Source organism: Rattus norvegicus, chromosome 2 (genome assembly GCF_036323735.1).
Source record: "Rattus norvegicus strain BN/NHsdMcwi chromosome 2, GRCr8, whole genome shotgun sequence".
In the NCBI taxonomy this organism is placed as follows: Eukaryota; Metazoa; Chordata; class Mammalia; order Rodentia; family Muridae; genus Rattus; species Rattus norvegicus.
In genome coordinates this window covers 125,749,333-126,037,690 of record NC_086020.1, presented here as the reverse complement: position 1 = coordinate 126,037,690, position 288,358 = coordinate 125,749,333, and the positions used below count along the sequence as shown (strand labels likewise).

The window sequence follows — 288,358 nt, the reverse complement described above, 5'->3', positions numbered from 1 at the left end:
CTAGGCACAAAAAGAGAAGGAGAAATACCAAGAGCTCACAAACCCCTTCAAAGACATGCCCTTTTCTGGACCCAACTTAAAACCTCCTACAAGGTATCACCTCTTAAAGACTGCAGCACTCTGAGTATCTCTACAGGCTGGGGACAAGTATATGACCAAGCATATAATACATGGAACTTTGTAGCATGCTCCAGATTCAAACTAACAGCATATATCATCCACGTGTGGGAAGTTCTCCACCATTTAATCTTTCTACTATTGAGCACTTGTTATTCCCAGTTGTGTTGTGAATGCATTTGTAAAAATTACTCTATTGCTTTGGGGACAATACCCTCGGAGTCTTTGAATAGTTTTTGAGATTTAAAGGAGCATATTATGTTGTAGATGTCAGAATGTAAGTGGATGAGCAGCTGCTCATGCCAAAAGACATTTCCCAAGCTCATGAATGTAGAATCGCCTTCATTCATCATCATCATCACCATCACCATCACCATCACCATCATCACCACCATCACCACCACTACCACCATCACCACCATCACCACCATCACCATCACCATCACCATCATCATCTCAGTACTATTGTCAAACAATAGCTTTCAGACACACACACACACACACACACACACACACACACGCACACACATGCATACTTTTCACCACACTCCAGGACCCATAAAAGCAGGAAAAAAGAAGGATGGTCAAGGAGTGACAGAGATGAGTTGCACTGGGAGGCTATGGCTCACTACACCCCAGGAGGAAGACAGAAAGATGCTCGAGGGGATCCCAGATGAACTATTGCATCAGATTATTGTCAAGTCAGCTGGAAAGCTTTGGCCAGTTAAAGAAAGCCCAGCAAGTCAAACCTTCCCATGGTTTTAATAAACATCCTATTCTTGCAGAACTACCAAGATTTTGATGTGGGAACTGCTTAGTTTAAAAGAAAAGATGTGCACTTTGATGATGAATGTGCCTGGGGAATTTGAGCATCAAATGACTGAGGAATAATTTTGTGGTGTAATAATAGTTATGTCGGGCTAAAGAGCAATCTGAGTTAATGTTTGCAAACACAGAACAGTAATTAGCCATTTTAGCAATTAGGAATTGGTTTGTAGAGGACAAGAGCAGAGGACTTCGTGAAACTCTCTGTTTTAAAGGAAATATTTACACTAAGGTGTGCCTCTTCTGGGAACTCTGAAATGCATGAATGTGCAGGAAATGCAAGCTCTTGAATTCTTACCAACACACTAATGAACAAAGGCAACATTTTAAAGCTTCCCAGCACAGAGGAACGTGCAGTCACGCTGACTGTGACCTCTGTGTAGACCTTGGGCCATTGGGTTTCGTTGGTATATTCCTGGTGGATTCCTGGCTGAAATCCCCAGGCTGCTCACTTAAAATTTGTATGATTTATTCTAAGATAAGTGTCAAAACATGCAGCCCAAAGAACTCAAAGTTGAGCATCCACAAATGGGCTTCTTCAGTAACTTCTTCCCTGGGCTTCAGTGAGTGACGTAGCCTCAGGATCCCAGCCAGAAAATAGGGCTGTGTAAGCCCTATTGATGTTCTCCCAACTCCAGCCTCCAAAGTCTAGATGACTAATTTTATTTTAATATCTTTTATTTTTCTTTGACAATTTCATATATGTATACAACAAACATAATCTATCCTCCCTCAGCTCCTCCTCCCACTCTCTGACCATCCTCCAAACACAACCCTTCCCTAATTTCATATTCAGACAATGTTTTTGTTGCTGTTTTTTAAAGACAGTGTTTCTCTGTACAGTCTGGCTGTCCTGGAGCTCACCCTGTAGATCAAGCTAGTCTCCAATGCAGAGATGGGCCTGTCTCTTCCAGTCATATTTTTAAGTAGTCATGATATTCTAGAAGTTATGAACCCAACTTAGGACTCTAGCCACTTTAACTTAAAAAGTTTCAATTGGGGCTGGAGCGATGGCTCAGCGGTTAAGAGCACTGACTGCTCTTCCAGAGGTCCTGAGTTCAATTCCCAGCAACCACATGGTGGCTCACAACCATCTGTAATGGGATATCATGCCCTCTTCTGGTGTGTCTGAAGACAGCTACAGTGTACTCATATACGTGAAATAAATAAATACATACATACATACATACATACATACATACATAATTCTTTAAAAAAAAAACACTTCAAGTGTACTAATAGGTGAATGTGTAGTCATTACAAGAAAGAAATTCGAATGAAACAAATATGTTCTTTCTCCTGTCTCCTTTTCTATAATTCTAGACAGGGCCTGTCTTTCCAGGGTACCATGCACTCTACCAGGCTTTCCTTGTTTTTGGGGAGGCCATGATCTAAGGTTACACCGGAAGAGCTAGCATGGTGCTGTCAGATATGCTGCCTCAGCCACCCCACTGGAGAGACTCGGGAAGTCACCCCAACTCCCCATGATTTAGCATCCCATCTAAAACCAGCAACAAGGTACAACTTCCCTTGAGCGTGTTCTGAGAACTCGATAGCAGGCATTCAAAACACTTAAAACCCGTCACACAGGAATTTCCATCAATACTGATAAGCTTCTTACTATTGTGCAATAAAACAGCTACTTACATTTCTTACTCCAGCAGAAGAACATGTAGTTCAGCCTTGCAGCCCACCTCAGAGAAGTGCCTCAGAGCAGGGTTTCTTGCAAAAGTGCTCTGGAGAAGGGATCTTTGCTGGGAGAATATTCCATCACAGGTCTTAAGCAGAAGGGTTGGAGGACCTCTCCCCAGGCCTCATCAAAGTTTCATTTCGTATACGAAGCATTTAACAGGCGGGAGGAAGGACCAGGAGAGTCACGGTCTCATACTGTCACTGAAAACCTCTAGAAAATGACAAAGAGCAGAACCAAAAAGTAACTAAATATGCTGTGTAGGCCGGGGAGACTGCTCACTCAGAAAAGCAGTTATCTTGCAAGTGCAAGCGCCTGAGTCTGATATCCAGAACCCCCATAAAAATAGCCAGGTGTGGGGGTGAGGGTGCTGGAGAGAAGGCTCCATGTTGAAGAATTTTGCTGCTCTTCCAGAGGCCCTGGGTTTGGTTCCCAGCACTCATGCTGGGAGGCTCACAACTGCCCCAAACTCCATCTCAGTGGGGATCCAATGCCTCTGGCCTCTTCAGGCACCTGTACTCATTGTGCACACACCCTGTCCCATGTGCGCACACACACATAAAATATTAAAAGTAAGTTTGGGGGATCATTCTCCCTACATAGCCCTGGCTATCCTGGAACTCACTATGTAGACCAGGTTGGACTCAAGAATGCAGTTTTTAAGAAAGCCAGGTAGGTGTGGTAGCACATGCTTACAATCCCAATACTGTGGAGGCAAAGACAGGCATTTCCCTGGGGCTCACTGACTAGCCTACCTAGCCAAATTAGGGAGCTTCAGATTCAGTGAGAGGACCCAGCTCAACTATAAGTGAATGAATGGTGGGCAGCATGTGAGGAATAACAGCTGAGGTTGGTCTCTAGCCTCTAGACAGTGTATCTATACACTCAAATACACACATCCATGCCTGTGGTGGTTTGAATAGAAATGGCCCCCATAGACTCATGTGTTTCAATGCTTGGCCATAAGGAGTGACACTATTAGGAGGTAAGACCTTGTTGGAGTAGGTGTAGCCTTGTTGGAAAAAGTGTGTCACTGTGGGGGTGGACTTTGAGGTCTCTTGTGCTCAAGCTGTGTCCAGTGTGACACACAGTCCCCCTCTGCTGCTTGCAGATCCAGATGGAGAACTCTCAGCTCCTTCTCCAGCACCGTATCTGCCTGGATGCCACCATGCTTCCCACCATGATGACAGCGAACTAAACCTATGAAGCTGTAAGCCAGCCCCAATTAAATGTTTTCCTTTACAGAGTTGCCTTGGTCAAGATGTCTCTTCACAGCAATAAAACCCTAACTAAAACAATGTCCAAATACATAAATAAATAAATAGCCTCTTTAATGAATACCTAAGCTTTGTTTCTAGACTCCGAGAGGAGCCAGTGCTTGCCCTATTATTCATTAGCATTCAGTAAAAGATTTTCATTTCTTACAGCAGAACCTTTTAATGAGGGGACAGCCTGCTGTGTAGATGTAGACATCCATGGCATGGTCAGATAAGACTCTCAACTTTCAACCGAGAAAGAATGAAGTCCCACTCTTTCTTCCACTCAAGCCCAAGCAAGTTTTCACCTTTACACATAGTGATAAGAGCCTGTATCAAAGGTCCATCGGTCAATGGATTAAAAGGTCTGGAATAAGGAAAAATCAAGGCACCTGACTTGAGTTACCCAGTGCCTGCTCTGCTCTGGGACAGACGCCCTCCTCTGCTGGGGTGGACCCTGCTTTGGCAGGCGATTCTATTGGTCTCCTGACAACCGGCAGTGCCCTGCTGGCAAGACAAAGGGCAGGGAGAAAGAGATCCTCTTTTCCCTGGCTTTCTTGGCTGAATGCCATATCAACACATTTCCAAGAGCAGCCGATTTCTGGTAACACCGTGAACTCTGGCCCTAGTGGTGTGATTCAAGAGCCCTATGGCCCAGATTACCACTGGTTCTCCTCTAAAAGTGCCAGCAGCTCACACTTAGATGTTCTGAATTAGTTTAACAACCATTGTCTTAAGATGCAAGTATCCTAAGGACAATTCATCAGAGCAGTAAGTGGTCACTCGGGTGTTCTCTGTCTGTCATGAGTCGTCCGTTCTTTCTTTCCACCAGCTGCTGAAGTCAACAAACCCAGGAGATGAGAGCCATTGCGTTATGTCTATCGTTGTTTCTCGGAGTGACCAAGACTAAAAGGTGTGTGTGCGAAGGGCTCTACATAACCCTGGCTCTCCAACACGTGGTGACCATCTAGTGTCTTGCAGCTTAGTGTGGATATCCTGGAGCTGCGGTGGTAAAATTATAGCCCCTTCATCACCAACACTACCAAGAAAAAAAAAAATGCCCGAGTTCTGAAATCATGAACTGAAACTGGTTAAGGACAGCAAACTACAGCACGTACTGCTAGTGTGCGGCTGGCAGGAAACACAGGTACACAGGCATCCAAGCCCCTTCCTGCAGACTCACATACACGGCCAAGAGGAGAAATTATACCAAGCCATAGACTCTCCCGTGAAGTTTTATTCTACTTTTTCCTTTGTTGTTGTTTTAATATGCCTGCGATAAACTAGCATTTGCTAACTCGTGTCCTGCTATTCCCTCCTGACTATTTGTTTAAAAATATATTGCTCAAGGACAATCGGGTCAGTCCACTCAGGCTTTCACTCATGAAGATGTTATCTTCTGACATAATCATTTGTCAGAAACTTTCTTCACAGAAGTAATTAAATTATAATTTCAGAAAAAATAATGTTTATTAACTGTTTTGGGACAGGGTCTCCTGCCTCTCAAGCTGATTGTGAATTCAATATGTATCCACGGATAACCCTGAGTTTCTGATAGTCCTGCCTCTATCTTCCAAGTACTGAGTAGGATACCAGTGTGTATCACTGCCCCTCATTTATGAGGGTCTTGGGGACTGAATTCGGCATCTTGTGTGTTCTAGGCAAACACTCCACTAACTCAATCACATCCCCCACCCAAGCTCTCCTTCTTTTATTTTAAACTTTACCCACCAGGGATTTTGTAAGAGGAATCGAACACAGAACATGACCAAATAGGCACACGGAAATATTTAACTAAAGCTACTAAGTCAAAAGAAAAAGGAAAAAATACCTTAGCATTTCAAGAACTATGTAAGTAGTAATTTAATTTATGTAAATTAACATTCATGTCCCAATAAAACTTTAGCATTTTTATTCTTTTAAAACTCTTATTTTGAAACAATTTCAAACTATGAAAATGATGATATATTCCCAGCATGGAAAAATACTCTATGGCATGAAAAAAATAAAAGATTATTAAAATAGCACCAGGCATTTTGGAAAATGTAAAATATGACATATAAGTCTCTGAAATAAAGGGAGAGGAAGGTTGCAGTTGAGGGTCTTAAAAACCAAGATGGACAGGTGAGGGCAGCTCCCTGGGCACTTCCTTGGGGTGGCTTCAAGCGCTGCCATTTTGTTTATACCTAAAACTGAAGCCAGAGCTTCTGAAAATAAGCACCTTCTTCCCAAGACAGCAGGGCACTTGGACAGAAATGCACAGTTGGAACGACCTCCTGGGTCTTTTACGTTTTTTGATAAGTCAGAATCATAAATGCCCGACCGCTGGCTTAGTGGACTTATCACTGAGAGGTCACGAGGCCCCTGCTGAGGGAGTGGATATGATATCAGAGGGCTGGACTCCAGCCCTGTGACTCTGAGGACAGTCATGGTTAAGCAACAGAAATGGCAGAGAAAAGTAGAGACAGAGATCCTCTAAAGGCACAAGGACAGATTTCTCACTGCTCTGCAGTTCGTGTTCGGAAAGACAGGGCCTGTTGCCTGCAAATCCTCCAGCAGCTGTGTTCAGCCAGGCATGACTGAGCTCGTGCTATTTTGTGCTACATTTTCCTGTGTGACACAGCTCACTGACGGATATCTACTTCTGGAGTCTTAAAACAAGCAACGAGGGGGTATCACGTATCCAAGATCATTCTCAAACTCACTATGGAGCAGAGAAAGGCCTTGAAATTCTGTTGTCAGCATGGCCACCACCCAAGGGTCAGGACCCCAGGCTCGCAGTACCACGCCTGTTTTAAGCAATGCAGGTGATCCAGCCAAGGTCTCCTGCACAGGAGGCAAGCACCCTACCGAGACACACGGGTCTGGCCTCTCCAGGGGGCCTTTCTAATGGAGACATCGCCATGCAAAAGAAAGGCAGGTGCTGTGCCCAGGGCTCGAGGAAAAGATGAACGATTTGTTCCTCCAAAGGCTTAAGAATGGAAGGCCTGGAATCTGGGCCAACAATCAGAGATGTTTCTTTTCTTCTTTCCCCTTTTTCTCTCTTTTTTATTTTTCAAGGAACTCCCAGAGGATGGCAGGACCCCTCTCCTGACAGCTTGGCAGCTGAAACTTCTTCCCATTTGAGAGGTTTTGCATCATCACTTGCCTGGGGCAGTGCACATCTGTAATCACAGCACTCGGGGCTAGGGTAGGAGGATTACAGTGAGTACCAGGCCGGCCACTGAAGGAGAGAAGAGGTCAGATTGAAAACAGAAGATCCTTTTGTGTTTTGGTTTGAGTATTGATATTCTTCTTTATGTTAAAGTTAATTACTGGGTCAACCTTTACATCTAATAAAAAATGAATCTTTTAATTCTAAAATTTACCATCTACCATCTGTGTCAGAGTTCTCTAAACCCTCATCCAGAATTCTGTTGTTTTAATTCATTATTAGTGGGGTGTGTGTGTGTGTGTGTGTGTGTGTGTGTACAGACAAATGTTCCCATGAAGGTCAGAGAGCAACTTTAGGGTTTGTGCTCCCAATTTCATAGCTTGATCTTCAGATACCAAGACTCCTTGCTACATACAGAGTCTGAATCATCTATTGCAGGATGCTGTGGCCAGTATCTCCACTCAGCCTCAACTAACACTCTCTCTCTCTCTCTCTCTCTCTCTCTCTCTCTCTCTCTCTCTCTCTGTGTGTGTGTCTGTGTGTCTGTGTGTCTGTGTCTGTGTGTGTGTCTGTGTCTGTGTGTCTGTGTGTGTATGTATGTATGTATGTATGTATGTATGTATGTATGTATGTCTATCTCTCTGTAGAACAGGCTAATCTGGAACTCGCTATGTAGCCCAGGCTGGCCTCAAACCCTTCATCCTCCTTTTCAGTCTCCCAGGTGCTGTAGTGTGTCTCCATGCCAAGTGCTCATAGCTCTTTCCCATAGCTCTCAACAGGGACTGGATATCTTGTGAAGACAAGGTCCAAAGTGTATTTATCTTTAAAACCCCACACCCAGCAGAGCGCTTGGCAAGGAGTAAGAAGTTATAATAAAATGGGGGCTAGAGAGATGATGACCTAGTGGTTAAGAGAATTAATTGCTCTTATAGAAGACCTGAATTCACCTCCTAGCACCCAAGCTGGACAGTTTACAACTACCCAGCTCTGGGAACCCAACACCCTCTTGTGGCTTCGGAGGGCCCCTGCACTCATATGCACAGAGTCACAACTACACACACATAATTTAAAATATTTTTTAAAGATGTTGAAGTAAGAGATGCCTAGGGAAGATGCCAGAATTAAAACATTTATGAGTCTCATGCCCAAACTATTATTATTTATCCTACCATTTTCATATAATTAGTAGTACTATAATTATCCTGTTTTACAACATAATATTGATAGTTGGATGAATCATTCCGTGTGCAGGCTCCACTTTCAGCTCAATAGCTCTGAGTTAAATTAGAGAAATAACAGTTACTGTGGCCACCGAGGAAAGTGTGAAATATCTTACTGCATTGTTAAATGAGCCGAGAAATCTTTTATGCTCAATATTTCTGTTGGGTGAAGTTGGATCCTAAACAAGTCCGATTCCTAAAGCATAGCAGAAGCTCTAGAGAAGTGTTCTGTCAAGTAAAAATGGCCACAAAATATTTACAATTCTCATTTGATTATCTTTCTATAGGAAAACAATAAAAATGGGTATGAAGAATTGAAATAAAACTGTTGGTGCGTGCAAAGGAAATGGCACGTTAGTTATATAGAATCACTGTGTCGTTTACAGGCTAAGTAAGAAAGCATACCAGAAGAGGCTGAGACCCACCCCTTACACTAATGATTCACTCGGGAAAGAGAATCATGAGTCTGAGCCAAGCAAGGCTCTTCCAGTAAATGCCCTCAGCACCTCCTCCTCCTCCCAATATCTATAGTAGCCCTGAACAAAGTGCTTCCAAGGTTACCGGGTCTACATCTCTGTATCTCTGTCTGTCCTCCCAGATGTACACATTGTTTGGTTTCAGACCTCACCCCCAACACACACACACACACACACACACACACACACACACACACACGTGACTGAAGTGCATATTTTTATATCAAAGCAGACCAGGCCAGATCCCTCAGTCCCTACCCTGAACCTTGAACTTCCAGCCAGGTGCTAGGCTGCTCTTCCCCAAGAGTGTCTGTCTGTCTGTCTGTCTGTCTGTCTGTCTGTCTGTCTGTCTCTCTCTCTCTCCGTTCTCTCCCTTCTCTCCCTTCTCTCCCTCCCTCCCTCCTTCCCTTCCTCTCTCTCTCTCCCTTCCCTTCTTGTGGGAAAGCTAATGGCACCTGGTTCCTGCTTGAGCACAGGCTTGAAACCTTAAAAGGATGGTAGCCATTTCACCTGACTCCCAGGAAAACAGGCCCAGTCACTAGCTGCAGCCCTCCATAGATTTGTAGCCATCAGTCATGTAGGGCAACGCCCTAAACCCATTCATGTGAAGAGGACCACAGGTCACCTAGGCTCAAGACAGATCTCCATTATAATGAGATGCCCAAAGGCCTGGAGCCAATGAACCTTGCTTCCCAGACACTCCTCCCTGCAAAAGGTATTTAATCTCAGGGCCACACTAAGAAGTAGGGTATGATTTTACTCATCCACTTTCCACAACGACAATAGATGTCTTAAAACCATGGACTGAGGGGATGAGGGGGTGTGGAAGGTGGAGGGTAGAGGTGGAAAAAAAACCATGGACTGCCTCTTTTCATTGGGATCTGCCTTGGGGAGCCACAGAGAAGGCCTTTGCCTACAGAGCCACTGTCTAATCTCCAGTAGAAGGCCTCCCTGTGCTCCCAGCAGAGGCCACCACCAAGCCTGCAGCCCACCACTGTCAAGCCAAAGACTCTCCCCCAGCGGGACCAGCCAGAGCCCCCCACCCCACATCCTATTTTGTCCCTGGCCCCGGGCTAGATCCAGTCCATGGGCCCCTCCATTCTCAGCTCTTCCACATAATCCCCTGGCACCTGGATGCCCAAGATCCTGAGAACCTGATGGCCCTGGCCTCCTGCAGGCCTGGGGACCCCCAAGCCAGCTCCAGCTGTGTCCCATGCCTCAAACTGGCTTCCCTACCTCTGGAGCGGTGTCCAGGCAGCTTCCCACAGCCTGACACCTGCCTGGTGACGGTGTGGGGTTAAATGTGGCTAACTTCTCATGTCCTGCCTCCCAAGCAGCTGAGCCCTGTGGCTAGGGGTCATGAGAGCCCATAAACCTATACCTTCTCTCTCTCCTCTCCCCCCTCCCTCTCTCCCTCTCTGTCTCCCTCTCTCCTTCTCCCTCTCTCCTTCTCCCTCTCTCCTTCTCCCTCTCTCCCTCTCTCCCTTCCCTTCTCTTCTTCCCTCCCCTACCCTCCCCCTCTTCCTCTCCTTCCCTCCCTTCCCATCTCCCTCTCTTTCTCTTCCTCTCCTTCTCCTCCTCCTTCTCCTTCTCCTTCTCCGTCTCTGTGTGCCCTCCTTTCTTCCTCCCCCAACCCCCATGAACTCACTTCCCAATAAACATGCCTTTAATATAATCTAACCTGGTTTGAATGGGCTCATTTCACCAACAGAGAGATAAATAGCCTATTACCCATGAGCACACAGACATCACGGGGTGGTTTAGAGTTAAAGCAAGAGAAGACTACACATCTTTCACATACTTTACATGAGATCTCTGCTGTACAATGCTAGAAACAATCTACTCTCCCTCATCTTTCCCTGTACCTGGGACATGGAAGAAAAGCTCCTCCAAAAGCTTAGGTCAAAGGCAGCTACCATGTCTACTCTAGAATTTACCAGAGGAGAAATGCCAAACTACTAAAATTCTTCTGGTGGAACTATGTAGAGGTATATTCATTGCACTGAAAGCTAGGCTGGGGAGAATAAAGAGTGCTAAGTTCTAGCTTCCCTAATATAATACTACACCTTGTTCAGCATCCAAATTTGCTATGTGGGGGTGCATGAAGCCCTGGGTTCCATTCCTAGCACCGTGCAAACTGGGAGTGGTGGCAGATACATGTAATCTGAACACTCAGGAGGTGGAGACAGAAGGATCAGAAGTTCTGTGTCATCTCTGACTACCCAGCAAACTGATGACAGCCCAGGCTATGTGAAACTGTCTCAAAATGGGAGGGGGGCTTCACTCATCAAAAAGCCACTATTCTGTCAGCAGCTCCATAGTCTGTGTAAAACATGTCAAAGTAGTCAGTTCAACTGTGGATGATTGATTGACACCTGGGCCAGGGACCACCTGTACAAGCAACAGCTCTGGACTCCCAGTCCCAGCGAATTTCATGAGTAGCAAATTAGGCTAGAAGAGGGAGAGCAGGGACACCTGTAGAAACACTAGAGTGGGAAAGAGTCTTCAAGAAGGGTGACTGGTACTGGGGTGCTCAGAGGAGGCAAAAGGAGAGAGCTGAGCTCCAGACATTGGCAAAAATCAAAAGTTGAAAATTCGATAGTCCGTAGTCAAAACTCGTAGAGTAGAGGAGGGGAGGTAACCAGACTGTATAGCAGATCCGATCATGAGGCTACTAATCCATTTTATCCTGGCAAGATACCATCTAGACAGCTTCAGGTCAGATAAATGCCATCTGTTGATATTTCCCTCTGCTCTGGCACATAGCCATGATACTGGGTAGCAACTCCTCACATGAGAAAAAACAGAAATACCATTTGACCCAGCAATCCTACTCCTATGTATCCATTCAAAATAGGAGGGACCATAAGTTGAAGAGTTATCTGCATCTGTTATAGCAATGTCACAACAGCAAAGAAGGGCTCAACCTAAGTTCTATGAAGAGATGGATGGATGAGAAATTGTGATATAGATACAACAAAATACTATTGGTCATGAAATAATAGTTCTGCCATTTGGAACAAAATGAATGAAGCTAGAGGACCTGGGCAAAAGGAGCCAAGCACAGTACAGAGGGTAAAAACAAAACAACAAAAAACAAAAAAACAAAAAAACAAAAAAAATGTGCACAGTCTATGTATGTGTGGAGTATAAAAAGAAAAAGAATGACTTACAGAACCTATGAGTGGACAAGTGGCCACCAGAGGTTGGAGTGGGGAGATGTTGATTGTGGGTATATGATTGTTGAATATCTTATCAGTCAAGAAATGTACTTAACAATGAATATTATCTATTATCAACCTTAGTCAAGTATAACTGTGTATATTTCAAAATTACTAAGAGAATGGGTTTTTAAGTGTCCTCACTATAAAAATGTACATGAAACTGGATATGATACTTGGTTTGCTATAATCATTTTAGGAAGTTTGCATTTCTCATCACATTGTACCATGTATATGTATGTGTACACACACACACACACACACACACCATTATTATTATTTGTCAACTAAAAATGAAGATTTAGAAACATCCTCTGAAATACAGGCTAGATTCGATCTATAGCCCACTCCAAACTACACATTCTCTATGTTAGTTTCTTGGTCCTCAGCCATGGCTGGGGCACAATGGCCCCAAATTTAATTTCCACTAAGAGTTTCTCATCTCAATAATGAACCTGGCAGTTCATTCCAGAGATTCTGTAAAATCTGTAAAAGGATACCAGTCATTATGGCCAACAAATTGTATCCTTCTTTTATGGGTCTGACAGCAAATGAAAAGAGTTTGTTTTGCCAAAGGGATACTAAGGCAATTGGTGAAGACTTGACCTCATTAAAAACATTCTTGAGATGTGCCCAAAAAGGAGGATATGTCTAAATTCACTCCTACAGGCTTCTCCTGAACCATCAAAAGGTTCAGAGCAGTATCCTTGTCACTCTGGCTTTATGGGAGAGGTCCCTGGGGCTTCTAACAACCTCTCTCCAAGATTATCTACCACTGTAATCAGACAGAATCACACTTATCTCCAACCCACAGCCTCTCCATCACCACCAACCTATCATCGGTATCCACACGTCTTATACCAAGGGCATATCCTCTTTCTAAATCGTCCCAAAACCTCACAGACTCCAAGCCTACAGGTGTTTCAGAAAGCCCACCATAAAAGACAAGGAGCATGTCGACTACCCCTCAAGCCAGAAGAGAGAGGACACAAGTATGACAGTGCACTTTAAGTGACAAGTGGCTCCAAGACCAGGAAGGCTCTGATTTAGTCTAGTGGGATGTAATTAACAGCTCCTGTGGAAGAAGAGACACCTCAGGAGACTAAACATTAGGTCCGAAAAGCCTGAGGCGGAAGTTAACGAGGCTTTAAAGCTCACTGCAGGAAAGGCCAGTCCAGGTGCTCCAGCCCTCAATGAAGCTTCAATTTCAGGAACAGATTGATAAAACTTAAACAATTCCCACCTATCGCCCCTCCCCTCTCTCTGACCCTCTCTCCCTCCTCTCTGTGTCTCCCCCATGTCTATGTGTAGTGTATCACACCTGTGGTTGCATGACACTATGAGGTACGTGCTGATTCCAGAAGAAGACGTACTGTCCTGCTTGACTTCTTGATACTGAGCCTGTAGGGGGTTTGGTTGGTTGGTTGGTTTTGCTTTTCTTTGTTTTGTTTCACCTGGGCTGGCTAGCAAGACTAAGGTCCCCTCCTCTTTACCCTTTCATCCCCAGCACTGTAGGTGTGTCCCAGCTTTTATACAAACAGCAGGAAACCCAAACTCAGGTGTCAAGTTTACACAGCAAGGCTCTTATCCACTGAGCTGTATGTGCACTCCCTGGAGCCAAATTAAACATTTCTATATGGTAGAGCTTAAAATAAAACCAAAACTACAGAAGTCATAGACAAGGAGTAAACAAAGAATTCAAGTTCCTTACTGCGACTCTAAAAGGATCAAGAAGACACGTCTCAAAAGAAGAAATTGACAGACAGAAGGGACAGACAAACCTTGGAATAGGAAGTGCAGACAATCCCCAAAACATACACCTCGTCAGTAGTCAGCAAAAACACAAATCAAAATATGTGCTGATCTTACCGGTCACCTTTGGGGAGAGGGAAAAGAAAAACAAACAAACAAACAAGAAACTTCAACATCAGAATCATGGGAGAAGAGAGAAGATAGAGGGGAAACCCCTGCCTCTTACTGCTTGGGAGTACTAGAGGGATGGTGTAGTAACTTCTGGGGCTAAGAGGATGTAGGGAACCTGAAAGAAAAGGACTGTCCTTTAGTCAAGGGTATACGATTCAGCACACTGTCCTGCTAGCTCTCACATCTAAACCCGTTCTCAAGAATGACATAGAATGCTTAGGTTGTGACTTAGCCATGTCTAATAAAAAGCAGTGAGTCCTGGCCAGGGCTGGTGAGATGGTGCTCTAGCTTCATTTCTGTGGCTGTGATAAAATTCCCTGCACCACAGGGAAGGTTTATTTGGCTTCCAATTGCAAATTCCAGTCCGTCATTTCCAGTGAGGCAAGGCAGGAGCTCACATCACAGCGCATCCACAGTCAAGAGCTCGCTTGGCTTACGTGCTGTGCTCAGCTCTGCGTCTTCACTCTTACAGTTGAGGACATAGAGAGAGTGTATCACTGCCCACAATGAGCTGGTTCTTCCTCTGTCGATTAACAACCAAGACTCTTCCCCTCAGATGTGCCCGCAGGCTAAGCTTATCTAGATAATTCCTCATTAAGACTCTCTTCTGGAGGTGAGCCTAGGCATTGACAAGCTAACTAGCACCGGTGGCTTAGTGGATGAAGTACTCGCCCCATTAACCTACAACCTCAGTTAGGTCCCCGAAACCCACAGTAAAAGGAAAGAACCGACTCCTAGAAGATTTCCTCTGTCCTAACACAGCAAATGAGTAAAAATGTAAATATCTGTTGATAGGGTCACTGAGAGCACTGGGCACAAAGATGCTATCTGCCTATCCTGAGAACATATTGTAGGAGAAGAGAAGCGACTTCCTCAAGCTGTTCTCTGACCTTCACGTGTGCGTTGGAGCGTGTGCTACCCAACCCCCACTTCTCCCCACACAAGTAATAAAAGTTTGTTTTTGTTTTTTTGTTTTGTTTTAATGTTCACTGACCTCGTTTTTCACTAGAGAGCTACTTATTAAGGCAGTTTATGTGGTGGCAAAAAGCAACCTCAACATTCATAAATAGGGGGAAAGATTGAATAAATCTTTCAATTTAAATACTAGGCATTTTTAAAAAAAGTCAGCTTTTTAAAAAACTTTTATTTATTTTTCTGTTTATTACGTATAAGTACAGTGTAGCTGTCTTCAGACACACCAGAATAGGGCATCAGATCTCATTACAGATGGTTGTGAGTCACCATATGGTTGTTGGGATTTGAACTCAGGACATCTGGAAAAGCAGTCAGTGCTCTTAACCACTGAGCCATCTCTTTAGTGTCTCCCCCCACACATACTTTTAAAGATTTATTTATTTATTTATTATATAAGTACGCTGTAGCTGTCTTCAGACACACCAGAAGAGGGCATCAGATCCCATTACAGATAGTTTCGAGACACCATGTGGTTGCTGGGATTTGAACTCAGGACCTCTGGAAAAGCAGTCAATGCTCTTAACCACTGAGCCATCTCTCTAGCCCGAGGCACTTTAAAAAAAAAAAAAAACTAGAAGTTAAAGAGACAACAAAGGGCAAAGGCAGCGCTCAGTCTCAGGAGCCAAAGACCATGTTCAGATTGCTGTTCCAAGTCACTAGGCAGGTTCGTGACCTCCCAGTTCCTTATCCATAGTCCCCTCTGTATGTGGAAGTCATTCATTGGATAAAACATGGAGCCTGCTTCTAACAGGTGCTGAAACAGAGTCTACTACAGTGCTCTGCTCAGCCACAACTCGACCGGAATAGCAAAGCTCTGTTTTGGTAATATATGCATCTATATTTATATTTGTAGCAGCATTGTGTATGTCTGTCTGCTCAATAAGAAACAGAAAGCTTTAACTTTTAAGGTAAGATCTACATATTTATGGGTACCAGCCTGCACGCACCTATTGCATCAGGTACTGGAGGGTACCCACAAAGTTCAAAGGGCATCAACACATCCCCTGGATCCCTAGTTACAAGCTGTTGTCAGGGGCTGACGCTGGTGCTTAGGACCAAACCTGGGTCCTCTGCAAAAGCAGTAAGTGTTGTGAGCCGCTGAGCCGTCTTTCTAGCCCGAGCTCTAACTTTTTCTTTCTACATTTCTGTGTTGCCTGGCTTGTTGCAAAAATGTATATGCTATATTTTGCCGTTTCAAAGGATGACCAAGCCAGGCACAATGGTACCAGCTGTAAGCTCACCTCCTCAAAAAGCCAAGGTGAAAAGGTTGTCTGAGCCCAAAAGGTTATCTGCCAGGACAACAAATAAAAACAGTAAGATGAGAGTGAATGGGGGAGGGAGAGAGGGAAGGAAGGAGGGAGGGAAGGAGGGAAGAAGGAAAAGAGAGAGGAGATGGAGTAGGGTGTTCTCACCAATGATATTTTGGAAGGAAATAGGGTGAGTAGAGGTGAGCAGTCCCAAGTTTCAAGTGTTGCTGAAGAGCAGCGGGCACTAAGGTTGGGCTTAGTAAAGGTGAGATCCTGTGTTCACGAGGGAGTATGGGCATTAATCAGACATTTAGGGAAAGTTCACAGGAGAAAGGAATGTGAAGTATTGGCTGTGATCTGTCCTGCTGAAGGATGAACTCTGCCTCCCCACCCTGAGGAAAGCTTCCAACAGCTGGCTCCCCTTGCACTTTATGAAAACAAAGTCCAAAACAACGTCCATTCTCATTATCTGTAGTCCTGTCAGCCCACCCAACCACAATCTCAATTCTTCAGTCCAGCACCTTATAGTTAGTAATCTGTTGTACCCTCTCTTTCTAGATCCCCCCACTCCAGTGCATGTGCCCACAGTGCTCTTCCCTATCCCAACCTGCCTTCAACCTAGCTAACTCCTTCATCAGCTAAAACACGGTTCAACTGGAATGTACCAAAGGATTCTACAAGAATGGCCGCAGTAGACCGGAACTCATCGGTCAGATTTGAATAACATCCCGGAGACCACCAAGACTTGATGTTTGTGCAGCTGCTTTTCTTATTGCTGTGATACAATACCTGGGTAAGACAACTACGGAGGGGGAAATCACCATTCCCCCCCCCCCCGGAGCTGAGAAACAAACCCAGGGCCTTGCACTTGCTAGGCAAGCGCTCTGCCACTGAGCTAAATCCCCAACCCCACCATTTCTTAAGAGTTCCACAATCTCCCAAATCGATACTACTAGCTAGGGACCAAATGTAGAAACACAGAACCAAACTAGAACCCAAAATGTAACAATGGATGTTAGAGGAAACAGGAAAAAGTTTAATGTTAAATTTCAAAGCTGTGTGATAATGCAGGGTAAAGCACTTAGAATTACTGCCAGTGAATTGTGAATATGTGAATTATCCGCATCAATTTGTTCAAGAGAGTTCCAATGGCTTAAAGTATGGCTCTTAGCTTCTGTTGTTTGTTTGTTTTGTAGGTGTTTTGATTTGACTCTAAAAAAAATGCTTATTTTCTAAAGACCTGGGTATTTATGAAGCAAAAATGTGTCCCTTTGAAAGTGTCCACTTCCTTGAAATGTTAAATCTCTGATTGTAAGGACAAGTGGGTCTCTGACTCTGTGGCTGTTCTTGGGGCTCTCCTGTTGGGTTGCCATGGCCACATTTGATATGATAGTTTTTGCTTCATCTTATATTTTATTTTGTCATATTTGCTTGTTATCTTTTAGTAGCCTTTTCTAATGAAAGACAGAAATGGGTGGATCTGGAAAGAGGGGTAAATGAGGAGGAATGGGAGGCATAGAAGGAAGGGAAATTGTAATCAGGATATAGTGTATGAAAGAAGAATCTACTTTCAACAATAAATAATAAATAAATAGATAAATAGATTAAAATATTAGATATCCATGCACACATAAGTCTGCCAAGTCATTCTTTATTTTGCTTTGTAACCGTTTTTTTTTTTTTCTTCATATGATGGCCATATTTTCTTTCAGGATGTTTTAGCCAGGTAACTTACACTGCAGGAAGAGTCCAAGTGCAAAGTCTGTCTCTCTTAGAGTCAGCTCATATATTTTTATGTGCATGGGTACTGCGTGCACATGCAGATGTCCATGCATGCCAGAGGAGGATGTTGGGTACTCCAGAGCTTGAGTTACAGGCAAGTGTGATCTACCCTGCATAAGAATTGAGACTGGAACAGCATCTTCTGCAAGAGCAGCAAGTTCTCTTAATCACTAGCCATCTCTCCATCCCTGGAGTCAATTTTTGTATTCATTCACCTCTTTGAAACCTTGACCACAATCAATCTTGGAGAAATGCTTAAAGCCACAGTGGAGCAACTTTCTTTGTTCTAAACTAACTCTTGAGGTTTTATGTATCCATTAACAGTCCCTTGGAAAATAATGCTGAAAATAAACCACAAATACATGTATAAAATATCTATACACAAATCTAAGAAATCCATATAAAATAAGGAGACAAAGGGAAGTATTGAATATATTTTCATGTCTAAAGCTATTTGAGAAAAACTACATCCTGGGAGCTCCTCACATAATTTGTAGGCATCTCAACTGGTAAAATTCTCCTGCCCACAATTATTTACTCCTTTTATAAACTCAGGAAGGAGCTGTATGAATCTTGTAACTTCCAGGAGCTTCCTGAGCCTTGTAAGTTTTACATCATGAGTCTTATGAACCTCTGTCCTCCAGGAGGGAATGCTTAGAAGAAACACACAGTGAAACACAACATGATAAACTTGTATATTCGCTTTCCTAATCTTATCTGGACTCCTATTAAGAGGAAAGTACTGTGCAAGAAGTGGAAAATTCTGGTCCGCATCGTAGTTCTTTGAGTATTTATGTCCTGTGGAGAAGGCGGGAGTCATACGTTGTCTAATGCCATTTCCTGATGATGTCAAAGAATGTGTATGAAGGAGCAAAAGGACACGTGGAAGGATGCAGGGCACTACTTCATCCAAACAGCAAGCCCACAGGCCATGTCATGCTCCTCATACCTACCTCAGAGTCTGAGCATGTTAAGACTTGTGAACAACATTCTGGGAATTACTAATCTTTTGCAAGGCATTCATGCTCGCTGCTGAGGAAGATTGCCATGCCAACTCTGATTCCCCTGGTCTCAGCACCACACTCTCTGAATGATGTGAGAGGATGTAAACACAATCATCTACTTCCGTCTCAACAGATCAGTGTCAGTGAGAAAGTCATGAAACTCAGTGTTTATAAAGCATACCGCTCAGAGAAATACTTCTGGCAAAATACAACTAAAGCTGAGCAAGGTTAGGTATCTGTAGTGCCGGTGAGACTAAGGCAGGACGATTACCACTTCAAAGTCAGTCTGGGCTACATAGTCAGACCATATGTCTCAAAACATAATTATTGAATATATGAAATCTACACTCATTTTTTTAACCCAAACAAAGTCGTCTAATTTTACGTGTTACCCACTGTGGTTGGTTAGTTTCTGTTAACTGAACACAAACTAGAGTCACCTAAACTGAGGAAATGCCTCTCTCAAAATGGCCTATAGGGATTTTCTTCATTGTTGATTGATGTGGAAGGACTCACCCCGTTACAGAGGTTGCTACCCATGTGCAAGTGGTCCTGGAAGGTATAAGGGTCCTCCACGATTGGGTTCCTGCCCTGACTTCCTTCAATAATACACATGAGGATGTGTAAGCCAAATACATCTTTTTCTCCCCAAGTTGGTTTTGGAAGAATTATAGCAACAGAAAATAGCCAGGATAGCCACTTATTACCTTATTATTCATCCCTACCATTTACGTCATGAGTTTTCTATTGTAAATAATGTACTTAGTAAGATCATTTATCCACATTTGAAACCTGTATTGGCCATCAATACAGTTTCCTATTTTTTATTCTAGCAAAAATTATATTTGTCAGCTGGACAGTGGTGGCTTATGCCTGTAACCCCATCACTTAGGAGACAGAGGCAGGCCAATCTCTTGAGTTCAAAAGCTCAAGCCTCTGTATACAGAGTGAGTTCCAGGATAGCCAGAGAGTCACAGAGAAACCGTGTCTTGAAAACAGAAAACAAAACAAAATTATATTTGTCTATAAATACCTGAATTGGGGTGATGAGAACTTTAATCACTGAAAGACAAATTTCCAATAAAATTCTCTTTGGTAATTATTTGCAAAAATGTACAATGTAAGTATGATCTATCATATCCTGCTAACTGTAATGATAACTCAATCAAAAGGAAATGCTTGATATATAGAACTTATGGTTAAAGGACATTTTAAAAATGAAAAATTTTAAATTAAAAAAAATTTTATTGTGAAAAGTGCTAGATAAAATACATTGAAGCTGGGAAAATTCTTTGGGGAAATCAAAAGACAAATTCAAAAAGACAATTTCTATGGCAACGATAATGGTGTTGAATTTCTATGGGGTTTATATTTTATCAAGTGCCTGTGGTGCTTTGGATGAGAGTGACTCCCACAGGCTCATGTTTGAACACTTGGTTTTCATAACAAAGATGTATGACCCTGTTGGAGGATGTTTGTCATCAGGGTGGCCTTTGAAAGTTTCCAAAGCCTCCTGCCTTTTTTAGTGTATTGTGCTTCCTCTTTGTGGAGCTGAAGTGAACTATCAGCTACTGCTCCAGCACCATGCCTGCCTGCCTGCTACCATGTTCCAGGCCATGAGGTAATGGACTCCCTACCCCTCACGGAAACTGTAAGCCCCAAATAAACCCTCCTTTTGGGAGTAGGCTTGGCCATACTGCTTTATCACAGCTACAGAAATGGATTTAACACAATAACACTCTTGTTTGGTGTTATTTTTTGGAGACAGAGACTCATGTGGTCCAAGCTGGTCTTAAACTCCCTAAAGTGAGCTCATGTACATCAATTTAAAAGGTACTTAAGAGAGCCAGGCATGGTGGTGTACAGCCTGAAATCCAAGCATGTAAAAAAATTAAGGCAGGGAGGCTGTAAATTCAACATCAGGCTGGGCTATGGGGTCTGTCTTTAAAATATTATTTTAGGCAGTATATACAAGAGGGGGTTATGGGCATTACCCCTCTGGTTTGGTCACTGAGCTCTACTTCAATTATCACTACTCGGAGAAGTCAGCAGTCAGTTGGGATAGTCCTGTTTCTACTCCCCCCCCCCCGCCCCCCCCCCCCGAGCTGGGGACCGAACCCAGGGCCTTGTGCTCGATAGGCAAGCGCTCTACCGCTGAGCTAAATCCCCAACCCGTTTCTACTTCTGTAATGCTCCGTTCACTTTTTTTTGTAGGAGCTTCTGATATCAATGATATAGCCCATCATCCCCTGCCTCCCCCTGCCTGCCCAGGAGACCTGAATCGGTCAGCTTGTGGCCAAAGCTTTAGTCCATGACCTGTTCTATTGTCATCTCAAATTATGTCCTTCTGGCTTGTCCATAATAATCATTCTAGAAAAAAGAATCCCCAAAACTTGGGTAACTGTCAAATTTGTACCTAATTTGACTTTACACCTCTCTCAATATGAAGTTTGCCAAGAGAAATTAGAGATCGAAGTACTTTTTTCTTAATTACAGCTCAAAGTAATCAGTACCAACTTGTGTTAAAGTCCAAAATTATCACATCCAGCACTGAACTCTCTGACCTCATAAATTAAAGTTCAAACACTGGATCTTGTTGGTCTCCGGTAGTGAACTCCTCCCCACAGGGATCTCAGTAAGTTCACAGGAGCAGTCCCCTATCAAACTTGTGGTATGAGGTAGCCGAAAAAGAAACGTACATTTCTGACTCCCAAGAAGGAAGAGAAAGGAGAGGAGGGAGCTGGGGTGTATAAGTCCCAAGCCCACTCATCTGGAAATTCACTGGCAAGCTGGGAGTAGAGGGTCAACCTTCCTTCTCCGCTTGTCAGGAACTGTCAACAATAAACTAATGTTTTCCCTAAAGCCAAGGAATGAATTTCAAGAAACAGATTCTCAAATTTATTTAAGAAATCTTTATTAAGTATCGTGGTGAAAATGTGAGAGCTGAATGCTGCCTAACACCCAACCACTATAATGCTTAACACATCATGTATGTCAGCGCCTTGTATTTTAGACTGTTATATCAAGGCCCTATTTCTGTTACCAGTCTTTGATCAGCCCACCAAAATTAATAGCACGACCTCAGCTATCTGTGAGTTGAAATAATAGAGATGTATCTCTCATTCATATGATGCCATGTGTTAGCTAGCAGCTCTTGTCTGTCTCATCCTGACTCTAGGACTCTGAGTGCTGGAAATCGGCCATCATGTGAAACATAATCCCCTCCTCACTGACACTTGTCTTCTCCTCATTTACAAGTCAGCTAGACCAATGATTGCTTCCACCATGGGGAATGTGATACACTGTCTCCAACTTAAGACTTAGAGAATCCTAAAAGGTTTTGCCCTTTGCTTTCCAAGTCCTAAGCAGGCTACTCCTCTGGAGAAGCCATGTGAAGAAACCTCAGAGCAAGATTAGGCAATGCCCCATCAGTTTCCAACTCACAAAACCATGAACGAAACTAAAAGCTGCCAGGCTGTTTAAAATTAAGGGGTAGCTATGGAACAATAGTTTTATTTTGTTTTTTTGTTGTTGTTTTTTGTTTTTTGTTTTTTTGGTCTACTAACAAAAAGAAAGAGTATTAGGAAGGTATACAGGTGTTTTGAGCTTTTCTTTGGAAGCAACACAAATAATTTCTGGCTAGTTTTAATATTTCCCAGTGATAACTGGTAAATGAAAGTACATGCAGTGCTAAGGAAACAAAGTAAAGGGCAGAGAAGAAAAAAGAATCTGAAAAAGCACATCAACAATGCACGAGAAGGAATCTTGGAATCCAAAGAATTTCAATAATGTAATAATGGGACACAAATCCGGGACCTCAGTAGGGAAGATGAGTCAGGAGAATCAAGAGCTGGAGGCAAACCTTAGCTACATACACTCTTGCCTCAAAAAAACAAAACAAAAGCAAACCAACAGTCACAAAGAAAGGCTAAAATGGGTGATATAGGGAAGAGATCCATAGACATTCAAAGAAAAATCAAACAGGCCTTGGACAGAGAAAGAGAAAGTAATATTGGATGGAGAGAAATTTAAGAAGGGCATTCAGCGATGAAGTAGTGTGAGCAGTCTTGGAGTGGGTAATGAACACTGTCGAGTGGGGGCCAGGGGACAAGTTATTAGAGCAAAAAATCAGATATTTGAATCGCTTTTAGAGAGGACATCTCAGAGATTAGTTATCTAGGAAAAGACAAGGGGCCACATAGGGCTTTATGGAAATCTCTGAATGCAAACAGCTGTCTGAATTGCTGCGTTCCCCACTCCTGGCCCCTGAGCTTGCTGTCTGATTAAAGGAAATTTAAACACAAGATGAGTCCCTTCATGTAGCAATAAAGTTGGGAAAGCACCAGTTGAAAAGTCATTGAGGTATTCAAAGAGGGAATATTCTACTAGAAGAGATTATTATGATGGGGCGGGGGTGGGGGAGACCTCCTTTGGACTAGTTCAGGGGCTAATCTTAAGGGTAACATGTTCAGAGGACTCAAAGTGAGAATAGGGTTTCTAATGGGAAATCAAGACATCTATTTTAGGAAAGGCATAAAACTTTGCTTCACCAGACAGTATCAACTGTCCTGACATTTCCCATCCCATGTAGGAGGCAGGAATACGTTTTTCAATTCTTTTCTTCTAAACCACTTAGGTGAAGCAAAACTCAGTATCTCATAACTCAGCTCAGAGTTCAGCCTGGCCATTTCTGCCACTGGGTCTCAGCTGGCATCACCCTCTGAAGGAGCAAAGGCACAGTAAGGAGGAAGAGGTTCCCCATGTCACAATGCCTCGGCCCTATGTCCAGCAGTCTTCCCTAAGAACTCCCCAAAGCCATATTACAAAAGTTAATCTAAGCCATTACACTCTAAGTTAATGCTTCAGGGAGAGCTGGTGACCCAATTCTGAACAGTAAGATGTGAGTGGCCTACTATGAAACCTCTGGGATCCTTTCATCTTCCTGTCATTACTTCAACTTTACAGACACTTGAGATTGCTACCTTTCTTTCCCAAAACCAGTTTCTTCCTAATCTTTTTTCCCATCACTGACCTCTCCATTTTCTGTTAGCAAGTCCCACAGAACTGATCTCTCACCCTTCTGGTGACGACTGAGGTTGGCCTGTGACAATCTGATTTTACCCCTATTCTTACACTGTAAAGATTATATGATCACTTACTAATTCCCAATTAAAGACAACAGCTCTGACTCAAAAATATATTCTCAGACTGGGGTTGGCAAACTAGAGCTTATAGGCTGGTTTTGTACCTACGTAAGGGCTGAACTCCTTTAATGTTAAGTGATTTAAAAATCAGAATAATAGGCAAGGGAATGTAGCTCAGTTGGTTATGAGTGCTATGCAAGAGGTAGGATCAGGAGTTCATGGTCATCCTCATCTACATATCAAGTTCAAAGTCAGTCTGGAACACTTGAGATGGCCTCAAAAACAAAAGGACGATATTTCATGACAAATCAATTTCGGTTTCTCTAAGTACATTTTCAATTGGAACACTACTACCATGCTCCTTCTCTTCTACCTTATGGCCCACAGCACTTAAATATATAATCCATTACAGAAAAAAAAATCTCAACCCCCCCTGCACTAAAGCCACCACTAGAGTGTTATGTACAATGGTTAGTTTCCCATCCCATTCCTTTCTTCAAATGCTAAAACCTCTCTAGGGAAGTTATGATCACCAATATCGTTAGTGGGTAGTACTCTCCTATCCACTGACACTAAAGGCAGTTATCTAAAAACTAATAACAGCTAGAAAAGCCCATTCCTACTTTTCTAGACTACTGCTTATGCCAAAGCCTGAGTCAGCTCCTTTGTGCTGGGTAGCTCACCCCTAAGCTGCCACAGTTCGTCTATACCTGTCCCTGACCCTCGGTTGTTCAAAGTTACAAGGTTGGTCATTCCCTGGATGCACCTTCCTTCCTCACAAGCAGAGCGACAGAAGCCTGTCAAACTAGTTGAGGGTGCGAGATGGGTGGAATTCACACTAGAAAGCCAGGACTCCCGCAGGCCCCAGAGCAGGGCTATGGAGCGAGAGCCACAGGCTGCATTATCCGCGCACGCCCACCGCGGGGGTGCAAGGCGCAGAGAGCTTGCGTCCAACTCCGGTTAGGGGTACTCCCCAAAGTAGCGTGGGTCCGGATCTGTGGCTTCACGGCGCATCTAGGACGAGTGCCCGAAGCCCGCATCCGGGCTTCACATGCGGCCCCTAGCTCCAACCCCATTGCGGCCTCAGTCTTACGTCGTCACGGACGCGAACCTGCCGTCTTCCAGAGAAGCAGCTGCTGGGCGCACGCGCGCGAGCAGCAGGGAGGGGTTGCTGAAGAGAGCCCAGCGCGTGGCGTTCCAGGGCCCGCGCACGCGCCCTGACGGCGTTCCGCCCATATCCGCGAGTACGCACGCGCATAGCCGGCTCTGGGCCCCCCCCCCTTTATTTTTCTTCAGCCCCGCCCCTCCCTTACACTCCCTTAGCCGAAGCGTTGGGGCTGTGAGAGCAGGGAAGTGTGGGGCGAGGTGGGCGGGGCGTCGCCCGCGCGCGCTGCCAGCCAGAGCTGGAGCTACGAGAGCGAAGCCAGGCAACGTTACCCAGCCAACAGCCAATAAGTAGCCGGCGCTGCCACGCCCCAGCCACTCACGTGATTGGCTGAGCGCCGCCTGGTGGGCAGGGCCGCGGTCTTGGGGAGGGCAGGGGGCGGGAGGAGGAAGGCGCTGGCGGGCAGTGATGGCGGCGGGTGATGGGGACGTAAAGCTAAGCACCCTGGGGAGCGGCGGGGAGCGTGGCGGCGACGGGAGCCCGGGTGGCGCGGGAGCGACGGCAGCGAGGAGCAGTTGGGTGGCAGCGCTGCTGGCGACGGGCGGGGAGATGCTGCTGAACGTGGCGCTGGTGGCGCTGGTGCTGCTGGGGGCCTACCGGCTGTGGGTGCGCTGGGGGCGGCGTGGTCTATGCTCGGGACCCGGGGCGGGCGAGGAGAGCCCGGCCGCCACGCTGCCGCGCATGAAGAAGCGGGACTTCAGCCTGGAGCAGCTGCGCCAGTACGACGGGGCGCGCACGCCGCGCATCCTGCTCGCGGTCAATGGGAAAGTCTTCGACGTGACCAAAGGCAGCAAGTTCTACGGCCCCGGTGAGGAGTGAGGGGTGTCGGGGGGGCCCGGGACACCCTATCCCCGCCGCGGCCCGGTACCTGGACTGCAGCCCCGCGCACGCCCCCAGTTGTGGGCGTCGTGAGGGGTTCAGTGGTGCCCCACAAACCTGCTCTCGGCGTTCCTGCCCTTCCCAACCCGTCTCTCCTCGCAGCTTTTCCTGGGACTGAAATTCTCAAAATTGTTAAGAGTTGTCTCTAGTCACGTTGGCTTTCAACCTTTCTTCGGAGCTTTTTTATTTCTGAGCTTTGTCGGAGCAAGGGAGCTAAAGTGGCGCCCCAAAGTTTTCGGCCCTGTGTAAGACAGCTTTCTTTTGATTCTGGATTGTCTGTTTGACACTTACGTACTCTTACTAGTCTCCGGACTTGTCTGCCTAGAGTCAGGGTTAGGGACACGTAGTTTCAAGTCCCAACCCTGAAGCTCGATTTCAGAACCACCCCGGACTCGTTTTCATTCTTTTTCTAAAAAGTCAGTTTTGGCTCTAAGATGCTTTCCAAGATTAACAACTTTATGTTAAGATGAGAACGAACCAGAATGTAAACCTTAATAAGTAAGACTGCCAAAGATATTGGCCCTGACTATAGGGGGTGGAGCTCTTCTGCCCAGGAGGCAGGCGTGGCTCTGGCTTTGGCTCTGGCTCTTGAGTCTCTCCCTCCTTCCCTCCTCTCCTTTTTCTGCTAATAGTAAGATAAGTATTCAAATACCCGTTGAAAATGAATTATTATATTTCCCTTAACAGAATGGGACGCCCGGGGGGCGGGGTGGGGCACGAATCTAGAAGAGCCAAACTTCTCGCCCCCTGCCATGCACTGGTTCTTCTAGTTGAAGGTTTTACAACTTTTCTTTCAGAGAATTATGTGGAAGGTAGTTAGTTGCTGTAGAGGCCCTCTTGCAGTATAGTGGTAATCTATATTTCGGATTGTGCAAATAAACTTCAGACCCGGGGTATCTGTTGGAAGCCCATAAAATTGAACAACATTGTGCAGTGCTTATTAGTGCTTTAAAGACAGAAGGTGGGGAGGGAGGGAGAGAGCGAGAGAGCGAGAGTGTGCTTGTAGTTGTAAGAATAAAGCTAGAGACCAAAGTGACCCATTACTGGAAGGAATACATCCAACATTTAAGCAAGGTTTCTTTTTAATTTTGTTAGTGCGTGTGATTTATTGACACTGAATAAGCTTCTGATTTCAGTGCTTAGTTGGATGCTATTTTAGGAATGTTTTGGTTTGTTGATTGGATTAGAGGTAAGAAACATAAATAAGCATTTGATGTTCGATCTGTTAATCTCTCTCTCTCTCTCTCTCCCCCCCCCTCTGTGTGTGTGTGTGTGTGTGTGTGTGTGTGTGTGTGTTTCCTTCTGGATATATAAACACAAACAACATGTCTCCTTATCAGCTCCAATGGTTAATACTTTATTTTTTTTTAATTTAAGAGCATGTGGGACAAGAGAATATAGGACCAAAGTACATTGTTTACACAGACCAAGTCAAACTTTTAAAGTGAAGAATTTACACAGATTTTGTACCTAGTGACACACTTTCCCCTCTTTGGCATTAAAGTGTGTTCAGTGGTTAAAGATTGTCTAGAGTATTTGTAAAAAGGCCCATTATCAGTCCTTATACATCGGGAAAGAGTCAGTTTGTCAGCCTCCAGTAGCAACTGTCAAAGACTAAGAGGTGTGATGTAGTGTGGGTCCCTGGGCTTGAGCACTGAAGGCATTCTTAGATAATAATGAAGAACCACCCTGGGTGTGGTGGTAAAGGCAGCTCTGGGGCGGGGTGGGCAAGTGGATCTCTGTGAGTTCTAGGCTATTTGGGGCTGCATAGTGAGACACCCCCCCCAACTAAAAACAAAAAGAATAGAGAACCATCTCCTCGTTCTGATGCATAATTATTTATTACTGGTATCAGTAAACAATCTAGGAATATCTGGAAGATTTTATTATTGAGAAGCGCTTAAATGGAGCCACGACATCTTTCGTTCTTCCTTTTTATTTTTTCATGGATAGGAAGTGTTGAAGTACTTTCCTGGAGTCCTAATGCCATAATTTTGGCTAGAATATAAGTGTAAAATTAAATTTTGCCTTTAACTTTTATTTTCTTTATTTAGCAAATGAGTGAAATGCTTTTGTAGTGTTATAATTCAGCCCACAGTTCTCCTTACCTGAGAATCTTAGTGATTTGGAAAACTCAGCCTAGAGCTAGCAAGTTTATTGTTATGTCCAACCACTGTGTGTTCCATTTTGCAATGTTGTGTCTTAGTATTAAGATTGTTCTGTGATGGTGGTTTTTTTCCTCCATAATACTGGACACATTCTCTTATAGCTGTGTATCTGAAGTTCCACTTCTTAAAAGTAAAATTGAATGGCACTATTTCAAATGTAGTTCATTGCCAACTGTCTGCCAGAACACGTTGACTTTGTTGTTAGTATTGTATTTCTATATAATCTAATAGGTACTTGTGATTGTGTAGGAAACTGCAGTTCATAAGCATCTAATGATCCCATGAATGGCTTGTGCATTTGTCATTTCTCTAGTTCTCTGGTGAGGTTGCAAAGTATTTGCCTTATAGAGATGAGTCTGAGGTTTCAGTAACCTGGCTTAGATCACATAAATCTGGGAGATCCAGATATGTTTGACCACAAAGTTTACATACTTTGCGGTAGACAGATTCTGGGCTGAACTTACAGAGAATCCCGTTACTGGTTTCTTTTTTTTTTTTTTTTTTTTTCTTTTCTTTATACCCTTTTCTGGTTCCTTCCCATACAGGGTTTGAACTTCAAATCATGGCTTTTATGTTATTCTAGCTGCCCAGTATGGTAGCCCAAGCCACACATGGCTAACGAAAATTAATATAGTTTAGGATGAGTTCTTCAGTAATATTCCAGATGCTCAGCCACATGACTGCCACACTAAACCTTGGAGTAAATAGCAGCATGCTATACTCTAGCTTCTCCGGGAGCTCTGGAGGTCAGTGAAAACGTCTCCTGAGCGTGTTTGTTTGTTTAAATGGCTCTAGGGGATATTTGTATTCTCATTTCACATTTGTAAAATTTGTCCCAAAGTACCTACCTGCTAAGTAGCCACTAAAAATCAAACCAAGTTTCACATGTTTCATAGGCCATACCTTGTCATTGTCACATTACCCATCAAGTCCATGCTTTCATTCAGAATAGGTTTTAAATGTTTTAGCGGTATAATCTTAAATCATTTTATTACTATAGTACAGCTTTGGGAATCTTATTCTTTAGAATGGCAAAAAAAAGCATTTATGTGGGCTATTTGATATTTTTTCCCTTATTCCTCCTGTTTGTCAATATATGCTAAAACCAACTTTCCTCTTAAATTCTGAAAAGGAAAAGGTCACACAAGTAGCCCTTTAGGCTGCCTATAAGGTTGAGGAAAGGAGCCCAAGAACCTAAATCCTGCCTCCTGTTTAATCTTGTCTTTTTAATATGTTAATTTTTCTCTAACATTTTAATTTACAAAACTGCAGTTTAAGCAAGAGTTGCATCATAAAGGCCAAGCCCAGCCCGCCTGCCACTGTGTGGACTGCTCAGAGTTGTCACAATTCAGCTGCCATTACAATTTCTTGCTTTGAAGCCAACTAGGTTTGTTATTGGGCTAGTTACCACATGTATCTTGTTATCTACCAGTAGATAAACGAACTAAGTTTCTGAAGGAACTAAGCATGGTAGCTCACACCTGTTGTGCCAGTGCTCTTGAGGCAGAGGCAGGAGGATGGCCTTTAGTTAGAATAACCTAGCTACATAGTTGAACTCTGGGATAAGCCATGCTGTCTGTTCCTCTGAGTTGTACTTGACAAAAAGTGAAGTTCAGAAGAGCTGTATATGGTGCTGATCATTTTCACAGTACCTACCTGGTTGCCCCTTCTGATCAGCAGTGTCATTCGCATTGGTTTTAATGTTTTAGGGAGCTATATTGTGTTAAATACTAAAGCATTGGAATAGTAGAAGGTGGTGATTAAGATTAGAAGTAAGGAGCAGAACTAGTCACATGAACTTTCCCTATGGTTTCTGAAAACCATCTGACATAGACATTCCTCCCCATGTGCCCATGACAGACATAACTATGTAACTCTTGGATCCTTTCTCACCTTTCTCAAGAGCTTTCATATAAAGCTTCATCTCTATCTTTAAATATTAAGGAGCATCTTAGATTTTACTACACTTAGTCTTTGGTACAGACCAGGCCGTATCCATGGACTTGACATCACTTGAGGAGGACAGGCAGTATATAACATATCGCAGTATGGAGTTAAGCTCTGTAGTGAGAAATGTGCTATGAATGAATGTAGGGTTATGACCAGGGGTTATTTGGATATCTAGGAGTACCTTATTTCTGTTAGGTACTCACAAAGTAGGGGCATGATGTTTTAAACTTGAAGGGGCCAGCTGCAGAGCTTGGTCGTGAGAGTGTTCTGAAGTAGGTTATTATTCACCTTAGTGTACAGCTCGGGTGAAGACATGGGAGCCACCTAGCACTGTGTCCAGACCTATCATATCTGTCCTATCAGACTCATCCCTGTCAACTCCATTGATATTTCAGGTTTGGATTCTTTGATTACTTGTCGTTAGCCCAAGACTTGTTACTCCAGCTCTTGAAACTAACTCATCTTACTTTGTTTTTTCTTATAAAAACCACATAAGTAGATTTTAAACTCTTCAGCATTTGATGTTCTCACACCTTAGTCTGGTTCTGTCTAGTTCCCACCATCTTAACACAGCCTTTGGCCATGCCTCTCTGACTAGCAGTGCCCTAAGCACAGTTCACCTCAGAAAGAGCTCCTCATGGTCACTTCACTCCCTAGTCCTTAGAGTCTCTCCCTTCCCCTTTCTCCTCTGCTGATCTGGATAAATCTGTTTCTGTTCTTCCAATGATTTTAAGATACGATTTAGATATTGATCTATTCTTTGGAACAGTGTAAGAATTTTAGCCAAATATTATCCCATGCAAATTAGGAAAGCCTACCTATTGAAGACACCTTACTGCCACTTGCCTGGCTTTTTTCCTTCCTGGTGCTAAGGATGAACCTGGCTTCAGACATTTTTGCAGGGACTCTACTTCCCACCTTTGTCCCTAGCCCTGGATATGTTTTCTTTTTGTGAAGTGTACATGCGTGTGCGCACACACCACATATATATGTAGCTGCCTTCAGAGTCCAGCAAAAGGAGTCAGAGCTCCTGGTACTGACCAGTGGGGGTGTTGGGAACAGAACTCAAGTCTATTATGTGGTTGCCTTTTTGAAAATTTACTATTTCTTGCACCTTAATCTTTCTTAGAATTCCATCTTCATTTTGATAAAAGGCCTGTAGTTCTTTTCATTGGTAGGAAAAATACCTTTCCTTTGTCTGTCCTTGTTCAGGAGTAATGACTTGTGGTCAGGAAATGAAATTGTATATTCTTGTTACACCTCCGTTTGAGTGATGTGTGTCATTGCCCTCTGCTCTCTAATAAGTTTGCTTTTACTAATCAGTTTTTCTGGGTTTTGTTGTGGTTGAGGCGGTTTGCTCTAGTGTGTGTGTGTGTGTGTGTGTGTGTGTGTGTGTGTGTGTGTGTACATTGCACTGGAGAAGGCAGAGGTAGACATCACTGTCTTTAGCCTCTCTCCATCTTATTTATCGAGGCAAGGTCTTACTGAACTTAGAGCTCACCAGTTTGGCTAGGTTGTCACCAAGCTCTAGGGATCTGTATCCATGCTTCCGTGATAGGCTAGAGTTAGAGGCACACACACACCTTCCTGGCTCTCCGCAGAGTGCTGGAGATCCAAAATAGGTCTGCCTGTGCAACAAGTAACTTCATTGACTAAGCTTTGCCCCAGACCCCTAGATTTGATTTTTAACATGCTGGATTCTTCCAAAAGTCTGTGAATACATGCCATTTCATCCATTTTAGAACATTTAAACGCGACTTTAAATTATTGCCTCTTCCATTCTCTCTCATCCTCTCCCTGCCCCGGAAGGCAGGTAGATATGTATTAATCTCCCATCTGTTCTTCAAGCCTGTCTATTTTATGGCCCATGTCTCAGATTTTGATAACCTTAGGCAGCTTGAGTCTCTGCTCTTCCTGCTTTATTCTAGACACACTGGCCTGGCCGCGCTTCCTTGCTATAGTTTGTCATCTTTGCTGCTGCTGCTTTCCACCAGCCTCTGCATTCTCTCTTTCTTGTCCATTTTCTGGAGTGTTCCATGAACTGTCAATTGTGGATGTGCGACTACTGTAGAGTGCTTAGAGTAGATCCCAAAATAATGCCTGGGTGTAAGGTTTTTAAATCATATTTTTAAAAGATAATACATGCTGAAAACTGAAAACTCTAAAGGATTTACAGTGAAAAGTAAGGCTTCTCCCGAGAGCCCTCTCATGTCTCTGCAGTGGGAAGGGATCAGTCTTAGTGCTGCAGAGCCGTGCTGTGCAGGTCAAACCATCTGAACATGAGTCTTATTTCGCCACACTTAATTATGGTGCACTGTACATGCCGTTCACAATCTTGGGAGCCTTTCACATCCTTCATGTATGTGGAAGCTATTTGTTAATGGCCTTTCTTGGTGAGCATGTGAGCTTTCCGCCATTTCTTAGTAATGCTACTGTGAGAAACAGCCTGTACCAATGGAAAGAAAGCTGTGAGTCCTAGAAGCAGCATTACTAAAGCTCATAGTATGGGGACGTCATTTGGAGGTCCCTCCAGAGAGTTTGACTGTCCATTCTTCATAAAGATGCCTGTTTCTCTTCCTTACCAAAAATGTGATGCTTTACACTGCTGGGGTTTTGTGTCTCTGAAGTTAAACCAGCATCCAAGTTGCTGTATAATTTTTTTTCTCCCATTTTGAGTGAGGTTTTATCAGACAGGACCTATCACTAGAACTCAGTGAGTTCTAGACTATCCAACCCAGTATAGGTGAGACTGGCTGTCTAGTGGAGGCCAATGGTTTGGCCTATCTCCACCTCTCTACATGTTGGGAATTTAAACATGCCATCACACCCACCTTATAATTTCCACTGTCCATCCTAGGGATTGAATTTAGGCCTTTTTTAAAAAATATATACATTTACTTACAGCGTGTATGTAAGTGCACAGAAGCAGGCACACCTTGGTGCATGTGTAAAGATGAGAGAACAATTTGCTAGAGTCATTTCTTCCATGGACTGCCCAGTTAGCTAATTCAAGCCATGAGACCTAGCAACAAGTGACTTCCTGCTGAGCCATCTTGCCACCAGCCCAGGTCTTTGTGCTTGTGCAGCAAGTGTTTTAAAAACCGAACTATCTTCTTATTCCAGAAGCGGATATTTTTAAGAAAATCTGAGTCTCTTTGTTGCCCTTTATACATACATTTGTTCATGTATTCTTTGCCACAGTATTTCAGTTGTGATGCTTATCATTTCAGCCTTTCCAAATACTTCTCCGTGCCTTTCCACTTACACATGGCTGGAATTTTGTTGTTGGTTTGGCTTTGTTTATAAATTTATCTTATGTGTATGAGTATTTGGCAGCATCCTGGGTGCAGCTATTTCAAAAATATGCCTCACCATTCTTCATGGTGTATCAAAAGTAAGCAGTTGTAGGACATCAGATCTCCTAGAACTAGAGTTAGAGATTGTTGTGAGCCACCATGTGGGTGCTGAGTATCAAACTCCTGCCCTGTGGATGAGTAGCCAGTGTTCTTACTTGCTGAATCTTCTCTCCAGCCCTCATTGTTGTTTTGATATTATTATGTTCATGAGTGCTGACAGTTAGCATATATATGGAGGTATCTAGATCAGCTTTCAGGAATCCAGTCTCCTTCTGTCTTGGGATCTGGGTATCAGAATTCAGGTTGTCAGTATGTTTAACAAGCACTCTTGACTGCTGAGCCCCTCACCAACCCTCCATAGCATTTTTATCTTTGCTTTTATGTGTGGTACTAACCATTGGCCTCTCATGCTAGGCAAACACTCTACCACTTAGCTGCACCATCTAGTCCTATGCAGTGTTTTAGACCACAAGCATGCAGGTTTCTGTATTCAGATTTATCTTTTACGTCTAAGTTATGTCTCATCCTTACTCCTTTCCCTTCCTTTTGTCCTTATTCTACTTTGGGTCATATGTGAGTGTGTATGTGCATGTGCTTTAATCTATAGTCACCAAGTGAGACATTCATGGGCTCTGTGTCTTTTAACTTGATGGCTTTCCAGTTCGCCCTTTTCCTGCAGATGATGCACTTTTCTATATTTTTAAGCCTTGTGGTCGAACATTCAGAAACAAGGTGGAATTTTCAGTCGTGCAGTAAAGCATGTAATTTGGTCTCAACTTTAGTAGATAAAATAATTTCTCTGTGTAGTGTTTGAAGCATCTGAGTGTCACTTGGTCCCTCAAGCATGTAAGTGTCTTCTTGTCCTGACAGAAACTTTCTTCAGTTTTACTGTGCTGGTTCTATAGCTCCTGGAGTTTCCCAGATTGGAGTGTAAGCTGTCTCCTTACATTTACAGGAGTTTCAGAGGAGCATGGAAATAACTAAAATAATTCTCATGGAATATTTCTCTTTTGTCATCCTATAGTCAAACAGATCCTCTGTTAGACATTTTACTTACCACATTTTCTGTTTATTATTTTATCATTGTTTCATAATGAGCATATATATGTATCAATGGTTTGTTGCTATTTCAAAAATATGTCTTACCATTCTGCATGGTGTATCAAAAGTAAGCAGTTGTAGGGATTACTAACTAATGAGTTGATTCACTTTTTTTGTCTTTTTTTTTTTTCTTATTTCTTGTTTTGTTTGTCTTCACTAGGCAGACTTCAGAGTCAAAGCCCTCCAACCCTCACCTCCAGAATGCTGAAATTATAAATTTGCCTACCACACCCAGCTGAGTTTATTGATTTTGAACTTAAAAATAATCTTATTCACAGCCAGATACAAGTAGGGGCAGACTGATTTCTGTGAGTGTGAGACCATCCAGGGCTTTATAATGAGACCTTATCTGGAAGAAGAGTAAATAAAGTCAAAAATGTATCTAATCCACTTATCCTATGGAGTATTATAGCTAGAACATGTTCACAACACCCACATTAGCCTGGAGTTCAACACACCTTACATTTTACTCTGTAGTGTAATTTATGAATTCTTCCTCTCCTGGATGCCTGGGGAGCTGCACTGAGTGTTCTGCCTGTTACTAGTCCAGGTAGCAATCAAAATTCCAAGTGTGTTCACCATCATAAAGTCAACAACTGTTAGGTCAGCCGATTACTTGGTTGGGAATCATCATAATGATGTTTACATGAGTCTTGATGCTCAGAAAACAGCATTTGCTGTTCTGGTAAATCATACCAGAGGTTTAACACTAGATCAGAAGTGCTTTTCGTGGGCAGCCACCATTTTTGTTGTTGTTGTTTTATGAATAGTCACACATAGCAAATTGCTATTGCTAATAATAGTTTGTTGTGGAGAGCATCTGAAAAAGAAGGGATTGCTGCTTGTGCTATGAATGGAAGAAGATAACTCTTTGCCAGACCTCTAAGCCTCCCTTTGTCAGAAAACTGCCCAATTCCTGTTGTACTTAGTCTGCTTAGGTTTCTCGGTGGCCTTACGTCATGGAGCAAAGAACATGTCAGCAAAGACTCCTTAGTAGATGGCTTCCTCAGAAGTCTGTGCATGGGAAGGGGACACTTTAATGTAGTTTATGGAGTGGAGGAATATATTACTCATTCTTATCTTTTAATGAGTTGACAAAAACCAACTTCAGCAACAAAAGATTAACTAATTCATTCAAAGTTGACCCTTAGGAAAGCTGGCAGAGAAATTTACTTAAGAACCCACTGGTATATCTATTAACATACTCAAAGCCTGAGGGTTGTCTGGTGACTTGGCTGGTTTGCTTTATGGTGCTGAGGGTTACAACTGGGCCTGCAGTAGCCTGTGTGCTCTCACATAGTCTCAGGGTTCACACTGACACATCTGCAAGAGTGATATCCAGAACATAGGTACAAGTTTGCAGATCAGATACATGGGAGGCCCAGCAAGAGGACTGCAAGCTCAAGGGCTGTTATGACTCTACATAGTTGAAGGACAACCTGGGCACCCTGGTGACGCTGTCTGAAAATAGTAAAGACTGAGAAGAACCTTGGTGGCCCTAAATGTTCTTGGTATGAGTGCTCTTTGAGCTTCTGGGGCCCCTGCTTCTTGGGACAAGAATTTGGAGTAGTGAGAGAACTGGAGTTAGATATTATCCTGATCCTATTAGGAACTTTAGGTGGTCACTGAATGATGTGCTTTGATTGATTGATTGATTGATTGATTGATTGATTGATTGATTATTTAGTCTGCCAAGTGTGGAAAAGGGCAAAATCTGTTCTTCATGAAATCCTGAAGGACCAAAGTGTGAAGTTATAGGGAAATTCTTTAAAAAATAGAAAGTGTCATTTTCTCTTCAAGGTTGTTGTTCTCTAGCCATTTTTAATATTCTTCTTTTGCTTCATTTGCCACTGTTTTAGGCCCATAGGCTTTGGTCATCTTTGTTTCTCCAGAGACAAAAGTCCATCTTCACTATTCACTGGCTACTTATATGTTTATCTCTACAAAGCAGGTAGAATTCTGCGCAAAGGGACTGGGGGCTGAAGGTCAGGTTGTTCTTGCTTACTTGCCTTAGAAGCCTATCTTGTCTACTTTTCAAAGTTCACAATTCCTCTAAAATAGTTAACCCTAATTTAATGAACTTTTGAATTGTATTCTGTAAGTAGAAACTGTATTAAATTTATTTTTTTAAAGTTTAATACTCCTTGAGTGTAAGTTGCGATCATAAGCAAAATTTCAAAGTCATCAATGTTGACCAATGATAGAGTATTCATTTTCTTTTAGAAGACACATCTGAGAGAACAAAATAATGTATTATTGGGAGAATAATTAAACCATAAGTATATCCATTTAGTGAGAAAAATTATCCATTTAGTTATGTTGTGATAGTTACCTAATGCCCATTAGTAACATGGAAAATGCTTAATAACTAGAAGCTAGACGCACCACACCTGCCACCTTCAAGGCTAAACCTGAAAAAGCTACTTAAACGCTTAAACCCTGGGGAAAGCCATCCTAGCTCCATGGACTACCTTTCCAAGAATGAGCTTCCTGCCCTAGGAATGAAGTCCAGTCAGGAATCCAGGTTACTGCTTATGGTGGTCAGTGCTCTGTTAGGTGAGACTTGGTCTCCTGGCTCAGAAGGCGCGGGTGCTCTCCAACATTTAACTTGGAGTTACCTACAGTACTTTCCAATGCGAGCAGGTCAGTCTTCTTTCACTCGGAAGTCAAGGCATCTTTACTCTTGTTTTCTTTAAGTTAGCCAATACTTTATTCCAATAGCCCCTTTATTAAATTAATAGTTCCCATGGGCCTGGGAGATGGTGCAGTGGATAAAGTGCTTGCCTGACCTGGATCTCAGACCCAAAGCAGGATGCAGTTTGCCCTCTGACGACACTTGTTCAGGGCCACATCTTTTCCACACAGACATGTAACACATACACAAAAGTAAATATTCTTCTTAACAGTCAGGCCAGTAACCAGCTGCTCATGAGAGTGGACCTTTAACTGGTTTTAAAACTGTTTCCTCAGAATGGCTTTTGCTATCTGTAGAGGAGCACATGAACTTGAAATTTGTCTTTGTAGAGTTATATGATTTAGATATCTTATTATCATTTAAATCTTTGTAAGAAACATTTTAAACAGAAAGATATTTTTGGACCCCTTCTGCCATATTAGATGTAAACAGTTAAATCTTGAAGATGTCTGTTGCAGGGTAGAAGTATTTGCTGGATGTGCATGAGGGCTGAGTTGAGATCTCCAGCATCTACATTAAAAGCAAGGTCTGTTGTGCATGCCTGTAAGCTTGTGCTGGGGAGGTGGGGAGGTGGGGTTCCTGGAATTGTCTGACCCAGCCAGTTGAGCCAAATCAGTGAACTAATTAGATAAGCTGTCTCATGAAATACGTTAGAGAGACTGAGCTACATAAGCGACGTTGATATACACGTGAACACGTGAAAGAGTTTTGTTAAAGTTGTTTTTTGTTTTAAGATTTTCATACAGGAACATACGTGTTTCATACAGAACAGGATATGTTTGATCAAATCTAGCCCATATCCTCCCTCTAGTTCCTTCTGTATCCCCACCACAACTGCTCCTGATTTAATGTGCTATTTAATACCCACTGTGTCCATGTAGTGCTGTTAGCCTGTTAGCAGGTGCATGGGTGTAGGGCCCCCTACTGGAGCATGGGTAGGTAATCTCTCAAGGGCTGTATTCCACTGATCCTCCCTCCTCTCGTATACAGGTCTCAGGGTATCTGAAGTGAACTTAGTTTCAGTAAAAAGCTTTACTTTTGTAAAAAGGGAAATTTCTGACAAATCTCTGATTATCTCATCGAGAATCTCCATTTTTTTTTTTTTTAAATTACAGCTGTGTATCAAAAACAAGTCATGGAGAGAAGCTGATGCTCAGACACGTTCTCAAATGGTGTTAGGCTCTAAGTTGTCTTTTTCTCTTTCAGCGGGCCCATATGGCATCTTTGCTGGCAGGGACGCCTCCAGGGGACTGGCGACCTTCTGCCTGGATAAGGATGCACTTAGAGATGAGTACGATGACCTCTCAGATTTGAACGCAGTGCAGATGGAGAGCGTTCGAGAGTGGGAAATGCAGTTTAAAGGTATCTTCATTTGGGGGAGCTTTGGAAAACTGAACTGTATGCTATTGCACATGCTTTAAAGGACTGTTTCCATTTCCATCATTATTAGGATGTATTTAAAACACTGCTAAATATTCATATATAATTATACATGTGGCAATTGGGCTGAAAGTCTGTATTTGAATATATATTTAGCACTAGGTATGGCAGCACTTGCCTGGAGGCCCAACAGTCTCAAATTGTGATGCTTTCAGTAGTCTTTTAAGACTTGATTATTAAGGAATGGTTTTGTTTTGTTAAATACAGGCTTGTATTTAAAACAAACTGAAGGTTAGGATATAGCACAGTAGTAGATTGCATATGACCTCCTCGTGCCCTGGGTTCCAACCATGAATCAGTGGTGAATTAGTAAAATCAACACTATTGGTAATGTATAGCAAATGATGTAACTGTTTTTAACTTTAAATGTAAGGAAAGAATACTGCTTCCCCCCCCCCCCCCCCCATCATGCCCCGTGGGATGCTGCCTGACCATTCATCTCTGACTGGGTCTGTGAGCAGCTCTGTGGGCTTCCTGGCACTTGTCTCGGTTCTCCTGAGTGCAGAGCCCACCTTAACACTCCCCACAGCTAGTCGACTCAGTCTTGATTTAATTCACTTAGCCTAGGTTTTATTTCCAGAAAACAAACAGGCTTTACCTGCATACAAGGTTCTAAATTAAACAGCAGGCACGTCAGAGTGAACAGAGTGACGGATCTAAGGAGAGAGCTCAGTATGGGAAAGAGTGATGGTGTGGTAGGGGTCTTGCAGGCCTACAGAGCCCAGAGAAGTCCTTGTCTCTACCATGTTGTCAAATTTTTCTCCAGTATATGTCTCAGATCTACTTATCCTGTGGCTCTCCACCCCATACGCCATGCTGCTGCCATCACCCTATAGTCATTCATCCTAGGTCTCCATTTCCTTTTTCGTCTGCGTGTGTGCGTGCGTGTGTGCGTGTGTGCGTGCGTGCGTGCGTGCGTGCGTGCGTGTGTGTGTGTGTGTGCATGTGTGTGTGTCACCTAGGTTAACCTCAAACTCATGAGACTATGTGTATGAACCACTACCTCTGTTATAATATTTTTATTTGTAATATTTTGGGTTATTAACACTTAAAAGAATTCGATTGGGGTGGAACTAAGTGTAGGGCATGAAGCCTTAGATTCCAACCCTGCCACCAACAAACAGAGCAGCCACATTTCTAGGCGTGTGATATCGTAAAGCCAAGCTGGGACAGCTCTGAGACAGTCCATGCGTGTACATTTAAAAATCCAAGTAATGCCGATAGTGTCTGAATAAGAGCCACTGACACTGAACTGTCCTTTAAAGAGCAACCCTGAACCTTGTCAGATCCTGCTGCCTGTGTTCAGATCTTGTGTGCATGTACGAGAAGCTTTGGAGGAATTCTGCATTGTTTTGTGTGACTTAAGAGGCACATGCCTTCTTGCAGTACAGTGGAATCATGAAACACATTGAACCACTCCTGACTTTGTTTTGGTGTATCTTTCAGAAAAATATGATTATGTAGGCAGACTCCTAAAGCCAGGGGAAGAGCCATCAGAGTACACAGACGAGGAGGACACCAAGGATCACAGTAAACAGGACTGAACTTTGTGAACAACCAAAGCCAGGGGCCTTCAGAACTGCAACTCGTACCCCTTTGAGAGAATGTCCAGTCTGGCTGTGATGCTCCTGCTGTGAGAACCATTTCACCAGAGTGTACAAGATACTATGCCCAACTGTGAAGATCTGAATATGAGGCATTGCCTGTGCTGCCTGCCGGTGAACCTGTTGCAGTTGTTTGTGATGTCTGGTGGGCTTCATCACCCTGAAAAGGAGACAGGACCTTCTCAACAGCAAGAAAGTCTCCGGGTTATTTTACCCTCCTCTCCTCTCGATTTTCCTCCCTTCCTTCCTCCTCTTCCTTTTCTTCTTCCTCCCTCCCTCTCTCTCCGCCTTCCTTTCTTTCCCCCACCCCTCCCATGTCTTTCTTTTAAAACAAAACAAAAAAGTATCAAAGACAACCAGATAGGTATTTGCTACTCAGTGTGCAGATCTCTGGAAGGAGCAAGGGATCCTGTTTCACAGGCTGTGCTTTATTTGTGTTAAGGGAAGAGCCCTGGGCAGGGGAAAGGGGGTCACATATTCATTTAAGAAGTTCAGGCTACTGAAACATTTAAACGTGAATTCCCAAACTTTTCTTTCGGGGCTTTGTCAGGGAAGAGGGAAAAATGTCCTTCTAAGATTTGAAAGAAGGATTTCCAGTAGATTAAAGTCAACAGTTCCCAGCTAAGATAATTTGAAACCAGTTTTATTTCTTTCCCTTCCTTCCGCTAGGTCAAAACAATATTAATTGTGCCTTATTTCACTTCCATAAACTTGAATTACTTTTTGGGAAAGCCCCTGTGAATTGAGAAGTCAGTACAAGCAGCACTGAGACTGAGGCTGATGTCACTGTGTGTGGAGTGGAGGAGGAGTTCTCAGTGTTAACTGCCATGAGTTAGTGCACAAACATCGCTAGCATCGTGATGGCCAAGTGCATCCCTGTGCTTTTTTCTTTTCTAAGAAAGATTGAAAACCAACAGTTCTTCCCCAACAGCTGCCTAAATTTTAGGGGTCTGACCCTCACATGTCACTGGTGTGAGTGAGTGGGGCCGAGCGGTATGAATGTCTGTGTGAGTGAGTCTGGATGTCTGTGAGAGCACCTTGGGAGGGACTCTTCCTGCAATGCTGTAAATACGAGTACCGTTTTAATAAAGCATGTACAATAAACCAAATCAGCTCGAGTTGGACTCTAAATGCAGAGCCGTGAGCCAGTGTGTCATATACTAATAAGACTGCATTTAATTCAGGATGAGGGGAAAACACCTTAAAAATGGAAATCGGGCCCTGAGTAGCCACGCTGTACATGCCCCATGCTCAGTGTAATTTCCACGCAGGTCCACCTTGGTGGATGGTTCAGGTAAGAAGGGATATTACAGTACACAGTGTGCTCCAGCTTTGCTGCCACCATGGGTGATAGACGCACCAGCCTTCCAAGCAGGAACTGACATAAACACAGTATTGTGCCCACAGTCGGTAAATCCCTTTCTTGTTAGTTGAAAAGGTTCTATTTCAAAGCCTGCTTAGGTCAGGTTTTGACTTCATTATGATGGATTCTTGGTCGAGGACAAATTGCGCTTACAGAGAAAAGCCCCAAATAGGTGACGTTGAAAGACGTGTTTTTTATATATATCTCCTCTGATGTAGTAAATTGGTGTATCTGAACCATTGAGCCTGAAGGTTGATAATCTGCATTTGTGAGAAGCCCCAGGTATTCGTGCAGTAAAAACAATACATTTTTTGTTTTTTAAAAGGAACTGGTTTTGTGTTTTGGACTTTAAATAAACTGTGTTCTGTAGATAACGTCTTACTCCCAGTCAAATGTCTCGTTGTTAGGTAGTGTGGTGCCCTGTCCAGGGGCTCTGTAACTGGCATGGTTCCCACATTGCCTGATTGGTAGGGGTTTTAAAACATGGGGCTTTTTTTTTCTTCTTTTTTTATCCTTCAGTGTTAAAATTCAAACCCAGGGCTTCACATATTGCTCAACCATTTAGCTACATCCCCAGCTCCAAAGTATACGTTCTTCTTTTCTACTGAGCCTAAATCTGTTTGCGATTCCTCCAGTCATGCTTAAGATTGGATATGTTTGAGAAACACTGCATTCATCTTTTAAAGTTGTGTGGTCCATATTTGCCATACAATAAAAATGGAACTTATAATTTGTGTCTAATTCTGTACATTTTGGTTTTTATATGTGTGTGTATATATATTTAATTTTGTATGTGTATGAGTGTAGGTCTAAGTAGATGTTAGATCCCATATTACTGGGATTGCTGTGGTTGTATGACAACGTGTGGGTGGTGTTGAACTCCAGTCTCTTGGAAGGGCACCAGTGCACTTAGCCACTGATCCATCTCTCCAGCTCGCTACACTTGGTTTTGTATAATTCAGCTTTAGAGTTCTGAGTTAAAGTCATTTCATGTAAGATCAAACAATGGCTTTAGAACAGTAAAATTTTGGCATCACTTAGATTTTTGTCTCTTGCAGCCCCCAAATGGCCGTACCCTGAGTAGAGCTGTGGAAATACAACCAGTTTCCCTTCAGTGGGGGTAAACACATTCAGGTGGTGTTCCTCAGACCTTGGTGGGTGCAGTTTCCTAATTTCCCCAATTCCTGAGAGCTGCAGAACCTGCTGACCTCTCACCTCTTCCCACAGGCATCATCGAGGCTCGAGGTACTATTATCACTTGAGAAATTTCTCCCCTAGAAAGCAAAGCCGCCATGAGCCAGGGTCCATATTTGCAAATTCCACTTACCTCTGTGGATGACTAAGGGGCAGCTTGCTAGACACTGGTGTCAGTGAGGTGTTGACATTGTAGTGCCTGACACCATCAGTGGTCAGGATAGATGGGAAGTATTGTACTTGGAAGATGCACATGTTTCTGTGACCCTGGTGAAAGTAGGGTACTACTGCACAGAATAATATTGATGCCTCTAAGGCATGTTCCCTGAGGCCGGCCTTGACTTAGTAAATAATGCTAATCAGATCATGGCCTATTTGGCTGTGGGTAAAAGGTCAATTGATAGTGGCCAACCAGTCTTTATGCAGAAAAAAGTACAATTCCCAGCCAGTGTCCTGAGCTAGATAACAGCTTTCCATCTGCTACTCTCACTAAGGGTGCTGGGCACGCTGGCTGAAGCTCCAGAGCTGTCACTTGTACATAGGGCCCAGCCAACCCCTCATAAGTGTGAGGTACACAGCCTGATGAATATCCTCGTGTGCCTTAAATGTGCTCTTAAACCATTCTCAAATGCAAGTAACAGTGCAGACGTGTGTGTGTGAGATGGTCTCTAGACTTGGTTAAAAGAGAAATGAACAAAGCTTAGAAGATACATTCAAAGTATGCCTTTGCTGATTATAAAAGTATGAATTGACCAAAAGTCTTAACCAACCTCCTTCATTGCCTTTGGGATTGTAGGGCATCGTCTTAGTTGAAGACTTCAGTCTCAGCATGTCTGCCTCCTAATTTTCTGTAACCTCACATGTTGATACTGCATCCCTACACGCCTGCTGCTTATAGTCTTGGCAAACCGGGTACCGCCCTCACACAACTTGTCTTCCTACTGAGCCTCCTCTATTGTCACTATATTCTTGATAGCTGTCACCCACCTGTAATGGCTATTCCTGGTTGTCAGCTTGACTATATCTGGAATGAGCTGCAATCCAGAGTTGGAGGGCTCATCTGTGATCCAGATCCTGAGGCTGGAAGATACAAGTTTCTGATCTGAATCTTGGCATGGAGATCTTGAGGCATAGTGGCCATGAAAAGCGTAGGCTCAGGCAAGGTGATACAGGCCTTTAATCCAGGAGACTGAGGCAAGGAGATCTCTGAGTTCAATATCAGCCTGGAACACACTTTTACCCTTGGCCACACCTGCCAGAGGCCTACAGGACATTGGAAGAAGGAAGATTCACTTTTCTTCACCTGCTTGCACTTACTTGCCAGCACATCTGTAGAACCTACTTCTACAGAAGACCAGCTGAAACAACTAGCCTTGTGGGATTGCCACATGAAGCTACCCCCAATTTAATTATAGCTTCCAGAGTACCTCTAGCCATTACCTGGGTTATACTCTCCCTGGCTTAGTGCTCTGCCACCTCCCTAAGGCAGAACCAGATTCAGTGTCCCCATCCTGGTCCAGGCCTTCATAGCAGGTACATTAGTAACCTTGAAGTTGCTTTGTAATGTGTCCTGATAATCCAGCACCCACATTGGTGCTTCAGTTTTAGGTCCAGTATTTTTTTCTCAGATTTACTACACTGCTAACTATATAAGGTTGGTTCCATATGATTACTGTTAAATGAATTTGAGAACTGAGAGAGTAAGCAGTGTAAACCAGGGCGACAAGGAAGCACCAAGGCTTCAGAGAGCACTGAGGAGGTACATCTCAACAGTGTCTCTTAGTTCTGCCTATTGGGTTAGCAATTAAGCATTTGTTGCTACAAGAAGAGAAGGGTAGGGAAAAGAAAAGCTCAGGAGGCTGTTTATGAAGCCAAGAGTAGACCATGCAAGTTTAAGATCTAGCAGGGAGCTGTGTTAGTGGCAACTGGCTGCAGGCAGACACACTCCAGCAATGCAGCCTGGATGTGAGTAGCCCAGGTGACCAGGATAACTTAACCTTACTTTGTTCCAGGGAAGTTCTTTTTCCTTCCTGCTGTGGCCAGCCACCAGTCAACACAGAGGCAGGCACAGCCTAGGTGATACCAGTGAGAACTTGGAAAACAAGGTAAGAAACACTTCCATTTGATCAGCCAGGGCTGGAGAGATGGTTCACTGGTTCAGAGCATGTATTGTTCCTGGCAGAGGACTCTTAGCACCCATGTTGGTGGATCACAACTGCCTAGAACTACTCCACAGGATCTGATGCTCTCTTCTGGACTCAGTAGGGACCTTCATATGTATGTACATTTACACATACACACAGAATTTAAAAATAACAAAAATTTAAAGTTTGATAAAGGTAAATGGAAACTGGCCTGGACCAAATGCGCTTTCCTGGTCCTCACCTACGGGGGGAAAGAGAACTTTGCTGAGAGTTAGAGGCATTAAGTTTCTCTCACGAAGAAAGTTCTTGAAGTGTGTAAGCGTGGAAAGTGCCTAGGCCCTGGAGTGAGCCCGCTGCTTTCCAGTGCGCCTTTCTGTATCTTTAGGTGGTATATAATTACATAAAGTAACAGTCTGAACATCCTTTGGTAGTTAAACTGATAATCCCAATATAAAAAAAAAAATGGCCTCTGCCTTCACCTTGGGTCACCTGATGGTAGCCAGTGATGCCTGGTAATAGCATTAGATGTTAAGTTCAGCAAGCAGGCCTGAGGCACAGTTTCTGCACTAATATTCTTAGTGCTGGGACAGCGAAGTGCTCGGAAGGCCTAAGTCTGAGCCCAACAACCCATGTAGTCAACCCCTCTAGCCTACTGAAGTTGCAGGCCAGTGAGAGGTCCTGACTGAAAAAGTGGATGGTCCTCGAGGGACAACCCCTGTGATAGCTAAGTGTTGTCAACTTGACAGAATCTAGAATCAGCTGGAGACATGCTTCTGGCCAGCTTGTGGTGGATTGTCTTGGTTACATTATTGACTTTGGAATGACTCATCTGGATTTGGGACTGTCCCGTGGGCAGGGATCCAGGTCTCTATAAAGTGGAAAGGTGAACTGAGCAGCAATGTTTTCACAGCTAGTTTGTTGATTGTGGTTGTGTGACTGACTGCTTCAACTTGCCACCAAGTCTTCCCCACTACTGTGATGCACTATACTCTTGAATTGTCAACCAAAATAAATCATTTCTCCCTTAAGTTACTTTTGTCTGAGTATTTTATCACAAAGGAAAAGAGACTCAGAAGAAAAGAAACTTGGGGAAAAAATGTCCTCTGGCTCTCTCTTGCTCTCTCTCTCTTCCTCTCTCTCATTTATTTATCATCTGAAAAGTCATAGTTGTGGTTTCCTGAAATTGCATAATGGCGAATCTAGTTGAGATAACAGAATTGGGACTAAGAAATGAAATCGTGAGCTTGCGTGACAGCGTGAGTGTGGTGTCTCCTGTTGACTCTCAGACTTGCTTGCTTTGTCCCAGTTGATCTCACAACTTAACAGCCCAACTTTGTTGAGCAAAATGAGTGATTAGAATGACCAAACTGACTCTCTAAATCAGTGACTACTTTGTCAGTCATGAATTTAAAAAAAAGATCACAAAATCAAATACAGGTAACAGTCTCTTGAACAGGCAGAATCCAGTTCACTGAGATGTAGTCTGGATGCTTCATTTTGTATGTGGGTTTGATTGGGCTGCAATGCACAGTTTGGTTGAACAGATGTTGTGAAAGCTATTTGTAGACATGATTACCATGTGGAGTCAGCAGATTTAACAACAGATCACCTGTTTCATGTGCTCAGACTACTGTCAAATCCACCTAAGACCTTAAGAACAGTTCAGCATAGAGCCAGCCTGATGGGACTTCCTGGCGAAATTTGTAGATTTGGGGCTCAAAATTGCAACATCACCTCCTACCTGAATATCTCGTCAGCCAGCTCTGCAGATTTCAAAACTCACAACAGTGTAAGCCAAGTCTTTAAATTCATACACTCTCCCCTCCCCCTCTTTCTTTTTCTCCCTCTTTCCCCCTGTGGTTGCCCAAATATAGGAATACTTCTTAATTATTAGTATCCCTTTTAAATTTTTTGGCTTCATTTTTGTTATTAGATAATGTGCTAGCTAGCAACACATCAACCTGACAAACTTGGTCACTGGAAAGGATTAAAAAATGCCTCCATAAGGTCAGATTGTAGGCAAGTCTGTAGAGCGTTTTCTTAATTAGTGATTGATGGAGGGTTCAGCCTGTTGTGGGTGTTCTCACCCCTGGGCTGGTGGTGGTCTTAGGTTTTATAAGAAAGGAGGCTGAGCATAAGGAGCAAGCCAGTAAGCAGCACTGCTTCTACCTCCAGGTTCCTACTCCGCTTGAGTTCCTGTCCTCACTTCCTTCAGTGGTGAACAGCTATGTGGAAGTGTAGCTTTAGAAACCCTAGCCAAGACAGGTAACAAATCTCCTTCTGGCTTAGGTCAATACTTGATCTGCTAGGGCTTCAGTTTCTGAACTCTGAAGTACATCTCAGCTCTGGGATACTACATTTGTCAATATGCCTGCAATCTTCCAGTAAAAGCAGGCATACATTTTCATCGTGTCCCTAAAGCAAGTCATGAGATTGGCCAGAAGGGAAGATGAAACTCTCCTAGCCTCAGTGACCAAAGTCAATCTGACATTTACAGTGAAGAGCGTCGTCTATTGACTGTGCTCCAGGTCACTTGTGTTGATCCCAATAATGATTTTTTTTTAAAAGGCATCTAGTCTCAGAAGTAATATGAAGCCATTCTCTTTGGGGAGGAAAGCATAAGAAACCTTGAAATTGCACCCAACAGAGCCTTGGAGTTGACAGCCCCAAATTTAATTCTTAGTTCTCTCCCAAGATAACCGTCATTATTAGTTTATGTGAATATCTCACCTTTTTTCTTTGAGGGTTCATATTCATATGAGCCATGCCCGAAGGGTAAGGGGTAGAACCTAGACAAACTCCTTGGGTTAAAACCTGACTCCAGTGTTTACTGAATGTATGACTTTGAGCAAGAGACTTAACATACGAACCCAATTAATTCATAGGGCAGATTTTAGGGATCCTAGAGCACATCATGCAAAGCAGCCAGAACAGTATCTGGCATATAGCAATCACTGTAAAGCCCTACCTATGGTTGTTACCTCTCCCCTTTTTTCTAGCACAAATGACCTACCGGGTGTTATTTTTTAAACCCATTGAGTCATTAATGTCCTGTAGATATCACTCCATACTATTACCTGATAAAGCCATCTCTTTCCAACTTTAGGTCTCATTTTCCATAAAGTGGTTTCAATAACACGTAGAGGAAATATCTACATTACCTAAAAAGCTTATCTCTTTTTCTTTATAATTCAATGAATTAAAGAATCTGAGGGAAAGGAGTGTTTGGTAAAGTAAATGGTAAAGTTGGGAAGAAGAAGTGGGGTGAGGAAGGCATATGAGAAGCAGGAGGGAGGGAGTGGTGGATAGCTATCAAAGTATTCATAAATAATAAAATATTTAATAAAATAATTAAAATATTTAAAAAGTTATGAAAACATTTCTCAACTAAGTCTCCATTGAGCACAGGTGAGAAGCTCCTCAGAGGACTCTGTTGGCCTTTGAATCTTACATATTTGAGGACAGTGGCTCACAAAGGATGAAGAACCTTCTGGCAAAGTTCCCTTCCTTTCCCTTCCTTGCCATGGTCCACTGCTGCCTCACTGTAAAGAAAACATGAGTGTGTTTAAAACTCAAACACGTCCTATAGTCAAAGGCGATGTTTTGTACTGTGGATTTCCTGTCTGAGCTTTCCAGTGGAGGGATTTCCTCCCTCCTACCCAAGAAGGATTAGGAAGTGCTGATGCCTCTGGCTACAGCTTCACCCACACTGAACTGAAAGTTGTCCAGAAGGGAGATTGCTCAGAAGAGCAGATGACAGGTGTGTATAGGGACAGATGGCGGAGCAGTTAGTAGTGTGCTGCTCTCGCTGAGAGCCTCGGGTGGGTGCCTAGCACCCATGTTTGTTAGCTCACAACTACCCATACCTTCAGCTTCAAGGAATCCGAAGCCTTGGGTCTCTATGGGCACCTACACACGCATACAAATATAGACAACCAAAATTAACAAAAGGCAATCTTAGAAACAGAAAGACAACCAAAAGGGAAGGATGATGTGAACGGGGTATTAGGTTTCTTATATTTTGTTTTGTGGGCTTTGTTTTCTTTTCAGATGTAGCAGAAGTGGGACAGACTGGAAGGGAGAAGCTCGGGAAAGGAGGGGATTTGTTGGTGGACAGTGGTGTATCCTGGAAAGGCAGTGCTCATTTCTAGCAACCTTTCTTCCTGCAGCTTCTCACAAGGAGAAGGCACAATCTGGACACAAATCTAACCTAGACAGTGAGATAGACTCCCACACAGGTCCAGGGCCTCTCCCACTGTCCTGCTCACACTAGGAAGAACTCTCAACCCCCATTCCCAGCTCTACTTCATTACGGCTTCCTTCGCCCTGCCCTCCACTACAGGCTCTGTTCCCATCACTGGTCACTGCAGCTTCCTTCACCAATCCTCGGGGGGCCCCTCTCTCTCCGTGTCCAGTACACTGCAGGATAATGCTTCCAACTCTTGCCACAGAGGTCTGACAGATGTGTGGCCGAGGCACCCCTACTGAAGGCCACACAGCCTCCCCACCCTCTTCCTCCTCCCACCTGGCCCACATGCCAGCTGCATTGTCCATGTCAGAGCGTGAAGTCTTCCTAGGCCCACCACTGAACCCAGCAAGATGTCTCCCTTTCTCCACCTCCCATCCACTCTGTAGGATCTCTCTTCATAAGTATGCACATTCATTTAACACTTTAATAACTAGTGGCCTGGAGCTCTTTTGCTGATGCTCTATTGAGGCAGGCAAGCCTAGAAGACAGTTTTGTTCTGTGGGCCCCAATTGGGTTTGTGGATACTCACACCCCCTCCTCCTGTCATAGTGTATTTGGTAGCCCAGCTCCTTCACCTGTGTGTACTATGCACACAGTAAATGTGCCTAATCTAAGCCGTGTACCCAGCAACCAGAACCCTCCCTAGTACACCCCATACACACACTGAAGTATGCATACGCCCATCTCTGAACAATGATGTTTCCCCACCCCTCGTAGGAATCAGGTCTAGATCTTTTCTATTCAAGTGTATCCACATATGAAGAACAAAAGAACCAACCAGGCCTGAACTCACGTTGGGTTCATACAAAAGAAGTCAAAAATATCCTCTGGGAACCTTTCGGGAAGAAACCCCTGTTCTCTTGGTATGCCTATGCCTAGTTACGTATGCACACGATTAACGTTAGATATATTATGGGAAGGGACAGTGAATGCACACCAGGCACAGTAGTGCACACCTTTAATCCCAGTACGTGGGAGGCAGAACCATGTGAATCTCTGAATCTGAGGCCAGCCTGGACTATGTAGAAACTTCAAGGACAGCCAGGGCTAGTACATAGAGAGACCATGTCTTAAAAACCCAAAAGGAATAATGGAATGAAGGAAGGAGAAAGAAGACGGGAATGTAGGTGAATATACTATCTAATCTGTCAAATCAGAGAACCTCCCCAACTACATTCCTGAATAACCACCCCTCTTCTTTCCTTCCCTCCTTCTTCCTTCCCTTCTTCCCTCCCTCCTTCCTTCCTTTTCTTCCTTCCTTCCTTCCTTCTTTCTTCCTTTTTTTTAAAAAACAGTTTCCCCGTGTAATGGCTCTGACTGTCCTGAAACTTGTCTGTAGACCTGACTAACCTTGACCTCACAAACATCTGCCTGCCTCTGCCTCCTGAGGGCTAGGATTAAAGGCGTGCTCCACCACCCGGCCTCTCTCTACTTTCTTTAAACACAACTTTTAAAACAACAAAGAAATCTATAACTGGGAGCTTGGGTAATCTGTGGTCTTGCTTCTTTTGCAAATTTATGAGCTCTTATTGTTAATTCTTTGGATTAATTCCAAGAACCTGGAACCCTCAGGTCTAGACCCTGACCACCAGTAACACATTCCTGAGGGTTGGAATGTAGGCAGTTGGTTCTGTTCTGCCCATTCACACTCTAGGCAGGAGACATACCTCTGAACTTGTGTACAATTCTCCTTTGCCTGGCTAATTCCAGTAGCTTTTTCTTTGAGAACGAATCCTTCTCTCTACAAAGCCTTTATTAGCAGCACTCTAGTTTGAGAGGTGCCTTCTCTGTGCTTCCACCCCTAAGCCCAGTGGCCCTTGCCCTTGCTTACCTTGGCCAGTGTGACAACAGAGTGACATTCTCATCTGCATAGGCCAGCTGTCTTTCCCTCCTCTTTCAGGGTATAAGTGGGATCTTTCCTGTCTTTGTGGGTGCTGTGGTTTGAATGTTTGTGTCCCTCTGGTTAGGAGTCACCTAGCCATAAAGATTGCCCATTTGATGGGGTTGGCACTATATAGGAGGGCTTGAAGGGACTGAGTTCACTTTGCTATGAGGATGACCAGACCTGCCCTCTCTGAAGAAACCCCTTCACAAGATACCAACCTGCCAGCACTTTGGCCTTGAACTTCCAACCTCTAAAATTACTAGAGGTTGGAATGTGTGAATTACTCCATCTCTCATGTTTTGCTGAAATGGCACGGACATTATCTCTAGCCCCTCAAACTGGATCTACTTCATAGGTGAATAACTGAGTTGAGCTGAATTAACTCTGTTCAGAAGCCACACTTACACCTCAGATTAACCCAGAAACACAGCATCCTTGACATTGTCCCACAAGGCAATCAACCTGAGACCCAGACCCCTCTGGCCTGTGCCTTTATAAGGCTGTGTTAGAACTCACTAAGTGTGGGTACTTTAGGAACTAAGGATAAGAAGGAGCTGCCCGAGGCACCTGGGCATGGTGCCATCCACCATGCTGAAGGATCATTCCTACCAGATGGTCTGCAAGCTGGTATTTCTTCCCAGTCACATGGCTGAGCTGATGAAATTGTGTTCCAGAGGTTATAAGAGAAAAGTTGCTGGCATTCATATCTGCAAGAGCCCATGTCTTGTTTCTGCTTATGTGGCAAAGGTTTTCACAATCAGCCTTCTGCAGGAGAGGACACACAGCTTGTATGGCCAGCACAGTGGGAGACAGCACTGTCAGGCAGAGAACACGGAGCTCAGAAGGAATCGCCCCAGTCAGCACTCCGGCAGGGCACTCAGAGGCCGGCCAGCATGCCCTGTGCCCTGGAAGAAAGAAGAATGGGAATCAGGGCCGGGTGAGGGTTTCCACGTGCATCTCAAGGTCAAATGAGTGGGTATTTGTTCCTCCAATCACAGTAAAGGAACATCCCAAGGGGCCCAGCCAGCCCGGTATCCGACCTTATAGTGAGCAGGATGAAAACAACAGGACCATGACACATGTGTCACTTGCTCTCACTGAGTCCTGCTCGTATTTGCTAACTCAGACAGGTGGCAGAAAGGTCAACATCAGGCAAAGCCATCAACTCTTAGACCAGATCCCAGAGAACTCCAGAGTCCTGGGGGATACGGGGTTGATCTGCATAGTTTGCAAAGCAGAAAATGGGGTGCTTCTAAAAGAAAGAAGCCAAGAGAGATTTTTCTTTTTCTTAATTCAAAAAACAAACAAACAAAACAAAACTGTCCCATTCTGCTGCCTGCCTGTGGATCCTATTCCCCTAAATGTGCTGCCTTGTCTGGCCTCAGAGGGGGAGGATGTACCCAGTCCTGCATGAGTTGTCACCAGGGAGAGGGTTGTGTGAGGGGAGGGCTGAGAGGAGAAAGGCTGTGATCAGGACTAAAGCATATAATAAATAAATTAATGGGAAAATTTGGGACAAGGTATCAGTTGCCCAGGCTGTCCCTGAAGTTGGAATTCTCATCCTTTCCAGTAGCTAGGCTCACAGCCCTGCCCCAACAGGCCAATTCAAGAAGAAGTTTTCAAATAAGCTCTTGTTTCCCGGTCTTTACCTACAGGAGCTAGGGTTTGCCTTCACTGGCCGCCATCAACAAGACAAAACGTACCATCCCCACGCTCGTAGGCATCAACAACTCAATGTATATTACAGATTTCAATTCTGTCCCACCACATATGGTAAATGAGGACAGACATTTAAAACATTCTCGCAGGCCATGTCCGGTGGTTCACACTGTAATCTCAGCACTCAGAGGAGACTGAGGCAGGATGGATGAGTTCAAGGCCAGCTTTCCTCCACATGCCTTCATTTCTAACTGTTTGAACCACCAGCACTGTGTCTGCACTCAAGTTCAGCTTAGGTCTCTAACATGGGCCCTGAAGTCCACATTGAATGAAAAAAGAAATAAAAAGGAAGGACATGTCTGCTCCTAGTTATGGTGGAGGAGGTAGGTGGTTTACTGTAGATAGGGAGAGCACAGCCAGAAGCAGGGACTTCTAAGAGAGTCCAGAGTGAACTGGACCCTGAATCTGACCATGTGAGAAGGGAGAGGGGAGCGCTACCAAGTAAAAGGTAGAAGAAACAGGCAGGTAACCAAAATGATGGATTATATGGGGAAGGACAGCTGGGAAAAGAGCAGCCCAGCCCCTAGCCCTAGCCCAGCAGAAGTTTGGGGTGGGGGACACAGTATGCCAGCTATACACTGTAACACATAGGGACTGAGGGATGCTGGGAGAACCTGGAGGCCAGGTCCTCTTTGGTATGTTTCACAGGTACCCCAGTTAGCTATTTGTCATGGATTTGAGACCTGACCCATACAAAGAATGGATATCATCACAAGCGTGTTCCCACTAGGGCCTATCCTAGTCTGCTCTCTATTGCCATGATAAAGACCATGACCCAAACACCCTGGGGAGGAGAGGACTGCTCCACCTCACTCTCCCACACCACACTCTATCACTGAGGGAAGTGAGGGTCGGAAGTTAAGCAGAGACCATGGGGAAGGCTGCTGATTGGTTGCTCACCAAGGCTGTCTTGTACAACCTAGGGCCACCTGCATAGAGGTGGCCCTGCCCACAGTGAGCTGGGCCCTCGAACATTAAACATTAATCAAGAAAATGCCCTATACACTTGCCCACAGGTCAAGCTGACTGAGGCCTTCTGTTGATGAGATTCCTCTTCCTCGATGATTCTAGCTTGTGCCAAGTTGTCCAAAACCTAACCAGGACAGGCGCTATGCTAAACAAACTTGCGTTCTTAGGCTGGGAAGGTGGCTCAGGGGAAAAAGCATTTGCAGGCAAGCCTGGTGACCTGTGTTTTATCCTGGGAGTGCATGGTAGGAGAGAACCAACCCTGAGAGCTGTTCTCTGACCTCATATGCATGCTATGAACATGAGTATGCTCTTTTGTGGGCACTCCCCACCTACACACATATGCGCGCGCGCGCGCGCGCGCACGCACACACACACACACACACACACACATGCAAATGCAAACTCCATATTCTTTGTCGCTGTAAGGGATCTAAATTGGGTTTCTTTTTTTTTTTTAAAGATTTATTTATTTATTATATATAAGTTCACTGTAGCTGTCTTCAGACACACCAGAAGAGGGCATCGGATCTCTTTACAGATGGTTGTGAGCCACCATGTGGTTGCTGGGAATTGAACTCATGACCTCTGGAAGAGCACTCAGGTGCTCTTAACCGCTGAGCCATCTCTCCAGCCCCTAAATTGGGTTTCTAACTGGGCATCCAGCAGCCTGTTGAAATAGCAAGGACTGGCTCCCCAGAGTCTAACAGACATTGTGTCCTCTGGGGATCAAGCTTAGTGAGGATTGAGGACTTTGTTTAATGCGCATGCTCCCTATTGAGCGGGTACACAGACTATGCATGTGATATGGAGAAAACTCCCCTTTACTATCATTAAACATGGTTTCTATTATGAATTCTCATTTCCTTTCAGAGGGATGAAAATGGCCCAGGCACTCCTCACATCAAACGGTGGAATCGTTTTCCCACTCTTGGAGTCTGCCTGGCCTGGGGACCTGCTCTCATGGACCTGTGTGATGGAACAAAAAGCCCACCAGTCGGTCTTTGGTCCTTGGCCTCTTGAGAGACAGCAAAGCTTCTGCTCCTGGAAAGTATCTCCCATGGTGTGAAAGGCTTACAGGGACAGAGAAGCCCAACCTACGTCACTGGACACATGACAGATACCCTGAGTATCCAACCTGGGCAATCCCAAGTGACCCCAAGCAGAAGAAGCACTGCACCCACATAAACAATGAACAAATGAACGCTGCTCCCTTTTACCAACTTTTGGGGAGATTTACTATGGATAAATACTGAGCAATACTCCTGACGTTTGAAAACACAATGTTAATCCCAAGAAGTGAGTTTCACTTAAGTTAGGTCCATTCAACAGTAGCCATTTAAAGCTCACCACACAGCACGTTAGGTCTGCAGGCTTTCATAAGCTCACACCACTGAAGACACTCTGAAGTTGCCCTCCTTGTGAGCATTGGGAGGGATGAACTCTCATTCACTCAGTGTTAATTGTCATTCTCCACTGAATTGTGTCCCCAGCCACGCAGCCCATACAGTAGTCACATCCTGCTGATGTGACAAGATTCCCTTTATAAGTGACTTAAGAGGGGAAGCTTTTATTCCCGCTCACAGTTCAGAGGAAATCAAGGCAGTAGAAGCTTGAAGCATAGATAGATTGTGATCCTTCCACAGTCAAGAGCAGGGAGCAGGAGGTTGAGAGACACCTCGGTGTTTTAGAGCACTGGCTGCTCTTCCAGAGGACCTGGGTCCAGTTCCCAGGACTGACATGGTAGCTCATAACCCTCTGTAACTCCTGTTCCAGGGTATCTGACTGCCTCTTCTGGTCTCTGATGCACAGACATAAATGCAAGCAAAACACCCCTGTATATAATGTTTATGTTTTTTTTAAAAAAAAAAAAAAAGCAAAGCAATGAATGAACGTGCCCATACCAGGGCTCCACTGGGTTTCTCCATAATTATGTGGTTTTGAATCTTCTGCCAGGGAAATGGTGCATCCAGTGGGAGGGGCTTCATATATCAATCAATTTTATTACAGTAATTCCTCACAGATATTCTCAGAGGCCCTTCTCCCAGGTGATCCTAGTTCTCACCAAGTTGTGAATGAACACTACATTACTCTTTTTTTTCTGCTATAAAACATCACAACCAAAGCAACTTTTAAAAGGAAGTGCTTGGTTTGGTTTAGGAATTCAGGGAGTGAGAGTTCGTGATGGCAGAGCAAAGGAATGGTGGCAGAGACAGCTAAGAGCTCACATCTTGATCCACAAGAAGGAGGGAGAGAGGGAGAGAGAGAGAGAGAGGGGAGGGAGGGAGGGAGAGAGAGGGAGGGAGGGAGAGAGGGAGAGAGAGAGGGAGAGAGAGAGAGGAGGGAGGGAGGGAGAGAGAGGAGGGAGGGAGGGAGGGAGAGAGGGAGAGAGAGAGGAGGAAGGGAGAGAGGGAGGGAGGGGGAGAGAGACAGAGAGACAGAGAGACAGAGAGACAGAGAGAGAGAGAGAGAGAGAGAGAGAGAGAGAGAGAGAGAGAGAGGATGGCCTGAGTCTTATGAAAACCCAAAGCCCTCACCCAGTGACACACCTCTCCAACACCAGAACTCCTACTCTTTCCCAAACAGTTGCACCTGTTAAGGACCAAACGTTTACATATGTGAGCCTATGGAGGCCATCCTCATTCAAACCACCACAAACAGAATCTCTCACCTTCATTATGACACTCAGCCTGCTCTTGCTTCTCAGGATCTGTCCTTGGGTGTTTCCAAGCACGCCGAGAACATATGACATCCCCAAATTCAGTAGCGTTCCATGTGGCCTTCCTGAGTACCAGAAGAGCTTTGTGGGGTTCCGTGTGGCCTTCCTGAGTATCAATCAGAAGAGCTTTGTGGGGTTCCGTGTGGCCTTCCTGAGTACCAGAAGAGCTTTGTGGGGTTCCATGTAGCCTTCCTGAGTATCAATCAGAAGAGCTTTGTGGGGTTTGCCGCCCCCCAAGGCAGCACATTCCTTTGTCCATTTATAAACTGATCTTAGCCAAGAGGACAAAGTGGAGGACTCGTCCTTTCGTGTCCCAGTCGACAGCCATCATAGCACCCTCTCTCTTTACTCCCCAGCTCAGTGAGCGTTTGGTTACAGTTAGGTAACTGAGAGCAAGACCATTTGTTTGGATCATTAACAAGTTGTTTCCCATCTACTGTTTAGTCTGGGATTCAACTCAACACTGCTCAAATGATCCCAGGACTTAGAATTTAAGGGTTCGATTCCAAGTGTATTATTTGTCTTGTGTTTCAAAACTTGGAATTCCCACTTTCTACATTGCACACACATTGTATGTGTACACATGCATGCGAGTGCGCACAAAGGCTTGAGGACAACCTTCACTGCCCTAGTTTTTGGAGACAGGGATCCTCGTTGGCTTGGAACTTGCCAGGGAGGTTAGGCTGTCCGGCCGGTGAGCTCCAGGGACCGGCTTGTCTCTGCCTACTCAGTGTTAGAATTACACCATGCGGGTGAGAGAGAGACCCAACCGCCTGGTCAGGTGGGCACTCCTGAGGCTGCAGAGCGGAAGAGACCACCAACACTGCTCACCCCTGCCCACATCCCTGGCCCAAGAGGAAACTGTATAAGGCCTCTGGGCTCCCGTGGGGGAGGGCCCAGGAGCGGCAGGACCCCAGCCAGAGACACCGCCGGACCCTGAAGGAAACAGACCGGATAAACAGTTCTCTGCACCCAAATCCCGTGGGAGGGAGAGCTAAACCTTCAGAGAGGCAGACAGGCCTGGGAAACCAGAAGAGACTGCTCCCTGCACACATATCTTGGACGCCAGAGGAAAAAGCCAAAGACCATCTGGAACCCTGGTGCACTGAAGCTCCCGGAAGGGGCGGCACAGGTCTTCCTGGTTGCTGCCGCTGCAGAGAGCCCCTGGGCAGCACCCCACGAGCGAACTTGAGCCTCGGGATCACAGGTAAGACCAAATTTTCTGCTGCAAGAAAGCTGCCTGGTGAGCTTGGGACACACGGAAACAGAATTTCTCTAGAACCGGGCACGTTCTGTGTTTACCGGAAGTCCCACACCCGCGGATCCCGGCCCGCAGCAGCTCTCTGCTCCCAGACCCGGTGAGAGAGAGACCCAACCGCCTGGTCAGGTGGGCACTCCTGAGGCTGCAGAGCGGAAGAGACCACCAACACTGCTCACCCCTGCCCACATCCCTGGCCCAAGAGGAAACTGTATAAGGCCTCTGGGCTCCCGTGGGGGAGGGCCCAGGAGCGGCAGGACCCCAGCCAGAGACACCGCCGGACCCTGAAGGAAACAGACCGGATAAACAGTTCTCTGCACCCAAATCCCGTGGGAGGGAGAGCCAAACCTTCAGAGAGGCAGACAGGCCTGGGAAACCAGAAGAGACTGCTCCCTGCACACACATCTCGGACGCCAGAGGAAAAAGCCAAAGACCATCTGGAACCCTGGTGCACTGAAGCTCCCGGAAGGGGCGGCACAGGTCTTCCTGGTTGCTGCCGCTGCAGAGAGCCCCTGGGCAGCACCCCACGAGCGAACTTGAGCCTCGGGATCACAGGTAAGACCAAATTTTCTGCTGCAAGAAAGCTGCCTGGTGAACTCAAGACACAGGCCCACAGGAACAGCTGAAGACCTGTAGAGAGGAAAAACTACACGCCCGAAAGCAGAACACTCTGTCCCCATAACTGACTGAAAGAGAGGAAAACAGGTCTACAGCACTCCTGACACACAGGCTTATAGGACAGTCTAGCCACTGTCAGAAATAGCAGAACAAAGTAACACTAGAGATAATCTGATGGCGAGAGGCAAGCGCAGGAACCCAAGCAACAGAAACCAAGACTACATGCCATCATCGGAGCCCAATTCTCCCACCAAAACAAACATGGAATATCCAAACACACCAGAAAAGCAAGATCTAGTTTCAAAATCATATTTGATCATGATGCTGGAGGACTTCAGGAAAGACCTGAACACACTTAGGGAAGCACAGGAAAACATTAATAAACAAGTAAAAGCCTACAGAGAGGAATCGCAAAAATCCCTGAAAGAATTCCAGGAAAACACAATCAAACAGTTGAAGGAATTAAAAATGGAAATAGAAGCAATCAAGAAAGAACACATGGAAACAACCCTGGATATAGAAAACCAAAAGAAGAGACAAGGAGCTGTAGATACAAGCTTCACCAACAGAATACAAGAGATGGAAGAGAGAATCTCAGGAGCAGAAGATTCCATAGAAATCATTGACTCAACTGTCAAAGATAATGTAAAGCGGAAAAAGCTACTGGTCCAAAACATACAGGAAATCCAGGACTCAATGAGAAGATCAAACCTAAGGATAATAGGTATAGAAGAGAGTGAAGACTCCCAGCTCAAAGGACCAGTAAATATCTTCAACAAAATCATAGAAGAAAACTTCCCTAACCTAAAAAAAGAGATACCCATAGACATACAGGAAGCCTACAGAACTCCAAATAGATTGGACCAGAAAAGAAACACCTCCCGTCACATAATTGTCAAAACACCAAACGCACAAAATAAAGAAAGAATATTAAAAGCAGTAAGGGAAAAAGGTCAAGTAACATATAAAGGGAGACCTATCAGAATCACACCAGACTTCTCGCCAGAAACTATGAAGGCCAGAAGATCCTGGACTGATGTTATACAGACCCTAAGAGAACACAAATGCCAGCCCAGATTACTGTATCCAGCAAAACTCTCAATTAACATCGATGGAGAAACCAAGATATTCCATGACAAAACCAAATTTACACAATATCTTTCTACAAATCCAGCACTACAAAGGATAATAAATGGTAAAGCCCAACATAAGGAGGCAAGCTATACCCTAGAAGAAGCAAGAAACTAATCGTCTTGGCAACAAAACAAAGAGAATGAAAGCACACAAACATAACCTCACATCAAATATGAATATAACGGGAAGCAATAATCACTATTCCTTAATATCTCTCAATATCAATGGCCTCAACTCCCCAATAAAAAGACATAGATTAACAAACTGGATACGCAACGAGGACCCTGCATTCTGCTGCCTACAGGAAACACACCTCAGAGACAAAGACAGACACTATCTCAGAGTGAAAGGCTGGAAAACAACTTTCCAAGCAAATGGTCAGAAGAAGCAAGCTGGAGTAGCCATTCTAATATCAAATAAAATCAATTTCCAACTAAAAGTCATCAAAAAAGATAAGGAAGGACACTTCATATTCATCAAAGGAAAAATCAACCAAGATGAACTCTCAATCCTAAATATCTATGCCCCAAATACAAGGGCACCTACATATGTAAAAGAAACCTTACTAAAGCTCAAAACACACATTGCACCTCACACAATAATAGTGGGAGATTTCAACACCCCACTCTCATCAATGGACAGATCATGGAATCAGAAATTAAACAGTGATGTAGACAGACTAAGAGAAGTCATGAGCCAAATGGACTTAACGGATATTTATAGAACATTCTATCCTAAAGCAAAAGGATATACCTTCTTCTCAGCTCCTCATGGTACTTTCTCCAAAATTGACCATATAATTGGTCAAAAAACGGGCCTCAACAGGTACAGAAAGATAGAAATAATCCCATGCGTGCTATCGGACCACCACGGCCTAAAACTGGTCTTCAATAACAATAAGGGAAGAATGCCCACATATACGTGGAAATTGAACAATGCTCTACTCAATGATAACCTGGTCAAGGAAGAAATAAAGAAAGAAATTAAAAACTTTTTAGAATTTAATGAAAATGAAGATACAACATACTCAAACTTATGGGACACAATGAAAGCTGTGCTAAGAGGAAAACTCATAGCGCTGAGTGCCTGCAGAAAGAAACAGGAAAGAGCATATGTCAGCAGCTTGACAGCACACTTAAAGCTCTAGAACAAAAAGAAGCAAATACACCCAGGAGGAGTAGAAGGCAGGAAATAATCAAACTCAGAGCTGAAATCAACCAAGTAGAAACAAAAAGGACCATAGAAAGAATCAACAGAACCAAAAGTTGGTTCTTTGAGAAAATCAACAAGATAGATAAACCCTTAGCCAGACTAACGAGAGGACACAGAGAGTGTGTCCAAATTAACAAAATCAGAAATGAAAAGGGAGACATAACTACAGATTCGGAGGAAATTCAAAAAATCATCAGATCTTACTATAAAAACCTATATTCAACAAAATTTGAAAATCTTCAGGAAATGGACAATTTCCTAGACAGATACCAGGTATCGAAGTTAAATCAGGAACAGATAAACCAGTTAAACAACCCCATAACTCCTAAGGAAATAGAAGCAGTCATTAAAGGTCTCCCAACCAAAAAGAGCCCAGGTCCAGACAGGTTTAGTGCAGAATTCTATCAAACCTTCATAGAAGACCTCATACCAATATTATCCAAACTATTCCACAAAATTGAAACAGATGGAGCCCTACCGAATTCCTTCTATGAAGCCACAATTACTCTTATACCTAAACCACACAAAGACACAACAAAGAAAGAGAACTTCAGACCAATTTCCCTTATGAATATCGACGCAAAAATACTCAATAAAATTCTGGCAAACCGAATTCAAGAGCACATCAAAACAATCATCCACCATGATCAAGTAGGCTTCATCCCAGGCATGCAGGGATGGTTTAATATACGGAAAACCATCAACGTGATCCATTATATAAACAAACTGAAAGAACAGAACCACATGATCATTTCATTAGATGCTGAGAAAGCATTTGACAAAATTCAACACCCCTTCATGATAAAAGTCCTGGAAAGAATAGGAATTCAAGGCCCATACCTAAACATAGTAAAAGCCATATACAGCAAACCAGTTGCTAACATTAAACTAAATGGAGAGAAACTTGAAGCAATCCCACTAAAATCAGGGACTAGACAAGGCTGCCCACTCTCTCCCTACTTATTCAATATAGTTCTTGAAGTTCTAGCCAGAGCAATCAGACAACAAAAGGAGATCAAAGGGATACAGATCGGAAAAGAAGAGGTCAAAATATCACTATTTGCAGATGACATGATAGTATATTTAAGTGATCCCAAAAGTTCCACCAGAGAACTACTAAAGCTGATAAACAACTTCAGCAAAGTGGCTGGGTATAAAATTAACTCAAATAAATCAGTTGCCTTCCTCTATACAAAAGAGAAACAAGCCGAGAAAGAAATTAGGGAAACGACACCCTTCATAATAGACCCAAATAATATAAAGTACCTCGGTGTGACTTTAACCAAGCAAGTAAAAGATCTGTACAATAAGAACTTCAAGACACTGAGGAAAGAAATTGAAGAAGACCTCAGAAGATGGAAAGATCTCCCATGCTCATGGATTGGCAGGATTAATATGGTAAAAATGGCCATTTTACCAAAAGCAATCTACAGATTCAATGCAATCCCCATCAAAATACCAATCCAATTCTTCAAAGAGTTAGACAGAACAATTTGCAAATTCATCTGGAATAACAAAAAACCCAGGATAGCTAAAGCTATCCTCAACAATAAAAGGACTTCAGGGGGAATCACTATCCCTGAACTCAAGCAGTATTACAGAGCAATAGTGATAAAAACTGCATGGTATTGGTACAGAGACAGACAGATAGACCAATGGAATAGAATTGAAGACCCAGAAATGAACCCACACACCTATGGTCACTTGATTTTTGACAAAGGAGCCAAAACCATCCAATGGAAAAAAGATAGCATTTTCAGCAAATGGTGCTGGTTCAACTGGAGGGCAACATGTAGAAGAATGCAGATCGATCCATCCTTATCACCCTGTACAAAGCTTAAGTCCAAGTGGATCAAGGACCTCCACATCAAACCAGACACACTCAAACTAATAGAAGAAAAACTAGGGAAGCATCTGGAACACATGGGCACTGGAAAAAATTTCCTGAACAAAACACCAATGGCTTATGCTCTAAGATCAAGAATCGACAAATGGGATCTCATAAAACTGCAAAGCTTCTGTAAGGCAAAGGACACTGTGGTTAGGACAAAACGGCAACCAACAGATTGGGAAAAGATCTTTACCAATCCTACAACAGATAGAGGCCTTATTTCCAAAATATACAAAGAACTCAAGAAGTTAGACCGCAGGGAAACAAATAACCCTATTAAAAAATGGGGTTCAGAGCTAAACAAAGAATTCACAGCTGAGGAATGCCGAATGGCTGAGAAACACCTAAAGAAATGTTCAACATCTTTAGTCATAAGGGAAATGCAAATCAAAACAACCCTGAGATTTCACCTCACACCAGTGCGATTGGCTAAGATCAAAAACTCAGGTGACAGCAGATGCTGGCGAGGATGTGGAGAAAGAGGAACACTCCTCCATTGTTGGTGGGATTGCAGACTGGTAAAACCATTCTGGAAATCAGTCTGGAGGTTCCTCAGAAAATTGGACATTGAACTGCCTGAGGATCCAGCTATACCTCTCTTGGGCATATACCCAAAAGATGCCTCAACATATAAAAGAGACACGTGCTCCACTATGTTCATCGCAGCCTTATTTATAATAGCCAGAAAATGGAAAGAACCCAGATGCCCTTCAACAGAGGAATGGATACAGAAAATGTGGTACATCTACACAATGGAATATTACTCAGCTATCAAAAACAACGAGTTTATGAAATTCGTAGGCAAATGGTTGGAACTGGAAAATATCATCCTGAGTGAGCTAACCCAATCACAGAAAGACATACATGGTATGCACTCATTGATAAGTGGCTATTAGCCCAAATGCTTGAATTACCCTAGATCCCTAGAACAAACGAAACTCAAGACGGATGATCAAAATGTGAATGCTTCACTCCTTCTTTAAATGAGGAAAAAGAATACCCTTGGCAGGGAAGGGAGAGGCAAAGATTAAAACAGAGACTGAAGGAACACCCATTCAGAGCCTGCCCCACATGTGGCCCATACATATACAGCCACCCAATTAGACAAGATGGATGAAGCAAAGAAGTGCAGGCCGACAGGAGCCGGATGTAGATCGCTCCTGAGAGACACAGCCAGAATACAGCAAATATAGAGGCGAATGCCAGCAGCAAACCACTGAACTGAGAATAGGTCCCCTATTGAAGGAATCAGAGAAAGAACTGGAAGAGCTTGAAGGGGCTCGAGACCCCAAAAGTACAACAATGCCAAGCAACCAGAGCTTCCAGGGACTAAGCCACTACCTAAAGACTATACATGGACTGACCCTGGACTCTGACCCCATAGGTAGCAATGAATATCCTAGTAAGAGCACCAGTGGAAGGGGAAGCCCTGGGTCCTGCTAAGACTGAACCCCCAGTGAACTAGTCTATGGGGGGAGGGCGGCAATGGGGGGAGGGTTGGGAGGGGAACACCCATAAGGAAGGGGAGGGGGGAGGGGGATGTTTGCCCGGAAACCGGGAAAGGGAATAACACCCGAAATGTATATAAGAAATACTCAAGTAAATTAAAAAAAAAAAATAAAAAAAAATAAAAAAAAAAAAAAAAAAAAAAAAAAAGAATTACACCATGCCTGGATTTTTGGTAAGGGTTCTGGCATCATGCTTTGCACAAGCATTTCGTAAGTGAGCCATCTCTCCAGCTCCATTTGTGCATTTTGAATGTGTACTGTTGTCTTCTGTGCATATTCTGTGAATAGTGGCTATGCCCTGTTCATTGCTGGCTCCACTAGGCTTTGCCTTCTTTTGCTACTCTGTACCTAATGCTGTGTCTAATTGCTACAGGATACTATCAGAGAGCCACAATGGTGGGGGGTGCAGTCTCTTATGTACCCCCACTAGTTTCAAACTGTAGAATGATCTTTAACCCCTGCTCCTTTTAGTCTCTACTCCCAAGAGAGGCGTGGGACAGCCGGAGCTGACTGGGGGTCCCCGGGCCTGCAAAGAGGCTGGGTCTGTGGAGTTCCCAGGCTCTCAGACACTCAGGAGCTGCCTTGATGGTGGTGGGCTTGATGTCTGCCATGGCAGGAAGTGCGGAGAGGCCTTCTATGGTAGACTAGACCTTCACCATGGCTCCCCATGGCAGATCCTGATGAAAAGAGGCAGCCCATGGTTTTAAGGCACTTATTGTCATGGCAGAAAGTGGATTTGTAGAACAATACCCCCTCCCCTTCTCAGGGTGAGCCTGAGATTAAACACCTTTTGCAGGAGGCCTCTAGGTATCTCATTAGCATGGAGATCTGTCTTGAGCCTATGTGATCACAGATCATGTTCTTTTCTATATGTGGGGGACGTGGGGCATTGCCATTATGTGGCTGATGGCCACAAATCTATGGGGGAGCTGTGGCTAATGACAGGGGCCTGGTGCCTGGGAGCAGGCAAAGCTCCTACCATCCATTCAGGGTTTCTGATGCTTCTAGCCTTAGCTCAACTAGGTATCAGGTACCTCTCATGGTCCATTGCCCCACACTTGGTGACATTTGGTTCTCCTCCGTGGTCCTAAACTTCTGCAAACACTAATTCCTTCTTCTTGATATTATTACAAACCAAACAATTTTCATAACTGCTCCTCTAAAAGGAAATGAGAATTACCAATTCTGACAAAATAAAAAAAAAAAAAGGAATTTATCCTTCTAGATAGACACACCATCAGGTGAGATTCAAACGTATGATTGTATAGCCTTTTTTTTTTTTTTTTTTTTTTGGTTCTTTTTTTCAGAGCTGGGGACCGAACCCAGGGCCTTGCGCTTCCTAGGTAAGCGCTCTACCACTGAGCTAAATCCCCAGCCCCGAAAAGCCTTTTTAAACACTGGGTTTTAGTGTTTTTTGGGCTTCACTGTTACTGTTTTGGTGAGATGGTGAGTCATTATTTCATCAGGCTGGCCTCTGCGTTTGGGTTCTAGTGAGCCTCCTGCTTCATTCAGCCTCTGAGGTAGCTGAGAGGCATAGACCTGTACTACCCAGCAGTGCCATACTTGGTTTTGTTGTTGGTTTTGGTTTCCAAGACAGGGTCTCACTCTATAAACCAAGCTACGCTGGAACTACGCCACCCAGGCTGGCCCTGAGCTTGCAGTTCTTCTACCTCTGTCTCCTGAGCACTAGGAGTATAGGCGTGAACCACACTTGCCTTGTTTTGTCTTTAAACAAATGTAAACATGAGGTTTGCCCCCACTATGTATCAATAAGCAAACAAATAATGGAAAATAATCATCTAGGTTAATTTTAGTGTCTCCCAGCTTCCTCTGCCCTAAATATTGAATCTCATTCCTTTCCTCGGACTAGTGAAAAAATCAGAGTCCTGGACAAGTCCTTGATACAACCAAGTTATATTTGCAGATTTGGGATTTGGGGGAACCAGTGACTGGAGGCTGGAGAACACTAGAGACAGACATTAAAGCAGGTTGGTGAGCTCGGGGCCCTCTGTGTCTGACCCTGGGCTGCTGAGCATACAGGCATGCACCAACACGCCCGGCTTTCCTTGGACTTTTAGCAGACATTCAAGTATTTCATCCCAACTCTGCATTCCATGTTCCTAATGTACATTTCTCCACATCCGTTGAAATCCTTTGTGCGTGTTAGAGTTGTCCCTACTATGGCTGAGTTACACTTCTCTCTATATTCTGGAGAGTGACCTCTTATCAGATGAATGACTTGAAAATGTTTTCTACCATGTGTGCTTCTTCTGTTTTTGTTTTTCTTTTCATTTTCTTTATGGTGTCCTCTGATACCCAGATGTTTGTATCTGGTACCTCCACAGATTCACGTTTGAGCACTTCTTTCCCAGGCAGTGGCACTGTTCTGGAAGACTCTGGAAGGTAGGTCTAGCAGGCAGAGGCAGGTCGCCAGGGAAGGCCTTCGAAGGTTACATACTGTCCCAGATTTGGATCTCACTCTGATTACTGATCCTCTGAGATGTGAACTGCATAGCCTCCTCTGCATGTCCCTGAAGACCTGAGCTGAGCTGTTACAACATACTATCCATGATGAACTGAAACTCTGGTGAGCCAAAGTCACCCTTTCCTCCATTAGCCTACTCAGTTCAGGGATTAGCTATGGCGCCGTAGCTAATACATTGCTCACAGTTTTGGTGAAGTAAATGCACTGATTATTTTTTTCTTTTGCTGCCCTTGCTTTTGTTAAGATACTATTGTCACACAGATCTTCCTGACTCTTTGTTCCAAAAGCTTTATAGTGTTAGCTCTTTAGGTCTTTGCTCCATGCATTTTGAGTTAATTTTGTGCCTGCTGTCAAATGTCCAGCCTCCTTCTTTTGCCCACAGACCAGCCTCCTAAGCACCATTGGTTGAAATGGTAGTTGTTTCTCTATTAGCTTGTCTTGGCACTGCTGTCAGAACTCATTGTGCATGTGGAGGTTGACTTCTGGTTGTCTGTACATATCTGTATGTATGTCAGGGCCACAGTTTCAATTGCCACACTGTAGTGGTTTGAGTATGTTTGACCCAGGAGTGGCACTATTTGGAGGTGTGGCCTTGCTTCACTCCTTCTTTAAAAGGGGATCAAAAATACCTTTGGGAGGGAATAGGGAGGCAAAGTGTAGAACAGAGGCTGAAGGAGCTGGTGTGACCTTATTGGAAGAAGTGTGTCAGAGCCTGCCCCACATGTGGCCCATACATATACAGCCACCAAACTAGATAAGATGGATGAAGCAAAGAAGTACAGGTTGACAGGAACCAGATATAGATCTCTCCTGAGAGACACAGCCAGAATATGGCAAATACATAGGCGAATGCCATCATTAAACCACTGAACTGAGAACAGGACCCCCGTTGAAGGAATCAGAGAAAGGACTGGAAGAGCTTGAAGGGGCTGGAGACCCTCTATGAACAACAATGCCAAGCAACCAGAGCTTCCAGGGACTAAGCCACTACCTAAAGACTATACATGGACTGACCCTGGGCTCCAACTGCATAGGTCGCAATGAATAGCCTAGTAAGAGCACCAGTGGAAGGGGAAGCCCTTGGTCCTGCCAAGGCTGGACCCCCAGTGAACGGGATTGTTGAGGGGAGGGTGGTAATGGGGGGAGGATGGGGAGGGGAACACCCGTATAGAAGGGGAGAGGGAGGGGTTAGGGGGGTGTTGGATCGGAAACCAGGAAAGGGAATAACATTTGAAATGTAAATAAGAAATACCCAATTTAATAAAGATGAAGAAAAAAAAAAAGACCCTCATCCTAGCTGCCTGGAAGCCAGTCTTCTACTATCAGCCTTCAGATGAAGATACAGAACTCTCAGCTCCTCCTGCCTGGATATTACCATGCTCCCAGATTGATGATAATGATCTGAACCTCTGAACCTGTAAGCCAGCCCTAATTAAATATGTCCTTTGTAAGACTTGCCTTGGTCATGGTGTCTGTTCACAGCAGTAGAATCCTAACTAAAACATACACCTTTATAAGTTTTGAACTTAAGGGTGCAAATCAATTGTGTTCATTTTAAGCTTTTTGAGGTCATTTTATGCAGCTAGACTTGACACTGCAAACACATGCAAAAGAAAAGGGGGAAGCCTCCAAAGTCATGCTTTCTTGTTGAATTTTCTTATTTATTCACTTTTTATATATGGCTGTTTTATCTGTATGTATGTCTACATACCATGCACCTGCAATGTCCAAAAAGGCTATAAGAGAGCAGAGGGATCCCAGGGACTAGAGTTACAGATAGTAGAGTTGCCACATGGAAGCTGGGAATCAAACCCAGGTCCTCTAACAGGAGTCAATATGATCTTAACCACTGAGCCATCCCTCTATCCTGAGCTTTCCACCTTAAGAGCCAGTCATGCCTGTTCTCAGAATGGTCCGCATTTCACTCCTGGAAGAGTAAGGTAGCTATGTAATATAGTCATGGACAAGTGGGTGCGGCTAAGCGATAAGTGAAAATCCATCAAATTCCATACTATAATGCAACAGTTTCTCAACCCGTGGGTTGTGACCTCTTTGAGGTCTCATATCAGATACCCTGAATACACTACAATGTATAACAGTAGCAGCATCGCAGTTATGAAGTAGCAACAAAAATAATTGTATGGTTTGGGGTCACCACGGCATGAACTGGGCTAAAGGGTCACAGCATCAGGAAGGATGAGAATCACTGCAGATAAAAAGAGAGTTGGAGAGAGCGTGAACACTAATTAATGTTCTAGCTAGCCATGTGTATGAGTCAGGGTTACATTGCTGTGGCTCTCCACCATGACCATGGCAACTTTTATAAACAACATTTAATTGGGGCTGGCCTACAGTTTCAGAGGTTTAGTCCATTATCATCTTGGTGGGAAGTATGGCAGCACCCAGGAAGACATGGTGCTGGAAAACGAACAAGTTCTACGTCTTGATCTGAAGGTAGGCAGCCAGAAGGAGACTGTCACCCACACTGGGCAGAGGCTGAGCATAGCAGGAGACCTCTAACCTACCTCTGCATGACATACTTCCTCCAATAAGGCCACACCAGCTCCAGCAAAGCCACACCCCCTAGTAGTGCTACTCCCCATGGGGACCATACCCTGACAGGACATGCCTGTCACCCTAGGACTTAGGGAGCTAATAAGGCAGGAGGCTTGTGAATTGGAGGTAGCCTTGGGTACACAGAGATAACTGTCTCAAAAAAAAAATTCAAGACAGAAAATGAGGACAAGTCCCAATTCATCACTGAAAAGCAACGGGCTTGGATCTGGAGAGATGGCTCACTCAGTAAACTCACTGCCGCAAAGGCACGAGGACCTGAGTTCAGAGTCCTAGCAGCCATGTAAAAAGTCAGACACGGAGTGCCTATCTGTGGTCCTGATTCTGGAGAGGTGAAGACTGGGAGATCCCGGGAGCTTGCTGGCTAGCTGATGGTGCTGAATCAGTTCCTGGCTCAATAAGAGACTGTCTCATCAATAACGTGGAGAGAGCTAGAGGAAGATACCCAACATCCATATCAACCTCCACATGCACATTACGTGTACATGCACACATACCTGAGTGTGCAGATGAACGTGTGCGCGTGCGTGCACACGTGTGTGTGTGTGTGTGTGTGTGTGTGTGTGTGTGTGTGTGTGTGTGTATGAGGGGGAGAGGGGAGGGAGAGGGGGAGGGAGGGAGAGTGCAATGAGTCTGCTAGCTCTCTGAAGATGCCCTCTCAATCTTTTCCCTTCCTTTCATGACCTATATACATGGGGTTATACTTAACTGACACTGAGCATGTACACGGCAGTCCCTGCAACGCTGTGAAGCTTGCTAACTTACAAGTGTTGTTATCCACATGACTACTGATCTTTCATCTCTCCAGAGTCATGAAGCAATTTTGGTCAGCAGTTTGATGACATCAAGTAGGATTTCTAGTCATGGAAGTTCATTAAATCCTCCAAAGTTGGGCTGGAGAGATGGCTCAGTGGTTAAGAGCACCCGACTGCTCTTCCAGAGGTCCTGAGTTCAATTCCCAGCAACCACATGGTGGCTCACAAGCATCTGTAAAGAGATCTGATGCCCTCTTCTGGTGTATCTGAAGACAGCTACAGTGTACTTATATATAATAAATGAATAAATCTTTAAAAAAAAAATCCTCCAAAGTTCACTGCTTAGAGTTTTGGCTGACAGTTTCTTACCCAATCAGCTCGGGCAGATAAGAAGCCTCTCTGTCCCACCCTGTTTTCATTCTTGTCACACAGCCAAGAAAAGACCAGGGAGAAGCTGGGAAGTCTGAGGCAGAGGAAGCTCCTGGTCGTCTGGGGAAAGGTCCCTTTTCCCTCCTGAACGTGTGAGGAAGATTATAAGCTATTCATTCACCAGGCTGCTGATGTGGTGGCTGGTGACCCCACAGCTGTAGTGTGGTCCCAACAGGAGGTCCGTTAAAAATAACCAGGGTGGGCCATGGTGGTGCATGCCTTTAATCCAACAGCAGAGGCTGGTAGATTTCTGTGAGGTCGAGGCCTGGTCTACAGAGCTAGCTCCAGGACAGCCAGGGCTACACAAAGAAACACAGTCTCAAAACACAAAACAAACAAACAAAAAGCTAAATGAAAACAAAACCAACAACAACATAACCAAACTTCAATCAGCCCGAACAACAAACCCCGCCCCTATTGGCTGTTGGCCTCAGAGCAATTGCCAGGGCTCCTGACAAGTCACTCCGGGCCTCTTGATAGGATTCTCACCACCCACAGAAGAACAGAGAAATCTCTTCATCTCTGCATGTTAATTAAGGAGGACAGATGGCCCTGTGATTATTCAACCATATGTAGGTCATGACTAAATGAATTAATAAGCAACTTAATTCCTAGCCGCCTCCATGAGCTTATGGGCATCTATGAACAAACAATTGTAGTATCCTGGGAAAGCAGACGGGCGGGCGGGCAGAGGGACTGCATCTCCCTCTCACATGCCTAAAGCCCCATGACCCAAGAAGGGACATCTTTGTCTCTCCATCCCATGTTGCTTGCTACATAATATTTAGGATATGAAGATGAGTCAAAAGTTGCACATTTTAGTTGTCCACTTATATACTGCATAACCACAGCTAGCAGGGGTTCTCTTGCGCTCTCTCCCTCTCTCTCTCTCTCTCTCTCTCTCCCTCCCCCCCGTCATTTTTCTGTCTTTATGTTAATCTTCCTTTAACTGATCACCTAAAAACAACAGAAGTCCCAGAGCCACAAAACCTAAAACAAGCAAAATCTACCCCCAAACACAACCCCTAACACCAAGACAGCATAAGGGAAGCCGAGCCAAATCCCGAAACAGCTCGAGGGACAGGAGCTGTGGGAGCTGGGGCAGCCGAAGGCCCATTCGGAACAGAGGGCCAGAACTAATTCTTGCTTCATTTTGATTTTTTTTTTTTTGACAGGTCTTGGGATACAGCAAAGCTGGCTTTGAAGTCACAGACCCCCGCTCATGACTTTGGATGTGGAAGTCAGGAAGCTATGGCAGACACAAAAGGGGCAGGAAGAAAACCCCTCCGAGGGCACGGCTGAGACAAGGCACAGTGTGGAGTGGGTGAGGTTCAGCAAGAGGAGTCCTGCAGGGCTGCAGGGCTGCACTTAGTGGGACTCCTGCTGGACTCCACAGGACAGAAACGTATACCCATCTTGGTATCTTCTGGGACAAGTCCTCCAGCACCACCTGCCGCGTGTGGATCTCTGATTGCACTGCATGTCCTGAGATGATTCCTGCCCTACCCTGTAGCTAAGTCCTCTTCTGTCTGTAGGACGTTTTTCATTTTCAAAGACATGAGATTTGATTAACTTTTACCTGAGTAGATACTTTTTAACTTCCTGGAAGTGCCAACACTCTTTTTAATACCAAAGCCAGTTCTGTCAGAGAGAACTTCATTTGTACTTTTTAAATTTTGTAGTAGATTAACACCCACTGGGGTAGCCTGTTACGGACATGGTGCTTCTCAACTCCAAAGTCCCCTCTTCCTTACTGCTGCTACTGTGTCAAAACACACTGTAGCACTATTTAAAAATAATACATTTTGTAAACAGACAATTTAAAAAAAGATGATATAAGGATTCACAATAATCAAAAGGCACTTATGATCTGACTAAAACATGTTTTGACACCCCCTCTTGTTAAATAACATAGTGAACACAAGCCAAAAACACACAAAACTTCCTCCTCCGCTGAGATTCATAAAGAGAAACTCATTAACTCCTCGGGTTTGGCAGCGGCCCGCCTCTGTGGGGCTTGAACACTGTCAGAAAAACCAACGCTAGGAGAGCTGAAGATCTAGAAATGGGCAGGTTCAGAATATCTCTGTTCATATAATCTGTTCTGGAAAGTTTCTTGCTGCCTTGGGAAGATCCTCTGTTTAAAGCCCTCTATTAAACTAAGCTGACTTGACAGCCCAAAGCGTAAGACAGTGTGTGCATTTCATTGCTGCCACTGTTTCTAAGATGTGCCTGCTCTGTTACCCTGCATTTGAAGTCCTCCTGCATCAGCCTCCTGAGTCCCGGCATTAAAAGTGTGGCCAACTTACCAGTACTAAATGGAAGGGCTGGAGGTTTGTCATATTGATATTCTGTCTCTGTCTCTGTCTCTCTTTCCCTCTTTCCTTCCCTCCCTCCCAGTTCTCCTCCCCACTCCTCTGTGTGTATGTGTGTGTACATGGGCATGCACAGAGGGCACCATGCAGGGGGTCAGTTCTCTCCATTCACCATGTGGGTTCTGGGGATTGAACCCAGGATGTCAGGCTCTGGCAAGCACCTTTACACACTGAGCTAGCTCACTGGCCCCCCAATGGGGATATTTTGACACACTTGTGAGGTATTATGTCTTCCTTTGGTCCTTAACCAACTTTAACAGTAGCTGGTTTCCAGCACAGGAGTTATTTTTTACCCACTGTATCTAGCTTCTGGTTCGAGGATTCTCCAAAGACATATCACAAGTGTGTCACACAAAATTTAAAACACACACACTGTTGGTGCTGCATGCAATAGCCATACTTGAGTCTCGTGAACGTTCTACTGAATGGATTCCCACAAGCACTGCATTTCTGTGTCACTTAATTTTGCCCTCTCCACAGTAGGTGTTTTATAGGTCACAGTGCTACTTGAAAGACTTCCCCTTCTAAAGTTTAAGAATTCATACAGGATACGGCTGTGTGCATGGCACGTGGACTTCAGGCGTTCTCTTTCTTCCTATTCTCTTCATGCTTTGTGGAAAAAGCTGTGGCCAGGAGACAGCATTTCTGGCCCTTACTTGCAGCAGCCGACTCTGATGGAAAACCAAGTTTTGACGGAACCATAACTCCCCTGCTAATTCTTCTTCCTCAAAACACCTTTGCTGTGACCATTTGAGCCAGTACTACATCAGCTCGGCATGATTTAGGCATTAACAGTTCAAACCCAGTCAAGACGGGAGAACACAGTGCTTCAGAAACAGCCATTAAAACTGTTTCCAGGACACTGGTATTTCAAAGTGAAGGTGCTGCCCACATAGCACAGCAAGTTTGCATTTTATGGAATCTTTAAGCATTAAGAAGACTCGAGAAAAGTGTGTGATGCATGCTTCCCTCAGGCTAACACTCAGGAAGTGGAGTCAGGAGGATCAGAAGTTCAGGCTCCTCTCTGCTAATAGTAAGTTCAAGGCCAATCTAGGCTGCATGAGTCCCTAACTCAAAAGGGGAAAGACAACTTTTATAGGGCTGGAGAGATGGCTCAGTGGTTGAGAGCACTGACTGCTCTTCCAGAGGTCATGAGTTCAATTCCCAGCAACCACATGCTGGCTCTCCAATAGTGGGATCCAATGCCCTCTTCTGGTGTGGCTGACAGCTACAGTGTACTCAGATAAGTATAATAAATTGTCTTTTTTAAAAGAATTTTTTACTACTAGCGAACTACAGAGTATATGAATGACTTCACCTGGGCCTCTTAAAGTCTATACTATAATTTTGAACATTAACACCAGTAAAGCTTACTAAAATATACAATGGGAATGAAGCAGGCTGGGGCTGGTCATGACTTAGGGTGTCTGTTAAATCAGTTTCAGCCTAAGTAGAGGAAAAGGCGGGTAATAAAACTGATTTACAGAAGATAGGAAACCAGCTACTGTTAAAGTTGTTATAAAAGCTATAGAAGAACTCCTGGGGCAAATTCTTAAACGTGAACAAAAACACGAGTTCTGTAAAGCAGGAAAAGTTCAGCTTAGAATGTGTGGTGCCCCTGCTGGATGGGAGGGACCACGGCAAGACAGTCTCATGTCCAGTTCCTGGAGGGTCATCTGCCAGGCATGGAGTGTGGCAGTGTTTCCAATTCATAACCCCGTACCTACACTTCCTGGAACTCACCCTAGTCAGCTGTTCAGTCCTGTTTCTGATAAGCAGGTGAACCTGCCACAAACAAGGCTGGAAAAACAGTCCTAAGTTATCCGCAGGCAAGCACAGTACAAAGGACAGGAGCTTTAAGTATACTGATTACACAGAACACTTAAAGGGACATTTGTAACTTCCTAGAGGGATCGTGCCTTGGCCAGTCAGAGCTGTCTTGGCAGCTGTTTACATGGGGCTCCTCATCTCAGGCGCTGTGTCAATTTCTCTGCTCGGGTTCTGGCAACACCCCGAGATAAGCAGGACTTTGTGACTGAAGGAGCCTGAACTCCACAGACAGCAGTTTCACAGTCGCAGCTGCTAATTTCTTACCTTAAACCCACAGGAGTCTGCTAATTTATGTGGATCATTCTCCTCAAAGCTCATGCCTTAGATTATACTTAGTGATAGGTAATTGCAAACCAATTTGGACGTTAAACATTACGGGACTGAGATAGCTACGTTATAATAAAAATCAAATATCTTTTCAAACACCATGGGTGTGGTGCCTTGGTAGGTCGGGGGCGGGCCGTGGCTATGCTGAAGCACAGAGTGGTTGGATTCAAGTTCAGCATATACTGTACAATGAGGTCCTGTCTCAGACAAAACAAAACACCCACCTTGAAAAACAGATTGCTTCATAGCCTCAGAATCACCTGGAAAAATACAAAAGCAATGGCATTCTGGCTTAGAATTCGCTGCAGTAATAGGTGTTGTTAGAAAGCATTCTATTAGCCAAACTCTTCCTTCATTGGCCAAGAGAAAAATATTATTGGAAGCAGGGCTGGGGATGTAGAGAGATTTAGAGTACTTGCTTAGAAAGAGAGGCTTGGCTCAATCCTTGGTAACATATTTTAAAGAATGGCAAACAGTAAAAGGATATAGATGATTTTTTAAGTATTTTATTCTTACTACTGTGCACATGTGTGCAGGTGACCACAGAAGCCAAAGCTGGAGATTTAGGTAATCATGAAATGCTGATGTGCGGTCTGAGGGGCTCAAACTCTGTTATCTGTAAGGGCAGCTACACACACAACCCATCATTTCTGCAGCCCAACATGGTTCTTAATTAAGCTTGGAACAAATTCTTTATACCTTATTAAGGCCAGAAAAACATTACTTCTGAATAGTTTGGTATAAATATGGTCATTTTGGGTTTGTATTTTCTAGGAAAATGGGGGTTCTATTCTTTTCTAACCATAACGTCCCCAAGGACTTATCTAAGTCTGCATCAGAAGCCACTAATCAGACAAAATACAGTCTAACCAATGAGCACCCAGTCTTGTTTTCCTGCTTCAGGGTTCCTAGCCTGCCTATCTGCCCAGCTGTGTGGTAACTTGTTTGTTATAAGAGAATGCTCTACTGGGATCCCAGGCAGGACCTCTTTACCAGTGATTTAACTACATAGTTTATGTTGGCCACACATGTAAACGAAAATTTAGTGTTTCCCTTCCAATAATGAAACAGCTCAGTCTAATTTACTAGTAACAGGGAAATGTATGGATATTAGTAATTCAAGTCTTTGATATAATTCTATAACACCACAAGATGGAGTAAGAGTTCAACTCACACACCAAATACACACACACACACACACACACACTCTCTCTCTCTCACTCCTATGACAGAAGACGATAGCTCTGACATGTTCTATTCTGCCATCTAGTGGTTATACAATTGGGTATTATTGGATCTGTCTCCCATGAAAGAATAATTAAGTTTCTAGGGCCTAAGGATTAGTTGCAGGAAAAGGCTGAGCACACAACAGAAGGTGGTAACATCACAGCATGCCAGGCTGAGGTTTCAGCTGTCAAAACAAGTTCAGAAATATCTAAATCAAAGCTACACCAGACAAGGTAGTCCACAGTGTTCATCAAAGTGGAGGAAGATCAGGAGTCAAGGTCAACTTCAGCTACACAGCCTGCCGGGGTGACGGGTGTGGGCCTCAGGCCTACCCCAGGAAAGGAAAGGTGGGATCTTGAGGGACTTAAATTGTGGATGTGATCACTTAGATTCATAGTCAATTTATAGTATTTTCCTTTCATCAAGCACCAATCTTTTTATTGCTGGAGTTTTACATTTAGAATTAAGGGGACATAATTTTAATTTTTATCAAAAAGTATACTTGGGGCTGGAAAAATGGCTCAGTGGTTAAGAACACTGGCTGCTCTTCCAGAGGTCCTGGGTTCAATTTCCAGCACTCATTTGGCACCTTACAACCATCTGTAGCTCCAGTTTCAGGGATCTACCATCTTCAGACATACTTGCAGGCAAACCACCAAAGAGCGTAAAATAAAAATAAATGGTTTTAAAATGTACTTAAATGTAAAATCAGACAGCAGGGGGTTAATATTCTTGGTGAGTAAAATGTCATATAAACTAATGAATACAATCACTCCACTAAGGAATAAAAGAGACATGACCAAGCAACCTACAAATAATATAATCAACAGACAGTACAAGTTCTCACTCAGTAATTTGAGCAAGATGACAATGGGACCAGCAGGACGGTTCAGAAAGTAAAGACCCTGTCAGCCAACCTCGATGACCTGAGTTCAATCCCCCAGACCCACACGATGAGGACAAGCACCTCCTTTGACTGCTACATGTTCATGGTGGTGTGTGTCCCAAAAGTGTAAAAAATGATTTAAGTGACAAGAAGATGAAAACAGTCCAATTTCCCCCCAGTTTAATGGGGAGAAAAACTTGTAACTGGTGCTTACAAGATGGAGGGAGGCACATACTGGTGAACCCCAGTATCGGGTATCAGGAAGGTGTGATAGTTTGAATGTAAGCATCTGGAGATTTGAGATTTCTTCTAGGTAGTAACTCCAAAATTATACACATAGCTTGGCTTGTAATAAATTAATTGGTTGTTTATAAAAGCCAAACCTTGGCCATAGCTGAGGCCAACAACAGGAGATACACAGATTTGGTGCACAATAAACTGGGCTGCTATGTAACTAATTTCTCAAAAAGATTGTATTATTTCTATCTTTTTCTTTATGTTTTCCTTCCTCTCTTGTTTCTTGCCTGTTCTCCCACTTTCCTTTTTCTGTTAAGGATGCAGTCTGGCATGACAGTGCTGTGCAAGCATTTTACCCCAGCGATATCACTGTATGTGTGTACTTTAAGGTTTTTTCCCCCAAGTAGTGAGGATTGAACTCAGGGCCTTGAAAATGCTTGGTAAGTGCTCTACCACTGAGTCACATCCCCAGGAAGTATTTTAATATGTAACTTATGAGAACAAGATAAGCTAGCCCGTCTCCTCTGAAAGACAATAATCAATGTCATGCATTGAAACTAGGTGTTTCTGCTAGTGCGATAAAGTACTTCTGAATCATGCTGTGTCCAGTACAAATGAACCTAAGAACTTTGTCACTGGAACTTCATTAATGAAACATAAAGACAATTGCTGCTAGTAGAATTAAAATATGACAGCACTGTAAATATAGCATAAATAAAATTTAAAAGTCAATTCAGATAATTCAAAATAATTTATTAAATTATTAACTAAAACGATTATTTATTTACATCAGTTACAATAGCACTAAGAATTAAAAATCACTTTGTTACATCTCTTGAAAACAATGATGAGTATAGGACAAAATGAAGAGAAACAAAATGGATATACTAAGCACTTCTCCTAGGTGAATGGTAATGTGACTGCTTGTGACACACCCACCTGCACATGTAAACAGTAGGCACATTCAAAACAAATTCATTTATTTACACAGCTATTCCAGTAAACACCCAGCTTTCAATTATATGTGCAAGTTTTTGTAGAATCACAAAAGTCAATCTGTCTGTATATACCCAGCTTATGCCACTTCAGAAAGTTCCACATCAACACAGCAGTGGTGAAATTGGGTTTGACTTGGGAAAAGTAGTATCCAGAGCCACAGGCATCATCAGCTACAGTCTGCTATGCATTCCTTTTTTGTTAAAGAAAGGAAAGAAGGAAGGAAGGAAGGAAAAAAGAAAGGAAAAAAGGAAGGAAGGAAGGAAAAAAGGAAGGAAGGAAGGAAGGAAGGAAGGAAAAAAGGAAGGAAGGAAGGAAGGAAAAAAGGGAGAGGGAGGAAAGGAAAATCTCCTTCAAATTAAGTATATACAAGAAAAAAATAAAAGTATGTTTCATATCCGTTTCTGAATTTAAAACCTATGTACATAACCCCCCTTGCTTTTGACATGTTCAAACAGGGATTGGCAGGGAGACGACTGACTCTGTAGATGACTACAACACCCTGTATCTCCTGTAAGAGGAATGTGCCGGAACGTCAGGTGTTCCTGTGTGTGTTTAAATGTAATAAAGGAATTTTGTTCTTGTAAACAGTGCCCTTCAAGGAAACCTGACGGCAAAGGTCCCACAGGATCCTAAGGTTAACCAGGCCTTGTTTGTGGAATCAGAGAAAACATGGGGAATTCATCTTGCTAGAAAAAAAGGACACAATCTTTCTTCCTTTTTGTTTTTCTGATTATCACAATTAAACATCAGAAGATCTACCCACATACACATTGAAGCCAATGCTGACTTCAAGAACACACGACTTTTGTGTCAACATCGCTTCCCTGGTACTTCACCCCTAGAGGTCAAGGCCGTACTGTCACTGTGAATTGTCACTGGGCTCCTGTGCCTTTCTCCTGCGCATCCTTGTTGGGACTGCAGCTCCCTGGCAGATGCAGGCTCAGCAGCACTTGGTGGTGTTGAACAGTGGGACGGAAGTGTGTGGTGACTACTCTCCTCCCCAGAAGTAGATGGATGTCTTTTTCTTCCAAATTCCTCACTGGTAGGGGGCTGCAAGGCATGAAAGACAGCAGAGCAGACATTTTCGCTACTTCCCTCAGAGTCTAAGCCTGAAGTTCTAACCAGGGGATTGGAGCTGGTGCTTAGAGACTTTAGCGGGACTGCATTTATATTTCCTCGGCACACGGGACTGCTACTTCAGTCAGCATAGACGTGAGAAGCTTCTCCTGTAAGTCAGGGCATAAGTACAGAGACCACTTCCTCATTGACCTTCCTTTAGCTTCTTGGATGCATTGCAGTTCCAGTCCCTTCTTTATCACCAAGCTCCTATTCTAGGCTTCTCCAGCTCTGATGGTTAAATGACAGCTGAATGGAAAAGGTGACAGGTCAAACAGCCACCAGCCAGTTTGACATTTCATCCAGGATTCCTATGCTAGAGGGACTAGACAGTATTACCAAGAATACTAAAGTCAAATCCATAATGCAAGCAGGAACAGGGACATTTAAAATGTCTGCTTTGAATGAATAGCCTAGTAGGGGCACCAGTGGAAGAGGAAGCCCTTGGTCCTTCCAAGACTAAACCCCGTGAACGGGATTGTTGGGGGGAGGGCGGTAATGGGAGGAGGATGGGGAGGGGAACACCCATACAGAAGTAGAGGGGGAGGGGTTAAGGGGATGTTTGCTTGGAAACTGGGAAAGGTAATAACAATTGAAATGTAAATAAGAAATAACTGATTTAATAAAGATGGAGAAAAGAAAAAAATGTCTGCTTTGGGGTCTGTTTCAGTTACACCATTACAAATCTAACAATATGTGTATAGTTAGACAAATATTCTTTAATCTGAAAAATGAATTAAAACAACAAAACCATCTTCCTGTCCTCTGCTATATTTAGAACTGAGGGTTTATATTTGTGGCTGACGTCAAGGCAAGCATAACATTTATACTTTTTAGGGTTCTCCTCCTCCACTTTCCTTCTTTGTAATTTTCTTGATATAACCTTTTCTTTTCCACTTGAAATCAAATCAAATAAAGTACCCACCAGTTAGCAGTCTTGCTTTAATTTGTGATGCCAGGGACCCATCCAATCCAGAGCAGCATGCACACTGGGCTTACCCCTGACACTAATTTCATTATGAAGAACCTTGAAATGCATGTGTCATCGCACTATATAAAAATTATATGGAAAAAGCACATTAAAAAGTAGAAAGTTGCTGCCAGGCGGTGCTCATGTTTTAATTCCAGCACTCTAGAGGCAGAGGCAGGTAGGATATCTGTGAGTTCGAGGCCAGCCTGATCTGCAGAGAGCAAGTTCTAAGATTGGCTGCACAGAGAAAACCCTGTTTTGAAAAACAAAAACAAAAACAAAACAACAGAAAAAGAAGAGGAGGAGGAAGAAGACAGGGAGGAGGATGAGGAGAGGGAAAAGGAAAAGGAGGAGGTATCGGAAGAGGACAAGGAGGAAGAGGAAGAAGAGAGGGAGGAAGAGGAGAAGGAGGAGTTAAGAGAACTGGCTATTCTTACAGAGGACCATAGTTGAGATTCTCAGCACCCACATCCTCCAGCTCCAGGAGATCCAAAGCCCTCTTCTGGGCTCTGTGCGTTGTTACGGTATGTACAAACACACATGCTCAAACCAAATAATGTTTGAAAGAGAAGATAAACCTTGACGCATCTTTGAGAATGCAGCTTGGTGGTGAGCACCCACTCAGCATGTACAAGCCCTCAGCTCAATTCTTAGCACAGAAAACTGTCCAAAGCTTGTAGGTTGTTGTCAAAGAGATATACAGTTGGACAGTAGAGAGTGGGGCAGGGACAAGGTTTTGTAAGGCAGGAGAGAGGAGGAAGGAGGGGATCAAGACAGAGGAGGATGGTTCAGATTTAGGTGAATAGGTCAATTTTATCTTGTCTAGGTAGGCAGTTTATATCTTTATCAGTCAGCAGTGAATTTATTGTGTGGATGAATTATGGATTGATAATTTAACATATAAATCTAACTGCTAAATTACAGGTTTCTGGAACTTCAATTCTATCAAGCTAAAGAGGACAGGGTATAAAAGAAATGGCTGAGAGGCAGTTGGAGTGTGCGGATCTGGTTCTGTTGCCCATGCAGAGTGAGAACACACAGGCCCCACAGAACAAGGTGTGTGTGTGTGTGTGTGTGTGTGTGTGTGTGTGTGTGTGTGTGTGTGTGTGTGTGTGTTCATGAGTGTGCGTGTGTCTGTCTGTGTGCGAGTTCATGTGAGGACAAGAGGTTGATGGCAGACGTCTCCCTCTGTCAGCCTCCACCTATCTTTGGAGACAGGGTCTCTCCCTAACCCTGGAGCTCATGGTGGGGTAGACTGCTGGCCACTGGGCATCAGGAAGGCACCTGTCTCTGCTCCCACACTCTCACCCGACTGTGCTCAGCTTTCATATGGGTGTTGGGGAAACCTGACATAGGTGTGGCAAGTTCTTTACCAGCTGGGCTATCTCTGCATCCCCCAATTTTTGGAAATCTAAATGAAAAAAGTATATGGTAATTTTCTTATTTATTTTTGGGCGTGTTTTCAAAGTTCAATGTCAAAAATTAAAAGTTCAAAGTTAACAGCCTCAAATTTAAGATTAACATTATGAAAGTCTGTTAAGTTATAAAGTCATACAAGTGATAAAAACAATAGAGAAAAGAAATTAAAACTTACATCAACACGGAAGTCTTCTAACTTCTTAAAACTGCAGAGGTATTCCTGAAGTTTTGGGTCAACAGACTGGGTCTTAGATTGAGAATATTTCAGATAGGCCCAAAATTTTTCCAGTCCATACAGCTGACCTTAATAATAAAAGAATTTATGTTATATGGAATTAACAAACCTATTGTGCATATGATCCCACTGGCAATAAACCACACACAGTGAATTAGCAGTGGTGGCAGTTAATATCTACTGATCGTTTAACAGGTACTATCAAATATCAAACTCATCTGAACCACATGTACCCAACCTGGTGGGATAGTTCCTTCTGCCTGCATTGCAGATGGGAACACTGGAGCTGGAGGGTGGAGGAACTGGCCTAAGTCACATGGCTATTGAGAAAGGGGAAGAGGCTCAGACCTAGGGGTCTGGACCACAGCCTACACTCCTTGTGGTATAATTCTGCCTTGCCAAGCATACCTTATTATGCTCATGAGAAGGAGTACCAATGAGCAGCCATGTCTGTTGAGAAGTTAATGTTGACACATACCTCTGTAAGGTCAAGGCACCTAACAGGAGGAGCCTTCTTACTGCAGGGTGCCCCACCTTCACCAAGAATTACAACAGTGGGCTATCTTAAACGATTGTCCCAAAGACAAAAATCTGCAAATTCCTTTCTTATTTTTTAAATTATATGAGTGTTTATGGGTGTGTTTGTGCACATGTATGCATGTGTATATCCGTGTGTGTGCACACATGTGTGGATGTGCACACATGTGCAGGCAAAGGTGCACATGTGGGGAGATTCTTTTCAGAGTAGGTTCTTCCCTTGCATTATGGTAAGGTTACAGGGAGGTTGCCAGGTCTGACAGCAAGTGCCTTTACCCACTGAGTCACCTTGCTTTCCTTTCCTAGTTATTGACCAATTCAAGTCTACAACTTCCAAAGTGAGTGAGTGTTTGTTTTACCAGATTCGTAGTCTTTTTTGGTTTCTTCTTGAAAATCCTTAAAAATTTCTTGTCTGAATTTTTTTTCCAGTCCATAACTATAAAACCTGAACAGACATTCTAACCCATACCTATGGAAAGGAAAGAAAAAGCACGAAGTTGTGACTTTGCTAGAATACTGAAGCACCTCACAGTGTATACTGTGCAAGCGAGCATGGCACACACCGTAACAAGAGAGCAGTTCAGGAGGTATTTCTTTGTTTCGCCTTCTGGGACAGTGTCTCACTCTATACTCAAGGTTACCCTAGAACTCACTATGCAGTCCTAGCTGGCCTTGGACTTGCCATCCTTCTGCCTGCTTCAGCTCATGGACGCTGGAATGGAACTCAAATTTCTAATGAGGGCAGGACAGTGTTATTTCCTAAGAAGTGGTGAAAAGATTCAAGGACATTGGAAGTGTTTTAGATTTTTCTTAATGCAAAGTTTAAATGTCATGCTTGTTTCTTGAATACACTCTTCCATCTGAAAAGTCCACATTTTTACCTCTTCAATTATAATGGTACATGCTTAGCTGGGTGGTTATAAAGTATATTCCTAGCAGGTCTATTGACAAGAGGACTATGAAGTCACTTTACAAATCAAAAAAGCATTTCCCTGCATCTTCTTATAACCACCTAGAGTACCTGGGACAAGAATATGACTGTGGATCAAAAAAACAACAGGGTTCCACCACTCAGGGGCAGAGCCACTGAGGAGAGAGGAACAGAATGAGAACAGACAGGACATTCGGCATGAGAAGTCTTGCTTGTATGGGTAGATTGTCATCTCAAGAAGTCTTAAATCTGCATCGGCTCTCAGCATGCATTAATCTGGGGCTATCCATGCATGTGCAGGGAAGTCCACAATGAAGGGGGCATAAGAGAGAATGGTTTTAACATTTCTTTTTATTTAGGGGTATGTGTCTGTGTGCCTACTTGGCTGTATGTACACCCCATGTGTTTAAGCCCTCTTGGAGGTCAGAGAGTATCTGATCCTCTAGGACTGGAGTTACATTTGTGAGACACTTGATGTGAGTGCTGGGAACTGAAGTGTTCTTCACTGAGACATTTCTCTAGGTAGGAGAGAACTTTCAGCTCGGTGCTAGACTGAATCCCTGCTGACCCTATCTTCTGTGATCTGCAATCTCATGTAGGTCTCTTTTACTGTACCTGGGCCAGTTTGTATGAACAATACCGTATGGTAGAAGAGATGCTGTCATTTCTAAGGAAAGGTTATTCAATGAGGCTCCTGCTTTGGAAGCTGCTATTCTTTCTTAGATCACTGCTCTGCGAGTAGCGAGTAGTGACACTGAGAAATACTCTGTGGAGAGGCAGCAGGAAATGATACTCTGGCCAACAGCCAAGGGGCGAGGCCTGAGAAGACCCTGAGGAAAGACCAGCCCTGGAAATACCTTATGAGGAGCCTCAGGCTGGGGTTCCCTGGTGAGATGGGTCCCAGAAGACCCCTCCTCACCCGTTAGGAGTTAACAAATGCTTGTTTTGAGTCTAGGAGTTGTTTATTATTTAGCAACAGAAGACAAATACAATTCTCATTCCAGTTACATTGTGGTTATTTTTCACAGTTCAAAACTCGAATTGTGATTAAAATAATTTAAAAAAAGCATTAAGAAACGTTTGACCTGTAATTCTCTTTTGCATCTTCCCAAGCAAGTTGTCTAAATTCCTCATACATTTTCCTATTGAAGTGCTCTCTGAGGAAGAAGGACCAGAAACGAAAGAGGGTGTTCATTTCCTGTGACTGTCCAATTCCCAAGCGTTTTCTCTCTGGAAAGAGTTAATAAAATGCCAAGATAGCAAGCATTTTATATAACTCACAATGAAAAAAGTAAAAACAAAACAAAAATACAACACTAAAACCATAACTGAGATTCCTCCAAATTGAGGACACATTGTTCAAGTTATGAATACTTGTCAACAGTAACAAGAAGAATATAATAGATTCATTTACTAGTGTGTTTAAACTTTAAAAAAGCACAGGAAAACATAAATGAAAGGTAAGACTATTTGGCCAGCTATGAAGTGACAATTTAATTTTTAGAATCTCCTGTAACAGCAATACAGCTTGCACAGGACAGGCATCTTACCACTTAAGCACCTTCGACGATACTTCTGGTACACTTGTTGGGTAAAGCCATTTTCCTTCAGGAGTTCATGAGAAGGATGCTCAAACTTTGGGAATGATTGAGGCATGCAGCTGCAGCTTCCTGTGAGTGGGGCAGCTTCTGAAGGTGAAACATTTGAACTGCTGTTTGAGGAGAGGAAAAAGTCTTCAAAATGAAGTATATCAGTGGTTCACCCAAAACAAGAGGGCTGGACTCTCCTCAGGAGAACTCCTGTGAAGCCAGGAAGACGCCTGCCCTTCCAGCTTCAGAGGTGGACACAGAAGATCCTGTCTAGCAGCTTAGCAGTATCAGCAAGATCAGTGACTCTGGCTTTGACCAAAAACCTCTGCCTCAGTGAGTAGGGTAGAGAGGAGTTGACGAATAGTCCCGGCATCAAGGTCCATCCTCTATGTGCCTGTGTACACATAACGGAATCTGCACTGATCTTTCTCTATCACTGACTGCGGAGTGGTGCAGCACTAGTCTTACCTACTGACACAGGGGACAGAGGAATGATACACAGGTCACACACAGGATCACTCAGAACAATGTCACAAATTCACTAGACTCCAAGAAGATAAGAAGAAAATCCATCATTTATTCTCCCAGGTTAATTGCCAGTTTAGGCTCTTCTCAGCATTATAATACTGTGAAACCTCAACTTAATTAACTAGATTAAAATCGAAGATGGAAATGTGAGAGAAAATCCAACATGGTGAAACCAAAAAGCTCACCTTCTTAAAGTCACACCTCCATCTGCCTAAGCCAGTCTTCCTCTGAAGAAGCTGCTGCCTGGCTGTTTCCATGTGAACCCATTGTTTAAGCTTAGGCCTTCCTCTTCTTCCACTTGGATTCACGAGTCCTCCAACTCTACCTTGCCACCAAGACCTTCCTAAGACATCAGCAGTTTTCAAAGTGCAGGCCCTGTGGGTACAGGAGAACCTTCCCAAAGCCAGCAAAGCCAAACTGTTTCCACATAATTGGACAAAAAGTAATGGTGTGCTGACAAAAGCTGAGGCCGTGCTCCAGTTTACTAGTGACTGTATTCTTTCCTACTGTGTGCCTGCAATGAGGAGGAAGAACTTCCACTTTTGGATGTTTTTGGTTAAGTGGAAAAATTAACTTTATGAAATCACAGCCATGGGGCACTCATCTTTTCTGTCTGACAAAAGCACAGGAGCTCCAGATTTGCATGGTGGGAAGATTTATTTATTTATTTTCTGTATGTGAGTACACTCTCGCTGTCCTCAGATACACCAGAAGAAGGCATCAGATCCCATTACAGAGGGTTGTGAGCCACCACGTGGTTGCTGGGATTTGAACTCAGGACCTCTGGAAGAGCAGTCAGTGCTCTTAACCACTGAGCCATCTCTCCAGCCCAGGAATGTTCTTAAAACCTTCATCACTGCACCCTGAAAAAGCTTGGGCTGGGAAACGCTCAGGCAATACAGAGCACACATCTACAACCCCAGCACTCCGGGGACTGGGAAGCTAGGCAAATCCTGGTGCTCGCTGATCAGACACTGTGGCCAAAATGGCAAGCTCCAGTTCTGTGAAAGATCGTGTCAAACCAGGAAAGGTGGAGAGTGACAGAGGAAGCAACCAATACTGACCTCTCTACCCTTTATAGACACACATACATGGGGGTGCGTACCCACCCACACAAGAATAGTCAAGACAGTGAACTTTCTTGTTTTGTTTTTGTTTTTAACTACAGTCTAAAGAAAAGAAATAGAAACACAATGCTTTCATGGTCTATTAAAAAGCAGATGTCTTGTGGTAAAGTCCTTGTGATTAAGCTGTGAGGTAAAATAGCAGCTTTCTCATGGAGCACTGTTTTTAAAAAATATGTATGTATTCATGTGTGTGTGTGTGTGTGTGTGTGTGTGTGTGTGTGTGTGTGTGCACATGTGCGTGTGCACTTCCACATGCATGCTGCAGTCCACAGGGAGAGGTCAGAGGACAATGCACACACACCAGTTCTTTCTTTTCACTAAGTGGGTCCTCGGGGAAGACTCAGATCATCAGGGTCAGTTGCAAGTGCCTTTATTTGCTGAGCTATCTTACCTGCCACAGCACTGTCTTAATTAAAGTCAATGATGATTATATTCTCCCGGCTTCATTATTTGTGAGATGTTGCCTTGACTGGTCATTAACATCAAGACAATTATTGAGTATTGCCAATGCTAACACTTGAGTTTTTAAGCAAAAATGAGTTACAAACTTTGAATTTGTCAGAGGCAAATACCTAAAGGTTTTCTCCCACTGATACTTAAAGACCTTTCTAATAAAGTAATGGCCTTTTTTGTGCTTATGTTAAAATATATAATGTAAATGACCATGTTAAACACTATTTATAAGCTTATAATTCATTGGCATTGCATGATCACCACCACTATCCTACCCCAGACTCTATTAGCATGTCCAACTCTTACCTATTAACCATGAACTTTTACTTTCCTTCCTACCCTCAAAGTTATTCATTTTATTTCCATGTTACTTTCATCAAACCAGTATGATGGGAAAAATGTTTTTAGGACTTCCAGAAAGGGCTGAACAGAAAGCCATAGCACATGCTTGTAATCCTAGTGGTGGGGAAAGATGGATAAAGGCATAGCTATGGGCCTTACAAGGGAACCAGCCTAGTGTATTCTATACAAGTTCAGGGCTAGTCCAGGAGCCTGTATTGAAAAAAGGCAGAGAGGGTCTAAGGAATAACAACTAAAGTTATCCTGAACAAAACATGAATGGAACACACTTATGAACACCTGTATGCACACAAAACACATATACATATATGCCCAAATACACATGAGCAGAATACCTCTGGGTAGACATCTAGGAATAGTATAGCTAGGCTATACAGTAATTCTATATAACATTTTGAGAAAAATGCTGAACTCAGCTTTTATATCTTCACTAGCGATGCAAGAAGATTCCAGTTTGTCTCCCTCCTCACCAACATTTTCAGAAATTTTCATACTTCTACAATGAAGTATAGGCTATAACAATACAGAACAGAATGGTTTGGCTTAAACCACAGAAACATATTTCCTTAAATCCTAGAGGCTAGATGCTATAGAACAAGATGACCAGTAGAAAGGTATTCTGGTTTTCTGTCAGCTTGACACGCACTAGGGTAGTGTGGGCAGAGAGCCTCAACTGAGGGGTTACCTCCACCAGAGCTTATCTATGGGCGAGTTTGTGTGAGCATTCTCTGCATTAATGACTGATGTAGGAGGGACCAGCCCCCAGGGTATATGAAAGCAACCAGTAAGTAGTGGTGCTTTATGGTTTCTGTTTCAGTTCCTGCCTTGAAATGTTGTCCTCATGTCACTAAGAGATGAACTGTGACCTGGGAGTTGTAAGATGAAATAAATTCTTCCTCTGCTGAGTTGATCTTGGCCAATGTTTTATCACCACAACAGAGAAGCAAACTAGGACACTCCGTGTGGTGGGTGGCTCACACCTGGAATCCCAGCATGCAGGAGACAGAGGAAAAAGAGGTCACATGTTTGAGGCCAGCATGTTCTACATAGTATGTCCTAGACTGGCCTGGGCTCCATTATGAATCCTTGTTTCAGAACCAACGGTGGCAAGGGAAGTCACTAGCAGAGCCATTGCCTAATAGGCACAGGGCCCTGGGGCTTGATCCTCAGCATCCACCCACCCCCCAATCAACCGGAGCTGATTTCTGGTAAACTTCCTGACTTTCATGTGACTCCCATCTTGCTATGTCCTGCTTTTTGTTGAGGCATAAAGAAATATGCCTGTTGTCTCTATGACTTCTTATAAACCTCCTTACACAGAAAATGCACTTTACAACAACATGATGCTGCTTTCACGGCCTCATTTATCGCCTCCTTAAAGGCCCTATCACCAAACACACTCACAAGAGGGCTTAAGGCTTCAATACATGGACTCTGGGGTACACGACTTAGTTCGCTTGACCTAGTGGTATCTCATTGTAGGTTTTTTCCTTATTCTTTTAGTTTTTGTCTAGTCAAAGACTATGTCACGATTCTTTTCGTGTGCTGGGGTTTTACTTGTATACCTTACCTTTTCTAGAGAAATGTCCACTTAAGTTTTACATATTCTAAAATTAACTTTCTTTTGTCCTTTAAAGATTGTCCTTTAATTGCTCATGTGTGAGTGCAGGTGACTAGAGTCCAGAGGAGAATAATGGCTCCTGTGAACTGGAGTTACCAGCACTTGTGAATGCTCATCAGACGCTGGGAACTAAACTTGTGTCCTCTGTAAGAGCAGTGTACATTCAGCCACTCAGCCATCTCTCCAGCCCTTCAGCCCCTAAGTTGGTTTATTTAGTTCTTAAAAATTTTACTTGGAGTGTTTTTTTTTAAATTTGGTATTCAGCAAGGACCTGGGTTCAGCAGCAATGCATGTGGATATTCGATTTTCCCAACACCATTAATTGAAAAGATATATTTCGAGTTCTCTGCACCCAAATCCCGTGGGAGGGAGAGCTAAACCTACAGAGAGGCAGACACGCCTGGGAAACCAGAAGAGACTGCACTCTGCACACATCCCTGACGCCAGAGGAAAACACCAAACGCCACCTAGAACACTGGTGCACGGAGGCTCCCGGAAAGGGCGGCACAGATCTTCCTGGTTGCTGCCGCCGCGGAGAGGTCGTAGGCAGCACCCCACGAGCAAACTTGAGCCTCGGGACCACAGGTAAGACCAACTTTTCTGCTGCAAGAGACCTGCCTGGTGAACTCAGGACACACAGAGGCAAAATTCCTCTAGGACCGGGCACTTCCTGTGTTTACCAGGAGTCCCAAACCCAGCCCGCAGCAGTTCTCTGCTCCCAAACCCCGTGGGAGAGAGACCTCACCGCATGGTCAGGTGGGCATCCTGAGGCTGCAGAGCGGAAGAGACCACCAACACTGCCCACCCCTGCCCACATCCCTGGCCCAAGAGGAAACTGTATATGGCCTCTGGGTTCCTGTGGGGGAGGGCCCAGGAGCGGCAGGACCCCTGCGCCTGAGACACTGCCGGAACCTAAAGGGACAGACCAAATAAACAGTTCTCTGCACCCAAATTCCGTGGGAGGGAGAGCTAAACCTACAGAGAGGCAGACACGCCTGGGAAACCAGAAGAGACTGCACTCTGCACACATCCCTGACGCCAGAGGAAAACACCAAATGCCACCTGGAACCCTGGTGCATGGAGGCTCCTGGAAAGGGCGGCACAGATCTTCCTGGTTGCTGCCGCCTCGGAGAGGTCGTAGGCAGCACCCCACGAGCAAACTTGAGCCTCGGGACCACAGGTAAGACCAACTTTTCTGCTGCAAGTGACCTGCCTGGTGAACACCAGACACAGGCCCACAGGAACAGCTGAAGACCTGTAGATAGGAAAAACTACACGCCCGAAAGCAGAACACTCTGTCCCCATAACTGGCTGAAAGAAAACAGGAAAACAGGTCTACAGCACTCCTGACACACAGGCCTATAGGACAGTCTCGCCACTGTCAGAAATAGCAGAACAAAGTAACACTAGAGATAATCTGATGGTGAGAGGCAAGTGCAGGAACCCAAGCAACAGAAACCAAGACTACATGGCATCATCAGAGCCCAATTCTCCCACCAAAGCAAACACGGAATATCCAAACACACCAGAAAAGCAAGATCTAGTTTCAAAATCATATTTGATCATGATGCTGGAGGACTTCAAGAAACACGTGAAGAACTCCCTTAGAGAACAAGTAGAAGCCTACAGAGAAGAAGCGCAAAAATCCCTGAAAGAATTCCAGGAAATCATAAATAAACAAGTAGAAGCCCATAGAGAGGAGTCACAAAAATCCCTGAAAGAATTCCAGGAAATCATAAATAAACAAGTAGAAGCCCATAGAGAGGAGTCACAAAAATCCCTGAAAGAATTCCAGGAAAACACAATCAACCAGTTGAAGGAATTAAAAATGGAAATAGAAGCAATCAAGAAAGAACACATGGAAACAACCCTGGATATAGAAAACCAAAAGAAGAGACAAGGAGCTGTAGATACTAGCTTCACCAACAGAATACAAGAGATGGAAGAGAGAATCTCAGGAGCAGAAGATTCCATAGAAATCATTGACTCAACTGTCAAAGATAATGTAAAGCAGAAAAAGCTACTGGTCCAAAACATACAGGAAATCCAGGACTCAATGAGAAGATCAAACCTAAGGATAATAGGTATAGAAGAGAGTGAAGACTCCCAGCTCAAAGGACCAGTAAATATCTTCAACAAAATCATAGAAGAAAACTTCCCTAACCTAAAAAAAGAGATACCCATAGGCATACAAGAAGCCTACAGAACTCCAAATAGATTGGACCAGAAAAGAAACACCTCCCGTCACATAATAGTCAAAACACCAAACGCACAAAATAAAGAAAGAATATTAAAAGCAGTAAGGGGAAAAGGTCAAGTAACATACAAAGGCAGACCTATCAGAATTACACCAGACTTTTCGCCAGAAACTATGAAAGCCAGAAGATCCTGGAGAGATGTCATATAGACCCTAAGAGAACACAAATGCCAGCCCAGGTTACTGTATCCTGCAAAACTCTCAATTAACATAGATGGAGAAACCAAGATATTCCATGACAAAACCAAATTTACACAATATCTTTCTACAAATCCAGCACTACAAAGGATAATAAATGGTAAAGCCCAAAATAAGGAGGCAAGTTATACCCTAGAAGAAGCAAGAAACTAATCGTCTTGGCAACAAAACAAAGAGAAGGAAAGCACACAAACATAACCTCACATCCAAATATGAATATAACAGGAAGCCATAATCACTATTCCTTAATATCTCTCAACATCAATGGCCTCAACTCCCCAATAAAAAGACATAGATTAACAAACTGGATACGCAGCGAGGACCCTGCATTCTGCTGCCTACAGGAAACACACCTCAGAGACAAAGACAGACACTACCTCAGAGTGAAAGGCTGGAAAACAACTTTCCAAGTAAATGGTCAGAAGAAGCAAGCTAGAGTAGCCATTCTAATATCAAATAAAATCAATTTTCAACTAAAAGTCATCAAAAAACATAAGGAAGGACACTTCATATTCATCAAAGGAAAAATCCACCAAGATGAACTCTCAATCCTAAATATCTATGCCCCAAATACAAGGGCACCTACATACGTAAAAGAAACCTTACTAAAGCTCAAAACACACATTGCACCTCACACAACACCCCACTCTCATCAATGGACAGATCATGGAAACAGAAATTAAACAGAGACGTAGACAGACTAAGAGAAGTCATGAGCCAAATGGACTTAACAGATATTTATAGAACATTCTATCCTAAAGCAAAAGGATATACCTTCTTCTCAGCCCCTCATGGTACTTTCTCCAAAATTGACCATATAATTGGTCAAAAAACGGGCCTCAACAGGTACAGAAAGATAGAAATAATCCCATGCGTGCTATCGGACCACCACGGCCTAAAACTGGTCTTCAATAACACTAAGGGAAGAATGCCCACATATATGTGGAAATTGAACAATGCTCTACTCAATGATAACCTGGTCAAGGAAGAAATAAAGAAAGAAATTAAAGACTTTTTAGAATTGAATGAAAATGAAGGTACAACATGCCCAAACTTATGGGACAGAATGAAAGCTGTGCTAAGAGGAAAACTCATAGCGCTGAGTGCCTGCAGAAAGAAACAGGAAAGAGCATATGTCAGCAGCTTGACAGCACACCTAAAAGCTCTAGAACAAAAAGAAGCAAATACACCCAGGAGGAGTAGAAGGCAGGAAATAATCAAACTCAGAGCTGAAATCAACCAAGTAGAAACAAAGAGGACCATAGAAAGAATCAACAGAACCAAAAGTTGGTTCTTTGAGAAAATCAACAAGATAGATAAACTCTTAGCCAGACTAATGAGGGACACAGTGTGTCCAAATTAACAAAATCAGAAATGAAAAGGGAGACATAACTACAGATTCAGAGGAAATTCAAAAAATCATCAGATCTTGCTATAAAAGCCTATATTCAACAAAACTTGAAAATCTGCAGGAAATAGACAATTTCCTAGACAGATACCAGGTACCAAAGTTAAATCAGGAACAGATAAACCAGTTAAACAACCCCATAACTCCTAAGGAAAAAGAAGCAGTCATTAAAGGTCTCCCAACCAAAAAGAGCCCAGGTACAGACGGGTTTAGTGCAGAATTCTATCAGACCTTCATAGAAGACCTCATACCAATATTATCCAAACTATTCCACAAAATTGAAACAGATGGATCACTCCCGAATTCCTTCTACGAAGCCACAATTACTCTTATACCTAAACCACACAAAGACACAACAAAGAAAGAGAACTTCAGACCAATTTCCCTTATGAATATCGATGCAAAAATACTCAATAAAATTCTGGCAAACCAAATCCAAGAGCACATCAAAACAATCATCCACCATGATCAAGTAGGCTTCATCCCAGGCATGCAGACGTGGTTTAATATACGGAAAACCATCAACATGATCCATTATATAAACAAACTGAAAGAAGAAAACCACATGATCATTTCATTAGATGCTGAGAAAGCATTTGACAAAATTCAACACCCCTTCATGATAAAAGTCCTAGAAAGAATAGGAATTCAAGGCCCATACCTAAACATAGTAAAAGCCATATACAGCAAACCAGTTGCTAACATTAAACTAAATGGAGAGAAACTTGAAGCAATCCCACTAAAATCAGGGACTAGACAAGGCTGCCCACTCTCTCCCTACTTATTCAATATAGTTCTTGAAGTTCTAGCCAGAGCAATCAGACAACAAAAGGAGATCAAGGGGATACAGATCGGAAAAGAAGAAGTCAAAATATCACTATTTGCAGATGATATGATAGTATATTTAAGTGATCCCAAAAGTTCTACCAGAGAACTACTAAAGCTGATAAACAACTTCAGCAAAGTGGCTGGGTATAAAATTAACTCAAATAAATCAGTAGCCTTCCTCTACACAAAAGAGAAACAAGCCGAGAAAGAAATTAGGGAAACGACACCCTTCATAATAGACCCAAATAATATAAAGTACCTCGGTGTGACTTTAAACAAGCAAGTAAAAGATCTGTACAATAAGAACTTGAAGACTCTGAAGAAAGAAATTGAAGAAGTCCTCAGAAGATAGAAAGATCTCCCATGCTCATGGATTGGCAGGATTAATATAGTAAAAATGGCCATTTTACCAAAAGCAATCTACAGATTCAATGCAATCCCCATCAAAATACCAATCCAATTCTTCAAAGAGTTAGACAGAACAATTTGCAAATTCATCTGGAATAACAAAAAAACCCAGGATAGCTAAAACTATCCTCAACAATAAAAGGACTTCAGGGGGAATCACTATCCCTGAACTCAAGCAGTATTACAGAGCAATAGTGATAAAAACTGAATGGTATTAGTACAGAGACAGACAGACAGACCAATGGAACAGAATTGAAGAGCCAGAAACGAAGCCACACACCTATGGGCACTTGATTTTTGACAAAGGAGCCAAAACCATCAAATGGAAAAAAGATAGCATTTTCAGCAAATGGTGCTGGTTCAACTGGAGGTCAACATGTAGAAGAATGCAGATCGATCCATGCTTATCACCCTGTACAAAGCTTAAGTCCAAGTGGATCAAGGACCTCCACATCAAACCAGATACACTCAAACTAATAGAAGAAAAACTAGGGAAGCATCTGGAACACATAGGCACTGGAAAAAATTTCCTGAACAAAACACCAATGGCTTATGCTCTAAGATCAAGAATCGACAAATGGGATCTCATAAAACTGCAAAGCTTCTGTAAGGCAAAGGACACTGTGGTTAGGACAAAACGGCAACCAACAGATTGGGAAAAGATCTTTACCAATCCTACAACAGATAGAGGCCTTATATCCAAAATATACAAAGAACTCAAGAAGTTAGACCGCAGGGAGACAAATAACCCTATTAAAAAATGGGGTTCAGAGCTAAACAAAGAATTCACAGCTGAGGAATGCCGAATGGCTGAGAAACACCTAAAGAAATGTTCAACATCTTTAGTCATAAGGGAAATGCAAATCAAAACAACCCTGAGATTTCACCTTACACCAGTGAGAATGGCTAAGATCAAAAACTCAGGTGACAGCAGATGCTGGGGAGGATGTGGAGAAAGAGGAACACTCCTCCATTGTTGGTGGGATTGCAGACTGGTACAACCATTCTGGAAATCAGTCTGGAGGTTCCTCAGAAAATTGGACATTGAACTGCCTGAGGATCCAGCTATACCTCTCTTGGGCATATACCCAAAAGATGCCCCAACATATAAAAAAGACACGTGCTCCACTATGTTCATCGCAGCCTTATTTATAATAGCCAGAAGCTGGAAAGAACCCAGATGCCCTTCAACAGAGGAATGGATACAGAAAATGTGGTACATCTACACAATGGAATATTACTCAGCTATCAAAAACAATGACTTTATGAAATTCATAGGCAAATGGTCGGAACTGGAAAATATCATCCTGAGTGAGCTAACCCAATCACAGAAAAACACACATGGTATGCACTCATTGATAAGTGGCTATTAGCCCAAATGCTTGAATTACCCTAGATGTCTAGAACAAATGAAACTCAAGACGGATGATCAAAATGTGAATGCTTCACTCCTTCTTTAAAAGGGGAACAAGAATACCCTTGGCAGGGAATAGAGAGGCAAAGATTAAAACAGACACAGAAGGAACACCCATTCAGAGCCTGCCCCACATGTGGCCCATGCATATACAGCCATCCAATTAGACAAGATGGATGAAGCAAAGAAGTGCAGGCCGACAGGAGCTGGATGTAGATCTCTCCCAAGAGACACAGCCAGAATACAGCAAACACAGAGGCGTATGCCAGCAGCAAACCACTGAATTGAGAATAGGACCCCCGTTGAAGGAATCAGAGAAAGAACTGGAAGAGCTCGAAGGGACTCGAGACCCCATATGTACAACAATGCCAAGCAACCAGAGCTTCCAGGGACTAAGCCACTACCTAAAGACTATACATGGACTGACCCTGGACTCTGACCTCATAGGTAGCAATGAATATCCTAGTAAGAGCACCAGTGGAAGGGGAAGCCCTGGGTCCTGCTACGACTGAACCCCCAGTGAACTAGATTGTTGGGGGGAGGGTGCCAAGGGGGGGAGGATGGGGAGGGGAACACCCATAAAGAAGGGGAGGAGGGAGGGGGATGTTTGCCCAGAAACCAGGAAAGGGAATAACACTCGAAATGTATATAAGAAATACTCAAGTTAATTAAAAAAAAAAAAGAGGAGTTACTTCAATAAGGGTGTGGCTGAGCCAAATACTTCAATCGCCCCGTTACTGAACTTATTCATTTACAATTTCGGGAACAAACAGGTGAAAAACAGAAAAAAAAAAAAAGAAAAGATATATTTCCCCCACTGAATAGTCTTGAGACCCTTGTCAAAAAAAGAAAGAAACCTGAGCACACATGTGTTTATTTCTTGGCTTCTATTCTATTTCATTGGTCTATGTATCTGTTACTGACCAAGGAAACTTATGTAAAATAAGTCTTTATTTTTATTCACTGGAGCTGGAATTACAGGTAGTTGTGAGCCTCCTGATTTGAGTGCTGATAACAGAACTGGTCTTCTGCAAGAGCAGCAAGTGTTCTTAACTGCTGAGTAAGCTCCTCCTCACCTGAAGTAACTTTAAAACGTAGGAAATGCCCTAAGTTAATTATTTTGTTTAAAGTTAGATTTAGCTATTGAGAGATTGCTGCAATTACACTGAATTTAATGTTTCTGTGGGAAAGCTATGAGAATATTGATAAGGACTGTGGACAATTTATAAATTCTTTGGGTACCAATAATGTCATAATAGTGTTACCCCTTCCCACCCATGAACATGAAATGCCTTTGCACTTATTTAGGACTTCTGCATTTCTTTCATCATATTTTTAAAATTGGTTAATATTGTGTGTATGTACAGTGGATATAGGGTATTCTTGAGCATTTGTAATGCTCAAAAGACAGCTTTGTGGACTCAGTTCTCTCTACCTTCACACGGGTTCTGGGGCTGAACTCAGGTCCTGAGGCTTGTGTATTAAGTGCTTTAAGCACAGAACCATCTTCCTTCTCTCACACCACTCCCAATTTGACTTTTGTTTTGGGCTTTTGAAACAAGGTTTCTCTGTGTATCCTTGGATGTCCTGGAACTTACTCTGTAGACAGGATTAGCCTTGAACTCGGAGATCTTCCTGCCTCTGCCTCCTGAGAGCTGGGATTAACGGAGTGGGCCACTACACCTGGCTATACAGAGTCACCTCATTGGCTTCATGGTTTATAGTTTTGAACATAAAAGTTTTTCACATCCTTGGTTAGATTTATTCTTGAATACTTAATTTTTGGGTGCTAATATAATACTAATGCTTTGTAAATTTCCTTTTCATTTTGCTCATTTGGGCTATTTTGAGAAAACAATGGATTCTTTTGAGGGGGCAGTATTTTTCAAAATCAACCTTAATATTTTTTGGTGGATTTCCAAGACTCACACTATCTGTAACAGGGGTGATCTGCCTTCCCAATTTGATGTCTTTTGTTTCTTTGTTTTCTGTTCTAGCTCTGGATAGCACCTTCCATACAGTGCTAAGGATCTGGAGGGAGCACACGCTTCCTTTCTGTGGTGGGAAACGTGGTATGACTCACCACTGAGTATAATGTTCTGATTTCCATCTTTCAAAAATACCTTTTCTCACATTGAGGAGACTTCCTTTTATTTCTAATTTTCTGAGTTTTTAATCATGAAAGGCCACATCAATTGAAATGGCCAATATGGGTTTTTTTTGTCCTTTAGTTCTATTAATAACATAGGCTACATGGATTTATTTTATGTTCCTGGGATGCCACTCTCTTGACCATAGTGAATATTTCTATCCATATGCTACTCAATTTTACTTTCTAGGATTTTTAAAAATGACTTTTGTGTCTATCTTTTTTTTTTTCTTTTCTTTTCTTTTTTTCGGAGCTGGGGACCGAACCCAGGACCTTGTGCTTGCTAGGCAAGCGCTCTACCACTGAGCTAAATCCCCAACCCCTCTTTTAAAAAAGACAAAGTGTGACTTGTAATTTTGCTTTCTTTTTAAAAAAATTCTTGTTGTCTTTTTTAAAAAGATTATTTATTATATTTAAGGTCACTGTAGGTATCTCCAGACATACCAGAAGAGGGCATCAGATCCCATTACAGATAGTTGTGAGCCACCATGTGGGTGCTGGGATTTGAACTCAGGACAGCTGGAAAAGCAGTCAGTGCTCTTAACCACTAAGCCATCTCTCCAGCCCTGTAGTTTTGTTTTCTTTAAATGCATGGTGGAATTTACTAATGTAGCCATTTGGTCCAAGACTTTTATTGGGAATATTCTGATTAGCAATTCAATGTCTTTTATTCAGGTCAGTTGAGATTTTACTTCTTCCTAATTCAGTTGAGAGTATTGTGATAGTTTGGATACTGAGTGTTTGCAAAGGCTGATCACCAGTGTGGGGCCTTTGGAAGGCAGTGGGACCCTTAGGAGGTTGGGTTAAGGGGAGAGCCTTTAGGTCCTAAGCCTGTAAGGGATTATGGGACCCTGGCCTGCTTTGCTCTGTTGCTTCCTGGCCATGGGGAAAATGACTTTGCTCTGTCATGCACACCTGCCATGATATGCTTGCTGCCTGAGACTACAGCACAGGTCCATCTCAGACCCACAGCACAGGTCCATCACAGACCACAGCGCACAGGTCCATCACAGACCACAGCACACAGGTCCATCACAGACCACAGCACACAGGTCCATCACAGACCACAGCACACAGGTCCATCACAGACCACAGCACACAGGTTCATCTCAGACCACAGCACAGGTCCATCACAGACCACAGCAAGGTCCATCACAGACCACAGCAAGGTCCATCACAGACCACAGCACAGGTCCATCACAGACCACAGCACAGGTCCATCACAGACCACAGCAAGGTCCATCACAGACCACAGTCCACAGGTCTATCACAGGCATGTTGAGAGATGGGAGCACACACCTTTAATGACACAGACACTGATCTGAGTTCGAGGCCAGCCTGAGCTACATAGTAAAACAGTTTCTTACACACACCACCACCACCACCACCACCACCTCCTCCTCCTCCTCCTCCTCCTCCTCCTCCTCCTCCTCCTCCACCTCCTCCACCTCCTCCTCCTCTTCTTCCTCCTAATGGAAAGGTAAGTACAACATGTAAACAGAGACCTTGCTGAGGAGAAATAGAATGCTTAAATATAGGTAAAAAGTGTCTAGTGACTACAATGAGGAAAGAATAGGGAAGTTAAACACTAGAGACCTGAGCACTGAGATTTTATTAAATGCTAGGACACAAGTGTATTGTGAATCTAAAATAAAAGCAATAAGAGGTGAAGAGGGGCTGGAGAGATGACTCGGGGGTTAAGATTATTTACTGCTCTTGCAGAGGACCTAGGTTACAGATGAACCAAGCCATCTTCTGCTCTACAGGGGCTCCTGAACATAGATGGTACACAGAAACCCACTCACACATACATATAAACAAAAGAGAAATTAAAAAATTGAAGACAGTGGAAAAAATTCTAACTGAATATAATAAACCTATTAGACTATCATAGAAACATAGCAGGGTAAATATTTAATTCATCATCACTGTTGATGTTTATGGAGTGAGACGGGATGAACAAGTTATGAATGTTAATTATTAGCATGAAAAAGCATGGCTCTTAGAAACAACACCTTTGCTGGGCATGGTGGCAAACACCAATAATCAATCCCAGCGCTCAGGAGCAGAGGTAGGTAAATCTCTGAGTTTGAGGCCATTCTAGTCTACAAAGTGAGTTCTATGATGGCCAGGGCTACACAGAGAAACCCTGTCAGACAGACAGACAGACAGACAGACATTCTACCTAAACTAAATGTCACTGACCATTCTCTTCTGGTCTCCAAACATGCTGTAACAAAGCAACAGACAAACACAGAAAAACACAAAAACAACCTACTCATGGAACAAAACAGAGCAGTGTGTTGAACAATACACATTTTATCTGTTAAGGACACTGTATTTGATGAGAGCATCATACTCTAAATAAGTATTGAGAAAAGTAAGTTTCAAGACTGTGAGTTTAAAATGAAATCCCTAGCACTTGTTTTCATAAAATTAATCTTCCTGGTGCCTGCAAAATGGCTCAGCAGAATAAAGTGTAAAACAGAAAAATCATCAGACAGCAATTCTGAAAATATCTACTACAAGCATAAAACAGGCTTTACTTATTTTTTTAAGCATTTATCGTGTGTGCAGGTGCACCTGCATACATTCTATGACCCTAGAGCACAGATTATGAGATATTGGTTGTCCTTCCACCCTGTGAGTTCTAGGGGCTAAACTCAGGTTGTCAGGCTTCATGGCAGTGCCCTTTACCCATAAGCCATCTCAGGGGCCCATAAAATAGGTTTCCAACACACAACACTGTAATGGTTTATATTTTCACCCACATATGAGATAAATAATAATTTTTTAAAGTTAAACTAAAGGAAAAAAACACATACTGCTAATAGGTTATCTAAATTGTTTCTTCCCAAGAGGAAAATAAAATATTCTGTTCCTAAATTCTTAATATACTCCAAGAAAACCATTTAGGACAAAAATTCTCTTTAACGATAACCTCTGAGGAACCTACTAAATATCATGAGGAATGTATGTTCTTTCTAAGGAAGCTTTCCAATACTCACACCATTTACAAATCTAACACTCCACTTTGTGAGAAAGATCTGAAATGGAAACATGTCCCACTGAAGCCTTGGTGGCTTGTGAACTCCGTGGTGGACTATTCTGAGGTCTGTCTTGCACATGTTCCCTGCGGACCTGTGCTTCTTTCCTGCTCTGTGGTTGCTCACTGTTGTCTAAGTCTCTATATATTAATTTCCAAATGCTTCCAAATAGCAACTTAGTAATGCTTAGAAAGCTTGTGAAGAGACAGTGAGAGAGAGAGAGTGCTTGCCAACTAGGTACCTGACAGAGGGTGGTCTTGGCCCATGGTCCCTGGAATCCATCACCCACCCAACGTGATACTCTAAAGCGGGGGTTGTGCTGTGACTCGTCTTCCTCTTTCGTGGACTCTAAAGAAAAAGAAGGCAAACATTGCAATTTCTTTTGGTAGTTTGAACTTCATAAGTAAATTAAAACACTCTGACTGCAAACCAACGACACATTTTCACACTGCAGATGGCACATTGTGAAATCACATGAAGTCACAAAACCCAAACATCTCTCACACAAGTTACAAAGCTTAACCTGAAGGACCCTGACTGAGTTTGAGCACAAGGCTAAATGAAATCAACACAGAATAATCCACTGCATCCTGATTGTCTTTAATCCCATGACTCCTTGAAAAAGAAGGCACAGTTCAGCCTAAAGACAGTGTGGTAAATATCATTTTAAAGTGAACTGTTACTAGGTGTACATGTTACAGAGATGCCTCCTGCACTGTTAGAGGACGTACAATTCAAGCCTCATACCCCTGGGTATTTGTACGTTTATGTTGATGTTCTTGGTTCTTTGACAACAGGACAAAACCTCCGTGTTTTGTTAAGATCTTGCAGTTGGAGCGTTTGATGTGCTTTGGACATCCCTGTAGGGTGAATCCTGGGAGAAGCAATCACTGTAGAAGGCATTGTGCCAGCCATTGTTGTTGAGGTCATTTCTGAGAGATCAAACAGCTTCTAGGCTCATTTATTAATCAGGTCTGCCAAGTTGCTCTTTAAATCATTTAGATGCTAGGAAAATATTTTACTTTGAAACTAAAGACAAATCTGAAAAACTCTAGGCCCAAGAGTTTTTCATTCAAATATTTCAAATACCTTAAAAGGAATTTATAAAAATACTTGGTAGCATTACCTTGTTTTACAACATTCTATTGTGTTTTACAGTGAGCAGGTAAGATGGTTCAGTACGTAAACGTACCTTCTGCCAAGGCTGATGACCTAAGTTCTGCTGTAGAACCCATATGGTACAGGAGAGAACAGACTAACTACAGCAAGTTCACCTCCACCCATACACGTGCACAGACACATAAATACAGCCTTTAAGAGAAGGCTTATATCCCTGTTGTCATTTCTAATTCCATTTCCTTCCTGGTTTTCCTCCTCAGAGATGACCAAGCTCTTACTTAAGCTTAGTATTTTAATCTGTTACTACATATTTGCAATATTATTTTTCCCTAATTGACTTTATATATGTGAAATCATACTTTATGTATCATGCTCTAAATTGTTTGTATTTTATTCATTTACCAATCTTGTGTTTCACTACTGAAGAATATGCTGTTATATAAATGTATCAAATCTCCTGATTCTCCTGTTGATAAGATATTTATTTCCAATGTTTTGGTTTAATCAGGAATGCTGTACCACTGTTGGGGAACATGTCTTTGCTTACTTGCTCCAGTTATTATCAATTGCCACTTCAATTCTAGTTTCCCAACAGCTGTCCTGCTTACTGGGTGTATAGTTTTCTAGGTAGGTTCCCCCCCCAAACCCCCACTTCTTTCTGAAAGCCCTGTCCTTCATCTTGTGTGCAACCAGTTGGCCCTGTGTCTTTCAATGCTCAGCACAGATGCTGGGGCACGGGAGACACTTAAGCACCTCCTACCATCAGACTGAATACTTTGAGTCTTTTGGCCATTATACATTTGTTGCTTCAGCTATAACTTGGGTTTGAAATACCTCCCAGAGGCCCATGTGTGAATAGCTTGATACTCAGATTGACACTGTTGGAAATGGTGGAAACTACTACAGAGGTAGAGCTTAGTGGGAAGTCAAGCCATACAGAGGCATGTCTCTATCCCTCCCCTTTCCTCACAAGCTCCCATCACAAGTCCAAAGGCAAAAGCACCAAGGGGCCATGGACTGGATTTTTAAAAGTCTAAGCTTAAACTTTTCCTTCTTATAAGCTTCCCACATATTTTGTCTCAGCAAAGAAAGCTGAGTTGGTTTCATTAGCCTATTAATGTTTATTCTCATCTGTCATCTCATTAGATCCCTGAAAACAGCATCTGCAATCTCACCGAATACCAGTGTCGGTCTCAGAAGGAATGTCAAACTTAATTCAAATGTGTTTATGCTATTTTACTTCTGCCAAAATATCACAGATTTTTGAAAATAAGAATGAACATAAAAGGGAAGATGTCCTATCACACACGAAGGTGAAAGAAGTTCCAAACATCTGGGGTCAACAGCTTTCTGGGCAGTGAACTTTGATTTTTGATTCCCACTCATCAGGGGCGTTTGCCCAAGGAAATAATGTCTGAAGTATGGGGAATGTAAGCCTTGGAAATCCTAAGCCTGGAACCCAATAATGTTAAATTATGAGAAATATATAGAAGTAGGAAATGAGAACATTTAAATAATAATGACAAAAGTCAAAGGATGGGAGAAGTTTAGGAATCCCACCAATTAGTAGCACTATGGCACCCAAAAACAGTGGCTGAAGCATGTTACCAGGAAGCAGATTAGGAATTACATGATTCCACAATGAAATGCTAAGACTCTGTTACTTTCAAAGGTTGCTGGGGTACCAACTTAGTATTTTGAAAACTGATAAACTGGATCACAAGAAATTAGGGTTTGTCCTATAAAACTTTGGTTTCAAATTGAACAAAATGTTGATAGAGATCTCTGCCCCCCGCCCTCCTCTTTTTTTGTGACATAGTCTCACTACGCAGCTCTGGCTGGCCTGGAACTCCCTCTGTAGAACGGGTTGGCCTTGAGTTCAAGAGCAATTCAACTGCCTCCACCTTCCCCGTGATGGAATTAAAGATATTTTGATATTTTAATTCTGTGTAAGAAATGCGAAGGAACTAAGTTATTATTAACACTTGACAAAAGTAGAGGATTAGGAAATTTTTATGAAGTACTACATATACAAGGCCAAGCAAAGCCTGTGTCCTTCAGCCATTAGCATCCAGCAACATATGAAGAAGTATTTCCAGAAAGATGATTCGAGTGAGACTGAGTGTGAAGTGACGTAAACAAGTAGACGTAAAGGCTGGTCAAGATAAGGAACGAATGCCAAACCACTGAGAGTGAAATCAGGTGAGACTGGCATATGGCAGCCCTTAAGCAATCTCCCATATTTTATCAAGTGACAAGGCCTCTTCATTACATTTGCTCACTTATGTGTAGGGGTGTGGGTGTCAGCACATGTGTGGAGGTCGGAGGGAGACTTGAGGTCAGTTCTCTCCTCGTATCCCATGGGCTTGAACTCAGGCATTGAGGCTTGGCAGTAAGCATTTTTACACACTAAGTCATCTAGTCTGCCCCACAAAAGGAAAGAGTTTTTATTTCATAATTTAACTTGATTCAAGGATTAATATTAATTAATTAATATTGATATATCAGTAAGGATATAACAATTTCATGAATACTATGATCTATGGTCTATGCTTTTTAACTCAAACATTTTTTCAAATTTGTATAGTCTACTATTTATAATATGTTGACATAAAATTATTAAAAATAGTTCAATTCAAATAAAATATTTATATCAGGCATTAAAATACTATTAAAATACGCATAATAGGGACTAGATGGATGGCTCAGTGGTTAAAAGCACTGGCTACTCTTCCGCAAGACCCAGATTCAATTCCCAGCACCCACATGGCAGTTTGAAACCATCTGTAACTCCATTCCCAAATGATCTGACACCTTATTGCAGCTTCCACAGGCATCGAGCACACATGTGGTGTATACACATACATGAAAATCAAACACATACAAAAAATAAATCATTTAAAATATGCATATATAGAGCACATATTAACATTTTATCAACTACTAGCCTGGAATAATATATTAATATTAACTAATGTAAATCAAAACTAAAGGTCTTATCATATACATGAATGGTCATAATAGTATTGTTTAGAATAGACAAAATGGAAACAATCCAAATATCCACTACCTGTTGATCAAAGTGTTTGTACAGACATAGAACACTGTCTGTGATAAAAAGGAGTAAAACATTGGTCTGTATAATGACCCTCAGTTGTAAGATTGGCTATTACATGAACGCTGCCCCATAGTCACTTGATCCACCATGCATTTTCTGGGAACTGCAAAGCCACAGAGAAGTAAGGGTGCAGCTGCTGCCAATGGTTGAAGGCGAGTGCTGACGTCAGCAGGGAGTAAGAGGGAGTGCTCAGCACGGTGGCATTGCTGAACACTGGAGGGGTTGCTGAAGTGCAACTGTAGCATTTACTGAAATTCAAATGATAGCCTTAAAGTGGGTACATTTTAATATGTAAACTATACTTTAAAAACCTGAAAAAGCAAATCAGGCCATCTGCTCTTTAGAACACTACACTACAAACCATCTATAATCCATCCAGATTTTACTAAAGGCCTATGAAGGAATTAGTATCTTATAAGCTGAATAGTGACTAGTAAAATGTAATCTTAATAGCAACACTGAGGGAAGCCTGCTAGCCATGTGCATCCTGATTTTTCCACCTATAACTTACTAAACCAGAAACTTGGTGTGGAACCCTGTTTTATCAAGTTCCCAGTGAATAACACAATGCTTGCTAAATTTAAGGACCACTGATTCTACTTTTCTACAAGTTGAATTTTCCAAATTTTACCCCTGCCAAATCAAAGCATAGACCAGTGTGATCCCTTCCCACACGCTGCTACCCGCCTTGTATAACAGCAACACATTCATGAGAGACAGAAACTTCAAAGGTTTTGTGTTTGTCTGTTTGTTTTTAAATCAATAAAGATGTCACTAAAGCCAACTTCAGCAAATGACAGAGTGTAAATATTTTCGGCTTTTTTGGTCAAAGACCTCTGTCGAAACAACTCAGGCTTTGCCTCTGTGGTATGAAAATAGCCTTTAGTCCTAATAGTGGATGGCATGACTAACTGGTCCTCAGGGTCCATGGGTCAGAATATGCTGACAACAGGCTCAACTAGAACACTGGACTTGGACTTTTGCTTATTAAAGAAAGAGTTGCTGGGTGGTGCTGGCTCACATCTTTAATCCTGAGCAGGTAGAACTCTGAGTTTGATGCCAGTCTTGATCAAGTTTCAGGGCAGCCAAGGGCTACACAGAGAGACAGACCCTATCTCAAAGAAACCAAAAATAAAAAGCTATGACTATACTCCTCAATTAATTCAATAACGTACAGGGCAACATGAACACTGTGGAAAACCACAGTTGCTGAGACTAAAACCTGAAGTGATACTCTAGAGGAAAGAGGACTGGGGTCCTGGGGGTGGGCACAGCATGAGAGTGAGCTGAGCAGAGCAGGGCATTAGTAAGGAACAGCTCTTTTAAAACAGCCTGATTCACACATATGTTGAGTCTGCAAAGAAAGGAACAGAGAACGCCATTCATTTTTACTTGTTCTTTGGAGACAGGGTATTGCTATGTAGCCCACACCAGCCTGACACTAGAGACCATATTGCATCAGCTCGGTGCTTGGGGCGACAGGATGCTTAATTTAATTTTGTAGCTTAAAATAATGGAAGTTTCCTAAAATTTATTTAAAAATATATAGTTACAATTATGTAAAAAAATTTAATGACCAGCATTTGGAGGCAGAAGTAGGCAGGTCTCTGTAGAATGGTCTACATAGCAAGTTCCAGGCCAGGCTCAAAGCAAGCAAACAAACAAACAAGCAAACCAAAAAAAAAACTAGTAAAAGTGCAAGAAGTACAAACAAGGAAACTATGGCACTTATACTTAAATGTCTTTAAATAGGTGATAAAAATCAACAAGACAAAAAAAACAACAACAAAAAACCCCAAAACACCAAACAAAACAAAACCAAGCACAATCAACAGAAACTGCCCAATCACAGAGAAAAACAACTAGAAAACACTTGCAGATCCTCAGTAATTCCCAAGAAGCTATCCTGATGACTTCTCTCTAGGAAAGCTAGGGAGAAACCATATTGTCTGTACTGAACAAGTGACTGAATTTCTGTGTCCAAAACCATGCAAGCCAGAAAGAAGTGGAACAATGGTTTAACCTGCTATAAGAAAGAACTGGGGGTTGGGGATTTAGCTCAGTGGTAGAGCGCTTGCCTAGCAAGCAGTGAACGGAAGTGTGTGTAGAGAAGGGAGGACTGGGAGACATCACTGAATGCACTAAGAGAGTTGCTAAAGAAAGGACTTTAGTAAACCAGGCGAGGATACCAGAAGGAAACTCAACCACCAGAAATGGAGAGAATGCAAGAGAAATGTGTGGACAGACATAATGTTCTATGCTCTCATTAAGTTCTCTAAAACATCTTTAATAGTTGAAAAGTAAAAGATGTTCACTGCCCAATGGGCATTTAATTGTATGAAGATGTAAAAGAAAAGCTATTGTGTAAAGAAATATATGGGAGGGACTGGAGAGATGGCTCAGCAGTTAAGGGCACTTGCTGCTTTTGTGAGGACCAGGTCCACTCTCAGCAGCCACATGGGTGGCTCCAAAAGATCTCATGTTCTCTCTGTCACCAACAGGCTGTTGTACAACACTGTGCACACACATGCCGGGGACACACTTGAATACACACAATTCTTTTAAAGAACTAAATCTCTGAACAATTATACATAGGGAGCCAGTGAGATGGCTCGATGTATAAAAGTATTTGCTGTTCAAACCTGACAACCCAAGTTCAATCTCTGGAATCCACGTAAAAAACAAAACCCAGATATCAGCATTCCTGAGATGGGATGGATAGAGACCAAAAATTGTCTACAAGGTCAGATGGCAAATAGCCTGAGGCACTGAGGATGGCAGAAGCAAGAGCTACTCCATTTCAAAGGGAGGGTGAACAGAGAACCAATTCACCAAATGTTGCCATTTGACTGACCTCCCCTGGTGTGAGGCAGCATCCATGTGACTATACACATGCACCACACACACACACACACACACACACACACACACACACACACACGTCTAAATTCAAAATAAAAAGTAAGAATGCCCCCAGCACTCAGGAGGCAGAGGCAGGTAGATCTCTGAATTTGAGACCAGGTCTGCAGGACAGCCAGGATTGCACAGAGAAACCCTGCTTTGAAAAAACAAATGAACAATGAAACAAATGAAGAAGTAATTAAAAGTAAGTAAACTAAATATACCAACTAAAAGGCATTGTCAGGTTGAAAACAAACTTTACCCAATTATATGATATAGCAAATCATATTTATTTCAAATATAGTGATACAGGAAGAAAAGGGCTAGAAAAAGATAAAAAAAAGATATGTTACACAGCATAAAAGTAATCAGTAGAAGCATGGAGTAGCTCAACTAAGATCAGAAACACTAGATTTCAGAGCAGAGAGGACTGCAGCAGATAAAGGATAACACATCCGTGTGGGTCAAATTCACGAGGCAGACAATGAAGAGAGCACCGGACAGGGAGTCCAGGGTGAGTGCAGCAGAGACTTACGGAGGGCCGAGGAAAACATGTCGACTTATCCTCAGAAATAAGCATAAAAACAGACAGAAATGAACTCACCAATGTCAACCACCACCTAAACCAAACAGTTATTATAGAACACTGCACTAAACACAGCATGTGCCTCCACGGTGGGGTGGCTTCGTAGCATATGAGAGGGCATGGGTTTAACCATCAGAAAGCATACAAGTTAGACTTTCATGGTCACAAAAGTATTGAAATAATGTAGAATATGTTCTTTATAATAAAACCAAACTATACAAAATAAGACTGGTATCAAAAATAGAAAAACTTTCAATTGCTTGGAAATTAAATAGCACATTCCACGTAGAAATGAAAGCTGAAATCTTAAAATATTCTAGAAATCATTATAAATGAGCATTAACATCTGTATCAACATTTGTGGATTGCAGCTAATGTAGTATTGGGAAGAAAGTAACAGGATTAAATGCTTTCATTAGCAAAGAAAGACTACATTCAGTAATATAAACTTCTCCCTCATAAAATTATTATGAAAACACACAAACTAAGAAATTTAAAAAAACATGTAATAGTTGATCGGTCAAAAAATTTTTAATTACAAAATATTAGGAATAAAAAAAGCATATTTTGAAATTTGTGAAAAGCATTCTTCTTCATAGGAAATTTGCAGCACTGGGTACTCTCAGCATCAAACTCAGTCACACTACACCAAATCCACCACATGTCACGATGAGGAGCGAAGCAAGCCATGCCAGGGCAGAGGGACGGGAGCAAGACCAGAAACTAATGGGACCACATGAAAGAGCAGAATAACTTGGGAAAAACTAAAGAGGTGAGATCAATGAGTAACAAGGATGCAAAGGAAACACCTTGCCTGTGGGACAGGAGCTAGGGCACAGCTGGGCCTTATGATGCAAAACAAACATCAGGAATGTCTTAACTAGCCCAGCGGTGCACACCTGCAGTCTCAGCTTCTCAAGTGTTAGCTAAAGCAGGAGGATTGCTCAGCTGAGCCTGGATAAGACAGTGAGAACCCATCTCACAGTAACTAGTACTCACTACCTCATTGTGTGTGCGAATGATTTAGTGGTGTCAAGCAGATCATCCCTCTAGATCAAACCTGTAGGAATGGAAACAGATGAAATGTGACCACAGCAACACAACTTGCAAAACACAGAAGGTGGAAATGTCCTAGAACAAGCCCCTCATTTCTGCAGTAATGCGCTGTAAGACACAGCAGGCTTTACTACCATATATACATCGCACAGACTTCTTCTCAACTAGACACTTAGTGTTTGCAGCTTACATGCACATTTATTAAGACAATGCCACTGGAGCCACAGAGGTGGTTCAGAAGTGCTAGCTGCACAAGCATGAGGACCCAGCTGGCACCCATGTAAATGCCATCTGGATGTGAAACCTCCCTGCAATTCCAGGGCCTGCTCCAAAGGTAGAGATAGAACAGTCACTTTTTAAAGCATCTTCAAGGAAAAGAAAATCATCCTGAGTGAGGTAACCTAGACCCAGAAAGACAAACATGGCGTGTACTCACTTGTAAGTGGATATCAGCTGTAAAGTAAAGGCTAACCATGCTACAGTCCGCAGCCCCAGAGAGGCTAAGTAACAAGGAGGGCCTAAGAGGAGGATGCAAGGATTTCCTTGGGAAGAGGAAATGGAATAGATTTCACCTGTGGACTGGGGTGGGCGGAGTTGAGAAATAATATGGGGGAGGGGTACTGGGAGAAATTACTAGAATTTGGGAGGCATTTCGGGGTCAAGGTAGAAACTTAGTGCAGTGGAAACTCCATGAAATATAATTAATCAATTAGAGAGTAACCCTAATAAAGACTCCTAGTAATGGAGAACTGAAGCCTAAACTGGCCATCTGATACAGAGTAAGAACAACCTATCTAGACCTCCTACTTTACTACAAGACTGCCCAGGTTTACAGTCTGTGTGTTTGAATCTCTAAAATGTGCAGAAGTATATGTTAAGGTTCAGTTTTTAAATTCTAGTATTTCTTGATAGCTGAAGAATCCTTTAATATAACGTAGAACATCTTTAAGAGCGCACAGGCACAGAAACAGGTGTCCATACCTTGCCAGGATGGTGAAGGTGCTACAGGAACTTCTCTGTTTGGTTCAAAAGAAGTTCAGGTGTTTGGTTTTCAAACTGCTCTTTACTAATGAGATTTGCCTTCTTAAAGTTCTTGCTTAAGTAGAATTGGGGAGTCTAATTATGAAACTAATTAATGACTAAAATTTGACCAATAGACAACAATTGATACCAACCTCAAAACAATTGAGCTTTAGAACAGGGCTTAAATGTACCTTAATAAAGATGTTCTGTTAAGGAATCTAGTGTCATATTTAACAATATGAAAAGCTTAAGAGAACCTTAAATATTTATATGTAAAAACTTTGTAAGAGCATATATACTCGTCATCAGCTGTTTATTGGGTATTTACAGACAGGAATGCTGGGCATTATTGAATTTATATAGTTTGGTAGTATGAATATGCTTGGCCCAAGGAGAGTCACTGTTAGGAAGTGTAGCCTTATAGAAATGTGGCGTTCTTGGAGGAAGTCTGTGACTCTGGGGGTGGGCTTTGAGACCCTCCTCCTATCCATGTAGGAGACAGCCTTCTTGTGTTGGCTTTTGAGACAAGATGTAGAAATCTCAGCTCCTTAGCATCATGCATGTTTAAACACTACCATGCTTCCTGCCATGATGATAATGGACTGAACCTCAGGACATGTAAGTCAGCCCCAATTAAATGTAGTCCTTTGTAAGAGTTGTCTTGGTCATAGCGTCGTCTCCTTACAGCAATGAAACCCTAAGACACACAGTAATCTAAACACACTTGGCCCTTAAGAGATATTTTTTAAGTTCAAAATTAAGTGTATACATAAAAAGAAATGATTATCAGGTGAAATATGAGTGGCATTTGGTATAAGATTCAAGATCACTAGAAAGACATCATACCACAGCTGGGACAAAAACAGTCCCTAAAGTTTGAGAATTTACAGTATGGGAAAAAACATTCTAAATATGGATTGGAAGCAGACACAAGACACTTAGAAAAGACACCACATCTATTAGAAAATAAAAACATGAATAAGAAAATGTGTGTACAACATGGGTAATGAAAGGCCTATTGAAGAACCAGAAGAAAGCTACTAGAAGTTTTGCTTCGTTCTCTAGTGATGGGTTGCAAAGGGTGAGTTGGGATATCTAGGTGAGCTGAAGACTCGTTTCTAAAACCCTCTCACAAGCTCAGCAGACAGGAGAGAAGGGACCCCTCCCTGCCTCTGCCCCCACAGGCTCCTCCTGCTACATTATTACGTACGTGTCCACTGCACTGATCTGCAGACGTGTACAGCATTGCTAGAGGCAAAGGCCATTCATTCTGGAAAGCAGAGAACGATCTCCAGTGACTAAGGTTACAATCTACTACTACTGGATGGTTAACTAAACAATAGATCTCATCCAGGTGGACAATACCCAAAGAAGGCTTAAGTGTTTGGTAGATGGAAGCAAATTAAAAGCATCATTAGAGAACAGTTGTAGGAGTTTGCTCTGAATACCTAGCCACAGCATGTCACATCGTTAGTCATTAGTTACTACCAACTGGCATCATCCACCACATCCTGCTGGTGTTGTTGATGATCTTGTTTGCTTTGGGAGGTGAATGTGTTGGGGGCTTTGAGATGTTAGGGAGATGGAGAGGGGTTAGATATATTTCATGGTATCCATATAAGGAATTTCTCTAATTAGAAATATATTTAAAGGGCATGCTAAGAAATATAAGCTCCTTACTTTAGGCCAAAATTTCTGCTTCCAAGCCTTTATTAGGTCTAGGGGAGTTAGCTAATTACAGATGAGGCACTGGGATTCATTCACTAGCCCTGTGGAAAAACTGGGGAGGGGTCTCTAGTTGCAGCCTGTGGAGGAAGGCTTGCCTAATAGATCTAGTATATGCTATGCTATGATTAATCCAAATACCAGAAAAGAAAAAAAGGAAGGAAAAAGAAATTGTTCTTCGCTGACTGTTCCTTACTATGGCCCAAAGGTCATTATTAGCAAGTCCTAAGTCAATAAACAAATACTCTTTATAACATGGAGGACTCAAAAATACAATCAACCTGGATACACCCAGAGAGTATGTTCTCCTTTAAAACAATTGATATAAACTGGAGGACTGATAAAAACTAGATAAGCACAGGAATCAAAAGTGTTGATCTTAATAGTAATCAACAGGGAGCTAGTGATATGGTCCAGTATGAGACCTCAGTATAGTTCACAACAGCTCCCCTTACAAACCTGTGATGAATAGAACTGTGTAAGCACCTCTCAGAGAGACCACTAGCACCCTCAAAGCTCCTCTCTACCTATCATTCTGCTTTCTGCCTCTCCTTCCCCAATGATAGCTAGGGTGCTGACTTCCTCACCATAGATCCTGGTTTGTCATGCAGGACTGTGTCGGCTCTCAGCAGTAACTAGTTGGAACACGGCACACTCATTTGCTTAGCAGAGCTTCATCAGTGAGACTGCAGAATTGAGCAGTTGCCACACATAAACACACGACCGTCGTCTACTTCCATCCTGTCCTACGGTCAGGATGGATAGAGTCCTCTCTGCATTATGGCTACTACAACTAAGTTGCTATTTTTTTAAAAGTGTATTTCTCAAGAACTTCTTTTCTATGAACAAGGACACAAACTTTTGTTGAATATTTACTTGCAGGAGGCACTGTGAAGTCAGTATGTTCCTCCTTAGTTTAAAGGAGAAAGGCCCAACTCTTCTAGGCTGCCATCCGCATCTCCCAGTGTAGTAAAAGCCTCAGAATCAATACTTGGCAGCACCAGCTCTTAAAATCTAGCCATGGTGATGAAGAAAGAAACCAACATAAAATGATGGAACATGAGTGACAACAGCCTATGTAGGTTCATAACTGTAACAAATGTTCCACTGTGGTGAAAGTATTGATAATAGAGGTGGCTAGGTATAAGGCTCAGGGCCTGTGGAAAAATCTGACTCTACTCATTTTGCTGTGAATCCAGTACTGTGCTAAGAAATAGGTAAAAGTTCAAAGCCATTTTGGCAAACATTAACTATGGGTTTATGTTGCCTAGACTGGTTTTGAACATGCAGTGATCCTCCCACCTTAGCGCCCTCCATGAGAGGATCGGAATCGTAAGCCAATATTCCCGACACTTTGTAGGAGGTGTGGAGGCTACAATGTATTTGGTTTATTCCCAGACTATCCCCAAGTTTAGTACAAAGCCAAGGTTGGCATGAAACTCCAAATCTTCCTGCCTTTAGCTTCCGCCAGCCTACTTTCTGAAAGTTCTAGTGGTTTGTAAATATTAGTTATGTCTTTGTTTTCTTTAAAAAAATGCAGTTTTTGTCAATTTTTATGCTATGTACCTTATATTGTTTGCATATATGTATTTGAAATTTTATCCATCAGTAGATGTATATAGATTTAGAGGTTGAAACTTTTAGAGTAAAACTCATGATTATAAAATGTCCATTTTTGAGGCAAAGTTTAGAACAGAGGCAGAAGGAATACCCATTAAGAGCCTGCCCCACATGTGGCCCATACATATACAGCCACCCAATTAGATAAGATGGTTGAAGCAAAGAAGTGCAGGCTGACAGGAACCGGATATAGATCTCTCCTGAGAGACACAGCCAGAATATAGCAAATACATAGGCGAATGCCAGCAGCAAACCACTGAACTGAGAACAGGACCCCCGTTGAAGGAATCAGAGAAAGGACTGAAAGAGCTTGAAGGGGCTCGAGACCCCATATGAACAACAAGGCCAACCAACCAGAGCTTCCAGGGACTAAGCCACTACCCAAAGACTATACATGGACTGACCCTGGGCTCCAACTGCATAGGTAGCAATGAATAGCCTAGTAAGAGCACCAGTGGAAGGGGAAGCCCTTGGTACTGCCAAGACTGAACCCCCAGTGAATGTGATTGTTGGGGGGAGGGCAGTAATGGGGGGAGGATGGGGAGGGGAACACCCATATAGAAGGGGAGGAGGAGGGGTTAGGGGGATGTTGGCCCAGAAACCAGGAAGGGGAATAACAATCGAAATGTAAATAAGAAATACTCAAGTTAATAAAGATGGAAAAAAATAAAATGTCCATTTTTATATACTCAAACATTATCTTTATTATATATTTATTTTATTATGAGGTATGTGATGTGTTTGGGTGTCCATGTGCCATGATAAAGGTCAGAGGACAACTCTGTGGGGTTGGTTCTCTCCTTCTACCTTTGTGTAGTTCCTGGGGACTAACTCAGGTTGTCAGGCTTGTGTGGCAAACTCTTTCTTCAGTTAGCCACCTCACCAGCAATTCTTTTTAATCATGAAAATCTGCTCCTCTCTGTTGACAGTTTCTTTTGCTGTGCACAGGAAACATCAGCTGTGAACACAGACTGCACACAGAATTGGAGAAGTCCTCAACCAGATATACTTCAGATAGGGCTGAAATCCAGAATTATAAAGAACTTCAAAAATTAAATTCTAAGGAAATAAAACTGCCAGTCAACAAACTGGGCTAACAAATTTAACAGGCAGTCTTCAAAAGAAGAAACACAGGAGCTGGAGAGATGGCTCAGCAGTTTAGAGCACTGACTGCTCTTCCAAAGGACCCAGGTTCAATTCCCAGCATCCATATGGCAGATCACAGTTGTAACTCCATTTTAAGGAGATCTGACACCCTCAAACAGACATGCACATAGGCAAAACAGCAATGCACATAAACACAAATGGCCAATAACTATATAGTAAGGGTTCAATGTCTCTAGTCATAGGGGGAATGCACATTAAACCTACTTTTGAGATACATTCTAGAACAGCTGTCATCAGGAAAACTAACAAGAGAATGTGGACAAAGAGGAACTCTTCTTATTCACTGTTGGGAGAGTGCAAATAGATAGATGTTATGATAATATGATTGGAGGTTCATCAAAATGTTAAAAGTAGCTTACTACTACCTATTAAAGAGAACTACCCAGCTCTCCCATTCCTGGGTGTATGCCTTGAGTACTGTATACTCTGCTATAGTGATATCTACATATTCATGTTTAATGTTGCTCTGTGTATAGCAAGGAATGGAGCCAGATTAGATGTGTGTCAGTAGATGAGAGATAATGCAAACTGTCACACATACAAAGTAGAATATTATTCAGTTCTATAAAAAATGAAACCACAACATGTACAGGAAAATACATGGAACTGAAAATGCACATTATTACGTGGTGTAACCCAAACTCAGGGTGGGGAACCTTCATGTTCTCCCTCATATATGGATGCTCACTTATGATGGATGCATACATATATAGATGTAGGTGTGGGCATAGTACACCATTTAGAAAGGACATCAAGAAAGAGCAGTATTAGGTGATGAGGAAGCAAAAGGACATGAACTGTGAATTGGGTGTAAAGCTAATTGGTTTTCTTCCTAGTTTCAACTCCATCATAATTTTTTTCTTTGTGGTCATTAAGTCCATAAAAATCCAAGTGACAGTCATTTTAACTGTGGGAAAGTTCTCTGACATGTACAGTTTTGGACTAGGTATTAGCTAGCATGGCTATTCTAATTTGGGTATGTGACATTTTCACTTGGGAGTTCACTGTGATAAAGTGATTTGATTTCAGTCTTCTGGTTATGAGCAGCAGCACAGGCTTGTGTTCCGTTCCACACACACTGAAGAGTTAGGCGTCTCCTCGCTCTACCCCCTTGCCCATATTCCTGAGTTTTGTCTGGTACCATGTTTCTCCATCTGACATTCTTCCTTTAGGATTTTAAGTCCTGCTATAAATAAAATCTTCCCTGGTTTTGTTTGATAATATTGTTATTTTAGATCTAGTTTAGCATACTAGTTTAGGGAGCTATGTTTGTTAATTAATTGATAAAGCAATTTACCTATTTTAAGAGCAAGATGGAGAGAATGAGCAACTAGGGATCCAGGACTCTTATCACCCTACTCTTCTATGCTCTTCTTGTAGTTAACACATCACAGGTCATTTTGTGTCCTTTGGCTAAAGGTAATCATCATGCTGGCAGAACTGATGTTGAAGTGTTGAAATAACATAATTAACTGATTCACATTCAAACTATTTTAGATTTTCTTTTATTTTAAGTGGCTATACTGGGAGATGAATTTTAAATATTTAAACTTAAACACTATATATGATGGCTATGAAATCTAAAATTTGAGGCACTCAATATCTTCAAGAATTCTTGAAAATTCTAGTCATGGTGGCATGTCCAAATTAATTCCAGCACTCAAGAAGATAAGAAGGCAGGAAGTTTGAAAGCCTTGTCCATGACATAAGACCCATTATTTAAAGGGGCGGGGAGAGACCATAATAGTGTGGTTTTACCAAAATTAGTAATTTATTTTCAAAGGATGCATCTACTTCCAAATTCTGAGCTACAAGAGGTGAATGTAGAATTGTAGCAATGGAAAAGCAGCTAAGAACATGAACTGTTCTTTCAGAACTGGGGTTGGTCCCCAGCATTCAATCAGTGGGCTCCTGCATGCACACAGTACATACAAACTCATGTAGGAACAAATCTACATAAAAATAACACTTTAAGGGAAAAGAAGTAACTGTGGTAACTATCCCCACCCCTCATTCTCCCCCAGGGCAGCAATGGGATGCTGCCAATCAAACTGTCAGGTCCAGTTCTGGAGAAACACATAGGTGAGCCAAACTAAAACAGCCCCCTCCACTTGCTGCAAGGAAGAATTAACAAAACTGGGCCTGATTAGGTGGCTGCTCAACTTTTTATTCTTGAGGATGAGGTCTCCTTCAGCTGTGAGAGCAATAAGATCCACTGCCTCCTCAGCTCCACTATTTTTATTGAAAACTTGAAGCCACCATGGTATTTGCCTCAGAAAGATGGATGAAGGCACCTCAAGCTGATCAAAGCTCAGGAGCTGACCCTCTGGAAGCAGTCTTCCTCATTCTGACTGGTAGGAAGCAGCTCCATAAGGTCCCACACATGTAAGTTTTGCTAGAGGTCATCTCTCTGTTCTTTAAGGAATATACTTTCAGCTTTTGGTCACTTCTAGAACTGGCAGAAGTATTTAAGTGAAATGTAGGCCCAAATTCCTGCTGTAGTTCTCCAAATTTTCTTTTTGTTCCTTCTTCTAGATTTTGGCATGATTCTGTCTTGTTAGCTCTTCTGTTTCTTCTAATCAATTTCTTTTTAAAAATTTATTTATTATAAGTACACTGTAGCTGTCTTCAGACACACCAGAAGAAGGCGTCAGATCCCATTACAGTTGGTTGTGAGCCACCATGTGGTTGCTGGGAATTGAACTCAGGACCTCTGGAAGAGCCATCTCTCCAGCCATAATCAATTTCTTGAAAATTCCACTTCTCTGTGGTGCTCAGCAGGAGAGGATGGGATGTCCATTAATGGAACACACACCCATGCCTGTTTTTGCATTTGTTCTTTATACATTTATATTGTGGTCTATCAAAAAGGGAACCAGGGCAGGACAGTGCAACACACCTGTTATCCTAGCAAGCAGCAAATTCTAATAGGAACTTGATTTCAAAGCTAGCCTGGGCTCCATGATGAGATTGTGCCAGAAGGAAGAATAAGAGAAGGAAAGGAAAGAAATGGAGAGAAAGAAAAAGGTAGAAAGGATGCTGAAGAGATAGAGACAAAGGGCAGGAAAGAGGAAGTACCCTGGGGTTTAGCTCGGTAGTAGAGAGCACAGATTTTGATGCCCGGCCCTCCTCCACCACCACCACCACCACCACCCAAAAAAGAGGAAGAAACAAGCTATCAATAAAAGTATTTCCTGGATTACTGTATGACGTAGGTTTACAGCTAGAGGATGAAAAGGAGTTTGGCAAATAAGCACCTATGAAGACACTACAGGGAAATAGCATGTGCAGGAGACTGAGAAGCTTAAAAACATGTGCTCGAACTGCCTGTGCCTATTATTGTTGGCATGTGGAGAAAGCAAGATGCAAGAGGAAAATCACAGAGGAAAGCATACCAACGATAGAGCGAAAAAAAAAAAAAACCCAAATCATGTCCTTGGCCTTGTACAAAGCCTTGCCTGAAAACAAGTACCACATCTGGGACTTTGCAGGACATTTCCTTATTCCCTAGGTTGAAAAGGGAACTGGACTGCAAAGAGAGCAAGAGAATGAATATAAAGAACCTATCAGATAAAGGTAATGAGAAGATGTGTGGCAGGGAAATGGACAGGAAAGACCAGCATCCAAACAAAAGCACAAGAAAGAGGATGGGATGAACTCCCCTTTCATGGTAGACACAATGAAACATATTTACAGAACACAAGTCACACTTGAGAATTTAGCGGGTTACTGGTTATGTACTAGTAGAGTCCCACAGAGATACTAGGGAGTTTTTGTATAAGCCAAGTTAGCAAAGTAATCTGAGAAGCAAAGCAAGACTAGAATCTGGGAAGGGCATATTTAAAAGTAGTGGTCAGCAAGATGGCTCTTCAAGCCCCTTATCATGCGAGAGAGAAAGTCTGAGAGTAGTCCTCTGATCTTTACACATGTGCTGTCTGCACATATATAATTTTGGAAACATAAAAGCCATGAAGTTATTTTTTTAAAAAGGAACTAACATACTCTGCATTTTTAAGTCACAGAACTGTTTTTAGATTATTATATGATTCTCCTATTTGCTGCCAACTTTTTCATTTATCTAAGACTTTTATTACTAAATATAATGAATTATAAGTCACATCTTTTTCATGGATTTCATCTTGTGTTTCTATTGATGGGCACTGGATCCAGGGCCTGGAACATGCTAGACCTGTGCATTACCACCGAGCTCAATCCCAGCCCTCAATTTGTTCCTTTGCCACTGCAACCTGGCACAACCCAAGTAATCATTTGTCTCCAAGTTACTTTTTAAGTACATTCTTCCTAATCTTAAATTTTCCTTTGGTGATGTTTTTTGTGAAGCACATTTTAAAACCATTTAAAAATTACCATGTTAATTCCTTTTGTGTGCACTTCATTACTGTTAAGTATACGAACGCTGTTATAACATCTCAAACTCATCCAACAAAACTGAAATCATCTATCAATTTATCATCTTCCTCTTCTCTCAACCTTTATAGATTTTCATCTCTAGCTACAATCTCATCATAAGTAGGGTGATATATCTTGCAGCAATCTGAATAAAGCATTAGCTCATGTATTTATGAATTATACACTTGACAATATTGAATAGCTTTTAAAGTATTTACAAACTGTTTTACATCACTTTTAGGGAAATGTCTATTATGTCCTTTGCCTATTTTGAAAATTATATTCCTGAGGGCTGGAGAGATGTCTCAGCAGTTGCTCTTCCAGAGATCATGAGTTCAATTCCCAGCAACCACATGATGGTTCACAACCACTTATAATGGGATCTGGTGCCCTCTTCTGGCATACAGAAAAAGTACTCATATACATAAAATGAATCTTTAAAAAATTATATTGAGTTGTAGGCGTTCTTTATACACACAAGGTAACTCCTTATATATGTGATTTATTAAAGTTTTCTCCCATCACATAATTTTGTTCAGAGGTCATTTCACATGCATAGCAGTTTTAAATTTTCACAAACCCCAATTTACTGTTTTTGTAGCTTGTGACGTGAAAACTACTGATTAGTGGACTATCACAAAGTTCCTAACCTACAACCTTCTAAGTCAGTAGTTCTCAGCCATAGTAATGCTGTAGCGCTTTAATGTGTTCCTCATGTTGTGGTGACATACAAACATAAAATTACTTTTGTTGCTACTTTATAAGTGTAATTTGGCTACTGTTATGAATCATAGTATGTGATATTATCTGATATGCATGTTATCTAATGTGATCCCCATGAAAGGGTTTTCAACCCCAAAGGTGGGTTGTAACCTACTGGTTGAGAACCACTTTTCTAAGTGTTCTATAGTTCTAGCATTAAGTCCAATTTCAATTTTAAAATATAATAAATTGTGCATGTGAGCATGCATACATGTATACACACACATGCATTCTCGCATGCTCACACAATACATTTAAAATCATTTGGTACAAGCATGGAATTCTTCCAAACTCTATTTGTCCCACTGGTCAACTATTTTGGTTGCTGTGATTTTTGTAGCATATCTGTAAATCACGGAAGGGAGAAGTATCTTCCTTTTTCTGTTAGAAAAAATAATTGTCTTTTTATTTTAATGTGTGAGCACCTGCATGTACACCTAAGCACCAGAGTGCCCAGAGTCCAGAAGGTGGGAATGGGTACCTTTGAGGTAAGTTACAGGTGGTTGTGACCTGCCCAGAAGGTGCTGGGAATAACCCAGGTCCTCTGTAAGACTGCCCTGTGCACTTAACTGTTGAGCAGTCTCATCAACTTTTTTAGATCAGTCCTTACTATACCACAGGATAGCCTCAGCTTTCTCCTTCCTCAATGTGAGTGCTGGCATCACAGGCATACACCACACCCAGATGTTTTTTTGAGAACAGTTTATAGCATTCAGTAAGTTTTAGGTCAGATATTACTTTTGTTGTTTTTATTAGTTTTTAAATTGTTTTATTAGTGACAAATGTTGTCCCCCTTCCCAGTCTCCCTCTTCAAACCCTCCATCCCTTCCCCCTTTATTTTGCCTCTAAGAGGGTACTCCCCTTTCACTCTCACTCCCACCTCACCCTTTTAACATCCCCCTACACTGGGACAACAAACCTCCACAGGACCAATGACCTCCCTTCCCACTCATGCCAGATAAGGCAATCCTCTGCCACACAAACATAGCTGGAGCCATGGACCCATCCATGCATACTTTTTGGTTGGTGGTTTAGTCCTTGGAAGCTCTGGGGGAGGGGCGGGTCTGGTTAGTTGATGTTTTTCTTCCTATGCAGTTACAATCCTCTTCAGCTCCTTCAGTTTTTCCCCTTACTCTTCCATTGGGATCCTCAGGCTCAGTCAGATGGTTGGTTAGGAGTATCTGCATCTGTCTTAGTCAGATGCTAGCAGAGCATCTGAGGACAGCCATTCCAGGCTTCTGTCTGGGAGCACTTCTTGGCATCAGCAATTACTGTATGTGTGTGTGGGGGGGGGGGGTGGTCTCTGGATGGCCTTTCCTTCAGTCTCTGCTCCATTTTTTGTCCTTGTGTTTCCTTTAAGCAGGAACAATTCTGGGTTAAAAATTGAGATGGGTGGGTGGCACCATCACTTAACTGGGGGGCTGTGCCTATCTATTGGAGGTAGCCTCTAGAAGTTCTATCTCCTCTTTGTTGGGTATTTTGGCTAATTTCATCCCTGTTGGATCCTGGGAATCTCTCACTTTACTGGTGTCTGGGACTTTCTGGTGATTCCCCCCTCTACCTCCCATTTTCCACTCCTACTGCTACATGTTTCTATTCATTCTCCTGACCCCTCTGGACATCTCTTCTGTCTTCCCATACTTGATCTTGCCCCCCCCCCCCTTTCCTTCCCCTTCTCTCTCCCTCTCAAATTCCTCCTGGCTTGTGATTATTTTATTCCCCCTTCTAAGTGGGATTGAAGCATTCACACTTTGGTCTTCCTTCTTAAGTTTCATATGGACTGTGAGTTGTATCATGGGTATTCTGACCTTTGGGACAAATACCTAGTTATCAGTGAGTTCATACCATGTGTATCCTTTTGGGTCTGGGTTACCTCACCCAGGACATTTTCTGGGAACATCCAATTTTCCTGCAAATTCACAAAGTCTTTTGTAATAGATGAGTAAGTACTCCATTGTGTAAATGTACTACATTTTCTCTATCTATTCTTCTGTTGAGGGACATCTGGGTTGTATCCAGCTTCTGGCTTTTATAAATAAGGCTGCTATGAACATAGTAGAGCATGCGTCCTTGTTATATGTTGGAGCATCTTTAGAGTGGTTATGGCTGGGTCTTCAGGCTGGGAAACCACCAGATTTCCAAAGTAGTTTTACCAGCTTGCTGTCCCATCAGCAATGGAGGAGTGTTCCTCCTTTTCCATATCCTCAGCAATACTGCTGTCACCTGTGTTTTTGATCTTAGCCTTTCTGACTGATGTGAGGTTGAATCACAGGATTGTTTTGACTTGAATTTCTCTGATGACTAAGAATGTTGAACAATTCTTTAGGTACTTCTCAGCCATTTAAGATTCGTCAGTTGAAAATTCCTTGTTTAGCTCTGTACTAAAATAAATAGGGTTATTTGCTCTGACTTCTGGAGTTTTTATATATTGGATATTAGCACTCTATCAGATGTAGGGTTGGTAAATCTGTAGGTTGCTGATTTGTCCTACTGACAGTGTCCTTTGCATTACAGAAGCTTGCAATTTTATGAGGTCCCATTTGTCAACTGTTGTTAGAGCCTGAGTCATTGATGTTGTGTTTAGGAAATTCCCCCTTGTGCCAATGAGTTTGAGGCACTTTCTCTACTAGATTCAGCATATCTGGTTTTAGGTGGAGGTCTTTGATCCACTTGTAATTTGTACTTGAGCTTTGTACAAGGAGATAAAATTGGATCGATTTGCATTCTTCTGCATGACTCCCAGTTAGACCAGCACCATTTTTTGAAAATTCTTTTTCCACTGGATGTTTTTGGCTTCTCTGTCAAAGATCAGGTAACCATAGGTGTAGGAGTTTAATTCTGGGTCGTTAAAACTATTCCATTGATCTATCCACCAGGTTTCTAAACATTACTTCCCCACCACTAAGCCAAGGTTCTCATCAGTCTCTGTACCAATACCGTGTGTGTGTGTGTTATCACTATTGCTCTGTAGCACAGCTTTAGGTCAAGGATGGTGAGTCCTCTAGAAGTTTCTATTGTTGAGAATTGTTTTAATGGGCTGGAAATATGGCTCAGTGGTCAAGAGCACTGACCGCTCTTCCAGAGGTCCTGAGTTCAAATCCCAGAAACATGTGGCTCACAACTGTCTGTAATGGGGATACCCTCTTCTGGTGTATCTGAAGACAGCTACAGTGTACTTATATATAATAAATATTTAAGAAAAATGTTTTTACTATCTTAGGTTTTGAGTTATTCCAGATGAATGAGAATTGCTCTTTCTAGCTCTGTGATGAATTGAGTTGGAATTTTGATGGGGATTACATTGAATCTGTAGAATGCTTCTGGTAGGATGGCCATTTTTACTATGTTAATGCTGCTGGACCATGGGCATGGGAGATCTTTCCATCTTCTGAGCTTCAATTTCTTTCTTTAGAGACTTGAAGTTCTTGTCATACAGATCTTACACTTGCTTGGCTAAAGTCACACCAAGGTAATTATATTTTTTGAAAAAAAAAAAAGCTGCCAAATTTTTGACAAGGACTGGAGAGCCTAGAATGCTTTAATGGTACTGATATGTTAAATCAGTTATCAGATGTTAAATGTTATCAACCTAACTGTGTCATTTGTTGGTGCTCTTGTTGAGACAAGATCTTTGTGTGTTACCAAGGTTGGCCTCAAACTCCTGGGCTCATACAATCTTCCTGTTTCAGTTTTACAAGAAGACTGGAACTATAAGCATATACCACTGCAACACTTTCCTGTTGTTTCATATAATAACCTTTAAAGTGCATAATTCATAAAATTCAAATACATAAATACATATAATAATCTTTACATATTTAGCTCTGCCACCATTAAGTTTAGAAGGTTCTCATTAGGCGCTCCAGACACCGCCCAGACCTGAAGGGACCAGATCAACAGTTCTCTGCACCCAAATCCCGTGGGAGGGAGAGCTAAACCTTCAGAGGGGCAGACACGCCTGGGAAGCCAGAAGAGCTACACTCTGCCCACATTTCTGACTCCAGAGGAAAACACCGAACATCATCTGGGACTCCAGTGCATGGGGGCCCCCGGGAAAAGGTGGCCCAGGCCCTCCAGGTTGCCGCCCTCACGGAGAGCTCAACAGCAATCCCCCACGAGCAACTTGTGCTGCGGGACCACAGGTAGGACCAACTTTTCTGCTCCAAGTGACCTGCCTGGTAGATTCAGGACGCAGGCCCACAGGAACAGCTAAAGACCAGTAGACAGGAAAGACTACACGCCAGAAAGCAGAACACTCTGCTCCCATAACTGGCTGAAAGAAAACAGGAAAACAGGTCTACAGCACTCCTGACACACAGGCCTATAGGACAGTCTAGCCACTGTCAGAAATAGCAGAACAAGGTAACACCAGACATAACCTGATGGCGAGAGGCAAGCACAGGAACCCAAGCAACAGAAACCAAGACTACATGGAATCATCGGAGCCCAGTTCTCCGACCAAAGCAAACACTGAATATCCAAACACACCAGAAAAGCAAGATCTAGATTTAAAATCACATTTGATCATGATGCTGGAGGACTTCAAGAAAGACATGAACTCCCTTAGAGAAACGCAGGAAAACATAAACAAGTAGAAGCCTACAGAGAGGAATCACAAAAATCCCTGAAAGAATTCCAGGAAAACAAACAGGTGAAGGAATTAAAAAATGGAAATAGAAGCAATAAAGAAAACAAAAAGGGAAACAACCCTGGATATAGAAAACCAAAGGAAGAGACAAGGAGCCGCAGATACAAGCATCACCAACAGAATACAAGAGATAGAAGACAGAATCTCAGGAGCAGAAGATTCCATAGAAATCATCAACAAAACAGTCAAAGATAATGTAAAACGGAAAATGCTACTGGTTCAAAACATACAGGAAATCCAGGACTCAATGAGAAGATCAAACCTAAGGATAATAGGTATAGAAGAGAATGAAGACTCCCAGCTCAAAGGACCAGTAAATATCTTCAACAAAATCATAGAAGAAAACTTCCCTAACCTAAAGAAAGAGATGCCCATAAACATACACGAAGCCTACAGAACTCCGAATAGATTGGACTAGAAGAGAAACTCCTCCCGTCACATAATAGTCAAAACACCAAATGCACAAAACAAAGAATATTAAAAGCAGTAAGGGAAAAAGGTCAAGTAACATATAAAGGCAGACCTTTCAGAATCACACCAGACTTCTCACCAGAGACTATGAAAGCCAGAAGATCCTGGACAGATGTCATACAGACCCTAAGAGAACACAAATGCCAGCCCAGATTACTGTATCCTGCAAAACTCTCAATTAACATAGATGGAGAAACCAAGATATTCCATGACAAAACCAAATTTACACAACATCTTTCTACAAATCCAGCCCTATAAAGGATAATAAAGGGTAAAGCCCAACATAAGGAGGCAAGCTACACCCTAGAAAAAGCAAGAAACTAAACGTCTTGGCAACAAAACAAGGAGAAGAAAAGCACACAAACATAGCCTCACATCCAAATATGAATATAACAGGAAGAAATAATCACTATTCCTTAATCTCTCTCAATATCAATGGTCTCAACTCTCCAAAAAAAAAAAAAAAAGACATAGATTAACAAACTGGATACACAGTGAGGACCCTGCATTCTGCTGCCTACAGGAAACACACCTCAGAGACAAAGACAGACACTACCTCAGAGTGAAAAGCCATATACAGCAAACCAGTAGCTAACATTAAACTAAACGGAGAGAAACTTGAAGCAATCCCACTAAAATCAGGGACTAGACAAGGCTGCCTCTCCCTACTTATTCCATACAGTTCTTGAAGTTCTAGCCAGAGCAACCAGATAACAAAAGGAGATCAAGGGGATACAGATTGGAAAAGAAGAAGTCAAAATATCACTATTCGCAGATGATATGATAGTATATTTAAGTGATCCCAAAAGTTCCACCAGAGAACTACTAAACCTGATAAACACCTTCAGCAAAGTGGATGGGTATAAAATTAACTCAAATAAATCAGTAGCCTTCCTCTACACAAAAGAGAAACAAGCCGAGAAAGAAATTAGGGAAATGATACCCTTCATAATAGTCCCAAATAATATAAAATACCTCGGTGTGACTTTAAACAAGCAAGTGAAAGATCTGTATGATAAGAACTTCAAGCCTCTGAAGAAAGAAATTATAGACCTCAGAAGATGGAAAGATCTCCCATGTTCATGGATTGGCAGGATTATATAGTAATAATGGCCATTTTACCAAAAGCAATTGAATCTACAGATTCAATGCAATCCCCATCAAAATACCAATCCAATTCTTCAGAGAGTTAGACAGACAATTTGCAAATTCATCTGGAATAACAAAAAACCCAGGATAGCTAAAACTATCCTCAACAATAAAAGGAATTCTGGGGGGATCACTATCCCTGAACTCAAGTAGTATTACAGAGCAATAGTGATTAAAAACTGCATGGTATTGGTACAGAGACAGACAGATAGACTAGTGGAATAGAATTGAAGACCCAGAAAATGAACCCACACACCTATGGTCACTTGATTTTTGACAAAGGAGTCAAAACTATCCAATGGAAAAAAGATAGCATTTTCAGCAAATGGTGCTGGTTCAACTGGAAGTCAACATGTAGAAGAATGCAGATCGACCCATGCTTATCACCCTGTACAAAGCTTAAGTCCAAGTGGATCAAGGACCTCCACATCAAACCAGATACACTCAAACTAATAGAAGAAAATGTGGGGAAGCATCTCGAACACATGGGCACTGGAGAAAATTTCCTGAACAAAACACCAATGGCCTATGCTCTAAGATCAAGAATCGACAAATGGGATCTCATAAAACTGCAAAGCTTCTATAAGGCAAAGGACACTGTGGTTAGGACAAAAGGGCAACCAACAGATTGTGGCTCAGTCTTAGCACACACCTTTAATCCAAGAGCTTTCTCCTTGAATATTGTAAACAGGATTAAATAAAGTCAAGAGGAGGAGCAAGCAAGCCTCCAGTTGACAGGAAGCAAATATGGGATTATTTTAAAAAAAAAAAAAAAGAGTAAGAGGGAGACCCACAGGATATAGAAAAGAGGGACATTTAGTTTGAAGGATTTTTTTTTTTTTTTTTGAGACAGTGTAAGAGAGCCATTCCTAGTGGGGGATCAGCTGAAGAGGAAGCTCAGCTGGATGCTTTCTCTGTCTCTATGAGCTAGCAGGCTTACACCCAGCATCTGGCTCCTAAGTCTTCATTGGTAAAATTGAACAATTAAGATTTTGTTAAAAAACAATTTGTTGGGGATTTAGCTCAGCGGTAGAGTGCTTACCTAGGAAGCGCAAGGCCCTGGGTTCGGTCCCCAGCTCCGAAAAAAAAGAACCAAAAAAAAAAAAAAAACAACAATTTGTGTGGACATGTTTTCACTTGTATTGGTTCACACATGCAACAATGGAATTGCAGGGTTATGTGATAACTAAGCTATCTGCCAGTGTAGATGATCTATTTTATATCTGGGGTTGGGGGGAGTTGGTGGGGACAGGAGACTTTGATTCCTCCCCATCCTCCAATGACCAGTATCTGCCTTTTGTAAACAATAGCCATGCCATTGTTATGAGAAGTTATCTGGCTGTTGATTTAGGTTTTCACTTTCCTGCTGTATAAATACATCTTTAGAAAAATCTTTGTTTAAATTTACCCCAGTTTAAGGTGTGTTGTTAGACTGACTTCTATTTATATATTTTAAATACAAGTGTACATACATACACACACACACACACACACACACACACACACACTTAACCTCAAGCGTTAATAAGTCTTTGTATCTAGTATAGTTTTATAAACAAAGCACTTGGCAGAAGCAGAGTTATTGCAACACATCCTCCCCACTATCACTGAGCAGTACCAGAATGATACACTACTTAAAAGTAACAAAGTCCACAGTCCATTCAAAATGGAGCAACTATGTGTTTTGACAGACTTTATCATGAAACCATTGATGACACTGGCAACACTGTCCTAGAAAACTTCTCCAGTGTTCTCATCCTCTTCTGCATCTCTAGCAAATGGTTCTTATTGTCTCCAGTTGATTCTCTAGAATGCTACAGCTGGAGTTCATACATCATTCAGCCTTTTCAGATTGATTTTACTCAAAAACACAAACTTCAGACTTAACTCCTTATTTCCCCAACTTGATTACATATAGTAATAAATAAGAGTTCATTGTCTGGATGTACCATGGTTTATCTACTGACCTCCTAAGAGTTACCTTGGTTACATCCAAGTTTAGGAAATTATGGTTAATTAAAAGTGCTGTAAACACCCATATACAGGTCATTGTATGGCTATAAATTCCAACTTGTGGTAAATTTACTTGATTTGTTTTTTTTAATATTTCAATTTGTAAGAAACTGTTGAGGGGCTGGAGAGATGGCTCAGTGGACAAGAGCACTGACTGCTCTTCCAGAGATCCTGAGTTCAAATCCCAACAACGACATGGTGGCTCACAACAATCTGTAATGAGATCTGATGCCCTCTTCTGGTGTGTCTGAAGACAGAGACAGTGTACTTATATAAAAATCTAAAAAAAAAAAAAAAAAGAAAGAAAGAAAAAAAGAAATTGTTGAAACAGCCTTCAAAAGCGACTGTGCTACTTTGCATGTCCCATGACAAGCTGCCCCTCTTCCAGTCTGCATTTGGTATGTTCATTAGCTTGGTGCTTGGTCATCTTAAATGGCAGTATTACAGCACCTTGCTGTTCTGACTGGAACTCCCCAGTAAGATTCTATCTACACCATCTTTTTCTACTTCCACTTGCCACCTATGTAGTCAGTCTAGATCTTAGGACATTTTTGTTTCATGTTAGTCTCATACAGTCCCAGGCTGGTGCCATAACTGTGATGTAGTAGAGGCTGGCCTTAAGCTCTTGATCCTCTTGCTTCTTCCAAGTGCTGGGATTTCAGGAGACTGGAGCGGTGCCCGGCATTTGACCATCTTTAAACCAGTTTGATTTTCTATTTTAAATGGTCTTTGTATATTTTTTTTGATAGAAGTGCTGCTTTGTTAGACATTTTTGACAAATATTTCCTCCTAGTCAGCTTGTTTTTCCTATCTCGTCAGTGGCTTTCAAAGAGCAGCTGTTTTTAAATTTAATAAAGTTCAGTCCACAGATTCTTTTTCCATAGATAAAACGTTGCCAAAAATCATGGCAATCCTAAGGCCATTTAGATTGAGTTTTACTGTTCTTATTTTATATTTATAATCCACTTAGCTAATTTCCATCAAGAATGTAAGTTTGCATGTAGACTCTCCAGTTCCAACAATTTTTCTTCACTGTATTCTTCTCCCCTTTGTGAAGATCAGGACAGGCTAGAGGTAGCTCAGTTAGGAAGAGCACAGGGTTCATCCTCAGCACAAAAACAATACCAACAGAAAAACAACAAAAGAAGTTCATGCATTTTGCCTTTATATTTAGACATTTAATTCCTAGTAATCTTTTTGTTTTGCTTTCTTGTCTTGAGATTAGGGTCTCATTTGCTTAAGCTGGCCTCAAACTTGCTCTGTAGGTGAGGATCACTACCTGTACCTATGAACCAAATGCTGTGATTTCCAAGCATGTGTCACAGGCACAGCCTGGTTTTGTTATTTTAATGTAATGTAGGGAAATCTCAAACAAATTCATTATTTTGCATGCAGATGTTCAAATGAACCATCACTACTTGTTCAAACTAATATTCTTCCTTCATTAAATGCCTTAAATGCATTAAGTATTTAACCTGGTTAATAATCTCTGACACACAAGCTTATTTTATTTCAACTCTCAATAATATTCCAAGTTCCTTATGTCTATCCTTATGCTAGTCCTATTATCTTGGTAACTATAGTTTTTAGTAAGGTTTAAGAACAAAGTTCAAGAAATTTTCCCCAGTGCCCACATGTTCGAGGATCTTCCCCATTTTTTCTATTAGTTTGAGTGTATCTGGTTTTATGTGTAGAACACCAATGGCTTATGCTCTAAGATCAAGAACTGACAAATGGGACCTCATAAAATTGCAAAGCTTCTGAAAGGAAAAGGACACTGTCATTAGGACAAAACGGCAACCAACAGATTGGGAAAAGATCTTTACCAATCCTACATCTGCTAGATGTACAAAGATGTAAAATATACAAAGAACTCAAGAAGTTAGACTCCAGAGAACCAAATAACCCTATTAAATAATGGGGTACAGAGCATTGAGATCGACATCAACTCTCAAACCAAGCATCAGAAATGTTAACAGGGTGGGCAAGACAGGTTAGCAAGTAATGGTGCTCACTGACTAGCCTGAGGAATTGAGTTCAATCCTCAGGACCTACATGGAAGGAGAATCAACTCCTTCAAGTTATCCTCTGATCTCCACACTTCCATTTTGACATGAGTACACATCCTCCCACCCTCTCTCTCAATGAATATGACTAAACTTCATTAAAACATACTTCTTGGGCTGGAGAAAATGGCCCAACAGTTAAGAGCAGTCATTGTTCTTCCAGAGGATCCAGGTTCAATTCCCAGAACCCATATGGCAGCTCACAATTGTCTGTAACTCCAGTTCCAAGATCTGACACCCTCACACCAATGCACATAAAATTAAACAGACAAAAACACCATAGTTATTTCCCACAGCAGCAGGATAGGCAGAAAACTGTTCAGGCTTTAACTCATTTGACATGATCTATCAGGGGCATATTCTCTTAAAAGGCAGTGATTAAAAACAGTAATGGAACTTCCAACGTCATGCCTCTTGTTCACACCAAGCCCATTATAGGCCTCTGTTCAACCACTAGCTGGCAGCTTTTCTTTCTACAACTGTTTTATTTCTAAATCCATACTGTTTGAGGTAACATCCCCTCACTATTACTCAGACATTTAACTTTTTTTGCAGCCTCTCCAAAAAGAAAAAGACCCCTTAACATTCCTAATTTAAAGAGATTTGGAGATCAGACAGCTATTCTGGTTCGCTCTTCTACCTTGGCTTAATAAGATAGAGGGTAGAGTCTGTGGTGAAATCAAGAAGACCTGTCTATATTAACTTTTTTCATTCCTTCATAAGAAACTGCATTTTCCCCACAAGTTTTGGTCAGCACTTAATACTTTTGATATCATCCCTTAAAATTACTCCTTAGAGGTTGTGACTATTGTGCACAAGAATTTTCAAATTGGGTATATTATTTATACTCAAAACTTTATGAAATAAACCCCTAAATTTAAGAAAACAAGCAATAACATGCAATCAGTGTGAACTATCTCTCAGCTGAAAGATGCTGGCCAGAAATCATTAACTACCTTTATGGCTTTTCACCTTCCATGCACAGATGCTGTTCATAGTAATACAAGCCATCATTGACTGACTTTAGCACATTCTGATGTAATTTTTATGATATATGTGTGCCTGTTCAGTCTCTTCCATGATGCTTTCTCATATAAGGTGTTGTCTGAGTTACAAATCAAAATCTTGTTTAAACCTTGGTCAGTAATTCATAATCTGAATTATTATTGGACCAATCAGTGTATTTTTCTTTCTGTCTGTTCTGTCTCTTCATTAAGCAAAAACAAGTTTTTCTTGTTCTGGTTCCTCTGGCAAATTTAGTTCATGTCTCTTCAGGTTGAAACCTGAAGAAACAATGTAGTGTCTCATATATAATATTAAAAAAACTTTAAAAAAGCATTATTTTTATTTATTTTTAAGGGTAAATGTCCTATAAAGGTGTTAAGTGTTCAACATGAGGTTTGTATACTCAATGACCAAATTTGTAGGCAAATTCTAATAGAAGACTAAGCAGTTGTTCTGGCTGGACTTGAGAAAAACACAAGGATAAATAAATCCTTGAATAAAAAGATTGATACAGACTCCCTAAATTTGGGGTGGCCTTTAGTTTATCTGACACATGGCCCTGATTCACTGAGCCACAGGAGGCAAGGCCTAGACATGGAAATTACTTCTGGTGCATTCAGAAAGACAAGAAAAATAAAACCTTTTAGGTTTAAAGTTAGCAAGCTCTCCATGGCTAAGCTTCAATGTGTGTGCCCACTGTGTGCCTGGCACCCACACGTCAAATCCTCTGCCATCCTCATCTCCTGTGGTGCTGTTTTCATGTTAAATCTGCTCTAATGCTAAGCTGTCCTTGTGCTCATGTAAAACAGCTATAGTTGATTCTACATGCCCAAGCTCTGGCTCTAAAGATCCTTCTGGCAGTGTCTAACATCTAGCCTAGCCTAAATCGGAGCACGGAGCACACCAACACTTCTGCTTTGCTGTCACATGCCACTCTCTGATCCCACTTTACTTTTGAGCTCCATATGCCTAGAAAAAAGTAATCCCTTTCTTTCAGAATTCTTAGCCATGTAGATTTATAATCAGTTAGTTGACAATGTGTGCCAGGCATTGCCCTAGGAAAACTGTGTGTGAATACTTTATAAAATGCAAAATGTTGGGGTTGGGGATTTAGCTCAGTGGTAGAGCGCTTGCCTAGCAAAAGCAAGGCCCTGGGTTCAGTCCCCAGCTCCGAAAAAAAGAAAAAGAAAAAAAAAATGCAAAATGTTGTATAATATGTTTGTGTATTTGTGCATGTCTTGGTCAGCAATTGTTCTCTACTTCATTATTACTAGTTCTTGAATTCAAAGATTCTTCAGTTGCTCCTCTTTATTTTTTTATGTGTATGGGTGTTTTTCCTGCCTTTATATGTTTGCACTACATATGGGCAGTGCCTATAGAGGTCTGAAGAGGGCATCGTATCCCATGGAACTGATTGTGAGCCACTGTGTGGGTGAATTCAGGGTCTCTGGAAGTGTACCCGGTGCTTTACTGTCGAGCCACTGCTCCAGCCCCTGCTCTTGATTTTTTCCAGTCTCATTAAACCTGGAGGTTAGGTTCTGATTATACTGATCCTCCAATTTCCATCTCTCCAAAACAAGGGTTACAGGTACACAACACCATGTCTAACTCTTTACATGGTGCTGAAGATCCAAATTTAAGTTCTAATGATCATGAGGCAAGCCACTGAGCCATCTCCCTAGCCTAGGTCCTCTTCCAGGGAACCTAAGTTTGACACCCAGCACCCACTTAGCTCAAACCAACCAGTTCCAGGGTTACAATAACCTTTTCTGGCCTCTACAGACACTGCAAACATGTGGCATGCACACACATAAAGGCAGGCAGGCAATGAACCCATACACATAATAAACAAAGAAATAATAATACTGAATATATTTTTAAATATATATATGTATATTTTTAAATATATATATATATATATATATATATATATATATATAGTGTATATAGGGGAGGGGCTAAACGATCCAACACCAAAGTATTAATAATGTTAAATTAAACTCTTGGACTAAAACCTTTCAATTTGTAAGGAATGATAAATTTTGTGTTGAGCTAAAAGGAAGGCTCGGCAGCTAAAGTCACTTGTCTCCAAGTCTGATGATTTGAGTTCAATCCTCAGGACCCATACAGTAGCGAATTGACTTCCTTCCTCAGATTATTTTCTGATCTCCATACCCATGCACCTCCCCTCATATAAATATTTTTAAAAGATTATTATTTGAAAATAACCTAACCATATGCTTATGCTCCATAATGTATATATAAAGTTCACTTAACAATGAATAAAATTAGGTCAGAAACTTTGAGTTTCTAGATAGCACAAAGTACATGTGATTATTATAGTGATGATACCCAAGAACCAGCACCAGCCAGTGTTCTAGCAAAGAAGACAGAAGACTCTACTCTCACCACAATCCTAGAAAGCTTTCAAATGGAAAGCACAAAACCAAGAATGGACAGTGGGCAGCAATCAAAGGGAAGCATTGGAAACCAACCGCAAAGCACCTTTCCCTTCCTTTATTTAAAAACATGAAACTTGTGTCCTCATGTAGTCAGAGCAGGGGTAGAAGGATAAAATATAATCTCATCCGTAAAAAAGGGAAACTGATTGTATCTCTAAGAGAAAAATAAAATACTTCTTGTTTTTGCAATGGCTGAGATCCAGAGTCAGCATGTCTGTTTTCTGCCAAGGTGTAGGACAGAAGTCCAGATCTGTGGAAACTTTCGTTCAGTCAAGAGTGTGGGCTGTACCTGACATTCATGAAAATGGCCTAAGGGTCAGAAGGCTGTATTCACAGCCACAAAACAGTCTACAATTTACTAATACCGGTAAGAACCACAAACCAATATCCACAAATAATACAGTCCCTCACAACTACCCAGGAAGGCTGTAAGAGATCAGAAATGACCTGATTTTTTTTTTCCCCAAGGGAGCTTAGCCTTTGGAATACACACTTTGGAGTGTGGTGCTTTTCTGACAGCATTTAAATATACTGTGTCTAACTGTGTCAGGGGTGGAATGTAGTTCACTGGTAGAGCACTTGCCTAGTATACTTGAAGCCCTGACTTGTATCTTTAATACTAGAATAAAGAAATAAAAAGATCTATTTTCTTTTTTCCTTCCTTTTGTTTTTTTCAAAACAAGGTTTCCTGTAGCCTTGGCTGTCCTTGAACACACAAGAGAACTGCCTGTTTGGCTGGGATTAAGGGTTTTGCCCTGCTTATTAAGAAAGGTTTGTTAAATGCCAAGCAACCAGAGCTTACAGGGACTAAGCCACTACCTAAAGACTATACATGGACTGACCCTGGACTCTGACCTCATAGGTAGCAATGAATATCCTAGTAAGAGCACCAGTGGAAGGGGAAGCCCTGGGTCCTGCTAAGACTGAACCCCCAGTGAACTAGACTGTGGGGGGGAGGGCGGCAATGGGGGGAGGGTTGGGAGGGGAACATCCATAAGGAAGGGGAAGGGGATGTTTGCCCGGAAACCGGGAAAGGGAATAACACTCGAAATGTATATAAGAAATACTCAAGTTAATAAAAAAAAAAAAAGAAGAAAAGAAAGGTTTGTTAAATCAGAACTATTACCCTTGGACTTAGCTATACTTTAGAGCATGGAGGCCCTCAGAGGCCTGTGGGTCATCAGCTGTACTTCTGGCATCCTCCAGACACAGAACACCCTCCCACTTACAAAAAAAAAAGTGTTTGTTGACCTGGACAAATGCAGTCTTTGAAATCCCAGCTTCCTCTCTGTACCTCTAGTCTCCAGGACAGAACCTGGTTTATAATCCTTTAAAATTCTTCCCACAGTTCAGCCATGTATTTTTGATTACCTTTCCTTAGAGAGCTTACCTTCTGAGAATCCAAGCAGCACTTATTCTAAAAAATGGTAGATCTGACCCATCCTTTGCCCACTTTCCCCATTCTATAAAAATAAGCACCCTATAGAACCCCTGCACCCATCACAGGACAAATTACTCACATCCACATAAGCCCACAATTTTACTTGCTTCCCAACTTTTACTTGTATTAAATAGTTATTCAGCTAAAGTAACATCATTTTATAGTAAGTTGTGTATCGGTCAACAATCAAAAATGTAAAGTAGTTTCCTCTGGCCCAATAATCAAAAATGTAAAGTAGTTTCCTCTGGCCCATTTACAATTCACTCTAACATGCTGAAGCCTGTAATGTGCCTTAAGAGCCTTATGAATAATCACATTATGTCAACGTTTGGAAAATCTTAAAACATTACAAAAATAGAAATATTCAAATTTAAACTAGTCACTTAGGGAAAGGAAAAATAGTAATAAATGAAAAAACCAAGTCAAAGCATTCTTAAGTTATGTTAAAAATAAAGGATAAAAATCTTGGATCTGTAGAGCTGGCTCAGTGACTAAGAGTACTGGCTGCTATTTCAGAGGACCTGTTCAATGCCCAGCACCCACATGGCAGCTCACAACTGTCTGTAACTCACACCCTCACACAGATATACATGTAAGAAAACCACTATATGAAATAAAAATAATTAATTTTTAAAAAGATAAATCTTTAAAAAAGAAAGATAATTTACTTTTCGTAAATTAACTCAAGTTTCTCTTGAAGGCCACAATTTCAATTTTTAAAACCGTTCAAAGTCTATGTATATGACAAACAGAAAATTTATGAATTATATATTATAACCAAGGCACACATTCATTGGGTGTGTACACTGACATCCAAATGTCACTGGGGATGGGCGATGATTCACAATCACCCTCTTTCAGAACCCATGGCTCTGAGTCCAGGTCAGGTAAGCTGGTAGACAAACCTCTGATAGCATCTGGAGGGTATGTTTCAGTATTTTCTTTGGGGTCAGAGGAATTTCAATTCTTGGAGTGTTTGGGGTAGAATCTTAAAATTTTAAATCAATTCTGCAATTAAAATTGGTCCTTCCTACCCATTAACTGTATTTCATCTTGCCTTAATATGAATTTTCCTGCACAAAAACATGATAATCAATTTCAAAACTTTTCCATGGTCTTCAAGTATGAATGGCTTGCAAGATTTACTCTTTTAAATATTCAAAAGGAAAGCCATTGAGTGAAGGAATTTTACCAACAATTACACAGAACATCACATTGGTTACAGCTTCATGAATGTTGTGAGTCACCAGTTATGATGGTCAGTCCATTTGAGAATCAAAATTGTGAAGTCTTCAACATGAACACTGAACTATAAGATTTCAACAGCTATTAGTCATAGGTAGTCTAAATACATATGATTTCCTGACAGATTGACAAAGATCTACACCACGGTTAGCCATTACTCTACATCCACATCCCTGCATGGAAGGCAGTGTGCCCACTTACTGCATACTTTGCTGAACACTGCAAAACACACATCACCACAGTAGAGCACACAGCTCCGGCAATAATCACTTTCAAATTTCAAGGGTCTTTCTTGGGGTTGGAGAAATGGTGGAGAAATGGCTTAGTGGGTAAGAGCCCCTGCTGTTCTTTTCAGGTCTCAGCATCAGCATGGCAGATCACAACCACCAGGCACACACATGGTATACATGCATGCAGGCAGGCAAACATATACAATAAAAACCAATGAATCTTTTTATAAAATTAAGACCGTTCTTCGCCTTACTTTTTCAGTCATTTTTAATCAAAATAAATATAAATTCTATAAAACCCAAATTGTTTTCTCTAAGTTGTTTTTCAAAGTTTAAGTTACAATTCCATCCCTGGGTCAGAAGATAACCTGTTTTAAACTGTGAATATACAAAAAAAAATATTTTTTACAAGTGTATGCTCTAAAATTCTAAGCATCATTACTTTTAAATTTAATTCACTAAAAAGACCTCCAGGGTGAATGCTTTATGCAGAAATTTGAGATGAACACTGAGTCTTTTACTGACTAAAAGCACAGAACAGGAATGTGTGACGAGGGTTCCAAGATTTATTTCCATAAACATGCTAAAGCTGGATCTTCCCCCTTGACACAAGGATGTATTCATCAAATCACTGTTATTTTTAAAAAAGCAAGGAGATTTAAAGTAGAAAAAAGGCTCCAGAATATTCTAGTCAATACAGCAGGCATGGGCTTGCAAACATATGGCCCATGGCAGGCCTTTAGATTTGATACCCAGAACCACAAAAAAATGAAAAAGGTTGTACAATATAATAAATTCCAGTTATGTGCAGTGAAGAACTTGAAGTGAGTCCAGTTCTGAAATATGCTCAAGGCAATTGTAAAGTGCTGTTAAAAAACAAACAAACAAACAAACCACCTGGCACCTTCTGTCCCAAATAAGCAAAGATTTATATTAGGCATGTTGTAATAATGTAGCTATGGTAAATAAAAGTATTTATGTAAATATTACTGAAACTAAATGCTTTTGTTTAGTTGCTGTTTTTGTTTTTTAGTTTCAGTATGGAGCCATGTTGGCTGCACTTGCTTAGCAGACCAGGCTAGACTAGAACTCACAAGAAATCTTCCTCTCTGCCTCCTGGAGCTAGGATCAAAAGTGTGTGTTATGACACCTGGCAAATATTTTGTACTGTATTTATACAATGACCAAAGAACACAAAGAACCACTATCTTATTAACTGTGGGGATGGGATGACATAGTTCCTTACACAACTCTTATTAAAAATACACATACATGCATAATTTAACAGAATTACTACACATATACACATATATATACACATATATACATATATTTATAGGAATATATATGATCTAAATGTCAGAATAGCAACTGGAACAACAGTGGGGAAAATCAAAACTGTGGTTTTAAGGGGGTGGTGCCACATGTGCATGGGGCCTGGGAGGTCAGAACAGGGTGCTGGATCCCCTGGAGCTAGAATTGTGAGCTGCCCTACATGAGTCTTCTGCAGCAAATGTTACAGCCCCAGTACTTACTGTCTTACTGCACAATTTATCCTTGTTATACCCACCTAACAGATATATATATATATAAAAATCATCTCTTGTCTCTAAGCTTGAATTATGTTTACAGTTACAGTTGTTTTATTATACTAAAAATTTATGGGCTTAGAAATGGAATATTAAAATATTTGGCAAAGAGAAAAATTAACAATATCAGGATGAAGTTGTTCACTTTATGCTTAAACTTACACATATACTCTGTCATGTTTTCAGGACTCCTAATTTATTTTATAACTAAAGTATCTTAAATTATTTTTAATAACATAAAATCAAAAGTTTAAGCTTTTGGCCATATAACACCTTGGGTATAATTTGAGTGAATATATACCTTTGCTGATTTTATATTAAATAGAAAATGTCAGTCTGATTCTCCAAAGAAAAATGTGTACTTAGATCTAGGGTGGCTTTTCTCCTAACTATGGATTGACTACAGTTCTCAGTCATGAGGATTCTTCAAGAACTTCTACATAAAGCTTTCAGAGGAAGCTCCACAGCCTGTACAGTAACCATTCCTCTCACACACCATGAGCTGACAGTACACCACACCCACAGCAAACCCTGCATTCCAGAAGTTATCTTACCAGTCTCAAAATCAACCTTTTGTGCTGATTAAGATCTTCTGCTCGCTGGCAATGCCAACTCGTGTTACACAATTCAACCTCCAAAGAGGAAAAAGTAGATATTTAAATTTCTGTGATAAAAAGAATCAGTTATGTTAAAATAGTTTACCATACAAAGGCCACAGAAACATAATCAAACATTAAGATACTCTGAATTTGATTTATTAAAGGGTATTAGATAAAAGCTTCACTCCTTATCTCCACCTATGGTTACATAAGAAGGCTGTCTACAGTCCTACCTTGTTTCTTTCTCCAGTGTCAGTGTCACACTATTCTCCAAACAATCTACAAGTAGACTAACAAGGTCAGATGTGAAGATTTATAGGAAATGGAGGAAGATTTACTACGAGCTAATGTGAATCAGCATGATTCTACCAGCATCCCACTCGTTTAGCATCTGCTTGTCCTTTATAATATAAAGATCTGACATTAGCATGACATTTATTTACACTGACTTTTTTGTATGCATCTGAACATAGGTTAAAAGGGTAAAATATATAAAACTTTGATTTTTTTATTGCAATTTTATTGATAATAGATGAATGGTTAATGGAAAGTCATCTCCACCTTGACTCACCTATCTTAGCTATCTTGTGGAAAAAATATTTCCATATTACTAAACATTCCCAATTACTTGTTCTTAAGATGGTTAAAATATTATCTTGAACCCCAAGTATACATCTTGTATAAAAATTATTTTCTATACTATCCAACGTTCCCAGCTAGTTGTTCAGGATCCCAACTTTACACGTAGTTTCTTTTTTTTTTTCAGTTATTCATTCAATCTTTAGGAATAGAAACCTAAATTTCACTTCTCTTTAAAAACATACCCTAATTATTATAGAGAGACAAAATTATGGGTAGAAAACACCCGTGGAAAGCTAAAAACTGTGGGTCACAAAACATCTGAAACTAGTTCAGTGTGATTTAAAGAGTCACAAATTGTATGTATGGTTTGCAATTATAATTCAAATACCTTTATAATAAGGACATGGACATTAAAAGGAATAAAACCAAAGGAAATATTTTGGTCTCAAACAGAAATATCTAAAATTATTCAATTGTTTACTGACAGGCAGTATATGGCTATCTTTTTATGTCACTGTAACAAAACACTTGACAAGAAGCAGCTTAAGGGTAGAAGGATTTATTTTGGCTCACAGTTTGAGGGGCAGAATCCATGATGGCAGGAAGGCATGGAGATAGGAACATGAGGTGGCTGGAAACACTGTGTCTGCAGTCAGGAAGCACAAAGATGAATGCTGGTATTCAGGCCAAGCACCCAGCCCAGTTTAGGATGGGTCTTCCCTCTTCAGTTAAGCCTCTCTGGAAATGCCCCCACAGACATAACCAGCAAAGTTAACAATGAAGATTAATTATCACAAGTACACTCCTTGTCAACTTGACTCTCAAACAAATCACTTTAAACCATTACATTTCATCTCTGACTCCCATAGCCTCATAAAGCAAAATAAATTCAGTCTGACTTCAAAAGTCACCATAGTCTTTAATTGTCCCAACATTGTTCAAAAGCCCAAAGGCTCTGAGATGCAAGGCAAGGTCTTAACGTGAGTTTCTATAATTTCAGAAAACAAGATACATACTTCCAATGTACAAAGGCATAGTGTAAACATTTCCATTCCAACAGAGAGGAATGGGGTATAGCAAGGGAAGATTGGATCAAAGTAACACCTAAACCTAGCAGGGAAACACTATACCATGATCAGCATCTGGGGCTTGTGGTACTATCATCTGGGATCCAAAAACCATGGACAGCAACACCCCTCCAATGTTGTCACCTGTACTATATATATAGCTTCTCTCATGGGATGATTCTACTACAGTTTCCATTGGCAGGTGTTCCACAATTCTGGAACTTCCAATAAATAGCCTGGATGTCTAGTTTACAACTTGACCTTACAGAGCTTTAAACAATGGTGTTTCAGAATCTCCTTTGCCACACAGTTTTTCAGTGGCTTCTGATGCAAGCTTCCATGACCCTGTAACTTGCATTTTACATGCTGATGAAGCATTCAAGTTCTACTGCCAGCCTGAGATGCTGTCTGGCCCCTATTACCTGTAAGTAGCTTAAGAGTGCTATAACTAGCCTTTCAACATACTTGGGCTTCCAAACCTGTTAAACATTTCTCATAGAAGTCTGTTTACATAGCAGAAATTAGCCAGTCTCAGTTTAGTTTCTCTTCTTTCAAATCAATTTGAGACTACGGGCACTTGCCCTGCCTTAGTAGTAATGTTTAATTTCTCACTTTGGCACTAATTTCCTTAAGTATAAAAAGCTCTCTGTGCACTCTGCTGGGTGCACTCCTTTCTTCCCCACACTGAACATTTTTCACTCTCTGCTTTCTCTTGCTATAGATCTGAATAAGCACAGTGAGTAGTAAATATGCCTTTGCCTAAACATAATTCTGTTTTGAAACTGCCACTGCCAAACAAACTGCAAATCGCTCTATGACTTACATTCTCAGGAATGGGCAGAATACATCCATATTCTCCATCAGTAGGAAACACAAATAGCCTTTAGCTCAACTCTCCAGTGTTACCTGCCCCTCTCCTGAGCACAATGGTCACTTGCTAGGTTCTCATTGGTGTGCTGGTCTCCTATAAGCCACTCAGAATGACTACTGAGCTCTGCATCCTTCTTTCACATTCCTTCTGAGGACCAGGTCCAACAGCCTACATACCACATAGGTTACTACAGCAACACTTCGACTTCTTGGTACTAACTTTATTAGTTATTTTTTTCATTGCTGTGCCCAAATTCTTGACAAGAAGGATTTATTCCAGTTTACAGTTTGAGGAACATAGATAGGCAGGCAGTTTTTTTATGCCAATGTATGAGATACAATTTTGAAGCCAGAGACATGGCTCAGAAGGTAAGGGCACTTACTGGGCAAATCTAACCACCTGAGTTTAATACCTGAGTCCCACAGTGGAAATAAAGAACCAACTCTGTAAAGTTGTCCTCTTACCTCCACACATACATACCATGGCACACATATGCCCACACGCAAAAAACACACATATGTGCACAATAATAAATAAAATAATAAAAAGAAAAGCCCTTTAAAACAATTTTGAAGCATAAAGGAAAAATGCCCTTATTTATTTAACTTAAATTTCTTACCCCTTAAGTATTCACATTAATACATCTTATAGTACATGTGAAATATGACAACATGTGAGTTATGCAAAGTATACTATATTAAAGAGCAAGTCAAATAGCAAAGGACCTAACAATTTTGGAAATGCTACTCAATCCTCTCTTTTTCTGCTTTATTGATCTGGGCAAAGTATAAATGCCTGGAAACAAAAGATAGAATTTGCAGTATTTCCCCAATGATAACAATTAACTTTCCCACCATGAAGTAGCCCGTGCAGCCTAAGCTAATGACATAGAAAGGAGAAGCTCCTACAGTAACAGCAGTCCTCTGGTCTGTCTCACATCATTATCGTAAAGGTGGTTTTCTCCACTGCAGGCTGGCCCAACCTTCTCCACAAGGGGGTGGGCGTAGACATTCTTGCACAGAAGACAGTATGGTCACTCTCACTTCTGCAGCACGATTTGCTCTCATATTTACATGGTATTTCAGGGAGTCACCTACTCCACTGTATATTCCGATCACATGACATCCAAGAGCATCAGTAGATCATCACCCTGACTGAAAAAAGGTTAAGCACACATATTTTTCCCAAGAGCAATTATCTTTAAAATGAACCAGGCAAAAAATTAACACTATAGTTTTTGGAAACTCAAAAACACAGGTAAAGAAAATCCCAACACTATTTTAGAATATGGGTTATCTTATATTTCAAGACAAGTTTAAAGTACATTGGGAACAAAAAAAAGGAAGGCTAGCTAGTCTTGAGTACAAATGCTGGCTCTTTCAGGTTTAGGTAGAGAGAAGTGCTGTGATATACCAGTCATTTAGTAGAATTTTAAAATGGAAGAAAGTCCACACAAGATAATACACAAAAAATATCTAAGATCAAGAAACACTATGATTGTGCATAATTAATTATAGTTTAGCTAGGAAATAGCTTAAGTAGAATTTGGAGGACCAAGAGTCATTTAATTAGCTTTAGCTTTGCTATTATGAAAGCACAACAGATTACAGATAAATAGGAAACCTCACAAACAGCCCACTCTTACACTGTTTGAACTAGTAAAAGCAGTTACCTGTATGGGAGCCAAAGGCCTGGCCAGGTATGAACTCCGGACAATCAATCAACTGAGAGAAGTCTGTCTGTGGCACATTTCGTGGAGGAGGGCCTGGAATTGGCCATTTTTCTGGTTCTATCTTTTTCCTCATTTTCTCATCCACAATTTCTACTTCTGTGCTATCCTTAAGTGCCTGGCAGTAGAAAATTTACACATTAAAGTTACATGCAAAAGGTCTTAGTTGTATGCTTTAAAAATTCTTATCTAAAAATTGCAAAGCTTCAAGTTAGTAGGCTGTAATAACATAGTTAATGCGTCTAAGACTAACTGTGAATTAGTCTTAGCAATAGAACATTCCTTTAGGTATATTGGTCCATGTCTGTAATTTCAGTGATCGGGCAGCAGAGGCAAAAGGATTGTGCCAAGTTTGGGGCCAGCTTAAGACTCTGTCTCAAAAGACCAGAAACAGAACTCAGGAAATGGGGGTGGGAGATAAATAGAGGTAAGCAAAGTTCTCGAAGTCATTCTAGGCTACAGTGAGCTTGAGGATAGGTGGCACTACATGAGACCCTGTACTCCAACTCCCACTGTCAAAAAAGTGAATTAACAAGCTGAAGATAGAGCTTACTTCCTAGGGTTCTTCCCTGACATGATTGATGTCCTGAGTTTTATCACAAGTAATCCCCCCCAAAAAAAAACAGGTATGGTGATATGTGTCTGCAATGCAGCACTCACTCAGGTGGTAGGGATAAAAGGATCAAGAATTAAAAGTTTTCCCAAGTTACATAGTGAGTTTGATATGAGTTGAAGTCAGATCTGTGCTATGCAAGACCCTAATTCAAGAGGAGTATACAAAAAGAAACTACACTGATTACTAACAAGAAAACAACTGACTTATTACTGGCCAAAGGTGAGGTTAAAAACTGTGTTACAGATCCTGTGGAATAGATTTTTTATGTAGAAAACAACCTATGGAATCACTTAGTGGTCCATGCACAGGACTTTGGATTCTGTGTACTGGGTTTGGCCCAATGCTGCTTGTATTCTAATATTAATTTGGATCCCCAAAACTGCTTACACCATTGTCTGCATGTAGCTTCTGGGAACCTGCCGGTAGTGGGTCATTGGTAATGTCTGTGGAGGGTAGACGGAGGCAGATTCCTGGGCTTGGGACTAGAGGAGGGAAGGGAAATTTGCGAGGTCAAGATAGTGTAAAGATGATCAGAGAGAATGTGTGAAGGAGCCAGAAGAATGTGGCCAAGATGGGCAGCCCTCTGGGTCCAGAGTAGCCAAGACAGAACACAGAATTTATTAAGTTTCAACTCAGAATTATTGGGGGGAGGTAGATTCTATCAGTGGTGGAGGTTGGGCAGTAGCCAGCTATTGTGCTGATTAAGGCATATTAAATATAAAGGCTGTATGTGTGCTTCATTCAGGAATGTTAAGCATTGAGACAGGTAGTGACCCACCACCACCAAAATTAAAAGACAAAACAAAACAATTCTGTCCTTAGTAAATGAACAGGTAGAAATTAAAAGAAATTAGTTATTCATTATTCATGTCTTCTAAAACAATTAGAGCAAACCAAAAGCCAGGCATAATGGCACATGCCTATAAACTCAACACTAAGGAGGGTGAGGTAGGAGGATTAGAGGATTACTACCCTGTGTGAAAGAAACAAGCAGACAAATTCTAAAGGGAACAGCTATATGCAAAATGTTCAAGCAGCTTAAATCTGAAAAAGTCTAAAAAAAAAAAAAAAACTGGAACTTTTATAAATTCCAAAGCTTAACCTAAATCAGATCCTGTTTTAACTGATATTTGGGGGCGTCCAAAGTTCTGACTAGCTGACCAATTAGGCATTTTTCTTCATGATACAGTTAAAGGAAAAAAAAGTGATGAGAGTACACACCTTTAACCCCTCACTCAGGGAGGCAGAGGCAGGAGGATCTGTGTCAGTTCAAAGCCAGCTGGTCTACATAGCAAAGAGAAACCCTGATTCAGAAAAAGAAAGGAGGGAGGGAAGAAAGGAAGAGGAGGAAGAGAAAGTAGCCCTGGGCTAACGAGATATCTGAGCTGGTATAGACACCTGACATTGAGGGCCTGAGTTCAGTGGTGGAAGGAGAGAGAGCACTAGCTCCTAAAAGTTGTCCTTTGACCTCACACCATGGCTAACCATGCCCACTCACTGACCTGCTAAATAAATGTCAGTTTGCCGTATTAAAATAGCAAGTACTAATGATCTATGTAGAGATCTATCCCTTAGGGCTGAAGATCTGCATCTGTGAGAACCTGAGACAAAGGAAATGAGCAGACATAAATTCAGTTGATGCAGAACACGAGATTTAGGATGGAAGCAAATAACCTACCGCTACCCCAGAGTGACCTTAGTTACCAGCTGGAATGCTACAGAACAAGGGTCACCTGACCTACTGCAGGCTTGAACCTCATGAGCCTCATACCTGCAATACCAATACTCAGGAGGGTAGGGCAGGATTTCTGTGAGTTTAAGGCCAGCCTGGCTACCTTTTACAGAAATTGATTCATAATGTTTAGCTATGTAGATAATACTAAATCAGAGCAAGTTATTACACATCCTAGCAACTACAGTCAAAAGAATTTACCCAGCATAAATGAAAACACAATCACATGAGACCTCAGTCTTTATTTACAATCTCCAAAATGGAACACAGTCATCCATTAGTGCATGGGTATGCTGAGGGACATCTGTACTACAGAACAGAGATCAGCAACACAAGGCAGGGGAGGGCTGAAACAAAACAAAGCAATCAATCCCAAAGGCACTGTGAGACGTCAAAGATCAGGAGCAGCTGTTTGTGATGCCTCAGACCTGCAGTGCTAGCACCAGGGAGACAGAGGCAGGAGGATCCCAGCCTGGGCTTTATTGAACAGGGGGGGCTGGGGGGGGAGGAAAAGAAAAGAGAAAGGAAAAAGAATTAAAGACTACAAAATCTTAACTTACTAATTTATATGGTATCGGGAAAAACAAAAACTACAAGACAAAAGATCATCATTCTTGCTACGTGCTATGTAAGAGCCTACACAGGGACTATCATATACGTAGAAAAAGGAAAATAAAAAATGTTGAGAGAATTAATTTCTAGAAAGAAGACAAAATCACAGATTTACTTAAAGGCAGTATTACCACAGCTAGAAAGGTTTTCTCCAATTAACTTCCTGACTAGAAAGAAGCCCACACCTGTAACACAGTTCTTTGGTGGTAGGGACAGAATAGGGAGTTCAAGGCTAGCCTCAGCTCCATAGTGACAACAGGTTTGAAACAAGCCTAGCTACCTGAAACCCTGCATCCATGAGTGAGCATGTGCACATGTGCATTCATGTGAAGGAAGGTTTCCTAAAGCACATGATAATTCAATATTTAGTAAGTAGAATTGCATGTTAGTTTAGACCAGTCTGAGAGAAGATTAAAGACCTCAAAATACTAAAGGTTCAAGATTTCAAAGAAACACATTTAAAATAGGACTCATTAAAAATAGGAAATAGCTGAGATTTCTCTGAACTCAGGAACTATTGACTGACAGCTTTTTATTATCTTTATTAAGATGACAGCTAACCTAGAACATATGGACTCAAGGATTTATACTTCTGAGTGGCTTTAAATCTCCATGCCTAGCATACTTCTCTAGGAGTTAGGAGTGGGGAGGTCCTAGGGGTCTTGCTCTGTAGCTCAGATTTGTCTTGAACTTACCAATTCTTACCCAACACCTTAGTCAGCATACTTTTTAAACACATAACCAGTATTTGTATAGTGTGTGCGCATGTTGTGTGTATAGTGTGGCCTTGCATAAGTATGCCATGGTGAACATGTGGAATCAGAGGAAAACTTGTACAAGTTGGTTTTCTCCTTCCACCACCACATGGACTCTGTGGGTAGGACACAGGTCTTCGGAGTTGATAGCAAGCACCCTTACTCATGGAAGCATCTCAGCAGCCCACTTTTCTTTCTTTCCTATTTTTTTGGAGTGGGGAGGGAGCTAGTTCTGGGGATAAACAGAGGATCTCATGTGTATTGGCCAAATGCTCTACCACTGAGTAGTCCTCCTTTTTAAACACTTTTTAAGGACAGTTTTTAAGTTTGACTTTTTATTGTTTTAAATAAATATTTACCTCCAAGATGAGATTAAGGTTTGTGGTGAGAGCCTGCACACGGTGAAAACCAGCAATCAGGGAAATGGGCAGAAATCCCTGCTCATCCATCTTTCTTCGAAGAAAGAAGTCCCGTTCCAAGTTCTCTATGCTGAAGTAATACTCACTAAGAAAAGAGGACGAGTTTACCCACTCATGTGGCAACACAGACGTGTACCCACTGCTTAGAACAACTTATCAAATTATTCTCCTCTGGTTAGTAATACTGCTATATTTACATGTTAGGCAAAATATACATGGAACATAATATAGCACATGGCAAACATGAGACCAAGCAAAACCCTGCTCAATTGATAAATTTCTTTTGCACACAAGCAGAAACTTATTAAAAGTTAATGATAATCATTTAACTAAACTTATGTCTAACAAATTAAAATATAATTTAAAAATCCATGTTTATATTGTTCAGAATACAGACATATACTTGCTGGGTAAGTGAAAATTCTACAGCACTGAATTTTTCAATGAGTCATTCACTGAAAGATCCTATGGCAAAGTTACCTCCACCTGCTTCATTAAACCCTAAATAATAACAAAACTAAATATATCAGTTTACTACCTCCCAAACACTGGAAAGAACAGAGCACTTGAGAGTATCTTTTGTTGATTCATACTCAAACATAAGGTCCTTTGTCCCCCTACCCCCAAAATAACAACACCCTAACATTGTATATTAGGACCCTTAGCAACCAGCACACAACTAAGTAAAAATCATGCCAACACAGTAACATATGCATAAGTCATAGAAGCCCAAGCTTTTTGGTCCTCAGCATTTCCAAACAAAGGGAAGAATAATATAATATATCTAAAAAAGACATATCACTGGCTCCATGAACTAAGTCCATGAAGAGAAAAGATACAGACAATGCTTAGATAATTTGGGGTTAGAGTTATTTAAGTACAGATCCACTTAACCTTGCCCCAGACAGATTCTAAACAGGCAACTATCAGTCTAGCCAAAGACAATAAACTTAAAAGATAAGTCATAAAAGACCCAGAAGGAAAATTTTTTTAATGAAGTGGAAAACATACATTTAAAGTACAGCATCCATATAGTAAAAAAGAAAATAATTTGACTCTAAAGACAGAGATCGGGGTCCCAGGTGGGATAAAGAGACCCATGGCTACATTATAATGGGCAATCCTACAGTCCTAAAGCTAGCTTCCCAAGCCCAGAGAAAGTTCTTGGGAGGCAGCAAGGTAGGAGAAAGCACGCAATTTCACACTCTTTAGTGTACAACTAACTCCATTACTTGGTAACCTTGAACTACTTAGGACAAATTCTAACCTTGAATAACTAAGCACCTCTAAATATTAACTGATTAGGAATAACATTTCACTTGTGGGAGAGGGGGAAAATACTTTAAAAACATATGATCTAAATCTGTCCTGTGTAATATTCATCAGTCAAGGTGCAAAGTTCTCATAGAGCTTATTTACTGACATCTGGGTGACACTAATAAATTGTGTGTTCTGACTTTTATTCCACCTCAAATGCCTAATCCCATTGCCTCAGGATCTTGAAATGTCTGAGATTACAAAACCTGGGACATTATACTAGCCATCTGATGTAGTCATAAGTTAGAACCGTATTTAATGCAGTTTCCTAAATCAGTAGTAATTGATCCATTGTGAAAACCAAAGCTACGTAAGTAAATCCACAAATCACTATTAGCTATAGTCTGTACTGGGTTACAAACATACTAATCTATAAATTTGAATGACAAGAGATTGATCAGTGTTAAAATTTAGCCCAGTGTGGTGACAAAGTAGCGGGTACTTGAAAGTTGAGACAGGAGGGACCAGAAGTTTCAGTCACTCTATGAGTGCCTATCTCAAAAGGAAAAAAATAAATAAAAATAAAAACACCATTTAGCATTTGTTAGAAATTTTTCATTTAAAGTGACTAAGACTATCCATTAGGAATAATAAAGCAACTTTAAAATATATTTTCATCTACCTAGTTCACTCAGTTGGTTAGAATGTAGTAATGGTAAAATAATATTTAGCATCAAAGTACAATAAAAACTTTAAAAAGGAGAAAAGGACAAAAATGCAAATGCAGACCTAATCCATCACTTCACCTCTCTAAGTACAGACTAGAAACAGTCTGACCACTACAGTGAGCAAAGTGTGAACCCGCATCTCTAAGAGACACTCCATGGATGTTTGCCAAAAACCCTGCCACTGAAACAACAAAAAAGAGTCATGGCCAATGTCTGACATTTTGCTCAGTGTCCTAGGGGACATACATGTCCTACCTTAGCAGCTCTGCATTCTACACTGCATGACCAGAAACTGTCAACAAGGAAGCAGCTCTGCTCCTCCCTCACTCATGAGCACAGTGGATGCCGATTATCCTGACATGGAGTTGCATGTTCACTGTCAGGTCTCAGAAGGACCTAGCAGTAAGAGTTACAAAAGAAGACAGGAATAATGGTATGAAGTTGACAGGCACTTTCTGGCCACAAAAAGGCCCTTTGCTTAGTTTTGTGTCAACCATAACAAAGGAAGCAAGAACAAAATAAGCAAGTTGCTCTGTACTGGTAGCCCATCACATCTACCACTACTAAGGCAACCAAAGGTGACTGGCTGACACCAATGAAAAAAATAAAGTCTAGTTACAGAGGAGGGTCCCATCCTTTATATATATATATATATATATATATATATATATATATATATATATATATATATATATATATACATATATATATATATATATATATAAATGTGTGTATTTTAAATGCTTATGCCCTCTCAAAAATAGACCATTTTCCTTCATCATGTAAGGTAGAAAAGTAAGATTTTACCCAGTTGGTTACACAAATTACTTGGGAAAGTTGTGGGGTTTCCTGGGGGGCTTGTTTTGTATTCTTTGTAATTTCCATGATATAAACATACCATGCAGATATGCAAAATATATATTTGGAATAAGCAGAGTTCTTACAGAGGACTAGTGTATGATTTAAAAATATTTCTCCTTTAATAGATGCCATGAAGAATTCAGAGCTTAAAAGATAAAAGACAATGCAGCCATCAGTTGCTATTAAATTTTGAAACATCAGGCACTATTTTAATCATTTACAAGTGTTTTTATTATTTTTTTCATATTTGTTTTGCTTTTTATCATATGGGTTTTGCTCTGCGTCTCAGGCTAGCTTTGAACTCAGCAATGTTCCTCAGAATTTCAGGCATGTACCACCACACCCAGCTCATTTGCAAATTTCAATTACCTATTTGCAAATGAGACATATTTTACTTATTTTAAATAATATGAAGAAGTTTTAGTCTTACATTTTTTCATACTTACTCATTACGCAATGACATTTCAACTACTCTTAAATGACAGGCATATAAACAAAAAGAAAAGTTTGTAGACACCTATTTTGTCAATCTCTTAGAAAAAAATCAAAATAATATTCCCATTCTGTAATTTTACTATTGCAGTTTTGAAAATATGATAAGTCAGATATATAATAAATTTGCTACTGAAACAGATGTGAGTGCCTTCTGTCTTTGACATGTACTTACATTTGGCGCTTAATGTACTCTTTAAGCAGTGTTTCTTCCACAGGATACACCTGCACACCTGTGCCATCATCATAGTAATACATCATGCTGGTGTTAAGCTCTGTAGGAAATGGCTGCTCAGTCCTTTCCCCTGGCTCTCGATAACCATATGAATAATCAAAGTTCACTGGATACAAAGTAAAAGAAAGGTGATCACAAATTAAAAAATAAGCAGTAACCACAAAAAGAAATCCAAAATTAAAAACTTCAAACACAAAAACTAAATTTACTATCAAACTAAAATGATTTGCTGACCCATCCTGCCAGAGGATCACTGAGATAGCTCAGCAGGGAAAGGCCCATGTCACCAAGCTAATAGCCTGCATTTAACCTCCAGGTGTCACATCATAGAGAGAACCAACTCCTGCAATTTGTTCTCAGATTTCCACATGCATACCATGGCACCCTGACCTAAACCACACACATAAAAATAAAATGTAAAAAAATGTTAACATAATATAGGGCAACATTGAAAAAAAGGATAATTGCTAATTTTCTTTCAAAGTTCACCTAATTTAACAGAGGGGGAAAAAAAACCTCATGTCTTACATCTAGGGTTTCCTCGACCTCGGCCTCTTCCTCGGCCCCGGCCTCTTCCCCGGCCTCTAGTGGAACCTCGGATGGTACCACCCTCACTTCTCACACTGGATACTTCATCTTGATCATCTCTCTTTTCTCTATCCCGTCTCCAACCTTCAAATAAAAATATTTAATACATTCAAATTTACAATAAAATAATGATCTCTATGAAATATAGTAACTACTTTCTCCCCCATTTTTTCCTCTTTGAATTTAAAAGCACCTCTTATTTATTCTTTTCATGTGCATACAATGTATTTAATTACAGTCACCCACTTCCCCCTCTCTTGGGTCTTTTTTTTTTTTTAGATAAGAAATCACTATGTAGGTGGGGCTGCTGGCATTGAATTTGGAGAGCTGCCTGGGGCTGCCCTCCCAAGTGATGGGATTAAAGGCAGGCGTTAACAAGCGCCAGGCCTTAAGGTAGTGTCAGATTTGGTAGCCCGGGTTGGCCTTGAACTCCTAGAAATTCCTGCATAAACCTGCCATAGTGATGAGATCACTAAGCAGCAGCTACCACATCCTTCTATCCTAGTTGATAGTAGCCAGGCTGTATTTAAAGAGCAAGAATCCAAGGTTACTATCAATATCTTTAGCATAAAAAGTGGGTTGGGGTAAGGAGGTGCTGAGCATATAGAAAACATTATGTATTAAGTAAACAACATACTAGAAAGACAATAATATGCTAATAATGTTATATACATATTTAGAATGCTCCATGGCTATTGTATTTATACATAAAACTTCCCTAAAAATACTTTCTACAAAACATGTAAGGAAGAAATACTACCATTCAAATAAAAGGCATGCTTTTTTAAAAAAGGAAAACTGAAATCACATAAAAAATCCAGACAAAAAGAACAAGAGAATTGTATCTATAATATTCTCCCACTCTCACTCTGTATACAAGAGGCTATCCTCAAACTCAGGGATCCCTATGCCTCTACCTCATGAGTGCTGTTAAAGGTGAACCGCCATGGCTTACAACAAAGATTTTTGATGGTGGTTAGACAAGAGTGAGAAAGAAGGAATTACCGTATGCTGTTCAGATGTGTTCCATAACCCCCCACTTCCACTCATTAGCCCACACCCCACATCTATGCATTCTTCAGAAAGGACATCCAGCATTATCTCTCCAACTGAAAGCCCTAGACCCTATAACCCCATCTTCTATGACAGTTTAAAATTCTTTGTAATTTATGTGTCTGTATATGGATTTATGTCTACCACATGTGAAGAAAAGCCCACAGATGTTAGAAGAGACCCTTGGATCCTTGGAACAAGAGTTATAGGTGGTTGTCATGCTGGAACCTAACACCACTTCAAAAGAAGTAAACATTCTTAATTATCACTCCAGCCCCTAAAATATTCTTGCCAAAAATGGCTATACACCTACAATCCTAGCTATTGGGAGGTTGGAGGACTTTGGGTTCAAGGCCAATCTGTACAACAATATTCAGTGATATCCAGAACAGTTAAACCAAATAGTCCTACCTTAACCCAAAGTAGGCCTCATTTTACATTATACCATAATAAACTCACAAAAAGTTTGCTATTGAAACATAAATATCATCTAAGTATTTAGATGCCAGGCACTGTGATACACACTTTTAATCCCAGCACTCGAGAAATAAGAGAGGCTAATAGATCTCTGGTTTATACAGAGACCTTGTCTTAAAAAAAGAAAAGTATTTCTACTAATAATTTGTAATTAAAAACTAATCATAAGGAAACATGACTCAAAACATAGCCCAAAGTAAAAAAAAAAATATCTGTTTAAAACCAATTATTATCTTGCAGGGAACAGTTTATGCCTTTAATTCCAAAATTTTAATTGGCAGAGGCAGGCCGATCTCTGAATTCAAGGTCAGCCTGGATTACACAGAAAGACCCTGTCTCAAAAAAAAACCATAATCACTACCATCATCATTCAATTGTCTTATAAAAAAGAAAAAAATCAATGTCAAGGAAGTCAAAGCAAAGGAACTGTTAAGACAATGGTGGAGATTAAGGGAGTGATAGCGCCTGTCTGTAAGCCTAGCACTCGAAGGGGTCGAGGCAGGAAATCACAAATCTGAGGTCAGATACATACATGCCTGGCTACAGAGTAAGCTAAATAGTAAAGTCCTGTCTCAAAATATAAAATAAGATATAAAATTAAGCCAGGAGATGGTGGCACATACCTCGAATCCCAGCATTCAGGAGGCCTACAACAAAGTTTTTGAAGCCAGCCTGGCCTACAGAAAGAATTCTAAGGACAACCAGGGCTGCACAAGGAAACCCTGTCTTGGAAAACCAAAAAGATAAAACACCAACATTGGAATAAGTTATATTGTGTTCAGCCTTGTTGTTAGGTGCCATAATTGCACTATTCTTTAGACATGTCCGCTGAAGATATGTAGACTTAGATGTGTCTGCAGTTTACTCTACATAGTTCCAATGGTAAGCACTAAAGCTATGTTTGTTCAAATTCACGGCACTCTTGAAATGATACTTACTTCGTGTATCACTTTTTCTATTGTTGTGCGCTGGTTTATTTGCTTCAGGTTGACATCTAGAGCTGTTCCGGGACCCAGGTCTTTCCTGGCTGTCTGGTCTCACATCATCTAAGTGGAGTGGTACCCATTTGTGCTTATTAGCTTGAAAATAAAACAAAACAAAATTGTTTCATGATGATGTACAATTCTCATGAAGGCTGTGTAATTCTAAAAGCACTCTGAATTTTAATTAAAGATTCAGTCTGCCTTTGAATGATTTTCTGTATGTAGAATACCAAAAGAATTCTTTTTATTTTTATAGACCTATCTTTCACTAAGTTTGTGCAAATTATTTCTAACTAGCAAGTGAAAAGCCAGTAAACTACAAAAAAAAAAAAAATCAATTGAACTAACATCCCAGGAGTTGGGAAGATGAGTCCATTAGTAATTACTTGCTAGCTAAGTACACGGCCCTGAGTGTCACCTCCAGCACCTACATAAAAGCCAGGCCTATGATGCCAACACTCAGGGATGGGGAGGCAGAAAAAGGAGGATCCCTGGGGCTTGCCCATCAATATGTTTCAGGTTCAGTAAGAGAAATAAAACTGAGAGTAACCAGCCTCTATACACTTATGCATGCATACACAAATCATATACACATAAATACATAAGCACACAAAATTATAAAAACAAACCCAGAGACTTTGGCTTCAGAACACTGTAGTAGTCATTTGTCTAGTATTACTACTAATAAAAAGTTTCTCAAAAGCAGGTGAGGAATAAGTATAAGATATTTCCTCCTTGATACAATTTTCTTGACATGACATTACCAGTATTTATTACTGGTCAATATTAAAGACAGACAAAAGACAAAAGAAGCTGAACAAAATGGCTCATGCCTGTAATTCTAGCTCCGGAGAGGCTAAGGCAGGAGGATTTCAATATCCTGGGATACACATCAAAAAAAATCTAATAAAAAAAATGATGCTGTTAATTTCACTTCTTTCCTTTCTTTCTTTCTCTTTTTTTCCATAACTGGGTCTCACTCTGGAGCTCCATCTCACAAAGATCCATCTGCTTTACAACTACTGGAATAAAGAGTGTCCACTTGATGATGTTTAATATCAATTGTCAACTTGAAGGTATTTGGAATAATCAAGGAACAAGCCTCTATAAGAATCTATAAGATTTTTTTAGAGTCTGTTAATTAAGGTGGGCCAGAGTTAATAGTAGCCAGCACTATTTTATAGGCCAGGGCACATGAGAAAGAGCAGGGCAAAAGCTTTTTGGCTTCCTACTGCCTGGGAATGACAAAAGCCAATAACTCCAGATCCTGCCTCCATGACTTCCCCACCAAAGACTATCTTTTAACCATAATCAAAATCAAAAAATGAATCCATCCACTTGTAAAGGGAACTAAAACAACAGGTGTGGTGGGTGGTTCAGGACTATAATTCCATCAACTTGGGTGTTGGGGCAAAGGATTAATAGTTCAAAGCCAGATTAGAACCCAAAAAGGCCCTGTCTGAATAAAAGGTCAAATGACAAGGGAAGGCAGAAGTAGGAACAGAAGGCAAGGGAGGATAAAGGAAGGGAGAGGGCAGGAGAGGAGGAGAAAAGAATCTTCTGTTAGAGACTGGTTGGTAACTTTAAAATTATCTTGGTTGCTAGGCATGGTGGTATATGTCTTTATTTCCAGCATTTGGGAGGCAAAACTAAGTGGATTTCTGTGAGTTTAAGTCCAGCCAGGGCTACACAGTGAGCCTCATGATAGCCAGAAGTAGATTGAGAGACCTGGTCTCAAAAAAGAAAAAAAAAATATTATTATACCTGATATCTATTTTCTACAAAGTTAAAAAGATTTACAACAAAAAAGAGGGCAAAGTACTTTAAGAAAAAAAGATTAGGGCTGGAGAGATGGCTCAGTGGTTAAGAGCACTGACTGCTTTTCCGGAGGTCCTGAGTACAAATCCCAGCAACCACGTGGTGGCTCACAAACATCTATAATGAAATCTGATGCCCTCTTCTGATGTGTCTGAGGACAGCAGCAGTCTGCTTATATATAATAAATAAATCTTTAAAAAATATATTTAAAAGAAAAAAAGATTATGGCAGTAAGATAGCTCAGCAGGTAAAGGCACCTTCCAAAAAGCTGACAAACCAAAGTTGACCCTTAAAATCCATATAGGAGAGGACTGACTCCTGCAAGTTGCCTTCTACCTGCACATACATGCTGTGGACACACACTCAAATAGATGCAGCAGTAGGGACACTCAGGCAAAGCTGAGTGGATCTCTAAGTTAGAGGCCAGCCTGCTCTATGGAACTCTATATATAGGATGGTCAGGGCTACACAGAGAAATCATGTCTTGAAAATTCAAATTCAAATAACCAAACAACCAAAACCATAAAATGGTTTTGTTTTAGAAAGTCTGCATGTTACTGCTCACCCTCCCAACCCAATCCCAACTTTGACTACTTTATCTTTTGGTTTCTCAAGACAGGGTCTTGACTATAGTCTTAGCAGGCTCTGTACTCACAAAGGCAGGCTGGCCTCAAATTTTTCCAAATGAATGGTAGCCCAAACTATTTGTGTATGCACATGCATGAGCATATGTTATACATGCATATTGTACATGGAGATCAGAGGACAACCTTTGGAGTTGTCCTCAGAAAAAATGTTCATTTCTCACTAATTCTGCTAAACTGGCTGGCCAGTGAGCCCTACCAAACCTGTCTCCAACTCACAAGTTCTGCCCTCATACCTCACTTTTCATGTGGGTTCTGGGGATTAAATTTGGGTCCTCCTGTGTGGATGCCAAACACTTTTTGGCCTGAGCTAACCGCCCAGTCCCTCAAGCCCTTCTTTAAAGTCAAAAAGAAACCAGGCATGGTGGTGCAAACCTTACCTCAGAAGCAAGGACAGGGGATATCTGTGAGTTTTGAGGCAAGCCTGGTCTATATAGTTAAGTTCCAGGCCAGTCTGGACTATGTAGAGAAATCCTGTCTCAAGTAAACAAATTAAATAAATAAATGAACAAAGAAAAAAATACATGCTGGGTTCATGTGCTGGCTCTGCATATACACCAAAGTGCTTCTGAGCTTCAGACCAGAGTTGAATCCTTGGAACTCACATTGTAGAGACAAGGCAACTCCTGCAAGTTGTTTTATGGCCTCTACGTGGATACAGTGGCATGTGTATGCAGCCACCCCCATCGATAAAATATAAATTTTTCACTGGGTAGTGGTATATGCCTTTAATCCCAGCACTTGGGAAGCAGAGGCAGATGAGCTCTGAATTGGAGGCTAGCCTGGTCTAAAGAGTGAGTTCCAGGACAGCCAGGAACCACACAGAGAAACCCTGTATTGAGAAACCAAGAAAAATATATAATATAAGTTAATATCATCTTCATTGAAAAAAAAGCATGCAGTAGGTGCACAATTCATGGCTTAAATATGACTTAAATTTATCTGGCTATATAGAGAACGCCTAACAGTATTGACTCATCAATTTCAACTAAATCAACAAAAATCAACAAAGACAAACTAAAGCAAAATGACGGGTCTTTCATATGTATGAATTCTAGACAGCCATGAACACTATTATAGAAAAAGCAAGAAAAATGTTAAGTGACAAAGCAGTTAATGAACAGGGAGAAATGTTTAACAGTTGCTTATTCTAAGTCAAGCTTTGCTTAGTAGATCAAAGCAACCTAGTCCTTAACTCTTACAATTATTTAATAAAGGATTATTATAAAATATAAAATTATTTAATAAAAACTCAGTCATGGCTGTACACACCTCTATCCCTTTAATCCCAGCATTCAGGAGTCAGAAGCAGGACAATATTTGTGAGAGGCCAGCCTGGTCTGCATAGTGAGTTCCAGGATAGCCAGAACTGTACAGAAAAAGCCTGCCTCAAATAAACAAGTTTTAAAAGACAATGAATCAAGTAAGTGCTGTATGTGCTTAGGATATATATTGGTCCTGACAGCCATGAAGTTAAGTGCCACGGGCTACACCTATGATACCTTCGTGTGTCATTTCACCACTGCAGAGTAAATGCCTGCCTAAAGCAATCACCCTCTTCATCTCAAGTTACCCGAACATTGCCTCTCTCTCTCTTGCTGACCATCCTAGACTCAGAACCCTGAATGAGTATAGGCTCTCACCAAGCTTGCCCCTAAACACCCGAAGATATGAAGAGTCCAGGAAAAAAATGGAAAAGAATTTAGGGCAGTAAATTTTTCCTTCATAACTTAACCTTTTCAGGGAAAACCCTGACTAAAATTGGGGCTGGAGAATTGATGACACAGGGGTTAAAGAACATAAACTGCTATTCTGGAAGACCCAGTTCCACTCCTAGAACTCATGTTGAAGAACTCAGAACTGCCTACAACTCCAGGGATCAAACACCCTCTTCTAAGTTCTATGGCTATCTGTGCCCACATGCATATACCCATACACTGACCCACACTTGCACACACATAATTAAAAATAAAATCTTGAAAAAAAATTGTTGGAGACAAAAGAAAGTTCCAGGCCACTCTGTGCTACAACAAAATAAAACCAAAAAATCCTTCATACACTGACTAAAATTGTTTTCACTTTTTCTCTTAGAAAACCAATTTTTTCATTTTCTCAGAAATGCAGGGAGTAATTTGAATATAAATTTAAGAAAAGACTATAATCCAAGAATATATCTGCAAGAGAATCTATAAAGAATTTCACTCCATTTTTTTTTTTTTGGTACAGAATAGAGTTTAAATGCAAAAATAAATAAGTGGTGGGGACAGGCCAGAAGACCAAACAGGCCAAATCAGTCACTACTTCAGGAGGTTGAACATGTGATGACAAAGAGACATAACTACAATTCATCAGCATGCAGTCTTCAAAACTTCAAGTTAAAATAGACTCAGACCAGCTCACCTCTCTTCCGCTGGCTGCTTGACTGAGCTTCATCCTCGCTGACGTTTTCAATAGGACCATCTAGTTTTGCTTCCCGGTTCTCTTTGCTCTCACTGTTGCTTCTTTTTTCAATCTTCTCTTCTTTTTCTTTTCTAATTTGTGGCTTTTTATTTCCTTGGCTGATAACACTCTGAGACTGCCCCCCCCCAAAAAAGTGTTCTGAATAGAATCATTTTTATTAGCATTTCACTAAAAAAACAGTCAACATACCTATGCTAAATATTGCTTTAAAATGCAAAACCAAATAACTTACCAAAAGTAAAAACCTGGGGAGTAGGACACTTGTCTAATAGTATGCATAAGGTAAAGGTTAGATACCCAATTTCACCAGCACATGAATATGCTGCCATCATTCATCAAAGAAGTGCAAATTAATCACATATTTATCACAATGGATATAGCTTTAAAAAACTGACCAACTTGGGCTGAAGAGATGGTTCAATGGTTGAGCACTGGATGTTCTTCCAAAGGAAGGGGTTCGATTCCCAGCACCCACATGGTAGCTCACAACTATCTATATACTCCAGTTCCAGGAGATCTGAAACCCTCACATACATACAAACAGGAAGAACACAGATGTACATAAAATAAAAATAAATCATTTCTTAAAAAATAACTGACCAAATTAAGAGTACTGAGACTGTGAAGTAACTGAAATTCTAAGATATCACCACTGGGAACAAGTTTGGCAATTACTTAAACTAAATAATAGCTAGGATATGATCTTGCCATTCTTTTCCCTAGTTATCTACTATGGGGGAAAAAAGGAAATTTCTGTGCAAAAGCTTTATAGAGTTTCATTTACAATAACTCAAATCAAAATAAATGAGTGAACCGTGTTACAACTGTGAATTGAAATATTACTGACACAAAAAAGCATAATTTTAAGATAACAGTACTTGAGTAAGCCAGAAAGAACAGTGCTTCCTACAGTATTCAACATACACAGAAAATATAATTTATAGTAGGAGACAGCTTATCGGGACTTGCTAGATGGCAGGGATGGCTGCAACACTTGCAAGCAGGAGCCAAGCTTATTTTCTGGTCATGGTAATGAGTTTACATGCACAGTCTGATAACAGCCTATCACATTAAGGCTGGGTATAGTGATCTATTCCTTTAATCCTAGCATTTTATTGGCAGAGGCAGAGAGATCACAATGAGTTTGAAGGCAGCCTAATCTACAGAGTGAGTTCAGACAGTCAGAGCTATATATAGAGACCTTGTCTCAAAAATAAAAAACAAACTCCCCTAAAAAAAATTAATGATTAGGGGCTGAAGAGATGGCTCACCAGTTAAGAGCATGTTTTAACTCTTACAAAGGACCTGAGTTCAAGTCCCAGCACTCAGTTTCTTACAACCACCTTTAATTATACAGTTCCAGGCAGTCCTTCTGACCTCCATAGGCACCAATTATGCACATGGTGCCTATACAGGCAAAATACTTAAATATATTAAGTAGATCTAGTTTCTTTAGTTAAAAAATAAAATTTAATCCTTTTTCGGAAAAAAAAAGACCATAGAACAAAATGTAAACACCTCACCCCAACTCTTGAGGATAAGCCAGTTAGGGAAATATAAATGAAATTATCTTAAAATTTGGGTAAAACTATGAAAAGAATAGCTATCAAATTTGTACCATCTTCTTATCAAGAGATATGATCATATAAAATGTAAAATTGATTTATTATAACTTATATGTGATCATTATTATAAAAATACACTCTGGGGTAAATGTTAAGGCACCAAATTCATTACTAATATTACTTTGTAGGAAAAGATGCTGGAAGTCAAAAGACTCCTACTGGTGAGCCAAATCTTCATGTATACCCATCACAGTAATGCTGAAATAAGAATTTTCTTTTTAAAACAGAATTAAAGGAAAACACTCACCCCCGTGTTAACCAATTCACCTGGTGTTGGCCAGTTTGCCATATCACTGAAGTCACTAGCCTAAAAAAGTAATAAGTGTTATAACTGAAAATGATTTTTAGAATTTTTAAAGAGAAAAAAATTGCTAAAGGTAGTTTTGTAGCATAGCATGGTGGTCCATGACAGCAATCTTAGGAGGAACAGGAATTTGGTATCAATCATGGGTGAAAAAGGCTAACCCCAGGCTACAAGGAGACCCTGTCTCAGCAAAAGCGAAAAGCTAGATATAGCAGTACACACTTCTGATCCCAGTAAGGAGGCAGAGGCAGGTGACCTTTTTGAATTCCAGGCCAGCCAAGGCTATGTAGTGAGATCCTGTCTGAACGACAGGGCAAAAAGAAATAACAAAATCAAATAAAGCAATAGTAATTTTTAAAATTACCTATATTTATTTATATGTAGACTTTCAACCACTTTGAAGTAAAACTTCAGTGATCTTAGGACCACTTCAAGGATCAGACTTTCAAGCAGAATTGTTTCAAAATGATTTTAAAAAAATACTTCCTGTAAAAGCATACCTTGTTGGATTTCTTTGTCTTGAGTTTTCCCGCTTTTATAATTTTGGGGGAACTGAGCTCTAAAGAAAATAGACAAAATTGTTCTTACAACCACTTCATTTAATAAACTTAGTAAATGAATATTATTTCAATTTTAGCAAGTTAGCATAGTTACCACTCCCAATAAAATCTAAGTTATCCGTTTTTCAAATTCCTAAAAAGATATCAACTATATCATGCAAATTTAAATGTTACCCACATTTTAAAGGTGGAAAATACTAGCTGGGTAGTGGTAGCACACACCTTTACTCCCAGCACTTGGGAAGTAGAGGAAAGTAGAGTTCAAAATCAGCTTGGACTACAGAAAGAGTTCTAGGACAGCCAGGGCTACATAGAGAAACTTTGTCTCAAAAAAAAAAAAAGTTGGAAAATACTAATTTACACCAAACTGACAAACCAGTCCTTTCATTAATAACAACAGAATAAAACTAAAACTGTAACTTCTTTAAGTAAAATTCTACTCCACCCATTTTCTTGTTCTCTTATTTTTTTTTTTTTTTGGCATGTCATCAATGGGAAGGCATGTTCTATCTCCAAGTTACAGCCTAGCCCTCAACTCACTTTGTAATAGGACAAATTATTCTACATAACACATTCACCAAGAAACATTTGGAAGAAGTGTTATAAGACTTCAAACTACATCTAGGAAACAAACAGGTTTGTCAACCTTAATAGATTATACCCAGGGTCTCTCTTAGGGATTTTGTAATTGTTAAACACCATTACCAGGGACTAGAAAGACAGCTCAGGGGTTAAGAGAATTTTTGCTCTCACAGAGGACCCAGGTTCAGTTCCTATAACCCTTAACCATAAATAAAATTCCAAAAAAATCTAACACCCTATTCTAACCTCTTTAGACACTAGGCACACACGTGATACACATACATAAATGTAGGCAAAACACTTATACATGTAAACTAAATAAATTTTAAAAAGAAAACAACAAAACTACCATTACCAAAAGAAACTTGGAAAGGAAAGCACTTGAAAACAACAACAAAACTACCATCACCAAAAGAAACTTGGAAAGAAAGCACTTGTCACAGAGATTCTGTCACAGAGCTGGGGCAGAAACCTGGAGGCAGGAGCTGATTCAGAGGCAATGGAGGACCGCTGCTTACTGGGTTGTTTCTAGAAAATTATCTTCTTGGATATTGTTAGTTCGAGCCAAGTTGACTAAACAAGCAAATAATTAAAATAAAAAAAATTTAAAAAACAGCAAACTAACCAGGATATCCAGAACCCAACCACACAAAAGAAAGTAACTGGTCTCTGTAGAATTTTGTGGGCTGGGGCTGTAATTCAACGAAAGGTGGAAAGCTTATCCAACATGCACAAGGTCAGTGCCCCAAACAAGTAACACAGACAACCATTTATTGATTCACCTGTCATTCTCTTTAAAGAAAGCACATGCAGGCCATAATGCCTTTAACTCTAGCAGTAGAGAGGCAGAGACAGGCAGATTATCCCAGTTGGAGGCCAGCCTGGTCTAGAAAGCAAATTCCAGGACAGCCAGGGCTTTACAGAAAGACCCTGTCTCAAAAAACAAAGAGACAAAACCAAAACAACAAACAAAATCCCAACTCTCTGTAAAAGAGGTGATAGATCTCTGTGTCTCTACTAGCCTACAGACCTAGTTGTAGAACAGCTAAGGCTACATAACAAAACCCTGTTTTGAAAAAATAAATAAAAATAAATCTTAAAAAAGGGAAAAACCTTATCTAGTTTGGTGGCTGTATATGTATGGGCGTTCCTCCAGCCTCTGTTCTAAACTTTGCCTCCCTATCCCCTCCCAAGGGTATTCTTGTTCCCCTTTTAAAGAAGGAGTTTCATGTGTTCTGTATACTTAAGGTAATTGGAGCATTTGGGCTAAATAATATCCACTTATCAATGAGTGCATACCATGTGTGTTTTTCTATGATTGGGTTACCTCACTCAGGATGATACTGGATGAAGCAAAGAAGTACAGGCTGACAGGAACCTGTAGATCTCATCTGAGAGACACAGCCAGAATACAGCAAATATATAGGTGAATGCCAGCAGCAAACCACTGAACTGAGAACAGGACCCCCGTTAAAGGAATCAGAGAAAGGGTGAAAGAGCTTGAAGGGGCTTGAGACCCCATATGAACAACAATGCCAACCAACCAGGGCTTCCAGGGACTAAGCCACTACCCAAAGACTATACATGGACTGACCCTGGGCTCCAACCTCATAGGTAGCAATGAATAGCCTAGTAAGGGCACCAGTGGAAGGGGAAGCCCTTGGTCCTGCCAAGACTGAACCCCCAGCGAACGGGATTGTTGAGGGGAGGGTGGTAATGGGGGAAGGATGGAGAGGAGAGAACACCCATATAGAAGGGGAGGTGGAGGGGTTAGGGGGATGTTGGCCCGGAAACCAGCAAAGGGAATAACAATTGTAATGTAAATAAGAAATACCCAATTTAATAAAGATGGAGAAAAAAATGGGAAATTCTAGAATATGAAAAAAAAAGGGGGGGGGAAACTAGTAGAAGATAACCCAGCCATGGGACCAATCTACAGTGGGAGCTACTACAGTGTATGTGGTGGAGGAACAGGAAAGAAAGAGAGGTGGAATGATCTGAGCACTATAGAGGTAGAACTGGAGACTCAGGGTGGAGAGGCAGTCTCATATGAGGAGCTGGCTCTGAGGCCATAGTAAAGTCCAGGCCTGTGCTAAGGGCCATGTCTGAGTCCATGGCCATGCAGCAGCAGAGGTCTGTGTCATGAGTGTACATGAGTCATATTACCAAAGTCCATGTGAATTCCCTAGACTGGGCCACTGGCTCACAGAGCTGGCCCCACTCCTTACAGGCTACAGCAGTTGGGAGAGAGGGCCCTGCACCTCACATGGGTACCACAATAGAGCTGGCCCTGTTGGTGGGGGTATGGGTGAGCCAAGGAGAGCTGCCTTCTCTCCCCCCTTGCCACCTACAGCAGATGGGAAAACTGGCCCCCAGGTCACTGGAAGGACAGCAGGCACTACTACCTCATATGGTCAGCACAGTAGCTGATCTTAGTGCCAGGGGAAAGAGGATGAGCTAGCCCTGAGGGTGTGAAAGGGGGGAGTTGCGGGATGGGTAGCTGGTCCTGTCCCTTACCTGAGGTGACCTTGAGTGAGCTAACCAAGGCAAAGCTGGAGAGCTGGCCCTGGTGGTATGGGTGTGGAAGAGCTGGCAAGCTGACCAACTCTGCTATTACCCAGGCCCAGATCCAGGGCTTTGAAGTGGCCCAACCAAACATCTATCCCATCTATGAACTGCTGGAGCACTTGAAGGGATCAGTCCTGCAGATCCAAAGCTGGAGGGTCTCTATGACACAGGGCAACAACAGGATAGCCTTTGAGGATCCAGTATTGATAGTGTAGCCGAGGCCTGGAACCTGACTAATGACTCACTACACTGAACATTTGCAAGTAAAAATGTGTAGACGAAGGGTTATGCTGTGTGACACAATGTGACATTCTAGAGCTTCTACAAGGAGACTTGTTGTTGTTGTTGTTTGGAGAGGGCCTTTTTTCACTAAAAATTTTCTTTTGGGAGTAGGTTGCAAGGGTGGACAAAGAATGGAGAGATGATTGGGATTGTGGTACACAATATGAAATTCACAAAGAACCAATAAATAAATAAAAATAAGAGAAAACTGTCTTTAAGCAAGGCTTTTAAGCTACAGTTGTTTTTTATATTTATCCACTCCCTCCGTCCCTCATTCCGTTCATTCACGATTTGAGGCAGGGCCTGGATGTGTAGTCCCAGCTGACTTGAACTGGTTATACAGAGATCCTCCTCTCTTTGCTTTCCTACCTAGTCTTGGGAGTACAGGGTAAGTCATCACAACTAGCCATACCAGCCTGAGATTGTGAGAGTCTACCATCAGTATGTGCTATAAGTCAGTCAGTCTGTCTGTCTGTCTGTCTGTCTGTCTGTCTCACACACACACACACACACACACACACACACACACACACACACACACACACGCTTGGCCCACATCATAAAACTAAAAACAGATTTACAAAGGATCTAGAACACTTAACAAGGCAATAGGGAGGTTCAAAATAAATTACCCCCACCCTTTTGAGATATGGTTTCTCTCCTGCCTGTCTTGGAGTGTGATCTACAACTCCCACCCCTACCCCCACCTCCTGCTGGGGTTAAAGGCAGATGGCACCACAGACCAGCTAACTTTAAAAGAAAAAGATTTATCAAAGATGGTAACATAGCATAGATACCCTGTATATGTGCATACATACACATACACATGGATAAAACATATACCTTGGCAATAATCAATATTTAACTGGATTTAAGACCCAAGACCTCAACGACAAACAGGGAAATCATGCCTGGTACAGGAAACTTAGTCAACTATTCTAGGTTAGTGAAATCACAGATCTCAGAAGTACCTACAACCAGCATTTTACTAAGCCAGCACAATCCCTATCTACATTCTAAATATTTGTCCTTATACCCAAGTATAGTTTTCCCTTCTCATCTAGGAAACTTGAAACTTCTCTTTAAGAAAACCACAATCGACCAAAATGCAGAGTTGTGTCCTATTGGATAGAACTGCAATACAACTCATCCCCTTACAGCTCAGGGAACACTGTAAAAGAGGGGTGGAGGATATTAAGAGCCAGAGGATCAGAGTTTGCTGTGAGATCAGGTCTTATAGGAACATCAGAAACTACAGTCATAAATTCTTACCAATATGATTACCTAAACATGACCTAAACAAGGACAATTCCTCTAATAGACATGACAAAGTGGACAGGGGAATAACCACTAAGCCTCACTACACATAATTACAAACTACAAAGGCATGCTGAAAGAGGAAGAAATAGTTTTTCCAAGGGAAGAACAACAATTGGTTATCCAATAATAACAAATGGTCAACCCTGCAAACACAAATAAAAGTAACATACAGAGCAGGTTGTACTGTGTATAGGAATATGAATACATGCAGAATAACAATGAGGGCTAGAGAGATGGCTCAGCGGTTTAGAGCACTGACTGCTCTTCCAAAGGTCCTGAGTTCAATTCCCAGCAACCACAAGGTAGCTCACAACTGTCTGTAATGGGGATGCCCTCTTCTGGTGTGTCTGAAGACTGCGATGCGATAGTGTACTCACATGAAATAAATCTTTAAAAAAAAAAAGATTCAAAATTCAGAAAAAAAGAATGAAAAAAAGAGGTCATAAAGTTGAAAGACATTTGAGAGGTATATAGGAGGGTTAGAAGGAACAAAGTAAAGGAGGAAATGAAGTAATTATAGTATAATTTCAAAAAACAGGATATAATAAAAAACACCCCGTGAAAAATTAAAAAAAAAATACAAAGAATATAGGACAGAAGGGGGAGGGGCAGCCATGGGAAAAGAAACCAAAATCTCCAATAAAAATATCATTTGGGGGCTGGAGAGATGGCTCAGTGGTTAAATTAAAAACTCTGATTACTTTTTCAAAAGACACAGGTTCAATTCCCAGCACCACATGGTGGTTTACCAACTCTAACTCCAGTTCCAGGGGATCCAATTCTGACCTCTGAAGGCATCATATACACAGGTGGTACAGACATACATGTAGGCAAAACACCCAAACACATAAAATAAAAATATACCTAAAAATACCAGGTTGGTGGTACAGACTTATAATCCTAGCACTGGGAAGGCTGAGGTTAAAAAAAAAAAAAAAAAAAAAAAAAGTCAATCTGTGCAAGACTCTCATCTAAAAAAAGAACTCTCCTCAAACTCACAAAACAAGGAAAGGATTAATTCTCTCCTATGCTAGCAAGAAAATACCAATTTATAGTCAAACGGTAATACCCTGTGGTATAACAATTGATTTCTACATTTACGCTATGGAAAGGCACAATGACAAGATACATATAAAATGTTACTTTGTCAAGATAAGGGAAGGGAACAATCAAGACTTAATAGGTCATTGCTAAATTAGCTATAAGAGTTATATATGTGGATTACTACATGATTTTAAAAGCAAGTCTAGATTATAAAGGATTAGCCAGACAAGGCTAAGTGGCACTGGTCTGTAGTCACAGTACTTAGGAAGAGGAGGTAGGATCAGAAATTCAAGGTCTGCTTAGCTACTTAGTTTCAGGCCAGCCTGAGGTACACAAAGCCCTGTCTCAAAAATTAAATTAAATTTAAAGATCACCCAGTATCTTTTTGTTTTTTTTTCAAGGCAAGGTTTCTCTGTGTGCTTCTAGCTGTCCTGAACTCACTCTGTAGACCAGGCTGGCCTCAAACTCAAAGATCTATCTGCCTCTGCCTCTGAGTACTAGGATCAAAGGCTTGCACCACCCAGCAATCACCCAGTACTGTGGATGAAATTTTGTTTCTATAGAATATATTTGTTGGAATTGTTTAAAAGTTTTTTTTAAAAGTGAGTAAACAGATTAGAAACATGACTCTTTTTGAAGGGAACATCACAGGATCAAAGTTATGGGTAGTCTGTGTGTGGGATGTGTGGGGTATGTGTGTGTGTGTGTGTGTGTGTGTGTGTGTGTGTGTGTGTGTGTGTGTGTGTGCCCCAACAGTTTTGTTTTATTTTTTTTATTTATTTATTTATTCCATATATGTGAGTACACTGTCACTGTCTTTTGACAGACCAGAAGAGGGCATTGGATTCCATTACAGATGGTTGTGAGCTACCATGTGGTTGCTGGGAATTGAACTCAGGTCCTTAGAAAGAGCAGTCAGTGCTCCTAACCACTGAGCCATCTCTCCAGCCCAACAGTTTTGTTTTCATGTTATAAGGATATATATTACTTTACATTTTTATTTACATCATATACTTATATATTTTATAATAAAATAGAATTTGCTTAAGACCTATTTCATGAAGGCACTAACAGCAAACATGTGTGGGGAAAAAAAAAAAAGGGAAGTGGGTTGATAAAAAGCAACATAGCCAGGCATCGTAGCACTCGCCTTTAATCCCAGCATTACGTAGCAGGTGGACTGTGTACAGTCTAGTCTACACTGTGAATTCTAGGCAGCCAGGGCTATATATTGAGATCCTTTCTCAAAACATAGGGTTCAAAGAACAAAAATGAAAAAAAAGAATATTAATATTTTCATACTGTTTCTGAAAAATTATACAAGGCTGATTTTTACTGTACAACCACAGCTACAAGCAAGTAATTAACAAGTCTTAGACTGTTATTTAATGAAGGGCTTATTAAATAATTACAACTACATAACAGAAGTTTAAGATGGTTTGGAAAAGGGGTTGGGGATTTAGCTCAGTGGTAGGGCGCTTGCCTAGCAAGCGCAAGGCCCTGGGTTCAGTCCCCAGCTCTGAAAAAAAGAAAAAAGAAAAAAGAAACAAAAAGAAAAAGAGAAAAAAAAAGAAGAAAAAAAAAAAGATGGTTTGGAAAGATCTCAGGTCAGAAGTCTTTTTTTTTTTTTTTTTTAAGGTCAGAAGTCTTAATACTGACCTCAAGATATACCTAGGTGGGCCTGACTGGCTGAGTGATTTATCTGGTTTCCCCAAAACAGCAATATACTACCAGAGTCATCTAAAAGTGGAGGAAGAGTGTCTCAAAACATGGGAGCCATCAAGAATCTGCTACACTTTTATCTAGAGAAAGCTAGGCTGCTGAAATGGCTACGTAGGTAAAGGAGCTTACTACCAAGCCTGACTTGAGTTTGATCCCAGAACACACATGATTTAAGAAGAGAAACAACTCCCCCAAAGCTGTTCTCTGATCTTCACATAAACCACCATGATGCATGCACACGTATGCGCAGACGCACGCAGACGCGCGCACGCAGACGCGCACACACACACACACACACACACACACACACACACACACACACAAACTAAACAAGTAAATGTAATGAATAAAGCCCATGATCATATCCTAAAAAGACTCTCCATGGTTCCTACAATGCATCATGCATCTACCTCTGATAATGTTGATAGCAAAAAGTTGTGGATATAATTCCTTCAGTTCATTAATAAGAGTAATAGTTTGGCTGGGATTAAAATTATCTCAAGAGTATTTTTTTGTAGAATAAATTCTAGGAGCACCTATCAATTGACTGTTAATTTAATATATAGCTCAATCTGCATCCTTTGAATTCTATGACCTCTGGACATTTGATTTTTTATTACTATTATCTCTTTTTGATATAGGGCCTCATTATATTTTTCAAATATTTACTTCACTTTAATTATGTGTTTATCTGTGAACTTATGAGTGCAGGTGCCCAAGCAGATGAGAAGAGTGTTAAGCTTCTCTGGAGCTGGAATTACACATATCCTCTAAAGAAGCAAAATGTGCTCTAAAGCTCTGAGCCACCTCAGCAGCCCCGCCTCACTATGTTGCTTTGGCTGGTCTCAAACTTCCAAGTACCTGGGACTGTAGGCATGTGTCACACACAGCTCATCATCCCCCCTCCTTTAAAATCTCATCTTTTAGAAGATTGCTTATTTTTATTTTTGTGTCTGTGCACCAACCTCAGGGGCCAAAGGGCAATAGATCCCCTAGACCTGGATGAACCAGATGTGGGTGCTCTGTCAAAAGCAATAAGCACTACTTAACTACTGAACTATCTGTCCAAGCTCTAGCTCACCATATTCATTTTTCTTAGGAAAACAAGAAGGAGGCCATGGCATCTACTTGCATGTCAAAAACACTCTTGGTTTTTAAGTACTGAAAGATTTGGGAGCAGAGGCTCCTTCATGCCCATTACCTCAGCTACTGGGAAGGCCAAGAGGGAGGTCTGGATTTGTTGCTAGCCTCTATAATTCAGAAAAATGCCTTCTCAAAATAAAGAACAAAATAGAAGACATGAACCCATCCATGTCACTAATTTACAAGACCAATAATCTTGCCAAAAGTCAACTAGCTAGTTACTAATAACTACACTATCACCCATTTCTTTCAGCAGTACACTCCTACGGCACACTCTATAAGTTATCCATTAGACATTATAGAGGAACAGCTTAGAGTCAGCATTGCTACCCTGCCACAGATCTGAAGAAAAGCACTCCTTGCAGTGACTCCAGGATGTAAGAGTTGTCAATACAGAAACATTGGTACAACTGGAGCTGAGAAAAGTCTACAGAGCCCTGGCTGTCCTGAAACTCACTAAGTAGATCAGGCTGACCTTGAATTCAGAGATTCACTGCCACTCCCTCAAAAGTGCTGGAATTAAAGGCCTGGTTTCTGATTTTGAGACCCTGGTAATCCAGGCTAACCTCAAATTCATAATCCTCCTGCTGGAATTACAGGTATGGGCCACACTCCCAGTAAGCCACTGTATCCTTAATCTAAGAAGGACTGGAGAGCCAAGGCACAAGTAGGCTAAACTGTCAAATATTTTTCCAAATAATTTGCAATAAAAATCATGAGGGGGTGGGTGGAAAATTTGCACATACAGTATGATAAAAGTACTTGCCCAGCAAGCTCAAAGCCCTGGGTTCATCCCCATCACGGGGAAAGGGAGGGAGGGTTCCTGTTTCACTGTGAAAAGTTTTTTTTTTCTTTTTTCTTTTTTTTTCCGGAGCTGGGGACTGAACCCAGGGCCTTGCACTTGCTAGGCAAGTGCTCTACCGCTGAGCTAAATCCCCAACCCCTCACTTTGAAAAGTTTTGAAGTCTGGAAAACAGGGTTTATAAAAACTGGGTTAATATTTGGTAGTTCAATAAATACTATAATGCCTAATACTATGTATAAATTTAGATATGGAAGGGTAGCAGTCAGTAAAGTGATTCAACAGGTTTTTCTACTAAATTTTAGGAAGACTTGGTATACCACATTCTCTTCACTTATTTAGCAATGGCAGTAAACAGCTCTTTCAGCAGACTAGAATTATGCTAATATAAGACAGAGAGCAAAATACACTATTTTTGTTTTGTTTTGTTTTTCCTGGAAATTAGAATTAATGAGGAGAGCTGAATGCCTATAATCCTAGCAACTGCAAGGAGACAGTGACAGGAAGATCAAGGATTCCAAACCCGCCTGGGCTACACAAGTAGTGTTTCAAAAAGCAAACAAAATAACAAAAAACAAATAAGTTAGTGAGCATTTCTCCAAGCAAAAGCTAAGAAACTAAATTGGCTCAACATTTATCTCCCCCTACAGGAGAGATACAACAATCACAATTGTACAGGATCCCTTCGCCGCGTTTGACCCTCACAACCCCATAAACATGCTCAAACTTCGGCTGTTCCAACGACTCTCCCCAGACCAGCGAAAACTTGCCAACAAAACAGTCGCAATTTCCACAGGAAAAAGCCTAGTTATTTTAGTGCAGTTTAATTTTAAAAACAAATGGGAGAGTTTTACTCAGCATTTCCATTCTAACATTTTTTTTTCTTTTTGAAAGACTTTACTAAATAAATAAGCTCAGTCCGGCTTCGAACGCCTAATCCTCTACATCAATAGGCATGCGCCACCAAATACAAGCCAGTATTAATTTTATTTTCTGAACTGCAGTTGTTGCAACCCAAATAAAGCCCCAAGGGCTGTATTGCATTGGTCAGCATTCGAGCGCAATGGCACAGCCCAATTTCTAACGCGCAGGCAGGCTACCGTGGGACCAGCTGTGCAATCCAGACTCCCAGTCAACTGTCCTATCTCAGGCATTCTGAAACACAACCGAAAAACACCTAATACCAGCTGCCTTCAGAGCCACATCTACCTGGCAGCTTTTTGAGACTTTCGTTTCACCAACTTTACCTCAGGAGCGAGCCCGATCGCGCTTCCACTTACTCACACGCAGGCTCGTCCCGACTCGCTTCCACTCTGTGGCAAGTTCGCGGAAACTTTTCCACAGTATTCACCGCGTCCAGGACGCCGACACGTGAAGGCACGAGCCCAACACGGCCGCGCTGCCCAGTCACCCACGCCGTGCCCCTACCCGTCAAGGAGAACCTGAGGTCCCACCTCTTCCTGTCGCTCCCTCTCCCACATGTCCATTTATGTAAATCGGCACAGTGAATGACACCTAGGAACCAAACACCTCCCGCGGATCGCACTCACCGGCCTCCGGGGAGTCCTGAGCGGGCGGCGGCACGCCGGTGCCCACCGGGGACAGGTGCTGAGGCAGCTTCTTGGTCCACGGGTTCCCCTTTGGCAGCGGCGGCGGCTTGTCCTCGAGGCCGGCTGCCGCTGGGTCCTCACGGACGTCCTCCGGTGGGTCCCGAGGTGCTGGCGGCGGCGGCGGTGGCGGCGGCGGTGGTGGTGGCGGCGGCGGCGGCGGGGCCTCCCCGCCGAAGGGACCCCCGGGCGCACGCGCCTTGTGCGCCAGGTGCAGCGCCAGCGGCCTCACGGGCACGGCCGCTTGCGGCACGCTGTGTCCCAGCACGAGCGCCGGCGACGGCTCTCCCCGCGCCCCCGCGCTGGTGGCGGCCGCGGCCCGCTCCTCCCTCGCCTCTTTGCCCTCCCGCTCGCCGGGCGCCGGCTGCTCCGCCCGCCGGCTCGCCGCTGCCAACAGCGCGTCCCGGTCTCCGGCCACGGCGGGCGGGTCCTCCCGGGGGGCAGCGGCGGGCACCGGGGCGCGAGCGGACATGGCCGGCCCCTGGCCCCAGCCTCCTGCCCAGCCTGGGGCCGTCCGGGTCCAGGGAGCCCGGCCGCCCCTCTCTCCACACGGGGGCACCGACCCGCTTCGGTCCTGGGACGCGGAACCTGCCCGCCGAGGCGTGCAGCGCCCGGCGTGCCCGTCCTCCCCGCCCGCCGAGCGGAGCGCTAACCGCCCGCCGCCCGGCCTCGTCGCAGCGCACGGCTGGAGCTCGCCACACGCGCCGGGCGCGCCCGAGCCGCGAGCCCTCAGCGGGCGCGGGCGACGACGCGGCGCTCCAGCCAGTCTGAAGGATCTCTGGCGAGCCGCGGAGGCGCGCGCGGCCTTAGCCGGTAACTGCCCCAGAGGGCGGGGCGTGCAGAGGGCGAGGCAGTCGGGGGCGGGGCGTGCAGAGGGCGAGGAAGGCAACTGGGCGGGGCGTGCGGAGGGCGAGGAGGGCCAATGGGCGGGGTGGTCAAATAGGCGGGGCGTTTATAGGCCGAGGCGGGCCGATGGGCTGGGCGTGCGGAGGCGGAGGCGTCCAAGAGGCGGGGCGCGCAGAGGGCGAGGCGGGCCAATGGGCGGGGCGTGATAAAGGCAAGACAGCCAAGAGAATCAGCGTTCGGTAGGCGAGGTGCCCAAGGACCAGGGCGAGGGCCAGTCAGGGTGAGGGGCGGGGCGGGTAGAGGACGAGGCAGGGTAGGGGGCGGGCACCCTGGAGAGTGACATGCCTACTCACTGGCATCCCTAAACGCTGCGGGCGACCGCGGCCTGAGGAGTCTTCGCGAGTGCGGCGGGCGTGGTTTGATGAGGGCCCCGCCCTAGCGGCCAGCGAGGTTGAACCTGCACTCTTGGGGAGCACCCGACATCTGTGACCCAGGGACAAGGAGGACTCTCCTCCGGAACCGGGAGGATTAGAAAGCCCATATTGCGCTTCAGGTTCTTCAGGAGGGTGGGTCCTTAGGACCCGGGAAAAGTTTTCCGCTAACGCTGTGGACTCCGTAGGCACTCCTGATCCGCAGCCAAGTTCAGGTGAAGACTCAGCCGCGACATTAAGTGACATTAAGTGACAAGTGCACTTACTTGTCCGTCCTGATTCTAACCCACAGACAACGAAATGCTTGAGTTCTCTTGAGTAAAGCAAACACTTAACATTTCGCCACCTTTTTCATTTTTCACTTTTTCAATGACTTTTGATGTTTTCAAACTAGATGTTCGGTAGCACAAGTTGACCTCGATCTCGAGGTTGGCCGTGAGCTTTCTTTTCCCCTTGCTTTTGAGACAGCGTACTACTATAGTCCAGGCTGCCCTGGAAGCCATCGACTTAGACCAGTCTGGTTCTGAACTCAAAGGAATGCACCTGCCTCAGCCTTTTAAATGTTGGGATGACTACAGGCGTGAGTACTAGGCACCAGGCAGTCTTGAACTTTTTTTAAAGAATTCTTTTAGAGTTCCTAGGGCTGGTATTAAAGCTTAAGGACCACACCCAGTAGGCTTTGTACATTCAGTCTCTCCGTCTAGATGTCTTTTTTTAGATCTGCCTGCCTCTGCCTCCCAAATGCTGTGATTAAAGAAGTGCACTGCCTCACCCAGCATGAATTATTCTATTTTTAATTACAGGAATGTGAGTACGTGTGTGCATTTGTGTGTACAATTGTGCAGGTGCCCCAGATTACCGGAGGAATTGGATCACCCTTAGCTGGAGATACAGGCTGTTGTGAGCTGCCCAGCACCGTACTGGGGAGACCAAGTGGCAAGCGCTCTTAATCTTAAAGCCATCTCTCCAGCCCCTTAGCTTTGAATAATTGACTGAGTGAAAAAAGGAATACAGAGGGAAGGGCATAACTGCTCCCAGATACGGTGGAGTCTAGAGTTGACAGGACCAGATTGAGACTGAGCTGGGGCATGCAGGGAGTAGGGGAGCGGGTGGAAGAGGGGAGAAAAAGGGACAAACTGCAGAAGCCCGAAGGCCAAACGTACAAAAGGGACCTGCAACCAAATTGGTTGCATTATATAGGGAAGAGCAACCCAGTTGCCTGGGCTGGGAAGTTCAGTGTAGGAGGTGGAGGGTTAGGGCAGCCAGGAGGGCCCTACTGGTACGGACTGAGGGTTGCAGGAAGAACACAGCTGCCAGGTCCCCTTTGATATGTTAAATAAGCACCTCAGCCAATTGCTGCAGGGTTTGAGATTTAACCCTGACCCTGACTCCACCTCCCTTCGGATTAGAGGAGGTGAGCATCACTCCCAGTTTGTTAACCAGTCTTAATTTGTGGAAATAGCACTTGATTACAGCTTAACCATGTTCCCAATATTTCTCCCCAGCGATGGGTATTAACACAGTACAATTTGGTAAGCCTAGCAAGCTCTTTCTTTTTTAGCACTGAAATTTGATCTGAGGTGATATTGGCCAAACATGCTTCAGGTTTGATGAAGTTGCATTGTTCAAGGTCATCATTGAGAACTATTCCTACTGGTGAGAAGGTTTTCTCCACCTCAGACCACCGCTGACCATGTTCAATAGTGTTCTCACGACCTCATGTATAACGTCAGCTGTACACAGTGAGTCTTTGCTGGTTTTCTACACAGAAATCTCCAGGTTACCCGGCCCTACGCTAGGCGATGAGAGCTATACTTACATCAGAATTGCCCAATGCCAATGCCAACTTCTTGTTTGGTTGGTTGGTTGGTTGGTTGGTTGGTTGCTTTGGTTTGGTTTTGTGAGACGGGGTTTGTTTGTGTAGCCCTGGCTGTCTTGTAACTAGCTCTATAGATAAAGCTGCCCTCTGACAGAGCTCTCCCTGCCTCTGCCACCTCATGCTGGGATCAAAGGAGTATACCACTACTGCCTGGCTGCTGCTTGTAACCAGTTTTTGTTTTTTCAAGACCTGTTGGAAACACTTAATTCTTGTATAGAATTGTGCCAACAAATACCAGTCAACAGGATTCTGAACACGTTGTATTCGTTTTTTGCTTATTGAAATACAAGACTGAGTTAGTAGAAGGAAAGGAAATATGGTAGTGTCTGTCTACAATTCCATTTACCTGTGCTCCTATGGATATTTGGTGCACGAATGCATGCGTGTATATACACACGGGTGCTCGTATAAAGGTCTGAGGAAGACCAGGCAGCATCCACCCATTTCTATTTATTTATTATTTTGATGTAAGTTCTCTCACTAGCTGGAACTCACCACCGGCTACCTGGCCAGTGACTCTGCACCTCCCCAGTGACACCAAATTTGGTCTTTTGGGGGACATCAAACTCAAATCCTCACAAATATTTTACTGACTGACCTCTCACCCCAGTTCTATGTTGTATTTAAAAGTCACAAGACTTCTCACAAAAAAAAAAAAATCAGCTAGGCATGGCACACACCTTTGATTCCAGAATTTGGGAGGCAGAGGCAGGCAGATTTCTGTGTTTGAGGCCAGCCTTGTCTACAAAGTGAGTTCTAGGACAACCTTGTCTATACAGAGAAACCCTGTCCAGAACAACTCTTCCACCCCAAAAAGAGAGAGACCGACTCCTTAAAGTGAAGGATGATGAAGAAACAATGTTTCTAGGAACAGTATTTGCTTTTCTGGGAGAGAACGGAGAGCAGTTGTGCTTTCAGGGCTCCAGTGGCAGGGCCTTTACTGTAGGGCATTGTTACTACTTGTGACTAAAGCTTACTGTCTATTATCTATCTTTCAAGTACTTAGAACTCCTGCTGCTGCTGCTGCTGCTGCTGCTGCTGCTGCTGCTGCTGCTGCTGCTGCTGCTGCTGCTGCTGCTGTTGGCACTGCTGCTGTTCTAACTCCTTCTCTTCCTCCTCCTCCCCCTCCACCACCTCCACCTCCTCCCACTCCACCACTTCCACCTCCTCCTCCTCCTCCTCCTCCCTTCCCCCTCCTTCTCCTCCTTCCCCCTTTTTCCTCCTCCCTCTCTCTTCTCCCCTCCCCTCCTCCTCCCCCTCCCTCACCTCCCCCTCCCTCTCCCTCTCTTCCTTTCCTCTCCCCCAAGACAGGGTTTTTCTGTGTAGCTCTGTCTGTTTTGGAACTCACTCTGAAGACCAGGCTGACTTCCCACTCAGAGATTCCCCCTGCCCCCTTGCTAGGAGGCGAGAGCCACAGTTGCCTGACCAAACTGCTTCTGGTAAAGAGCTTGGATGTTTTTGTTGTTGTTCACTCTAGCCTTTTTCTGTTCTTTTGTTTGTTTCAGGGTTTGTTTTTGAAGAGCAAGCAAGAAAACTTTTATTAAGGAGTAATATCTCCCTAGGAAGGGTCTGGAAAATGAGTTGTCCTGTGTTTTGTTTGGTTGCTTTGTATTTTTTGTTTTGTTTTATTTTTTATTTATTGTGACAGTCACATTAGGTAGCCCAGCCTGCCCTGGAATTTGCTATGTAGCCCAGACTGACTTCAAATTTAAAATCTACCAGATTAAAATCTCCCAACTTCTTCCTGGAGCTGTAGTCATGCACCACCCAACTTGGCAACCCTCCTTCTCCTGACCTTGTAGCAGAAAAGTCTAACCTCCCTAGACAGTGTGCAGTCTTGCCCTCCAGTATCTGTATATTAGAAAGGTCTGAAGATATGGAAGTTCACAGTCCTCATTCCCCCAAGGCAAATAACCAAAGGTTATCAGCAGTTTTCTCTCAACCTGTTCTGTGTTTATCTTTGCCCTTATAGGCACAGAGATAATAACCACCTGCCCTCACTAGCCCCTGATTCTCTGACAATAATCTGTATCTCTGTAAACGGTCCTTTTAACAAGTTCAAATTATGAATGTTGAGTGTTCCATTGTTCCTAGCACCCTAGCTGAGCCAGTGTGCCATTGTTAGCCTCCATTTTGTTCTTGGTTTTTCCCTTATAGCAAACTATAGCTTATATCAGATTTTTCCTCTATTTCCTAGTTCAGAATCATGGAGGAGCCAGGCAAGGGGTCAGGCACTCATAATCTCAGCTACTCAGAGGTGTGGGAGGATCACTTAAACTCAGGATTATGAGGCCAGCATGGACAAACAGGAAGATCTCTGTGTCTAAAGCAGGGCTGGAAGAGAAAACCCATGTTTGTACTTTGTCATTTGTGCCCAAGTTTTCTAGTCAGAATAAATGAGTTACTAGCCAATCTGTGAATTATTTCTCCTTGAATACGGGTTATTCGTCCCAGCCTAAAAGAACAAGTTATTTGGTTCAAAACTCGACAATGAAGGCAAAGGAGAGGAAGCATCCTCTAGGCAACAGCCTCCCTTCTTTGAGACAGTCTCGTGTTACCCAGACTGGCATTGAATTCTTTAAATATCCCAGAGAAAACTATGAACTCCTAATCATCTGACCTGTAGTTCCCAAGTGCTGTAGACCTGTGTCACCGCATTCAGTTAAAATCCTTGTTGGATGGCCACCATCTTCTGGTCCTCACAAGAGACATGGTTTCCATCCCTTTTCCTCTCTCACCTTCTATACTAGTTCTGTGAGAGCCAAAGTTATGTTGTAAGTTTTAATTACTATGCCTGAGATCTGTCTTAGTTATAGTTTTACTGCTGTGAACAGACACCATAAGCAATGCAAATCTTACAAGGACAACATTTAATTGGGGCTGGCTTACAGGTTCAGAGGTTCAGTCCATTATCCTCAAGGCAGAAACATGGCAGCATCCAGGCAGGCATGGTGTAGGAGGAGCTGAGAGTTCTTCATCTCCATCTGATGGCAGCTATTGGGAGACTGGCTTCCAGGCAGCTAGAATGAGGGTCTTATTCCCCACACCCACACCGACACATCTACTCCAACAGTGCCACTCCTAATACTCCCTGGACTGAGCATATACAAACCATCACAAGATCCATGAAACAAAATACCTCTTAACCTGCAAATCCTTGGCCCAGGGACAGATAATTCCTGAAATGCTAGAAGCGATTGTTTATGGGAGATAACAAGCCATGTATTTCAACACCCCTAAACAAGTTTGTGTGACCCTAACTCTCCCGGATATGCTTGATGATCACGTATAGGTATAAAATACATCAAGATGTGTGTCTGCCTCCTATTGACCGGATGGGAAATACGGTGGCCTTATGGGTTTCCTTTTTAAGTCTGCAAAATGTGACTTGTCATTTTCTGGGAACCAAGGAATGGATCTGATCAGAGTCCATCATCCTGGCCAGTACTTAATTAAAGCTTGCTTCAAATTTGGCTTAAAATTGTACCATGGTTTTATTTTCACTGGTGGGATTAACAGTTCCTTCATTGACAAGAAGCTGCCAGCAGCTAATCCTATCAGTTACTGGATCTCTTTACTGCTTCCTCCACACTGCCGTCACCTTCCATAATGTGCCACTTCCTGTTAATGGCTCCTCTGTCTCTGCTAAGGCCCATTTCATACTGTGAGGACCATAAGAGTTAACTGTAAAATATAGCAGGCATATTAAATCACGTGAGATTACCCCTTAATGTAATGGGAATTAAAATCTAGAGAACATAAGGTTGTTTCTTGAGAATGGTCCTTTCTCATTCTTCGAGAACCTTGATGGCTGACTTGTTCAAATCAGTCTGGAGGAAAAGTCCCGTTTACAGTCTGCTCGCTTTCCACTCCCCTGCTCTTTCAGGACACATTTATTCCATGAGAACGTGAAGGGTCCTCCACTATTGCCAAGTTACCAAACCAAGGTTCAGAGAGCTTTCCCGGGTGCTAGAGACATTTCAATGACGGCATTAGATAGAATTTGTGCAACTTCTATCTAATTTAACTTTCTGCAAAACAGCCACTTTTAAGGTAAGTGATCCTTTAAAAAACAAATACATAACAAACAAGATGGTGAATCATCCTTGCTTCCAATTGTAGAACTGTAGCCCTTCAGCCTTGTCTCTTACAATAGGGTTCAGTACTGTTTCCTAGTCTCTCTAACCTATGAGCCAGGGTCAGCGCTGATGCATCTCTCTCTCTCTTTTTTTAAAAGATTTATTTGTTATATATGAGTACACTATAGCTGTCTTCAGACACACCAGAAAAGGGCATCAGATCTCATTGCAGATGGCTGTGAGCCACCGTTTGGATGCTGGGATTTGAACTCAGGACCTCTGGAGAACAGTCAGTAGTACTCTTAACCACTGAGCCGTCTCGCCAGCCCACTGATGCACATCTGTTAGGCTTTCTGTCCAAGGAAATCACTGGAAGAAAAAGTACCTTTACGGTTGGCAGTCCAGCACTCAGAGGCTGAGATAAGGGAAGTGTGTGCTCCAGTCAACCTGGGTTATACGGTGGGTCCTGTCTGGACAACAGGAGACCGTTTCAAAAAACAAAATAGAACAAAACAAATGGAAAACAAAACAAGAGCTAAAGAGTTGGCTTAGCATTTGGGAACACTTGTTGCTCTCACAGAGCACCATACAGTGGTACACAAACATGTGTGTTTGAGTTCCAGGGAATCCAACACCCTCTTCTGACCTTCATGGGTGCCAGGCACACATATGGTACACATACATCTATGCACATAAAACACCCATACACATAAAATCAAGAGCAATGAATCTAAAAATTCAAAACGCATTTTAAAAATAAACACTTTAAGAATAAACTGTTTATTACTGTGTGTAAAAACTGCAAACACATAAAACTGGTTGCCCAGATCACTGTCCCTTAGCCCCTTCCTAAGTAAGAATTACCCACATCTCTTTACTTTTAATTATTTTTCCTATTTAGTCACTGGTAGCAAAGTAGCTTCTTGGACTCTACTTTTAAGTAGCACATCACAGTATAACTGTTAGAGCTACAGAAATTTTGTATATTCAGACTTGAACATTTTATTTATTTATAATTTTTACAGTCCAGTCGTTATCCTCCTCCCAGTCCGCTCTCTGACTGTTCCTCATCCCATTCCTCCTCCCTCATCTCCAAGAGGATGTCCCCAACTCACACCCACCCCACCAGACCTCCCTACTCCTTGGGGCCTCAAGTCGCCTGAGGGTTAGGTGCATCTTCTCTCACTGAGGCCAGACCAGGCAGTGCTCTGTTACATATGTCTGATGTATATGTGTTGGGGGTCTCATATCAGCTGGTGTATGCTTTCTGGTTGGTGGCCCAGTGTCTGAAAGATCTCGGGGGCCCAGGCCAGTTGAGACTGCTAGGCTTCCTCCTCCAGCTTTTCCCTAATTCAACCAACCCAGTGGTCCTGGGCTTCTGTCCATTGGTTGGGTGTAAGCATCTGCATCCAACTCTCAGCTGCTTGCTGGGTCTCTCAGAAGGCAACCATGCTAGGCTCCTGTCTGTAAGCACACCATAGCATCAGTAATAGTGTCTGTCAGGTCTCAGAGCCTCCCCTTGAGCCGGATCCTAATTTGCGTCTGTCACTGGACCTCCTTTCCCTCAGTCTCATCTCCATTCTTGTCCCTGCAGTTCTCTTAGACAGGAACAATTTTGGGCCAGAGTTTTTGACTGTGGTATGGCAACCCCATCCCTCCACTTGATGTCCTGTCTTTCTACTGGAGGTGGACTAGAGTTCCCTCTCCCCACTGTAGGGCATTTCTCTAAGGTCCCTCCCTTTGAGTCTTGAGCATCTCTCCCCTCCCAGGTCTCTGATACATCCTAGAGGGTCCCCCCACCTCCTACCTCTGGGGGTTGCCTGTTTCCATTCTTTCTGCTGGCTCTCAGGGCTTTGCTCCTGCCTACCCCCTAACCTCATCATGTTCTTTTCCCCTCCTTGTCCCCTCTCCCACCTAGGTGCCTCCCTCCCTCTGCCCACCTCCCCCATTCCCCCAGGGATTGCTTTCTTCTCCCTCGAGGGATTGAAGCATCCTTACTTGGGCCCTTTGCTTTGTTAACTTTCTTAAGTTCTGTGGATTGTATCTTGGGTATTCTGTACTTTTTTAGCTAACATCCACTTATTAGTGAGTACATACCATGCGTGTTCTTTTGGGTCTGAGCTACCTAACTTAGCATGAACTTTAACTTTTGACCTCAAATAGAAGATGCTCCTTAAGAGTGAAAACTTGGGGTTGGGGATTTAGCTCAGTGGTAGAGCGCTAGCCTAGGAAGTGCAAGGCCCTGGGTTCGGTCCCCAGCTCCGAAAAAAAGAACCAAAAAAAAAAAAAAAAAAAAAAAAAGAGTGAAACCTTAAGTCAGCGTGATAGTGGTGCATACATCACACATACCTTTAATCCCAGCACTGGGGAGGCAAAGACAGGCAGGTCTCTGTGTTGGAGGTCAGCCTGGTCTACAGAATGAGTTCCAGAACAGCCAGGACTACACAGAGAAACTGTTTCAAAACCACAAAGACAGTGTTACTGCTTAGCTAAAGCTGACCTTAAACTTGAAATTTTCTTGTTTCTACTTGAGAATATAAGGTACAAAACAACTGTCCAAGCTTAGGTAGCTTTCAGTAGAGCAGTTTTACTGAAATAGGTTAGTATCCCAAAAGCTTATGTGTCTGGGCTAAGAACTTCCAGTTTGTAACAGCCGAACTAGAATTATGGCTGTCTCTCTATCTTTCCATACTGTTTGGTGTCTTTCTTTCCCTCTGTCAAGCTTTTTGAGACAGGGTTTCATGTAACCCTAGACGTCTTTGAACTACTGGTTCTCCCGCCTCCACATCTGTGATGGTTTGTATATGCTTGACCCACAGAGTGGCACTATTAGGAGGTGTGGCCCTGGTGGAGTAGGTATGCCATTGTGAGTGTGGGCTTTAAGACTCTCGTCCTAGCTGCCTGGAAGCCAACCTTTTCCTAGCACCCTACAGATGAAGATGTAGACCTCTCAACTCCTGCACCATGCCTGCCCAGATGCTGCCATGCTCCCGCCTTGATGATAATGGACTGAACCTCTGAACCTATAAGTCAGCTCCAATTGAATATTATCCTTATAAGAGTTGCCTTGGTCGTGGTGTCTGTTCACAGCAGTAAAACCCTAACTAAGACAACATATTCCAAGTTTTTTTTCTTATAAAACAATTTTGGGTGCCGGAAAGAAGGCTAGGCTGTTCAGAGTGCTCACTTCTCTCACCGTTTTTGCAGAACTTGGTTTCCCCGCATCTTTAGCAGATAGCTCACAACTACCTGGATGCCCTGTTCTGACCTCCACTGGCACCTTCACTTAGATGCACATAGATACATACAGGAACACACATAAAATAAAATTTTAAAAATAACAATTTATAGGGCTGGAGAGATAGCTCATCAGTTAAGAACACTTGTTGCTCTTTCAAAGGACCTGGGTTTACTTTCCAGCACACACACAGTGGTTTATACCTATCTGTAACTCCAGCTTCAAGGGATCTATCTAATGCCACTTCTGACCTCTTTGGACACCAGGCACAAATGTGCACATATATACATGCAAGCAAAATACCTATATACATGAAAAAAGATCTAAATCAACAAAACTTTCAATAACACAAATAGTGGTAATATTTAATCCTTTAACAATATTAAAATAAAATAAAATAAAAAACAAAAAAGTAGACACTTTGCTCTTTTCCTGTTCTGAAGAACCCAATTTTTAAAGTTCATGTATGTATGTGTATATGTGTGTATGTGCACTATGTTCCCACAGAGGGCATCAGATTCCCTGGACCAGGAATAATGAATGGTTGTGAGCCACCATGTGGGTGCTGGAAATTGAACTTGGGTCTTCTATAAGAACAAGTGTGGGCTGGAAAGATAGCTCAATGGTTAAGAGCATTGACTGATCTTCCAGAGGTCCTGAGTTTAATTCCAAGCAACCACATGGTGGCTCACAACCATAAGAGGACCTCATGCCCTCTTCTGGTGTGTCTGAAGACAGCTACAGTGTATTCATATACATAAAAAAATAAATCTTAAAAAAAGAGAGAGAGAAGTGCTCTTATCTTCTGAACCATGTCTCCAGCCTAAAGGAATGAGTATTATTGCTTTAAGACAGGTTCTTCTTGTATATCCCAGGCTGGTTTCAAATTGGTGAACCTCCTGTCTCATCTGTCAGTGTTGGCATTATGTGCAGGCACAACTACACTCACCCACCATTTCACACTCTGATGGCCTAATCTAGCTTACTATACAGAAGGGGTATCAGGCTGGAGAGATGGATCAGGGGTTAAGAGCACTGGCTGCTCTTCCAGAGGTCCTGAGTTCGATCCCCAGCAACCACACGTGGCTCACAACCATCTGTAAAGATGGGTACCCGATGCCCTTTTCTGGTGTGACAGCAACAGTGTACCCACATACATGAAATAAATCTTTAAAGAAAAAGAGGGGGTATGTATGCATAAACTCTAGAGTTGAATCCATTTTTACATTTAAATTATTTTATCATTGTGTGTGTGAGAAACGTATGTCTGTGGGTGTTCCATAGCACACGTATGTCTCCATGGACAACTTGAGGAGTTAGCGCTCTCCATCTACCCTTACATGATTCCAGAGATTAAACCTAGGTAGTCAGGCCAGCCATGGCAGGCATGGTCATCTGCTGAGCCATTTTGATGGCCCTTCCATGCTCGTTTGTGACACTTTCACCACACGTTAGGTAGCCGCAGCTTTCTGGGTCTTCTATTCTATTGGCCTATGTGGGTTCTTGTGAAATACTTTGCTGTTCTTGCTACTGTCTCCGTAGTATACCATGAAATCAAATTATGAGGTCTTACAGCATTGCTTTTATTTTTTGCCTACAATTACTTTAGCCATTGGGGGGGGGGGCAAAGTGTTTTGTGAGCCCATATGAATTTTAGGATTTTTTTTCTAATTCTGTTCATATCATTGGAATTTTGATAGGAATTATGCTGAATCTGTAGCTTGTAGATACCTTTTACTTCTTTAATTAGGCTTATTCTTAGGTTTCATTTTTTAATGAAAATATGAATAGACTATATTTTCTTCTGGTTTCATTCTCAGAAAGTTCATTTTTTATGAACAAAAAGCCTTTTCATTTGTGTGTGTGTGTGTGCGTGTGTGAGTGCAAAGGCCAAAAGAGGATGTCAAGTCTTTATCACACTCTGCATTATTCCTGAGTTTCCCACTGAAGAACTTGCCTGGTGGCCAGCAAGCTCTAAAGAATTCCTGTCCCTTCCCCATCTAGAGCTAGAATTACAGGTATGTGTACAGCCACACTCAGCTTTTAACATGGTTGTTGGCATAGAAACCTGGATCCTTTGCTTGCACGGAAAGCATTCTAACCCATTGAGCCACCTTTCTAGCCCTTGAATGTAATTTTTGGTATGCAATGAAATGTGGTAACATTAGGACCTACAACTCGGTGACCTACAAATGGGAAAATGAAGGAAAGGCTTATGGCTTATGGCTTTTTTTTCTGATGTAACTATTTTTGCCTTTATTGTATTAATTTATTTATTATTTTGTAATGGTGGGATCAAACTCAGAGCCTCACAAATGCTACCACTCTACCACTGAACTGTAACTCTAGACCAACTGTTTTTATTATTGAATGGCCCTTGAGTGGGAGTAGCTGTATTACTTGATAGCTGCTTCCATCCCAAGGAGATGATACACAATAGTGTAAAGATGTTTGACAGGAAACAAGTCAGGGCTACATGGGATACCTGACTTCCGCACTGGCATATATGGCCTTGGCCAAATCCTGTCCACACCCTACAGCATAAACTAAGAATAGCTTCTTCCCCACACTTCCCCTACCCCATTGGTAGGTACTGAACACAGGCCTTAAACATGCTAGAAAAGCACTCTAAAGATGAAAAGAGGGATAGCTTATAATACATGAAAAATCCTATGAAGTTCAAATTTCAGTTCCTCCTTTTATAAAATCTTATTATTTTACATACTTTGGTGTTTTCTCTGCGTATATGTGTGTGTGAGGATGCCACATACCTTGGAACTGGAGTTAGTTACAGACAGTTGTGAACTCCATATGGATGCTGAGAATTGAACCTGGGTTTTCTGGAAGGCATCTCTCCAGCTCTCAGCCCCTTAAGGAAAACACTGCTGGGACACAGCCATGTGTACTCATTTCTGTTTCCTATGGCTGCTGTATAATGCACAATTCAGTGGTCACAATAGAAACCGTGTGCAGTACTGTCATCTCTTTGTTATTGTGACAAGGGGAAGTATGGAGAGCAATCAAGTAGAATTATATAAACACGTTCCAAAGGGGCCAATCTGTTCCAGACCTTTGGGAGGCAGAAGCAAGACATCTCTGTAAGTAGAGGCCAGCCTGGTCTATCTAGATAGCAAGCTCCAGGCCAGCCAGAGCTTCATAGTAAAGCAAAATCATTTATCTAGGGATGATAATCAGATTATAAGGCAGTACCTCTCAGTGTAGACAGTCTCAGAGCAAAACTATGCAAGATGTCCTGGTGGAACAGCCTTGACACATGAATATTTGCAAAAGATTTTGATGACAGGGAACAAAACTTTGAACCCCAATTAAGTGAATTATCTCCCTTGGGAAAAAAATCCGACTCTCAGTTCAGCACGGTGGGTGCACAGCCCTTTAGTCTGAAAGCTCGGGAGGCAGAGGCAGAGAGGCAGAGACAGAGGCACTGGCGGGTAGATCTATGAGTTCAGGACCAGCCTGGTTTACATAGTGAGTTTCAGATCAGACAGGGCTACATAGTGGAACCTTGTCTCAAGAGAGAATTATTATTGATTTTTTGAGACAGTTTGTGTAGTTCTAACTCTCCCGAGTTCACTCTGTAGACCAGGCTGGCATACAACTCCGAGATCCGCCTGCCTCTGCCTTCTGGGATAAAGGCACGCACACACCAATGGTACAGGTGTGCAGTCAGCCCAGCTGACTTTGAACTGTAGGTCCTCCTGCCTCAACTTTCCAGTGTTGGGATTACAGATCAGAGCAACCACATCTGCCTTCCAAACCATTCCTTGGCAGCCTTTGTTCAGGATCCCACTCCTCCCAGTAAAAGGGAATCCTTGGTTAACTGACACCTTGAGGTTTTGTTTGCAATGTGTTTACAGTGTCTAGTGTAATCACATCCGGGTTAAAGACTGAGAGCCATGTGTCAGATGCTTGTTCTCCTGGGATCACATGGTGCAAAGCTGGCTCTGAAGAGATATGAATATTGTGTTAGAGCCTTCCTTACTTATTTCTGCCTTACCATATAGGTACAATACCTAAGGGCAAACAAAATTATTTCAAGTTTGGATACATGAATCAAATGAAAGATGCTTCTGGTAGCTGGAATGATACCTCTTTACAAAGAAAACACATAAACCAAATAATTTCTGAAACAGATTTTATTAGGAAATAAAATTTTGGCAAATATTTTAAAATTTGTTATATAGTTAATATTATAATAGAGAAAGCACCATATTAAAAATACATTGATAAAGTGATCTAATTACAACATTGGTAAAGAATGAAATCTAACTACAGAACTATATCTTCAGGGCCTTTAAGACTGAGTCAGAAATATAGAGTAGTAGTTACATATAAGAATGCCCACCTTATGTACAATACATAAAATTGGGTCAAACCAGCCTATGGTTGGATCCCTGCAACTCTGCTCTGAATTAATCTGTAGTATTTTATAGACCTAATCCACCAGGTGGCAGGAAAATGGCAGGCAGGACTTCTTTGAGAATATATTAGTTTCTCAAAGAATGTGTACAACTTTGTGTGTGTGTGTGTGTGTGTGTGTGTGTGTGTGTGTGTGTGTGTGTGTGCATACACACGCATGTGCTGGGGTGGCAAAGTTCAGGGTAGGGGGCTCGAGAGTTCAATATAGGGGGCGGGGTTTAGAAACCAGGTTAGGATCTGAGGGATGGGGGAAGAGGTTCGATTTGATAAGGTAGATAGCAATTTCAGCCATTTGTCTCAAGCATTTGAGACTTTACAGTACTTAAGTTACTATTTTGCAGAGTGGGTTTGAAGAAATGTGAGTGAAGTCATTTTCTTCTCTGAATTAATAAGTTTAGGTAGTTTTGTGAGTGTTGTCTTGAAAGAGCCTAAACTTAAAAGATGAAAATGAACTTATTTGTGACAGGTAGCCCTGGTTGGCCTGGAATATACTGTGTAGACTGTGCTGGCCTGAACCTTGTGGTTGATTGATCCTCTGTCTCCCAAGTGCAGGAATTTCAGGCATGTACTGCCAGTAACACCCAGTGTAGCCCTAGTTGTCCTACAACTCTTCTGTAGACCAGGCTGGCCCTGAACTCTGCCTCCCAGACAGGGAGGGGGGTAGGGATAGGGAGGTGGGGAGGGATTGGGAGGCAGGTGAGGAGTAGGGGTGGAAGAGACTGTGCCATCACTCCTGGCTCTACACCCAGTTCTCTTATCTTTTGTTTGTTTGTTTTGTGGTTTTGTTTTGAAAACAGGGTTTCTCTGTATAGTCCTGGCTGTCCTGGAACTCACTCTGTAGACCAGGCTGGCCTCCAACTTAGAGAGTGTCTGCCTTTGCTGGGATTAAAGGTGTACACCACCACCACCACCACCACCACCACCACCACCACCACCACCACCACCACCACCACCAAGGCCAGATTTTACTCTTAAGGTTTTACTAAAAGTAAAAGTTCAAGTCTGAAAATACAAAAATGCTGTAGCTCTAACAGCCGCACTGTAATGTTACTCGAAAGTAGTGTCCAAGGGGCCGGAGAGATGCCTCGGCGATCAAGAGCACGACTGCTCTTCTGAGGTTCTGAGTTAATTCCCAGCACCCGCATGGTGGTTCACAACCATCTGTAATGGAATATGTTGTTCCGCTTCTGGTGTGTCTGCAGACAGTGACACTGTACTCATACTCATAAAATAAACAAATAAACCTTAAACAACAACAAAAAAAAGTATTGTTCAAGAAGCTATTGCTCTGCCATCAATGAATTCATAGTAAAGATGTTTAAATAGCTGTTAGAAATTTTAGTGACAGAGACAGAGTGCCACAATATCTTTTTAAAAAGCTGCAGAAGACATGTATAATACACACACCAGACCAGGAAGACCTAATTTAAATGTAAGGACAATACAGATTTCAAAGTAAACACATTTACCTTTTAAACACTTTAGCTCAGAGCAGGTTAACATTAGCACCAAATATCTATCCATATAATTTCCATTTAAAAAGTTAGCAGTGTGCAAAAACCTCATGTTTTTCTGTACAATGGTTTAATTTCATATGTAGTTTTTAAATTCTGAAATTAAAAGGTCAAAGCTGTTAACTCAGTCTATAAGCAACTGAAGAACAAGTATATAAGAAATGTCTGACAGAACCCATCTAGTGCAAAGTTCTTTTATTATATCCATTTTCAACATAAATCTCTCTTAAGTAGAGGAAACATGTATAACCCCCACTTCTCAAACACCTCCAGGTTTTCTTTTTGTTGGCAGTGCTGGGGACTGGCCTCCGAGTCTAGTGGCTGGGCAAGCACGGTCCCAGCCTGGACACTCATCTAAGAGATCTGCTTGTCTCTGCTTCCTGCCCTCTAGGATTAAAGACATGAGTTACCATGCAAGGCATGTTTTCTGAGACAGGGTCTCATGGCTCAGGCTGGCCTCAATTTGCTCTGAAAAAGAAAATGCCTGGACTCCTGACTCGCCGGTCTCCACTTCTCAAGTGCTGGGATTACAAGTGCACTACCACACAGGGTACAGCTCAGCACTCAGGATGCTCATAATTCAAAGGTAACACTGGTTTAATATCTTAAAGTTGAAAACCAGATTATAAATCCACTACACACACAAAAAGGATAGACACGGATTTTTAAAATCAAGTTAATAGCAAAACTGCCATATAACAGTATACAGTACGTGTGATGTTACAATCTTAGTTTCAACAATTCTCTTAAAAACCAGTAGAGTTCTATTTATCCTGAATCAATAAATTATTCACAATTAAAATGTCCTTATAAATAGTAACAACAGATGTTATATAAGGTATATGAGGTTTTTAAGAGTTACAAATACTTCAGGATTGTATGATTCAAGTACTGCTTTCACATTACTGAAATGTGCCTACAGTTGTAAATGCCTGCAGCACTGGCCATACAGACTCACTTGGCAGCAATCAGGTATGTAGTGCTGTCTGCTTGTTTTTCACATCATCATAGGGTGAACTCTTTTAAAGCAGGAGACAGGATGTTATACCATACATCGATCCAATTAGTTAGCATATTTATGAAGGAAACGTTCAAAGGCATCGTAGATGGCTTGTCTAAAATGAAATGTAAAGAATTGGTCATTGACAAATATGGGCAAGGACAGATAACTATTAAATTTCTAAAATTATCTCTGGTTAAAACTTTGGGATAAAATGTGCATCTGATATCCTACAGCCTTCATTCTCTAGAGGACAATACAGGAAAAAAATACCTCAATGTAAGAAATAAAGTATTATGTACTTTTGTTTTATGTTCTAGTCCACTTACTTCCTTGTTGGCCTCCATATATTTCTTAAGGCAAAAAATACCCCCTATCAAGCAACAAATAAAACCCTGGCTAGAGAAATCATCTTACCTGAAGAGTCCCTGTTTAAAGAGATAAGCACTGATATGACCCCCTTCTAGATACCGGATTTCACAGCCAGGCCAAATTTCTTGTAAGCTCCGAACTCCTGTTCGCGGAATATAGGCATCCTCTTTGGCTTGCACCACTATAATGAGGCTCGGGTCAACTGGAACTAAGCACAGGATTTTGATGCATTAAACATTGTTTGATGTTTGAATAAATACCTATTCCCAAAGAAAATGCATCATATCTGAGTCTGTAATCCTAGCTATTTGGGAAGCTACAAGTTCAAGATCTATCTGAACAACTTAGACCCTGCCTCTGACCCTGGGATGATGGCTTAGTGAGTAAAGTGCTTGCAACACAAGCATGGACACATGAATTTACATCCCCAGAACTCATGTTAAAAGCTAAGCATACGGCTTCACTTATATGCTCAGCTCAGGGGAAGTATAGACACTGGCCAAGCCAGTCTAGTGGAATTACAAAGCTCCACTGGGGTGAGGAGTCACTGCAGAAGACACTTGTGTTGCCTTCTGGTTTCCACATGTATGAGTACATACAAATACACACACACACACACACACACACACACACACACACACACACACACACACAATATACAATGGTACCACAATATTCATCTAATAAAATGATTTTTTTTTTTAAAGAAAATCTCATATAGTCTGGCCTCAAATTCATTTTGTAGCCAAGGAGGATAGCCTCTACCTCCTGTGTGCTAATGCTAAGATTACAGGCATTACTGCTGTTCCCAGTCTATGCACTGCTGGGGATTGAATCCAGACATCGTGCAAGCTATATCCCTAGCCCTAAAGTGAGTCTCCTAAAGATACATACAGAAACAAGAACAAAAGCAAACACAAGATTGCTGGAGCGATGGCTCAAATGGCTGAGAGCACTGGCTGCTATTTCTGAGGACCTGTGTTTGATTCCCAGGCTAACACATAGTGGCTAACAATCATTTGTAACTTCAGTTTCAGGGGATCTGACACCTTCTTCTGGCCTCCATGGCACCATGAATGTATGTGATGTACAGGCATGTATGTAGGCAAAATACCCATCCACATGTGAAACGAATATTTACACACTCCAGATGTTCCCAGTTTCCTAGGCAATTCATACCTGAGAAATTTGCTACGTGAGTGCATTCATCCATGACTCCTTTCATGAATATTAAAGATTCTTTTTGAAGGTTGCTCCTTCTTTGTTCTCTACTGAGCAAGTGTAATGACTGAGGGTTGTAACTTGCAAAACAACTTTTGTTAGTTGTGAGTGTTTGATTCAAGCGTTCCACCTTAGCTGTATCTTGCAACAGCTGTCCTTTTGAAGTAGCACTGATAGATGCTTTACCAGAATGATGGCACTCAGCATGCTTTGGGGACACAACTTGGTCTCTCATATCTAAGTTTAAAGTTCTGGAAACCAGATTCAGGTTAGTCAGCTTGTCTTCATTGCTAGGGAAGTGTTTCATGAACTCGTGTCCCATTTTGAAAGAATCTGTCTGAATAGATAAGAAAAAACATTTAATAAATATTAGAACTTTATGAAACATTCTAAATACAGAAAAGGTAAAAAGTATCAGTAAGTAAAATATGGCATGGCATACATCAAATGGCCTAGTCTCAGAAATTAATGAACAGCTAGGGGTGGTGACACACACCTATAATTATAGCACTTAGACTGAGGCAGGAGAACAGGCTGTTCTAGGCTAGCCTGGGCTACCTAGTGAGAACTTGTCAGAGAAAACCACTACCATCGCCACCACCATCACTGCCACCACACACACAGAGTAATAGAAGTATTTTTCTGATCTCATTTTTTCTGCATAGGGTCTAACTACATAGGCTCCCTCCCATTCTTGATCCTCCTGCTTAAGCTTCCCAGGTGCTGAGACTACAGGCACAGGCCACCACTTCTAGCTCTAAAGTCCCTTCCCTTTTAAGGCACATGACTGGACACTGTCATATGAGTAAACCATGTACAAAGGGAAAATGTATATCCTGCTTATTATAAAAAGTTTCCCACATTCACATTTACAGATGGAAAGGAATTGGTGGTGGTTAAGAGGATACATAAAGTGGAAGTGGCACTTATTGTTCAACAGGTAGAGTTTTACTTTGGGAAGATGAAAAGATTTTGAGATGGATGTTGGTGATGGCTCACAACTGTGAATGTGCTCACTATCAATGAACTGGACCAGCAAAATGCTTAAAGTGGCATTTTTAAATGGTAAACTTCATGTGGGTAAATTTACTATCGTCCTTACAGGGCCAAAGAAAAACCAGATGACAAAATTTGAAGAGAATGAAGATAAATGACACATTACTGTTGAATGTTTCCTAAGGAAGTCAGAGCTGCCAAGCAGTGATCCCAGCACTCAGGAGGTAGAGGCAGGCAGATCTCTGAGTCTGAGTCCAGCCTGGTCTACAGAGTTCCAGGACAGCCATGACTACACAGAAAAATGCTGTCTCAAAGATGCAAAAACAAACTAACAAAGTTACCTGCATCAGGTTTTACTGCCAAAAATTTCAAAATCCAAGATGGGCAATGGATACACTACACACACACACACACACACAGAGAGAGAGAGAGAGAGAGAGAGAGAGAGAGAGAGAGAGAGAGAGAGAGAGAGAGAGAGGGAGGGAGGGAGGGAGGGAGAGAGAGAGAGAGAGAGAGAGAGAGAGAGAGAGAGAGAGAGAGAGAAATATAAAAACAAGGTCTTAAGCTTATAATCACATGGTCAATGTCATCAATAATGAGATAAAATAAAGCTATTCCAATTTTACTATCAGTTGAGTTTAACAGACTCCCAAACTTTAGCACAGCTAACACCATGTTAGAGGCACCATTTTTACCTAAAAACCCAGTACACAGGGCCAAATGCCTGCCAAAATGAACTGACAGGACACCTGGAGTTCAAGCTCAGTAGACTAAGTACTACTAAGCTGGTACACAGAAAAAGACAACCAAAGACTATGATTTTTTTTTTTTAAGTAATAAAAGTTTTCAGTACTTCCTCAGCATTCTAACATACACTGATGACCTGCTAAGACATGCAGCCTGTGGACTGTTGGTACACAGCCAGGTAACAGACATGTATGTATGTATGTATGTATGCATGCATGCATGTATACATATATATTCTATTAAATCACTCTAATAAATCATATGTATGATTTGTTATATATACATGTATATACATACACATATATTCATTTCATAAGTTCTATTCCTCTAGAGGACCCTAAGACAACCCCCACCTGCTCCTGTGTTCAAAGATGCCCCCCCAGTGTAACAATGCCCACACCTGGGACTTTCTGGTCTTACACTTGCTGTGTAGCTGCTGCTGACCTTGAACTACTAATCCTCTTGATTATATCTCCACAGGTTAAGATTACAGGAATATCCCTCATGTCCAGCTTACTTTTTACTTAATACTTTATGTTGGTATATACAAAAGCTCAGTTCTTTAAGAGGCTAATTAAAAGGATTTTGTTAGAGTTCAAGGCCAGCCTTATACGTAGAGTGAGCCCTGGGACAGCCAAAGCTACAGAGAAACCCTGTGTCGAAACCCAAAGGACTTTGTTGATTACAAGATATAATAGGCTTCAGTGTCTAATAATATACAACTGGATTTTCTTTTCCTTTTTTAGAAGCAATGTCTCACTATGAGGCTGTGGTGCACACTTTGATGCCAGCATTTCAGAGGCAGAGGCAGGCAGATCTCTGTGTTTGAGGCTAGCCTGGTCCAATGGAGCAAGTTCCAGAATAGCCAAGTCCACACAGAGGATCCCTGTCTTGAAAAACCAAAACAAGAGCTGGAGAGATGGCTCAGCGGTTATGAGCACCGACTGCTCTTCCAGAGGTCCTGAGTTCAAATCTCAGCAACCACATGGTGGCTCACAACCATCTGTAAAGAGATCCGATGCCCTCTTCTGGTGTATCTGAGGACAGCTACAGTGTACCTATATATAATAAATGAATAAATCTTAAAAAAAAAAAACAAAAAAAAAAACAAAGCAAACACATAAATAAGTAAATAAATAAAACAAGGAAAAAATTTTTTTTGTTATGTAGTCCAGACCAGCCTCGAACATGTGGTCCTTCTGCTAGCTAATATGATGAATCAGTGTAACCACCTTTCTGTCTTAGCCTTCAAAGTGCTTGGATCATAGCCATGCATCACCACACTTAGATAAAGAGAATTTTGAAAAGTTCAAGTGCGTTCATTTTTTTAAAAATTGTTATTTTCTTTATATAACTAAATATGGAATCAACTTTTACTTCACTGCCATGAACTATAATACTGCAGCTGGGCATGGTAGGCCACACCTTTAATCTCAGCATTTGCGAGGGAGAGGCAGGCAGATCTCTTGAGTTTCAGATCAGTTTGGTCTACAGACTTTGTTCTAGAACCTGTCTCAAAAAAACCAAACCAAACCAAACCAAAACTTACCCCACAGTATTCGAGCATATGAATAATTTCTTCTTCATAAACTGTCTGTGTATAATACTGCTTTTCCAGCTCCCGCCAATTAATTGATTTACTCAATACACCCTGAAATAAAGAAAAAAAACATGACATAGCTTGCTCCATACATTATTATTATTATTAATTACTGTATAAGAGTTTGTGCAATTGGGCTTGAGATTATTCATATATTGAAAGGACCATTTATATCCTTCAATGAAGACTGGGGATTTGATCAATAAGCAGCTTTTACACTGATAGGGAACTTGCCCTAAATGCTAAGAGTGGACCATCACAGTCATATTGTTTTACAGGTCTGTGCTTTGTTTAACTTCTGGCACAGTGGAGACAGGGCATCTACGTCACTGACTGCAGACTCTTAGCTCTGCCAGGCTCAGTGAAGAGCAGCATTTCACTATCTGCTACAAGTGACTGCATGGTTTATTAGGCATAAACCATGAGATTCAGCTGAGCAAGGACCCTTGGAGGCCTGCATCAGGTTTGTCTCATGTACCTTTTTCTTTTAATGATTTTTTTTTCTGTCATATCCTTTTGCTAAAGTTAGGCTATGTGTGTGTGTAAAATACAGAGCGAGAGTATATGTGTTCTGTTATTCCTTCTTGTGGTCACTAAATCTAGGGGTGACTTTGGGGACCCCTAATATAACTATATTTAAGTACATGTTATCAAGTATCAACTGCAATCCGATTACCGTGGTGAAGACCCCAGACGCTGTGGACCAAGACAGGCATGGAATCAACGGCATGGGCTTGGGCCAGTTGGACACTGCTAAGGAGGCCATCTGTTCATTAGAAAACAGCAAGTTTACAGAGTTTCTGTTCTTTAATGTGAAAAATAGGAAATACTGAAAAGTACTTTGTGGGGTTGGGGATTTAGCTCAGTGGTAGAGCGCTTGCCTAGGAAGCGCAAGGCCCTGGGTTTGGTCCCCAGCTCCGGAAAAAAAAAAAAAAAAAAGAACCAAAAGAAAAGAAGTACTTTGTATAGTGGGGAGTGGGTAAGACATGAACACAAGGGCTGTAACATTTAGAGAATGCCTCTACATTATAGGTTCAACAACAAATTTCCTTTTAGAAAGCAAGAAACTAGAAAGGCTTTATTTTGAATGTTTTGAGGTTGTCTTGCTGTGTTCACACATGTACTATTTCTTCCTCGGTCTCCCAAGTTCTGGAATTACAAGCATGCACTTGCCACACCTGTGTACTGGCTGGTTTTGCGTGTCAACTTGACACAGCTGGAGTTATAATAGAGAGGAGCCTCAGTTGAGGAAATGCCTCCATGAGACCCAACTGAAAGGCATTTTCTCAACTAGTGATGAAGGGGGCAGGACCCAGCCCACTGTGAGTGGTGTCGTCCCTGGGCTGGTAGTCTTGGGTTCTATAAGAAAGCATGCAAGCCAGTAAGTAACTTGGCCTCTGCATCAGCTCCTGCTTCCTGACCTGCTTGAGTTCCACTCCTGACTTCCTTTGGTGATGAACAGCAATTTGGAAGTGTAAGCTGAATAAACGCTTCTGAATAAACTGGCTTCTTTCTCATGATGTTTGTGTAGGAAACTGACTAAGACACCTGGCTTTGAGTAACATTTTGGATTTAAGTTTTTATAATTCAAATGGTCATCTATAGCAAACTTCACATGCATTTTTAAGTACATAAATCACACACGCATAATGCTAATGACGAATAGACGTTACATAATCAGTCAGACCCGGTGGCGGGTACTAACTTTACTAAGTGCTTCACGAAGAACACAGCACAGCAAGGAATTAGGGTGTAATAAATATCATGGAAATGTACTGAGAGTCAAGCACAATTTACAAGTGAACTTAGGACTCAAAAATGGGTTTCATTGGGGAGCTGTAAAGAAAGCTGTCTCCTCGACTAGGTGATACACTAGAGACACGAGTGCCCGACATAGCTAGAGCCTGTGAAACAAGCTAATGCATTTTGAGCAGGAGAAAGCAAAGACCAGACTTAGAGCATTCAAGTAAAAACAGAGAAGAAAACCTTAAAAGAAACCAGGCTGGACTCAGATCAGTGGCTCGCTTAGCCCTCATCAGAGAGGCTTCTTGAAATGGCTGCAAACAGAGAACCACAACTGGACAATGGGAGTTGAAGGGGCATGGATCTCTGAGTCCAAGGCCAGCCTGATTACAAATAGAGTTCAGTATAGGTAGGGCTACAGAGCAACCCTGTCTCAGAGAAGGAGAAAGGGGTTGGGGTTGGGGGTGGGGGCGGGGGCGGGGTGCTTTGGAGCACTCAGCCTTACATGGATATTTCATCTGCCCTCTCCTCAGCACTCCCAGCCTGTGCAGAGGAAGAAGCAAAGAGGGGTGGAAAGATTAAGAGCCAGAGGTAGTGGATGACTGACTCTAAGGTAACAGTGTCTTCTAGACACAATAGAATTGATAACGTGATCTCACAGACACAGGAAGCAAGAACAGGTTCAAACCAGATTGACTGCCAGCCCAGATAGGGAGGGGTTGAGGGGGTGAGTGGGTGGAGGGTGGGGGCGGTGTCCCCACCCCTAAGCAACTGCAGTCTGCACTTGGTACCCACTTAAAAAGGAAACAAAGAAGTCTTCTCCACCTGAGTCTCACTGAGCATATTAACCACAGCTCAGGTAGGTCCCAAGCCACAACACAAAACAAATTCAGTGGCGTCTTTGTAGACTTTTCTTCTCATTTAGCTTTGGGCATTTTTGTTTGTTTTTGTTTTGTCTTATTGGCCATAAGACAATTGGTCCTTGATTTCCAATTTTGTGGGGGTTTTTTTTTGGGGGGGGGGTGTTTCTTGTTTTTATGTTTTTGTTTGGTTTCACTTATTTATTGTTTGTTTTTTGAGACAGGGATTCCTCTGTGTAGCCTTGGCTGTCCTGTCCTGGAACTCACTCTGTAGAGCAGGCTGGCTATGAACTCAGAGATCCACCTGCCTCTGCCTCCTAGACTGCTGCTACCAAAGGTTTGTGCTACTACTGCTGCCTACCAGCTGACTCTGCTCAGTTTTCAAAGAAAAATAAATGGTGTGGATTGGGTGGGTAGGAAGTTAGTGGGCATCTGGGAGGAAATGGGGGATTAAAGGTGTTCAGCACCACTGTCCAGCTGTAATCAACTTTTAATAAAACACGAAATCCAAAGTCTGAGCTATACCTGAAGTTGTACAATATCAGCTTGTCTACATAAATTATACAAAATAACATTACTTTCTTACTGGAACTGTCTCTACTTCCTACTTTCACTGACGTTAAATTCATGCTTCAAGTACAATTAAAATCACTCCTATTTATAAATATGATGGTAATGAAAAAAAGCTGCAAAGACTCACATGTCCTCCCATGGATATCCCAGTCATCCCAAGAGGTCCATAACCTTCCCTCTCCAGCCAGTGCAGGAGAGCTGCAGACTCAAGAATAAGAGCGCCTCCCATCACAAATAGGTCAGACACATTTTTTAAGCTGGATCTTCTAGCCTCACAAAATAAGATAGAAAATGATTTATTTCATGCATTTACATTTTTAACATTTTATTTACTTATTTAAAGATCTATTTATCTTATTTATGAGGGCTCTATCTGCACGTACAGCTGCGTATCAGAAGAAGGCACCTCCTGCCTCTGTCTCCCAAATGCTGGGATTAAAGGCATAAACCACCATGCCTGACTAACTTTTATATTTTTAATAAAGCTGGGCTATACCTTTAATTCCAGCATTTGGGAGGTGGAGGCAGAAGCAGGCGGACCACTGAGTTTAAGGTCAGCCTGGTCTACAAGTGAGTTCCAGGACAGCCAGGGTTACACAGAGAAACCCTGTCTGGAACCCCCCCCCCCCCGAAAGAAACCTAAGAAATTATTGTGCACTGGTGTGTGTCTGCTGGTACACATGCACATGTACTCAGGCCACGATATGTGTAGGAGTCACAGGACAAGTCTGTGGTGGGATTAGTTTTCTCTTTCCACATTTATGTGGTTTCCATGAATTAAACCTAGGTTGTCAAGCTTGTGCAGCAATTGTCATTTTTGTCAGTTTAGCCATTTTCACTGGCCCACAATTATATTTTATTTTTCCTCCTGAGAGGAATGTAGCTTGGGCTAGCAGTGAACTCATATGTAGCCCTGAAATCTGAGACCTTCTTGCCTCTGCCTCCTAAGTGCTGAACTTTCAGATATGTGCTACCATGCATGCCTGACTACAAAAATATGTTTTAATTGATTATTTATTTTTGAGACTGGGCCTTGCCATGCATACCAGACTGACCTCAAATTCTAGATCAACCTGCCTTAGCCTTAGTGCTGGGATTACAGGTATGGGACATGAAACCTGACTAAATTAATTTTAATAAAAACCAGCCAACATAGCTGAAATTTTCTATTATTAATTCTTTGATACAGGGTCTATTATAGCTCAGGATGACTGAACTTCTGACCCACTAGCCTTTGCTTCACAGGTTCTGCTGGCATTACAGGAGGGCCACTATGCCCTGCATGAGGGGAGTTCTCATAGAGAAGCCTGCTTTCTGCAACTAGAGGCTTGGTAGACAGTAGACGTTAAACTGTGGGTGGCTGGGGGTCTTATTCCATACTGGTATCTCATCACAGAATTAATGTGAGAGGCACCAACTAAATAATCACTAAGTGAATTTGTACATTTTGACAAGATTTCATTGGAATGCTGAAGCAGGAGCAGGGTTTAGGCCAGCCTGGGCTCCACAGTGAAACCCTGTTTCAATAATGTTATCGAGAACAAACTGTATGTTCTCCTCCATCAAAGCTGACCACATTCCACTGGAAAAGACACCACTTTCTTTGCTTTCTGCTCTTAAGCTAGTTTTCTATATCTCATTACACAATTTATTTTGGCCTTGCATGAAAATCATGACTTCTCAAGTTCTGTTCCTTATTACTCCTCAGTTCTTTTTACAGAATATACCAGTGTGAAGTTCTGAGACAAGAGATATTTAAGGTGGACTTGGCCCAAGAATTTCTTCTGTAATCTCTGTTTACTTACTTTGGATGAAAACAGACTTAAGATGACTTTTTAAAAGAGAGGGAGAAGCAGGACAAGATGGTACATGGCTGTAATCCCGTATCGTGGGAGGTTCAAGTAGGCCGGTGTGGACAACTGAGCGAGGAATCTCATTCAGTTGCCACCTCCCTGTCCACAACCAAAGCAAGCAAGAGCAGTAAACTGATTTAAAGATTTAAACTGCGGGGTTGGGGATTTAGCTCAGTGGTAGAGCGCTTGCCTAGCAAGCGCAAGGCCCTGGGTTCAGTCCCCAGCTCCGAAAAAAAGAACCACAAAAAAAAAAAAAAAAAAAAAAGAAAAAAAAAGATTTAAACTGCAAGCCATCGGTACTCCTGTTGCATGCTCTGAGGGAAAAGAGCACACAAACTGGCTCCTCATTACTACTGGTTTTCAGGACTGGATCAAATGCTAGGCCTGGTCTACACAGACTCCAGTCCCACCCGCACCAGCACATTTCTTAAGTGCATAATATAAGAAACAATGGCGTTTATTTGTTTGTTTGTTTTTTGTTTTTTTTTTTTTGACACAAGGTTTCTCTGTGTAACCTTGGCTGCCACTGAACTCAAGAGATCCATTGCCTCTGTTTCCTGAGTTCTGGGATTAAAGGCATGTTCCACACACCCAACAGGATGAAAGTTTTTATCCCTGTTCTATGCAGGAGGTAAGTGGAATTAAAAGGGCCAGGTTATATAATTAGTAAATGACAAGTTATCATTCCAATCTCAGCCTTTTACTAACTCAGACTGCTTCTTGTTAGTCTAAATAAACTTTCCTCTTTGTTTTCCCCAGAGACAAGGTTTCTTTATGTAGCTTTTGCTGTTCTGGAACTAGCTCTGTAGACCAGGCTAGCCACAGAGATCTGCCTACCTCTACTTCCTGAGTGATGGGATTAAAGGAGTGTGCCACCACTGCCTGGCAAACTCTTTGGTTTTTAAGCAATTTATGGATAAGGAAAAAATAGCATCTATATTTGATCCAGGGTTTGGCTCCAGACTGAAAATTCTTGAGGTATTTATCGTGGACTTAAACTTTCGCATAGTTTCACAAAGTCTGTCCTGACCTAGTCCTCACCGTAAACAAGGAACACTGGGTGCTGATTCAAAGCATAGTCTTCTCTCTGGACAACCTGCCCCAACCCTCCTATAATGGTCTTCAAAAGGCCATTCCACTGTTCTGTCAAGTCAGCTGCTTGGGGACAGTAAGATGAATGGGCTCCATGATCATGGGCCCACTGTCATGCTAGGAAGCAAGTTCCTTGGTCAGATGCGATGCTGTGTGGAATACTATGACTGGATAAGGCATTGTTTAAGTGACAGATGGTAGTTATGTGCAGGAAAGGAAAATCTATAGCCAGAATTAAGTATTGCTAGGGTCCACAACTCAAATCAGCCCAAGCAGGCACAAGAGTCTACAAAGCAAGATCTTTGGATTAGGCAGCAGAAACTGACTGGCAAGGATAGCAGCGCAGATGCAGGAGCTGATGGTGTCCTCAGCTGACAAAAATGTCTTGTATTCAGCCCCTACTGACCGTCAGAACTGAACTGCAAACCCCAGAGCCAGAATGTTACATAGCTTTTAAGCTCAACGCCCTAATAATAACATCCTAATAACTCAACTAATATCTGTGCCAGGTTACAGTCACAGTTTTCTATCAATCAGACTCATTTGTTCTTTCATGGTCAGGAATAGTCATGATGTTTTTGGGAACAAAAGAAGAATAAGGAGGAAGTTAGCTACCTATCTGGAAAGCTCCCCTACAGCTGGAAATTTGAACTCAATTTCACCTTATGATCAAAATAAGAGTCTGAAAAAAAAAAGGCAATCCTTAAAATGATAAGTCTCATTTGTTTGATCCCTACAGTATTCAAATAAGGACAAAACTTTGCCCTTTCCGTGAAGGAAAGACCAATGTAGTCAATCTACCAACAGGTAGCTGGCTGGTCACCCAGGAGACTAGTGCCCTATTGGGGCTCAGTGCTGTCTCTGCAGTAGGGAGAGCTGGTGCAGCTACAGCCAGGTCAGCCTGGGTGAGTCAAAATCCATTTTACCCAGGTCATTCGTAACCTCCACCTCTGCAGCCAAAGCCACTTTGTTCATGGAGCCACTGGGCAAAGACAGGGGAGGGATGGCTGGGGAAAAAAAGGCTGACTGAATTCTTAGCCAAAGTCACCTCTTGATGAGACAAGTATCTTCAAATTCTTTGCCCATTTGGAGAAATCACCCCACATATTTGAACCCAAATGTTCTTCTGACCAATATTCCAATCACACTCCTTCCAAGACTTTGAGGGAAAAAAAATAAAAGTACTTTAAGAAGAACCAAGTTTGGGGCCAGGAGAAGTGAGCAGAGGTTAAGGGCTTATACAGCTGCTGCTGCTGAGGACCTGGATTGGGTTCCCTGTATCCCCATCAGGTAGCTCATAAGCATGTGTCATTCCAGCCCGGGGGCTCGAATGCTCTCCTAGATTCTACAAGTACCTACCTTCATATGTACATACCAACTACTCTAGTCCCAACATGTATACAGTGATTTAGAAATATATATTTTAAAAGGACAAAGTTTTATCTTTTGTTCAGGTATGATTTCACAAATATAATCTGAATCAACTAAGGTTTCTAAATCTATCACTTTGACATTAAAATGTAAGAGAAAGAACTGGAAGAGCTCGAAGGGGCTCGAGACCCCTTATGAACAACAATGCCAAGCAACCAGAGCTTCCAGGGACTAAGCCACTACCTAAAGACTATACATGGACTGACCGTGGACTCTGACCTCATAGGTAGCAATGAATATCCTAGTAAGAGCACCAGTGGAAGGGGAAGCCCTGGGTCCTGCTAAGACTGAACCCTCAGTGAACTAGATTGTTGGGGGGAGGGCAGCAATGGGGGGAGGATAGGGAGGGGAACACCCATAAAGAAGGGGAGGGGGAGGAATTAGGGGGATGTTTGCCCGGAAACCGGGAAAGGGAATAACACTCGAAATGTAAATAAGAAATACTCAAGTTAATAAAAAAAAAAAAATCTTAAAATAAGAAAGTCTGTGGTCACACAGGCCTTTAGGAGGCACTTAGGAGGCAGAGGCAGACAGATCTGTCAATAAGAGGCCAGCCCGGGCTACAAAGGAGTTCCTGGACAGCTGGGAGACTACACAGAGAAACCCTGTCTTGGAAAAACAAAGAAACAAAAAGAGCTAAGTCTATATATTTACTAAGTTTTACAAGTCAACTAAGGAAATGGTTAACTGAAGACATTTGTCCTAAAGACTGCAAATAAAGACAAAGAAGGTGATATATACTTACACTTGGTCCTTGGGCTTCCTGCAGCCATTTAAGAAGATGGGTCAAAGAGAAAGTTTTAAAATAATTAAATATACTCATCTCAGAACATATTATTTAAGCAAAACAGTTAATTTTGAATACAATACCCAAGTGACTACTTCCTAGTTACTTCAAAAGCTCCTTACGAGTCCTCATATTTTTTCAACTTAACTGTTTTTTAAAGTTTACATAGCTTTATTTAGATATAATCATAAACCAAATGATTCACTTATTTGAAATGTATAAATTAATATACTCAGTATACTTACAAGATTGTATAATTTTCAATTTAGATATAAAATATAATTTATATATTTATTTTAGAAATCTAAGAAATCTAGAAAAGCATTCAAAACTACTTTCTATACAGACATGGATACTAACATTTTTAAAATTATCCAGTATGGGTGTTTTTGGGTTTTTAGTTTTTCTTTTTCCATTCCAATGTTTGTGTTTGCTTCTATCTTGCTTTGGTGACAGGGATTTACCCAGGACCTTCTGCATTTGCTCCACCAGTGAGACAACATGGCTAATGCCCTGTTCTTATAGCATAAGTTCTTTCATACATGACTCTAAATTTTTATTTAAACTTAAAAATGGTTACTATTTTGTACTGAGTAATATTCTGTATAACTTAAGAAATCATTCCCACTAGTAAGTGAGAAAACAGATACAAGTGGCAGGTCTGAGGTCACGAGTACAGAAGCGATACAGTACAAGCGACTGTACCCGCCAGTGTCATGAGCCAGGCTACTCGGTCGTTTCTGTATGGTGCACATTTATTTCTAATGCCTTATATAAGTAGAGCTACATGAGCATATTTCTGTGTTTTTGTTTTGTTTTGTACTATATTCTTATAAATTTGCCAGACTGAAGAAAAACGACTGTCAAGGGATCTGCGAGTTTACCTTTCCCTTATTTTCTCCTGTATGGCGGAGGGGATTGAATCTGGGACATCGCACATGCTGGCCACTCTACCACTAGGCCACTTCTTTGCCCAGATCTGAGATGGCTCTGTATGAGTATGTGTGTGACCTCATACCACTTACCTTCTTATATCTGTTTTCTCACTCATACGTGGGAATAATTTCTTAGGTTATACAGGATATTAAATACTCGGTATAAAATATTCACCATTTTTTAAAAGTTTAGAATCATGTATGAAAGTATTTATGATGTAAAAACAGGGCATTAGCCATGTTGTCTCAGTGGTAGAGCAAATACAGAAGGTCCTGGGTAAATCCCTGTCACCAAAGCAACTCACCCATATGTCTCTGCCTTCCTAGTACTACTGGGGTTAGGCTCTTTCATGGGGGGTTCTGGAGGTCTGAAACCTGGCTCTCAGATTGTGAATGCAGGTATTTACAGAGTGCTCTATTTCCCCAGGCAGGTATGAGAAGTTTTAAGATGTTGAGCTGAACTGACTTTTTAGTCATTTGTAGTAAGTTTCTCTTTCACTGTAGCTTTCCTAATATTGTGTTTATTATTTAAGAAACACTGGTAATTGTTGAACTGCACATTTCTCTTAATAGCAGACATGTTCATCGGTTTCTTTTTTTCTTCGAATAACCTGACATCATCTTGAAAATTAAGCATTGTTCTAAACCTCCACCTTTACTGTAAATGCATTTCAAAAATGAAAATTTCTTTAATAGCAAATGTTTGACTTATTAAAACTCCAACATAAGAACCTTAAGAACTAGAAGTACATTTTATCATTATTATAAATAGGATTAAATTATTTATGTTAGTCTCATTATACAGCTAAAGCTGGCTCCAACTTGCAACTTTTCTGCTTCAACCTTCTGAGTACCTGGGGTTACAGGAATTTACCACCATGTATGGCACACTTTTTACTTCTTCTTTTTCTTCTTTTTTGAGACACAGTAGCTGTGGTTGTCTTGGAAATCGCTATGCCTCAAATTCACAGAGAACCTCATGAGGCATGCACCACTGGACCTGGCCTTTATTCTGTTTTTCTTTTCTTTTCTTTTCTTTTTTCTTTTCTTTTGAGCCAGGATTTCTTGTAGCTTAGATTAGCCTCAAACTTACTATGCATCCAAAGCTGGCCTTGAACTCTACTTTCTATTACATTTCTTTTTAAGAGGTATAAATAATCTTTTCTTCTTTTTCATTCTTGCTTTTTAATAATTTTCTGAACTGATAACTGGATTTAACTAGTTTTGAAAAGTTAGTTACCATGGGAGCTGGAGAGATGGCTCATTGGCTGAGAGCACCGGATGTTCTTCTTTTGAAGAGTAAATATATAAACAAAGAGAGAAAGAAATGTTTTAAGTATCACAAAAGGATATAATAAGGGTTTTCTAGCAACAATGAAGCCATTCTGGCCTCCTTAATCATGGGACGAGCCATGAGCGTTCTGCGCCTCCAATAATGCTATGGAAAGAAGAGATGACACATTAACAATATGACAGGCACATGCGGAGGAGAAGTGCTAAGAGTTTTCTAGGTTTGAAATCCTATGAAGTCACAAGCCTTACATGGTCTCCTGTTCCAGCCAGATGAATGCACACAGGTCTGTATCTGCTGTTCCATTCTTTAGGGACGATAAACTGGAACCTATGAGATTAAAAAAAAAATAGCCATAAACTACACACACATATATCCAAGTATATGTTTTTAATTATTTATGTTTAATTAATTCATGGAGAAGGTCTTGCCATTATATAACTCAGGTGGGCCTGGAACTTACTATGTAAGTCAGGGTGGCCTCAAACTTGTGGCCTTCCTACCTTAACATCCTGAGTGCTGGGATTATAGGTGTGACTCATCATGCCCAGTTCTAAACTCTCAAGTTAAAAAGCATCATAATTGGCAGATCTTCCTGGTTGCTGCCACAGTGGTGAGCTCATAAGCAACACCCCACGAGCAAACTTGAGCCTCGGGACCACAGGTAAGACAAACCTTCCTTTTCCAAGTGACCTGCCTAGTGAATTCAGGACACAGGCCCACAGGAACAGCTGAAGACCTGTAGATAGGAAAAACTACACGCCCGACAGCAGAACACTCTGTTCCCATAACTGGCTGAAAGAAAACAGGAAAACAGGTCTACAGCACCCCTGACACACAGGCTTATAGGACAGTCTAGCCACTGTCAGAAATAGAAGAACAAAGTAACACTAACTAGAGATAATCTGATGGCAAGAGGCAAATGCAGGAATCCAAGCAAAAGAAACCAAGACTACATGGTATCATCGGAGCCCAATTCTCCCACCAAAGCAAACACTGAATAACCAAACACACCAGAAAAGCAAGATCTACATTTAAAATCACTTTTGATCAAGATGCTGGAGGACTTCAAGAAAGACGTGAAGAACTCCCTTAGAGAAACACAGGAAAACATAAATAAACAAGTAGAAGCCTACAGAGAAGAATCACAAAAATCCGTGAAAGAATTCCAGGAAAACACAATCAAACAGTTGAAGGAATTAAAAATGGAAATAGAGGCAATCAAGAAAGAACACATGGAAACAACCCTGGATATAAAAAACCAAAAGAAGAGACAAGGAGCCATAGATACAAGCTTTACCAACAGAATACAAGAGATAGAAGAGAGAATCTCAGGAGCAGAAGATTCCATAGAAATCATCGACTCAACTGTCAAAGATAATGTAAAGGGGAAAAAGCTACTGGTCCAAAACATACAGGAAATCTAGGACTCAATGAGGAGATCAAACCTAAGGATAATAGGTATAGAAGAGAGTGAAGACCCCCAGCTCAAAGGACCAGTAAATATCTTCAACAAAATCATAGAAGAAAACTTCCCTAACCTAAAGAAAGAGATACCCATAGGCATACAGGAAGCCTACAGAACTCCAAATAGATTGGACCAGAAAAGAAACACCTCCCGACACATAATAGTCAAAACACCAAATGCACAAAATAAAGAAAGAATATTAAAAGCAGTAAGGGAAAAAGGTCAAGTAACATATAAAGGCAGACCTATCAGAATCACACCAGACTTCTCCCCAGAGACTATGAAAGCCAGAAGATCCTGGACAGCTGTCATACAGACCCTAAGAGAACACAACTGCCAGCCCAGGTTACTGTATCCTGCAAAACTCTCAATTAACATAGATGGAGAAACCAAGATATTCCATGACAAAACCAAATTTACACAATATCTTTCTACAAATCCAGCACTACAAAGGATAATAAATGGTAAAGCCCAAAATAAGGAGGCAAGTTATACCCTAGAAGAAGCAAGAAACTAATCATCTTGGCAACAAAACAAAGAGAAGAAAAGCACACAAACATAGCCTCACATCCAAATATGAATGTAACAGGAAACAATAATCACTATTCCTTAATATCTCTCAACATCAATGGACTCAACTCCCAATAAAAAGACATAGATTAACAAACTGGACATGCAACGAGGACCCTGCATTCTGCTGCCCACAGGAAACACACCTCAGAGACAAAGACAGACACTACCTCAGAGTGAAAGGCTGGAAAACAACTTTCCAAGCAAATGATCAGAAGAAGCAAGCTGGAGTAGCCATTCTAATATCAAATAAAAACAATTTTCAACTAAAAGTCATCAAAAAAGATAAGGAAGGACACTTCATATTCATCAAAGGAAAAATCCACCAAGATGAACTCTCAATCCTAAATATCTATGCCCCAAATACCAGGGCACCTGCATACATAAAAGAAACCTTACTAAAGCTCAAAACACACATTGCTCCTCACACAATAATAGTAGGAGATTTCAACACCCCACTCTCATCAATGGACAGATCATGGAAACAGAAATGGAACAGAGACATAGACAGACTACAAGAAGTCATGAGCCAAATGGACTTAACAGATATTTATAGAACATTCTATCCTAAAGCAAAAGGATATACATTCTTCTCAGCACCTCATGGTACTTTCTCCAAAATTGACCATATAATTGGTCAAAAAATGGGCCTCAACAGGTACAGAAAGATAGAAATAATCCCATGCGTGCTATCAGACCACCACGGCCTAAAACTGGTCTTCAATAACAATAAGGGAAGAATGCCCACATATACGTGGAAGCTGAACAATGCTCTACTCAAGGATAACCTGGTCAAGGAAGAAATAAAGAAAGAAATTAAAGACTTTTTAGAATTTAATGAAAATGAAGGTACAACATGCCCAAACTTATGGGACACAATGAAAGCTGTGCTAAGAGGAAAACTCATAGCGCTGAGTGCCTGCAGAAAGAAACAGGAAAGAGCATATGTCAGCAGCTTGACAGCACACCTAAAAGCTCTAGAACAAAAAGAAGCAAATACACCCAGGAGGAGTAGAAGGCAGGAAATAATCAAACTCAGAGCTGAAATCAACCAAGTAGAAACAAAGAGGACCATAGAAAAAATCAACAGAACCAAAAGTTGGTTCTTTGAGAAAATCAACAAGATAGATAAACCCTTAGCCAGACTAACGAGAGGACACAGAGAGTGTGTCCAAATTAACAAAATCAGAAATGAAAAGGGAGACATAACTACAGATTCAGAGGAAGTTCAAAAAATCATCAGATCTTACTATAAAAACCTATATTCAACAAAATTTGAAAATCTTCAGGAAATGGACAATTTCCTAGACAGATACCAGGTACCGAAGTTAAATCGGGAACAGATAAACCAGTTAAACAAACCCATAACTCCTAAGGAAATAGAAGCAGTCATTAAAGGTCTCCCAACCAAAAAGAGCCCAGGTCCAGACGGGTTTAGTGCAGAATTCTATCAGACCTTCATAGAAGACCTCATGCCAATACTATCCAAACTATTCCACAAAATTGAAACAGATGGATCACTCCCGAATTCCTTCTACGAAGCCACAATTACTCTTATACCTAAACCACACAAAGACACAACAAAGAAAGAGAACTTCAGACCAATTTCCCTTATGAATATCGACGCAAAAATACTCAATAAAATTCTGGCAAACCAAATCCAAGAGCACATCAAAACAATCATCTACCATGATCAAGTAGGCTTCATCCCAGGCATGCAGGGATGGTTTAATATACGGAAAACCATCAACGTGATACATTATATAAACAAACTGAAAGAACAAAACCACATGATCATTTCATTAGATGCTGAGAAAGCATTTGACAAAATTCAACACCCCTTCATGATAAAAGTCCTGGAAAGAATTGGAATTCAAGGCCCATACCTGAACATAGTAAAAGCCATATACAGCAAACCAGTTGCTAACATTAAACTAAATGGAGAGAAACTTGAAGCAATCCCACTAAAATCAGGGACTAGACAAGGCTGCCCACTCTCTCCCTACTTATTCAATATAGTTCTTGAAGTTCTAGCCAGAGCAATCAGACAACAAAAGGAGGTCAAGGGGATACAGATTGGAAAAGAAGAAGCCAAAATATCACTATTTGCAGATGATATGATAGTATATTTAAGTGATGCCAAAAGTTCCACCAGAGAACTACTAAAGCTGATAGACAACTTCAGCAAAGTGGCTGGGTATAAAATTAACTCAAATAAATCAGTAGCCTTCCTCTACACAAAAAAGAAACAAGCCGAGAAAGAAATTAGGGAAACGACACCCTTCATAATAGACCCAAATAATATAAAGTACCTCGGTGTGACTTTAACCAAGCAAGTAAAAGATCTGTACAATAAGAACTTCAAGACTCTGAAGAAAGAAATTGAAGAAGACCTCAGAAGATGGAAAGATCTCCCATGCTCATGGATTGGCAGGATTAATATAGTAAAATTGGCCATTTTACCAAAAGCGATCTACAGATTCAATGCAATCCCCATCAAAATACCAATCCAATTCTTCAAAGAGTTAGACAGAACAATTTGCAAATTCATCTGGAATAACAAAAAACCCAGGATACCTAAAACTATCCTCAACAATAAAAGGACTTCAGGGGGAATCACTATCCTGAACTCAAGCAGTATTACAGAGCAATAGTGATAAAAACTGCATGGTATTGGTACAGAGACAGACAGATAGACAAATGGAACAGAATTGAAGACCCAGAAATGAACCCACACACCTATGGGCACTTGATTTTTGACAAAGGAGCCAAAACCATCCAATGGAAAAAAGACAGCATTTTCAGCAAATGGTGCTGGTTCAACTGGAGGTCAACATGTAGAAGAATGCAGCTCGATCCATGCTTATCACCCTGTACAAAGCTTAAGTCCAAGTGGATCAATGAAGTCCACATCAAACCAGATACACTCAAACTAATAGAAGAAAAACTAGGGCAGCATCTCGAACACATGGGCACTGGAAAAAATTTCCTGAACAAAACACCAATGGCTTATGCTCTAAGATCAAGAATCGACAAATGGGATTTCATAAAACTGCAAAGCTTCTGTAAGGCAAAGGACACTGTGGTTAGGACAAAATGGCAACCAACAGATTGGGAAAAGATCTTTACCAATCCTACAACAGATAGAGGCCTTATATCCAAAATATACAAAGAACTCAAGAAGTTAGACCGCAGGGAGACAAATAACCCTATTGAAAAATGGGGTTCAGGGGGTTGGGGATTTAGCTCAGTGGTAGAGCGCTTGCCTAGAGAGCTCAAGGCCCTGGGTTCGGTCCCCAGCTCCGAAAAAAAAAATGGGGTTCAGAGCTAAACAAAGAATTCACAGCTGAGGAATGCCGAATGGCTGAGAAACACCTAAAGAAATGTTCAACATCTTTAGTCATAAGGGAAATGCAAATCAAAACAACCCTGAGATTTCACCTCACACCAGTGAGAATGGCTAAGATCAAAAACTCAGGTGACAGCAGATGCTGGGGAGGATGTGGAGAAAGAGGAACACTCCTCCATTGTTGGTGGGATTGCAGACTGGTACAACCATTCTGGAAATCAGTCTGGAGGTTCCTCAGAAAATTGGACATTGAACTGCCTGAGGATCCAGCTATACCTCTCTTGGGCATATACCCAAAAGATGCCCCAACATATAAAAAAGACACGTGCTCCACTATGTTCATCGCAGCCTTATTTATAATAGCCAGAAGCTGGAAAGAACCCAGATGCCCTTCAACAGAGGAATGGATACAGAAAATATGGTACATCTACACAATGGTATATTACTCAGCTATCAAAAACAATGACTTTATGAAATTCGTAGGCAAATGGTTGGAACTGGAAAATATCATCCTGAGTGAGGTAACCCAATCACAGAGAAACACACATGGTATGCACTCATTGATAAGTGGCTATTAGCCCAAATGCTTGAATTTCCCTAGATGCCTAGAACACATGAAACTCAAGACGGATGATCAAAATGTGAATGCTTCACTCCTTCTTTAAAAGGGGAACAAGAATACCCTTGGCAGGGAATAGAGAGGCAAAGATTAAAACAGAGACAGAAGGAACACCCATTCAGAGCCTGCCCCACATGTGGCCCATACATATACAGCCACCCAATTAGACAAGATGGATGAAGCAAAGAAGTGCAGGCAGACAGGAACCGCATGTAGATCTCTCCTGAGAGACACAGCCAGAATACAGCAAATACAGAGGCGAATGCCAGCAGCAAACCACTGAACTGAGAACAGGACCCCCGTTGAAGAAATCAGAGAAAGAAATGGAAGAGCTTGAAGGGGCTTGAGACCCCTTATGAACAACAATGCCAAGCAACCAGAGCGTTCAGGGACTAAGCCACTACCCAAAGACTATATACATGGACTGACCCTGGACTCTGACCTCATAGGTAGCATTGAATATCCTAGTAAGATCACCAGTCTAAGGGGAAGCCCTTGGTCCTGCTAAGACTGAACGTGATTGTTGGGGGGAGGGCGGCAATGGGGGGAGGGTGGGGAGGGGAACACCCATAAAGAAATGGAGGGGGAGGGATTAGGGGGATGTTGGCCCGGAAACCGGGAAAGGGAATAACACTCGAAATGTAAATAAGAAATACTCAAGTTTAAAAAAAAAAAATAAATTTTTAAAAAAAGCATCATAATTAAGCTCTCTTTCTCCTAAAAGGATGGGCACACGGATTTACACTTACTAACATTTATTTGTATGTGTGTGTATGTATACATATGTATATGTTTATGTATATGTATGTGTGGGGTGGGTGTGCCCTGGTGCAGGTCGAAGGTCAGAGAACAACTTGTGGGAGTTCTTTTCTTCCACCACAGGAGTCCTATCAAATTGAACTCTGTCAGTCTTATCAAAGTGTCTCTATCCACTCAGCTATCTCAGTGGCCTACACTTTAACTATCCTGAAGTAAACACTTAGAACTTTGACATTCAATTTGTAACTATGTGTCCAAAAGCCACAATATTATAAACCTAATTTCTGTTAGGAGGAAAAAACATGAAAGCAGGAGGAAGACTTAGAAAGATTAGGGATTTGGTGGGATGGGGTAGGGAATGAGAATACTGGGAATAGGATGTTGCAAAGGATACTATGTTTATGAATGAAACTGTGAAAGAATTAAAAAAAATTAAAAAGGGAAATTACCAATGATACCACAGATGGAGAGGAAACTACAAATAAACTGCAGGCATGCCAAACTTTTTGCTTATTTTGGACATGGATTGATTGAATGTGACACGGTGTTATGTCAGACAAAACTAAATGACTCTTCTCTATAGAAAATGAACAGTGAGGCTGCAGATCCAGTTAAGAAAGTACAAAAGCTAAGCTAAGCACCGGTGTGATGGTTTGTATATGCTTGGCCCAGGGAGGGGCTCTATTAGAAGGTGTGGCCTTGTTGGAGGAAGTGTGTCACTGTTGGGATGGGCTTGGAGAACCTCCTCCTAGCTGCCTCAGGGTGCTCAGTCTGTTCCTGGCTTCCTTCCAGTGAAGATGTAGAACTCTCAGCTCCTCCTGCATCATGCCTGCCTGGATGCTGCCATGTCCCCACCTTGATGATAATGGATTGAACCTCTGAACCTGTAAGCCAGCCCCAGTTAAATGTCCTTTATAAAACTTACCCATGTAGAGATCTGAGATGTGTGTAGCTCAGCTGGTGGAGACTTACAAAAGGCCCTAGGTTCAATCCCCAGCAAAACATAAAACTTGCCTTAGTACATTTCTGTAATCCCAGCACTCAGGAGTTAAGAGGCAGGAGGATTAGAAATCCAAAGTAATCCTCAGCTACAAAGCAGGTTGGAGGCCAGCCTGCGACAGGTGAAACTATCAAAAAAAAAAAAAAAAAGGCAGGTGTGGTATTCACCTGTGATCTCAATGCTGGGGAAGAACTGGCTACTGTCCAGCTAATCTGGTCTAATATGTAAGTTCCCTTGAAACCCTCTTTCAAGAAAAAAGGTGGATAATTCCTGCAGAACAACATGGGAAGTTGGCCTAGCCACCAAGCACATGTGGATCCGCATATATAACCCCTCATCAGCACACACACACACACACACACACACACACACACACACACACACACACACACCCCACACACACAGGAGGAATTATGTTGAAAAATTATAATGTCGTAGAAGTTTGGTGAGGCAGCCTCAGCAGTTTGGAGTGCTTGTTGCCATTCAGATGGGTGCACTTGAGCTCTGCCTCCCACATTGTAGAGAGAACCAAGTTCTTCAAGTTGTCATTTTACCCCACATGTATGCACATCCACACACAAACATTTTTTTAAAAAGCCCTAGAAAAATAGGACAGAACACTCTTTTATTTGTTCTACTCTTTTGAATTTAAAATGTATTTCGGTTTATGCTTCATCCCATTTATTTGTTTGCTTGTTTAAAATCTGGTCTCACGACGTAGCCTAGGTTGGACTGGAGCTTGTCATCCTCCTTCCTCAGATTCCTGAGTTTTGGGATTGAAATCAGTGCAGTAGTGCAGGCTTGTAATCCTTGTTCTTAAGAGACAGGAGGATGACAAGTTCAAAGCTAGCCTGGTCCACAGAGTAAGCTTCACGCCAGCTAAGGGCTACATAGGGAGAGACCTTAAGTCAACACAGAAACAAAAACAAACTATACATACAATGTTGGAACTACAGGCGTATATTACCATGTCCAGCTAATTGGATATGTTGTATTTTATTTCTTCTTTTAAAAAGTTATGGGGCTGGGGATTTAGCTCAGTGGTAGAGCGCTTACCTAGGAAGCGCAAGGCCCTGGGTTCGGTCCCCAGCTCCGAAAAAAAAGAACCAAAAAAAAAAAAAAAAAAAAAAGTTATTACTGTAGTGTATATGTACATGTGCCTGCTTGCCTGTCCATGTATCAGGTACACACAGGTGTCCTGTGCCCAAAGAGGTGCTGGGCATACTGCTCTGTATACATCAGGAGAAACTGTTTTCCCACCATTGCAGTTAGTATGCACCATTATTTTCTTACTTTACAGATGAGGAAACTGACATACAGACTTGTGTAAGGTCTGAAATCCAGCAATAGTGTAGCTGGGATTCCCAGTTCTGAGCTCTTACATCCTAAGTCATCTGGCCTTTTGCAGTTATATAATGGAATATAGACACAGTAACTTCCCATATTCTAAGTTTCAGAAGTGTGTGAAGAGAGATAGGCAAAGGAAGGCCAGTAGCAATTAAAAAAAATTAAAAAAATTAGAAAATTAAAAAAAAAGTGTGGTCGGTTAATACGTGTAACTCAGGCTAGACTTGAGTTCCTGATCTTCCTGACTCAGCTTTCCAAAATTATTGGATTCCAGACTCAGTGGCACAATGGCTGTCTCTGCCATTTAACTTCCTTGTCTTGTACCCTTGTACTCATGTCTGTTTTCCCACATCCTCTCTGCGAATGCCATTATAATTAACACACACACACACACACCCACACACACACACACACACACACACACACACAGAGTTAAGATAAGAGCAAGACACTTTATGCCAGTAACCTGTAAATATTGCCTTTAAATCTCAGTGATTAGCTTGACTTTAACAATGCTGCCCATGGGTCACTGCTTTTCTTACCGACTAGTTGAAAAGCTAAAAGGAGTACTTTTGAATTTCAAACTGTACATTTCAAAGGCAAACACCGCTGATTTCTTGATTGTTGTTTGTTTTTGAAACAGGGTCCTTCTGTGTAACCTTGGCTAGCCTAGAAGTTACTATCTAGACCAGGCTGGCCTTTCCTCCTTAGTACTAAAGGCATGAGTCACTGCCACGTATGGACCCAGTGCTGTTTTGGAAGCTAACAGGAAACCTTAGCAGGGAAGCTCTACCTTCTGTCGAGTGAAATAAGTAGTATTTTTTTCCTTTGCCTTAAAACTCTTTCTGATTCTGCATGGTCCTTTGGAAAGTCAAGCTTTAAGTCTGTTATTGCACTGATTTCCTGAGTCAGATGGAGGGGGCTTAAGAGATTCAAAGGTAGAGGGTGTTGAAGTAGCAGCATGTGGCTTTGGTGAGGCATTCTACATGCTTTTATAAAAGATTTCCCTCACAGATAAATAGATGTGACTCATCGTACTCCTTCCCTCTAGTAACAGTTTCCCTTCAACAGCACTTCATTACTGTCTGTATCCTTCCAGCAAACCAACTCCAACAGCATAGCCCCATGCAGCGGATATGCAGGGAGATGATTGGCAGAATCATTGTCATATTCCCACTGTGTTTCATGAAGAGCACTAGTTCCTGTATTTTCTATAGGCTAGGAGAACGCTCACACTATTACTTTTCACCTTGCTACAATGAGTAGAAAGTTAATAAGTAGCACATTAGTACTCTGAGAATGGTTTAAAAACATGTTTACATTTAAGACCACAAATAATTCATTCTTATTACTGGTAAAACCATCAGAATAAAGTAAAGATATACTATTAATTTTCTTAGTGTGTTTTACTGCCATTTATTAATACTTCAAGATAATATAAAACAATGTTGGAGGTTGGCTCAATGGTTAGGAGCACTTGTTGCTAGCACCTAATGGTGGCTCTTAACCATCCATAATGCTAGTTTCAAGAGATGTGGATGTGCCTCTCTTCTAACTTCTGCATAGTCATGGTACACACACAAGCAGGCAAAACACTCATGCATAATGTAATATATATATATATATATATATACACACACACACACAATGTATTATATGCATTATATATTTTATGTACAGACACACACATATACTTAAAACAGTATTCTTAATATCTAATTGTGTGCATGTTAACTCTAGGGATGGTGGCACATGCTTGTGATGTAGCACTTGGGAGGCAGGATCACAAGTTCAAAGTCAGTCTCTACATAGTGAGGTTTTGTTTTGTTGTAGACAGGCTGGCCTGGAACTTACAGAGCCATTTGCCTCTGTCTCTAAAGTGCTGGGATTAAAAGTTTGTGTCACTATGCCTGACACAAAGATGGTAATTATATTTTTTAAGATTTTTTTTTAATGTATGTGTATATAACTGTGCATGTGTGTCTGGATCCCTTGGAGACCATCAGATGCTCAGGTGGTTCTCTGAGTTCGAGGGCAGCCTGGTAGACAGCATGGGTTCCAGGACAGCTAGGGCTACACAAAGAAACCCTGTCTCAAAAAAAAAAAAAAAAAAAAAAAGGAAAACAAAAACAAAAAACAGAGACAAAAAATAGAGGATCTCTCAAACAAAACTATAAAACACACACACACACACACACACACACACACACACACACACACACACATACACAAAACCCCAACAAATCTAGAAATTCCATGAAAAAAGAAAAATAAAAAACATGGAAAGATCTTAGGTTGCTTTAAGGAACAAAATATGCCATTTAAGTATGTGCCTTGGAGATTTAGGAATTATGGTAGAGCCACAGAAGGGAATACCTACCAGCTTTTAATAAAATGACAGACTACCTTCACTGATTAGTTAGGCCAAAATGAAAATAAGCAGTCTTAAATGTGAACACCAAGGAAAAAAGATGATGATAGACATAAAATAGCAATGATTTCTTCGTGTGGCAATTATTAATACTGTTCTCTTATTTGTATTTTAGTAGACCTTAATGCAATAGTATAAGTTACTATGCCCACCCGGCCCCAACCAGGTAAAGATCAGAAAACCAGACATCAATGTGCATCAGTTGGGAATTTTTACTCATCAAAATAAGTGATGCTTTAAGATTATGTGACTGCAAACCAGCACCTAGGAGACTGGAACAAGAGGCTTGACAGTTTTGAGGCTAGCCTGGACTATTTAGTGATTACGTCTCAAATACTCTTTAAAAACAAAAAATAAATGCTATTGCAGAGTTAAATTTGGTTATTTCACTATTACTGTTCTTCTTATCAACAAGAAAGAACTCCCTTAACTCCCAATAAATGCTGAAATGATATTATTTCTTAGACTGAATTTCTCCTTCCTCCTTCAAGCCATGTTAACCATGCCCTTTTAACCAAGTTCTTCCCCCTTTCTCTAAGCTAATACCTATACAATTTTCTAGCTAATACTGAGAGGATACGAGAGGACACAGATCCAGAGAGTACAATTACAGTATGTAGAAATAGCAATTCCTTTACCATATATACCATTAATATACAGTCTAAAGAACTACATGTTTATTTAGCCCTTTTATAGTCATTGAATACAATTTTATTCCTCATATCATTTAGCCCTTTTATAACCATGTGGGATGAAGTATTGTCATCTCTATTTTACAATATATGACTCAGAAGAATACCTGGCTCTAAGGTCACTGGATTAATAAGTAGTGGAGCCAGGGTTCAGTCCAGATCTGTTTAATGTCAAAGTCCTTGTTTTTTGCTCTATACATTGCTTGCATTTTATTTTGCTTTTATTAAAAGAAAAAAAAATCAAACCAAAACCCAATACCAAAAACCAAACCAAAGCAAACAAACAAAACAGATCTGGGAAAACAGGGCAGCATTCAGAACACAGTGCTCTTCTAAACGACCCACATTTCTCAGAACCCACATGGCAAGACACAGATATCTGTAACTCCAGTCCCAGATGGCACATTCTTTTGGCCTCTTGGGTACCAGCACATACATGATGCAGACATACATGCAGGTAAAACACCCACACATATAAAATAAATAACTAAATGATAAAATTTTAAATAATAATTATCTTAGAGCAAAGGAAAAATACTGAAAGCTACAAGTAAATACAGTTATGTTGGGTCTGTTCTGTTATTTTTTTGAGACAGGGTTTTTCTGGGTATCCCTGGCCATCCTAGGGTCCCATCATCATAGAAATTTTAAAATGAAATTTTGTTAATTTGGGGTGTGTGGGCACACATGTGGGAAGTTAGAGGACAACTAGTGGGAACTCTCTCCTTTTATCATTCAAGTCCTGGGAATTGTCATCAGGTGTGGTCAGGTGTCTTTACCCGGTAAGCTATCTCACTACCCCTCAAAGTGAAAATTTAAATGGCAAATTCTACTTAGAAATGAGGGGAGCTGACATATGACTAAAATCCTTTGGAAACATTTCTATGTGACTGTGCATATCTGAATTTTTATGAAAATGGTGTTGACTTCTTAAGCTTTCACCTCACCTTGATATCAGTAACTATGCATGCGAGGGTAATTAATCTCCTGGAGGAAACATTTAAGGCATCACCCAGACTCTGTAAGCACAAGCAGCACTTACATGCACTCAAGGATCTCTGGACACTGCTGCCAGACACCACTCACTCATCTTGCTTGCCAAACAGATTCTTACCTTGCAATAACAGACTCAATTGGCATGATACCAGGCACATAGTGGGCCATGGGAGAAACAAAGTGTCCATCTAGGATCTTACAATCTGACTGTTCTTCAACCTAAAAGAAAAAAAAAAACTGAGGTGTATACAAAGTAGAGTAAGATATAGGTCTATCATGGCCTTTTTTATTTTGATAAAAATTCTATTCAACTAATCACTAACATAGCTCCTGCATATGAACATTGTTTTACCTACAACTGAGCTACATCCTCAGAACCAAAACTTCTTCATTGCTTACTGTGTTTCCTTTTCACCCCATTTTTTAAACCAAAAGATATATTTTTATCCAAGACTATCTATAGTGTCATAATTATTTAATGGCTATGTAACTGATACCTTCTGAAAAATTTCATGCTTTTCTTTCAAAGTCCTCCATTTATATTTACTTGATAGGGAATTATCCATTGTGCCTTTTTAAAGACAGCTTCACAAATATTTGTTTTCCTTCTATGTTACAGTATAGTTGGGAAATAATAAATTTAATTCACACACTGGCAGGCAATATCTCATAAAATACAAGTTAGAGAAATTCAGTACCATTCAACAGGGCTGGGAGTAAGGCTTAGTATAGAGCATGTGGCAAGTAGGGAGACCCTGTATTCAACTCTAGGTACCACAAAAACAAAAACAGTCAAAAGCATTCAACTATATAAAAGCCACCAAACGTACAATTTGGAAGCAACAATAATTTGGTGCCATCTAAGCTACTATCAAGTGTTCATGGTGGTTTGATAACACATTTCATTATGTGATATCATACTGGTGCATTATGTAAGGACAAAATGGGATTTTTTTTATTTTTTTTTCTGTAGTAAAGGCAATTTTTAGGCAGCTGTGGCAACATGTTTAAAATCACTTCATGTGGAAGCTAGGCAGGAGGCTCATGAGTTCAAAGCTAGCTTGGATTATGTATCAAGACCTATCTCAAAAAAAAAAATTCAAACAACAACAATAAAAAAGGCAATTTGCTAACATTCAATACCTAAGTTTATTTCTCAGAAAATTAGTTTTTTAGTATAAAAAAATCCTATTTCAAGTCAAAGGCTAAAATTAAAGTAGCAGGAAGGTAACACACATTTTGACTATAATAAAACAAAACAAACAACAAAAAACCCCCAAAACCATCCATGTCAGTGGCTGCAGTTGTTCAGTCTTTTGTATCTGTGAATTAAGATTAGTAAACTGTTTTTCTTCCATACAGGAGATATTCTACCAATCATCTACATTCCTTGGCCCCACCATTAAAAAAACAAAAACGGGGATCTGGAGAGATGGCTCAGCGGTTAAAAGCACACATGCTCTCCCTGAGGACCTGAATCTGAGTCCCAGTACCCACATTAGGTAGCTAACAACTGCCTGCAGCCACATCCCCAGGGGAAGGAATCCCACACCTCCCTCTGACCTCCATGGGCACTTGGATTCATGTGTACATACCACCTCCACACACACACAGTTAAAATAATAAAAATAAATCTTTAAAAGTAAAACCCAAAAACCATGGTGGGTGTTTTGGGGCATGCTTTAATCTCAGCACTCACAGTTGGATCTCTGAGATCCTCTGCCTCCACTTCCCACGTTCTAGAAATACAGATCTATGCCACCACCACAGTTTTAATGCAGTGCTGGGTATTAAACCTCAGGCTTTGTGCAAATTAGGCAAAGACCCTACCCACAGATCTATATTCTCGGCTCCCCCAAATTCTACACTGATTAATGGGCTGGGATAAGTACAAGTGTTGGTGAGAATCTGATCAAACTGGGACTCTTGTCCAATGCTGGTGGGGATGTAAGACAGTGCAGACTCTGTGAAAGAGTCTGGAGTTTTGAGGTTAGATTCAGAGTTACCATATGAAGGAATATAAACTCACAGGTATAGTCAACCGAACCACCTCCCATAGGATGTTCGTGTAATATTTATGCTGGAGTGTTCACAGTTTATCATAATAGCCCCAAAATAGTAGAGACGACCCAGATGTTTAGAATTTATGAGCAGATAAGAAAGTATATGGTCACAGAAAAGAATTCTGATGCATGGTAAAACGTGAACAAGCCTTATAAACATACTAAGAGGGCAAGAGAGGGCAAATGCACCTTATAAACATACTAAGAGGGCAAGAGGGGGCAAATGCACCTGTGCTACTAGAGTGGTCACCCGAGTTCAGGTCCCAGAACCACTTAAAGGTAGAAGGATACAACTATGTCTACAAAGTTGTGCTCTGATCTAATAATTGACATTTATGAGATGGCATATGTGCCTATCCACAAAGACCAGACATGCAACATAATAATGAAAATTAGTAAGCTAAAAAATACTTTCTAAGCCAAACACTTGAGGTCACATATTGCAAAATTCCATTTATTAAAATGTCCTAAATATGAAACTCCATAGATGCAGAAAGCAAGTTAGTAACTGCCAGTGGGAACAGAAGCTGTCAGAAACCATAGCTAGAGCGACAGAGTGTCTTTAAGGACAATGAAAATGTTATGGAATAAAATAGTTTAAAAAAAGGGATAGCTAATGGCTATACACTTAGGTAACAAATGTAAAACATTCCACTGTATAATTTATATAATTTAAAATTTTAAACCCTGAGGTGGGTGGGTGTCCTTCCTTAAATTGTATCCTCTGTGGCTGTACAGAATCAGGATCAGGAGGTGGAGACTCCAGAGATAAAAGGAGGCTTGATCTGCACTTGGCACACTCTACTTATTTAAAAGCCTCTATTCTTGGTACGTTTACTTGTGCATGTATTCCCTTACTGTGTGCTTGGGTGTTTGTCTACCTGAATATGTGGGCATACTTAGTCATGTACGTATAGTGAACAGAAGTCATCGCAGGTTGTCTTCCTCTATGGCTGTCCTAAACTTCTTAAGCAGACTGGCTGGCTTGGAACTCACAGATCTGTCTGTTTCTGACTCCTTACTGTTGAGATTAAAGGTAATCTCTCCCATGCCAGGATGCTCTACTTTTTGAAATTTAGTCTCTCAATGAATCTAGAGATTGCAGTCTCTACTAGATCAGCAGGCCCCAAGACTCCTCTGTCCTTGTTTCTCCAGTGTCCCCCTTCCATGGTCGGCTTGTCTGCGGGCACTGGGAATATCAACCCAGGTCCTCATGCTTGTGCAATAAGGATGCACAGACTGGGTCATCTCCTCAGCCCAGAAAAGCCTACGACTTATTTTCTTTTTTATTTTTGTAATAGGGTCTCTCTGTTGTAGCCTTAGCTGCCCTCTCAGAGATCCTACTGCTTCTGCCTACCAAGAGACACACCCGGAAAATGCATATATATATATGCGATCACATACACAGTCACACGTGTAAAAAGTATACATATGTATATATACACATATACATACATATATGAACATTCATGTACATATATGTATATGTTGTCTGTGTGTGTGTATATAATATTTTGGGGGGTGGGGGTTGTGTTTCTTGAGGCAGTGTTTCTCTGTATGGTACTAGCTGTCCTTGAACTTACTCTGTAGACTAGGTTGTCCTTGAACTCACAGAGATCTGCCTGCCTCTGCCTCCTGAAGGCTGAGATCAAAGGCCTGTGCTACCACTGCCTGGACCTAAAACCTTTCATTATTAAAAGAAAAAAAGGTATAAAATTAACTCAAACAAATCAGTAGCCTTCCTCTACTAAAAGGATAAACAGGCTAATAAAGAGATTAGGGAAATGACACCCTTCACAATAGTCCCAAATAATATAAAGTATCTTGATGTGACATTAAACAAGCAAGTGAAATATCTGTATGACAAGAACTTCAAGTCTCTGAAGAAAGAAATTGAAGAAGATCTCAGAAGATGGAAAGACCTCCCATGCTCATGGATTGGCAGGATTAATATAGTAACAATGGCCATTTACCAAAAGCGACCTACAGATTCAATGCAATCCCCATCAAAATTCCTACTAAATTCTTTATAGAGATAGAAAGAGCAATTTGCAAATACATTTGGAATAGCAAAAAACCCAGGATAACGAAAACTATACTGAACAATAAAAGAACTTCTGGGGAAATCACCATCCCTGACTTCAAGCTGTATTACAGAGCAATAGTGATAAAAAATTGTATGTTATCGGTACAGAGACAGGCAGATAGATCAGTGGAATAGAATTGAAGACCCAGAAATGAACTCACACACCTATGGTCACTTGATCTTTGACAGAGGAGCTAAAACCATCCAGTGGAAAAAAGATAGCGTTTTCAACAAATGGAGGTCAGCATGTAGAAGAATGCAGATTGATCCATTCTTATCAACATGTACAAAGCTTAAGTCCAAGTGGATCAAGGACCTCCACATCAAATCAGATACACTCAAACTAATTGAAGAAAAAGTGGAGAAGAGTCTCAAATACATGGACACTGGGGAAAATTTCCTGAAAAAAACACCAATGGCCTATTCTCTAAGATCAAGAACTGACAAATGGGACCTCATAAAATTGCAAAGCTTCTGTAATGCAAAGGACACTGTCATTAGGACAAAATGGCAACCAACAGATTGGGAAAAGATCTTTATCAATCCTACATCTGCTAGATGTACAAAGATGTAAAATATACAAAGAACTCAAGAAGTTAGACTCCAGAGAACCAAATAACCCTATTAAATAATGGGGTACAGAGCTAAAATTCTCAGCTGAGGATTATAGAATGGCTGAGAAGCACCTAAAGAAATGTTCAACATCCTTAGTCATCAGGGAAATGAAAATCAAAACATCCCTGAGATTCCACCTCACAACAGTCAGAATGCCTAAGATAAAAAACTTAAGTGACAGCAGATGCTGGCTAGGATATGGAGAAAGATGAACACTCCTCCATTGTTGGTGGGACTGAAAACTGGTACAACCATTCTGGAAAGCAGTGTGGAGATTCCTCAGAAAATTAGACATAATCCTACATGAGGACCTAGCTATACCTCTCTTGGGCATATAGCCAAAAGATGCTCCAACATACAGCAAAGACACATGCTCCACTATGTTCATAGCAGCCTTATTTATAGTAGCCAGAGGCTGGAAAGAACCCAGATGCCCTTCAACAGAGGAATGGACTCAAAAAATGTGGTACATCTACACAATGGAGTACTACTGAGCAATCAAAAACAATGACTTCATGAAACTCATAAGCAAATGGATGGAACCAGAAAATATCATCCTGAGTGAGGTAACCCAATCACAGAAAAACACACTTGGTATGCACTCACTGATAAGTGGATATTAGACCAAAAGCTCGAATTACTCAAGATGCAATCCACAGGCCACAGAAAGCTCAAGAAGAAGGAAGACCAAAATGTGGATGGATGCGTCCACTCCTTCTAAAAAGGAGGAACAAAAATATCCATAGGCGGGGATATGGAAGCAAAGTTTAGAGCAGCGACTCAACGAATAGCCATTCAGAGCCTGCACCACATGTGGCCCATATATATACGGCCACCAAAACTAGATAAGATTGATGAAGCTAAAAAGTGCATGCTGAAAGGGGACTGGATATAGATCTCTCCTGAGAGACACATCCAGAACATGTCCAATACAGAGGTCAATGCTAACAGCAAACCACCGAACTGAGAACGGGATCCCTTCGGAGGAATTGAGGAAGGATTAAAGAGCTAAAGGGGCTCACAACCCCAAAAGAACAACAAAGCCAACAAACCAGCACTTCCAGGGACTAAACCACTATAGGGCTCCAACTGCATGTGTAGCAAAGAATAAACTTATTGGGACACCCGTGGAAGGGGAAGCCTTTGGTCCTGGCAAGGTTGAACCCCCAGTGCAGGGGATTGTTGTGGGGAGGGTAGGGGGTGATAAAGGGGGGGAGGGGGAGAGAAGGGGGAACACCTTATAGGGGAGGAAATAGAGGGGTTATGGACAGGAAACCAGGGAAGGGAATAACATTTGAAATGTAAATAAAGAAATATATCCAATAAAAAAAATACAAAGAACAAGCCAACTGAACAGCCAAAAAAGGGGGGTAGGGATCTTTTTATAAATGGAATATTTTATAAAGAGAAAAATATTTGCCAAAGTTTGAATCATACAGAAATTCTTAAAATATTGACCAAACGTAATATTCTAGTTGTGGAAAAGGCTTACATTTTTCAGTTTCTATGTGGTTTTTGTTTTGTTTTGATTTGAGGAACTTTTGATGAAGGAGATCTAAGTATATTCAATATGTAAAAGATACAAGTATACTTACTTCACCTGCAGATCAGGGATGGACTGTGAAACCCACCATTTAGTTCCCTTCGATATTATTTCAAAGTACTCAATTACACGAACTTAGATTTTACATAAAAGCAGCTGATTGCTTATGAAACAAAGCAATTTAAAAAACATTCTTCCTCCCCTAAGTTCAGAGCACTTTCTAGCCTTCTCCGAGCACTGTGTTCTGTTGTAGCTCCCTGGTACTTCCTAATAGCTGCTATTGCAAACATGCCTACTGTGCTCAACCTCCAAGTAGATTGCTTTCTTTTAATACTTACTAGTCTTCTTTAATATTCTTCTTTAATGTTGAATAACTGAACCCTCAGGAGCCTAAGGATACAAAATGAAACTCAGAAAAATGCAGCCTAAATACTATGTATTCAGGCAAGCGCTAAACATATGTTCCCCACTACTTATGAATGAAACTAAACTGTGGCTGGGACAGAACTATGAATACATGCTCCAGTGCACTGTCTCAGGGTGACTGCTACAGGACTTCCACACTTGGTTTCTTCTTACATACCTTATCGATGTGTACCGGATAGTCACTTGAAACCAGGTTCTGGCACCTTTCTCGATTTCCAATCATCTTTCTGAACTCAAAGAGTCTGTTAGGAGACAATTTTTTTAATTAAAAAAAAATAAGCCTTTTGTGTTACCTATTAGACCTACTATGATATGAGTGATGAACCATGATTAAAATTAGCAAATTCAATTAAGAGGCCATATTCATTTTAACTTTTATCATTTATACAAAAGGATACTGTTTCTTCTCTCTTTTAGGAACTGGAAAGCTTCTCTTAAAATGAGAAACAAAATTGTGCAGAATAAACACATTTAAGATTCACAATGAAATGGGCCAATTCTGAAAATAATTTTTCTTAGGTCCAGGTTTTGCTATGAGCTCTAGTGTATTCCAGTTTCACAGTCACTGAAAATTGAAGTTACCAAAGAATATTAGTGCCTGGAAACCACACAACTTCAACCGGTATAGGTAGTAATGAGTGATGCGAAAAAACTTGTTTGCACCCAAGTCATGATGCTATATGCTAAAGTGTACAAAAATAACTAAGAGGATAAAAGAAAAAATTTTTATGAAGTTCAGTATTCAATTTCATCAATAAACCACCCTAGATTTGAAGCTACAATACATTGTAACTAAGATAAAATTTTAAATATATATTAAAACAAGAAATTAAAAATAAGCATCCAACGGCTGGAGAAGTGGTTTAGTACTAAGAGCACTTGTTGTTCTTGCAGAAGACCCAGGTTGGTTCCCACCACCCGCGTGGTGATTCACAATCACTCACAACTCCAGGTCCAGTTTCAAAGTACTCAATTACACAAACTTAGATTTTATATTAACGCAGCTGATTGCTTATGAAACAAAACAATTTAAAAAACATTCTTCCTCCCCTAAGTACAGAGCACTTTCTACCCCTCATACCTCCACAAGCACAAGGCACAGAGGTGGTACACAAACACGTAACATGCAGGCAAGTACACAAAACTCAACAGTCACGCACTCATGAAACATACACACACACACACACACACACACACACACACACACATACACACACACACGCACACACACGCAAACACGCACACACGCACGCACGCATGCACACTCTACCTCTTGAGATCTTCTGGCCTTCCCCATCCTCTGATGAAAAGTTTGGTGAGGAGAAGTCTCCGGTATAGGATATCTAACTTGCTTACACCCATGAGTGCCAAGCAGCATCTAGAAGTAAAATTTAAAATTAATTGAAAATATTTTTACTTGCCATCAAGGCAGCAGGCCAACTTTCTAACCACTTATTTGAATACCAGGCAAAATTAAAGACTGAAGAGTAAATTCCGGAATCTGTCCCTGTAGAAACATAGTAGGAGATTTAGAAGAACTGGGATATAAAGTAGAGAAATGAAGAGTCTAAAGCCTAACTAAACGATGAATTCTTCATCTTAAGTGCAGGGGTGACTTAAGGAGCTAGTGTGTTGGAAAGCAAGATTAACCTATGATACCCACACAGTACTGTAGTATTAGCCAGGCACTATTTAATTTACCACACAACTACATGTTCTTATTTAAGCTATACAAGGACACTTGAAAAAGATTGCCTGAGTTATACAGAGGAAACTGAGACACAGAGAAAACAGCTATTTATCCTAAGCCACATTGCATGTATGGAAAGGACCAAACTTCAACTTCAGGGATAATAAAATGTTCAAGATTTAGCAGGCTCACCGTACTAACTCTTTAACAGTGAACAAACAGTAAGTAGTACCTCGAGTTGGATACTGTTTACTTCTAAATATTTTTCCTTTCCCCTTTTTTCCTTTTTAGTTTTTTTCAAGACAGGGTTTCTCTGTGCAGCCCTGGCTGTTCCGGAACTCGATCTACAGACCGAGCTGGCCTCAAATTCAGAGATCCCCCTGCTTCTGCCTCCTGAGTGCTGAGATTAAAGGTGTGTGCCGCCATCACCCAGCTTATTTCTCAAACATTGCTCAGAAAATTTTAATATCTAGCTCAACCTTTCCCAATTAAAAGATGTCACTGAGGCAGAGTTCTTGCTTAACAGGCATGAAACCCCAGGTTCGATCCCCAACACTATAAAAATAAAGATAAAGTTCAGATATGTATGGATGACACATGATTCAGATTAAACTTTAACTGTACAGATATATGATATGAAACATTACATTTGTATCAATAAACTTTAATATTTATTTCTTCAAAAAAATTGAATGACTTCTACCTGGACTTTGCGTTTTGATACATTGAAAAGTTCAATTTAATGTTTTCCTTCCTTAGGGCAAGGGCCTCAAGCAGTACAGTCTGTATTCAACTCACTATGTAACGGAGGTCACCCCTGAACTCCTGATCCTCTATCTCTGCCTGCCAAGCTCTGGGTTATAGGTACGAACCACTACACTCAGGTTTGCTTTGCCTTGTTCTTTTTGAGATAATATCTACCTCTGTAGTCCAAGGTTGTTGGTAGCTTGGGGATTGGCCTCAAATTTGTGGCATTTCTTTTGCTTCAGCTCTCCCAATCTTAGAATTTCAGGCAACATTCCTGAATGCCTTAAGTTTTCCTTGAATAGTATACAGTGTAACCCACCATCAACTGGACAGACACTGGACCAGCAAAGCAAGTTGTTCCCACTGCTTCACAATTCTCACAACCAGGAATTTTTACTGGATACCTGTTTTCCTTAGGCTATCCCAAAAACTGTCAAGCCCACAGCTTTGCATTAAGCCTATTTCTGCCCACGTCTTTCCAGTGATAGATAGCCCTGGGTGTATAGTTCCTGCTGTCTGAACACCACAATATTAAATCAGAATTACTTTTGTGACGATCTCCTTCTCCAAGCAAACATAGCACTGCTGGCAGCATGCTGCTGTAACCAATGAATTTTTGTTTCTAAATGACGTATCTGTACTTCCTTTGTCTTAAAAGTTTTCACTAGTAACTTGATGTGCCATGTTTGGTTGATATGTATAGGCAGACTGCCCTTTTCTGAAGAGAAAAGAAGTAGATGAAGCTGGGGGAGGCAGGCATGACCCGGGACAGACAGACTGCATTCAGGATATAATATAATGAGAGAACTTTAAAAAGTTTTCACTTGTCTCAGTCTCCTTGGATACATCTATCACAGTGCACACATCTGGGTTGTAATCACCTGTGTAATCCCAAATAAATTCACAGAGTGTCTCTTGTAAAATGAAAACGAACAACGCTTCTCATGTGACATCGTTCATTTGAATTTCCTGTAAAATGCTTCCAGTTAAATGTATAAAACAAACTTTGGTGTTGGGCTGGAGAGATGGCTCAGCGGTTAAGAGCATTGACTGCTCTTCCAGAGGTCATGAGTTCAATTCCCAGCAACCACATGGTGGCTCACAACCATCTGTAATGAGATCTGGTGCCCTCTTCTGGCCTGAAGTCACATATGCAGGCAAAGGCTATATATAAAGAAAACCTTGGTGTACTTAACAAATCTCTTGTTTAAGTATTCAATTGGAATCCATTTTCTTTTGCAAAATTTCAAATCCTTCAACAACTATTTAAAATATATTTTGCTTTACCAATCTGAACGCACACAACTGGGTTAGTTTTTTATTTATTTCTTACGAAATAAAGGCAAAGGTGGCTTTGTGACGCAGCTGGAGCTGGGGGAAAGCTGAAGCTCGCGCTCTACCAGCCCTCTTCTGCCACGGCCGTGGGAATGGACACATCTGCCCACGTGCTGAAAGCCAGCGGGCCTTGACAACGAACAAGACCACCACCACAACCGCAACCGTGGCTCTCAGTCTCATCCTTTACTGCCCAACTACACTTCTCCAACCGCAACCAGTTTACAACCATGACGTCCGCCAGTGAAGGGCACTTTGATGCTTATGAGGCACTGGATCTTACAGAATTTGGCAAAAACCAGCCTTGGTGGCGCAAGCTTTTCGGGCATGAGAGTCGGTCTTCAGGTGAGAAATACAGCGTGGCGACCCAGCTCCTCATTGGAGGCGTCACTGGCTGGTGCACTGGCTTCATATTCCAGAAAGTTGGAAAGCTGGCTGCCACAGCAGTGGGAGGGGGCTTTTTTCTCCTCCAGCTTGCAAACCATACTGGCTATGTCAAAGTTGACTGGACTCGAGTAGAGAAGGACATGAAAAAAGCCAAGGAGCAGCTGACGATTCGGAAGAGCGCCCAAATACCAACTGAAGTCAAGAGCAAAGCCGAGGAGGTGGTGTGCTTTGTAAAGAAGAATGTTTTAGTTACTGGAGGATTTTTTGGAGGCTTTCTGCTCGGTATGGCATCCTAATGGGTATCGCTTCACTTCCACAGTTCACCAGCCTCAACACTCCATCCTAGGAAAATCCAGACTCTTCCTCCTCTTCAGGCCCTCCTCTCTATTGTAAATCTGAACCGCATCCATAGGCATCTTGCCCATGCAATTTTACACAGGCTTTTGTGGGCTTGACAAGCAAAGGGGGAAGTATGCTCTCCATCTGGAGGCCAACAAGAACGGTCCTTTTGCTGTGTGTACAATCTGCCCTAAAACATCTTTAAGACCTGTCCCTAGCAGTTGAGCTGGAAGAGCGACGCACAATTACCTTACTATGCTCTTCATGGAAAGGAACTGAATATATTTGACTTTGAGCACGGGAAGAAAGAAAACACAGCAGGGACAGTTGTGGGAGTACCATGTACTAGCCAGCTACTTTAGGGGAACAGTCTCCTTACAGAATTTTACAAGTAAATTGATTAATGCTTTCTTTTCCTCTTGCCAGTTACCCCAATAAACTATAATTATAATAGTTATCTTACTTAATGACTCAGAAGTGTGACACTTCAAAAAGGGCCATAACTTAAATACTAGGATCTATTTTTTGGGTCCTTTTTTGGAAGGGGGTGGTTGGGGTGCCCCTAGGGCCTTGCTCATACTAGGCAAGGGCTATTCCTGAGCTATAGTCTCAACCTTTTGGGTACTTTTTATTTTGAGAGAAGATCTTACTAAATTTCTCTAGCTGGCCTAGTACTTGGCATCCTCATTTATCAGCTTCCTGAAGAGGTGGGATTACAGGCCCAAGCCACCAGGAACAGCTGCCCCAGGACCTTAAGAAAGAACTGAAGAACACACCTCTTGAGTCTACTTTGCCCCTTCTCAATCTTCTCATTTGCCTTTTCCTCCAGGAATAGGTTACAAGGACCTATCTAATTGTGTTTCGTGCATCAGGGCCTCGTCTTCTTCAATCAAATATCAGCTGTGTGAAATTCTCATCTAGACGCTTCAGTGGAGAAGAATCTGCTTTGGGGTCTTAGGTTTGGGGTACAATTTGTATACTTGCAACTTTAGGATTTATTCACATTTTGTCCTTTGTCAGCAGAGGACACACTCAGCTCTGGGAGGCTATCCACAGTTCTTCATCTCACACTGACTTTGCTCTCTCCATACAACTCAAAACCGGCAGACTTCTCCATACGGGGGGAGAGTACACCCTGGGAGTCTAACACCTCTGCAGAAAGGGCGAGTGTGTGAGTGCAATTGATGTTTCCATTTTCTGTTGACTAGAAAGAAAAATCATGGGTCCAGCCCAAACTCGACACTGTGAGTGCCAGAAAACAATGACCTTAAAGACCAACCTTGGAAACTGTATGCTACATGGGAAGAAGAAACTAACTGTACTTTTCAGCTTTTGAGTATAGGTTTAAACCTTTAATACCCGGATAAAATCTTCATATTTCCACCAGAGGGGAATAGAGAACCCATACAAATTCAAAATAACAACAAACCATACCAAAACAACAGACTCCATAGACCTGAGGAACCACTTGTTTATAAGCCAACTGGCTCTTTACAGTGTGTTTAAATCATGTTTCTATTCTTCCATTCACTTACACCTCCTTTGCACAGTAAATTCGCCATTAGTACTTTGTGTTTCATTTATTAAACAAAGGTAAATGAAAATTGGTTTTCATGTTTTTCTTTTTGAAACCGGATCGCATGTAATCCAGGCTGACCTCAAACTTCTAATCATTACCTCCACCTTATACGACTGGAAGATTTTCTTAAATGTTATAATCCCCATATCTCCACTATATACATATTCTACTAAAACAATTATTAAAATCATTTAAGTCAGTGTATTCTTTACCCAATTAACAAAATCTAGGGCTGGTGAGAAGACTCAGTAGTCCTTAAAAGCACTGGCCACCATGCCTGATACCTCTTTGATCCCCAGGGCATACATGTTTGAAAGGAGAACTGACTTCTGTAAGTTGTCCTCTGGCCTCCACTTACACACCACAACATGTGTTTATACATACATACACAAGATAAAATAATGTTCCATACTGCCAATGAGCTCAGGTCTTTTAATATATGGGGTAGGATGGACTTATATTTTAACAAAATATAACTCTAAATGATGAACAGTTATTATGGTTTGGTTCTGAAATGTCCTCTGGGTGTGCTAAAGACTTGGTGCTCAGTTTATAGGGAGGCGGCTCAACCTTATGAAGTGGTTTAGTTCCTGGGTATGTGTGCTTGAGGTATATCAAGAGCCTGGGTCTCTTCTGTGTGTCCTTGTATCTATCTCCCTCCTTCTCGGTCCATGACTGGAAAGGACCTTCTCTGGCACACATTCTGGGTCATGATGTTCTTCCTTGCTACAGGCCTAAAAGCAAAGCCATCTAATGAACACTAACTCTGAAACCCTGAGCCCAGATAACCTTTTTGTGGTAGTTTGAATAAAAATGACCCCATAGGCTCATATATTTGAATACTTGGATCCTAGCTGGTAGAACTATTTGGGAAGATTAGGAGGCTTGCATAGCCTTGTTAGAGGTGTATCACTGGAGGTGGGCTTTGAGGTTCCAAAAACCTACATCATTCCCAGTTAGTTTACTTTGCCTCATCATTGCTGACGAGGATGTGAGCTCTTAGCTACTGTTCTAGCACCATACCTGCCTGCTGCCACATTCTCACCACAATAGTCACTGACTCACCTTCTGAAACTATACCCCCCAAATAAACTCTTCTAGAAGTTGCCTTGGTCATGGTGTTTCCATTGTACTAGAAAAATGTTTAATTTCTTTCTTTCGGTTTAGGTTGGTTTTTGAGGTATTTTGTCACAGAGACAGGAAGCTAACATTGATTCAAATATTTTACTACTTTGATCTTTTGTAATGGTTCATATACTCATTACTCATATTTTTGTCTTTCTCTAGTATCATACACTAGGATGATTCACTTTTGGAATATCCATTCATGATGACACTAAATCAATTCTATGTGAGGAAACAAAACCCAAATATTCTCCAACAGGAAACAGTAAGGTATCCAAGAACTATTTGACTTCTTTTTTTCTTTGTTTGTTTGTTTGTTTGTTTGTTTGTTTCAGACAAGTTCCCTCTACACAGCTCTGGCTGTCCTGGGACTCACTATATAGATCAGGCTGGCTTCAAACTCAGAGATCTGTCTCTGACCCATGTGTTTTAAAGGCAAATGCCAACATGCCAAGAGCACTTTTTAAAAATTACATTAATTTCTGCGTGTGGATTGAAGCACATAATGACAAAGAATTATCAATCATTTTGTAATGAATAATATTCACTATATAGCAAATTGTTCAGTCCTTTTGTTTTTAAACCCAAGACAACAAAATTTTCCCAAGTTACTTTGTTTTCTTATGTAATAAACCACTTCAAGGCTAGAGGCAGCATATTCCCTTGCTATATTTACCTACTAGCAACAATTCACAGGTAAAGAACAGATATCGAACACATACAGAGCTTATTATGTATTTGGTTTTCAAATTTGGTATTATTGTTAAATCCCATTTCAGTCTCAGAACAGTAAAAAATGAATTTCTGAATCTCTAAATGATATAGTTCCTTCTTTTTGGGGGTGTGTGTGTGTGTATGTGTGTGCTGCGTGTATATAGATTTAGATGCCAGTTACATCATTCAGATGGTGGGAGTAGTATAGACACATGCATCAGTGACCAGCCTTTTACAAAAGTGCTGCTGCCTTCTACTCAGATCCTCCTGCTTGTATAAAAAGTGCTGTTACCCACTGAGCTATTCCCATATCCTCTAAGAAAATCTTTCTATGCAGAGCTGGCTACGTTCAGAATATCCAGAACTATGAATCTTCTAAGTTGGGATAAAGACAACATCAGTTTACATTAAAGTGCCATCTGGAGCTATTCCAGATACTAAAAGCCCTGAGGTCAAGTAAGACACCAGCAAGATCCTGTAGAAGTAGCAGCCAATTTTAAAGCACCAAGCAAGATGGATACAAGGGCCATCTATGTTTTTAAATAGCAAGTGTAAAGGGGAGAAACAAAGTGGAACAAAAATAGGAGTGCAATGACAGTGCCAAGGAACAGAATGTCTTTCCTAGAAATAAGCTTTATTGCTAACATGGCACTCACCATCTACTAATATTACTCTATCTAGTATTTTTTAATCTATTACTTTGATATCTAAGTATATAAACAAACATTACTTTTCTTCATAGATTGTTTTGTTTTTGAGACTGGGATTCTCTGTGTAGCCCTGGCTTGCCTCCAAGTCATAGAAAGTATCCTCCCTCTGCTTCCCCCGTGTGCTACTGCTGTGTGGTTCTTCCTACACTTTTAAGTGTGTGTACCTCAAAGGCATAAGTAAATTTCAAAATTGTCATCGTGGTAAGAAACCCATTCCTGCAAGCTGTCCTCTGACCTCACATGCTCTATAGCAGCTGTATACTGCAAAATAACTTTTTAACAAAATATTTTTCCTTTTTTTATTGGATATAAAATAATATTTTTTAATCTACCATGTACATTAATTTCCCTCTTACCCACCCCCAAAGAGACCTAATTTTTGTTTCTTTTAAATGTGTGAGTATTTGCCTGCATGTATGTATGTGCCTAATGCTTGTTGAAGTCTGAAGGGGGGCATCAGATCCCTAGAATTGGATGACAGTTACTATTTAGATGTGGGGAATTGAATTCTGATTCTCTGCCAGAGCCATAAGTGCTTTTAACCTCTGGATCATCTCACCAAACCATTTCACACTTTAAAATCACACACATACATACATACACACACACTCACAGAAAAAGTGTCAGCTACCCTTAGGTAACTAATTCAATTACTTTTATACTGAAGAAGAGTAGGAAAATAAGTGTTTGGGAAGGATGTAAGTATCATTCAAGAAAAACCAACAAGGGGTTGGGTGTACAACTCAGTTGATAATTTTCCTATGAGCATTTGAAAGGCTTAGTTCAATCGCTAGCATCGTCAGAAGAGAAAAGGAGGTGCAGTTGAGGCACACATAGCCAACAAGTCCCATGTTTTTGATTAGCACATTCAGAAAGGTTCAATACCTTCAACTTTTGCTCTTATTGGATGGGCTACTTAAAAAGAAACAAAAAGGGGCTGGAGAGATGACTCAGCGGTTAAGAGCACCCGACTGGTCTTCCAGAGGTCATGAGTTCAAGTCCCAGCAACCACATGGTGGCTCACAACCATCTGTAAAGAGATCCGATGCCCTCTTCTGGTGTGTGTGAAGACAGCTACAGTGTACTTATATATAATAAATGAATAAATCTTAAAAGAAAAAAAGAAACAAAAAACAAACAAAAACCGCTTTCTTCCCCATGTTTGCTTTGATTGCTACTTATACATTCTGAGAAATGAGTTTATTTAGACATCAGGACTTGTCTATGTACTCTCTGAATGTGTTTTTGTTGTCTGAAGTCATCACTTGGAGACTGTAATGGAAGGACCTGAGTTCTCCACTAGCTGTGTGACCTTGAGCCACCTCAACTGTAAGGTAGAAAAATATACTTGTCCTAATGCGGAGCTACAAATGATTTCATTTAGATACACACTAAATGCTTGCTCTTCTATTAAGAAATCTGAGAAGATATTCTTGGTATTCTGTTTACAGGAAACCTGGTGGTAAACAGCACAGGTTTTGCTGTCAGAGGAGTCCTGCTTCTTGAATTCAAGCCACTGTTGGTTTGCTGTGCAGCCCTCAGCAATCTACTAATCCTCTAAGCCATTCACTTCTTTGTCTACCTGTGTCAATTCTTCTCCCCTTTAGAAAACCATTGTAGGGATGAAATGAGGGGACCATGTAAGATTTCTTTCAACATACACCACATTCTGCTTGATGGAATGCTAGTTAAATATTTTTTGTTCTATTCTATAAGCACCAAAAATTGTGCCAATGTCCAGGGATTAGAAAAGATAACCATAACACAGGAAGAATATCGTGGTTTAAAAAGTACTTTATTTTCTACCCATCTGTAGTCTTGGAACCAATTACACAAATCTGCATTTCTGTTACTATAAATAAATCTGCAGGACTGAATACAATGAAGTGTGTAATAATTAGGACTGGATTCGGAGGATAACAGTTAAGTTTAGCTGTTCTCTAGTAGGGTATGCCTGATTGGCTACACATTAGATGATCATAAATGAAAAATCTAAGGAGAAGTGATGGCAATACCACATAACAGAGAGCTCTTGGGGCAGGACAAACCTTAAGCGCTCATATGAATTCAAGAATTGAGTCTGGGTCCCAACTCTGAGAGGTAACAGGTAACTTATCTCGACCCCAGGTCATAATAACATAGACATGTCTGCTTTACACATCTCCTAGGATAGATGTGATCCAATGAAATCACAGGACAATGTTATCTAGAGTTAAGAAAACATGAGACACACAATAACTTCTGGCACCAATTAGCTGACAAGCCCAATCGCAGGGATAGCGACTAGGAAGTAAACAGCATCTGAGTTGGTTGAGTGTTTACTAAAGACAGGTTGAAAACAGCGGGTTGGAGCTAAGTACGGTTTGCTGAGGGACTGTATTGCAAAGCTGAGGCTCCACAGCCTGGAACCAGCGAGGTGGCAGCAGCTGGTTGCCACCTCAGCACCGACCCTCAGTCCCCTCAAATGAGGGGCCAGTGGGAAAACAGCACTCCCTGCCATCAGCCCCGACGCTTAGTCCCTTCAAGTACAGACCCAGCGGGCCAACAGTGGCTAGCTACGATCAGTCCCACTCCTCAGTCCCATCCCTTAGGTGAGGCGCCGCGGGCCAGCAGGATTGGGACGCCGGGGTCCCCAACGCCCTCCCTCGGATCGGGACACTGCTGCATTCATGCCGCCTTGCACGTCCGCAGAAGCCAGCGGCGCACCCGCTGTTACTTACAGGCCGCTCGCGGACGCACACCTAAAGGGGATCTCGCCAAGCCTCTGGGCACCACCGCAGTCCACGCTCTAGGGACCGGACTTTCGCCTTAGTTCGGATGGCCAAGAGGTGAATTTCCTCAGGTCCCAAGAAGATGGCTAGCTGCCAGCCAAGCGGGCAAGGAGGACGAGTTCGGGGCGGGGCGCCAGCAGGACACGCCCCCAGCAGCCCGTTCTGGCCCTACTCCACTCCTTCCGGCCTGCTTTCTGGACGCCAGCCCGGTCTCCTGCACCGCCCCTACTTCCCCTAGGCAGCGAGTCCGCTTCCGGCCTCGCGGCGCGCACGCGCAATTGCTCGAGTGTTTTGACAGCTCTGGCCGGGAGGGGGCTTGTGTACCGAGTGTGGGCAGCGCGCCGCCTAGTGAAGAATGTCAGTAGGGGGAACCTGGGAAGCGAGGCCAAGCAGGAGCCCCTCCTGGCCCTGGCTGGTCCAGAGCAGCAGGTGAACAGCTGGGTATCTGGGTACTGGATGTCCACCGCTGCGGCCCCAAACCTGGCTGCCCTGGCGCGAGCACAAAAACGCCACCGAGCAGTTTAGGACTGGCTCCGGGGTAATCACATTAACTTGGGAATGGTGGAGAATCTTAACTCCCATACCAAGCTTGGTACTTGGAGAACTTGGGTACCCAGAAAGCTGGAGAGGGGGATGATTCAGGTAGAAGTCATAGGTAGCTTCACATTGTAGCCTGTGTGGACTGTGTTGTCTTAAGTATCTGTCTGAATTCTATTATGGGAATTCCTGCTTGAGAGCTTCGTTTTCTTCACTTTCTATTTTTCCTAAGCTGCCTCTTTTACAGCAGACACTGCATTATGTTGACCCTGTATAGCTGACCACTGTCACAAAAGCCCTAAATGGCGGTTTTTAACCGACCCTGCAGGATACTGACCTTTTCCTAACCTACCTAATAACTTCTTAATATTTTGCAAATAAACTCATTTAAAATGACTCATACTTTTCTCAACATCACAGTTAGAAAATAAAGACTACTCTTAAGCGTTTCACTAGTATTTTTTTTTTCTTTTTTTCTGAGCTGGGGACCGAACCCAGGGCCTTGCAGTTGCTAGGCAAGCTCTCTACCACTGAGCTAAGTCCCCAACCCCTTCACTAGTATTTTCATCCTTGTAATTCTCAATTTTGATTCTAGTTTATGAGCAGTTATTTAGAAAAGTTTTGGCCTGTCTTACTGTACCAATATGTATTTTTACCTTTACGAAGCAAGAAGTATTATTTAATTGAGTCTTTTATTTGAAGACAACAACATATAGTAACAATACTAAGTGATTTTTTTTCTCTTTTCTCTATCTTTAGCACCAATCTTTTATTTTAACCACAGTGAAACCTTGTGGTCTTTGATTTACTAAGTAGAGGATATAGATTGAATTGTATGTGAGTTGCTTTTTATCTCGAAGTGATTAAAATTACTAGCAGTGTTAGAAATTGTTTTAAGAGAGCTCCATCCCCCAGGCCTCTTTGAAGCTGTTGGCTTCTGCCCTGGTTTTTGCTTTGCTGCCATCCTTTTGGAGTTTATACAGCCCTGTAGTTGTCCTGCCAGTTCCACTCCTAGAAGACCAAACCTCATCTCCTTTTTGAAATGTCTCAGCAACCCTTCTTTATGTTTCTTGCAACTATTGTTAACAGGCTCTCTAGTTGCCGTGATCCTGTAAACCGAGATTTATACTTGATGGAAGTTTGTGCTTATGATGTACAGGCTCTGACAGGGGGTCAGCACATTGTTTGTCGACCACATAAGTCTGTGACATTTCTCTATCTTAGCATTCCTCTTACTGCTTGCTTCTTTTCTGTTATCTTTTGTGTCAGCCCTGTGTTTTCCTGAAAAAGTGTGGGATCATTGAGTCATAGATGTACACTTACCCATATACATGTGATTTTATGATTTTGTATGTTGTAATATAAATGTAAAATATGTTGTAATTATTAATGTAAAATAAGCTTGCTTAAACATATTTTCTCCTACTTTTCTGTCCTTTTTAAATAAGTGACTGTGTTAGGATTGAATCAGCTATAGTCAGATGTTCCTGCTCATAAAGTGTTCATCAGATTGAGTTTCTATATTTAGCATTTTAAAAATTAAAAGGAGATATTTTCAGAATAATTCAACAAATACACTGTATTTAAAATCATAAGTTCATTCCCTAATTATGAGTAACCACAGGGTTTGTTCACTTTTACTTTACTATACAAAGTTACTTTTAGTTAGTCAGCAGCCCTTCGTAGCTAGCAAGATTGATTAATCATGATCTTTCTTTTTTTCTAGAGTGTCTAGTGCTCTCAACTGATTTACATTATGAATTTTATTTAGGAGAACAGGGCCTGACCACTTTTTCTGTACCAGTCCCATTAGTAGATAGTTTAGCTTTGTTCAGGCTGAAAGGCAAAGCCATGGCTAGAATAGATTCTTAGAAGAAAAAATCTACAAATCATTCTAAATGAGTGCATTGTTTAGTGAGTAGGTTGATCTATTGATGAGAAAATTGGTCTTTCAAGTTAGTGTTTTGTCATCTGGTAACAAGTATTCACCTGCAAACTAGTTTTAGCCAAAGGCAGGTGATGTCTGGATTTCACCTACAGATTGCAGTTTGCATGCCTGACCTTAGGGTTTTCTGAAATGCTACAAACACTTCAAATTCTTATTTCAGTGTTCATCTGTGAAAGGAATAGTACTACATCACCTGTCCTTACATGTCTGTACTCCCTCCCCGCCCCCTTTCCTACCATCCTTCCCTCCTCCTCCCACCTCCCTCCCTCAGTTCTTCCATTCAAGTAAGATCTTACTTTGGAGCAAAGACTGTCTCACAACTCAGTCTGGTAGAGGCTGGACTTGAGCTGAGGGTCTTCCTGCTTTCCCTCCCACGTAATGCAGTAACAGTAACAGGCAAGTGCTAGTATGCTTGTCTTACAGTGCACATGTTTTTCATGTCTCTGGTATTTCTCCAGTTATATTCAGTACTGTTCTCTCGGGACACATACCCTTCTTGCTCTCCAGCTCTGAGTCTGGCTGTTCTGCCTTTCTGTATTGAGTCCAGAGCTTAATTTTGAAAGTACAGTGCTCCTCTGCCCCAGACTCTGTGTAAGAAAACCCAACCAGTGAAAAATTTATTCTTCATATTAAGTTTTACCCAGGTGCTCAATCCACACCAGTGCATTATGTACTTTTTCTGGATTTTACGTCAAACATTTGTTAAACATTCTGCCAATCCGAGCTCTGGTTATCAAAATACTAGACCACCACAGTTTTACTTGAAAGAGAATTCCAGCAGGAAATCTAATGCCAGGATAGAGCAGAAATAGTAGATAAAAGGTAAAAGCTAAACAAATCGCCTTGGAAATATGTACAGCATTTCCTTTGCTTGCTTGCTTGTTTGTTTTAGGTTTTGTTTGTCTGTTTAGACAGAGTCTCACTATGTAGCCCTGGTTGGCCTGGAAGTGCTATGTAGAGAAGGCTACCTTCAGACTCACAGAGATCCTACTGTTTCTGCCTCCTAAGTGGTGGCCTGTGTCCTGACACCCAGCTTCAGTATTTCTTCTTACACCCGTGTAGAGCAGAAGTCCGTACAAACCAGTCTAAGCCATCTAACACGTTTGTGTCATCAAAATAAAAAAGATACAATAAATGTAGAAAATCAACAGCCATATCCTGCTATTTGTTCTAAATTAAAAAAGAGCATAATAAATATTTATTACTTTAAAAGCTTTCAAATACATGGAAAGACTGAAATAGTTAAGTAATACCTAATATGTTTCCAATTAGTCTTTTTCACACCAATCAGATGTCTTTAAACACACACACACACACACACACACAAACACACACAAAATGAGAGAGAGAGAGAGGGAGAGAGAGAGAGAGAGAGAGAGAGAGAGAGAGAGAGGTATCTTTTGCCAAACTGAAGTTTCAGTTATTACGAGTATGTTATTGCAGTCTGTCTTTTCCAAGAACAAATCCATCCCTTACACAACTCCATCAATAAAACTAGAGACACCAACTAAAGAGTGTTATCTAACTCATACTTTGTATTCATTGTTTCTCTAGTAGTTTAATAATGTAATGAACAAACACATACTCATACAAGCCAGTCACCTTTCATGTGTTGGTTCTAATCTCTAGTTTAGAACTGTCCCAGCACTTTGGGAGGCAGAGGCAGGCAAATCTCTGTAAGTTTGAGGTCAGCCTGGGACAGCAGGGTTTCATGTAGCCTATATCCCAAAACAAAGCAGAATTTTCCTGGACCTGTCTCTGGTCATGTTACAGTCGACTTCTAGGTCTGGGTCAGTTCATCAGAGGGTATCTCAAAATCCTGATTCCTGGACTGTTTCTTAGTCACTGTCTCAGAAGTAATCCCAGGAAGAGCTAATGTATTCATCTGAAGTGCAGGATTCCAGGCCCCCATGATGGGGAATGCCAGACGGAGTGCAGAGCACAGACACACACGAAGGCAAAACATTCATGCTCAGAAAAGTAAATCTAAAATGTAACAAGGGAAATTAAAAAAAAAAGAGGAGACAAAGTCTTGCTGCATATCCCATGCTGATGTAGAGCTTGCCATCCTCTCAGCATCGTGCCCATTTTTCTTTCCTGAGTGTCTTGGAGCCCAGGCTGACCTTGAAGTTCTATGTAGCCTGAGATGTGACCCCCAGTCTTGACTTTGAGGGTGAAAACAGCACTGCTGTTATGCCTCTGTTTCTTAGTGCTCCTATTATGGGCTTGTCAAGAAAAGCTTGTTTTTGTTTCCTTTGTGCACGCTATAGCCCAGGGTGCCCTGCATTCACGAAATAGCCAAGGTTGGCACTGAACACGTAACTGCCTTTGGGCTAGGAAAGCTTTTGGTTTTATTTGAACTAGGGTCTCACCATATAGCTATGGCTGTATGTCCTACGTAACAGAGGTAGGATATCAATTATATACTCACTTTTAGTCCACGGTACAAGTTTATTCAGAAGACAAAATCCAGTCTGCTGTGTCACCATATGCTCTTTGGTCCACAAGTAGAACTTACTTGGCAATTTATGTCACTGCAAAGGGCAGTGCTCCAGGAAGTTCCAGGCTGGCACTGTCTTAGGTTATATCATTCAAGCCAGAAAAGCTCATAGCAAAAGTAATATGCGTCCATCAAGAAAGAATGTCAGAAACATGAGAGTAATTGTAGAAAATAGACCTTCACTGTATTTGCTTATTCATTTTTGTGTGTATGTAGGCATGTGTGTGCCGTAGTATACCTGTAGAAGTCTCTAATTCTACTATATGGATTCCAGGAAGGGAATTCAGGTCATTGGGCAGGAACCTTTACCCATCTCACCATCCCTGATATTAATTAATTTTTCATATATCCCCTTTGGGGAGGTCTATTTCTTATGACTACTTTATGTATCTTTCTTGAGAAATTTTGTTCATTCATCCTGTTAGATTAACACATTTCTCTTGCATTTAGCAATAGGAAACGGGAGTTGTGGAAATGGCTCAGCAGCTAAAATGCTTGCTGTGCAAACCAGAGGACTAGACTTTGAATACCTATCAACTCATGTAAACGTCATGTGATTATAATGGCCCACCTGTAATTCCAGAATCAAAAGTAAGAGACAGGCGACCCAGAGCAACCTGGCTAGCCAGACTGGCCCTATCTGCCATCAGGTCACCATATGCACACACAAAACATAGAAACATGAAAACTTGAAAGGGAATAAAAATAAAATAATTGCTTTGAAAAATGTTTTTCTTTTTTTTCACATCTTTATTAAATTAAATATTTCTTATTTACATTTCAAGTGTTATTCCCTTTCCAGGTTTCCAGGCCAACATCCCCCTAACCCCTCCCCCTCCCATTCTATATGGGTGTTCCCCTCCCAATCCTCCCTCCCTTACCATCCTTCCTCCAAGAATCCAGTTCACTGTGGGTCCAGTCTTGGCAGGACCAAGGGCTTCCCCTTCCACTGATGCCCTTACTAGGCTACTTATTGCTATCTATGCAGTTGGAGCCCTGGGTCAGTCCATGTATAGTCTTTGGTAGTGGCTTAGTCCCTGGAAGCTCTGGTTGATTGGCATTGTTGTTCATATCAGGTCTCAAGTTCCTTCAAGCTCTTTCAGTCCTTTCTCTGAATCCTTCAACAGGGGTCCCGTTCTCAGTTCAGTGGTTTCCTGCTGGCATTCACCTATATATTTGCCATGTTCTGTCTGTGTCTCTCAGGAGAGATCTATGTCCGGCTCCCGTCAGCCTGCACTTCTTTGCTTCATCTATCTTATCTAGTTTGGTGGCTATTATGTATGGGCCACATGTGGGGCAGGCTCTGAATGGGCGTTCCTTCAGCCTCTGTTCTAAATGGTGCCTCCCTATCCCCTCCCAAGGATATTCTTGTTCCGCTTTTAAAGAAAGCGTGAAGCATCTGCATTTTGGTCATCCTTCTTGAGTTTAATGTGTTCTGTGCATCTAGGGTAATTCGATCATTTGGGTGCACACCATGTGTGTTTTTCTGTGATTGGGTTACCTCACTCAGGATGATATTTTTTAGTTCCATTCATTTGCCTATGAATTTTATAGTCATTTTTTTGATAGCTGAGTAGTATTCCATTGTGTACATGTACCACATCTTCTGTATCCATTCCTTTGTTGAAGGGCATCTGGGTTCTTTCCAGCTTCTGGCTATTATAAATAAGGCAGCTATGAACATAGTGGAGCATGTGTCTTTGTTATATGTTGGAGCATCTTTTAGGTATATGCCCAAGAGAGGCATATCTGGGTCCTCAGGTAGTACAATGTCCAATTTTCTGAGGAACCTCCAGACTGATTTCCAGAATGGTGGTACCAGTCTGCAATCCCACTAACAATGGAGGAGTGTTCCTCTTTCTCCACATACTCTGCTGTTGCGAGAGTTTTTGATCTTAGCCATTCTGACTGGTGTGAGGTGAAATCTCAGGGTTGTTTTGATTTACATTTCCCTTATGACTAAAGACGTTGAACATTTCTTTAGGTGTTTCTCAGCCATTCGGCATTCCTCAGCTGTGAATTCTTTGTTTAGCTCTGAACCCCATTTGTAATAGGGTTATTTGTCTCCCTGCAGTCTAACTTCATGAGTTCTTTGTACATTTAGGATATAAGCCCTCTATCAGTTGTAGGATTGGTAAAGATCTTTTCCCAATCTGTTGGTTGCAGTTTTCTCCTAACAATAGTGTTCTTTGCCTTACAGAAGCTTTGCAGTTTTATGAGATCCCATTTGTCGATTCTTGATCTTAGAGCATAAGCCATTGGTGTTTTGTTCAGGAAGTTTTCTCCAGTGCCCATGTGATTGAGATTCTTCCCCTCTTTTTCTTCTATTAGTTTGAGTGTATCTGGTTTGATGTGGAGGTCCTTGATCCACTTGCACTTAAGCGTTGTTCAGGGCGATAAGAATGGATCGATCTGCATTCTTCTACATGCTGACCTCCAGTTGAACCAGTACCATTTGCTGAAAATGCTATCTTTTTTCCATTTGATGATGTTGGCTTCTTTGTCAAAAAAATCAAGTGACCATAGATGTGTGGGTTCATTTCTGAGTCTTCAATTCTATTCCACTGGTCTGTCTGTCTGTCTCTGTACCAATACCATGCAGTTTTTATCACAATTGCTCTGTAATCCTGTTTGAGTTCAGGATAGTGATTCCCCCGGAAGTCCTTTTATTGCTGAGGATAGTTTTAACTATCCTGGTTTTTTTGTTATTCCAGATGAATTTGGAAATTGTTCTGTCTAACTCTCTGAAGAGTTGGATTGGAATTTTGATGGGGATTGCATTGAATCTGTAGATTGCTTTTGGTAAAATGGCCATTTTTACTATATTAATCCTGCCAATCCATGAGCATGGGAGATCTTTCCATCTTCTGAGGTCTTCTTCAATTTCTTTCCTCAGTGTCTTGAAGTTCTTACTGTACAGATCTTTTACTTGCTTGGTTAAAGTCATTCCGAGGTACTTTATATTATTTGGGACTATTATGAAGGGTGTCGTTTCCCTAATTTCTTTCTCAGCTTGTTTCTCTTTTGTGTAGAGGAAGGCTACTGATTTATTTGAGTTAATTTTATACCCAGCCACTTTGCTGAAGTTGTCTATCAGCTTTAGTAGTTCTCTGGTGGAACTTTTTGGATCACTTAAATATACTATCATATCATCTGCAAATAGTGATATTTTGACTTCTTCTTTTCCAATCTGTATCCCCTTGATCTCCTTTTGTTGTCTGATTGCTCTGGCTAGAACTTCAAGAACTATATTGAATAAGTAGGGAAAGAGTGGGCAGCCTTGTCTAGTCCCTGATTTCAGTGGGATTGCTTCAAGTTTCTCTCCATTTAGTTTAATGTTAGTGACTGGTTTGCTGTATATGGCTTTTACTATGTTTAGGTATGGGCCTTGAATTCCAGTTCTTTCCAGGACTTTTATCATGAAGGGGTGTTGAATTTTGTCAAATGCTTTCTCAGCATCTAATGAAATGATCATGTGGTTTTGTTCTTTCAGTTTGTTTATATAGTGGATCACGATGATGGTTTTCCTTATATTAAACCATCCCTGCATGCCTGGGATGAAGCCTACTTGATCATGATGGATGATTGTTTTGATGTTCTCTTGGATTCGGTTTGCCAGAATTCTATTGAGTATTTTTGTGTCGATATTCATAAGGGAAATTGGTCTGAAGTTCTCTTTCTTTGTTGTGTCTTTGTGTGGTTTAGGTATAAGAGTAATTGTGGCTTCGTAGAAGGAATTCGGTAGTGCTCCATCTGTTTCAATTTTGTGGAATAGTTTGGATAATATTGGTACGAGGTCTTCTATGAAGGTCTGATAGAATTCTGCACTAAACCTGTCTGGACCTGGGCTCTTTTTGGTTGGGAGACCTTTAATGACTGCTTCTATTTCCTTAGGAGTTATGGGGTTGTTTAAATGGTTTATCTGTTCCTGATTTAGCTTCGGTACCTGGTATCTGTCTAGGAAATTGTCCATTTCCTGAAGATTTTCAAGTTTTGTTGAATATAGGTTTCTGTAGTAGGATCTGATGATTTTTTTAATTTCCTCTGTTTCTGTAGTTATGTCTCTCTTTTCATTTCTGATTTTGTTAACTTGGACACACTCTCTGTGTCCTCGAGTTAGTCTGGCTAAGGGCTTATCTATCTTGTTGATTTTCTCAAAGAACCAACTTTTGGTTCTGTTGATTCTTTCTATGGTCCTTTTTGTTTCTACTTGGTTGATTTCAGCTCTGAGTTTGATTATTTCCTGCCTTCTACTTCTCCTGGGTGTATTTGCTTCTTTTTGTTCTAGAGCTTTTAGGTGTGCTGTCAAGCTGTTGACATATGCTCTTTCCTGTTTCTTTCTGCAGGCACTCAGAGCTATGAGTTTTCCTCTCAGCACAGCTTTCATTATGTCCCATAAGTTTGGGTATGTTGTACCTTCATTTTCATTAAATTCTAAGAAGTCTTTAATTTCTTTCTTTATTTCTTCCTTGACCAAGTTATTATTGACTAGAGCATTGTTCAGCTTCCACGTATATGTGGGCGTTCTTCCCTTATTGTTACTGAAGACCAGCTTTAGGCTGTGGTGATCTGATAGTACGCATGGGATTATTTCTATCTTTCTGTACCTGTTGAGGCCCATTTTTTGACCAATTATATGGTCAATTTTGGAGAAAGTACCATGAGGTGCTGAGAAGAATGTATATCCTTTTGGTTTAGGATAGAATGTTCTATAAATATCTGTTAAGTCCATTTGGCTCATGACTTCTCTTAGTCAGTCTACGTCTCTGTTTAATTTCTGTTTCCATGATCTGTCCATTGATGAGAGTGGGGTGTTGAAATCTCCTATTATTATTGTGTGAGGTGCAATGTGTGTTTTGTGCTTTAGTAAGGTTTCTTTTACGTATGTAGGTGCTCTTGTATTTGGGGCATAGATATTTAGGATTGAGAGTTCATCTTGGTGGATTTTTCCTTTGATGAATATCAAGTGTCCTTCCTTATCTTTTTTGATGACTTTTAGTTGAAAATTGACTTTATTCGATATTAGAATGGCTACTCCAGCTTGCTTCTTCCGACCATTTTCTTGGAAAGTTGTTTTTCAGCCTTTCACTCTGAGGTAGTTTCTGTCTTTGTCTCTGAGGTGTGTTTCCTGTAGGCAGCAGAATGCAGGGTCCTCACTGTATATCCAGTTTGTTAATCTATGTCTTTTTATTGGTTAGTTGAGACCATTGATGTTGAGAGATATTAAGGAATAGTGTTTATTGCTTCCTGTTACATTCATATTTGGATGTGAGGCTATGTTTGTGTGCTTTTCTTCTCCTTGTTTTGTTGCCAAGACGTTTAGTTTCTTGCTTTTTCTAGGGTGTAGCTTGCCTCCTTATGTTGGGCTTTACCATTTATTATCCTTTGTAGTGCTGGATTTGTAGAAAGATATTGTGTAAATTTGGTTTTGTCTTGGAATATCTTGGTTTCTCCATCTATGTTAATTGAGAGTTTTGCAGGTACAGTAACCTGGGATGGCAGTTGTGTTCTCTTAGGGTCTGTATGACATCTGTCCAGGATCTTCAGGCTTTCATAGTCTCTGGCGAGAAGTCTGGTGTGATTCTGATAGGTCTGCTTTTATATGTTACTTGACCTTTTTCCCTTACTGCTTTTAATATTCTTTCTTTATTTTGTGCATTTGGTGTTTTGACTATTATGTGTCGGGAGGTGTTTCTTTTCTGGTCCAATCTATTTGGAGTTCTGTAGGCTTCTTGTATGTTTATGGGCATCTCTTTCTTTAGGTTAGGGAAGTTTTCTTCTATGATTTTGTTGAAGATATTTACTGGTCCTTTGAGCTGGGGGTCTTCACTCTCTTCTATACCTATTATCCTTAGGTTTGATCTTCTCATTGAGTCCTGGATTTCCTGTATGTTTTGAACCAGTAGCTTTTTCCGTTTTACATTATCTTTGACAGTTGTGTCGATGATTTCTATGGAATCTTTTGCTCCTGAGATTCTGTCTTCTATCTCTTGTATTCTGTTGTTGATGCCTGTATCTACGGCTCCTTGTCTCTTCCTTTGGTTTTCTATATCCAGGGTTGTTTCCATGTGTTCTTTCGTGATTGCTTCTATTTCCATTTTTAATTTTTTCAATTGTTTGATTGTGTTTTCCTGGATTCTTTCAGGGATTTTTGTGATTCCTCTCTATTGGCTTCTACTTGTTTATTTATGTTTTCCTGCGTTTCTCTAAGGGAGTTCTTCATGTCTTTCTTGAAGTCCTCCAGCATCATGATCAAATATGATTTTAAATCTAGATCTTGCTTTTCTGGTGTGTTTGGATATTCCGTGTTTGCTTTGGTGGGAGAATTGGGCTCCAATGATGCCATGTAGTCTTGGTTTCTGTTGCTTGGGTTCCTGCACTTGCCCCTCGCCATCAGATTATCTCTGGTGTTACTTTGTTCTGCTAATTCTGATAGTGGTTAGACTGTCCTATAAGCCTGTGTGACAGGAGTGTTGTACACCTGTTTTCCTGTTTTCTTTCAGCCAGTTATGGGAACAGAGTGTTCTACTTTCGGGCGTGTAGTTTTTCCTGTCTACAGGTCTTCGGCTGTTCCTGTTGGCCTGAAGAGTTCCTGTGTGTTTCTGTGAGTCAGAAATGTGGGCCGAGTGTAGTCTCTTCTGGTTTCCCAGGCTTGTCTCCCTCTCTGAAGGTTTAGATCTCCCTCCCACGGGATTTGGGTGCAGAGAGCTGTTAATCCAGTCCCTTTAGGTTCCGGCGGTGTCTGGGGCGCAGGGGGTCTGCAGCTCCAGTGCACTTATCTACCGTTTCCCAGAGGCCGTATACAGTTTCCTCTTGGGCCAGGGATGTGGGCTGGGGTAGGCAGTGTTGGTGGACTCTCCCGCTCTGCAGTCTCAGGAGTGCCCACCTGACCAGGCGGTGAGCTCTCTCTCCCTCGGGGTTCAGGAGCAGTGGGCTTCGGGCAGGGCTCAGCGAAGTTTGGAATCCAGCTAGAAACCAGAAGTGTCCGGTCCTAGAGGAATTTTGCCTCTGTTTGTCCTGAGTTCACCAGGCAGGTCGCTTGCAGCAGAAAAGTTGGTCTTACCTGTGGTCCCGAGGCTCAAGTTTGCTCTCGGGGTGTTGCTTATGAGCTCTCCACTAGGGCAGCAACCAGGAGGGCCTGCGCTGCCCTTTCTGGGATCCCCCCGTGCACCGAGGTCCCAGATGGCGTTTAGTGTTTTCCTCTGGCGTCAGAAATGTGGGCAGAGTGTAGTCTCTTCTGGTTTCCCAGGCTTGTCTCCCTCTCTGAAGGTTTAGCTCTCCCTCCCATGGGATTTGGGTGCAGAGAGCTGTTAATCCAGTCCCTTTAGGTTCTGGCGGTGTCTCGGGTGCAGGGGGTCTGCAGCTGCAGTGCACCTATCTACGGTTTCCCAGAGGCTGTATACAGTTTCCTCTTGGGCCAGGGATGTGTGCAGGGGTGGGCAGTATTGGTGGTTTCTCCCACTCTGCAGTCTCAGGAGTGCCCCATTCTACTCTTTTTGAATTTAAAATGTACTTTGGATTATGCTCATGACCTTATGAAACTGCAAACCTTCTGTAAGATAAAGGACACTATTATTAGGTCAAAATGACAACCAACAGATTGGGAAAAGATTTTTACGAATCCTACATCTGATAGAGGGCTAATATCCAAAATATACAAGTAATTAAAGAAGTAGATTCCAGAGAGCCAAGTAACCCTATGAAAAAATGGGGTATAAAGTTAAACAAAAAATTCTCAGCTAAGGAATAGCGAATGGCTGAGAAGCACCTAAAGAAATGTCCAATATCCTTAGTCATCAGGGAAATGCAAATCAAAACATCCCTGAGATTCTACCTCACACCAGTCAGAATGGCTAAGATCAAAACTCAGGTGACTGTCTAGAATGTGGAGAAAGAAGAATGCTCTTCCACTCTTGGGGGGACTGCAAAATGGTATAACCACTCTGTAAATCATCTGGAGGTTCCTCAGAAAACTGGATTATGCACTCCCTGAGGACCCAGCTATACCACTCCTGGGCATATACCCAAAAGATGCTCCAACATACAACAAAGACACATGCTCCCTCCACTATGTTCATAGTAGCCTTATTTATAGTAGCAGAAGCTGAAAAGAACCCAGATGCCCTTCAACAGAGGAATGGATTCAAAAAATGTGGTACATCTACACAATGGAGTACTACTGAGCAATCAAAAACAATGACTTCATGAAACTCATAGGCAAATGGATGGAATCAGAAAATATCATCCTGAGTGAGGTAACCCAATCACAGAAAAACACGCATGGTATGCACTCACTGATAAGTAGATATGAGCTGAAAAGCTCGAATTACCCAAGATGCAATCCACAGGACACAGGAAGGATGATCAAAATGTGGATGTTTCCACTCCTTCTTAAAAGGGGGAAAATATCCATAGGAGGGGATATGGAAGCAAAATTTAGAGCAGAGACTGAAGGAATAACCATTCAGAGCTTGCCCCACATGTGGCCCATATATATATATATATATATATATATATATATATATATATATATATATATATATATATATATATATACAACCACCAAAACTAGTTAAGATTGATGAAGCTAAAAAGTGCATGCTGAAAGGGACTGGATATAGATCTCTCCTGACAGACGCAACCAGAGCATGTCCAATACAGTGGTGAATGCTAGCAGCAAACCATTGAACTGAGAACGGGATCCCTTTGCAGGAATTAGAGGAAGGATTGGAAGAGCTAAAGGGGCTTGCAATCTCAGAAAAACAACAATGCCAACCAACCAGAGCTTCCAGGGACTAAACCTCTACCGAAAAACTATACATGGACTGACCCAAGGCTCCAACTGCATATGTAGCAGAGAATAAACTTGTTGGGGCACCAGGGGAAGGGGAAGCCTTTGGTCCTGCCAAGGTTGGACTCCCAGTGCAGGGGAATGTCAGGGAGGGAGGAAGAACAAGGTGGGGTGGATGTGGGAGGGTAACACCCTATGAGGCAGGGATAGGGGGCTTATGGACAGGAAACTGGGAAAGGGAATAACATTTGAAATGTAAATAAAGAAATATATCCAATAAAAAAAGAACAAGCCAACTAAACAACCGAAAAAAATGGCATCTTTTTATGAACAGAATGTTTTATAAAGAGAAAAATATTTGCCAAAGTTTGAATCATACAGAAATTCTTAAAATCTAGACCAAATGTAACATTCTAGTTGTGGGAAAGGCTTACATTTTTCAGTTTCTATGTGGTTTTTGTTTTGTTTTGAGGAACTTTTGATGAAGGAGATCTAAGTATATTCAATATGTAAAAGATACAAGTATACTTACTTCACCTGAAGATCAGGGATGGACTGTGAAACCCACCCATTTAGTTCCCTTCGATATTATTTCAAAGTACTCAATTACACAAACTTAGATTTTATATTAATGCAGCTGATTGCTTATGAAACAAAACAATTTAAAAAACATTCTTCCTCCCCTAAGTTCAGAGCACTTTCTACCCCTCATACCTCCACAAGCACAAGGCACAGAGGTGGTACACAAACATGTAACATGCAGGCAAGTACACAAAACTAAACAGTCACGCACTCATGAAACACACACACACACGCACGCACGCACGCACACACGCACACACGCACGCACGCATGCACACTCTACCTCTTGAGATCTTCTGGCCTTCCCCATCCTCTGATGAAAAGTTTGGTGAGGAGAAGTCTCCGGTATAGGATATCTAACTTGCTTACACCCATGAGTGCCAAGCAGCATCTAGAAGTAAAATTTAAAATTAATTGAAAATATTTTTACTTGCCATCAAGGCAGCAGGCCAACTTTCTAACCACTTATTTGAATACCAGGCAAAATTAAAGACTGAAGAGTAAATTCCGGAATCTGTCCCTGTAGAAACATAGTAGGAGATTTAGAAGAACTGGGATATAAAGTAGAGAAATGAAGAGTCTAAAGCCTAACTAAACGATGAATTCTTCATCTTAAGTGCAGGGGTGACTTAAGGAGCTAGTGTGTTGGAAAGCAAGATTAACCTATGATACCCACACAGTACTGTAGTATTAGCCAGGCACTATTTAATTTACCACACAACTACATGTTCTTATTTAAGCTATACAAGGACACTTGAAAAAGATTGCCTGAGTTATACAGAGGAAACTGAGGCACAGAGAAAACAGCTATTTATCCTAAGCCACATTGCATGTATGGAAAGGACCAAACTTCAACTTCAGGGATAATAAAATGTTCAAGATTTAGCAGGCTCACCGTACTAACTCTTTAACAGTGAACAAACAGTAAGTAGTACCTCGAGTTGGATACTGTTTACTTCTAAATATTTTTCCTTTCCCCTTTTTTCCTTTTTAGTTTTTTCAAGACAGGGTTTCTCTGTGCAGCCCTGGCTGTTCCGGAACTCGATCTACAGACCGAGCTGGCCTCAAATTCAGAGATCCCCCTGCTTCTGCCTCCTGAGTGCTGAGATTAAAGGTGTGTGCCGCCATCACCCAGCTTATTTCTCAAACATTGCTCAGAAAATTTTAATATCTAGCTCAACCTTTCCCAATTAAAAGATGTCACTGAGGCAGAGTTCTTGCTTAACAGGCATGAAACCCCAGGTTCGATCCCCAACACTATAAAAATAAAGATAAAGTTCAGATATGTATGGATGACACATGATTCAGATTAAACTTTAACTGTACAGATATATGATATGAAACATTACATTTGTATCAATAAACTTTAATATTTATTTCTTCAAAAAAATTGAATGACTTCTACCTGGACTTTGCGTTTTGATACATTGAAAAGTTCAATTTAATGTTTTCCTTCCTTAGGGCAAGGGCCTCAAGCAGTACAGTCTGTATTCAACTCACTATGTAACGGAGGTCACCCCTGAACTCCTGATCCTCTATCTCTGCCTGCCAAGCTCTGGGTTATAGGTACGAACCACTACACTCAGGTTTGCTTTGCCTTGTTCTTTTTGAGATAATATCTACCTCTGTAGTCCAAGGTTGTTGGTAGCTTGGGGATTGGCCTCAAATTTGTGGCATTTCTTTTGCTTCAGCTCTCCCAATCTTAGAATTTCAGGCAACATTCCTGAATGCCTTAAGTTTTCCTTGAATAGTATACAGTGTAACCCACCATCAACTGGACAGACACTGGACCAGCAAAGCAAGTTGTTCCCACTGCTTCACAATTCTCACAACCAGGAATTTTTACTGGATACCTGTTTTCCTTAGGCTATCCCAAAAACTGTCAAGCCCACAGCTTTGCATTAAGCCTATTTCTGCCCACGTCTTTCCAGTGATAGATAGCCCTGGGTGTATAGTTCCTGCTGTCTGAACACCACAATATTAAATCAGAATTACTTTTGTGACGATCTCCTTCTCCAAGCAAACATAGCACTGCTGGCAGCATGCTGCTGTAACCAATGAATTTTTGTTTCTAAATGACGTATCTGTACTTCCTTTGTCTTAAAAGTTTTCACTAGTAACTTGATGTGCCATGTTTGGTTGATATGTATAGGCAGACTGCCCTTTTCTGAAGAGAAAAGAAGTAGATGAAGCTGGGGGAGGCAGGCATGACCCGGGACAGACAGACTGCATTCAGGATATAATATAATGAGAGAACTTTAAAAAGTTTTCACTTGTCTCAGTCTCCTTGGATACATCTATCACAGTGCACACATCTGGGTTGTAATCACCTGTGTAATCCCAAATAAATTCACAGAGTGTCTCTTGTAAAATGAAAACGAACAACGCTTCTCATGTGACATCGTTCATTTGAATTTCCTGTAAAATGCTTCCAGTTAAATGTATAAAACAAACTTTGGTGTTGGGCTGGAGAGATGGCTCAGCGGTTAAGAGCATTGACTGCTCTTCCAGAGGTCATGAGTTCAATTCCCAGCAACCACATGGTGGCTCACAACCATCTGTAATGAGATCTGGTGCCCTCTTCTGGCCTGAAGTCACATATGCAGGCAAAGGCTATATATAAAGAAAACCTTGGTGTACTTAACAAATCTCTTGTTTAAGTATTCAATTGGAATCCATTTTCTTTTGCAAAATTTCAAATCCTTCAACAACTATTTAAAATATATTTTGCTTTACCAATCTGAACGCACACAACTAGGTTAGTTTTTTATTTCTTTATTTCTTACGAAATAAAGGCCAAGGTGGCTTTGTGACGCAGCTGGAGCTGGGGGAAAGCTGAAGCTCGCGCTCTACCAGCCCTCTTCTGCCACGGCCGTGGGAATGGACAGATCTACCCATGTGCGGAAAGCCAGCCGGCCATGACAACGACCAACATCACCACCACAACCGCAACCGTGGCTCTCAGTCTCATCCTTTACTGCCCAACTACACTTCTCCAACCGCAACCAGTTTACAACCATGACGTCCGCCAGTGAAGGGCACTTTGATGCTTATGAGGCACTGGATCTTACAGAATTTGGCAAAAACCAGCCTTGGTGGCGCAAGCTTTTCGGGCATGAGAGTCGGTCTTCAGGTGAGAAGTATAACATGGCGACCCAGCTCCTCATTGGAGGCGTCACTGGCTGGTGCACTGGCTTCATATTCCAGAAAGTTGGAAAGCTGGCTGCCACAGCAGTGGGAGGGGGCTTTTTTCTCCTCCAGCTTGCAAACCATACTGGCTATGTCAAAATTGACTGGACTCGAGTAGAGAAGGACATGAAAAAAGCCAAGGAGCAGCTGACGATTCGGAAGAGCGCCCAAATACCAACTGAAGTCAAGAGCAAAGCCGAGGAGATGGTGTGCTTTGTAAAGAAGAATGTTTTAGTTACTGGAGGATTTTTTGGAGGCTTTCTGCTCGGTATGGCATCCTAATGGGTATCGCTTCACTTCCACAGTTCACCAGCCTCAACACTCCATCCTAGGAAAATCCAGACTCTTCCTCCTCTTCAGGCCCTCCTCTCTATTGTAAATCTGAACCGCATCCATAGGCATCTTGCCCATGCAATTTTACACAGGCTTTTGTGGGCTTGACAAGCAAAGGGGGAAGTATGCTCTCCATCTGGAGGCCAACAAGAACGGTCCTTTTGCTGTGTGTACAATCTGCCCTAAAACATCTTTAAGACCTGTCCCTAGCAGTTGAGCTGGAAGAGCGACGCACAATTACCTTACTATGCTCTTCATGGAAAGGAACTGAATATATTTGACTTTGAGCACGGGAAGAAAGAAAACACAGCAGGGACAGTTGTGGGAGTACCATGTACTAGCCAGCTACTTTAGGGGAACAGTCTCCTTACAGAATTTTACAAGTAAATTGATTAATGCTTTCTTTTCCTCTTGCCAGTTACCCCAATAAACTATAATTATAATAGTTATCTTACTTAATGACTCAGAAGTGTGACACTTCAAAAAGGGCCATAACTTAAATACTAGGATCTATTTTTTGGGTCCTTTTTTGGAAGGGGGTGGTTGGGGTGCCCCTAGGGCCTTGCTCATACTAGGCAAGGGCTATTCCTGAGCTATAGTCTCAACCTTTTGGGTACTTTTTATTTTGAGAGAAGATCTTACTAAATTTCTCTAGCTGGCCTAGTACTTGGCATCCTCATTTATCAGCTTCCTGAAGAGGTGGGATTACAGGCCCAAGCCACCAGGAACAGCTGCCCCAGGACCTTAAGAAAGAACTGAAGAACACACCTCTTGAGTCTACTTTGCCCCTTCTCAATCTTCTCATTTGCCTTTTCCTCCAGGAATAGGTTACAAGGACCTATCTAATTGTGTTTTGTGCATCAGGGCCTCGTCTTCTTCAATCAAATATCAGCTGTGTGAAATTCTCATCTAGACGCTTCAGTGGAGAAGAATCTGCTTTGGGGTCTTAGGTTTGGGGTACAATTTGTATACTTGCAACTTTAGGATTTATTCACATTTTGTCCTTTGTCAGCAGAGGACACACTCAGCTCTGGGAGGCTATCCACAGTTCTTCATCTCACACTGACTTTGCTCTCTCCATACAACTCAAAACCGGCAGACTTCTCCATACGGGGGGAGAGTACACCCTGGGAGTCTAACACCTCTGCAGAAAGGGCGAGTGTGTGAGTGCAATTGATGTTTCCATTTTCTGTTGACTAGAAAGAAAAATCATGGGTCCAGCCCAAACTCGACACTGTGAGTGCCAGAAAACAATGACCTTAAAGACCAACCTTGGAAACTGTATGCTACATGGGAAGAAGAAACTAACTGTACTTTTCAGCTTTTGAGTATAGGTTTAAACCTTTAATACCCGGATAAAATCTTCATATTTCCACCAGAGGGGAATAGAGAACCCATACAAATTCAAAATAACAACAAACCATACCAAAACAACAGACTCCATAGACCTGAGGAACCACTTGTTTATAAGCCAACTGGCTCTTTACAGTGTGTTTAAATCATGTTTCTATTCTTCCATTCACTTACACCTCCTTTGCACAGTAAATTCGCCATTAGTACTTTGTGTTTCATTTATTAAACAAAGGTAAATGAAAATTGGTTTTCATGTTTTTCTTTTTGAAACCGGATCGCATGTAATCCAGGCTGACCTCAAACTTCTAATCATTACCTCCACCTTATACGACTGGAAGATTTTCTTAAATGTTATAATCCCCATATCTCCACTATATACATATTCTACTAAAACAATTATTAAAATCATTTAAGTCAGTGTATTCTTTACCCAATTAACAAAATCTAGGGCTGGTGAGAAGACTCAGTAGTCCTTAAAAGCACTGGCCACCATGCCTGATACCTCTTTGATCCCCAGGGCATACATGTTTGAAAGGAGAACTGACTTCTGTAAGTTGTCCTCTGGCCTCCACTTACACACCACAACATGTGTTTATACATACATACACAAGATAAAATAATGTTCCATACTGCCAATGAGCTCAGGTCTTTTAATATATGGGGTAGGATGGACTTATATTTTAACAAAATATAACTCTAAATGATGAACAGTTATTATGGTTTGGTTCTGAAATGTCCTCTGGGTGTGCTAAAGACTTGGTGCTCAGTTTATAGGGAGGCGGCTCAACCTTATGAAGTGGTTTAGTTCCTGGGTATGTGTGCTTGAGGTATATCAAGAGCCTGGGTCTCTTCTGTGTGTCCTTGTATCTATCTCCCTCCTTCTCGGTCCATGACTGGAAAGGACCTTCTCTGGCACACATTCTGGGTCATGATGTTCTTCCTTGCTACAGGCCTAAAAGCAAAGCCATCTAATGAACACTAACTCTGAAACCCTGAGCCCAGATAACCTTTTTGTGGTAGTTTGAATAAAAATGACCCCATAGGCTCATATATTTGAATACTTGGATCCTAGCTGGTAGAACTATTTGGGAAGATTAGGAGGCTTGCATAGCCTTGTTAGAGGTGTATCACTGGAGGTGGGCTTTGAGGTTCCAAAAACCTACATCATTCCCAGTTAGTTTACTTTGCCTCATCATTGCTGACGAGGATGTGAGCTCTTAGCTACTGTTCTAGCACCATACCTGCCTGCTGCCACATTCTCACCACAATAGTCACTGACTCACCTTCTGAAACTATACCCCCCAAATAAACTCTTCTAGAAGTTGCCTTGGTCATGGTGTTTCCATTGTACTAGAAAAATGTTTAATTTCTTTCTTTCGGTTTAGGTTGGTTTTTGAGGTATTTTGTCACAGAGACAGGAAGCTAACATTGATTCAAATATTTTACTACTTTGATCTTTTGTAATGGTTCATATACTCATTACTCATATTTTTGTCTTTCTCTAGTATCATACACTAGGATGATTCACTTTTGGAATATCCATTCATGATGACACTAAATCAATTCTATGTGAGGAAACAAAACCCAAATATTCTCCAACAGGAAACAGTAAGGTATCCAAGAACTATTTGACTTCTTTTTTTCTTTGTTTGTTTGTTTGTTTGTTTGTTTGTTTCAGACAAGTTCCCTCTACACAGCTCTGGCTGTCCTGGGACTCACTATATAGATCAGGCTGGCTTCAAACTCAGAGATCTGTCTCTGACCCATGTGTTTTAAAGGCAAATGCCAACATGCCAAGAGCACTTTTTAAAAATTACATTAATTTCTGCGTGTGGATTGAAGCACATAATGACAAAGAATTATCAATCATTTTGTAATGAATAATATTCACTATATAGCAAATTGTTCAGTCCTTTTGTTTTTAAACCCAAGACAACAAAATTTTCCCAAGTTACTTTGTTTTCTTATGTAATAAACCACTTCAAGGCTAGAGGCAGCATATTCCCTTGCTATATTTACCTACTAGCAACAATTCACAGGTAAAGAACAGATATCGAACACATACAGAGCTTATTATGTATTTGGTTTTCAAATTTGGTATTATTGTTAAATCCCATTTCAGTCTCAGAACAGTAAAAAATGAATTTCTGAATCTCTAAATGATATAGTTCCTTCTTTTTGGGGGTGTGTGTGTGTGTATGTGTGTGCTGCGTGTATATAGATTTAGATGCCAGTTACATCATTCAGATGGTGGGAGTAGTATAGACACATGCATCAGTGACCAGCCTTTTACAAAAGTGCTGCTGCCTTCTACTCAGATCCTCCTGCTTGTATAAAAAGTGCTGTTACCCACTGAGCTATTCCCATATCCTCTAAGAAAATCTTTCTATGCAGAGCTGGCTACGTTCAGAATATCCAGAACTATGAATCTTCTAAGTTGGGATAAAGACAACATCAGTTTACATTAAAGTGCCATCTGGAGCTATTCCAGATACTAAAAGCCCTGAGGTCAAGTAAGACACCAGCAAGATCCTGTAGAAGTAGCAGCCAATTTTAAAGCACCAAGCAAGATGGATACAAGGGCCATCTATGTTTTTAAATAGCAAGTGTAAAGGGGAGAAATAAAGTGGAACAAAAATAGGAGTGCAATGACAGTGCCAAGGAACAGAATGTCTTTCCTAGAAATAAGCTTTATTGCCAACATGGCACTCACCATCTACTAATATTACTCTATCTAGTATTTTTTAATCTATTACTTTGATATCTAAGTATATAAACAAACATTACTTTTCTTCATAGATTGTTTTGTTTTTGAGACTGGGATTCTCTGTGTAGCCCTGGCTTGCCTCTAAGTCATAGAAAGTATCCTCCCTCTGCTTCCCCCGTGTGCTACTGCTGCGTGGTTCTTCCTACACTTTTAAGTGTGTGTACCTCAAAGGCATAAGTAAATTTCAAAATTGTCATCGTGGTGAGAAACCCATTCCTGCAAGCTGTCCTCACATGCTCTATAGTACCTGTGTACTGCAAAATAACTTTTTAACAAAATATTTTTCCTTTTTTTATTGGATATAAAATAATTTTTTAATCTACCCATGTACATTAACTTCCCTCTTACCCACCTCCAAAGAGACCTAATTTTCGTTTCTTTTAAATGTGTGAGTATTTGCCTGCATGTATGTATGTGCCTAATGCTTGTTGAAGTCTGAAGGGGGGCATCAGATCCCTAGAATTGGATGACAGTTACTATTTAGATGCGGGGAATTGAATTCTGATTCTCTGCCAGAGCCATAAGTGCTTTTAACCTCTGGATCATCTCACCAAACCATTTCACACTTTAAAATCACACACATACATACATACACACACACTCACAGAAAAAGTGTCAGCTACCCTTAGGTAACTAATTCAATTACTTTTATACTGAAGAAGAGTAGGAAAATAAGTGTTTGGGAAGGATGTAAGTATCATTCAAGAAAAACCAACAAGGGGTTGGGTGTACAACTCAGTTGATAATTTTCCTATGAGCATTTGAAAGGCTTAGTTCAATCGCTAGCATCGTCAGAAGAGAAAAGGAGGTGCAGTTGAGGCACACATAGCCAACAAGTCCCATGTTTTTGATTAACACATTCAGAAAGGTTCAATACCTTCAACTTTTGCTCTTATTGGATGGGCTACTTAAAAAGAAACAAAAAACAAACAAAAACTGCTTTCCTCCCCATGTTTGCTTTGATTGCTACTTATACATTCTGAGAAATGAGTTTATTTAGACATCAGGACTTGTCTATGTACTCTCTGAATGTGTTTTTGTTGTCTGAAGTCATCACTTGGAGACTGTAATGGAAGGACCTGAGTTCTCCACTAGCTGTGTGACCTTGAGCCACCTCAACTGTAAGGTGGAAAACTATGCTTGTCCTAATGCGGAGCTACAAACGATTTCATTTAGATACACACTAAATGCTTGCTCTTCTATTAAGAAATCTGAGAAGTTATTCTTGGTATTCTGTTTACAGGAAACCTGGTGGTAAACAGCACAGGTTTTGCTGTCAGAGGAGTCCTGCTTCTTGAATTCAAGCCACTGTTGGTTTGCTGTGCAGCCCTCAGCAATCTACTAATTCTCTAAGCCATTCACTTCTTTGTCTACCTGTGTCAATTCTTCTCCCCTTTAGAAAACCATTGTAGGGATGAAATGAGGGGACCATGTAAGATTTCTTTCAACATACACCACATTCTGTTTGATGGAATGTTAAATATTTTTTGTTCTATTCTATAAGTGCCAAAAATTGTGCCAATGTCCAGGGATCAAAAAAGATAACCACGACACAGGAAGCATATTGTGGTTTAAAAAGTACTTTATTTTCCAATTACACAAATCTGCATTTCTGTTACTATAAATAAATCTGCAGTACTGGATACAATGAAGTGTCTAATAATCAGGACTGGATTCGGAGGATAAATAACAGTCAAGTTTAACTGTTCTCTAGTAGGCTACACATTAGATGATCATAAATGAAAGATCTAAGGAGAAGTGATGGCAATACCACATAACAGAGAACTCTTGAGCAGGACAAACCCTAAGCGCTCATATGAATTCAAGAATTGAGTCTGGGTCCCAACTCTGAGAGGTAACAGGTAACTTATCTCGACCCCAGGTCATAATAACATAGACATGTGTCTGTTTTACACATCTCCTAGGATAGATGTGATCCAATGAAATCACAGGACAATGTTATCTTCAGTTAAGAAAACATGAGACACACAATGACTTCTGGCACCAATTAGGTGACAAGGCCAATGGCAGGGAAAGCGACTAGGAAGTAAACAGCATCTGAGTCGGTTGAGTGTTTAGGATTTTCACATTGAAAGTAGCGGCGGGTTCGAGCTATGCAGGCGTTGTTGAGGGACTGTATTGCAAAGCTGAGCCTCCAGGGCCTGGAACCAGCGAGGTAGGAGCAGCTTCTTACCATCTCAACCTAGACACTCAGTCCCCTCAAGTGAGGAGCCAGCAGGGCAACAGCAGCTGTCTGCCATCAGCCCAGACGCCTAGTCCCTTCAAGTACAGACCCATCAGAGGAACAGTGGCTAGCTGCCATCAATCCCATCCCTCAGTCCCATCCTTCAGGTGAGGCGCCGCGGGCCAGCAGGATTCGTTCTCAAGGGTCCCCAATGCCTTCCCTCAGACCGGGACACTGCTGCACTCATGCCGCTTTGAACCTCCGCAGAAGCCAGTGGCGCACGGCCTGTTACTTACAGGCCGCTCGCGGACGCACACCTAAAGGGAGTTCGCCAAGGCTCTGGGCACCCCAGCTCTTCACGCTCTAGGAACTGGACTTTCGCTTCAGGTAATAGCACCAACACCTGAATTCCCTCAGGTAAGAAACAGAAGGATACCCGTCAGACAGGCAGGCAAGGAGGCCGAGCTTGGGGCGGGGCGCCCGCAGGACACGCCCCCAGCAACGGGCTCTGGCCGTGGTCCACCCCTTCCGGCCTGCTTTTTTTGGTCGCCACCACAGCCTGCTGCGCGGCCCCTGCTTTTCCTAGGCAGCTGATCCGCTTCCGGCCTCGCGGCGCGCAGGCGCAGTTGCCGAGTGTTTCGACAGCTCCGGCCAGGAAGGAGCTTCGGGCGCGAGAGTGGGCAGCGCGCCGCCTAGTGAGTGCTGTCATTATGGCGAACCTGGGAAGCGAGGCCGAGAGGGAGCCCCTCCTGGGCACTGGCTCGCCCGGAAGCAGGTGAGCAGGCGGGTGGGACTATCTGGGTACTGCGTGTCCACAGTCAGGACCCAAAACAGGGCTGCACATGCGCGTGGGCAGCATTATCTTCAGAGCAGTTTAGGGCTGGCTCTTGGATAATCCCATTTACTTGGTAAAGTGGAGAATCTTAACTCCGGTACCAAGCTTGGTACTTGGAGAACTTGGGTACCCAGAAAGCTGGAGAGGGGGATACTTCAGGTAGAAGTCATAGGTCACAGCAGCTTCACATTGTAGCTTGTGTGGACTGTGTCTTAAGTATCCGCCTTAATTCTATTATGGGAATTCCTGCTTGAGAGCTTCGTTTTCTTCACTTTCTATTTTTCCTAAGCTGCCTCTTTTACAGCTGACACTGCATTATGTTGACCCTGTATAGCTGACCACTGTCACAAAAGCCCCAAATGGTGGTTTTTAACCGACCCTGCAGGGTACTGACTTTTTCCTAACCTACCTAATAACTTCTTAATATTTTGCAAATAAACTCATTTAAAATGACTCATACTTTTCTCAACATCAGAGTTAGAAAATAAAGACTACTCTTAAGCATCTCACTAGTATTTTCATCCTTGTAATTCTCAATTTTGATTCTAGTTTATGAGCAGTTATTTAGAAAAGTTTGGGCCTGTCTTACTGTACCAATATGTATTTTTACCTTTACGAAGCAAGAAGTATTATTTAATTGAGTCTTTTATTTGAAGACAACAACATATAGTAACAATACTAAGTGATTTTTTTTCTCTTTTCTCTATCTTTAGCACCAATCTTTTATTTTAACCACAGTGAAACCTTGTGGTCTTTGATTTACTAAGTAGAGGATATAGATTGAATTGTATGTGAGTTGCTTTTTATCTCGAAGTGATTAAAATTACTAGCAGTGTTGGAAATTGTTTTAAGAGAGCTCCATCCCCCAGGCCCCTTTGAAGCTGTTGGCTTCTGCCCTGGTTTTTGCTTTGCTGCTATCCTTTTGGAGTTTATACAGCCCTGTAGTTGTCCTGCCAGTTCCACTCCTAGAAGACCAAACCTCATCTCCTTTTTGAAATGTCTCAGCAACCCTTCTTTATGTTTCTTGCAACTATTGTTAACAGGCTCTCTAGTTGCCGTGATCCTGTAAACCGAGATTTATACTTGATGGAAATTTGTGCTTATGATGTACAGGCTCTGACAGGGGGTCAGCACATTGTTTGTCGAGCATATAAGTCTGTGACATTTCTCTATCTTAGCATTCTTTTTGCTGCTTGCTTCTTTTCTGTTATCTTTTGTGTCAGGCCTATGTTTTCCTGAAATAGCATGCCTGACCTTAGGGTTTTCTGAAATGTTACAAACACTTCTAATTCTTATTTCAGTGTTCATCTGTGAAAGGAATAGTACTACACCACCTGTCCTTAAATGTCTGCACTCCCTCCCCTCTCCCTTTCCCTCCCCCCTTCCTCCTACCTTTCTCACTCTGTCCTTCCTTCCTTTCAAGTAAGCTGTTACTTTGGAGCAAAGACTGTCTCACAACTCAGTCTGGTAGAGGCTGGACTTGAGCTGAGGGTCTTCCTGCTTTCCCTCCCATGTAATGCAGTAACAGTAACAGGCAAGTGCTAGTATGCTTGTCTTACAGTGCACATGTTTTTCATGTCTCTGGTATTTCTCCAGTTAGGGACACATACCCTTCTTGCTCTCCAGCTCTGAGTCTGGCTGTTCTGCCTTTCTGTATTGAGTCCAGAGCTTAATTTTGAAAGTACAGTGCTCCTCTGCCCCAGACTCTGTGTAAGAAAACCCAACCAGTGAAAAATTTATTCTTCATATTAAGTTTTACCCAGGTGCTCAATCCACACCAGTGCATTATGTACTTTTTCTGGATTTTACGTCAAACATTTGTTAAACATTCTGCCAATCCGAGCTCTGGTTATCAAAATACTAGACCACCACAGTTTTACTTGAAAGAGAATTCCAGCAGGAAATCTAATGCCAGGATAGAGCAGAAATAGTAGATAAAAGGTAAAAGCTAAACAAATCGCCTTGGAAATATGTACAGCATTTCCTTTGCTTGCTTGCTTGTTTGTTTTAGGTTTTGTTTGTCTGTTTAGACAGAGTCTCACTATGTAGCCCTGGTTGGCCTGGAAGTGCTATGTAGAGAAGGCTACCTTCAGACTCACAGAGATCCTACTGTTTCTGCCTCCTAAGTGGTGGCCTGTGTCCTGACACCCAGCTTCAGTATTTCTTCTTACACCCGTGTAGAGCAGAAGTCCGTACAAACCAGTCTAAGCCATCTAACACGTTTGTGTCATCAAAATAAAAAAGATACAATAAATGTAGAAAATCAACAGCCATATCCTGCTATTTGTTCTAAATTAAAAAAGAGCATAATAAATATTTATTACTTTAAAAGCTTTCAAATACATGGAAAGACTGAAATAGTTAAGTAATACCTAATATGTTTCCAATTAGTCTTTTTCACACCAATCAGATGTCTTTAAACACACACACACACACACACACACAAACACACACAAAATGAGAGAGAGAGAGAGAGGGAGAGAGAGAGAGAGAGAGAGAGAGAGAGAGAGAGAGAGAGAGAGAGGTATCTTTTGCCAAACTGAAGTTTCAGTTATTACGAGTATGTTATTGCAGTCTGTCTTTTCCAAGAACAAATCCATCCCTTACACAACTCCATCAATAAAACTAGAGACACCAACTAAAGAGTGTTATCTAACTCATACTTTGTATTCATTGTTTCTCTAGTAGTTTAATAATGTAATGAACAAACACATACTCATACAAGCCAGTCACCTTTCATGTGTTGGTTCTAATCTCTAGTTTAGAACTGTCCCAGCACTTTGGGAGGCAGAGGCAGGCAAATCTCTGTAAGTTTGAGGTCAGCCTGGGACAGCAGGGTTTCATGTATCCTATATCCCAAAACAAAGCAGAATTTTCCTGGACCTGTCTCTGGTCATGTTACAATCGACTTCTAGGTCTGGGTCAGTTCATCAGAGGGTATCTCAAAATCCTGATTCCTGGACTGTTTCTTAGTCACTGTCTCAGAAGTAATCCCAGGAAGAGCTAATGTATTCATCTGAAGTGCAGGATTCCAGGCCCCCATGATGGGGAATGCCAGACGGAGTGCAGAGCACAGACACACACGAAGGCAAAACATTCATGCTCAGAAAAGTAAATCTAAAATGTAACAAGGGAAATTAAAAAAAAAAAGAGGAGACAAAGTCTTGCTGCATATCCCATGCTGATGTAGAGCTTGCCATCCTCTCAGCATCGTGCCCATTTTTCTTTCCTGAGTGTCTTGGAGCCCAGGCTGACCTTGAAGTTCTATGTAGCCTGAGATGTGACCCCCAGTCTTGACTTTGAGGGTGAAAACAGCACTGCTGTTATGCCTCTGTTTCTTAGTGCTCCTATTATGGGCTTGTCAAGAAAAGCTTGTTTTTGTTTCCTTTGTGCACGCTATAGCCCAGGGTGCCCTGCATTCACGAAATAGCCAAGGTTGACACTGAACACGTAACTGCCTTTGGGCTAGGAAAGCTTTTGGTTTTATTTGAACTAGGGTCTCACCATATAGCTATGGCTGTTTGTCCTACGTAACAGAGGTAGGATATCAATTATATACTCACTTTTAGTCCACGGTACAAGTTTATTCAGAAGACAAAATCCAGTCTGCTGTGTCACCATATGCTCTTTGGTCCACAAGTAGAACTTACTTGGCAATTTATGTCACTGCAAAGGGCAGTGCTCCAGGAAGTTCCAGGCTGGCACTGTCTTAGGTTATATCATTCAAGCCAGAAAAGCTCATAGCAAAAGTAATATGCGTCCATCAAGAAAGAATGTCAGAAACATGAGAGTAATTGTAGAAAATAGACCTTCACTGTATTTGCTTATTCATTTTTGTGTGTATGTAGGCATGTGTGTGCCGTAGTATACCTGTAGAAGTCTCTAATTCTACTATATGGATTCCAGGAAGGGAATTCAGGTCATTGGGCAGGAACCTTTACCCATCTCACCATCCCTGATATTAATTAATTTTCCATATATCCCCTTTGGGGAGGTCTATTTCTTATGACTACTTTATGTATCTTTCTTGAGAAATTTTGTTCATTCATCCTGTTAGATTAACATACTTCTCTTGCATTTAGCAATAGGAAACGGGAGTTGTGGAAATGGCTCAGCAGCTAAAATGCTTGCTGTGCAAACCAGAGGACTAGACTTTGAATACCTATCAACTCATGTAAATATCATGTAGTTTTGATGGTCCACCTGTAATTCCAGAATCAAAAGTAAGATACAGGCGTCCCAGAGCAACATGACTAGCCAGACTGGCCATATCTGCCATCAGGTCACCATATGCACATACACAACATAGAAACATGAAAACTTGAAAGAGAATAAAAATAAAATAATTGCTTTGAAAAATGTTTTACCTTTTAAAGTTTTCTTGTATCTTCTAAATGACTTTGATTAGGGGTGCATTATTATACTCCTACAATCCAGTGAAATTTAAAATGCTTTTTCATAGGTGAATTAGAGTAACCATAGCCAATATTAAATAAATATTTCCTATTATGTAATTTCAAATCTTTGGACTTTTTATTTTTTTGAGACAGGGTTTTCTGCACAGCCTTTGCTGTACTAGAACTCGATTGATTTGCTAGTCTCCAAGTCAGAGATTTGCCTGCTTCTGCCTCCTGAGTGCTGGGATCAAAGGCCGTGTGGCCCATATCATGTTTAGAAAAGATAAAGTAAAATTAGTAGTTCATAAGTACCTGCTCCTAGTGATCAGGAGGAGGCCAGGCCTTGTGCATTATCTGAAGTGCCTGGGATTTTCTAGTTCTTGGATCTTTGGAGGACATGGTCCATGTGCATGTGGCTGTAATTCACTGAAGTCAGGTGGTGGCGTCCCCACACACAGTTAACGTTGTGGATTTGGAGTTTCGAGATAAGGGACTCCCAACACTGTTAACCCTTTTCTTCTTCCTACCTAGAGAATGGGGCATGATAGAAACCCAAGAGCATTACAAGAGTAGATGGAAGTCTGTGAGGATTCTCTACCTTACTATGTTCCTCAGCAGTGTGGGTAAGTGCTGGAAGCCATGCAGTTCTATGGTTCAGCATAGAATGCCTTAGCTTTGGATAATTTTAATATTAGTTACCCATCTGTTTATTTGTGGCTGGTCTTTGAGGTAGATTTTTCTTTGTAGCCCTGGATATCCTAGAAGTTTCTCCGTAGAATAGGATGGGCTCAGAGACATTCCCCCCTATCCTGCCCTAAGGTGATGTCCACCCACCACCGCCAATAAGTGGGAATAAATGTATGCCCACTTTAGCTATGTAGAAAAGGCCTCCCTATGTACCCCAAACTGATCTTGAACTCTGGGTTCTGCTGTCTCAGCCTCCCTAGTGTTGGGATTACAGGGATGTACAATCATACCATACTGAGTTGATTTTTTCTTCCTTCAAGACAGTTTTTATTACTCAGCTAAGAAACAATTTTAAGTTTTATAACAGAAAAAAATGACTTCAGATGTTAATTGGCATGTTAAAGATTTTACTTGATGTAACTTTATTGTAAAATGTACTTTTTAAAGGTCCTGGGTGGGAGAGATTTTGAAACAGTTTCACTGTCTGCCTTATACTGTTGATCCTCCTGCTTCAGCCTTTTTAGTGCTGAGATGACAGGTGTGGGCCACCAGTTCTGCCTAAGAATTGGCTCTTTAACTCCATTATTCATCAGAGTTGATTCAGTTCCAAATAGGTAGAGAGTTGTGTGCGCTTCAGTGGTAGAGTGATTCCTGGTATGGTCAGAGCCCTGTGTTCCCCAACACTGCCTAAATAAATAAGTAAATACGCACTCCAAAGACCAAAAACTTCCAAAAAAAAAAAAAAACCAACCCCAAAGTAATAAAGTCTGTTATATTCAAAACAGATGTCAGGGACATCAAGACTCAGTGGGTAAAAGTTCAACGAGGGACCTGGTTGAATCTCTGGAACCTGTGTAGCAAAGGCTTCATACTGAGACTCTATGGCAAAAAAAGTAGTCTTCAATCATTTCTTTTGCATTTATTTTGTCTGTGTGAGTGTTGCAACTGCACATGTATATGTGAAGAAGTTAGAAGAAGACTGTGTGCCACCATATGGGTGCTGGGATCTGAATTCTGGTCTTCTCGAGGAATAAGTGCTGTTAACCACTGAGCCATCCACCAGCCCAAGACAATAGACTTTGTGAAAGAAACACTAATAGGTACCACTGCCAGATGCATGAGTCTTAGGGCATTATGCTTAGTGAAAGAAGCCAGACCTGCCTGACTCTGTCCCCTCTCCTCAGCACTAGGATTAGGATGATGACCTCTGCATTCAGCTTTTTGTAATGCTGGGAGTCCAAACTAAGGTCTCCATGCTTGTGTGGCCAGCACTTTACAGACTGACCCATCATACCAGCCCTATGTAGTACACTTTGAATACAGTTACCCTCCTGTTGCCCCCTACTATCCCCTACATAAATTGTATACTCTAATAGGGAGAGCCATGTCGTCCATTTTTTAATGTAAAGCAATGTCTCAAGTTGGTTTGAAATTCTTGATCCCCCTGCCTCAGCCTTGAAAGTGCTGAGATTACAGAGATGAGCCAGTACACCCAGAAATAAAGCTAAACATTTAAGAGTAGGCCTTCCATTATTTCTGACTGGATTTGCCTACAATTTAGAGTGGACAAATAGGGCTGAGCTTTAACTGGGTGTTAGAGTACTTACCTAGAATTTATGAGGCCTGGTTTGTTCCCTATCACTGTAGAAAAGTAAGAAATAAAAAGGCAACACTGACAAATAGTTATGAGTCTTCCATTATAGTTATGAGTGGGAAAATCTATGAGAAATTAAGAATTTGCCTTTAAAGTGTGGCCATCTTCAAGAGACTTAGTTCATATTATTTCCCTTGAGATGGTGTTCCGGCTCTCAGCTTCCTTGCAGTGAATTGCCATTTCAACAATAGAGAAGACTTCCCTCTGACAGTGTGGCCTTTCTTTCACTCATGTGTGCTATAAGACTCAACAGAGCTTTCAGTAATTTCCACTATGGCAAAGGTATCTGAGAGAAGAGAGACAAGTCCTTTGACCTTGCTAGATCAGGCGTAGTCGGGGACTATAAGTGCTCTGTTGTTTTTATGATGCAAACAAACATGTCTGCCTCTTTACAGGTTTTTCTATTGTGATAATGTCCATCTGGCCATATCTTCAAAAGGTTTGTGCCTTTCAGTCTGTTTTCTGAACGGATAGTAGAGGTAATGCTAATGTCATTAAATGTTGTCTAGACAGTTTCTATTCTGTAGTTTGATCTACTCTAGAATAGCTTCAAACAATAGTTCCTCAATGGCAGTATAAGTTTGTCATGTACTTTATTGTACAAACAAAAACATTTAAAGCAGAAAGAGTGCTGCGCTAAGAAGTAGACATATGCCTGGAGAGTCGCAGGCACAGTGACGGTGTGGTTACTGATTTACTCAGCCATGTTCACATCTTGTCACTACCACCCTAGTGAAAAGCAGCTCAGGCAGACAAGTGAATTCTTAAAATGTGCAGATGATATTTCTGAGGAATAATTTAATGATTTTCCTGTGGAATTAATTTGGGTTTTCAGGGAAACTTGTGAAAAGGACAGGCAATACAGCTGTCTCTTGATATTCCAGGGAGATTGGTTTTCATGTCCCCCAAAGTACACCAAAATGTGTGGATGTGCACGTCCATTACATAAAGTGATGTAGTATTTGCATATAATATGTGGATATTCAGATGTATACTGTTATAATCTATATATTGCATATGATGTCTAGGACAATACCAACATTATGTGGTTGCTAAACTGCTCTGTCCTGGAACAGTGACAAGAGAGCCTGTGTTCAGTGTACTTTCATCCTTCCTGTGTGAGGGTCAGGGCATACACCATCCTCACCTGCACCTGGAACTCTCAGCCAGCTCCTTGTGCCAGCTTTTGTCTTAACACTGATTTCTTAACCGTAGATTCTCTGTATCTTTATCAGCCCACTCTTGTGTGTACTGATTTTGTAGAGGTCCATGCGTGTTAGGCCTTAGCATGTGGCAGATAAGTGGACAGCAATGTGTTAACCCTACTTCAGTGACCTGCACACAGTCATCCCAGCTCCTCTCAGTGACCCAGGCTCTACAGCGCTGCACACAGTCATCCTAGCTCCTTCCTAGCTCCTTTCCTCTCCTCCTTCCTCTCTCTTCCCTTCTTCCTTTCCACCTTCTGTTCCCCCTTCATGCCTCTACACCTCTCATGTCCTCCTGAAAGCTTTCTCTCTCGTCATCAGCCAGTTGGGGCCAAACATCCTGTGCCTTCTTCATCCTTGCAGCTGCATCCAAAAAATTCAAGAAACTGTGGTTTGCAAATATCACTCCCTCAACTGTACTGTGTGGCAGCTATGTCTACAGAACTTGCATTGTAGTAGGCATTCTAAGTCATCAGACATGACTTGCACCTGTACAGCCATATGTAATTGGTTTGCAAACACATTCTATGTGAAGAGCTTGTGTGTGCCCTCATTCTGGTGTCTTCTGACATCCTAGAGTCAATTCCAAGGACACAAAGGGATGACACTACTTCATCTATATCCTTAGTACTTACCATATGGTAAGATGTTGGATGGGCAGTGATGAACTACCCCGTGATTGTTCCCTGTTCAGGAGTTCTCCACAGAAATACTAACCTGCAAAGTTCTGGTAGGTATGCAGGTGGATCAGCCCCTCCACAAGAAGCCTGGAGACTTAGTCACAAAGCTAAATATAGTTTTACAAAGTGACCTAGCAGCCATGTTCCCAGGTACTTAGTTACCAGTGTCTGAGACTTGTATGCACATAGAATTCTGCCTTAGAATATTTGTGACTGCTAGAAGCCAACAACTGCTGTTGTGTAATGACTCTCAAAGCATTTACTTCTCTCTGCAGATTGATCAGACAGCTGATGCAAGTTTTTTGGGCTGGGTTATTGCTTCATATAGTCTTGGCCAAATGGTAGCTTCACCTCTATTTGGCTTATGGTCTAATTATAGGCCAAGAAAAGAACCTCTTATCGTCTCCATCTTTATTTCGGTGGCAGCCAATTGCTTGTACGCATATGTCCATGTGCCAGCTGCTCATAATAAATACTACATGTTGATTGCTCGTGGATTGGTCGGATTCGGAGCAGGTAACTGTGCGTGCATGTGTGTTTGTGTGTGTTAGGTCACATTCTTCTTCCTGTTCATAGCCATGCCCCCCCTCCTGTGTCATCCTTCTCAGTCTCTCATCCCCAGTTCAGCAAACTCTGTTCTGTTGCTGGTCCTCCTGTTACATGCATGTTCACTGGTCTTCACCCCCAGGGCATACATTGAGTGTTATGCGTAGTGTGGAGCCCTCTCAGGTTCTTGAATGTATTCTTTTCTCTTTGTGGCCTTTGCTTGCCCTATTGTATTGGTCCCATCTTTCCCCGCCAATTACAGTAATCGTGTGTGTGTGTGTGTGTGTGTGTGTGTGTGTGTGTGTGTTAGAAACTGTAAATGATATTTTAAATGTTCTGTGGTTCCTAGCAGTCTTTATTAGAAAATAAGTGCTCAATATGTCTTTACAATGTTTATTTTATTATGTATGTCTGTGAAAATTTGCAAGTGCAAATTGCCTTAGAGGCTAGTACATGGGACTGAGTGCCCCAGAGGTGGAGTTACAGATACTTGTGAGGTGCTGAAGTGGGTGCTAGGAACTGAGCTCAAGTGTGCTACAAGAGAGCAGTGGGAATGCCTAACCTCTGAGCCCTCTCCAGCCCAAAGTATTTAACTTCAATTCTTAGTGCAGTTTTTCTCTTTCTGTAGTACATATCTCTGCGTGCAGTTTGGGACACAGTTCCTTATATCACAGCAGTCTGCTGTTAATGGGCAGCTGCCGTTATTTGATAAGAAAATCTTGGTATTGTATGTTATTTTACATTGTGTAAAACTGTGTCTTTAGTCCTATGGGTGGCTTGTCTTATTTTGATTCCTGATGTGTTGTTGTTGGTTGGTTTTGAGGTAAGGTCTTATTATGTATTCCTCAGGCTGGCCCAGAACTCTATGTGGCCCAGGCTGGCCTCTGTCTCCCAGTTGCTGGGATTACAGATGTGCACCCCTTAGCCTAGCTCACTGTTTCTCTATCAGGGACAATACTGTATTCTATTAGTTATGTGTTTGTTCAATCAAAATCTTATACATTTTGTTCGGTGGCATAGAAAGGACCATGATATTCATTAGTATTTCTCGCTCTGTGTAAAGATGGGCAGGTGAGCATTAGAGCCAGAGGCTGATTCTTTCCCTTTGCTTGCCCTTCAGGAAATGTAGCTGTTGTCCGATCATACATTGCCGGTGCTACTTCCCTTCAGGAAAGAACGGGTGCCATGGCTAATACGAGCACATGCCAAGCCCTGGGCTTTATTCTGGGTCCAGGTAGGCCATCTCTATGTGACCACTTAAATCAGGGTAACATTTCAGGTTCAAATTTAAAGTAATCCATCTGTGAGACCTTGTGGCTAAAGGGATGAGAGAAACTTTAAGAAGGAGGGAAGGAGGCAAGGAAGAAAGAGGGGTTAACATGAACAAAGTACAGTGATACACATACATAAAATATCACAATGAAACATTATGTTAACTAAAAATTGTTATAATTGTAAAAGAATATAGCACCAATCCCTCCAAATTGTATCTGTGTCTCTGTGTGTGTGTGTCTGGGTGAGTGTTGTGTGTGTGTGTGTGTGTGTGTGTGTGTGATGTGTGTATGTATGTGTGAGAGTGTGTGTGTGTGTCTATGAATGTGGTGTGTGTGTGTGTGTGTGTGTGTGTGTGTGTGTGTGTAATTTTGATAGAACTCAGGGTTGTGTGCATGTTGGCAACCACTCCAGCTCTGAGCTATAGTCGTAGCTGGGGGGACAGTACTGGTTTTTTTTTTTTTGGGTTCTTTTTTTTCCAGAGCTGGGGACCGAACCCAGGGCCTTGCGCTTCCTAGGCAAGCGCTCTACCACTGAGCTAAATCCCCAGCCCCGACAGTACTGGTTTTTAATACACTACTCTTTGCCTCAGTCCCAGAGCTCTTACTTAAATGTTTGTTCATTTTACAGATGAACATGATCTCTTATTTCACGGTATAGAAAGTCTGTCTAGAATCACGAAGTAGGTGGGAAGTCCAGGGCTCAGAACTGACGATTTTCTGGCTGCTTTGAACCCAGTGCTCTTGTAAGGATAGAACCTACTTTTGTCCTCAGCTGAAGTTGGATCCCAGTTACTGACAGAGCCCATGGAAAATCGTCTCAGCCAAGTTTCAACACAGACTCAATTAAGTGATAGTAAATACATATAATGTAAGGACCACCTACACAGTAATATTTGACTTAAATGTTATGCTTTCTCTCTTGTAATGAAGGTGACTAACGCTGTAATTAGTTTAGACAACAGTTTTGTTCGGTGGGTCTTTACCTTCCCACTCACTGCCAAACTTGGTGGACTGAATTTGCTCCCTTGGGACCAGACTGTGGAAGGACAGATCCTCACAGGCACACCATGGCAAGTGCAAGCCTCCCACCCTAAATGCACATAGGAACATAAATCAGTGCAATTTAAAATGTATACTTTGTTTCCAGAATAAATTGTAGCTTAACTTTGATATAGAGTAGCTTTCTTTTGTTTTTAGAAAAGTAGTGCTGGGGCTTAGAGTGTGGCTGAGCGTCAGGGTAGACACTCGGCATGCCTAGTACCCCACTCTCAGCACTCCTCCTCCCCCACAAAAACGAAGACACTAAATGGGTGGTAAACATGATAAGAATACATTATATATCCATGAAAATATCATGATTAATCCAGTTATGTAGAATCAGTATATGCTAATAAAGACAGAAAGATGAAGAGATGATGGTGTTGACTGGTTATAAGTTGTCAATGCTCACATCTATGTCTCACGTCTTTAATACTGTCTCCCTAAAGAGCCATCTTGGATGTTTTTCCTACTTGTTCCATCCTGCCTGAAATGTTAATGCCACATATTTATCACATACAATAATAAGTGTGCATATATATGTATATATGTATATGAATGTCTGTGATTTATATAGGAAAATAATATAGTCTCCACTAATCAAGAGCCAGTTCTATTCAGTCCAGTTGAGATTCCTTTATACATACGCTCCTGTGTACTAGCAGTCTGCAGTAAGCATCTTTTATAGCTTTTGGCTTTTGGCTGCCACAGCAAAACTTACTTGTACACACATTTCTTTATTAGTTTTTCAGACTTGCTTTGCACTCATTGGAGAAAAGGGTGTGGCATGGGACATCATCAAGCTTCAGATCAACATGTACACAGCTCCAGTTTTACTTGCATCCTTCCTGGGAATTCTAAACATTATTCTGATTCTTTTTATATTAAGGTAACTATGTAGAAACGATAAGCTGTGTTTGTAGATTCCAAAAGTTAACAAGCCTTGTCATTACTGAAGGATAATTCCTATGAAGTCTTTTTGTGTATGCAGTACTGGATATTGAACCTTGTCCCTCACACATGCTCTACAAGCCCTCTACCACTACTCTGTACCCCCAGGCCCCTTTATGTTTACTTTTATGTTTTTTAGCGTTTGCCCTCTTGTATCTATGTGAACTACATGCATGCAGGTGCCTTCAGGAACCAGAGGGAGAATTAGGTCACATGGAACTGGAGTGGCACAGTTAGGTTTAGGAAGTAAGCCTGGGTCCTCTGCAAGAGCAGCAAGTGCTTTTAGCTCTGAAGCTCCTCTCTAGCCATTTTTACTTTTTACGTTTTATTTGTATAGTGTCCTGTTAAGTTGCCTAACCCTGTGACTGCCAGGCAGTCAATTTGCAATCTCCTGCATTACCTTCCAGGTAGCTGAGATGAGAGGTCGGTGCTCTGAGGCCTGTGAATACTTTATGTTTGTTTTGTTCTCTGCTGATGGGTTCATAGTTTTTGATCAGCTAAGTATGGTATATTTGCAATCGCAGTGATAAGAGATTAGGGACAAACACAATCAAGAAGGTCTATTCTTGATTTACTACTATAAGTTTCTAAGTATGGAAATGGTATTTCATTTTCTTCTATTTCTTGTTTTTAGTTTTTAATATTTTATTATGTGGCCAAGGCTGCCTGAGAACTTAGGCTTTTCTTGCCTTTGCCTCTGAAGTGTTGGGATTATAGGTATATGTTCTCAAACTAGCATTGCTACGTTATACATTTTTTAGAGTGCTTCATTCTAATTTTTAAAATATTGAAAACTTCAGATATGTTCTAAGGTAAATCGTGTATGCTTCTAAACATTTTGAAAATATCTTGATGATATGTGGTCTTCCTGATCAGGAGAGTGAGGCCAGAGGATGGCCTGATCCAGGTGTTGACAGCTGGGTTCACACTGCATCTAAAGCTCAATGCTTGCATATATAAATCCCTATGCCCAGTTCTGAAAAAAATAATTTTAGTTTTATTGGTTACACTTATTAGTAAATCATTAATAATCCTATTAGAAACTGTGGATATGGAACAGACAGGATGCTGATAAGCAATCTGCGTCTGAATTAAGGTCTTGTTAATACTCGTGCTGTTCTTTTTAAGAGAGCATCGTGTGGATGACTTGGGACGTCAGTGTAAGAGTGTCAATGTTCCAGAAGGTACTGTTAGCCCATGTGGCACCGCCTGAGTATCCTATTCTGTTTGCTTGGTATTCACATGGCTTTTGCTTCTCAGCAAAGTGCATGGGTGACTGGGGAATACTTTCAAAGGTAAAAGAAATATACATTAATTTACTTAACAAACCTATGCCTATCTGTTAGGTGGTGCTTATCATTGGCGAGACTAAAGGCATTGCTAAAGATCACTTGTGTATTTCAAAGAGCTGCTGTCCTAAAACCCTTGTATTCCTTGCCGTGCTTCTGGTGACTCTGGTACAGGTTCTGTCTCAAGCAGTTTTTGTTGTTGTTTTGAAACAGTGTGTCAGTATGTAGCTCAGGCTGACAGAAATGACATGCTTGAGAGCAAAGCTGGCCTATAACTTGAGCTCCTTTTGCCTCAGCCTTGTGAGTACTGAGGTCACAGTTGTACTACACCTGGCTTCCAGCAGTTCCCAGTACCTTATTCACAATAGTAGACATTCAGTTATTATATTTAAATTATTTTGTGGTATGTGGTGTATGCAAGCCTGTATGTGTGCAGATGCATTTACCCATGTGGGTTTACACAGAGGTCAGAGGTCTACATCAGATGTTTGCCTTGTTTGCTCTCCACCTTACCTTCTAAGTTGGAGTCCCTCACTAACTAAAGCTTGCCATTTCCGATAGAATGGTTGGCTAGTGAGCCCACAAAGTCCACCTGTCTCTGTCCCCAGTGCAGGGTTAGCACCCCCACACCTGAATTTCATGTGGACACTGGGGACTGAACTCAGATCTTCATGCTTGCACAGCAGACACTTCACTAATCTTCACAACCCAGTTCTTTATACTGTTTTTCGGGCTTATTTAGAAGTTCTCAATCTGGTGAGTAGGAATATTTTACTTAACAAATTGTCATTTCATTACTGGTTGTGGTCTTCAACCATAAGAAAAAATGCCAGTTGGTACTTACTTAGTGACATTATAAGTTATACAAAAGCAAAGTATAATTTTACTAAATACTTTCATATAAAATCACTTTAATATTTCAGTAAATATCTTGATAAAATGTATGTGGTAAAAACTCATTTGATTTTTTTTTTAAATTTAAAGGTAGTCACATTTAAATAGGTTTTCATTGAGTGGGATTGTAATTTCTAATTCCATAAAATTGGGGGTGGGCTAGAGTGATGGCTCTGCAGTTAACAGCACTTACTGCTCTTGCAGAAGACCCGGGTTCAGTTCCCAGTACCCATATGGTGGCTCATAACTGTCTGTACCTCCAGTTCCAGGGGCTCTGAAGCCCTCTCAGAACTCTGTGAGCACTAAGTATATACTTACATGCAGGCAAAAGACTGATATACATACAAATCATTTAATTTAACTTAAATGTTGGCTCAATATATTGAAGTAGTCTTTAAAATTCTTGTAATTAGGGCATTTAGTTAACTTCTTTAGCCTGTGATACATTTCCAAGGTTCCTACAGCAACCAGTGCTGGCTGTACCCTTGGATTTCTATGGCTATGTGTGTGACTTTGAAGCTGTGTCAGGAATGGTCTGTACTCAGTACACGACTTAATTGCACAGTTCAAGGTGAGAAACTGTGCTTTGCCCTCTAAGGCTACTGCCATGCAAAGATACAAATGATTTTTATTTTTGAGATAGGTCATATAGCTCAGGCTGGCCTTCAACTCCTGATTCTGATGCTTAAGCCCCCTGAGTATAAGGAATAACAGTGTATAGCACTAATTCTGGCATTAACATAACGTTTAATTCATATTCTTAGATAGTTTAATATATGTATACAACATATACTGACTACCCTCATTTCCACCCATCTATGATCTGCCTGCCACCCCTGCTGACCCATCTCGTCCTCACAAGTCTAACATAACGTGTTTTTTTTTAACGACAGGGAATATTTTAAAATTATGTTTATTTTGTGTATACGACATGCTATACTATGGGAATCTACTCTTATCACATAGATCTAGGGAATCAAACTCCAGATCCCACTTGGTAGATTTACCAGTGAGCCATCTCGCTGGTCTCAAAAGACTTTTACTAGCAGTAATTCCATATAGTGTTGAAATAAAAAGCCATTGAGATGAACCAAAGAACTTGGAACTGTTTTTTTTAAAGATTTATGTTTTTTATGTATATGAGTACACTGTAGTTGTCTTAGACACACCAGAAGAGGGCATCAGATCCCATGACAGATGGTTGTGAGTCGCCATGTGATTGCTGGGAATTGAACTCAGGACCTCTGGAAAAGCAGACAGTGTTCTTAACCTCTGAGCCATCTCTCCAGCCCAGGAACTGGTTTAATGAACTACTGTTAGAACTTAACAAAATCATTGTAAGTTTAAGATTTAGATAAAGTAGGAAAATTGGTACCTGGAACTGAAAGCAGATGCATGTTTCATGAAGTCTATAAAATGCATGCTTGGATTGGGAGACAGCAACATAGCTCGCCTGAGTAATTCCTGCACAGTGGACTCCAGTGTGCTTCCTGAAGATTGGCCACATTACTTTAGATACCACTGAAGACTGCTTACTCTTTGAGCCCTGTTCCCCGCACACACACACACCCCCCCCAACACACATACACACACACTCCTATCCCAACCCCCTACAGACCCCATCCACCTCTGCCTCCCCAGTCCTTTGATTACAGGTGTGAGCCACCACTCCAGGCTAAGAATTTCCTATTACTTTATCACCATGAGGAAATTAAATATATAGCTAATACTACTCTTCTTCTGTTTATAGAAAATGCAGATGAACTTCAGATTCCTGAAGGAAGTATTGATCAAGTTGCTGTTGTGGCCACCAATATTGTGTTTTTTGTGGTTTTGTTTATCTTTGCTGTTTATGAAACGTAAGTTTTATTCTATCTTTATTTAAATCAGATTACTTAGTAATTAACGTTTCTTAGTGCACTCTTAATCATAGATTTTGTTTTTAAAAATTTATGTAAGAGCCAAGCAATAGTGGTGCACACCTTTGATTTCAGCACTCAGGAGGCAGAGGCAGGCAGATCTCTTAAGTTTCAGGCCAGCCTGGGCTATAGAGTGAGTTTCAGGACATCCAGGGCTACACAGAGAAACTGTCTAGAAAAAAAAAAAAACAAAAGCCATCCAAACAAGCAAAAATTATGTAAGGCACAGTTTTCTTAAATAAGATTTCTGTTTTATTTTGTCTCTCTTCCTTCCTTTCTAAAGATTTATTTATTTATGTATAAGTACACTGTAGCTGTCTTCAGACACACCAGAAGAGGGCATCAGATCTCATTACACATGGTTGTGAGCCACCATGTTGTTGCTGGGATTTGAACTCAGGACCTCTAGAAGAAAGAGCAGTGTTCTTTCTTCCTTCCTTTCTTCCTCTCCTTCTTTCCTTCTTTGTTTCTTTCTTTCTTTCTTTTTTTTTTTTTTGAGACAAGACTGAAGTCTTGATGAAGACTAGGCTGGCATTGAACTTACAGAGACCTGTCTCTTCCTCTCAAGTTCTGGGATTAAACGGATGTGCCACCATAGCCAATTTAAATAAAAATGTATATAAATTATCATAACATAATTAACACTAAGTCTGTCAATATAGCTACATTTAATTCTTGATCAAGAATTATAACTCACTCATCCTTTATAAAAATCACATGACCCTTTCAAGAAAGAAAAGTATATGTATAAAATTAGATTCTGTAAATAATTCAGTGCCAAATGCATTATACATACACATACATAAACACACACACACACATACACAGACACCCCTGCAAAAAGGCACTTTTATGTTTTTCAACCAGGAAGGGGAAGAATATATTACATTTGCATAAGCTGTAATATAATGTTACCTTAACAACTTGTTTTTTTCTATACACTGTAACATTCTTGTGTTAATACATACAGATGTGCTTGGTGTATGTATTTTCAAAATTATTCATCCACATGAAAATCACAATTCATCTTAGGGAAAGTTTTTAATTCAGAATACACAGCACATAAAACTTAACCACATTAACCTTTCCCTCTAATACTGGAGATTGAATTTAGGGTCTCCAGTAAGCCAGGCAAATGCTTTACTACTGGGCTACACCCTCAATCTGCTCACTTTTTATTTTGAGACAAATTCTCACTAAGTTGTTCAACTTGTCCTTGAACTCACTTGGTACTCTAGACAGGCCTTATATTTGGGTTCCTCCTAACCCAGCCTTCTATAAAAAGCCTCCTACAGGACTTATAAACCTGTACAACCTGGCCCAGTATTTTAATTGGTTTAAAAATTTTTTAGATTTATATTTTTTAAAATGTGTTATGTGTTTTGCCTGCATGTATATATGTGTACCATGCGTGTGCATGATGCTAACAGAGGTCAAAAAAAGAGCATCAGTCCCCTGAAAATGGAATCACAGATGGTTATGAACCACCCCGTGACCCTTACAACCAAACCTGGGTCTTCTGTAAGAGCAGCAATGTTTTTCTCCATCTTTATTAACTTGAGTATTTCTTATTTACATTTCAATTGTTATTCCCCTTCCTGGTTTCCAGGCCAACATCCCCCTAACCCCTCCCCCTTCCCTTCTTTATGGGTGTTCCCCTCCCCAGCAATTTCTCTTAACCTCTGAGCCATCTTTCCAAATTGTTTCTGAAATGTTGAATACAGTGGCATTAAGTATGATCACAACTGGGTTGGAGAGATGGCTCAGTGGTTAAGAGCACTTACTGCTCTTCCAGAGGTCCTGAGTTCAAATCCCAGCAACCACATGGTGGCTCACAACCACCTGTAATGAGAGCTGATGCCCTCTTCTGGTGTGTCTGAAGACAGCTACAGTGTACTTATAAATAATCTTTAAAGAAAAAAAAAGTATGGTCACAACTTCGAAGAAAAAAAAATTTTGGTCACAACTTCGTGAACCCATGACAAGAACCTTACCGTCATCCCAAACAGCTGTTTACCCTTTCACAGTTCCTTCCTGTGTCTTCCCCCAGCTCCTAATGACCCACATAATGTGCCTCATAGAATTTACATCAGGCAATAATTTGATTTTCCACATCTCACTTCATCGAGTGTGGGGTGTTTAGGGTTCTTCATGTTATGGTGTATCAGACTTTCATAACTTTTGACGGCAGGTGCCAGCTACTTTTAGCTGCTCTTCATGTGCTGCTGAGAGCTCTGTTGGCACAGTGCAGCTATATGGAGTGATGCTGCTGTGCAGGGTCTGCTTGAGTTCTGGCCTTTTGTTCTTGGGTTCTGTACCTGAGAGGAATTGCTAAGTACATGTTAACTGTGTAGCCCTTGGAGAAAACATGCGTCTGCTTTCTGTATCAGCTCATCTGAATTCAAAGGTTAATATACTATATTCTTAATAAAATGTTTAAAATATAAATTGTTTTGTTGAATATAGAGACGGCAGAGGCATTCATAGGGAGGAGGAAGAGGTGCACTGAGTAGGAAGACACCTCCAGTGACAATGTCATAGTGCGACCTTGCTGGTGACGTGCACACTTTAATAACAAGGGGTGAATATCTAGAAAGTATACTCCCAGTAAAACTGAAATACATTTCTCATTTTCCCTTTGTACAGGCTCCTTAAAAGGAATAGCGGTCCCTCTGTAGATGGAATGTCCCACAGAGAAGCTACTCAGTCATCTAGAGTCCCTCCTTTAAAGCTAAAAGCACCACCAAGAATAACGATCAGTTTCGTAGTGTAGCTGAGGGTCACTGCTGGGAGGGTAGGGTATAATTGATTTATGTTTTCTTCCACTTGCAAGTCCTCTGCAGTGTAGCTGAAATTAAACGGCTGCATATTCTTAAAGGTGTTATTATTAATGTTTATATTAATAATTCTTAGTTAATGAATGCCTTTTACATCAGCATGGCCTTCTCGTCTTAGAATCCTCACTCCATTAACGATGGACATGTACGCCTGGACCCAGGAGCAGGCTGTGCTCTATAATGGAATAATCCTTGTTGCTTTTGGAGTTGAGGCAGTTCTTGTTTTCATGGGTGTTAAATTACTTTCCAAAAAGTAAGTTATATGCTTTTACTTTCTCTTTAAATCTTTTTTTTTTTTGAAAATAAAAATACACGAAGCAGGATAATATGAATGAATGTGCTAGTAAAGTAACTTTAAAGTTTTTTTCTCATGTGTTAGTTTGTTTTGTTTTTCCTTTTTTGCTAAGACAGGGTCTTAGTCCTTGGCTAGCCTGGAATTCACTGCATAGACCTATAGACCAGACTAGCCTGGAATTCATGCTGGCCTACCTCTGCCTTTTGAGTGCAGGGCTTAAGGGCATATACTACCATGCTTGGCTGCATTATAGTTTTTCAAAGTTTGCAAAACAATGTAAACTTTTCTGAAAATTATTTGGCATCACTTTGATAAAGCACAATGTCTTACCAAGTAAATAACTGTATATTAATCTATTGTTATATACTTTCTAATGTATATTACGTAAAGTGTATTTCATAAAACATTGTCTTGCTAGATTGAATGAATGAAGTTTGGGAAATTCTGGTTATTAAAGCCTCTACTGATGGCTGAGACAAGAGGACCATGAGTCCCTACCTGCTATATATTGAGACTATGTCTCAAAAAACAGACTGAATTACTGAATTTACAGAGTGTGTGTGTGTGTGTGTGTGTGTGTGTGTGTGTGTGTGTGTGTGTGTGTGTGTGTGTGTGTGTGTGTATGAGTCTGGGTCTCATGTACCCTGGCTAACCTTGAACTCCTGATGCCCCTGCCTCTATTGCCCAGGCACTGGGATTATAGGCACACATAGTTTAGAACTTCTGATTAGGTCTTCAGCTTATAAACACTCTATCCTCACCATGGCAAATACAATTATCATTTCTTAAAGTTATTTGATCACATAACTTTTTGTGTGCATGGTGTTGGGAGTTGAACTTAGGGCCTCAAATATGCTAGGTGAATATTCTACCACTTCCCATCCTCTAGATAACATTTTTTAAAAAGAATAATTTTATGAAAGTAACTATTAGGAACCCAGTGTGTGAGGAGTATGGGAGTGCATGTATAAATTGAATTCAGTCATGTAGTTTATTTTTCTTTCTGGGTGCTGAGAACTGAACCAGGGCTTCATGCAAGCTAGGCAAGCACTCTACCACTGAGCTATATATCCCAGCTGGTCTTACATACGAACCCAAGTTGTTAGCTCATGAGCAGCTTTAATGGTTTATTCTTAAACTATTGGTTGAAAATGAGCATAAGCATAAATAGGTAGGAATATTTTTCACACTGGCTGTGAGTCTCTTTCCCCAATAGTCACTGACAAGCTCTAATTTCTATAGCAAAAGATAAATACATCCCCCTAGTCTGAAATCAGTTTATTAGAGAAGTCTATTTTTTTTCTAAGACAGGGTTTCACAATGTAGCTCAGGCTGGCCTTAACTCCCTACCAGTCTTCCTGACCTGTATCTGCATGCTGGGGCTACAGTGTACACTTCCATGACTAGTGTGGTTGCTTTTAGTAGGGTATTCTTCTATGTAGCCTTACAGTAATTCATAAATATAATAAACTGTATAATAATCTCACTTAAATATTTTAGTTACAGTAATGGAATTGCGCATTCACATTTCATTTCAAAAACAGAGTTTCTGTTTCACAGGATTGGCGAGCGTGCTATTCTCCTGGGAGGATTCGTGGTTGTATGGGTCGGCTTCTTTATCTTGTTACCCTGGGGAAATCAGTTTCCCAAAATACAGTGGGAAGGTATGGTGATTTCAATTCTTTAGCACTAACCCCTGCATTCTTTAGAAGTAGCAAGTGACACCTTGTCCTGTCTTTATCATACAGATTTACATAACAGCTCAACCCCTAATACTACATTTGGGGAAATTATTATTGATCTTTGGAATTCTCCAAGAGAAGATCACAGTGAACAGCCAACTGGATGCCCAATTGAACAGGCCTGGTGCCTATACACCCCAGTGATTCATCTGGCCCAGTTCCTGACAGCTGCTGTGCTAGTTGGAATAGGCTATCCAGCCTGCAGTGTCATGTCCTATACATTATACTCAAAAGTTCTAGGACCCAAACCTCAGGTAACCCAGCACTGCAACCATGTGAACTGCAGCTCCACATTTCCTTTTGCTATAGTTCTGCTCTTACACAAGCTGGTTTAGCAGACTTTGGGGGAGGGGTAGAATTTTAGACACGCTCAGGGATTGGAGCTCACTCTTACTCTTTGCAGGTCCAAACTTAGGTTCTACCTCTATCTTCATCCCCCTCAAAATTTGTAATGTGTTTGGTATTGCTAAATCAGAACTCAGATGTCAATAATTATGAGCTCAAAATAATTTTCATTGAAAAAAATCTCTGAACTTTAAATTTCTAAAACTCATTCTTAAAGTAGACAGAAGAAAACCAAAATTGGCAGCCAAGTTGGATTTAGACAATTATAGAGAATGAAAACATAATAGTCTTACACTGTTGTGCTACACTGAGATCTACCTGTATGTATTTTAACTGTTTTGTGGTGCTAGGATTGGATCCAAGGCTTTGTACATGTTAGGCTAGTACTCTACCTCTGAGCTAAAATTAATTTCTAAGTAGGAATGTCAAGGGCTGAGCTGGGCATGATTATACACATCTTAGCTGAGGCTAACTATGTCACTTCTAGTGACAGTTATTTAAATGGCTCCAAATAATCTTACTCTTTAAAAGTTAAACTGAGTTAACACATGCTTATAATTCCAGCACTTCTGAAGCAGAAGCAGGAAGATCTCAAACTTCAGACCAGCCAATGCCACCTGGTGACTCTTAGGCAAACCTAGATTATACAGTAAGGTCATCTTTAAAAGGCAGACTAAGAGAATGGAGACATGGCCTGAAAACACACACATACACACACACACACACACTCTCTCTCTCATGTCTAATACCAGCACTCCCTGGCCCAGTACTTGGTATGCAGGTTGCTGCCTGGGGAATCCCAAGCATTCTGTTTGTCTCTTAACTTGCCAGCTCTGGGATTCCAAGCACATGCTTGGCCTGTACCCTAGTGTAATGCCCCATTCTTATTGTTGTTCTTAGTATTTTCATTGAGCATTTACACAATGCATTTTTATCATATTTACCCTATTCCTAGCCCCAGACCTCATAGATCCACCTTCACATGCTCAGCTTAATTTCAGATTTGGGGATTGAACTCAGGCATTTGAACTTAAGAGAAACACTACCAATTCATTGAACCACTGTTTCAGCCCATGAAACATAAAAACAGCTGCCTGCTGTCTTCAACTGAACATTGAATAACTTGACTTTGAATAGTGGGATGTGTAAAAACATTCTTATCAAAGGTAAACTGTTTTCAGTTGAGAGGGTCCTGTCATTCAGCCTGAACTGGTGATCCTCCTGCTTCTACTTCCCATGCACTAGGGTACAGGCGTATAGCACCATACCATTTATTTACTGTATTCAGAGACATTTCAAAGAGGAGAGAGGTGATTGATTACAAGTTTGTTTTTATTTTACAATAACTATACCTGAATTAATCTGTTGTCCTGTCGTTCCCACTACAGGGTATATACATGGGCTGGTTAACCACTTCTGGAAGTGCAGCACGGATTCTTGGGCCTGTGTTCATCAGCCATGTGTACACTTACTTGGGCCCACGATGGGCAGTCAGCCTTGTGTGTGGAATAGTAGCGTTCACCATCTTGCTAATAGGAGCTGTTTACAAAAGACTCGTTGCCTTTTCTGTCAGATATGGGAGGATCCAGGAGTAAGTTAGCAGTCTATGCTGGGTACTTGCTGCCTACTGTCTTCAACTGAACATTGAATAATTTGACTTTGAATAGTAGGATGTGTAAAAACATTCTCGGTCATAATCTCCTTATCAAAGGTAAACTGTTTTCATATCATACCTTACTGGAGTCCCATGAACGAGTCCCATGAACTCAACAGTGAATGGATAATGGTCTGTAGGTATGAAACTACACTCAATATTAACTGTACAAAGTTCTATATTAATTAACCAGACACAACATTTAGTTTAAAAAAATGTTTCATTTTTTTAAACAAAAATATTTTTTCATGAAAGTTTTTTAAGATAAAAATGCATTATTATTAAGCTTCCGAATGAAATAAAATGAGCCTTAAATTGTTACAGCCTGCTCACAACCAGATTAGGCTTTAGGTTTTCTTTCCTGCCCAGGGTGAATCTAGTTTATTACCTCCCCCTCAAAACTTGTAATTCACACATTGACCTTTGTCTATTTTTTTTTTTTTTTTTCGGAGCTGGGGACCGAACCCAGGGCCTTGCGCTTGCTAGGCAAGCGCTCTACCACTGAGCTAAATCCCCAACCCCAACCTTTGTCTATTTTTATTTTGATAATTAACCTGAGCAAGCATGATGCTAATGTTTGAGGAGTAAAAAGGTGAACGAGACAAGGTGGTTTTTACTCCCTTCAGAAGGTCTACCTTCTGAAGTGCTAGTTTCATATTAATAATCATATTTAAAAAACACTAACTTATGTTTCTAATAGCAAGTGGATTCTTAAAATTACTATTTTTCAAGTTCTTTAAACTCTAGTGCAAACTCTGACCTTTGAATGCCCCTTGTCAGTAATGACAGAGAAGAATAGCAGTTTGCAACCTACCTGTAGACCCAGTCACAGCAGCAGAGCTGAAGTTGGACCATGATTGCTCTCGGGCAGTCTCATCTCATCAGGTGAGACTTGAAGCAGAATGGCCAAAGGTGACTACTGATCAAACTAGTTTCTACCTCTGTGTGAATGGAACACTGGTATGTGTACGGGAATCTGTAAAACATGCAGAAGTGCTTTCCTGTCTTGTTATCATGGTTTCAAATCTGAGTGTGAACATAATATTCTCCACCTCATACTCTGGTCTGCTGAAGCTATTAGCACCACGTGATGGCAGCATTTTGCTTCAGTTTGTTTTGTCATGCCCTGGACGTCCTCTTGTCCTCTTACCTGCTGTTCTGTATTTCCTTTCCTCTTTTGGGTCACTGCTGACTTTAAATTCCACCTTTGTGTGGTATGCCCAGAGATAAAAGAATGATAACCTGAAAGAACAAGAGCACTCCACGTTCCTGTGTAATACACAGAAGTTCCTCACAGCAAGCTTAGAGCTGAAGATAAGAGCCTCACAGCAAGCTTAGAGCTGAAGATAAGAGCCCGACCCATGATGTATATGAAGGATACAAGTCACTTGTCTTCAAGGCTATCTCGTGACTGCTGCACTTCCTCAGAACAAGAAAATTGGCCTGAACACTAACAGTTGCTTAACTGTGAGGAACCATTTCCACTTGTGACTCAGATTTGCAGAAATAGTTGGGAAAAAAATTAAGAGTGCACTGAGTGAAGAAGGCTTTATCTTAGCATATATGTTCTCAGCAAGAACATGACAGACATTTCCCAGCCCTATAATTTTAATACTGCAGTTCAGAAGACTACAACCCAGCAAAATGACTGCACTGTCTTTTTTACCAAGGCACTCGCTTCCTGGGAGATTAGACTAACATCACCTCATCACCAAAGTGAGGGCACTGAGAGGTACAGGGAAAGCAGCTGAGAGGTAAACACTGTTAATAATGTACATTAAAGGAGTAAAAAAAGAGTAAAAGAGGAAGGTGGCTTTATTTTTGAAAACCTAACAAGGGATTATTTCCTTATTTTGAATGTACTGTCACTTCATAAAGCATCTCTAGCCATTATACTTCCCTATTTAAAACAAGTTCTTTTCTCTTATGAAAATAAAATAAACTTGTGATTTTTAATTTAATGAAGAGAAATTACTATTTGGATCTGGCTACCATTTATTGTTGAAGATTTATTTGTAACTTTATTGCATTGTGAGTATTCATTTCAAATAAAGCAAGACTGTAAGCATTTTTAATCTCTCATATTTTCAGTACATATGAAGAGGACCTGAATCATGCTGAGTCCCATGTTCTTGACCTAAGCAGTAAATGCTAAGTTTACATTCCATCAGGAACCTCAGACACTTAGTAGCTGGTACAGATACTTATGGTTGGCTGTGAGAAGGGTGATAGACAAGTAGGAGGCAGAGGCAGGTGGATCTTTGTGAGTTCAAGGCCACCCTGGTCTACGGAGTTCTAGGACAGCCAAAGCTACACAGAAAAACTCTGTCTTGAAGATAGACAAGAAGAACCCAACCTGAAGAGAAGCAATTTCTCTAAGAAAGTAATGCTTTGTCAGAACTTGGTTTAAGAGCATGAGTGGACTGGGAAATGGCAGGGCAAAGGCACTGAGGCAGAGGGCAGGGCTTACAAACAACCTAGAAGGAAGACATTTTGGGAGGTTTCTCAGGTCCACAGTGACTGGAGTAGTGACTGAAAAGTCCTATTCAATCTGGATTCCTCAATAAGTTCAAAGTCCTCATTATAAAGGAAATGTGAACAGTATATACATTTCATGGGTGCTGACATTTTCAGCATAAGTGAAAGAAGATTAATGTGGTTTGGAAGTTTACAGCGCTTACTGCTTTTATAGTCGACTCAGAACCAACATGGTAGCTTCAACTGCCTGTAA

General features: G+C 41.5%; 6 protein-coding genes, 1 long non-coding RNA gene and 1 pseudogene across 30 annotated transcripts; 5 read left to right on the top strand and 3 right to left on the bottom strand.

Moving 5' to 3' along the window:
* The first annotated feature begins 25,600 nt into the window (after window positions 1-25,600).
* On the top strand, window positions 25,601-41,501 carry Pgrmc2 (progesterone receptor membrane component 2). The gene is made up of 3 exons (NM_001008374.1): window positions 25,601-26,007; window positions 38,555-38,710; window positions 40,235-41,501. The coding sequence occupies exons 1-3, from the start codon at window positions 25,608-25,610 to the stop codon at window positions 40,330-40,332; spliced, it is 654 nt and encodes a 217-aa protein (NP_001008375.1). The 5' UTR covers window positions 25,601-25,607; the 3' UTR covers window positions 40,333-41,501.
* Window positions 41,502-79,083: 37,582 nt separating this feature from the next.
* Window positions 79,084-139,886, bottom strand: Larp1bl (La ribonucleoprotein 1B like). 3 transcript variants are annotated; one of them, XM_039102878.2, is made up of 7 exons: window positions 139,332-139,886; window positions 101,213-101,319; window positions 85,135-85,295; window positions 84,670-84,814; window positions 83,013-83,122; window positions 82,057-82,184; window positions 79,084-79,426 (listed from the first exon to the last, which is right to left on the bottom strand). In XM_039102878.2, exons 2-7 carry the CDS (start codon window positions 101,251-101,253, stop codon window positions 79,187-79,189), a joined length of 825 nt encoding a protein of 274 aa, XP_038958806.1. In that variant the 5' UTR covers window positions 101,254-101,319; window positions 139,332-139,886; the 3' UTR covers window positions 79,084-79,186. The 3 variants fall into 3 exon arrangements, with proteins under 3 accessions (XP_038958806.1, XP_038958808.1, NP_001102652.1); NM_001109182.1 differs by lacking the exon at window positions 139,332-139,886 and having other exon boundaries at window positions 79,090-79,426; window positions 101,213-101,392; XM_039102880.2 differs by lacking the exons at window positions 83,013-83,122; window positions 85,135-85,295; window positions 101,213-101,319; window positions 139,332-139,886 and having other exon boundaries at window positions 84,670-84,804.
* Window positions 100,836-104,033, top strand: LOC134485903 (uncharacterized). 2 transcript variants are annotated; one of them, XR_010064261.1, is made up of 3 exons: window positions 100,850-101,625; window positions 103,237-103,403; window positions 103,910-104,033. It is a non-coding gene; the product is annotated as an uncharacterized LOC134485903 (long non-coding RNA). The 2 variants fall into 2 exon arrangements; XR_010064260.1 differs by lacking the exon at window positions 103,910-104,033 and having other exon boundaries at window positions 100,836-101,625; window positions 103,237-103,402.
* Window positions 139,887-140,501: 615 nt separating the features above from the next.
* Window positions 140,502-176,756, bottom strand: Larp1b (La ribonucleoprotein 1B). 6 transcript variants are annotated; one of them, NM_001415051.1, is made up of 10 exons: window positions 172,858-173,694; window positions 161,785-161,843; window positions 161,228-161,287; window positions 159,296-159,470; window positions 154,389-154,529; window positions 151,861-152,004; window positions 151,273-151,438; window positions 147,700-147,844; window positions 143,569-143,743; window positions 140,502-143,050 (listed from the first exon to the last, which is right to left on the bottom strand). In NM_001415051.1, the coding sequence occupies exons 1-10, from the start codon at window positions 173,384-173,386 to the stop codon at window positions 143,031-143,033; spliced, it is 1,614 nt and encodes a 537-aa protein (NP_001401980.1). In that variant the 5' UTR covers window positions 173,387-173,694; the 3' UTR covers window positions 140,502-143,030. The 6 variants fall into 6 exon arrangements, with proteins under 6 accessions (NP_001401980.1, NP_001014058.1, XP_038958175.1 ...); NM_001014036.4 differs by lacking the exon at window positions 172,858-173,694 and adding an exon at window positions 172,555-172,716; XM_039102247.2 differs by lacking the exon at window positions 172,858-173,694 and adding an exon at window positions 172,592-172,732 and having other exon boundaries at window positions 142,464-143,050.
* Window positions 176,757-187,523: 10,767 nt separating this feature from the next.
* Abhd18 (abhydrolase domain containing 18) lies at window positions 187,524-237,203 on the bottom strand. 9 transcript variants are annotated; one of them, NM_001025039.2, is made up of 13 exons: window positions 237,150-237,203; window positions 227,074-227,181; window positions 225,961-226,045; window positions 219,189-219,289; window positions 206,091-206,169; window positions 205,902-205,986; window positions 203,572-203,599; window positions 198,578-198,716; window positions 195,951-196,040; window positions 195,224-195,325; window positions 191,890-192,268; window positions 190,756-190,918; window positions 189,517-190,453 (listed from the first exon to the last, which is right to left on the bottom strand). In NM_001025039.2, the coding sequence occupies exons 2-13, from the start codon at window positions 227,163-227,165 to the stop codon at window positions 190,402-190,404; spliced, it is 1,395 nt and encodes a 464-aa protein (NP_001020210.2). In that variant the 5' UTR covers window positions 227,166-227,181; window positions 237,150-237,203; the 3' UTR covers window positions 189,517-190,401. The 9 variants fall into 9 exon arrangements, 6 of the variants coding, with proteins under 6 accessions (NP_001020210.2, XP_038958801.1, XP_038958802.1 ...); XM_039102873.2 differs by lacking the exons at window positions 219,189-219,289; window positions 225,961-226,045; window positions 227,074-227,181; window positions 237,150-237,203 and adding an exon at window positions 206,343-206,530 and having other exon boundaries at window positions 203,572-203,589; window positions 205,789-205,986; XM_039102874.2 differs by lacking the exons at window positions 205,902-205,986; window positions 219,189-219,289; window positions 225,961-226,045; window positions 227,074-227,181; window positions 237,150-237,203 and adding exons at window positions 205,789-205,837; window positions 206,343-206,530 and having other exon boundaries at window positions 203,572-203,589.
* Fundc2b (FUN14 domain containing 2B) lies at window positions 229,658-231,905 on the top strand. The gene has a single exon (NM_001014251.1). The coding sequence runs from the start codon at window positions 229,806-229,808 to the stop codon at window positions 230,256-230,258; it is 453 nt and encodes a 150-aa protein (NP_001014273.1). The 5' UTR covers window positions 229,658-229,805; the 3' UTR covers window positions 230,259-231,905.
* A 15,798-nt stretch (window positions 237,204-253,001) lies between the features above and the next one.
* Window positions 253,002-287,697, top strand: Mfsd8 (major facilitator superfamily domain containing 8). Of its 8 annotated transcripts, XM_063282062.1 has the most exons (14): window positions 253,002-253,124; window positions 257,939-258,046; window positions 260,444-262,160; window positions 267,149-267,240; window positions 269,354-269,397; window positions 271,119-271,359; window positions 272,510-272,623; window positions 274,446-274,590; window positions 275,781-275,836; window positions 278,586-278,694; window positions 281,710-281,844; window positions 283,447-283,550; window positions 283,635-283,882; window positions 285,362-287,695. In XM_063282062.1, the coding sequence occupies exons 3-14, from the start codon at window positions 262,096-262,098 to the stop codon at window positions 285,566-285,568; spliced, it is 1,560 nt and encodes a 519-aa protein (XP_063138132.1). In that variant the 5' UTR covers window positions 253,002-253,124; window positions 257,939-258,046; window positions 260,444-262,095; the 3' UTR covers window positions 285,569-287,695. The 8 variants fall into 8 exon arrangements, with proteins under 8 accessions (XP_063138132.1, XP_038958519.1, XP_063138133.1 ...); XM_039102591.2 differs by lacking the exon at window positions 253,002-253,124 and having other exon boundaries at window positions 257,857-258,046; window positions 267,151-267,240; window positions 271,270-271,359; NM_001393796.1 differs by lacking the exons at window positions 253,002-253,124; window positions 257,939-258,046 and having other exon boundaries at window positions 261,935-262,160; window positions 285,362-287,697.
* Window positions 254,385-256,676, top strand: Fundc2-ps1 (FUN14 domain containing 2, pseudogene 1; annotated as a pseudogene).
* Window positions 287,698-288,358: the final 661 nt, after the last annotated feature.

What these genes read in the sequence shown, in the direction of transcription:
- Abhd18 (NM_001025039.2), bottom strand. Translation starts at nt 227,165, where the DNA reads ATGGGTGTAAGCAAGTTAGATATCCTATACCGGAGACTTCTCCTCACC. An exon ending in ATTGAGTCTGTTATTGCAAG is followed by an intron (nt 206,170 to 219,188) that starts GTAAGAATCTGT and finishes TTAATCTCATAG; the next exon opens with GTTCCAGTTTATCGTCCCTA. An exon ending in TTTAAACAGGGACTCTTCAG is followed by an intron (nt 190,454 to 190,755) that starts GTAAGATGATTT and finishes ATTTCATTTTAG; the next exon opens with ACAAGCCATCTACGATGCCT.
- Fundc2b (NM_001014251.1), top strand. Translation starts at nt 229,806, where the DNA reads ATGACGTCCGCCAGTGAAGGGCACTTTGATGCTTATGAGGCACTGGAT.
- Mfsd8 (NM_001393796.1), top strand. Translation starts at nt 262,096, where the DNA reads ATGGCGAACCTGGGAAGCGAGGCCGAGAGGGAGCCCCTCCTGGGCACT. An exon ending in TATGTTCCTCAGCAGTGTGG is followed by an intron (nt 267,241 to 269,353) that starts GTAAGTGCTGGA and finishes GCCTCTTTACAG; the next exon opens with GTTTTTCTATTGTGATAATG. An exon ending in TCTGGCCATATCTTCAAAAG is followed by an intron (nt 269,398 to 271,118) that starts GTTTGTGCCTTT and finishes TTCTCTCTGCAG; the next exon opens with ATTGATCAGACAGCTGATGC.
- Larp1bl (XM_039102878.2), bottom strand. Translation starts at nt 101,253, where the DNA reads ATGGATTCCAGGGACCATGGGCCAAGACCACCCTCTGTCAG. An exon ending in GATGCAAAAGAGAATTACAG is followed by an intron (nt 83,123 to 84,669) that starts GTCAAACGTTTC and finishes TCCTTTCCATAG; the next exon opens with GTATGGGTTAGAATGTCTGT. An exon ending in CAAAAAAGACTACGAATCTG is followed by an intron (nt 82,185 to 83,012) that starts GTAAAACAAACA and finishes TTTATTATTAAG; the next exon opens with GTCAGCTGTATGGACTGGAA.
- Pgrmc2 (NM_001008374.1), top strand. Translation starts at nt 25,608, where the DNA reads ATGGCGGCGGGTGATGGGGACGTAAAGCTAAGCACCCTGGGGAGCGGC. An exon ending in CAGCAAGTTCTACGGCCCCG is followed by an intron (nt 26,008 to 38,554) that starts GTGAGGAGTGAG and finishes TTTCTCTTTCAG; the next exon opens with CGGGCCCATATGGCATCTTT. An exon ending in GTGGGAAATGCAGTTTAAAG is followed by an intron (nt 38,711 to 40,234) that starts GTATCTTCATTT and finishes TGTATCTTTCAG; the next exon opens with AAAAATATGATTATGTAGGC.
- Larp1b (NM_001415051.1), bottom strand. Translation starts at nt 173,386, where the DNA reads ATGTCCGCTCGCGCCCCGGTGCCCGCCGCTGCCCCCCGGGAGGACCCG. An exon ending in ACCTTAATCTCATCTTGGAG is followed by an intron (nt 143,744 to 147,699) that starts GTAAATATTTAT and finishes TTCTACTGCCAG; the next exon opens with GCACTTAAGGATAGCACAGA. An exon ending in GGCCTTTGGCTCCCATACAG is followed by an intron (nt 143,051 to 143,568) that starts GTAACTGCTTTT and finishes ACCTTTTTTCAG; the next exon opens with TCAGGGTGATGATCTACTGA.